Here is a 278309-nt window from a genome sequence, read left to right as displayed (position 1 = left end):
GCACCTTAAAACAAATAACATAATTTTAATAATTTATAGAACATATTTTTTTGTTAGATATTGGAGTCATGAAAATAGTGGTGCTACGTATACTCCGTAGTGTACCCCAGTTAAGTGTCAACCCGAGTTTTATGCGCCATGCAAGAGGTAATGGTTTTATTGCCCATTTTACTTCTAGCGGCTCACTAGAAGCTGGATCCGGATGCATTGCAGGGTACAAAGCATTTTTCTTGGGAAAAACAAAAGTTTTTGATCTTTTATCTCTTCTGTTAGCTTATGTAAACCAGATCTCTGGAGGATCTAGTTTTCCATAATAACCTTTACTAACATCAAATCAGCTTATATAAGTGACAATGAAAGACAAGGTATCGATATTGTATGCTTGAGTTAATATTAACCGGCCCACTCCACTGCCAAGACAACAAAATATAGCATTGTACTATCTCAAATATATTTCAATTTCCCTCGTAGTTATCATCTTCCTAAGCTATGCTTTGTTAATCATTCAGGTTGCAGTACCTGTGACGTGGATGGAACTGGTTATCAATATTTTGCAACTTATGCCATGTATGCAGTTTTTCTTTCTTTTTTTTCTTTTTCCTTCTTTTTTTTTTTCCCAGTGCAGGAGGTGGCAGAACTGGATTAACATAAGGCTTATGATAAAATTTTCAAATCCATGAGTGGAGGCAGAATTATGGTCTAACATGAGTTAGGCCTAGGGCCACAAATGCGACACATATCCTCGGGCCTTTTCTCCTTCTATTAAAAAATATTAGGGTTTCCCACCATGAGGGTTCAAACTCTGGGCATCTGCTAAAAAGAAAATGCTCTGAATCTATAACCATCGAGGTTAGGTTTTGTTCAGCATTTTGCGATTGTATGCAGGAAAGAATCCAATCATATAAATAAATGCTTTGATCGTGACAATCATTTGCTGCTTTGTGATATATATTTATTTATAGTTCACAAACACAATGGCTTGTTCTCAAAGTGATTGCCTGCCTCAAAGCTTTAGCTTGGACTGCTAGCACGATGTCCCAGAGAATATGCAAGGTCTAAAATTTTATTACAACCTCAATATTACTAAATAATAATGATCTCAATTCATAATGAATAACAAAACTAGTATAATTATAAAATTTAATCATCCAACCAATATCAGTGATGATCTATCTATTCATCTTTTCACTCGTAATTCCAACAATAGCCAAATACTAAGCGACCTGCAACTCTGAAAGAAAAAGAAAAGAGGTGTGTGAGTTTTACAATCCAATAAGAATTTCCACACATCCACACCAACATAATGATATAAGTTTAAAAATAGCAAGTAATCGTCACACACATCATGCAATCACAAACCGACTATCAACAATGCTCGAATAAATAATATACATATGTACAACAAATATCAATAAAAATTCAACCACTCAAGAGTGATATATCATATGATATCTCATAAATCTTCAATAGTATTTTCAAGCAGATCTGGATCCAATATCAATTATCTTTTCAAATTTGGGCAAATTTCAATCACGTTTTTCACCCGTAATGGGGCAATCAATAAGTGTCATGTTTTTTTTCATGATGAAGCAATCGATAGTGCCACATTTTCAACCTGTGACGGGGCAATTGATGAGAACGAAATCAGCCCATAGTTCTTATTCATTCAATCAAATTTACATCCACACATCAATTCTTTTTATTTCAACTTAAGACTAACCATGGTCACGTTTTTCATTCGTGACGGGACAATTGATAAGTATCACATTTTCAGCCTATGATGGGACAATCTATATAACATGGTTGGTGCAGAGCACCACATCCATTAGTCTAATTATACAAATATAAGTTTTATTCATATATGCATCCATTATACTATCAATTACAAGTATACATGATTAAAATATAATTTAATACAAAAACCATCATAAAAGAATTCTTGCATCTTACTTATCTTAATCATTAGCATATCATACATGTGTACAGAATATCTATAATTATGTAAGCGGGTGTATAAAGATTCTTACCTCTATACTGAGAAACCAGACAAGCTAGTCATCTGTCCATACCACGATCTATGAATTAAGGTGTGCAGAACCTTACTCGACATCCTCTTGTCTAGAAGATTATTCTTTTACAGAACCAATGTAACATTAAAATCATCCGCGATGACCGACAAGCAAAAACCCTCTACCAGTCTAGTAAGAGATCCACTGCCATGTAGCAACCTAGGACTGCCCACAGAGTCCCTTCTACCCAAAATTTCTCTAAATCAACAAGAGAGAAAAACACCAAGATAGAGAGAGAAAAGAGAAAAAAAAGAAGAGAGAGGAGAGAGAGAATAAGAGAAGAAGAAGAGAGAACTATGAGGCTCTCTCTCCCTTCTTTCTGAACAGAGGAAGGTTGCCTCAAGCGATGAAAGTTGCCGGTGAACAGCGTCCCTTGGTGGCGTCCAGCAGCAAGCCTACAACGACAAGCCACACCCGGCAGTGACCGGCCAAAGCAAGAAAACCAGCATAAAACAAGGAAGATCCTGACTTGCATCAATCTGGCAACTCGCCGGCCGAATTCAAAGTGGAAACGGTGGCCCAAAGGCCGAAAAAGATAGAGAAGAAGGATTGATAACCATACCTTACCTCCAGCGAGCTCTAATGGCCGAATCGACAGCGAGATCCCCTAGAGATCCTCTACATAAAATCTGAAAAAACCTCTCAAAATCGGCCAGAATGGAGGATGGCTTCGAATGTCGGATGTCTAAAAAGAAAATGATGATATTCTTTTATAGAAGAGCCCTAGGGCTTCGCTCGATTCTGGTGGCCCTAGGGTTTTCAATGTTCGTCAGAAGCAGGGAAGTGATAGAAGTCTTCCTCCCTGCCACACATCCCAAGCACGTGATACGGCCTAGTCGATAGGAGTCTTCCTTCTTGCCACACGTACCAAGAACGTGATGCGACCTAGTCAATAGGAGTCTTTCTCCCTGCTACACGTGCCAAGCACGTGATACGGCTTAGTGGTTTGCCCAAGCCCAACTCTTTTAAAAAACATATGGGTTCTTACAGTTCAACTTTAACAACGTGTAATGCCTTACACATACCTTGGTGGTCATCATAGAAATATGACCCAAGACCAACTCGGAATGTTATTGCACCCGCATAAACTTTGTAAAGTTCACCTTCAAAATTTTGGAAGTAATCCTGGCTTGGAAAAAAAACCATGGCATCACCAAATAGGTGGAACTTGGGAAATCCATCTGGCCAAAGTAGCAACTCCATGTGATGGCAATTTATTTTGTCATACCGTGCCCATGAAACACAAGATTGTTCACATTCTCGGTGAAGTTATTCAGATTGTAGATTGTACTCAGCCATCAAAAGCAGCTAAACTATTATAACTAACATGTTACACCCCACCCCATCCCTCCCCCATCTAACATTGGTGTTAACTATTATTTTCTTTTCTTTCCATTCTTTTGGTGACCCCTTTATTTTAAATTTTATATGGTTGTGCCCTTATCTCTGCAACAGATCCCTATTTCTTTCTATATTTCAAGTTGTACATAGGATGTGCATTTCTGATATTTTGTAAACATGAGATTCTTCTTTTATCAAGATTTGACACGATGAAAGATAACGCTAAACAACCATAGACGTGTGATGTGTCTTTCTAAAACAAAAAACTCGGTTTTCTTTTAATTACGGAGGAAGCGATGGGGAAGAACTGGAGAGGCGGGTTACGTAACACAATTATAAATTGTCACAATACATTGTTCCCACCACGAAGAGGAAAAAAATAAGATAAAATAATATGCTAACACAGTTCCTTATGTTCTTTTCTTTTAATATTCTTGGTCCCTACGACTAAGCAATGGTTAATGGTCCAAATCATTCTCCTTTTATTTACCCCAACTTCCCGGTAGAAACAACAGGGTCACATATAATTAGTTGAACGATCGATGCAGGATGACTTATATTTTGTCTTTTGTTGAACCCCGTGAACAAGATCATGGACGCGTACCAACTCCCAATGGCAGCAAGCCCTCTCATAGGCTGCTGCAAACACTGTGAAGCCTAACTTGAACAAATCTCGGGCTGTAGCTTTGGAAGCATTCTTAAGGACATCTTAATTTCAAAGTGTCTTGGAGAAAACGAAGCATCTCTTTGAAGAGACCCAAAGCTGAGTGGATGTCAGTGCCTTGTCTCCGTCTCAAATCTGAATACTGGAGTCTGCTGAGGTTTTTGAGGCCGAGTTTTGAATTAGGTTTAGTATTGTAGCTGAAGCTTACGAGGAGGGGTACTGAATGTAAAAGAAGAATGTAAGAATTTGAACATATTAAAAGAACCGACCATATCCAATATTCGATTATCAGCTTGAGATTCTGTAACCCGAGATAGATGGAAAGAACAAGGTTGAGAGACAGTTCACTCCTTTCACGGGCACTGGTCTCTTCTTCCTGGCTGTCCCCAGGCGCCAAATCTCAGGGCTCGGAATGATAGGTCTGGTCGTGCTAATAAGAGAGCAGCACGCTCCCATTCGGAACCACTCTTAATTTGGATATAATCAAAAGGGTTCTCGTCCGAATGATACATCCCGAACCCTAACCAAGATACCACTGGATGATACATTGCAGAGGGAAACGTATCTAATCGAATCGTATGCGACCAGCATGATAGCACGACAGCCTAGCAGCAAGAGTTTTCGGATTGGCAACGGGGCATATGGATCATGCTGGAAAACGAGACATTTGAGAGAGACAAGCTATTAAAGATCTGGACTTGAGGATGGAACAAAGGAAATTATGTAGGGGGAATGAACCTGAGAATACTGCCAAGTTGCAGTTCCAAGTGGCCTCGAGTTTGTCGGTCCTGTTCATTGTAGTAATTTTCACAAGTTATGGCTCCCAATTAGGCATAGATCCTACGTAGGCCTTGTTCCAACGAGAGAGAGAAAGTAGGTATTTTATGGATCTCAATTGAGTTGACCATGCATCCCAAGAGGTAGGTTGAGTTTCTTGAGTTGGATCTGCTAAGTGACTGAGTTGAAGGCTGCTGAGAAGAACCTCTTGTTAAAAACAATCCATTTTATCAAAGAAGAAATTTAATTACGTCTCTTAAGTGGACTTGATCATTTCGTAATTGGTTGGAACCCTCTTTAAAGCATATACTTACTGAGGTGAGGTTCCAATCTCGAACCTAAAGGAGATTATCATTTTATTTCTCGAAGAAAAAAACTAATTGAAGATATATGAAGACTTGATATCTGAAGATATCTATTTATTAATGAATGTAGATTGTCCTAGTTATTTTCCCATCCTAATTTGTTTACACTGCAATAATTCTTTTCTCTATCGAAAAGATTAAAATCCCATAGCTCCATTGGATTATCGGTTTGTTCACTTTCAGCAATTAGATTTTTCAAAGTAGCAATATGAGGGCACACACAAATAAATATTTAGAAATTTAAAAAAAATAAATTCATCAACAATTCAAGTGGTTTTCGATAGATAGAGTGTAGAAGAGATGAGGCTACATAGCATTGAGATTTTAAAAGTTTTTATTGAATTGAAAGTTATTCTTAGTAATTATATATTTAATGTGCATGTGAAGCATGCATACATGTTTGCTTGCATCCATGTGTGCATATGTGTGTGTATCATTAAAATTGTTCTTAATAATTATTTTACTTTAAAACTACTGACAATTTTAGTAGAAAAATTAGAAACTTGTGAGTTCAACTCTTTTTTTTTAACTAATATAATATATATACTAAGGAAGTTATCAGCCCACCAACAGTATCAATTCAGTTTTATTCTCAAATGAGCTACAACAAGTTTTTGGATTAAACTTGTGAAAGGTGTAATACATTGACCAAAATGAACTGCAACAAGTTCTAGGAGCAAACTTGTGTAAGGTGTATTACATTGACTAAACATTGGCTAAATATTGCAGTAAAGATCAGCAATCTTATTATCAATAAAATTTCTGAAGTTGCATTAAGCAAATCTTATTCTTATTTGCTAACAAGGAAAATCACTCTAATTCAGGTTTGAGATTTTATGGTTTACATGCGTAAAAATATTATGAATTTTCTTATGGTTTCGTTCAAATTATTTACTAAAATATCTCTCTATACATAATATAGTGTCCCACAACTCTAACACAACCTTTCTTTTTCACACAATCTTTTCTTTTGTTTGTTTCTAGAAAAACATTCGCCGTTCTATTGGTCCATCCTATTTATAAAAACTTTTCTTTTGATTCAAGTTTCAATCTCTTTCAGCAAGAGAGAAAAAAATTCCAGTAGCCAAAAGATGGTTTTAAAAATAATGGCGATTGTAGTGGTTTTGGAAAGGAACCTCTATATTATACAGTATTTAATTATATCATTGCCAATATTTAACTATTATCCTTAATTTATAATAATGCCATTTTCTAATAAAATAATATTTCTGTCAAAATTCAATTTTTGGCCAATTTCCTCCCAAAGAAAATCTTCTCCACGTGAAAAATAATTTGGACTATTGTCTGTTATTATCCATTATGACACCCTTAAAGGACCTGCTATATCTTTTTGCAACTTACAAATTTATTAGCGACTTCGGCATTGATCCCTTTTAATATAATAATCCTATTACCGATACCTTGTCAAATATTTGACGTATTATTATCAATTTTTTAGGAATTTTAAAAAATATAACTAAATTTAATGAGAAATGGAACAATTCATATTTTGTCTTGCATGCAAATAAAACTAGAATATATTAGCAAATAAATAAATAGCTATCGTAAAAGAAGGGATTTCCAAGTGGACCAAAGATATCCCAAGAAAGTAGCCCAAAGGCGGCCAATTCAGAGAATGGCAGTCCCCCTCCCACCACCCTCCCCCCTCGCATTATTCTTTACGTTTCTTTTATCAAAGTTTGCTAACTATTTGGTTCTTGACTTCTTGAATTGATCTCGTCATCCTTAGCAAAGACATCGAACTCCCTATCATCACAGTCCAAAAATAATTGAGATGGAGTCCCATTCAACTCGGCTTCCCCACCTTTCGGTGTCTACAATAATAACTTTTTTATTTTTTTTGGTAGGAATCCAATAACTACGTCGACCAGACAACAGTTGACAAGTAGCTGGATGTGGACTGGCCTCCTCAAATCATTTGAGCATGGTCAAACGATAGACTCCCTGATGTTCACTAAAAAATACGCTATCACAGGGGGGGGGGGATAGAGAGAGAGAGAGAGAAAAGAGAGTTGTGATTGGGTGATAGTGGGAGACCGAGACAATAATGTAATACGTGGACGATGATAATTGAAGGATATTTTTTTCATCAGAAGATAATTGAAGTATTTTTTTAGAGCTCGATCACGCGTGAAACCGAAGTTTTCTTATCGACGCGTGCTCTCTTACAAGGTCTTTGATGCTGATAAAAGACGTATGTCATCGCCCATTCATTGGTTCTTTCATTCCAAAACCACAACGTCATAAGATCATATCGTTTACAGGGTCCCCAAACCTAAACAGACACATGAACGCCATGTCTACTGTTGACTGCCTTATCCACTTCACATATGATATATATGGCCTTGGCCTGTTAGGGGATTATATAGTAATCCATTAGATGTTATATACATTGTCTCAAATTGTTTGTAGTTACATTGCCAGGAAGTTGGTCTATTTATGCTGAGCTGGTCGGATAATAATGGAGGCCTCTGATAATATTGTTGAAGTAAACGAGTCATAAGTTTAATTATGATCATTGAGCTGTTTGTTCAACTCTTTGCCAGTTTGATTTTGTGATACTCTTTGGTATTATGGTAGTTGGAGCATGACATAGGTGATAACGAAAGGATCTGTTCAAGAGTTTGCCACGAGTCTACCTAGGATTGTCTAGCTGTTGTTTGTACTTGTTATTTGAGTATGCTTACGTGACGACGTGGTATCTGTACAATGATTGAGGGATGACGAGAAGGATGCGTTTTATATATATACATATATATAGCAGGTTTCATTGCTATAGTAGTTGCGAGAACGTGGAACCTGTTGTCATGATGCACGAGTTATTTACGTATCTCAGAATTAGAAGAGCTTCTTTCGTGCAGGTTGCTCTATTGGAAGTAGGAAAATATGACGTTAAAGACGAAGGATTAGGTTTAGCTGGAATACATGGAAAAGTTTGGATGATGTCAAAGGAAGGTAGTATAAAAGTATTTTTATACCGTGTCGGATAGTTTGACTCAATGCGTTTCACGGGAGTTCTGATTCACAAATAATTAACAAAACATTTTTCGGTGATTGGCGGAGGAAGCATACTAACTTTTGTGCTTTTTGCCTTGCCTTTGGTCCGAGTCAGCTAACGGCTGTCAATGGGCCGGTTCAGGCCTGAGAAAGTCCAGCCCAAGTCAAGCCTGGGTTTTAGGCCCTGGCCCGACTCGACTTTCGAGTAGTGTTTTGGACTGAGCCGGGTCCAAGTCGGATCTATGTTTATTTTCAGAAAAGAGCCCAGTTGGGGAGGGGGGACCAAAACATGAGGCACCGAAATTTTGGGCCAAATTGGAACAAGTTTTCGTGGTCTAGGCCATCGGGCGGCTAGGACAAAGGAGCCGTGCTCGTCTTAAGAACTCGCTAAAGAATGCAGTCGGCAAACGTGGAGCTTGTCTATGCTTCTTTGCACATTGGCACCTCGGCCAACGCCATTTAAAAAGGATCTATGCATTAAATGTGGCGTCTTCAGGCAATTCGTTTTTGAGGGAGACTTTTGGGTCTATTATTTCTGATTTCTATGATGATGCATCGAGATGTATGCTCCATAAATGGACTCCACAAGCACCAGCGGCGCAATAATTTCTCTACTCGTGATTTGAGCCCTGTTTGGCATTTGGTCCAAAAATATTTTTGGATGGAATAACCGTGTTTAGTACAAAATTTGAAAAACTGTTTTAACTTTATCAAAAAGCTAAAACAGTTTTTTGGAAGAAGCTTCAAAATGAAATTTTTTTAGAAAGCACTTTTAATATGTGTCAGAAAGTTACTTTGATTTATAATTTTTTTTTAAACGAAAATATTTCTGATAAAATATTATGATTACAAAAAATGTTTCTTTATATTATAAAAATCTTCAAAAGTCCCAACAAAGGAAACAAAAAATCTTAATTGGCCTTGACTTCGGCATAATCAAGGTATTTCTTTTTTTCCAAAACTCTTTTTTTTTTTTTTTTTCTTCTTCCCTTTATTTCTCTCTGTCCCGCCCTCGTCACGGCGGCAGCCAAGGCGAAGATGGAGAGCACGAGGCAAAACGATGAGGCGGTCATCCACCCATCCATGCGGATTGCCTTCAATATGTAGCAGTCACGTCTCCCGAGTTCCTGAATTCTAAGTATACATGTTTTTATGTAAACATTTATCCTTCGCGTACACTTATAATGAAATAACCATCAAGCTGATAAATTTTGGGTTTGCTGGTTGGCTTTTCGCTCCTTCCAGCTCCACGGTCGCACACAGCTTTTAGGTTCAACCTCGAGAAAAGGGCACTCCAGTTGTTATGCCAAATGTAAACAAAGTTTTTTAATAATACAAGTGAAAAAATCAAAATTAAATATATTAACCTATCACAGATTTACAAAATTATAAGCATTCGTCAAATTTTCTATCTAATTGAATAAACAAGGTAGATACTTTCAGTCTAAAATAAGACTATCGACTAAAAGGCTCTTTGGTCATTATGCTTTTTCGTAAGATTTGCAAGTGGTTTCACAATCATATCACAGAGCTACTATTACCTTTTCGCATTGGTTTCGGCTAAGGCTCGGCGCTTCTCTTCGTGGTCGCACTCTGGATCGCACAAGACGGAAGCTAGATTTGGACCCATTTCCGATAATTGCCTCTGTTCCAACACCAGTGGCAGCTTCCTGAGTTTATCTAAGTGGCTTCCCAAGATTGATGGGATCCGCACACACCACGCCAACTTTTGCCCATTTCTCAGTATCACTATCTGTGTTGGGCACAGGGCTACAAATAGTTGGGTTGACCAATGACCCCGCCCGACTCAGTTAGATCCGATCAAATTCATTTTATAAAATCCATAGAACCAGATCGGTTCCAAAATTGAACCCATTTGACATTTTGGGTCGAATATGAATTTATTAAATTTTGATCCAATCCAACCCGATCGGTATATTTTTGGGCCTATATCAGGTCTTCTTCGGACCCGCCCCAACCTGAATGCAGAAGGACTTACAGAATTTTATAGCTAACAAGAATTTGATACTAGTAGTATTTTGATCAATTTTAAATTCTGCTAGCCTACATGGTACATAGAAATAACTATGGTACATAGAACCCATTTAACTGTTCTTAGCATGACTAAATTCTTAGCAGGTTTCTGCTGCTACTTCTAAATTGGCTTTCTTGAAGCTCTAGAAGTTGTGCATAGGTTTTGAGAGGTGGTCTTAGTTTGCTACAGATCATTCTCCATCATTTTCTCCATTGAACTTTGTCCAGGAAAATATACAGGTTCAGCAAACGGCAATTAGGAGTGATAGTTTGCAATTCATTCATGTTGAAACACCACCCAGGATGGGCAAGAAACGCCTGTAGTGGCAGGCGCTGAAAGAGTTCAAACAAGAGTTACAGGAAGCTGGGATTTTTAATGGCATTTGACAGAAGCCAATATGCTGTCTTAGGGGTGAAGGATGCTTACATCTTGGGAACAGAATTTGCAGAGGACGGTTTATAAGATGCTTACGGTTTGGGATTTAAATTTTGGCTTGTGGTGAAGCCAGACCAAGAGGTCCATGCCATCCATGCATTTTGAGTGAAGGACTGATTACATTGCTTTTTTCAGTAACAACTCACTTTTTTTAAAAAAAAAATTAAATCAGAAACATAGCTTTCTATAAACTTACTCTTCGTTCTGCACAACTAATTGAACTTGTATGCCATAAAAGGTACAAAATACTAACTAAGTGAATGGTTAATTTTACTGGCCTAACCCGGATTCGATCCGGTTCCAAATTTTTTGGATTAACACCGGGTAATTCATGAATATGACCCAACCCGGATGGTCCATTGAGTCTAATAATTTTGGCCGTAGACCCAATCCAATCCAACCTAATCTTTTATGAATTTGGATCCAATATCAAAACCGAAACAAAAAATCGGATCAGATCAAGGTCAATCATGTCAATTTGATCTTACCAGACCTAGCTAGGCGCATATGTAGATCGAATTAGCTAGCATTTCAAATTATCTTCGAAATACCAGCCAAGTCCCATATCGCTATCGCGTCTTCAGAGCATCCAGTCCTTTCATGCACGTTCTTCTCTTTATCCCTTATAAGGGACACTAACGTGGTCCGGGCTCTCGCCAACTTTGGTCCATTGAGCTACTTGAACAGAAACTCCAATGGCCTAGTCTGCATCCAAAGCTGTCTCTCTTCTCCTCCTCCTTATCTCATCTTCCTCTCTTGTATCATCTCACATCGATGACATTGGCTCCCAAAACTCCAAGGGCCCCTCAAACCAACCTTCATCACTTGCATTGCCAGCTATAACTAAACCGCAAAATGGATCCACCATCTGTCATCCAGTAAAGCTTTTTGTCTCCATTACAACATTTCAAACCCTAGGTACCAACTCTCCCCCCTCCTAATTCTCTATAAATACTGAAACCAATTACCGACTAATCCACTACAGCACTAAACCACTTCCACAGTTGCATACTAGAGTTATTGTGGGCATTATTGAAGCCATGGCATCCAAGCCCTCAGCCTCAGCTGCCCTCTTCCTTGCCCTCAATCTCCTCTTCTTCACCCTCACCAGTGCATGTAGCAACTGCATCAGCCCAACCCCGAAGCACCCCACGCCTAGCCCATACCCTCCCTCCGGCTCCGGCTCCGGCTCCGGCTCTGGCTCCGGCTCCGGCTCCGGCTCGGGCTCCGGCTCCGGCTCCGGCTCCGGCTCCGGCTCCGGTTCCGGCTCCGGCAGTGGCAAGTGTCCTGTGGATGCACTTAAGCTAGGCGTCTGTGCCGACGTGCTGAATGGCTTGATCCACGTTAAGCTTGGCAAGCCACCCAAGCTGCCCTGCTGCTCTTTGCTTGATGGACTCGTCGACCTCGAGGCTGCCGTCTGCCTCTGCACTGTACTCAAGGCTAACATTCTGGGGATCAAGCTCAACCTCCCTATCCACCTTAGCCTGCTGCTTAACTACTGTGGAAAGAATACCCCCAAAGGATTCCAGTGCCCTTGAGCACTCCAAGTCTTTCGATCTCTTCCTTGGTTCGATTTGTTGTGTTTGAATTCTCATCCAGAACTGTAATTTTTTTCGTTTTTTCTTCATGTTCTCGTATGGAGTTCTTGTGAGTTCTTGCTCTTGTGTCACTGCTCGTGATCAACATTCAATGTATTGGCAAGGAAGGAGATGAGACAGCACGCTCGAAGAGCTGTTATTGGTGCTTTGAATTATGTGTTGAAGTCGCAATTGCTTTAATAAAAGTGTATTGTTCAGTGGTATAAAATATATATATGAGCTTTGGTATATAATGAGTACACAAGGACTACATGGATTTTAAGTGATATTTAGAGTATGCATATTGATGGAAAATTCTAGTAAATTGAATTCTCATATGTGGAAAAGAAATCTTTTGTTATTGTTGATAAAGCCACTGGTAAAATATCATATTGAATATATAGATGTGCTTACATGAGTTATCACATATAACATTACTGATAATCTTGGTGAATAAAGAATTAGAGGTCAATAGAGTTAATTTTGCATATAGTCATATTAGCACAGAGTCTTCTAACTCATTGGCATTTGGAGTAAATCCTTTTGAAAGAAAATCGATCTAGATTGTCTAATCAAATTACTAAGAAAATCTAGAATAATTCACTTTTAATTAAACCTAGATATTTTGGATTCTAAAAAAGTTATGGAGATTATGCACTGATCTTAAACTTGACTATTGGCTTAAGGGTTAGTAATGGTAAGTATATTGATGACATTGGCTTCCAAAACTCCAACAATCCCAACACCCACCTGCCCCTCAGAGAACAAGGACCCCTCTTAAAGGGCCTAAGGAATTTTCTTTTTCTAGTAGAACAAATCCTTGATTTAATTAACACCTCTTGTGTCAGATAGATTACTAGTATTTGCTTTCGGATATCGATCGGAAAGCCGTCCGTGACTGGTGCAGCCTTGGCATAGGAGTTTGAATGTTTGAGCGGCTCCCTGCTACTGGTTCCAACTGGCTGCCTTTCTCCAGATCCCCCTCCGCTTCCGCTGTCTTTGTTCCATGCGCTTCCCGAATCTGATTGTTGGGATGCCATGAACTGCGGCGCTTTGCCCCTTCTGGTGGAACTGTCGCCTTCAGCGTGGTTCCTAGATGGGAACTCAGGTTTTCCTCCCAACTGTTCCATTAGTTCAGCCTTCAACGCCATGTTATGGGCTTCATCCACCAACCAAACTACTTGCAGCCCGATCTTCTCACGGATCTTTGGTTTCAAGCCATTCAAGTATCGTACCACCTTCTGTGGCTCCGTTTCATTGAGGTTGTTTCGTGCGGACAACCTAAAAAACTCGGCAGTGTAGTCAGCAACCGTCCTACCGCTTTGGGTGCAGTTCTGGTACATTTGAAAGAGGCATTGTTCGTAGTCAGGCGGTAAGAACCTCTCCATTAACAATTGCTTTATCTTCCTCCAAGTGCGAACTGGCGCCTTCCCCTGTCGTTGTCGGCTCCTCTGCAGAGTGTCCCACCAGACTATAGCAATACTCTTAAGTCGGAAGGCCACCAGCTTCACCATCCGGCCCTCAAGAACCTCCATCATCTTGAAGAACCGCTCGACTTCAAAGACCCAATCGAGAAAGTCTTTAATGTGCATATTTCCATTGAAAGTTGGGATGTCTGCCTTCAATCGGTACTCATCGTACCTCATGAATCGTCGATTGACACCTCGTTCACCCATCTCTTCTAGTCATCTTCTTCATATTGAGGTTGATGTTGGAAACGATCTCGACGTTCCTCATCACGCCTCTCATGCATGCCTCCTTGGGGGCCTCGAGCGAATCCTCCGGCTCCAAATCCAAAATTGTATCGATTGTTATTGGTGTTGAGTCCCATGCCGACGAGCAACTCACGGATCTCCGCCATCTGTTATCGCTGCTCCGCCATGAAACCTCGTTGTTCCTCAATCGCCGCCCATATGTCGTCTTGCCCACGGGCGATGTCGCTGGGATCGCTTCCATCGCCTCCATGACTAGACATCAAGTCAAGCAAATTCTTGCTCTGATACCAACTGATGCAGTGAAAACGATGGCGAAAGAATTCAGCAAATGCTGAATTAATAAGACTCAAAGATCAATTCCAGCGAGCTGAAACCGATAATTCTAATAATAATTTTCAAAACTTCCAAAACTTGGGAAAATAGATTTTATTCATTAAAACAAGAATGCCTCTAAAGACGATGTTCCCTCCTTCAAATGGACCTTTCTTCTTCTAAAATTTAAAGTCCTAACCAAATTAAAATTATATGAATGAAAACTAAAACAGACCCTAAAACAAACAAAGAAACAGAACAAAAGATGACGTTGTACCAAATAAAAACAGCAACTATTCCAAAATAGAAATTATTCAGCCATCCTTTGACAGAATTTCTGGGATTGCCACGCACTCACAGGATCTTCGGATCCTTGTGCTCGCAAAGAAAACTAAAGAGCAGGCAAAATACAGGCATGTGACCATCCCAAGACTGCCTGGGGCTTGTTCACGCCCAAGATCGGCTCGTTCCGGCTAAAGTGATCCGAGTTCCAGTGGATTGGTTCGTGAACGAGCTGGTTCCTAAACCGACTTTGAATATGATCTGGCTGCAAAATCTAGAGGAGCTCAGCTTGGCTTAGAAGCTATATGTGCCAGGCTCGAACAACTTGTACTCGGTTCCGCTTGAGGTCAAGCAATCCTAGAACCTAATGAGCTAAGCCCTAGTTGTCTCAGCTCTGCTAGACTTGTTTGCAACCCTAAACGTTGAGAAGCGAATGAATGCAAATTAAGTTTGCAGCTTTTGTCAGACAACACGTAAGACGCTAACGAAGTTGTTCGCAGTGTATTATTTTATTGAAAAGTGATTGGAATCCCAATGCTCATCCTGCAATGTGAATGCGAGATTGACCACGCCACTTCTTCGTCCCATCATTGCTGGCGAATGATGCCTGTTCATTCACGGACGGGCGGCAGGAATATCACGAGCTGCTTTCTCCTGTGCGAAAGCAGAATTTTCCTTCGATTTATATATACAAGTCATAATGATCTCAGAACTCTTGGTGCGGATATACTATCATATCATGTGATGCATGCCAGGGGATAGACTAAAATATAGCTTAACTTGCCCCCCAACCTAGAAACCCTACAAAACAGCCCAACCTTCATCACTTGCATTGCCAGCTATAACTATACCGCAAAATGGATCCACCATGTGTCATCCAGTAAAGCTTTTTGTCTCCATTACAACATTTCAAACCCTAGGTACCAACTCTCCCCCCTCCTAATTCTCTATAAATACTGAAACCAATTACCGACTAATCCACTACAGCACTAAACCACTTCCACAGTCGCATACTAGTGTTATTATGGGCATTACTGAAGCCATGGCATCCAAGCCCTCAGCCTCAGCTGCCCTCTTCCTTGCCCTCAATCTCCTCTTCTTCACCCTCACCAGTGCATGTAGCAACTGCATCAGCCCACCCCCGAAGCACCCCACGCCCACCCCATGCCCTCCCTCCGGCTCCGGCTCCGGCTCCGGTTCCGGCTCCGGCTCCGGCTCCGGCTCCGGCTCCGGCTCCGGCAGTGGCAAGTGCCCTGTCGATGCACTCAAGCTAGGCGTCTGTGCCGACGTGCTGAACGGCTTGATCCACCTTAAGCTTGGCAAGCCACCCAAGCTGCCCTGCTGCTCTTTGCTTGATGGACTCGTCGACCTCGAGGCTGCCGTCTGCCTCTGCACTGTACTCAAGGCTAACATTCTGGGGATCAAGCTTAACCTCCCCATCCACCTTAGCCTGCTGCTTAACTACTGTGGAAAGAATACCCCCAAAGGATTCCAGTGCCCTTGAGCACTCCAAGTCTTTCTCTTCCTTGGTTCGATTTGTTGTGTTTGAATTCTTATCCAGAACGGTATTTTTTTTTCATTTTTTCTTCATGTTCTCGTATGGAGTTCTTGTGAGTTCTTGTTCTTGTGTCACTGCTCGTGATCAACATTCAATGTATTGGCAAGGAAGGAGATGAGACAGCACGCTCGAAGAGCTGTTATTGGTGCTTTGAATTATGTGTTGAAGTCGCAATTGCTTTAATAAAAGTGTATTGTTCAGTGGTATTTTTGTTGTTTATGATTTCTATCTCTGACGACCCATACGGAAATGTGTTTAGTCCCACATTGGTTATTCGCTCGGTAGATTTTGGTACTTATATAAGATCAAGGAACCAAATAACTTCTTATGTATAGAGCTCAGGTTTAAGATCATTAGGAATTGTGGCAGAAATATATCTGATAAAATATATATTTGAGCTTTGGTATATAATGAGTATAGAAGGACTACATGAATTTTAAGTGATATTCAGAGTATGCATATTGATGGAAAATTTTAGTAAATTGAATTCTCATATTTGGATCGAGGATCTTTTGTTATTGTTGATGAAGCCACTAGTAAAATATCATATTGAATAGATGTGCTTACATGAGTTATCACATATAACATTGCTGAAAATCTTGGTGAATAAAGAATTGGAGGTCAATAGAGTTAATTCTGCATATAGTGATATTAGCACAGAGTTTTCTAACTCGTTGGCATTTGGAGTAAATCTTTTGAAAGAAAGATCGATCTAGATTGTCTAATCAAATTACTAAGGAAATCGAGAATGATTCACTTTTAATTAAACCTAGATATTTTGAATTCTAAAAAGGTTATGAAGATTATGCAGTGATCTTAAACTTGACTATTGGTTTGAGGGTTAGTAATGGTAAGTACACTTTATATAATTGAGGCTAAGGAGATCTGGAAATTTTGCTCCAATCCTATACTCAAATATTTAAAATTTGAATTTTTTTAGTCCCAATGCAAAGTGATATTTCGGTTAGAAATCATTTAGTGTCCTTAGAGTATTTGTTGGGTTAGATCAGAGTGCGCAGTGAAACTATGGTGGTTTGAGATATTTTGAAATTGGTTAGAAACAATAATACTTTGATCTGAAAGTTATTATGATAGAAGACCTGAGCTAGAAAAGGAGAATATGGTAATTTTTGGCTACTGAAAGTAGCTATGCACTTTTCACCGATGAACTCTTCTATTGTTAACAACTCTTGAGAAGATTTAGCGTTAATGGATTGAATGTTTCTTGGTTGGGCTCGAACCTAGAATGTTTTGACATAGATCTTCTACTTCTATCTCTAAAATAGTTAATCTATTAATTTGAAGAGATCTTATGTTTTCCTAGGATAAAGGTTGATTATTAAATTATGGGCAAAGTTAAAAGAAGAAAGATGATTGTAGATTATGAGATGCTAAGCTTCCGCCTATTTCTGTTAAGCCGATTATAATTTATGTGTGGAATTAATCAAGAAAAATTAATTTTTCTCTAATAGGATGTGTATCCCCGAAGAATAAATATGTATTGAATTATATTTTGATCCAATTGGAAAGAAAAAAAATTCTTCAACATACTCAACTCGAATATCTCAAAAAAAATTTAAAAAATAAAAAATGATGAAAATAGGATTTAGGTTCTCTTTTCTTTCATTGATGATTCAAAAACTTAGAACCTAGCTTCTATTTATAATAGTAAGATACGTCCTAGTATAATTCGGGTAAGATTTCTCTTCTAGTTAGAACAGCACTAGCTTTACAAAAATAGACATGACTAGTAAAAATAAATACGAAAAAGTTAAAATCCTACCATATATAAATTTATTCAATTGAGATAAATTACATAATCAAATTTGAAGAGAGAGTAGAAAATGTAGAGGACAAGGAGAATTGAGAAGTATTTAGTTCCTACAAATCAATCATAAGAAAAATGGAGAAACACAAAGATATTCCGTGATGCTATGAAATCTGGCAATAGGTACTGTTGATCTTTGTAGATGGAGATTTAATGCCCATAAATTGCTAACATTTACTAGCGTATCACAGTGATGGAAGAGGTCCCGAGCGGAGTAGTCCTGATGGTGGAGCATAGCTTGGGATCTCTTCTAGCTATGGAGCAAGCAGAACCTCGATGGGAAGTTAGATCATGCAGTGGGCTTCTTATGCAAGAGCTTATCGGTGGTGAGTTGTCAGTGTCGTCGTATAACCAAGAGGGTCGACCTGCCAAGTAGATTTAAGAGCTTCTGGTGGACGGTTGATGCATGACCAAGCCAAGCAATGAGCCCCAACGGTCAGACAAGTGTTGAAGCTTTGCAGTGGTGGACCCAAGCTAGTTGTTGGGTCGACAAATAATAAGGTTAGTAAGCCTAGGGTGGTTGATGATCTAGTTGGTGAGCAAAATACTGGAGGTGATTAGATCTATATGGATATGGCACTAATAATCTAATGGGTTTTGGTCCCTCGCATTAATAGAAGAACCAAGCCATGAGATCCTGTTGAGGCTATCTGAAGGACCGGGAGATTGATCGTCAAGAAGAGGCCAAGGCACTAGAGCAATCCCTAAGAGGTTTTGGTAAGGAAGGCTATGAGACAACATTGTTGGAGTTGTAAAAATGCGGAGCCTCACCCAAAAAAAACTAGTTAAAGGTATTTTTTTGAATTTCTTAGTTTTATATAAGTATCGCATAATTGATATTGAAGTGTGACGATGTAGGAGCTCTTCCTTGGAAATGAAGTGATGGACTTAGAGGTGGACTGGATAGAAGAGGATGAAGCAGTGGAGAGAGCCCAGGGAGGTCTTATTGAGGAAGGCCACAAGATTGCACTCTCTGAGGTTATTTGGTTCTCCATAATTGTAAAAGCACGAGAGCTCACTCAAAAAGGATCGTTAGAAGATGCTATTTGGATATCTTGACCTTGTATAAGCACTCTCACACATATCCATCCTCCATATAAATCATGATATATATCCTCGACGGATTAAGAGTTCAAATGTCATCAAATTTAATCGCAAACAACATGATAAGATCATTGTCAACTCCAAAAGGCCCAATGCTAGCTGCAGTTACCATATAGTCCACATGGGCCATGGATTGGTTCCATTCTGATATCATTTGTACAATCAAAAATCTCACCTAAAAGGACTAACTGAATGGTATTATTTAGATTTTTTGAATCTCTACAAATATCCATGCAAGATCTTTCCAAGTGATATGTAGTAATACATGCCCATATGGGTCCTTGCAATAATGTTCTAATTTTGCAATTCTCATCTTTATTTTTTGTTGTTGAGACTTGGGCTTATGCTGTCTATATATATGTTGGGGGACTAGGTTCTGTCTGGAGTGCCCACAGAGAAATTTCAACGTCGGTGCTGGAACTGCCATCCGTGCAGCACACTCAATACATTCCCTTGCGTCTATACATGGCGTCCATCAAAATGGGGCCATCTTAATTTCCTTGCTTTTAATGCCACCTAAAGCGAACTGGATGGTTCTTTCTGTCTCTCAAGAGTGAACGGGATGGCATGTAAGAACCATGCGGATGGTAGTTCCAAAGCCTGCATAGAAATATCTGTGCAAGCATTTGAAGAAGAAAGCTGGCAATAGTCATGACAAAAAATGTTGTATTTCCTAGATAAATACGTATCTAACTAACATTTGTCGGTCTAGGTCAAAACCCGCCCAACTTGTAGAGGATCGCTATAATTGGATCGTTGAGGAATAAAGCCACCAAATCAATCACTAGTTCTGCAGTTCACGAGACATTTCACTGTTTCATGGGTTCCAACTTCGAAAGGCACGATGTGCTATCCTGAGTGCATAAAAGAACAGATGGAGCAATTGTTTGCTCAGTTGGTTGGAACCTCTCCCACGGGGATCGGGTTTCAAATCCTGGATACTGGTTAAAATCGAGTTTCTCTTAAACCTTCGGCATTGTTTAGAAGCCATAGAGAGTGCATATATACAGAATAGAATAGACAGTCACTTTGTGCAAGAACGGCCTGTTCTTGCATTGCTTGTGGGGAATTCCAGGTATTAGCATAAGTCCAGGACATGCATGAGTCAGTCTAGATCTGAATCAATCTTTCTAATCCTTGTAGTCACTTTATTCCTTTTCTTCTGTCTTTTTCTTGCCCTTTTTTTTTTCGGAAACTGTCAAGAAGAGATGAGAGTGACTTGTTATATGATTTGTAGCGCTTATCTTTTCCTAAGAAGAATTATGCACCGTAATTTACCATGCACTGGATGTATGAAAGGTATCAAACCTTAGGGGTAATAAAAGGTTGTTATGAAAACTTAAGAACCATATTAGGCCCGAGTATGTACCGGAATATTATGTTCGATTCTTGATTACATAAACAGATCAATATTAGCTTAATGGTTCTTCTTAGAAAATGCCCGCATGTGGTTCACCTATGATAGCATATGGTTCCATTAGGAGCCATTACAGCAAGATGTCTCCAAGATTTGTCCTCCTTCTGAATTCTAATTTTTTCTCTAAAAATGATTCCATATATTAAGTTAATAGACTATGGAGCTTTGCATTCTGATGGCTCCTTTTAACTTGGAATTAACCATAGTATTCCCTCGTTCTTTCTCTTGAGAATGTGTAGCTTTGATGAGTAGTCATTTTTCCATACTATAGTTTCATGGAGCAATGCATGAAGTTCCCAAATAAGGATACCATACCGTCAGGCAAATTCCTCATCACTAGATTGTTCAGTACCACTTTTAGTGCAAGAACCCAATCCATGGATTCTTAGAATATATAATAACTGATATGGCATAAACAATTCAATCATAATCACGGAAAAAAAATTATATATGTACATACGCGCGTACATGCATGCATATGGTCATATAGATTCCTTCACCAGAAATCCCGATGAGAGAAAATGAGGGGTTTAATATAGGACCATCTAGTTTGGGCTCCACAGTCATCACCCAAGCATTACTCTAAAACTAAAATACGATTACAGAAGCAGTCTTGCACGCAACAATTAAATTATCACCGTTCTATGGCAACTTGACCATCCGAATGCTGATCTTGTGCTTTGCCAGCTAAAACACCCTTGCCCAACGGATTCATATTGCTTCCTTTGTCTTCCTTCCTCCCCCTCCGAGGCCTATAAATACCGAACCCAGCACCAACTTCCATTGCATAACTTTCACAAAAACCAGAGCCTGCAATTTAGTGAGTGCAAGCTATGACAGCAGAAGCCATGGCATCCAAGCCCTCAGCGTCAGCTGCCCTCTTCCTCGCCCTCAACCTCCTCCTCTTCGCCTCGGCCAGTGCCTGCGAAACGTGCCCCAGCCCAAGCCCTTCCAAGGGCAGATGCCCCATGAACACCCTTAAGCTAGGTGTGTGCGCCGACGTGCTGAAAGCTTTGATCGTTAACATCGGCAAGCCACCCAAGAAGCCCTGCTGCACTCTGCTCGAAGGCCTCGTCGACCTCGAGGCTGCCGTATGCCTCTGCACTGCACTTAAGGCCAATATCCTGGGGATCAAGCTCAACATCCCCGTCGACCTCAGCCTGCTCCTTAACTACTGTGGGAAGAAGGTACCGAAAGGCTTCCAGTGCCCTTAAAAAGAAAAAAAAACAACACCATCTATTGCTTTGTGCGTGGATTATAATATAAAATCATGTCGTTGTCTTCTTGCATGGTGCGTCTTTGGTTTGGGTTGTTTATTAGGGAACAGTACAACTCGTGAACGTGATCGGTTCGTGCAATAATAGTTTGATGTACACTGTGTTTGGTACTCTCCTACTGTTGTATCTGGAGATTATGTAAGAATAAAAGTACCCTTTGCTCTTAGTAAAACAACTATAGTACCAACATTTGCCAATGAGACTTTGGTCCACCGGATGGCAGAGGGTGCGCTGGGAAAGGTACTGACTGGCTTGAACTCATCTGTAGATCCGGGACACGAGCGGTACATGTGAGCAGGGTCACACTGATTGGGAATTGCAGTTTTTCTTTTTATTAATTTTAAATTATGAAAATCCTGATTAGATGATTGAATGACGATAATTAATAGATTTGATCTATTTAAGGATATAGCATTTGACAAAAAAAATTTTGGTCTATCTTCTATTTTGATCAATCTCCTAAAACATGAACTCAGTCAAAAAAATGAATATCCTATAATACGAAAAGAAATTGAGAGATACTTGGGAAGTCTCAAACTAACAATTCTCCAAAAGAAGGAAACTGAAAACTTTTGACCTGGGGCACCGAGTTGCCTTTCCATTTTTCTTCTTTTTTTTTGTTATTGTTGTTAATTAATTCCCTATGATGCAGATTTTTTTTTCTTCATTGAATGTCTCAGAGACAACGAAGATTCTAGCTTTTTTTTTTTTTTATGGCGAATGAGATTCTAGACTTTTTATTATTATTATTATTATTATTATTATTATTATTATTATATATATATATATATATATATATATATATATATATATATATATATTAAGTCATAACCCTGTTTAAGAATAGTTTGATTCATCTATTACATGGCCATGTAAAAGGGCAATAATCTTCCTTTTATATTAGGAAATCTGCTAGTGTACACCAACTAAATCACGCATGTAGATTTGTCCAACCATAAATAAGCTTCACAAAAAAGCTAATTAATTGTTTTTTTTGGGGGTACATCTCTGAAGTTAGGTGTACAAGCAGATCTCTGAAGCTAATTGGTAAAAGACTATTTCTTCTTTAAAATGTTGGAAAGTTATTAATTTTTCTCATTCGAATAATGAAAGAATTTTATCTGATTGGTAAAATTTTAGGAAAGGATCATGAAACTTTAACTCTAATTAAGGAAGCAAACCTGCCCTATTTCATCTTGAAATTTTTTTTTTTCTTTTGTTTTCCGTTTTTGGTCATGGGGGATGAGAGATACAGAAAGCCATCCCGATGAATGGAGAATTTACTATCATTGTCATGCTCATGTGAATTAGAGAGTTTTGTAACTTGTAAATACAAATTTTTCTAATTGAGTCAGCCTTAATGTTATTGGTGCAAACGCAACCAATGCAACGTTAAAAAAAGACAATTCTTAGAAGACAAAAGGCTTCCGCTGAAGTCTCGTAAACTTCTACTTTCATAGACGCTCTTGTGAAGGAAATTGCTTGGGCATGGTCGTGTTGGCAGCATCAAGTTGCACCTCCCACGAGTAAATCTCATGAATCCGAGGCTTATTTTAGGTGGTACTGGTAGCATGATGCTATTACGTGTAGTTGCATTTAAACATTCGAATGCAGATGGGTGTGTTAATCAAAGTACGTACAAACTTGGTTTTGGCTGGTTACAATTTACTTGATCAAATATTGTTGAAATCTTTATTGGGTGTATTCGTACTCGTCAGATATGAATCGTCCATCCTAGCTAAATAATATATATATATATATATAGTTCAAATTAGACGATCTAAGTTATCTAGAAGTCTTTAATTAGAATTAATCAAAAGTTCTCATCATCCCTCTACAGCATAGTGGAGGAAAGACACGGAGCCTATCTTGAATAGTCCCTCTACAATCTGTTGAATAACATGATGCAGCTCATTTGACCCGGCAGCTGGTACACAAGTCCCATACCATATAGTGCTGTAGTTAGTCTCACCATTGTTGCCGCCAAAATCCGATTTGATAATTTGGAGATGTGTGGAGGGCATAGACCGATCTGCAGTGGTAGAAAATGAAGTGCAAAAAGAAGAGAAAACGAGGTCGATCGAGTTGCTGGCCATGAATTTATAAGAAAATATAAAATATATAAATAAATCTACCTCATCCTATAAACTTAATTTTTTGGAATAAGTGGTGATTTTAACATGGTATCAGAGCAGATGTCCTAAGTTCGAACCTTATCTCCGCACTCTTTAACCCCATTATTAAAAATTTCATATGTTGGGCTCTCCCATTAAAAAAAAAAGTCTGGCCCACATGTAAGGAAGAGTGTAAGAAAATATAAAATATATAAATAAATGTACCTCATTCTAAAAGCTTAAGCTTTTGGGATAAGTGATGATTTCAACAGAATCTTCCAATGCTTAAATCAGATAAGACTCTGAAAATAGGAGATATAAAAAAGATAAAGGAGAAGAGAAAGTAGAGGGCTTCTTGCTTGTGTTCGTACCTTAAGTCTTGAGCTTTTTTTTTATAGATGAATCAAGTAGAAAGCTATTTCTTTATTTTTCTTATCTGGTTCAATCTAAGAATATGAGTCTAATTTAATTTGGTTCCTATCAATTTATGATAGACGGGCTTGATTTTGACATAACAACCACCAACACATGCTTAAAAAAATTAAGCACTATTCTCGGCTACATGGTAAATCATCACAAGCTATTCCATGTTCAAGGGGGATAGCACTACTGCGATGCATCATTGTCATGATCAAAGAATCAACGATTTTATGCCGGGTCACTTAAGAAGTACCCAAGAATAAATCCATGGAAGGCCCCACGGACGTAGTAAACAAAGGACCCCAGATCCACAACACTCGACCTAAGATGTAAACAAAGGGCCCATTCGTGTGAACATCAGACCAGCTGGTACACCATATACGGACAATAATTGAAGTTACCATTTGGTTTGTTGACAATTTTTTTTTTTAATTCCTACTTCTCTAGCATCAAACTATGTGATCAATTAAAATCTCCGAAAAAGCTACGTACTGACTAGTATGAAAACATCCCCACCATATGCGACTCACGTAGGATGGACCCTACTTCGCCTACTGCATGGTCTTGCAATTAGTCACTAATATTTCTTTTGTACATGATATAACTAACTAGCATTATAATCAAACATCCAAATTTGCAGAACCACTAATAAACTTCATAACTAAACCTAACTAAATGCTAGGTGTCCGATACGCTCTTTGATGCTATATAGAAGATTATTTCTTCTTTTAAATCTTGGGAAGTTGTTAATCATCTCATTCTAATAGTTGAAGGATCACAAGTAGTTAATGAAATTCTAGGAAAGTATTGTGAAAAGTCGACTAGCAAACCTTTTTTTAATACATTTGTATCTTTATTTTTTACTTTTGGAATGTTGCACATATTTGAATGCGTTGGGGCAGGTTTTCTTTCTTGTTTTCTTTTACACAAATGAGACAAATCTATCATATAAGAAGGGAACAAAACACAACATGTTTTCTTTAAACAACATGCCATTGGGTGGCCTCTTTCATAGTCGATTAGACCCATTCTATGGAATTCCTCTACTCGATTATTAAGAATATGCTTTTGCATTTGCTTCCGTTACCCAAAAAAAATATATATATATATCCATGATAGGTTGCTCGGTCTCTTAGATTTTAGTTGCAAAAGGCAGACCTGGCTACAAGTAATAATACTGGTGGACCATGGAGTAGGAAAAGCCAATCTTGAATTGATTTAAGGTTGTCATGACAAAGTATTGAATCTAATCAAAATACAACTCAGCTCGACCTATCTAATTTTCTTAAGTTGATTTTGGTAGATGGGATAATTTTTGGAAGGTTGTTCCATTTACCATGGACAGGATAATCTACTCTATGAAATAAGTTACTTTTTGCTTTTGATCGGATGGATAAGTGGAGTAAGTGAGTGTGTGGATTTTCACAATTTTCTATATTTTATCTTTAAGATAAAATTATCCTTCACTTTTTAGTGCATATAAAAGAGTGATTAAGGATAAAATTATAGTTAGGAGGCATAATTAGGCTTCTTATTTCAATAAGGCTATTTCGTGGCCTTTTAAGGTATTTGGCAGGATAACCCTCGCTTGGAGGGATTCAAGCCCATTTAGCCCCTGCCAAATCAAATGCAGCCTTGGTATTCTACAATGCAACAACTCGGTGGTGCTAGAGTATTCTATTTAAAATTAACAGAGAGAATACTCGAGTGGCAAATTTGAGAGAGATTCATATCTTTTGATCGTAAAAAATTCTTATGGTGGAAATGCCCAGGTCTAAATACGGTGAAACATCTTCCTCGTTCCAAGCTTCTAACTGAAACTAAAGCTTAAAAATCTGTGGAAAAAATAAAAAACAACATGAAAGGCGAACAATATTTTTTTCTTCGTAAAAGAAAAATTAAAGAAGAAAAAGAAAGAGAGAAAGAAAGAAAGAAGATGGACGTCGGCAGTAATAGGCCAAACCGAGCAGCTAGAGCGGTGTCCAAGGTGCTCTTCCCAATACTTGTCTATCGTATACCACCTTGCAGCACCGTCGTACAACTTGGAGGCGACGTTGATATTTTGCGAGGGCGGTCATGGGCATTTGCCAAGGTTCCTCGCCCCACCAGCACAACCCTCCAAGCCATTTTCTGTCCTTCCCTCCTCCTGCCAGCTAAAACAAGCATTGCCCCCACCTAGTTCACATGGTGTTAGCTTCCTTTATCTTTCATTCATTTTCCTCCTTCCATCGAAAAACGAATACAAAATCTACTGGTCCTCCATTCTCCACTAGAGAGGTAAAAATACCTACTACCTTTCTATAAATACCCAACACCTCTAATGCAAAACCATTCCATCATAAACACCACTAGCTAGTATTGCTCCCTCTCCCACTTAGGTAAGGTAGGTGTTTGTGATTACCAAGCCATGGCATCCAAGAACTCAGCATCGGCTGCCCTCTTCCTTGCTCTCAACCTCCTCTTCTTTGCTCTGGTTAGCGGCTGTGGTGTTTGCCCTGGCCCAACCCCCAAGCCCCCGAGCCGCTCCAAGGGCAAGTGCCCCATTGACACCCTCAAGCTAGGCGTGTGCGCCAACGTGCTCAACGGCCTCATCAACCTCAACCTCGGCAAGCCACCCAAGAAGCCATGCTGCTCTCTCATCAAAGGCCTCGCTGACCTCGAGGCCGCCGTCTGCCTCTGCACCGCACTCAAGGCCAATATTCTCGGCATTAAGCTCAACATTCCCGTCGACCTCAGCTTGCTCATCAACTACTGTGGGAAGAAGGTCCCCACCGGTTTTCAGTGCCCTTAAACTACTAGCTTGCTCACCACCCAAATCCCCTGGTCTCTGTCTGTGGTCTTTTTAATTGCTTGCATATATAGTTTCAGGTATAGATTGTTTGGGTTCGTCGAAAAGGTTCTTGTTGGTTTTGGTTTTGTTGATGTAATGGCTGTAGCTGTAGTTGTTACTGTTGTTGATTTCGGAGCAAGGATGACGAATAAGCCTGGTTAAACAACAACTTAAAAAAAAAAAAATCATGTTATTTTGTGTGGGAAATGGGCGAAGAGGGGGTGCGTTGGCGGAGGGGGGGGATTTCATGTTATGTTTTATATGTAAGACGGGGTTAAACTGGGTTTTATTTATTGTGTAATGCTTTCCACATTTAGACAATGAATGCCTGCTTTATTTTGACGCTTGTTCTGGTGCGTTCCTCCGTGAAGAAGCTTGGTTTTTCTTTTTGGATAATACAGATAAATCATACTACTCTAGTACCAGTACATCTACGTAAGCTAGAGAATATAATACTACAAAAATAAAAAGAAGTAGCCTCTATTATTTGAATTTAACATTTTTTTCTGCCTTCTTTTTTCCGGTTGGTAGTAAGATTTGAATCTAACTAGTATTTTCGTTCTTACTTATCCCTCAAAGCCCAAAGGGTTATTTTTACTTCTTTTTTCTGAACGCATTATATTATTATAATTATTTTGGTCACCATATCTGGGGGTTTTTATTTTGCACTTTTCGCTTTTTTTTTTTGGTGGGGGTTACAACAAGGGAAATCTCAGTCTATCCTACAATTTGTGGATAGTAATCAGTCCAAGGCTTGCGAGCCATGAAGGACTGCTTCCGTATGCGTCCTCGCCGGTGAGAAAGTCTTGCGGAGAGAATATTGAAGGGTTTCCGACGTACGTTCTTCATGATACACGTATAAATTCCACGGCCACTCTTTGCTCCCATCTGGAGCCACGTCAACTCGTTTCACCACCTCTTGGTATGACAGCCTTTCCCGTATCTTCTTCTTGTCGGTGAAAACCTACACCGGTGTCTCCCCGAAAGTCCTATCTGCTGTTTACCAAAAAAAAAAGTCCTAGCTGTTACTGCAAACTTTGTCCTGCAATGAAAGAACACTGACACGTTTCTACAGACCAGACGTACATGAAAGGGAGAAAAATCAAGCAAAAAATAGAGAAAAAAAAGGTCCACTTCACATGAGACAAATATATAAAAATTTTAATCCGGCTCACTTCCCTCGCCCTCCAGGAATCGGACCTTGAGCCGAGTTGGTTCCATTTAGAGAGGGTTTTGGCCGTGAACCAGAGCTCACAAGGAAAGAAGAAGATATATCAGCTATTTCGAGCCAGAAGCGCAATAATAGCCACATTTTTTTCTGTCCGAAGTGGGCTCCGGTTTGATGTCATTCGTCTATTATTGAGTAGATGTGATTCATGATGCTCTGTCATCTCGGCTCATGCGGATGCCCGTACTATCGTTACATGATTTTTGGAAACCCCTACAGATGTTCACATGATTTAGGGCTCTCGAGTCCTAATTTGCTGCAGCAAGACATTGGAACTATTTCATTCTGCTAGCTAAAATTATCCTCATCGCCATCAGCATTGTTTTGTCAGACACCAACAAAAGACCATGGTTTAAGATAGACACTAATCTATTGATAGAAAGGTTTCGTGAAGTATTTTACCCATCCGAACCAAAGCCAAGCCAAAGAAAAGAAAAGGCTCATGCATGCAATTGATGGATAGACACTAGCTGCAAGTATGACTGCTTCATGATGGTAGTTATTGCTAGACTGGCTATCTTTTGCATCCAAAAGGAATTCACGTCAGACATTAGGAATTTATCCTGTTGTGAGATGGTGCTCTTGCGGGAAGTGTATACGTGCTTTATATATCATACACTTAGGCGAACAAGCAGATTTTTTTTTTTTTCCTTTCTTAAGGAAAAGGTGGCCTTCATTTTCGATGCTCGATGTGCCTGTACTTCATTTTGCTGTATCTGTTGCAAAAGAATTTGACTTTAATAATTACTTAAAAATTCATCTCAAAAAATTAATTACTTTAAAATTTATGACTTTAGTAATCACAAGTATCATGAACATGTATTAGGTCCATTATATACAGGACAAAATGAAGTCTGCTGCTTGGATTGATCGCTATATTGTGCTTAGTCCTTGTATTTAGATACCGTGATCTTTGATGATCATTGTTTATTTAGTCAATGATCTCGTACACATTTACGCATACAATATATTTCTCATAGTTGTTCCATGCATCCTTTTTTTTTCTTGCTTCACAATCTTTATCCACGATATCAATATGCATGTATGAATGATTATATAACTAGCATATTATGGGTACATACTTTAATTGGAGTATTGCACTGTAATGCTTTTCACGTTGATATTTCTTTTTAAGAATGTATGATTATTATTGATATTTGATATATGTTGTTTCTACCTAAGCATCATTAGAGTTTATAATTATGAGAATAGAGAATGATTTAGGGTGTTGCATTTGCATCCACCCCATATTAAGAAAGATAGATTTGCTTCTAACTCTTTATCTGCTGATTTGGTAAAGCAGCTTCCTACTGCAAGGAAATAGTATTTGTATTGCCATCATCAGTAGCCTAGAAATTTCCCAAACTCAAAGCACATTAGGGTTCTTCATATTCTTAGTATGTCAGAGCTCATTCTTAGTTCATAGATCATTATATTTCATTGCACATATTTAACTCTATCTTTTCATTATGATATAGATTTTGTTGATGGAGGGGATTGGAAAGAGTCATGCTTTTCAGTTGAAATTCTAACCCTAATTAATTACTTTACAGATATTTGAGTACAAAAGAAGTTGGTTGCTTTTGCTGACCATTGAGAAAGAGCATATTTCTTCTTATAGAGAAACATTAGATATATCATGATTCCAGAGGTTGCAAGTCTTGCTTTGTTTCTGCCAGCAGCTGATTGGGAAGAAAATAAACTTTTAGTTTGACTGGCCCATTTTGAAGCCACAACGATTGAATTTAGGCTCGGTTCAAGAAGATTGGCCTAAAGTTATAAATCTCAAAAAGATACCTAATTTCAAAAAAAAAAAAAAAGAGATCATCTCAATCGGGTGCCATATGACTAAATTATGATCTTCCGAAGTTTGGCCTACGACTCGGCTTTCAGATGTGGCAAATCTCGCTCTCAAACCATATCCAGCCCCGCTCGTAGTTTGGTCAAATTAGTACACATCAAGTATGAGAATCCTTCTAGATCAAACCATGTCTATCTGTAAAATTTATATGGAATCAATCACTTATAAATTTTCTATGAGACTAATAATTTTTATATTCCATCTCATAGGAAGCCTTTTCACCCAGAACAAAGAACTCTCAAACACGGCCGACAAAAGTTTCAACACAGATGTCCCCCGGAGCCGGCTATCGATGGCCGGCGAGCAACTTTGTAGTCCTTCAACAACTAGTTTGGTACACTAGATGCGGCCCCGAGAGCCGTAACAAGCTGGTCAAGCGGCCTCCACGCTATCGGACGGGTTTAGGGTCATGACTGCGCACAGTCCATGTACAGCACGCCAGCCCCCACCATTAGATACGTGGTTAGAAAATTGCGGATCTCGAGGCGGCGCTCACTTCGTCGGTTTCCGTCTGCAGACTAATGAAAAGCGAGTGAAATAAAGAAATTACTGGTATTGCCTTAAGTTCCATGTTTTCCTGCCGGCGTCCCACTGGAGGAGAGCCGCCGCACAGTGGATGAACGCGGCCGTGGACTGTATACTCGTCCGTGTCGATTGCCCGTGACCAAGTGGTCCTGGGAGAGTTGGTAGCTTCTCGGTCTTGTCCCTGCTCGGCTCATTGGAAGTTGAAGCCGCGTGGGATCGCACAGCGCTCGGTTAAAATTAAGCGACACCGTTTTTGACATGGGTCAGAGCTCGGTGTGATCCAGTCCAGTCGGTGACTGGCTTGTAGCAGACCCTGATAGTTCGTCCTGATCTCCTCGTTCCTTTGCATGGGAATTTAGGGCGAATAGAAAAGATGAAAGAGAATGATTCTGATGGGACACCAACATTGTTGAGAAAGGCCCCCTTTCATGGCCATCGCCTTCTTTCACAAATCGTAGCTTTTATGAATCGATGCTTTACGTAGCATTATTGCTTCTTTGCTGGAGGTAGGTACCAAACCCTGAGCATGTCCAAATCCCTGCTGGATCCTCTCTGACTCGATCAATTAATATTGTAAAGAAAGAGAGACACACAGGAAAAGAATTTCTCTGTTATCAAAAAAGAAAGAGAGAAGAATTTCTCAGAGTTGACTACGAAGTAACCAACGACAGTACGTAGACTCGTGAAAGAAATTAGCCCAAAATTAAACTTGTAGACTAGTTTGTTATTAAGTAGCGTGATATATGTTTTCCACTGTGGTTACTAGTTGAAAGGCTGCAAAAGCGTCCGGAGGATTAGTAAACTGCAACAGTTAGTACGCCAATTGCATTGTTCCAATTGGCTGACATTCTTCTTCTTAATAGATAAGATAAATTTGACCCCAGACATGGCATTTTTACTGTGTTTTTCATATAATCACTACTAGGACTAGGACGATGCAATGCTGATGATGATGATGATGATGATTATAAGTTATAACTATGATAATAGCTTAGTATGAAATGTATACAAGATTATAATGTCATTGCATGCAACAAATTCAGTTACAATATTAACAGCTAAACATTATTAATTATACAGAATTTATTCTGGTGTTTTATCGACAGAAGGAAAACTAGTCATGACATTTCGGTTTTTCTAAGTATACCTACCTTTGAAAGTCTTCAATAGTTCGTGCATGACATTTCGGTTTTTCTAAGTATACCTACCTTTGAAAGTCTTCAATAGTTCGTGCATGCAGGTTCATCTATTTGCATCATATAATATCATGTGGTTCAACTTAGAAAGACAATGAAAATATTGTTTAAGAAAAACGATAAAAAAGAAAACTAGATCGGTTTGTATATTACCATGCTCCCTAACAAGGCAAGGATAATCAAGATACTTTTGTTTTCTCATTGGCTAGAAGTGCAATTGACTCATCACAAGGAGTAATTAATTTGAATCATGTGTTGTAGGTACAGACAAGACATGCGACCTACAAACTAGCGAGGTAAACCTAAAAAAAGAGAGATTGAGAGATGGCACTAACACCAGCATCTAAAGAGGTCGAGAAAGAGCCACTTCTAACATATACATACAAACCAAAAAGAATAGCCCATCCCAATCCCGAGACCCATATTTTAACGGAGGAGAAAATTGCAAGAACTCAGAAAGGTGGTCAAAGGTTCTGACAAAAAAGAACAAAGAAAGGTCGATGCAAAGCAGTAATGCCAGTAACCTCGTTAGCGTTACTCTGATCGCCAAGATGATAACTTCTAAAAAGATGGCAATTAATGCCATGAGAAAGAGAACTGAAACAAATAATAAAGCCATAGATAGAACAAGGCAAAGGCCAGAGATATGCATGCGAACAATCATCCTCCATGACTTTGGCATGCCCCCTTGTGATTTTTTTAAGAAAGAAAATCATAGTATAAGTCAGTAGTCAGTAACAAACTCTCAATCAAATACAACCTAACCCTAACGCTAACCCTGACCCATCTTATCATCAAATGCCGAACCCTAACACAAGGAGCCCAACCACCCACTTCCAGTTCACCAAACCTAGCTAGCTAATTAATTAAGAGGGAAGACACAGCCCTGAGGTGGGGTCCTTCCACAAGTGATCCAGTGAAGTACAAATATCAAGGTTGAGCACCCTAGCTTGACAGCAGTACGGAGGTACACTGCGACCTCTAGCTCCAGCGAGCCCTACAGCACACGTCAAAACACAGCCCGAGTTTGGGAATGTCTAACGAGCACTTCGCCTCGGATGGAGGTGGAACCAGCATTCTAGGTGGCTTCTTTGTGGAGGGAAATGCCGGCCTTGCAATGCAATGGACGCGAAGACCATGCACACGAGCAATTGCTACCTTAGTTTTAGAAGCCAAGCAGATAGCGTCTTAAGGATACAGGACAGCTTGTAGCCGGATTTACATTGAGTTCCGCGGCCAACCCGTTCTCCTTTATTCTCAAAAAGAAGGGCAACCCGTGAAGTCTTTTCCAATTGTTAGCTATTTCCCTCTTTTCATTTTAATTTGATATTATTCTCTCACAAGCAGTGGTTTGCAGTTGGGCATGTGCTTCGTTGAGCTTCGAGTGTGTATTTCGATCTTCACAGTACCAAGTTCCTCTCTCTCTCTCTTTCTGCGATGTTTGGTGTATGTTTCAGTTGTGGTTATCCTAATCTGACGCCTTGGATTTTCTGTCCTTGGATTGATTCCGATGGGGCATCAGTCCAACCTGACCCACATTATGTTCTGAACTAGCTAGTTTTTTTTTTTGGTACACAGCTAGCTAGTTTCAAAGTGCATAATTTAGACCTAGTATTTTGCCTAAAGGAAAAACAAAAAAAATAGACCAAGTATTCATAATGTACTGACTTTATCAGACTTTTGAGCACTGCTGTATCATAGTTGTTTGAGTTTGGAAAGATGAGGTCCAATCGTGCAACATCCACACCCAATGAATTTGGTGATGATGTTCTAGATAAGACCCATGCATGATGCATGACACCATGCATCATAACTCTAGGTATGGGTCAGTGTGAATCGGATCGAGCACGGGTCAGATTGGAGTCTACCAATCCAAATGCACGACTTCTCGAGAGAATATTAATTTATGATTAGTTTGCAAAATATATATTTTTTTAATTTCTCAAGAATAAAAGAGTGGGAAGAAACGTGGACATAAGGGCAGTTCAAGGTCCATCTTTCCCGCGAGTTGGCAAATCCGGTGACCTCTTGCCGGGGGCGAAAGGTGGTGGCCGAGTTGGACCCATTCCAACTAAACCGATTACCAAAATGATATTTGCGTGGTTTACCAAACAGGAAGCCCGTGAACTCTTTTTGTTTTGTAGCGGCGTGCGAATCGGATAATCCTCTGGCTTTTCATTCATCGAGAGCTGCAACCTTGCAAGGATTTCCAAATGTTAGTGTTGCCATTTAATGGGATTCGACTACGTAAGCTTGTACTTGTACTTGTCTCATTACGTACACATCACGGTGCCAGAAATCAATGGGAGGAGAACCTGGTTTGGGTGATGGCGGTTTTCGAAGCAGGAATTCAAGGTGCAGCGAATCAGCATACGATTCATGGTTACGTGACGCAGGCACAGTGGTGGGCTCCCACTGCTCTGCATAACCTAGAAAAATTTTCTTAGAAAAAAATTATCATGCAGGCAATCCACCTGCTAATATTTCAGTGTGCTACACTTTATACAGTAGTTTGCAGTAAGTTGCTGAAGCAGGAGCCTCCTTAATTTTATCCAGGTTCGGTCATTAAAAAAAAACGAATATGCTTACTCCTAGAAGATACTTGTCACATCGAAAATTTGTGGACCTCTCTGGTGGATGACATGAAGCCTCGTGAGTCAGCCCTTTTATTCCACATGAAGAGTTGTGGGACCAAATTGGTGCACCATGCATGATGTTACTCATTTATACCTTCACGTATTAATAATGTATTGCAATTTGTAGGAGTCTGTCAAACTTCATAGTTCATCGTATGGTTATTAAAACATTATTAAGAGGAAGGAACTATATTAGTAGAGATGATAAAGAAGCATGGAAGGCAATATAAGTACCTCTAGGAGAAACAAGTAAAAGATGATGTGCCAAGAATGGGCAAACTATCTTTTCACAAGATGTGCAGAAATGATCTTTTATTATAATTTTTTTTTTTTGGGAAGGGGAAGGGTTTGAGGAACTAAGGATGATACTGTTAATCAATTTCTAAATTAAAAATATTCCTGTAAGGTATGCTGCTGCTTTAATGTTTTTTGTTATAAATTTCTAGAATTCCTGTAAAGATGATGCTGTTAATCAGTTTCTAAATCCCTAGTGAGAGGCCCACATGAAGTCTAGAATATTTGTTTCAAAACGAGAAAAAGTTCATGTAAAATAAGAATTTTTTCAATGAGAGGCTTGAATCATATATAAATATCTGTTCCTAGCATTATCCATCAAATGCTAAATTTCAATAAACAAATATTCCCATATATGCATCTAGGATTACATACTAAAGATTAGGCTTGAAGAATATGAGCTTCCTAAATTGAGCTATAACCAAATTATGTTGGACTCTAGCAACCTACGCAATAACAATTCACTATTTTCACCAGAAAATACAAGGACCTTCTTGAAAGGCTAGCTAGGCAAAGCAAGTCCTTAAATACTCTCCCTAATTTAAACCACCATGATCTATTTTTTTGACCAATCTAAAAAAGACTCATGCTGCAATGTCTTACAACCATGGTAGCGACGAATTGGGCCAGTTTTGATACCGTTGGTAGTGATTTAGGATGTCGTCTAAAGCATAATAGATAGAAGTTATTAATTGAAATTTTTGCCCTATTTAAGCATCCAAGACCTCCTTAACACACCCAATGTGAAATTAAATACAGCCCAAACAGATTGTCACGTACCTATGAAAGAGGTACAACTAACTAGAGCCTAAAACAAAAGCCCCCACAATTTTAGTTTTACTTAGAAATGCTAAGCCATTTCATTGATGGAGGAAAAGATCGAATTGGCGGCGAGCAATAAAAGCAAGATTTCCTTTGACTATACCCAAATGTCCTTCAAAAATCATTTCACAAGACAAGGTTGTCTTTGAACATGTCCAAATAAAGCCTACTTGCATAATTTAGCACGACTGTTTCTACAAAACAAAAAAATAACTATACAGGGAAAAAACACCAAATCTTTGTAATGCTGACTCTCGGAATAAGAAACCACTGGACAAAAGCATGGAAGCTAAAAGCAACGCTCATCGCATGAAGGGTCAAAAGCTTGACTTTAGGTTTTCTTGGCCCATGCAAGCAGTGGGATAGGGGTTGTATCTCTCAAAAGAAAGAAGGATTCATCTTTCATACAAATCCATCATTGAATCGCACAATAATCACTTCAAGATATAGGCAAGTGGACGAATAAAAAAGTTACATATGCTTTAAGAGCTGTGCAATTTGTGATCCAACGGTCAGCATCAAAAAAAAAAAAAGATCAATCATTCCTTCATATAAAAGGTACAACTCGAACGCTAAGCAATGAGATAGAAATTTCGAAATAATTCTTTGTTGAAAATTCATGCGTAAGACTCTCAAGGATAGACAGGGAGTAAGAATGTTTGAAATGAACTTTAGAATTCCCGCTATAGTGACCCAAAGAAGTGGCATCTCAAAAGATGATCAATCACGTTCAGCCATGTCCCATCTACACAGTTCCGACATCTAATCTATGCGCATGCAGCGGACCATCATTTCTGTGGTGTGTTTGTCTGATTCATCATGCAAAGGGGCGTGGCTATCTATTAAACAAACGCAAATAGAAAGATTAGATGAGCTAACGACTCGCTTCATTATATTAAGTTTCGCGTTGATATTTAATCAGTTAATTAGCGTAGACCCTATCTGGCACATCAAACATTTAGTAGTTCATCAATCGTTTTCCTTCCAATGAAAATTTAATGATAACGGGTTTTACCATAAAACAATCTTTGGATCGGTATCTCTTGATAGCTTTTTTCATCCACAAATGAACACACTGGGGCTTTCTCACTTAAAGAAAGAAAGAAAGAAAGAAAGAAGAAGAAGAAGAAGGAAACCTCTTTGGAAAGAGAAGCTAAAAATCAAACTTGAAGCAACAGCAACAGTTTTCCAGAAAATTAGATATAAATTGAAATATGCAATTGTATGCTAGTTCTAGTTCCCAATGTCTATTACTTAAACCTCTGAGCTACCACATCAACTTCTCATTTACCATGTCAATTTTTGATCCGCCACATCAACATCTGAGCTGCTACGTCAGCTGCTAATCTATCACTTCGGTATTTAAGCTGTCATATTAGCTTCTAATTTGCTATGTTAGCTTTTGGATACTTTTGTGATCTAATTTTCAAACTCAACCTAGGTTCTACTTTACCGCCTTAAGTTTGAGAAGGGGATGTTAAGCATGTTACTATTTGGTTAACGTACTAGTGTAAATATAATTAATATTTTTTTATTAGTCTTGGTACACTTTTCTTACTAGCCATATTGTTAGTGTGCATATTAGTGCAACAAATACAAGATACAAAGAGTAAACATATATCTTTCACATATTCTCTCCCTTGTCATATTTTAGAAGTTACGGGTTGTGGATAGCAATCAAAAATTTAATTTTGCACCATTCTCGTGGTTTAAATACGTAGCAACTTCGTTCTCATCAGCATGGCATCTCGAGTGACCTTTAGGCCGTAATACCATGCTGTCCGCGCGGTGGAGCTGGCCGGGATAATGACACTACCAAAGCGTAGACTAGTCTCAAACTGGTGTTAAGATCCAGATGTTATTTTCTACCTAACCAAGGGCCCAGTCAAGATGGTTAAGCAGGTACGATTAGCACTTTCAAGTAGATTACTAAAACTTGCTTATGAGCACGCAAACATACATACTTCCATTACAAACAGTACTTATTTAGCATCGTACTGTATTTAATTATTATAATTGGAGATGGAATGTCATAGGAGTACCGAGCGTTCCACCTTTTAAGATCCTAAGACTAAAACATCACCATAAATGCAAGAGCTTTTTGAACCCAACACAAAGTACATAGACTTGGAACATGATAGATGGAGGGAGACGGAGGATGGAAACATCTAAGCGCACGCGTATCCGGCTGGGACCTTCTTGCCGCAGTAGTTAAGAAGCAGGCTTAGGTCGACGGGGACGTTGAGGTTAATGCCCAAGATATTGGCCTTGATGGCAGTGCAGAGGCAGACGGCTGCTTCGAGATCAACGAGGTCCTCGAGAAGGCTGCAGCATGGTTTCTTTGGCGGATTACCAAGTTGGAGGTTGATCAAGCCTTGGAGCACGTTGGCGCACACGCCCAACTCGAGAGCATCCCTGGGGCAGGAAGGGTAGGCTGGCGTTGGGGATGGCTTGGGAGAAGGTTTGGGCTTGTAGGGGGGAGGTGGGCATGGGACGTAGTGAGAGGAGGCCAAGGAGAAGAAAAGGAGGTTGAGAGAGATGAGGAGAAGTGCGGTGGAGGAAAAGGCTTTGGAAGCCATAACGTAAATATTATTAAGTTGATAGAAGAGACTAACAGAATGGCAAGGGCTTGTGGGAGGAGAATAATGGTTTGAGATGGAGGTAATGGTGCAATAGGGTGCTAGGGTTTTATAGGGAAAGTCTTCTGATTTGTGTGGGGGTGGCGACGTTCGTTGGATGGGCCACTCACGTAGCTGGCACATGCAACTTGAAGATAAGGTTCGAGGTTTGGTCCTTCGGAATTTTGCTACTTGTGGCTGGCATTCATGCTCCAAAGTCTATGCGACATGCACACCAATTAAACTTTTTTCACATTCTCCTCTCTCACACACACACACACACACAGAGAGAGAGAGAGAGAGAGAGAGAGAGAGAGAGAGAGAGAGAGAGAGAGAGAGAGATTTGTGAACCTAACTTTATTTGATGGTAATGGATGCCCCTCTTCCATTTCACTCGCCAAGAGATTCCATTTCATGACCTTTCTCTTGGACAAAATATCACCATATTGTACGCGATCGGACTCAGAATGAGCTTGGGCGCCATTAAATGAAAAATTATATCCTACGTTGCATGCAGATAATCGCAGCCACTTATTTCTATCGAGATCAGCACTTGATGAAAAAGACCCACGAAGCGAATGGCTGTGATTGGCTATGTGTATGGCCCCATTAGATCGTAAATGAGCTCTAGCTGGCTACACATTTTATTAATTCAGTCGCATTATTGTGCATCCAAGACTCGTTTTTATTGGTAATGCTCGAATGACTTGCTTTTGTGGTTGTGCACTTATATTTCCACCAAGAATGTGCAAAAACTCAACTCTGACCATACCCATTCTATGACGCATGACTCTGGTGGTTCAAAATGATCATACACCCACAGCACCACATTGCAAAGGCTAAGTGAAAAATCATGTCTTTACCGATGAGGAGCTGCGATAGTCATCAGATTGGTTCAGGATTCTTGTAACTTTGCTAGCATGGCTTTTCTAGTATTTGGCCTCAATCTGCACATCAGTGCAAGACTCGGAGCCTTCTCTCCTTGCAGAAAACATTACCTTGATTAGGGTTCAACATGCATGCCAAATAATATTTTGCTTGTTTGTTTTATGGTACCACTATTTTCGTGAAGAAGGAAAACAAATTGTAATAGTTAGTAGTTCTACTCTTGGCCTAGAAGTCAAAAGTCAAACGAATTAACCTTTTGATGCTGGAAATGTGAACGATCACTCGATTGCCAACTTAGAGAAGTATGTGGACATAAAGATCTTCAATTAATTAATTATAAATAATTCCAAAGGCTAGTCACATCTATTGATCTATATATAGTGGCTTCCAAGAACTCGAGGACCGCCTAAGTCTTACGTGCATTTCATGAAAAATAAATAAATAATAACAATATTATTGGCCACATACTTTTTCTTTTTCTGATGATACGGTGGACCGCAACTCAGTATTGATCTCATACATGTATTTAACAATTTGGAAATTAATAGGGCGGTGTGTAGATGATAGGTGAGACAGTTTTCAACTAAGCTAGAGATAGCCCTAGCCTCTGTTTAATTGGTTGGTGGATAGCAAAGCCAAAATAAAAGGATTTTTTTTTGAGGAAAAAATGTAGCTCTTTATCTTCTCCTATTTTTTCCTCTACCACCAAATTATATTTAATTTTCAAATAATTTAAAATATTTTGCTGGGTTTTTTTTTTCTTGCTTACCAACTAAACTGGGAAATTTTAGCTAGGTTTAAATTACATAGTAGTTTTATTAAAGCACACAATTTTATAATAAATTGCAAATGATTTAATAATAAATTGCTACCAATGATAGCAGAAACGTCCTCTAAAATAACTCGCGTATCAAGAATCGTTATCCTTAAACAAGGTCAGCCATATCATTTTCTTTTTTTATATATATATAGGTTAGATAAGTCTTATACTTCTATTATGAATACATCCAATAAATTCATCAGCCATACCATTGCCTGCACAACTTTTCTCATAGATGGGATTGGTAGCCTCTGTGTCTTTATTAACTTCTATAATATAAATATCACTCTTTCTTAGAGTGATTGGATTCATAAAAATTACCATTAGAATGATTTTGTAAGAAAAGGTTTGGGCCTTCAAATATATAATTGAGATTATTTTAACTGCATCCCTCATGAGAGTCTATCAGCTTTCTAGGCAGCCTAAAATTTAACTCTTAGTTCTAAAATCGAAAAATCAGATTGGATTAAAAATAGGTTTGTAGTTAGAAGCAAGCAGCAACAAAAGAAAGCATCAACATGAGAAAACTATGCGATTTGCCGACAATGAACTCTATTTTTCATGTCACCACTCACCAACCATCTAAAGTAAGATGTAGAAGCAAACATGCTCTCTTTTCAATCACATATTACAGGCCCACACGGTTCCTTGGCAGCACATTAGCAGCACATTGAGACTAGCGTGGGAGACAACCACAACGATCCAATACATCCTTTTCATGGGATTTTTTTATTTTTTATTTCGTTGAAATGCAAGCTTGGAGAAAAGTTTAATTGCTGAAACAGAAAGTAATCTATCTTGATGTGCTATGCAGCTGTATTCGCTGGTTAGGACTTGGGAGGTATAAGGTGAGTTCTTATCACGTTCGTTTTACTCGGCGCTAGTTTTCAACAAACATCATGACATTCTCAGTACAAATCCTTTTCTTTCTTCTTCCCTTTTTCTGCATCTCCATCACACAACAAGCCCCGCAGTTATATTTGACATCACAAGATTGCAGTTATATTTGACATTAGAAGGTTTCTCCCATTTCATGGTGGCAAGTTGCATGCTCAGACTTTAGTCTGATGACTTGTATTAGAAGTCTGTGCAGGGCAACGCACAGATATTCCAGAAGGATATCTTGCTATCTTGTTGAAGGTAGAGGAGTCAATGACCCAAACCCAAAGGAAGTTCTTTCTCTTATTTTAGAATGAAATGGAAGTACAACCAATCATTTTAGGAAATGGTACTAAGATTATGTTAACCAAACACTCGGAAGCCTTGCGACTTTTGAACCTAAAATGTCCTCCAAATGGATTGCTGCAATGGCCCACTTTAAAACTTAAAATGGATCGTCCTATTTTCGGCATGAAGTCATCCAATTCTAACCGAGCCGACCTCAGAAGGCCAACCCCAAAAGGCCGAGCTGACCTCATAAGGCCAACCTTAGAAGGCCGATCTTGTCATCCACATGCTGCGGCCATACCCTGCAGCAGCCTCACCGCACCATATTTTGCTTGCTGGCCACGCCACGACATATCAAGCATGGACCATGCCCTGCCACATCTACCAACGCCTTACCATTCATAAGAATGGCCTACGCCGTGCGCCTCAAACAAACTCTAGCTTCGCGCCATCTGGCTAAAAGCTATCTCCTTCCATGATAAGGACGGGCCATACCTCCGCCATCTGGGCACCTCTACAGAGACTATAAATAGTCCCATCAAGTAACACCTAAGGGATTTTTGGACTAACTAAGATCCACACTAACTTGAGCGTCGGAGGGCCCTCACCAGAACCATCGATAAGGCTTTGTGTAGGTATGCCGTCACACATGAGGTGGCTCTCTTTTCTCCGCTCCGGCCGGCATCTCCCTCGACTCCCCTGGCGTGGTTGCCCTCGGGCCAAATTTGAACCACAACAATTGGCACTAGAGAAAGGGCCTGAGTCGTGATCAAGAGGTTAAGGGGTCACGGAGCTTCAAATGCATCGAGGAGCCGGGCACCAGCTCCCGGCAACTTGCTCCAAAGTCCACCCCCGGCAGAACTGGCAAACCAAATTTTTCAGGTCCAGACGGAGCAGTTCAACCTGCTTGTCCAACAAGTCCAAGCGCTCACTGCTGCCGTTCAAGGCCTGTAGCAAGCAGGAGACCAGCCTATACTCACTCCTAACGAGCATGAGTCCTCAAGACGCCGCTTGCGACGTCATCCTCCTGTAGAGCGTCGCCACCACAGAAACTCCCCCCCGAGCTCGGTCCCCAAGCCAAGAGGGCCCGTCGCGCAGCAACTATCCTGAGAGCTTGTGCCGAAATTTGATGCCTCGAGCACGGGAACAACCCTCAGAGGTAGGGTCTACCCTAGGTCGGGCACCCTGCAATGTCGACCAAGAGCCGAAGAGCCCTGTCGAACACAGGCGATGACACCCCCGCCCGAGCTCGGCAAAAAAGTCGAGGAGTTGGAGCGACAGATCCAGGCGCTCCGAGACCAAGCTCCGAAGCGCGACGCCGACTTCAACTTCACAACCGAGTCTCCATTTTCTCGGCGAATCGTAGATGAGCCGATCCCCATGAGGATTAAGATGCCACAAATCGAGCCGTATAATGGCTCATCCAACCCTCTGGATCATTTGGAGAGCTACAAGATCCCCATGACACTTCAAGGGGCTCCGGACGCCCTGCTCTGTAGGGCCTTCCCGGCGACTCTCCGCAAAGCAGCTCATTTTTGGTTCTTCGAGCTGAGGCCCAGCTTGGTTCTGTCCTTTGAGCAGCTGGGCAGATAGCTTGCAACCTACTTCGCTGCCAGCCGACATTAGCGTCGGACGTTAGACTCCCTCCTTGGCATCAAGCAAAAGGAGGGAGAGACTCTAAAAGACTACATCGATCACTTCACCTTGGCAACATGGGAGGTTCACGATCTTGACCAGTCCATCGCCATGTTGGCATTGAAGACTGGAGCTCGATCCTACAAATTCCTCTCCTCCATCGAGAAGAATTTTTCCGCCGACTTTGTAGAGATGCTGGCCCGAGCCCGGAAGTACGCCAAGGCTGAAGAAGCCATGGCCTCTCGGTGGGAGGCGACCGAGCGACCTTCCAAGATGCAAACGGAGTGCTCCCGACCAAGGAGCAGATCCCCCTGACGCGAGAAAAATCCTCCTTGGCCCAAGAGCCTGGCTCACCCAAGGTCTCCCCTCCAGAAGTTTCGGACGTATACTCCCCTCACATCCACCCGAGCAAAGAACCTCATGGAGACTGAGGGTCAAGGCTACCTTCGACCCCCACCGAGGATGCGACGGATGGAGTCGTGAAAGCGCTCGAAGAAGTACTGCCACTTCCACTGAGATCACGGCCATGATACGGAGAATTGCTACGAGCTCCGTGATGAGATCGAGGCGCTTATCTGCCGAGGTCAGTTGAGTTGTTTTGTCCGTGATCAAGCCTACAGGAGAGAGCCTGAGGAACAAAACTCAGTGCCGCATGAGGAGCAGAACGACAACCGACCTCTCGCGGGCATCATCAACACCATCGAGCTCGGGAGAAGGAGCTTCCTCAAAGCATCCGTGCACTGCGGAAGTCATCTCCTTTTCTGATGAAGACCAAAAGAGTGTTGAGCCCCCTTATGCTGGCGTTGTAGCTATTTTCCTTGTCATTACAAGATTTGATGTAAAAAGAGTTTTAGTACATAATAGAAGCTTGGTTGACGCCTTATTTTGGAATGCCTTCCAAAGGGTGAGCGACCTCTTCGCACCCCCTTAAGGGATGACCGATCCGAGCAAATTGTGCAGATCGGGTCCAGCCTGGCAAAAAAAAATGCTCTTAGGTAGCCATGCATCCTGCATGATGATGGCTCCTCGACCTCGGGGGGCAGGGGCACGGGCCTTATACTCATCAGCCCGCATGGAATAGCAGCAGAGCAGACCTGTTGCACAAACGATGACGCATCCGGCCCGAGCTCGGAGCGCTACCGATCGTGAGCTGAAGGGGCTCCCTCGACCGCAGTAACATTTCAACGCCATTCGACGCTACTCGACGACATTCGATGCCATTGGACGACATTCGACGCCAATTCGATACCATTTCGACGGCATTTAATACCTTTCGATAACATTCGATGCCATTTTGACGACATTCGACGCCAATTTAACACCCTTCGACATCATTGGATGCTATTTCGACGACATTCAACGCCATTTGACCCCTTCTGCGACGAGCACCCCGATATGAGTGGGGGCGCCCTGCTGAGTCGACCACGAGCCAAAGAAGACTACTGAAGTCAACCTCAGAGCAGAGACACTTAGCTCGGCTCAGAAAGCTCAACCTAAAGCCATTAGCTTCAACTACATAAGTGGTACACCCTACTCGGCACATATATCTTCATAAATATTTGGCTGAATTACAAGACGATCAACGACTCGACTACTTCCTTCGTTCGAGCCAACAAACGACTCGAACTTAGAAGTCGAAGGGCAATGATGGGAGACAAAATGGATCATCCTATTTTCGGCATGAAGTCACCCAATTATGGCCGAGCCGACCTCAGAAGGCCGATCTCGTCGTCCACATACTGCGGCCATACTCTGCAGCAGCCTCACCGCACCATGCTTTACTTGCTGGCCACGCCACGACATATCAATCAAGGACCATGCCCTGATACCCCAGCCATGCCCTGCCGCATCTACCAACACCTTATCGTTCACAAGAACGGCCTACGTCGTGCGCCTCCAGCAAGCTCTAGCTGCGCGCCATCTGGCTAAAAGCTATCTCCTCCCATGATTAGGATGGGCCATACCTCCGCCACTTTGACACTTCTACGGAGACTATAAATAATTTCATCAGGTAACGCCTAAGGAACTTTTGGACCAACTGAGATCCACTCTAACTTGAGCGTTGAAGAGTCCTCACCGGAACTACCGGTGAGGCTTTGTGCAGGTATGCCGTCGCACAAGAGGTGGCTCTCCTTCCTCCGCTCCGGCCGGTATCTCCCTCGACTCTCCTGGCGTGGTTACCCTCCAGCCAAATTTGAACCACAACACTTATCATGTTTGTTTTACTCGGCGCTAGTTTTCAACAGAGATCATGACATTCTCAGTACACATCCTTTTCTTTCTTATTCCCTTTTCCTGCATCTCCATCACACAACAAGCCACGCAGTTATATTTGACATCACAAGATTGCGGTTATATTTAACATTAGAAGGTTTCTCCCATTTCCTGGTGGCAAGTTGCATACTCAGACTTTAGTCTGATGACTTGTATTAGAAGTCTGTCCAGGGCAACGCACAGATAATCCGGAAGGATATCTTGCGATCTTGTTGAAGGTAGAGGAGTCAATGACCCAAACCCAGATGAAGTTCTCTTGTTCTCTTATTTTAGAATGAAATGGAAGTACAACCAATCATTTCAGGAAATAGCACTACAATTATGTTAACCAAAGACCCGGAAACCTTGCGACTTGTGAATCTAAAATGTCCTCCAAATGGATCGCTGTAATGCCCACTTTGAAACTTAAAAGGGATGCAACAGAAGGATGGTGAGCCCATAGAAAGATCAAAATTTAATTCCAATGAAAATATTGCTTTTCAACTGGATTATGCCCACTTAGGAAACTGATAAAATTCATGGTTAATTTGGAAATAAATCAGACCTTCACCAAGGTGTAGGGGTTTAGACTTAGAAATGTTGAGGAGAGGTCCATCTCCAACTGTGCGGCCCATTTTCTAAATGGCTTGGTCATCGCAAAGTAACTCAACGAAATCGAAACTAATACAATAGTCGTTGCAGCTCGAACAAAATGGAGACTCATACTCTTGGTGTCTCAGAAGTTAACATGCAGAAGCACTGATATGGGATTTTGCTACGAGCCCTACCACTAGCAGTCTTCTACATGGCACCCAATTAATCGGCGAAATAAGCAAAGGAAGAAATAAACGAAAATGTTATACGTGAGCCTTATATTATACCCTTTTTGTATGAGAGTTCTTATTAAGCCGGATCTGCTCTTTTAGATCGGCGAAATAAGCAAAGGAAGAAATAAACGAAAATGCTATACGTGAGCCTTATATTATACCCTTTTGTATGAGAGTTCTTATTAAGCCGGATCTGCTCTTTTAGATTCTAATAGCTTGGCTATGATTACATTTATAACACACACACACACACACACACACACACACACACAACTCGCCTATGCTGCTTTAGCACAGCCAAAACTCTGAGCAAGATACCAAGCCAGATCAGAGATTTCAAACATGTGGAACTCCGAACCTAGGTGGGGTTGGAAGTGGGCCGGGCTGAGCGAGGCTATGCCTCCAAACATGGCTTGAATTTTTTTCGAACTTCCGGCTGGAAGTAAGTCTAAAAATTTTGGATAATCTAAAGCCCAAACCTGGCCCGAATCTATTAGCCCGCCTGAATTATCCATTTGGGCTAAAAATAGATACAGCCCAAACCCAATTAAAATTTAATATTTCATAATATTTAACTAGTTAAAAATTAAGCCCTCCCCTAAAATACAAGTAAATAATATATGATACAGTATTATCAGCTAAACCTATTTTAATTATCCTTTACTTCCTCATTATTCTTTCTAAATAACAACATACAAAAATAAATTGATTCGGACCTAAATTTAGATTTTATTTCAGCCCTGTTCAGGCTCGGGCTCATAAAATATCGGAGCCTAACCCAAAAAACAAATAAGCTTTGTATGTAAATCCAAACCCGATTTGAACTCTTTCTGGCCTAGCCCAAAAGTCAGCCCAGCCCAATTGGCTCCATGCCGGCCCAACCCATTTCCAGCCTTAATCCTATAGCTATACACAGGTAACACAGCAGAAATCAGCTCCAAAAGTATGCCACAAGACCATCAGACCCCAGCTATTTTTCACCTGGGGGCTAGAAAGGGAATACAAGCCGAGACGACCTCTCTAGAAAAAATTTGGACAGAAAACGGGCATCCTGCTTACATGACAAGATTTCAAGATAAAACTAGTACAAATTCAGAAATATTCCCCTTCCCACGACCCACCTCTGCTCCCCAAGCTAACGTACTGCCTGTCAACCTAGAATACATGTTCTATTAAAACTTAAAAAGGAGTTGGGCACCCTTCACTTTGCTTCATTATGTGGCAAACTTCACAATTCCAATTCACAGGGATCGTGATTCGTCACAGCAGAGCGGAGCAACTGAGCGATATGTTTGAACTAATATAGCATGAATCCAAGTACAAACTAATATAGTGGAATGGACTGCAACTAGTATAATTACAAGATGCAGTCAGTTCAGTAAGTAGCACAGGAGTATACAAATTATCAATCGTCCGTGTGCTTTATTAGAGAAAATAAGCATAAATAGATTTTGTGAGAAACAAGAGCATATCAGTTTCCACAGAAGTTAATTTTCATGTTTCATGACTTACCAGTTTTTCCAAACAAGGTTTTACAATCAAATCATAAAAACAAACATTTTCATGAAATGTATTTGTTATGGATTGCGAGGCCTGCTTGAGATAAATTTGACAATGAAAACGGCCCTTAATCATAGTGGTGCGTATTTGGTCCACTCTCAGGCACAGAATGCAAGTCTCACCAATTCCTAGGAAGCATCTTCTTGATGAGCAGACGATGGAAGGAATGCAACGCTTCTCATTCAAAAATAAAATAAACTGAAATAACAGATATTGTAGCCAAAAATAACCATCAGATCCAAAGTGCAAATTGCAATATGAGATCATTCCCATGTTGGTGGAATTTAATGTGTGGGATTTTATAGAAATGAGAAAAGCCTAATTGCAGGCTACGCTATAGGGCACTGAAAATGCAGCCTTTTTTAACAAATTTCATAATCAGAAAAGGGAAATGCACAAGTCATCTCGTCAAGACAATGAAATACAAACCAAGCACTGCACATAATCCATTATTTCTTTTATTTTAGTTGATAGGAAGCACTTGTAAACAAGAAGCAACAGCACGATATCAGGTACTAAATTGAACCTTTCAAGGATGCTCCTATGGCTCTCCACCAAGCTCGACACGCAGGTTGTCGTATGGATAGACTTTTGGGGTCTGGAAATATAAAGAGAACATCAGCACATAATTTCAGCATAATTCCACTAAGGGCTTCTAATGCTGGCTAGAAAAATTCCCAACAATAATGCTCTCTTGCCAAATGAGTAGTGGGCAATGTAATCATAAATTCGCTCTCATCTCAACTTAGAAGTCCATAAAAATGAAATCAACATTTTTGAAAATTTCTCACCCATTATAAATGTGCCCAAAATGCATAACATTTTCAGTGACATGATAAACAGTTCGTATGAAATCCAGGATTTAGAAGAACCCAAATCAGTTGAATTTTTTTTTAAGCGGACCTTAAAAAACCTTCCTGCAGTTTGAAATGTAACAGCATGCATCTAGGCTCAAGGCACTAAGTAATGCTCTAAGAAAACATGGATTCTGAGTTCAGAACATGTATTTTGCTCGCAAATGCAATTTACCACCTTGAATCAGGATAACAATTTTATTCAGCAAACCATGCCTTCAACTTGGAGGCACAAACTCAATGACAGAAGAAAATATAAAACCAAAAACAAGCAGATCAGATGATATAAACAATTTGTTACAACTATTTAGAAGGATCAGGGGAGAGCAGTTCTTTTGGATCTTTTCACTTTCTTGTAGCTCCAAGGATAAGCACGTATAATTATAAATTAATCATGATCTGTTCAACAGAATTTTTTGTTACATCTTAGTGTTATTTCCAGAGATGGTGTAATGCTTCACTTTGTTGTTAAAAGTTCTAGCACCCAATTTAGCAACAACTCATGCACATCAAGACTAAAGAGAGAATCATTATAGTCTACCAAAATTACAAGCGGGATCCACTAGTGCATAGCAGCGAGATATCTGTCCTACATGATATCTGATGTTCAAATATCCCACCCAGAAGGAAGCTTACTTGATGGGAGGTTGGCAGTCATTGGATTGACTAGTGAAATGCAAATAAATGGTGAAGGTTATTTAAAAGATGGAACACCTCCATAAGGTTATTTTAAATCAGACCTAAACCACTATCAGGTAAGGTTGCTGGAACTATACCTGACCTGGGATGATTTGAATGGGGATTTGACAAGCATTGATTGTTACATATGAAAATTCTACTCAATCTTTTAGTGGTATGAAGAGTGTGTTTGCCAACAGAAAGAGCTAGATTGCTTGAAAGAACACATTGCATGTGCAGACCCCGAGAAAGAAAAGCTGTGTTTTTGTACACTGGTGTAGAACAGACAACCACATATTTATAAACATGGAAAATTAAATTACGACCTGATGAAATGTCCCTCTGGTAATATATGCTGGTGACATTAACATATCATGTTCCCTCTAGGGTCAGATAGCATACCTAGTGTATGCAACAATTTGCAGAGCAACGTTTGGTTTAGGTATTCTTCAAGTCAAAGGAGGAATATGGGACATGGATGGGACATATCTTCAAATATCTATTGATCGAATTTATGCTTTGATGCCATGGAGAGATCCAAAGTGCTTATCACTAAGTCCATAGTTACTCTGTTGATGAATACAAAAGAGCCCGGTAGGCATTGCTAGAGAACAATGACGTTGGGATGCCAAACTGATAATAGAGAATAAGTTTTATTTTAGAACCTCAGATGGGACCGGTTTGGATCAGTACATAAATAACCGTGACCCAAAGTGGCAATGGGTGAGCATAAGAGCTTTAGTTATAGAGTTTAATCATACCATAACAAGATGATAAAATGCTCAGATAAACAAATGGAGAAGTTGTAGGTCATTTTAAATGCAATTTGATGAGCAAAGCAAGAAGGATCACTGTACAATAGCTCAAATTCGATCCATCATTCACAGCAGAGACACTGGTCAGTCCAGACTCCAGTGTATTTCATTTTTCAATAACACCAAAGCAACAAATTCATTTTTCAGACAACATAGTATTGTGAATGTTCTACAAGACATGAATGAGACAATGGACCATTTGACAGTAAAAGGACAGCATTCTTTATACAAATAGTGTAGGCAAATAATTTCCATAGAAGCAACTCTCCTCTGACCAGAGAGATTGCTCAACTATGGTGCTCTATCAACCATCAAAAGCTTAACGCATTCAACACTATAAAGAAAAACAATATTTCTCAACAATTAGTACCAATGCCTTCTTTTTCTTTACCTTTTCTTTTTACATTACAAAGTCCCAAGAAACCATATAGAGTTCATAGTATATTTCATATTTATTGTACAAAATCAATTTGGAAGTGTTAGATATGACTTAAAAAAGAAAAGGGATGCTGGCCAAGTGACACGAAACATAATTTGCTTCCCAGGGTCTGGGAGATATGTGGTAGTCGGGTTCCTACCCAGCATGGCCGGACATTCTGATTTGATGTTTAATTAATTTATATAGAAGGATATGATCAGTTTCTGTATGATACGCTCATATAGAAATAAGCATACCAGCCTTCTCAGTCTACCATATTCCAAATTAAGGATTTACAAAGTAGAATACCAGGTATCAACCCATCTGAGTAGTCACAGGCTCATACCTACTGCCCTACCATTCAATTCCATGAAAACAGCCCCATACAGGTTGAGTTAGAAGTATCCCTAACTATCCCACAAATTTAGTTGCAGGCTTTCTAATGCTTCTAGCAGCATATGGAATGGATGTCAAATGTGATAGATGTACTCATTCAATATCTGTTCAGTTTATCACCTTGAAGAGCCATGTAACCTGCTTCCATGCCATCACATCGACCTAGATCATATAGCATTTAAGGAATGCATCATGTTATTATGCAAGCTCCAATCCAGGTGTACGTTGAGAATTTGTCACCACATGAAATGATACACTAACAAGTGAGCTTACAACTATGCTACAGGTAAAATTAGGCAAACTCCAGTTAGAGGACCCCCAGCTAAGCCCAGCCTAATTTGTGTTATGCCCACATTGTACCCAAGCATAAACATGATCTTAGAATTAGGCCCAAGCCCCGTCCAAATCTAATCCTAAATCTAAGCCTCTGAGATGATGGAAGCCTGATGGACAGCTTTTGTATATAGATATAATGGGACAACATCTTGGCAACGGTAAGGGAGGAGGAAGATGGAGAGAAATGAAAGATGGGAACGAGGACCATAGCATTTAACTGACTTGGAGAGTAATAATTGAGGAATAACATACCCTTTCTTGATTATATACATTCCTCTCAACTTAAAGTTATGCTCCACAGTCAGCCTATTCATGATGAGAGAATGGCTTCGGTGATGATGGGAATTCTAACAGTCCCTTATGTCTAGAGATGGGAGAGTAAATCTATCATGAAAGAGGAACTCATCGATCTACATTGTCTAGCTTTCATGACAAGCTCAAGTTGAGCTAAGACAGCACTAATCATTTTCAAGATTCGACGTTTGAAGTCAAATGGACAATCATTGTTAACAAGTAATTGTCCATCATCTTTAAATGGCCTCATGGGCTAAAGACTGTGTCACACTGTCACGTGTTCCTGTTGCCATATCAACTGTACAGGCACATAAAATATTCATGTTGGGCGCACTAGGGTTCATGCTAAGAATTAAAGTATTGCTGTTGGTGCGATGTCAGTCCGGCAATGACACTGGTAGAATTCATGCCAAACTGGTGCTTGGCACATGGTGGCATTTTTGCCACAGTTTTGCCAAGCAACAAGGTAAACAAACTAGCAATGTGCCAAAACTTGGCATGCCACTCTGCAAACTGGCTAGTTGCCATTCTAATGCCATGTATGCATAACACCATCACACGATACCTCAATCCTTACTTTATACTTTTTGCTTACGTGTATTGTGCTTATCTCAGAATAACACAATGCTTTTTCTATCATCTCTCTTTTTTCTCAATGATGACACTTTTATCTTTAATAATTTTAACTATTTTAAAAATGTAAAACCTCTTCTTAAAGTAATATCAGATTTCTAGATGAAGCTTATCATGGAATCACTAATTCTATAACTTATAATTCAGACGTTTTTTAACGAAAATGGAATTTCAAGGTGATTTTGGAAAGTTCTCATGTTTCATAACCTCAACATATACTTTCATCAAAATTAATCAGCTCTTCACATTTATATCCTTATAGCCATGACTTCCATCCTTAAGATTGTAACATTGTAAAAATGATTTCCTAAAAAAAAAAGAAAAAGAAAATATTGCATGAACATTTGAAGACAAGAAAATATTTGATTGCATTTAGACAGTGTTTCCAAATGCACTTTGAATTGTTGAAAAATGAGATGGAATGAAGAAGTTACAGTTAGTATATAAAGCAAGAACCTCAATGAAAATGATATAAGCACCAGTTCAACAAAAAATAGTAGCACCTTTCACAGCCAGACAAACATGAATTTAGATTTAACATTTCCCTCTGCATGCTACTATAAAAACCCATATAAATTGCATAAGAAGTCAAGTATAGATTAAGTTAGGTTCCTAATGTTTGTATCAATATTTCCGCTATCTCCAATAAAATCAACGTCAGAATGTCATCTGGTGCTCAGTTCACTTTTCTTTCCAACTTTACACATTTTTAATCAAAAGAATGGATGAAGAGTTATTAATATGTAATTCATAAGAACAGAGAATAGTAATCCTGGTTAGCTATCTGCTTATGGCTGGAAATTCCAGGAAAATTTATTTTGGAAATAATGATTCCTTCAAGGCCTTACCGAAGGGCGAAGGTTAGATGATAATCATTAGTTTTTCTTCAATAAAAGAGGTGATGATTAATTGATTATATTTTGTCTGTTTTGATGCACCTAAATTCTTTAAAATAAAGTATGTTATGCTATATATATATAGAAAGGGAAGAAGTTGTCTTTAATCATGGATTTCAACTGCTTACATAGAAGACTCAAGCTAATTCCTTCAAGTATTGATGTCGGTATGGACATGATTAAGCTGGAGACCAGCATTATAATCTCATGGAGAATTGACATATATCACAAGCAAGTTTTACATATTTAAGTCACATGGACTTTATCCAAAATTAAAAAGGATAGCATACATCATCTCTAGCAACTTATCTATCAACAAGTTGTCCTGTTCAACCCTTAAGAGAATAACACATCTGACAGAGATTCCTTTGGGTTGTTTTCTTTTTCTTTTTATTTTTTTTTCTTTTTTTTTTGGGGGGGGGGGGCGTGTTGGAGAGAGTGGGGGAGGGGTGTTTAGTAGAGAGGGAGTTAGGGGGTTAAAGTTAGATTTTTCTACTTTAAATTAGAGATAGAGTTATAGGAAGAGGAAATAATCTTAAAATTACAGATGAAAGCTAACTTGGTTCCCATGAAGTTTTGCACAATAGATGATCGATGTCACTTCTGAACATACTTGAGATGAGCAACAAAGCATAAGAGACAAGCTGGTCAGAAAAAAATAGGTTTAAATGTTTAATCACATATTCATATGACACAGACAGTTCATAGAGCTATAATAGGTGTTCGCTAGATCCTGTGGTATGAGAGAAACTTTCCAAGACAACCTCATTCTAATTGAACCCTCTTGAATCTAATGATAGTAGGACAAAGATCTTCTATATTGCTTGGCTTACAGGAAGTGATTTCAGAATCTAGGAACGAATAGGTCTTTAAGTCAACTAACAAGATTAGCTGTTTAGACTTTAGAGGATGTTGTCCAGTGCAGTTTAGCAAATACATGAAAATCCTTACTAGATCATAGAATTAATCTCTTCCTCTATCAAGTTAATTTAAGTTGAATTCTAATGCATCGTCAAAGGTAGATTCTTAGAGATGCAAGTTAAAATACCATGGTAAGGGCGCTTTGGTGGATAAGAATTAAGGATGCAAAAAATGGTGAATTCTTATTTTATTGATATTAAAAAAAGCTGTTTGGGGATTGCATTGGTTTCCAGTATAGCAGTATTGTACGTTCTGGGAGGTTCCTGCTGTCTATCAAAACATGTGTGCACAATTAGAATGAATATCACTGCTAGGTTGCTGAATTGATCACGTCCTCCATGAAGATGGTTTAAGTTGAATTATAGTGCACCCTCAAAGGATGATGGCTTTAGAGGAATTGGAAGATTGCATAGATTCCTAACTTAAAAGGCATAGCAAGGGTACTTTGGGGGATAACTATAGAGTACATGAATATTCTTGTAGTCTTATGTTAAAGATGTCAACAAGAGTTGTTTAGGGATTACATTTAGATCCTAGCGTTGCAGTTTTATATGTTTCAGGAAGCGCACATGCCATATTTGTTTGCAAAACATCGAGGGTGCATTTGATTCTTAATCGAAATCGGAATGGAATGGGATGGAAATCGGAATGGCCATATTCTTCAACACGTTTGATTCGTGACTGAAATCGAAATCGAAAAATCAATTAAACAGAGGGGTGTCTTTAGAAAATCAATTAAATAGAGAGGCATTTTTTGAAAATCAATATTTTAAGTAAACCCGATAGAATGAGATTTGAATGTTGGGGGAAGAGTCGGAATTGGATTTTGGAGGATTGGAACATTCCTATTTTTCTCCTAAAATGGGAATGGGAATGGAACTCCCCCAACCAATAGCTGGAGTGGGAGTCACTCATTCCCATTCCCATTCCAGAGCCCAAGTCCCTCCAACCAAACATGTCCCAAAAGTATTTGTAGATGACGTCTTCATTCAAGGAGGTTGATAATATGAATATTCTTCTTTAAAAAAAACTAATGAAATTGCAATTCTAGGAAGCTAAAGGTTACATATTCTTTTAGCAAAGTTAATGATTCAGAGATTGGTTATAAAATGAGGCTGTTAAATATGATAAACTTTCTTTTTTTGTTGTTGAGATAATCCTTTTGATTTCAGCTGATGGAGCTCGTTGTTAAATGTACATGCTGCTTGTATCGTCATTGAATCGAGACATGTTATGAATGAAAAATATGGAGCAACCCATAAAAATAAAAATTTAACAAAAATGATAGAATGGGCAGTGCTAATCTCGAAGAATGAAAGGGTACTCACATAGGGTATCTTTGATGCTTTGTCATTCCACACCGTCAGCAACCCGATCACAGCGAAAAAGCTCAGGCCTCCGCACAACCACCCCAATGCCTCATACTGTGCGCAGCAAAGAGAACCGGACCAAAAATTCAGTGATCCATTTAAACTTATCAACGGAAAACCCCGAAGGGCAATAGGAATCGAAACCCTAGTATTGGAAATAACGAACATAAGATCGACAATACCTTCCCAAAGAGAATTGGACCAAAAAATCAGCGATCCATTTAAACATATCAACGGAAAACCCCGAAGGGCAATAGGAATCAAAACCCTAGAATTGGAAATAACGAACATAAGATAGACCATACCTTCCCGATGGTGGGGGCGAGGCGATCTATGCAGGGCTCCGGGTATGGGGTTCCATTATCCCATACCAGCTCGTCGTGAGTCGGGAGCTGAATCAAGAAGATAAAAGAAAGAAACCAAAAAATAGATAAATAAATAAATAGTCATATAATGTTTCACAGTTATTTCCTCCCCTTACGATCTGAGAGAAGAGAGGAAGAAAAGGAGAAAATGATAGAAGAGATAGATGTAGGATGGATTACGGGCTTGTCGGGGACGATGTGCTTGCCGACGGGGAGGCCCATGCCGGAGCGGGTGCGGAGGGAGGAGGCCAGGGATCGCCCCACCACGCCGTTGCCTCCCATGATTCGAGATCCCAAGCTGCTCAGTCTTCCCGCCATTTCGTTGCTTTTCGCCCTTCTTTCTCTCGCTGCTTCTTTTCTTCTCTCTCGCTGCTTCTACTCCGAGGAAAGAGAAGCGGAGGAGACCTCGTCTCAGGGGTCCGCTGTTTTTTTTTTTGTTTTTTTATTTTTTTTTTGGTAACCAGGGGTCCGCCCTTTAGGAAGGAAAGCAAAGACGGTGTATCGCGAACGATCTTTATCCTGTTCGTTCCGTTCTCATCCGACGGTTCATATGACAGATAGACTCTAGCTTAGAGGTGAGACTAGGCAGATGTTTAGAGAGCTGTTAGTAGTAGAGCTTTTGAAAGTAGAGCTGTCTGAAACAGAATGTTTATAAAAAGTTGTTTCTTGTTTGGTAACTGCATTTCTAAAGTGCTGTAGCATTTTAACATGTATTTGGTAAACAAACTGAGAAAGTACATTTGTATGACAAAATGACCATAAAGGATATTACCGGTATTATACAACAGAGCATAATAAAATATAATACATATTAATATATAAATATATGATATAATATAATATTAATATAATGTAATATAATATTATCATAATATAGTACTATAATATTATGTATTATAGAATAATAATTTAATATAATATTAAATTATTTAACATAACATATCAATATATTATGATATAATGTAATATAATATTATATTTATAGTATAATACAATAATAAATATATAAAATATTATAATTATTAGTGTAAATTAATTTTTCATCCTTCTAATGACCATTTATCTCTCTAACAAAGTTTCTAGCTAGGTGATAAAATTGGTTAAATAATTACTAATATTTTTATTTATCTATTTATTTATTTAGATCAGATTATTTGTCACTCACTCATTATTTTTTTTTATTTATTTTATTTTATTTATTTTATTTTATTTATTTATTTATTATTTTATTTCATTGAAATATAGAAGGGTCACCGGCCATGAATGGTGGCCGGCATGGTGGCTGAGCTCCTAAAACAAAAAAAAAAAAAAAGAAGAGGAAGAAGGAACGGAGGCGGCGGCATTGAGAGGAAGAAGAAGATAGAGAGAGAGAGGGAGAGGATGGGTGAGAGAGGAAGAGGATGGGTGAGGATTTTGGGGAAAAAAGTGAGATTTAAATGGAGGTATTTTGGTCCAAAAAACAGCTTCTTGACAAAGCTGAAAACAGCATTTTCAAAAAGCTCCAAATTGGAGTTTCTCCCCAAAAGCTGTTTTCAGCTTCCCGCAAAAGCTGAAACAGCTTTTCGAAAATTTTACCAAACACCATTTTTTATTTTGGAGGGCCAGAAAGTGCTTTTTGGCCCTCCAAAAGCTCCCCCAAACAAGGCCTTAGATCGATCACGGCAATCTACCATTTCTTTTCTTTTCTTTTTTTTTCTTTTTTTTTTGAAAATAGCAATACAACCAGCCAAATCAAAAATTAATAAGGAGCGCAAAGAAGATAGTATGCCTGCTACTGATGTCTAAAGAAACTCTCCAAAAGCGATAATTTATTTTTACTTATTTCAATTATCACCTCATGCATGGGCAAGGATAAAGATGATTGACATGATCATTGTAACGTCCAGATTTATATCCTACTATATTGTAATTTTTTATTTACCATGTGCACATCGGGTTTAATTATACCGATATTAATACATTCGATCATCATTAAAAAAATTTATTATTTAATATATTTAATAATAAACTTTTATTATTATTAAATTATTATTTTATTATTATAATAATTTATTGTATTATCATTTTGAATTTCAAAAATAATTAAAAAAATATGTACCCTACATGTCACAGAGTTGTTACCAAAGGTGATGGTGTTCGAAAGCTGATGTAATTTTGTTAATTAACTTCATGATATGTCTTAAGAGTACCTTATAATGTGTTATATTATTAGCCCAAAGATAACTTTACAATGATGCACCAAGGCTCTTACCGTAATTAGACTTATATATTTTTCAAGTTTGATTACGGACTATCTAATTAATAGCCTAAGTTGATTAGATAGATATGTTATCATCCATTGATTACATGCATCACTCTTGGATGATATTAAATAAAATATGTTGTTTCCGCAGTTTTGAATGCCTCTTCTCTTTCAAGCCAATTGTCTGCCGTTGAAACCTTTACTGGAAATAATTATGTGAGATGGAAACGAGATATAGAAATAGCACTGGTTCTCTTGGGTATAGAATTTGCTTTGAAGGAGCAACCTTCAAAACCAACAAATAAGAGCACTATCAAATATAAGGCTGAGTATATCAAATGGAAAGAGCTAACAGGCTATGTTTGAAGATTATCAAGCCTTTCATATATGATTCCATTATGGGTGCTATATCGGGCCACGACAATGCTAAGATTTTTTTGGACGCTATAGGACAGCGATTTGTTGAGTCCAATAAGGCTGAGACTGGGGACCTAATGGATAAATTTATGAATATGAAATATGATAGTGTTTGTGGAGTTAAGGAGTACATCATAAAAATGCTACACATAAGTTTTAAATTAGAAGCCTACAAAGTTCCCATTGCAGAGCCTTTTCTTGTCTATCATAATCTTAATAGCCTTCCTAGCTAGTTTAATCAGCTCAAGGTTGCTTATAATGCCCAGCGTGACAAATGGGATTTAAATAATTTGATTGTTGTGTGTGCCCAAGAGGAGTATAGAATACGTCGTGAAACTGTTGAAACTGTGCAACTAACCCATCAGCCTTCTCAGAACAAGAGGTCTTCTCATCATCATAAGGCTAAGTTCCATAAGGGCAACAAACCTCACTATAATTAGCAAAACAAAGAGTATGGTGGGCAGACTTTTGGTGGTCCTAAAGGAATTATGAAAAAGAATGACAAATGTAAATTCTGCAAAAAGAAGAGTCATTGGCAAAAGGATTGTTTTAAGTTTAAGGCTTGGTTGGAGAAGAAGAAGACTTCGGCAGGTATACCCTTGGCTCTGGTTTGTTTTGAGTCTTATTTGGTAGATGTACCTTTAAATTCTTGGTGGATAGACTCTGGCGCAAGTATTCGTATCACTAATTTCTTACAGGGATTAATAAGGAGACGGCGGCCAAGTGAGAATTAAGTGAACCTGTGTGTTGGAAATGGAGTTCAAGTTAAAGTTGAGTTTATAGGAGCAGTGAAGTTATCCTTGGAGTTTGGTTTTTCTCTTGTTTTGGAAAATATATTTTTTGTACCGACGATAAGATGGAATTTAATTTCTATGTCAAAACGTGATCAGTCTGGATTTTCTTTTAAATTTAGTAATGGAATGATTGAATTATTTTATGACTCTCATATGGTTGGACATGGCATTTTGTGTGATGGTTTGTACAAATTAAATTTGGCTTCAGTTGATGAAGTCTCTTGTGTTACTAAAGTTGGAAAGAAAAAGGTTTTAATTCGTGCCTCTCTGAATTTTTTGAACTTTGACACTTGCATAGATTGCATAAGGGGAAAGCTGACTAAAACTATGAGGAAGGAATTCACTAGAAGCGATGGTCTTTTGGATCTAATTCACACCGATATTAGTGGACCGTTACCTTCTACTATATATGAGAACAAATATTTCATAACCTTCATTGATGATTTCTCGTGTTATAGTTATGTTTACTTGATTAATGATAAATCCCTCGCTCTTGAAAAATTCAAGATATTTAAAATGGAAATAGAAAAACAATGTGGGAAAAGTATTAAAATTGTAAGATCTGACCGTGGTGGTGAATACTATAATAAGTATGACGAGTCTGGTCAGAACATGGATGATTTTGCAAGATTTTTACAGCAATGTGCGATAGTCTCTCAATACACAATGCCAGGAACACCTGAGCAAAATGGTGTTTCTGAAAGGCGTAATCGGACTCAAGGATATGGTCAGGAGTATGATGAGTAGAACAAATTTACCAGAATTCTTATGGGGTGAAGCATTGAAATCTGTTATGTATATTCTAAACAGTGTTCCTAGTAAAACGGTTGAGAAAACTCCTTTTGAATTGCAAACAAGTCGTAAACCCAATTTAGCCCATTTTAGAGTTTGATGCTGCCCAGCTGAGGTTAGAATTTATAATCCCTCTAAAAAAAATAGACCCCAAATCCACACCTGGTTTTTTCATTGGGTATCTAAATATATCAAAAGGCTATAACTTCTGTTGTCATAATCGTGGCACCAGAATTGTTGAATCCATTACGGCAAAATTTTTGGAAAATGATGTTGGTAATAGTGAGAGTTCTGTGTTAAATAAAATTTTTGCTGAACCGGATCAAGTTGTGGTTCCAATTTCCGTTGTACAAGAATGAGTTATTTCTCAGCCAATTGCAACAGTTAATGAAGAACCTAAGCATCAAGAAGAACTTCACGTTCCTCCTCCAACACCAGCAGAGTCATTTTCTGAACCACAAATTAGGAGATCACAAAGGAAAGGAGAGTTTGCCTTGCCAAATGACTATATTGTCTACTTACTGGAGAGTGATTTTAATATTGGGCATAATATTGATCCTATTTTTTTTAATGAAGCATTAACAAGATCTGACTCGGATAAATAGCTGAATGCCATGGAAGATGAAATGCTTTCTATGAAGAGAAATAGAGTTTGGGAACTTGTTGAACTTCCACCATATGTTAAGGCCATAGGTTGTAAATGGGTTTACAAATCCAAGTTAGACTCAATAGGGGATGTTGAACGACAAAAGGCTAGACTGGTTGCCGAAAGGTTCACTCAGCGAGAGGGCATTGACTATAATGAGACTTTTTCACCAGTTTCATCCAAGGATTTCTTTAGAATTATCATGGCACTTGTAGCACACTATAATTTGGAGCTTCATCAAATGGATGTTAAGACAGCATTTTTAAATGGAGATCTCGATGAAGAAGTTTACATGAGGCAACCTAAAGGTTTTGTCGTAGAGGAAAAGAAAAATTTGGTGTGTAAATTGAACAAATTCATATATGGGCTCAAGCAAGCATTCCGATAATGGTATTTGAAATTTGATGAAGTTGTGACTTCTCTTGGTTTTGTTGAAAATACAATGGACCAATGCATTTATCTCAAGATCAGTGGAAGAAAATTCATTTTTCTTATTTTGTATGTAGATGATATTTTACTTGCTAGCAGTAACCTAGGGTTGCTTCATGAGACAAAGAAAATGTTATTTGCTAATTTTGAAATGAAAGATCTTGGGAAAGCTTCTTTTGTACTTGGAATTGAGATACAGTGTGATAGAGACCGTGGCTTGTTGGGACTTTCACAGAAGACATACATACGACACATCCTAGAAAGGTTCAATATGTAAAACTGTGCACCCGGTGATGTACCTATAGTAAAAGAGGATAAGTTTAGCAAAGCCCAGTGTCCAAGAAATGAACTTGAAAGAGAATCTTTGAAGAACATACCCTATGCAAGTGTTGTAGGGAGCCTGATGTATGCTCAAGTTTGTACTAGACCTGACATAGCCCATGCAGTGAGCATCCTTAGTAGATTTCAATCGAATCCAAGATAAGAGCATTGGAAAGCAACTAAGAAAGTTATGAGATATTTGAAAAAAGCTGAAGGTTATATGCTTATCTTTTAGCGTACAGATCATCTTGAGGTGGTAGGCTACTCAGATTCTGATTTTGCAGGATGTCAAGATGATCTGAAGTCAACTTCAGGCTATATTTTTATGGTGGCTGGTGGTGCTATTTCTTGGAAAAGTGTTAAGCAAACTCTAGTGGCTTCTTCTACTATGTAGGCTGAATTTGTGGCATGTTATGGAGCTACAGTCCAAGCCATTTGGTTGAGAAATTTTATTTCTAGACTGAAAGTTGTTGATTCCATCTCAAGACCAATTACCATCTATTGTGATAATAGTGCAGCTGTGTTCTTTTCAAAAAATAACAAGAGTTCTGGTGGCTCTAAGCATATAGACATCAAGTACTTGGTGGTCAGAGATAAAATTAAAGAAGGGCTGACAAAAATAGAGCATGTAAATACAGAGGCAATGATTGCAGACCCATTGACTGAGGGACTTGCACCGAAAGTCTTTAAGACACATATTGCCAATATGGGCATTGTGGAAACCTATGATATTTTTGGTTAGTGGGAGTTATTTATGTAAAAGAACTACATTTTGGCTTGATCCTCTTTACGGGGTACATAGGCAACCCCTATGTTTAAGGTATAGCCTTTTCTAATAATAATAATATTTATCTTCCTATTTATAATTCTGTATTTTGTGCACAAAAATTATAATTATATTTGAGCATGCATTTTCCACATATCTTTTATTATAATATTATTTTGATCTCAAGATATAATGCATAAAGACATAATGTGAGCCTCTTTTAAGACATGTGGCTTCTTTTGAAGCATTTATGAGAATCGATATGAATTAGCACACCCTTAATCATATTTTAGTGCTAAATTCATACTATATACTACCACATTGGTTGGAGGATGGGAATCTATGTCGATAAGGATCTTAGCATTTGTAGTTGTGGAGTGGTCTTATATCGATTAAATGGTGTAACAACTTCCATATTTAATGTTGATGTTCTTGTTGGACCGGATCATATATCCAAGGTGATTATCATTTGAGCTATATGTGTGGCCACTTTTGTAGTTTAACCCAAGAATCGTTTTCAAAACAAAGTTTTTAAATTAATGTGGCAATCCGTGTTCGCCCAAGTAGGAGAATATTGAATAATTTCAAAATATCAGCTTACACTGATTGCGTATTTTTGTTTAATAAAATGGGTTAGATGTATGGCTCAAAATGATACTGTTGCTGGTGGTCCAAACCGAGAACGATTGGCACTGCGGTGTGAACGGGGTTCCGTCTGAGTTGTCTTGGTTGGTGTTGGTTGCGCTCCACCTTCCGCCAAGAAACCTGCAAACAAGCCTTGCACCACCACCAGGGTGGTGATGGCCCTCCGACGGTCAAGTCAGAGGAGATTGGAGGAGGAGGAGAGGTGATAATCACAAGTAAGAGAGTGCTCTGGGAGATATTGCTCACCCCCCCTTTCTCTCCCCAGCCGCATATATACCTGGCCGGGGGGTCTCTCAGGGGGGTTCGTTATCGTGGGGCACGATGGTGTGGCCACTGACATGGCCGTTACAGGGCGTCGTGGAGCAGCACCGGGTACGGCCACGTCAGGGCATAGTGGGGCTCCGCTTTGTACGGCTGATGCAGGAGATCGTGGAGCAGCATCGGATACAGCCGTTGCAGGGAGTAGTGGAGCAGGAGGCCGCGGCGTGCCTCTGGGGAATAGCCTGTCGTTATCAAGAGATCTCCGACTCGGGGTCGGAGCGATGGATCAAGGGGCAGCCGACTCGGGGTCGGGCTGCGGAGCCGAGGATATCCGACTCGGGGTCGGATTGCTGGATCAAAGGGCAGCCGACTCGGGGTCGGGCTGCGGAGCCGAGGATGTCCGACTCGGGGTCGGAGCGCTGGATCAAAGGGCAGCCGACTCGGGGTCGGGCTGCGGAGCCGAGGATGTCCGACTCGGGGTCGGAGCGCTGGATCAAAGGACAGCCGTAGTCTTCCTGGGCGCGCGTGCCGGTCACGTGGGGCATGGCGGCTTAGTTCCCCCGTAACAGTAGCCCCCCACTTCCGAGCCTGGAACCAGAAGGGGAACAGGTGAAGGGAGTGATGTTTCGGGATTGCCGCCGTTCCTCGGAGAGGCGCGCGCGCTTCGAGCTCCCCGCCCTTTTTATGGCGTATGGCGGTTATTGCTGACCTGGCAGTCTGAGGATTTCGGCGGACATCCTTCCCTAATGGTGTCGATTCGCCTTTGGGGCGCGAGCGACCCTTCGGCAGCCAGGCGTCCTCTGGCGTCATCGAGGCGTCACTTGCCTTTCCGCCTATTTAATCGGGGGCCTTTCCCCGTCCGTCTTCTTCTTTACAGATATTTTCAAGTTTTCCCTTTGCGCTGCTGTTGCTGCCGTCGGACTGTTCACTTGTTTCTCCTTTGGCGCTCTCGGAGCCGTTCTTATCTCTTTTCCGGTGAGTTTTCCCCATTCTTCTACTTAGGGCTCTCCATACTTTCCCCTCTTATACTAGTGTACTCCAGTCGCTCCGGTCTTTCCCCCCTTCCTGTCCCCGTCCTGACCGTAGGTTTATTGGCCATTAGGAATGGGCGAAGTGAGAGCAGACCAAATTAAGTCGGAGCTGGTCGCCACAGACTTAGACAGACTCGTGGCTCGGTACCACCTTCCCGAGGCCTGCAACGCCACGCTCCCGGGGCCTGAGGAGAGGATGTCCCATCCTCCTCCAGGGAAGATCGCCATCAATGAGGGCATTCTCCAGGCCGGGTTCCGCTTTCCCCCTTCGGACTTGGTCATACAGGTGCTACGGGGTTTAAGAGTGGCACCGACGCAACTGGTGCCGAACTCGTGGCGGGCCCTGACGGTCTTCCAGGTTCTCTGCCGTATGCACGAGATCCCCGCCACCCTGAATGTTTTTTGGGAGTTCTACAGCCTGAGCGGCCACCCCCAGGACAAAGGGTGGTGGTGCTTCGCAGCGCGGCGAGGATGCGGCCTTGTCAAGGAGGCTCCTACCTCCATTCACAAATGGAAGGAGCGCTTCTTTTTTGTTGATGCAGATCCCTCTTGGGAAATCAGGGCGACCTGGGAGACCCCGATGAAGTCTCCAATCGGCCTATCGAGACTGTCAAGGGAGGAGTCCGATGGCTTGGCCGCCTTGAAGGGGTTGGTTGCCGAGGGCCAGCTCCCCCCGGTGGCCCGCCTTATTTCCGAGGATACTTTGGTGAATGTCGGTCTGAGCTCGGTCCCCACCGACCGTGAGTCCGCCACCGATTCTTTCTTGACTTTTTTCCTTCTTTCGTCCCGTTCTTTCCTTTGGTTTCTCCGTCTCCGACTATCCCGTCCTTTTTGCAGAGATCGACGACGTCATGCGGTCGGTGAGGACAAAGGCTGTTGGTAGGGCGTCCCTGCTGGAAGCAGCCCAGAGGAGGAAACGAGCTCTCCCGAGCGGGGCCCCACCGGCGAAGAAGTCCCGTAAGGAGGTGCCTCCGACGCCGACCGACGAGTCCGGGCCCACCGATCAGAGAGACGTCGTGGGCACGGACCGGCAGCTGACGCTGTATCAGCCCTCCGGTGGTAAGATTGCCACTACTCCGGAGGTATCATCCGAGCCTGCCCGAGACGGACGGGTCGGACGTGATCGGTCCCCGACCCGGCCTTCGACTCGGTCGGCTCCTGATGACTCGAGGAGGGACGCGCCGAGGCCCCGACCGAGCGGGACCCTATCAATTCCTGGGGTGACCCCCGCCCCGAGCGCGATCGGCCGGACTCTTCCCCAGGCGATGGATAGGGGTAAGGCTGCAGAACCACCGTCCGGCTCTGGGGAGAAATCGGGGTCTGCCTTCACTACCGATGGCGCCCGAAATCTCATCGAAACAGTGCTGCTGGAGAAGGACCGTCGGCGGGTCCGAGAGTTGAAGGTCTCTGACGTTGGGGCTGCCAGCTGTGTCTGTCTCATGTCGGTGAGTGTTCTTCTGGCCGCTTTTCACCATTTATTGGCTCTGTTATTCTCCGCCTGACTCCCTTATTTTTCCTATTTCTTAGCTCGCCCAGTACATGATCCGTCTGGAGGAGTGCTACAAGGAACAGACGGGGCTTCTGGCGAAGGCCGAGGACCGGCTGAAAGCAGTGGAAAAGGGAGGCCAAGCTGTGGCAGGCAGGACGACCGGGGACTTCGAGGCGAGGCTCCGGGAGGCCGAAGAGCGGGCACTCGGCTTTGCTGCCCTCGAGAAGCAACTGTTGGAGGCTCAGGAGCAGCTCAAGGTTGCCTCGGGTCTCGAGGGCGAGGTCAAGAAGGCGGATGAGCGGGCCGAGAAGCAGTCCCGGAAGGCTGCCGACTACCGGGAGAGGTGGGAGAAGGCCCAGCGGTCAGCCGACAACGCCCGCAACCGAATCCGGTCTCTTGAAGCTAAGCTGGGCGAATTGGAGTCGGCCTTGGAGAAGTCCCGTGCGAGCGATCAGGAGCTTCATTCGCGCCTGACGGAGGCTGAGGCTGCTCGCATTGCTGCCGAGGCGAAGCACAAGGAGGCTCGGGCTGAGCTGCTGAGGGTCTCCACCGAGGCGGAAGGCCGGATTGTGGCGAAGGTCTTGGAGGCGAAAGCCCAGATTATGGAGCGGGCAGAGGCGGCGCTGGCCGAGAGGAGTGCGGAAATCGGGCGTCAGGCGGTAGAGGCTTATCGCCAGTCCGCCGAGTTCGCTCATGATATGTCGGAGGCAGTACAGACCTATCGTCAGTCCGACGAGTTTGTCCGTGACGCGTCGGACGCGGGGGCCGAAGCCTTTATCTTAGGCTTCGAGGAGGGCCTGGCAAGGGTGTCGGCTAAGTACCCCGAAGTTGACCTGAGCGAGATTTCCCTTCTCGACTCCTCTCCGGCGCCATTGCCTGCTGGTTCTCCTGCTGCTTCCCTACCTCCTGCGGACGAGCCCGACGTTCCCGACCCGGGAGTTCCTCCAAGCTGACCTCTTGTACCTTTCGTTGTCTTCTTTTTTTTTTTTGTATACCGGGGTTTTGCCAAATTGTATGGGCCTCGGCCCTGAAACAATGAAAATTAATGCAAGTTGAATGTTTCTTCATCTCGCCTTCGTCCTTCTTTTTCTTTTAACTCTCGGTAGCGTCTTGCTGACTCCTGGCTCCCGAAATTCTTCCGAGGCTAGGCCAGGCATCCGAGGGTTAGGCCTCAGGAAACTCTTCCGGCGCTAAGCCAGGCATCCGAGGGTTGGGCCTCAGAAAATTCTTCCGGCGCTAAGCCAGGCATCCGAGGGTTAGGCCTCGGAAAATTCTTCCGGCGCTAAGCCAGGCATCCGAGGGTTAGGCCTCAGGAAATTCTTCCGGCGCCAAGCCAGGCATCCGAGGGTTAGGCCTCAGGAAATTCTTCCGGCGCTAAGCCAGGCATCCGAGGGTTAGGCCTCAGGAAATTCTTCCGGCGCTAAGCCAGGCATCCGAGGGTTAGGCCTCAGGAAACTCTTCCGGCGCTAAGCCAGGCATCCGAGGGTTAGGCCTCAGGAAATTCTTCCGGCGCTAAGCCAGGCATCCGAGAGTTAGGCCTCAGGAAATTCTTCCGGCGCTAAGCCAGGCATCCGAGGGTTAGGCCTCAGGAAACTCTTCCGGCGCTAAGCCAGGCATCCGAGGGTTAGGCCTCAGGAAATTCCACTCGTTGGTCGACCAAGGCTGGCGCATGCCGAGGCAACTGGTCAGGGCTTCAGGCTAGTCTGCTCCCGGGATGGTCATCGGGTTAGCCTGGCATCCGAGGGCCGAGCCTCGGGACCTTCCACTCGTTGGTCGGCCAAGGCTGGCGCAAGCCGAGGCGACCGGTCGGGGCTTCCGGCTAGTCTGCTCCCGGGATGATCATCGGGCTAGCCAGGCATCCGAGGGCCGTCAAGCCTCAGGAAATTCCGCTCGTTGGTCGGCCAAGGCTGATGCAAGCCGAGGCGACCGGTCGGGGCTTCAGGCTAGTCTGCTCCCGGGATGATCATCGGGTTAGCCTGGCATCCGAGGGTTGTCAAGCCTCAGGAAATTCCACTCGTTGGTCGGCCAAGGCTGGCGCGGGCCGAGGCGACCGGTCGGGGCTTCAGGCTAGTCTGCTCCCGGGATGATCATCGGGTTAGCCTGGCATCCGAGGGCCGAGCCTCGGGACATTCCACTCGTTGGTCGGCCAAGGCTGGCGCAAGCCGAGGCGACCGGTCGGGGCTTCAGGCTAGTCTGCTCCCGGGATGGTCGTCGGGTTAGCCTGGCATCCGAGGGCCGAGCCTCGGGACCTTCCACTCGTTGGTCGGCCAAGGCTGGCGCAAGCCGAGGCGACCGATCGGGGCTTCCGGCTAGTCTGCTCCCGGGATGATCATCGGGCTAGCCAGGCATCCGAGGGCCGAGCCTCGGGACCTTCCACTCGTTGGTCGGCCAAGGCTGGCGCAAGCCGAGGCGACCGGTCGGGGCTTCCGGCTAGTCTGCTCCCGGGATGATCATCGGGCTAGCCAGGCATCCGAGGGCCGTCAAACCTCAGGAAATTCCGCTCGTTGGTCGGCCAAGGCTGGCGCAAGCCGAGGCGACCGGTCGGGGCTTCAGGCTAGTCTGCTCCCGGGATGATCATCGGGTTAGCCTGGCATCCGAGGGTTGTCAAGCCTCAGGAAATTCCACTCGTTGGTCGGCCAAGGCTGGCGCGGGCCGAGGCGACCGGTCGGGGCTTCAGGCTAGTCTGCTCCCGGGATGATCATCGGGTTAGCCTGGCATCCGAGGGCCGAGCCTCGGGACATTCCACTCGTTGGTCGGCCAAGGCTGGCGCAAGCCGAGGCGACCGATCGGGGCTTCCGGCTAGTCTGCTCCCGGGATGATCATCGGGCTAGCCAGGCATCCGAGGGCCGAGCCTCGGGAAATTCCGCTCGCTGGTCGTGCGCTTGTCGCTCGCTGCCCGACGGGGTTTCTCCGTGGCCAGCCGCGATCATGTTTCTCCTTTTCTCTAAGCGTTGCCTGGGGGAACACGAGAAGGGCATTAAACGCTAATTAATGCGTTACCTGGGAAATCGGATCGCCAGCTGCTGCTTGCGAGGAGTGTTAGTTGAGCGGCCGCGATACGCGGGTTCTTCGAGGAGGATCCGGCCTGGGCGCGAGCGGAGATATGTGGACCTAGGGGTACATGACACCCGGATTGTCCTGCACAAAGAATGCGGTTTAAGGAGAATGACGCTTAGGAAATCGCGGGGAGATACGCCTCGGGAGCCGGAACGGCTCCGGTTTCAATGCGCCTGCATTTATTGGAGCCACCCGCATCGGAACGACCAGGGGGCCGCAGTTTGGCTATAAATACAGGTGCAGGTACGATGGAGTTTGCCAAGCCGGAGCTGTTCAGGTTGCCATGGATCGCGGACCTCCTCCTCGGCATATGACTGAGAGACTCCTGTTGAAGGAAAGGGGAGGCGCTCCCCTTGCGACTTCAGCCAACTAGCCGTTTCATCTGGGATCAACAAGGAGGGTCTTCCCGGCGGAACTCCGCTCTAGGCGTTTCATCCGGGATCACATCTCCCCTCCTTGAAGTTCAGCCTCCCGATTGAGCTCTGCACCAGACGCTCAGTCCGGGGCCGCGCCTCCATATGCTCTTCCCCCTCGAATTCCTTCTCTTTCCTAACACTGGGGAGGATGGGAATATCCTTTGGAGGCGGCGTTCCCCTGGGGGCAGCGGGAGCTTCTTCTGCGGCGGCTCCTCGTCTTTTTGGTGAGGTGCTGGATGGCGCCTCCGGTTAGAAGCACCCACTTCCGGTGGGATTGCAGCTGCTTTGGGTTGAGGGTTTGGGATCCTCGGTCCTCAGCTCCACGGATTCTCCACCCCTTCTTTGCTTTCTTTACTCCCTAATTCCCCACTGGGAATTCCTTGTAATCACACGAGCACGCCCTTGTAACCAGAAATTATTGAAATGAAAAGTGTTGCACCTTTTCAAATTGTCTTTCTGGCCTTGTTATTCTACTGGTAATACATCCGCAGGTTAGCGGAATTCCAGCCCCTTGGAATTTCTCGGCCATCTAGGGCTTCCAACTGGTAGGAGCCAGGTCGGTTTACCCAACGAACTTTATACGGGCCTTCCCAATTCGGCGCTAGCTTCCCACCTTCCGTAGGTTGAGATGCCTTAGCTCGCCTCAGCACCAGATCTCCAATTCTGAAAAGCTTCGGTCGGACTTTGGAGTTGTAATATCGGGCCACCCTCCGCTGATACATTGCCATCCGAACCTGCGCAATTTCCCTTGCTTCTTCCAAGAGATCCAGGTTCCCTCGGAGTTGCTCCGAGTTGGCCTCGGGTCGGTGTGCGGCTACCCGAGGTGAGGGAAGTCCGAGCTCTACGGGGACAACGGCTTCCGTACCATAGGTTAGGCTGAAAGGCGTCTCCCCGGTAGGAGTCCGATGCGTGGTCCGATACGCCCAAAGGACATTCTCGAGTTCCTCGACCCAAGCTTGCCCCGTCCGTCCGATCCGCGCTTTGATACCTTGGAGGATTGTCCGATTTGTGACCTCGGCCTCGCCGTTGGTTTGGGGATGCGACACGGACGTGAACCGATGTTCGATCCCGAACTCCTCGCAGAAGTCTCGGAAATGCTTGTTGTTAAACTGTCGACCGTTATCCGAGATGAGGACCCGAGGTACCCCAAATCGGACAATGATGTTCTTCTTTACGAACTTCCGGACTTGCGCCTCCGTGATGGTGGCCAGTGGCTCTGCCTCCACCCACTTGGTGAAGTAGTCGATGGCGACAATCAAAAATTTCCGCTGGGCCGAAGCGATGGGGAATGGTCCGAGGATATCCATTCCCCACTGTGCAAAGGGTCAGGGGGCGGTGATTGGCGCCAAGGGAACAGAGGGGACTCTCTGGATGTTGGCGTGGCGCTGGCAGGCGTCGCATTTCCGTACGTGATCCTTTGAGTCTTCCAATAAGGTCGGCCAATAGTAGCCTTGCCTCATGATCTTATGTGCCAGGGACCTAGCCCCCAGGTGCGATCCGCAGATGCCTTCGTGGACTTCGCTGAGGGCGTAAGCCGCTTCCGAAGGGCGGAGGCACCTTAAGAGGGGGGCGGTGAACGAGGTCCGATACAGCCTCCCTTCATAGAGTACGTAGTGGGCGGACTTCATAACAAGTCGCCGAGCTTGATCTTCATCTTCGGGGAGGATCCCTTCGGCGAGGTAAGCTACAAGCGGGTCCATCCAAGATGGTTCCGGATCAATTGCCATTACCGCTTCAGCCTCGCCGATGCTCGGGGCATCTAGGGTCTCCAGGTATATCGCCCTTGACAAGTTGTGTGCCTCAGCGCCCACCAAGCGGGACAACCTGTCGGCCCTAGCATTTTCGCTCCTTGGGACCTGCTGAATGTCAATACTGCCGAGGTCGGGAATGAGTGCTTGCAGCTTCCGGACGTAGCTCTGCATGGTCGGGCTCCGTGCCTCGAACTCCCCTCGAACCTGCCCGACCACCAGCTGGGAGTCGGTGAAGACCTTCAGACGCCGGATGCCGAGCTCCTTGGCGAGTTTGAGTCCCGTGACTAGGGCCTCGTACTCCGCCTCATTGTTGGTCACTGGAAATCCGAACCTCAAGGCATACTCGGCTATCACTCCATCGGGATTGGTAAGGACCAGCCCAGCCCCTCCACCTTCAGGGTTCGACGACCCGTCAATGTGGAGCGTCCAGATCGGGAGATCGAGGCTGGGTGTTTCCGGCGGCCTAGGTTCCGCCTCCTGCACAGTGCACTCAGCGAGAAAGTCCGCGAGCACCTGGGCCTTGATGGCGGGCCGGGGCTGGTAGCGGATGTCGAACTCACCAAGTTCTACTGCCCACTTCACCAGCCGTCCCGCATTCTCAGGATTGCTGAGGATCTGCCGCAGTGGTTGATCGGTCAAAAGGGTGACAGAATGAGCCTGGAAATAGGGGCGAAGCCTCCTGGTCGCAGTCAGCAGCGCGAAGGCGATCTTTTCAGCCTTCGTGTACCGCGTCTCGGCATCCCGGAGGACTCGGCTGGTGTAGTACACGGGCTTCTGAAGTTTTGCCTCTTCCCGAACCAGTACTGCGCTGACTGCGGTTGGGAAGACCGCCAGGTAAAGGTAGAGCATCTCCCCCTCTTGCGGCTTGGACAGCAGGGGAGGAGACGCCATGTACTCCTTGAGCTGGTCGAACGCCACTTGACATTCAGCCGTCCAGAGGAAGTCTTTCGGGCGCTTCAACACCTTGAAGAACGGTTGGCAGCGTTCGGCCGATTTTGCCACAAATCGTCCGAGCGCGGCGACCCTTCCAGCGAGCTCCTGAACCTCCTTCACTTTGGTCGGAGGGGACATATCTTGGATGGCCTTGATTTTGTCCGGGTTGGCCTCGATCCCCCGCTGGTTGACAATGAAGCCGAGGAACCTCCCGGCCGAAGCACCAAAGGCGCACTTCGCTGGGTTTAGCTTCATACGAAACTTCCGCAAGGTGGCGAAGGTCTCCTCCAGATCCGCAATGTGCTGATCCGCATGGCGGCTCTTTACCAGCATATCGTCCACGTACACCTCCATGTTCCGGCCGATCTGCTCCTTGAAGATTTTATTGACGAGGCGCTGGTAAGTAGCGCCAGCGTTCTTCAGACCGAAGGGCATTACCTTGTAACAGTACAGCCCCCTGTCTGTTATGAAGGCCGTTTTCTCCTCGTCCTGTGGAGCCATCATTATTTGGTTGTAGCCGGAGAAGGCGTCCATGAAAGACAGCAGCTGATATCCGGAAGTCGCGTCGACCAGTTGGTCTATTCGCGGAAGCGGAAAGCTATCCTTGGGGCACGCCTTGTTCAGGTCGGTGTAGTCGACGCACATCCTCCACTTCCCGCTCGCCTTCCGGACAAGTACGACGTTTGCCAGCCACTCGGGGTAGTTCACTTCCCTTATGAAACCTGCCTCCAAGAGTTTGTCTACCTCCTGGTCGACCACCCGGATCCGCTCCGGGGCACAGTGTCTCTTCTTTTGCTTTACTGGTCGGTGGGTCGGGTCGACGTTGAGGGCGTGAGAAATGACCTCCGGGTCGATCCCAGGTACATCGGCCGCAGACCAGGCAAACACATCAGCATTGGCTCGGAGGAATTCCACTAACCGGAGCCGAGCTTCCAAGTCGAGGTTGGCACCGACCCGGACCGTGCGGTCCGGGCGGCCTTCTTTAAGGGGAACTTCGATTACGCCCTCGGCCGGCTCCCCGTGCCGCAAGGCCACTTCGTCTCTGGCGTCAAGGGACTCGACGCTTAGGGCCTCCATGGGCTTCTTCCCTTTGAGAGTTGCTAGGAAACACTGCCGTGCGGTTGGTTGGTCACCTCGGACCTCTCCAATCCCGGCCGCCGTGGGGAACCGCATGAGCAAATGGTAGGTAGAAACCACCGCGCGAAGGGCGTTCAGTCCGGGTCGTCCGAGGATAGCGTTGTAGGCCGAGGGGACACGGACGACCAAGAACCCGAGTCGCACCGTGGCTTCTGCGGGTGCAACGCCCGCAGTCACAGGCAGCTCAATGACACCTTCGGCCGAGATAGCGTCTCCAGTGAATCCTATGAGGGGGGTGGATGTTTTGTGCAACAATTGTCGGGACAAGCTCATCTTTTGGAAGGCCTCGTAGTACAAAATATCAGCTGAGCTTCCACTATCCACAAGAACACGCCTTACATCATAGTTCGCCATAGTGAGAGAGATCACCATGGCGTCATCGTGGGGAGTCTGAACCCCCTTTACATCTTCATCACAAAAAGTGATTACATTTCCGACCCGCTGCCTCTTCGCGACGGCCACTCCTGATGCTCCCGCCGAGCCCCCTGCGTTCCTCACGGGCCGAGAGCAGCCCCCAGTGATGGTGTGGATCACTCCCGCAACGGGTCGATTCTGCTCCCGAGGCTCCTGAGGGGCCGGGTCGGCCGGACGCGGGTCTGCCGGGGGACGTCGGTCGTTTACATATCGACCGAGACGCCCTCGGCGAATGAGAGCCTCGATCTCGTCCCGAAGCTGGAAGCAGTCTTCGGTATCGTGGCCGTGGTCTCGGTGGTACTCACAGTACGCCCGAGAAGGCCTCCTCCCAGGGATCTTCTTCATCTGCCTCGGGACCGGGAGGTCCTCCCGCCCCTTGACCTCCATGAGGATCTGGGCCCGGGGGGCCAGGAGTGGGGTGTACCGGTTGAAGCGTCGGTGCGGAGAACGAGGGCGTGTGGCGCCGTGGTTCCTTGCTGGTGACGGGCTTCTGCGCCGGCGTTGAGGCGTCGGGCTCCTCCTCTGGGGTGCCTCTTTTCGCCTTTTCTTCCCGGGCTTTAGAGGGGCCTCGGCGGCCTCCTTGTTCCGGTGGGAGGCTGCCTCCTCGGCGTCTGCATACTGGTTTGCCCGAGATAACAGCTCCGGGAAGCTCCGCGGCAGGCGTTTGTCCAGGGAGAAGGTGAGTCTGCCCTTCCGGAAGCCACGCTTCAGGGCTGAGAGAGCCACTTCCTGGCTCAGGTTCCGGACCTCCAGTGTAGCCTTGTTGAAGCGGGTGAGATAATCCCGCAGGCTTTCTCCCTCGTTTTGCCGGACATCAAAGAGGGAGTCGGAGACCAGTCGCCGCCTGCTACTGACGGCGAAATGGCTGATGAAGAAGCGGGTGAACTGGTCGAAGGACTGGATGGAGTTAGCCTCCAGGCCGGCGAACCATGCCCTTGCCGGGCCACGGAGGGTCGCCGGGAAGGCCTTGCAGAGGAGCGGATCCGATGCTCCATGGAGGAGCATAAGAGTCCTGAAACTCTCCACGTGGTCCCGCGGGTCCGCCGCCCCGTCGTAGGGTTCGATCGCCGGCATTTTGAACCCCGGCGGGTTCGGGGTCCGCAGGATCCTCGAGGCAAGCGCCGGCTGGGAGGAGATCTCCAAGTCAGCGAAGGGATCTTTGGAGTGGCCCTTCAGGACCTGGAGTTGTCTGTGGAGATCGTCCACCCGCCGGTCCAGGGAGCGCGACCGGTGGGTGGGGGACAAGGAGCGGCGCGAGGGGGACCGACTGGAGTGCGGGCCCCTCGAGGACTGGGGTGTCTGAGAACGCGCCCGGGTCCGCCTCTCGTACCCCGCACAGCTCCGATGAGAAGGTCCTGGCAGAATGGACCGCACTCGAGAATCCTCCTCGCGCCGGCGCTCCTCTCCATGGGAGAGGAAGGAGCGCGGGTTGTGAGGAAGAGGCGAGTGCTCGGGGGGCAGCGGCTCCTGAGCCCGTTGCGGCACCCGAGAGATCACACCCTGCAGATTCTGCACTGCCTCCGCGAGGGTGCGAACCTGCTGGGCTAGCTGGTCGAACTGAGCAGCTTCGACCGTCTGAATGGGAGAAGGGGCGGTGGAGTGCTGCTGAAAGTGCGTTGGGGACGCAGCAGCCTCCCGGCCGGAGGCGCGAGAGGCTCCGCGACCGGAAGCATTGGAAGCTCCACGACCACCTCGCCGTGCCATTACGATCGTTCTAAGATTCGGCCCTTCCTCTAGCGCCAACTGTTGCTGGTGGTCCAAACCGAGAACGATTGGCACTGCGGTGTGAACGGGGTTCCGTCTGAGTTGTCTTGGTTGGTGTTGGTTGCACTCCACCTTCCGCCAAGAAACCTGCAAACAAGCCTTGCACCACCACCAGGGTGGTGATGGCCCTCCGACGGTCAAGTCAGAGGACATTGGAGGAGGAGGAGAGGTGATAATCGCAAGTAAGAGAGTGCTCTGGGAGATATTGCTCACCCCCCCTTTCTCCCCCCAGCCGCATATATACCTGGCCGGGGGGTCTCTCAGGGGGGTTCGTTATCGTGGGGCACGATGGTGTGGCCACTGACATGGCCGTTACAGGGCGTCGTGGAGCAGCATCGAGTACGGCCACGTCAGGGCATAGTGGGGCTCCGCTTTGTACGGCTGATGCAGGAGATCGTGGAGCAGCATCGGATACAGCCGTTGCAGGGAGTAGTGGAGCAGGAGGCCGCGGCGTGCCTCTGGGGAATAGCCTGTCGTTATCAAGAGATCTCCGACTCGGGGTCGGAGCGCTGGATCAAGGGGCAGCCGACTCGGGGTCGGGCTGCGGAGCCGAGGATATCCGACTCGGGGTCGGATTGCTGGATCAAAGGGCAGCCGACTCGGGGTCGGGCTGCGGAGCCGAGGATGTCCGACTCGGGGTCGGAGCGCTGGATCAAAGGGCAGCCGTAGTCTTCCTGGGCGCGCGTGCCGGTCACGTGGGGCATGGCGGCTTAGTTCCCCCGTAACAGATACTATGATTAAGCCCAATATGATGTGTAATCATTTTGTTTTATGAGCTTTGGTGCACCTTAGATGTATAGGGTTGAGTTCTGTTTATTGTGGTAATTTTGGTATGTAGGTCAGGAAACTCAATTAGGGTTTTGGAACCTTTAATAGAAAAGCTCCTTTATATTTTTTGTATAAAGACTAGATCCCCCTCTCCTCTCCATATGGTTGATAGCTTGCCCCATTGACGGCTATCTTTTATGAGGAGCAAAAAAGGGAAGATCCAGCTGCTATTACTCCAGGTGATTGAAGAATGTATTCAATATATCTTCCGCAGATATATCTCTCAAACTTGAATAAGATATTATTGTGATTCTAAATCTTAGCATATTATTATTTATGACTATCACACACAACATCGCTCATAGCCGTGCCCAGTCTCTTGCTCTATATGCAAAAACGAAAGAACTGAATAGGAACATGCATAATAATATCAGACGTACAATAAATAATAGAAAAAAGATACTAGATAATGTAGATAGATAAACATTTGCAAGAGAGGAAAACAACCGGTTTGGCACGAACTGCACGAAGAAAATAGTCCCTTGAAATGCCGGGTCATCCCTCAATTTGGAGATGTCATTAAGTGAATCGGTTCATTCCTTCATGACGTTATGCCATATAAAATAGAATTTATAGAAAAATAAAATTACTCACAATGTAGAGAGACCTGCAGTTACAGCACTTTTGGGCAAAGATATTCAGGGGGAGATTAGCTATAGCAGATGGCAGATGCTTAGAAAATTCCAGTCGCATTAAATTGGTCTTTGAAAATTAAAAAAGTTACAACACCATCACTGACGTTTTGAAAGGGTAAACACGCGGTGATGACCAATGCGAGCCTCCTGGATACGACCAAGATGGCGAAGGACCTGTAGATCACAGTATGTACATGTAAGCAAGTTCATCGCTTCTTCCTACGGAGATACAATTATGAAACAGTTGTTAAATATGCTTTCACGGGATCTTTTCTCGTGGTTGTCAGATATTTCAAAATTCCAAGCATGATATCTAAATTTTAAGATTATTAACTTCTTAATTTATTTCTTATCTAGACAAATGACCGACACCCATCAACTGTGAAAAGTATCAGGTGGACTATTACTCAACTATTATTTTTCCCCGGCACTGGAACATCCAGGCTAATAAAGTTCGTTCCAAATCGAGAAAACAGCAAACAGAGAGTTCTGAGCTACATACCTACACCCACAGAAATGAAAAAACACTGAAACAGCTGAAGTTGCATCCGACGGAGATGCAAGATTGGATGTTATGGAACGGGGAACAGCCGTTTCATTCAGCAACAGCTAACTGTACTGTCTTAATCATTGGTGATGGACATGGGTGCCCAGTGAAGATCGTAGAAAGAGTGTCTCTTTGAAGGTGTATGCGTGCCACTAATCCTCAGAGATGAAATTCTGACCAATAAGATGGTACCATGGTTCTGAGAAAGGGATGGGAAGTTAGGCTTTAGCTCTTTGCAGAATCTGCTGCTCACGATAAAAAGCTGAATTCAAGTCGTTGTTCTACTTTGTTATTGACTGCTGCTGTTAGCAATCAGTAATAGGTCCCCAGCTGTTTGCTACCATGACTAGATACCCATACATGGCTCTTAGATTTAGTTTTGGTCCAATTTTCTAGCCCCAAACCCTAGTTTATTTGTATATGCACTGAAACCTTCAACCCCATACCATAAAGTCAATATATTTCCTCACCTAAACCATAGTTCTCATAGATAGCATGACAAATTCACACCCCAAGATGTGAACAGCAAAAGTTAAAATTGCATCACTACAAACAACAATTAGTAGCACGATAATCATCTGTCTGGTAAAAATCTGAAGCATAAACATATTATGTGGATAGCATGTCCGTTGAAAAGCATCACTTTCATTAAGAATTAAAGCTTAGAGAGGGGAAAAGAATAAAAGTAAGATATAGAACAATTTAAATTCTAATAAAATTGTTTAAAAATTTAGGCCCTATTTGGCAGAGTATTTGGTAGGCTAGAAAGCACTTACTAACCCTCTAAAAGTACTTTTGCATTGAATAGAGGTGTTTGGTAAAAAAATCAGAAAGCTATTTTAGCTTTGCCAGAAAGCTAAAACAACTTCTTGAGAAAAGCTTCAAAATGGAGCTTCTTCAAAAAAACACTTTTAGCATGCGTCAGAAAGCTGTGTTGATTTATAATTTTTTTTTTCTTTTTGGACCAAAATATCCATGATAAAATATTATAATTACAGAAAATGTTCCTTTATATTACAAAAATCTGCAGAATTTTCTAAAAGTATTATATTAATAAAATATTAATATATAATGATAATAACTATAATATTTTATACCTTTATTATTGTATTATACTATAAATATAATATTAAATTACATTATATCATAATACATTGATATATTATGTTAATATCAAATTATGTTAAATTATTATGCTATAGTATACAATATTATATTATTATACTATAATAATATTATATTACATTATAATAATATTATACTATATCATATATTTATATATTAATATATATTATATTTTATTATATTCTGTTGTATAATACTATGCAATGTCCTTTATGGTCATTTTGTCATATCAAAAATACTTTCTCAGTTTGTTTACCAAATACATATTAAAGTTTTATAGTACTTTAGAAATATAGTTACCAAACAACAAATAGCTTTTTATAAAAGCTCTACTGCAAAAAGTTCTACCGCCAACAGTTCTGTCAAACGGGGCCTTAGTAGTAGGCATTAGCTTCTTGGATTACTTTAAATATTCTCATGCTGTATAGTTACAGAAATTGTGATTCTGCTTGGATAACACCGACAGAATATAGAACATGTATAAAATCTGTAACAGCATAATGTGTATAAAAGGACTATCATTAAAACTCTGGGACAAGCTAGGATCTCCAACTAGGTCGGCTAATTGTCTGATCTATAGCCCTGACCTATATAAATTCAAGGCAGGCTCCAATTTTGGATTTGCTCATCCAAACCAGACCCATCTACAGCCTTACCCTCAAATCTACAATAACTCAAACATAGGAGAAATTCTGAAAGGCAGTATCCTAGGGTTCTTCAATATGATTAATGAGAGAATTTTCGGGAAAGACACCATCCAGAAGTTGAAAGTTGAAGCACTTACTGTCAGAATTGCCTTCCCTGTGTTATCGAGTTTCAGTCCTGGCCCTTTTATATCTGTTTCAAGGAAAAAGTACTTGCCTTTCACTGCTTCAGCCATTGCAATGTCTCTTAGTTCCTGTGGTCATTGAACACAGGATTTTACTTTTAAAAAATAAAAAAAATGACAATTGCTAGGTCATGCCTATTTATTAAGGCCATCTGGCATATACATTTATATTTGTACTTGCTTGGATGCATGCATGTATACATGTAAGACACAAAAGAAGTGCTGAAGCTGAAAATAAATTTACTCACTAAAGCCCTTTCCCAAGTGTCTTCCGCTAACTGCATGAACATATAATAATTAAGATCAGGGGTCAAAAACACAGAGTTGGTAAATAAATGAAAATGCTAACTCTAACCTTCTTCTTGGGGCATGCAATGAGTTGAGCATTTGCATCCGCATATGTAGCTATCTCGTTGATAGCAATGTTGACCTTATCTAGTGTGAGCCTCCCTCTCATATAACTGCAAGGTCAAGAGCAGAAGATGGAGTTGGGTGCGTGACTGATGAGAAATTATATTGTTCACATTAGAAAATAGTTATGTTGAGATAATACTATATTATACAAAATTATATTGTTCACATTGGAATATAGTTATTTTGAGATAATACTTCAACTCCAATTTATAGTTCAGCTTTTGCCTACTACCTGTTCATAATAGTACATAAGAAGAGATAGATTATGGAGTGTAGTTAACAAAGTTTAGACAAGGGACTACCATGAAGACAAATCTTCTATATGAACAAATATTCAAGGTTAGCCCTTTGATGCTTCCAATGCCATTATTTTGTAGTAGTGCATGTTCTAAACTTTACACAAGCTTACATGCAAATGTTTAATCTCAAAAAGCTAAGAAATCCTAGTTGCAAGGGAACTTGCTTCCCACTCTCATCACTACCCCTTACTCCCCAAAATGTATTTTTTCTGGAACTGATGCAATCTCGCTCAAAAATACATTTGATATTATCTAAGAGTAACAAGTTATCAATACTGAAAAGGCTAGGAGGAAGAGGATTCAATGACTTACAAAAGAGATGCTAAGATCATTCCATTCCCTCCCCACCAGTTTCCTCCATTTAATTTCAATTCCACTTTAACAAGGTAAGACAGGAAACAAGTACAAAATATAGCTTGTTATATGAGTGAGGAGAGAGGAGACGAGTTGGCAAGATGATAATATTTTTTTTAATAAGAAAAATAAAGAAAAGATAGAAAACAGAGAATGAAAAGAAAGATGAAAACAGAGAAGATAAAAGGGGCATACCTCACATGAACAAGAGATAGGGAGGGAGGGAGGGAGGGGGGGGGGGAGGGAGAGAGTGATTTCGAGCAGTTATATTCTTCTGTTTTATGTGACAACTCTCAAGATTCCAAAAACTCCTTAGTGAAATCCATGACTACTTCTCATTCGAAAAAAGAAAAGAAAAAGCATAACTACCTTGAGACCCAAAACACCAACTTTGGGACTTACCTGATTCAACTTACAATCAACATAATATGGGATAAGTACTACTTTGAGACATAACATAGACATTTAAAATGTAGTAAGAAATAACTTTCTGTGATAAATGATGGATGTATGTATTAATTAATTCACCAATCATGATCTGTGCTATATTAAAAAGGACAGACTGAGTATTTTGGTCGGTTAATTTATTTTAACCAAATTCTCATTATTTTTAAGTAAAATTCCATTCAAAGGACAAAGAATTAATGGCATAACAGTTGAAATCTTAGAAAATCATGTTCGGTTTCTGAACTATCTGTACTATGTTTAACTGATGTTCTCTCTTTCCAAACTCTATCTTCTCAGACTCATCTGCATTGGCAATGTATCTCATCTTATATTTCTAAATATGCAATTGCGCATGCACATGTACTAGTATAAGTAATGTATGGTGAACTAAATCCGTATCATATTTGGATTTAATTTGGGTGCAGCGTCCACTGAAATTAATTGAGAAACTAAAACCTTTAATTTTTGTTACCTTATGCCATGATGATCATTTATGTGCAGCAATCATCTCCAAAGTTCTCGCAGAACACATCCTTCACTTGTCTCAACAAATAAGACTTGTTCCATTAATTTAGTTAGTGAATACAGGATGTCAAATTGGCAAGCTAGAGCCAATATCTTACAAACAATGAGATTTGAGATTGAATATCTAAATATACATGCACATTGATTCACTCACTAGATGCCGATTTTCAAATTAAATTAGCATCTATGTAGACATTTATGCAACTGCTTATAGGCTTCATACGCAATTTGCAATTGGCATAATAGTTGAAGTGAAACTGAAAGTAAATCTGAAAAGGGTTATGGGCATACGATGACAATGAATCAAGCTCCTCGGCAATTATATACCAACGGGGTGCAGGAGATCGACCCTTCTTCTCCTGCAAAAAAAAATACATCTACTAGATAAATGAGGGCACAATTTTAGCACACCACAACCCAAAGTGAAGCAAGCATGCTAGTAGTGGCTCAAGAAGCAGGTGCATCTTTGGAGGCCTTCTACCATGATCAATGGCTTGAAGGTCTCCAATCGACATACTTATTTCCTATTCACCATGTTCTTATCAGATAGCTCCAGCAAGCCAAGTATCTTCAGAAGATTTACCCTTGCCATGTCTACGACCTTAAGTATTTTAACAATCTCCATTCCTCATGATCTCATGAATATTTGTTGATCTATGCACCCTTCTTTATATCTAGCATCATAATCCTCTCTAATCTGCTTTGGTGTTTTGCATTAATCCATAAATTCAATAATTGTTGGTGAATTAGATGATTTTAGATTCAAGAATCATGCACATCCTCCAAAAGTCATAATGTGATTTTAAGTACTTCTCACATTGATTCATGTTCCATATACTAGAATTGCAGCCTAAACAATCTGAAAGTGATGATGAATCCTGCACCAGCTATAGGCCGGGCATTCTTACCTTGGGCACCACAGCTGGCTCTTCCTTGACCTTAGAATGCACATACAAGAAATCAGAGCCGAGCGCATCTGGAATCAAACTGAAACCAAAATGTAAGTAAGACCACTTCCAAGCATCCAAAATCTAAAACCTAATTACAAACTGAAATATTCTCAGCAGCAATAACCTCGAATGGGTCTGATCCGAATGGCCTATGCTCTCGTACATGCCAGAGGGCATGTGAGCGAGCATGTGCTGCAGCTTCCGCTGCTGTCGCTGAGATAACTCAATGAGTTTCTGTGTCGAACACAGAGATCAAATCAACTTTTTCAGTACCGAACAAGAATTTGCAAAGATAAATTGTAGAGAGGGATATGGATATAAAGGAAGGACAAACTTTGGCCTTGGGGATTGCATTTCTCTCCTCTTGCAATCGGTCCTTGATGGCCTGGATCTGAGACTCCATAGTCTTCAGGGTCGTATCCACGGCAGAGAGATCCGACATGCTGGTGGCCGGATAAACTAAAAGATTGCGATTGTGATGTTAGGGTTTCATTCCGCTATTACGTGGTCAAACAAGAAACGGATCGAGGGCGAGAAGAAATAGCGAAAGAAATATTACTGTTGCGGGCGATGACGAGCTCCTGGAGCTCAACGATGCGGGTGTTGAAGGAGGAGATGAGACCGTCAAGGGAAGAGCCCGCTTCCTTCAGATCCATGCCGTCTCCTCTCTCGCTGGTTTATTTTCTTGTTCTCTACTCTTCCCTTCTTCCTCACTCGTTTTCGCTCTCGCCCAGTCGCGGCTCAGGTTTCTTTGTTTTTGGCCTACGGTGTATACTTTCCCGACTTTTTTTTTGCTATGATGCTTTCCCAACTTTAAATCATGGTGTCTTGGCGGGAAAGTTGTGGCCGGCCGTGGTTCCTTTAACTTTGTCCTTTTGATTTATCAAATAATTTTAGCCTTTTTCTTTTGAACATAACCACTGCTTGTCTAACTTTTCTATCCCTCTCATTTTACAGGAGACATGGATGATTGGAACTAAGAAGTATGCCGCATGCTATAATATTCATTGTAGGTTACAATTAGGGAGATTGAAAGTTGAAAAAGCTCCACTGAATTTGAAAAACTAAAAAAAAAATTATTGCAGGCTTGCATCTATCAATAATTGTTGTAATCAATTTAATAAAAATTGAAATTATTTATCAACCTATTCTATGATATTGATCCAAGTCATATTCAAATAGTTGAAATTGGTTTTAATTATTATGATCATGACATGTTGCAGCAGGCTTGGATCCTCTACATTACACTATTTCTAAAGGAAAGAACATTACGCAGTTACATTGATACCAAATCATAAGGTATTAGATAGGGCTTTGAGAAACCACAGTAAAACTAGCACATTGAATAAATCGGTGGAAAAAAGAAAATACCGACAAACATGATCCCACTAATGTTCTTCATTATCTCTACCATCCCCTTTTCTCCTTCTATCAAACTCCTGGCCTCCATCTCTGCCTTCCTAACATTTTGACATTCATGGCCTATGTAACATGGCATCAATTTTATTGTGTAATAGTTTCTCTAATACAAGTAGTATAATAGAGAGGATCTGAACTTATATCACTGTACCAAAAATTAGTGTGCTGCCTCGGTAATAAAATGAGTTTATGAAGATTTTAATATATTACACAGTCCCAAATGATTTTGGGTTTTGATATGAATTACTCGAACATAATTTTGCATGATACATCATATTGAATAAGTTGTTTGATTGTCTCTCCTATGAGTGGAGTAAGGTTTTACATAATGTATTATGTCAACCCCATTGAAACCATTATTGATAGCTATTATCTACCTCTAAAGATAATATCTCAAATTTTCCATGCTTAAAATAGTTATTGTTAGGATGGCTATTATAGTGGAATTATAATGGAAAATAATGAGAAAATATCAGTATTTCTAATTCACTTTATCATCGACTAAAAAATATTGTTAGACCATAAACTCACATGTAGAAGAAAATTTGGTTGCGAAAAAAATCTAAATTTGAAAAAAATATATTTAGATAAAGGTGCAAATAAAAATTACGATCATTATTTATGTTACTACAAATATGTTATAATATCAAATAACATACTATAACGTCTATTTATTATCTTTCTATATTATTGTATGTATAATGTAATGGAAAGATACTGAAAACACCATAAAGGATATAACCCATTATCTAAAACTTTAAAAAAAGTATTTTGCAACTCAAGTTTTCTTTTTCTTTCATTTGATTTCATCCATATTTCTCTCTTTATTTATTGTTTTGGACTTTATTATACTCTCTCTCTCTCTCTCTCTCTCTCTCTCTCTCTCTGTCTGTGTGTGTGCGCGCGCGCGCGTGTGTGTGTCTGTCTGAAGAGGGTGGGGTTTAATAATAAATATGACCTTTCAGCATAACATATATAATTTATAATTTTATTAATATTAAAAAAATCAATATTGTTATAGTAGTGTTAAAGTCCAAGTACGAAAACTGACCTAGCACAAAAGAAATTAAACTTGATTCAAGAATAATGACAAGAAAAGGAAAAGAATTAAGGGCACAAATTAATCCTATTTCATTTTTCAAAAAATATTTTTTTTCAAAAATACCTCAAAAGAAAACAAAGTTAAAAAAACAAGCTAGTTTAAAAAATTAAAAATGATCTCAAGATATTTATATGTGGAGAAATTCAGTATTTTTGAAATACAATGGAATAAGGAATATCTCGACTGTTGTCTCTTCATTCGTATAAAAAAATAAGATCGAGATAGTAATGGAACTCTAAAACCCATTCATATGGAGAAAGAAAAATAAAAAAGAAGGAGAAAATGAATAAAAAGAAAAAAAAGTAGAAAAAGAAAGGAAAGGGACGAAGATAGAAGATAAAGAAAACAAAGAAACGAAGGAAAAAATCAAAAAAATTGGAAAAATAAAAAGAAAGATAAATAAGGAGAAAAGAAGGAAAGGAATGAATGGAAGCAAAAAAAAAAAAAAAAAAAAAAAAAAAAAAAAAAAAAAAAAAAAAAAAGGGAGAGAGATAAAAGGTATCTACCACCATACTCGACCAAGTGGCACTACGACTGGATGGGACATCTAAGCATTCCGTTTCATAGAATTTAAAATTTTAGAATAATCAAAACTTTCTAGGTAAACGCTGTTGTATACTTGTATTGCAAGCAAGATTTTGACAATAATAATATTTTTTTTTACTTACAAACCCATTGCAGAACCAAATGTGCCGTTATAATGCATGTAACGGCGGTCATGTGTCTTGTCATCCCTTTGACTTGATAATGATTTGTGAATACAATAATAAATTGTATAGCGATTATTCTGTTATTTCTTTCCCTGAGGTGGTGCCTTTGGCTTTAACAAATATTGCTTTTGAGAAGGATTATCCAACTATTGTTTGTATTTAGAAAATAATATATTAGCTTTGAGGTCCGCACATTTACTTTGATGGCCATTTACCAGCACAATGGTCAGATTACAGCCTTGATCCCAATAACGGTCGTTTCTTAGAAAGCCATAAACATAACGGCCCTCTCAAAACCATCGAAGTGACATAACTCTTTAATTAATACTGAGGTTTGGGGTGAGACCACAGAGAGGGGGCGACGAAAAAGATCAAAGCCACCGTCATGGATTCGCTGGGGGAGCTGGAGGCGGCGCAGAGCCGCATCCTCCAACGCATAACAGAACTGGAGATCTCCCTCCAGACCGAGCGAGTGTCCTCTCTCTCCATCTCTCCCCATTCCGATGCCGCTGCTGGCAGCGGCGGCGAGACCACGGAGGCGCGCCTCGCGGCCATGTTGCGGGCCCGCGGCGTCCAGGACTTCCAGTTCAAGCGAGTGCCTCTCGATTACTACGAGAGGAGCTTGGAGGCCAGGAGAGAGATCCTCGACGCCCCTTCTATCCACCATCTCTGCAAGAGCATCGTCATGGTACTCACTTTTCTCACCATCATTAAATTCTCTTCATTGGCATTTCATCAAACAGCTCTCGTTCAATATGTGATTGGTCGAAACGAATATTTTTTACGGATCAGTAAGAAGGAAAACGGAGTAAATTTATGAAAGCAAAAGATTTACGTTACCAGAAACTGAACGACATTTGTTCTTCGCGTCTACCTAGGGTAGCAACGGTTAGAGATAAGGTGACAATAGCCCATACGGTCCTCAAACACGCCCTCTGGCGTTCTCGACATCCACCCCCTTTTCCACTCCTCCAGATTTGACCCAAGGTGCAATGGAGAGAGGGAGGGGTGGCTGATGAGTGGCTTAGACATTAAGTTAAATGAGTCAGGTACTGTCGTAGTGGTTAGCTTACTTTTGTGAATCCAGTCTACCTGGTTAGCCTGAAAATAGGTCATCCCACGCTGTAGTCATCTTCTTGGCTTTGGCAATTGCCCATTTGCTTGCTGAAGGCTGAGCCACCTATATAAGTCAGCCAGCCCAAAATGTAGTGTTCAAGGGCCCTCCTCACCTAAGGCAGCCACCTAGGTTGGCGCCTCAACCATTTTTCAGAACAGCTCTTCATTGGAATTAATGAATCTGCAGATCTATAAAAGGTTGCAACATAAGTATTTACAAGATTTGGTAACTTGATATTAATCACTAATAGGTGTAGTTTTTTAACATAAAAATGGACTTTTTTTATATAATGCACAACATAATGGATACAAAAATGATGGTAACGCTGTTATGCCCCTTTAAAGAATCCAAGTAATAGGATAACATGAAGTTACAAACTCTAATACTATTGTTATGTCATGACTGTAATTATGAAGCAGCCTTAGAATCGTCTGACTTCTGTATATGATGTGGTCGTGTTATCTAACTTTTTGAGAATGAAGAATATGCGCATACACACTTGTTCATCAAATAAAATGAATATTGTAATTGTTATATAAGAACCCAACAGGCATGATGCAAAGATAGATGTTCTTTATGCATGTCAATGGGCAATCTGTGGGCTCCTCCGCCGTTGATTTATAAAATATTTGGCTAGGTCTCTTCATAAACTTGGATATGCTAGTTATGAGCTTGGTACTTTGACAACCGTACCCCGAAAGAACCAAACCAACTAGAGGAAGTGTATGAGGAGCTCTGCGAACCCTCTATCTTTTTTATACTTCTTGCTCCTCCTCCTCCTCCTCGCCATCTCTCTCTATCTATATATCTACATATATGTGTGTATGTATGCGTGTGTGTTTTTGTGTGTATGTATGTATGGATGTGTATGTGTGTATATATATGTGCATGCCTGCCTGCCTGCATGCCCATGTGTGTGTCTATGTCTGTAATCTCGTAAGGCTAATATATTTTCTCAAAAGTCAAAATTCCTTTTTCTTCATCTCTACCTTCTTGCTTCGCATCTATTATTTCCATACAGGAAAATATATTTGAACAAAGTAGATTGTATTAGAAAATTATCTCTTTTCTCTAATCATCTCGAAGCATTGATGTATGGGTTGTTGTTTTGTGTGTGCGTGTAACTGGTGCAGTCAATCTGTTAGATAAAAGTTCCAGAATGCGTTAAAATTTCAAATGTGCCAACAAGCTTCCATGTGGTCCATCTTCACATGGTAGTATCAGATTTTTTAATAATAAGTGCTATTACTATATCTAGACCAAACTCCATGCACTTGATATTAACCTTGAACCTAATTTGATCATAACCATCTCTACTATTACAATAGAAGGTGCTGTGACTGAACTCTCCCTCCGTAACTGGATTGTTTTCTTTTTAGCCAGACTTTTTTTTTCCCTTTCGGAATGGCGCGTTAGAGTCCTAATGTAACTAGAGTAAATTATAAAAGGGCTGCCTATCTCTACCTAATCAAATAGAAAGACCATTACCGAGTTATGGTCTTGACAATTCGGGTTCCTAGGAGGGGCAAAATAGGGATAGACCTAACGTTTGGCCTTTTTTTTATACATAAAGTGGCTGTCCCATGATTCGAATCCGTGACATTGTGCTTGTAGCACATGCCTTTCATAATTTCACTAAGAAATGGCTCCTTCTCTACCTTATCAAAAAAGAGATAAAAAGAAAATTCTAAGAAAGGAAGTTGAATATATTAAGGGACAACAAAGGAGAGAGAAACGAATCATAGTTTCATGCTAACTCTATTTTTCATGTAATATTTTTTTTTCTTTGTAGATCACACACATTGCACATGCTAGATACTAGTAGTTATTGTGAGGGCCCATGCAACTGTGTTTGGTCCCATACTGTTTATGCATTGGGGAGGTCTGGGTATGTAAGCAGGGCCATGAACCTTAATTAGTAACTGTAATAACCCCAAAATATTTTTTTTATATAAAAAGGGATAGAATAGTCCTTTAAAATTGATATAAGGGGTAAAATTGGAAGGAATCAAAAGTTAATGGCATAACCGTAGATATGTTGAAGTGTTAGGGGCAAAATGGAAATTTAATAATATTAAAAAAAGGGTGAATAGTGTTTTGATGTGATTTAATTAGGGGGTTTGTGTGGCTTTTGGATGGAAACCGAGAGAGAGTCACAGGGGAGTCTCAGACGGACAGAGAGGAAGAAAAAGAAGGAGAGGAAAGGAAAGGAAGAAAGGAAGAGGAAAGGAAAGGAAGAAAGGAAGAGGAAGGAGATTCCGGTTGCACTTCTAGCTGAAGGAAAAAACGTAGATCTCCTTTCCCTCTACGCAAGGACCTCGATTTCCAAAAAGAAAAAGGTAAATATCCATCCCTATCTAGTCTTTTGATGACATTAGGTTATACAAAAGGTGGATATAGTCTAGAGGGGTCGGATAAGGGTTGTAGAGGCGGTTAAAAGAGGAAGAATCGGATTTTGACAAATTTTTCCGGCACTACGGAAAAACTGTGTCGAAGTTCCAACTTCGGCAAATTATTTAGGGGGTCAAACGACCTCCGATAGCAATGCATGTTACCTCTTTGGAATCCCCTATGAGTGTAGAATGTTAGGTAAAAATTTCATCAAATTTGGAGTTTGGAAAGTGGATCAAACCCAGGATAAAGTAACCGGCTGTCGGTCCGGGTTACTGTTCATCCGAGTGGGAAAATAGGGGATTTCATGCTATAATAGGGTATTAAGCCTAGATCAAGCTAAAAGGGACCTTGTACTCATGCAAGGGAATCCCTAGTATACATAAATGATGAGTTAATTAATAGAAAAAGAAAAAGAGAAAGAAAAGAAAAGATTTAGGGAATGGGGGAGTTGAATCAATTAAAGTTTCCTATATTATAATTGGCACGTAGATTATGGTCCTTGATACAAGACTAAATGTATTGTAAATGCATGTCACAGTTGGGCAAGAAGTTAGGGAACAAGAAAAAGAAGCCCCCTACTGCCTACCATAAAGTTTTGGAGGCGTATCGAGGCCGTGCCGGATCGGCAGGTGAGTGGGAGTCATGTACTTTGCACTATGAGCATCCTTAATTCATTTTCATGAATGTCGCCAAGTGTGAATTGATTCCACTTGAGCATATTGATTGATATTGTAGTAGATTCCTCTATAATCTTGATTCTCCATGCTTGATTATTCTGTACATGCATTTGAGGGAACATTGAGAGGAATTACGAGGGGTTGATGAGTAATCAAATTGATTTCGAATTGTGAAATGATTTCTTTTGTAAATTGATTTCATTTCCTCCATTACAAAGATTTGTAGAGCCTTTTTAGTGGTATATTGAGTTGTATTGCACTTCCTTGACCCTCACTCCTAACCCTGATGTTAGTTTATGATTGGGTCATGATCGAGTGAGTGGTAATCTTGATTATACTCCTTTTTAGTAGAGTATTGGGAGGGTGCATTATGGCATTTATGCATGGCTTGGCAGTATCTGCAGGACACCTATAGTCGATGGGGTTGAACATCGGCCTTTGTGCACATAGTAGCCTTCTGGGTGGGCGGAGCCCAGTCCCTTCCTAGGGGGGGACACGGCCCTAGGCGTAGGATCGGCCGGTCCTACGACTTATATTCTGCTTGCCGCCGGGCATAGTAAGACCCCGCGAGGTGCAGTATGGCTTTCTGCGGATGTAGAATTCCCGCGAGGTGCCGTTTAGTATGTAGATGTGAGATGGATTTCTGTTCTGGATACTGGCCAGCATTTACATGATTAGTGTGGTGTCTTATCCTGCATATGCATGTGACAGTAGGGAGTTGTTGCTGATTCGCCTGGGGCGTAAAACCCACCTTCCGATAGCTGTCTAGCATTTCCATTATCGATATAGTGTATTATCCTGCATATGCATGTGACAGTAAGGAGTGGTTGCTGGTTCGCCTGGGGCGTAAAACCCACCTCCCGACAGCTGTCTAGTGATGATTTCAGCATATTGACACCTGATTTGTATGTTCCAGCATTATGATCTGTTGAGCATATTCATGAGTAGCATATATGTTTACTTGATTATTCCATATATGCTTCAGATGAGTTGATATTGATTGTGGTGATATTGATGATTTACTCTATATTCTCTATGTTGAGTTCATGTTCATGTTGTTATTGATCTTGAGATTTCATCTCGAGCCATGATTATATTCTGTCTCATGTGCATAGTACTCTCTACTCCACTCACTGAGTATTTATATACTCAGTCCCCAATTTGGTGTTTTTGATTGCAGGGCAGGTATTGTATAGAGAAGAGCAGGGTTAGAGATTGCCTGCTAGCTGTGCCGCTCCATAGTATAGTATAGTATAATGTAGATAGAGGTTTATACCCTTTTGGTGTATTATAAACCTTCTGTTGTATATAGTATATAGTTACAGTCATAGATCCTGTTGTGGATATGGGTTTGACCATGGATGGAATGGAAACCAGATTTTTATACATATGAGTTATATGCCTGAGATAATGTATTGATATATATTATCCAGGTTCATTATGTGACGGATTATGTGATTGCTGCTCTGACAGGTAGTGTGTTGTATGTATTGAGATAATCCTGACAGGTCACTATAGGAAAAGTGATCATTTTGTGCATACATCATGCCAAATTTTTTCAGAATTTAATAATGATTGATAGGTAATAGGGTTCTACGTGGTGGCTGGTGGCCTTATGCCTACCCGCACCCTAGGACCGTCGCGACGGCCCACCGGGAACGGGGCGAGGGTCGTGACAAAGCTTGGTATCAGAGCAAAGGTTAAGAAGAGTCCTGTCAGAGCAATAGGATGAGTCAGGATTAAGTATAGGATTATACTATGGAGCATAGGGTTTTTCTGTATGTTATTTTATGAGTTATTTACAACTCAGTAAAATATATCATGACTCAGTGTGTAACGACTGTCCTCTCTTTTTGACTCTTTTAGAAACATATAAAGAATACTTTCAAGGAAAATGGAGCCAGATATAGCATTGGATGCAGGTTCTGCACATGTCGAGCCCCAAAGAGAAAAACCTCCTCCTGCTGATAGATGGAGGGTCGATGATAAAGGAGAGGTAGGAAGTAGAGATGCATTGATGGAACAGTTACTGGCGGAGAATCAGGCTCTGAGGGAGCAGATTGCTCGGGGGAAATCTCCTGCCCCGTCAGTAGTATCCATCCCACCTCCTGTACCTGTGCCAAGAAGTTTGGCCAGGCGAGCTCTAGATGATGAGGGGATTACTGTACAGGAATTTCTGAGGCTCAGAACCCCAGAGTTTAAGGGGGAAGAAGGTGAAGATCCTCAGAGATTCCTGGAGGAGACTGAAAAGATGATACGGAGACTGCCCTGTTCTGATGCAAGGGCAATAGAACTTGTAGGGCTCACAATGAAAGAAGATGCCTGGGACTGGTACCAGAGGCATATGGAGGACAGATTGTACAGTAGGAATCCTCCAACCTGGGAAGAGTTCAGGCAAGCAGTGATGGATGAGTTTTTGTCTCCGGCTGAGAGGCAGAATCGGGCTCTTCAGTTTGAGAGGCTGAAGCAGATGCCCGGAATGAGCGTATCTGAGTACGCTCGTGAGTTCACTAGATTGGGGAAGTATGCTCCTTACATCATCCCCACTGAAGCTGCCAGGATAGAAAGATTCAGGCGGGGTCTGATTTTTCCGCTTTATAATGCAGTACTGGCAGTAGAGGTCCCCACCTTGTCTAGGCTAATTGATAAAGCAAAACAGTGGGAGACCAGAAACAAAGAGGAAAGAGCTGAAAGAGAACAGAGGAAAATGAGTGTGGGGAAGGAGCAAAGCAGTAAAGATAGATCTGAGGGAGTAGATCTCTCGGAGGGCCCGACGGAGCAGTCTGTACGCTCAGCTCCACCTGCCCCACGTAAGAGGAAGTGGAGGAGAAGAGGTCAGTCACAGGATGCTTCTCTACCATTAGCACCTCGTCCTCCGGTCACTATGGCCAGAACGGAATCTAAGTTCCAATCATGGCCAGTATGTGGCATATGTGGGAAGTAGCACCCTGGCAGATGCAGAATGGGTCAGAGAGTGTGCTACAGATGTGGACAGCCGGGTCATTTTGCCAGAGAATGCCCGCAGGGTGCCACCCAGCAATTTGTGCCCTTGGCATCCTACCCTTCTGTACAGATGGACAGGCCTAGTAGTAGGAGGCCTGTAGGCAGAGGCAGAGGTCAAGCACAAACATCACAGCAGAGTGCTGGACCATCTCAACTGTCAGCTCCAGTAGGCAGAGGGCAAGGAAGGGTGTTCACGGTAAATCCACAGGAGGCATAGGCATCGAATGCAACTATGACAGGTAATTTACTCTTTTAAATTCGAGGACGAATTTTATATAAGGGGGGGAGGATGTAATAACCCCAAAATATTTTTTTTTATATAAAAAGGGATAGAATAGTCCTTTAAAATTGATATAAGGGGTAAAATTGGAAGGAATCAAAAGTTAATGGCATAACCGTAGATATGTTGAAGTGTTAGGGGCAAAATGGAAATTTAATAATATTAAAAAAGGGTGAATAGTGTTTTGATGTGATTTAATTAGGGGGTTTGTGTGGCTTTTGGATGGAAACCGAGAGAGAGTCACAGGGGAGTCTCAGACGGACAGAGAGGAAGAAAAAGAAGGAGAGGAAAGGAAAGGAAGAAAGGAAGAGGAAAGGAAAGGAAGAAAGGAAGAGGAAGGAGATCCCGGTTGCACTTCTAGCTGAAGGAAAAAACGTAGATCTCCTTCCCCTCTACGCAAGGACCTCGATTTCCAAAAAGAAAAAGGTAAATATCCATCCCTATCTAGTCTTTTGATGACATTAGGCTATACAAAAGGTGGATATAGTCTAGAGGGGTCGGATAAGGGTTGTAGAGGCGGTTAAAAGAGGAAGAATCGGATTTTGACAAATTTTTCCGGCACTACGGAAAAACTGTGTCGAAGTTCCAACTTCGGCAAATTATTTAGGGGGTCAAACGACCTCCGATAGCAATGCATGTTACCTCTTTGGAATCCCCTATGAGTGTAGAATGTTAGGTAAAAATTTCATCAAATTTGGAGTTTGGAAAGTGGATCAAACCCAGGATAAAGTAACCGGCTGTCGGTCCGGGTTACTGTTCATCCGAGTGGGAAAATAGGGGATTTCATGCTATAATAGGGTATTAAGCCTAGATCAAGCTAAAAGGGACCTTGTACTCATGCAAGGGAATCCCTAGTATACATAAATGATGAGTTAATTAATAGAAAAAGAAAAAGAGAAAGAAAAGAAAAGATTTAGGGAATGGGGGAGTTGAATCAATTAAAGTTTCCTATATTATAATTGGCACGTAGATTATGGTCCTTGATACAAGACTAAATGTATTGTAAATGCATGTCACAGTTGGGCAAGAAGTTAGGGAACAAGAAAAAGAAGCCCCCTACTGCCTACCATAAAGTTTTGGAGGCGTATCGAGGCCGTGCCGGATCGGCAGGTGAGTGGGAGTCATGTACTTTGCACTATGAGCATCCTTAATTCATTTTCATGAATGTCGCCAAGTGTGAATTGATTCCACTTGAGCATATTGATTGATATTGTAGTAGATTCCTCTATAATCTTGATTCTCCATGCTTGATTATTTTGTACATGCATTTGAGGGAACATTGAGAGGAATTACGAGGGGTTGATGAGTAATCAAATTGATTTCGAATTGTGAAATGATTTCTTTTGTAAATTGATTTCATTTCCTCCATTACAAAGATTTGTAGAGCCTTTTTAGTGGTATATTGAGTTGTATTGCACTTCCTTGACCCTCACTCCTAACCCTGATGTTAGTTTATGATTGGGTCATGATCGAGTGAGTGGTAATCTTGATTATACTCCTTTTTAGTAGAGTATTGGGAGGGTGCATTATGGCATTTATGCATGGCTTGGCAGTATCTGCAGGACACCTATAGTCGATGGGGTTGAACATCGGCCTTTGTGCACATAGTAGCCTTCTGGGTGGGCGGAGCCCAGTCCCTTCCTAGGGGGGGACACGGCCCTAGGCGTAGGATCGGCCGGTCCTACGACTTATATTCTGCTTGCCGCCGGGCATAGTAAGACCCCGCGAGGTGCAGTATGGCTTTCTGCGGATGTAGAATTCCCGCGAGGTGCCGTTTAGTATGTAGATGTGAGATGGATTTCTGTTCTGGATACTGGCCAGCATTTACATGATTAGTGTGGTGTCTTATCCTGCATATGCATGTGACAGTAGGGAGTTGTTGCTGATTCGCCTGGGGCGTAAAACCCACCTTCCGATAGCTGTCTAGCATTTCCATTATCGATATGGTGTATTATCCTGCATATGCATGTGACAGTAAGGAGTGGTTGCTGGTTCGCCTGGGGCGTAAAACCCACCTCCCGACAGCTGTCTAGTGATGATTTCAGCATATTGACACCTGATTTGTATGTTCCAGCATTATGATCTGTTGAGCATATTCATGAGTAGCATATATGTTTACTTGATTATTCCATATATGCTTCAGATGAGTTGATATTGATTGTGGTGATATTGATGATTTACTCTATATTCTCTATGTTGAGTTCATGTTCATGTTGTTATTGATCTTGAGATTTCATCTCGAGCCATGATTATATTCTGTCTCATGTGCATAGTACTCTCTACTCCACTCACTGAGTATTTATATACTCAGTCCCCAATTTGGTGTTTTTGATTGCAGGGCAGGTATTGTATAGAGAAGAGCAGGGTTAGAGATTGCCTGCTAGCTGTGTCGCTCCATAGTATAGTATAGTATAATGTAGATAGAGGTTTATACCCTTTTGGTGTATTATAAACCTTCTGTTGTATATAGTATATAGTTACAGTCATAGATCCTGTTGTGGATATGGGTTTGACCATGGATGGAATGGAAACCAGATTTTTATACATATGAGTTATATGCCTGAGATAATGTATTGATATATATTATCCAGGTTCATTATGTGACGGATTATGTGATTGCTGCTCTGACAGGTAGTGTGTTGTATGTATTGAGATAATCCTGACAGGTCACTATAGGAAAAGTGATCATTTTGTGCATGCATCATGCCAAATTTTTTCAGAATTTAATAATGATTGATAGGTAATAGGGTTCTACGTGGTGGCTGGTGGCCTTATGCCTACCCGCACCCTAGGACCGTCGCGACGGCCCACCGGGAACGGGGCGAGGGTCGTGACAAAGCTTGGTATCAGAGCAAAGGTTAAGAAGAGTCCTGTCAGAGCAATAGGATGAGTCAGGATTAAGTATAGGATTATACTATGGAGCATAGGGTTTTTCTGTATGTTATTTTATGAGTTATTTACAACTCAGTAAAATATATCATGACTCAGTGTGTAACGACTGTCCTCTCTTTTTGACTCTTTTAGAAACATATAAAGAATACTTTCAAGGAAAATGGAGCCAGATATAGCATTGGATGCAGGTTCTGCACATGTCGAGCCCCAAAGAGAAAAACCTCCTCCTGCTGATAGATGGAGGGTCGATGATAAAGGAGAGGTAGGAAGTAGAGATGCATTGATGGAACAGTTACTGGCGGAGAATCAGGCTCTGAGGGAGCAGATTGCTCGGGGGAAATCTCCTGCCCCGTCAGTAGTATCCATCCCACCTCCTGTACCTGTGCCAAGAAGTTTGGCCAGGCGAGCTCTAGATGATGAGGGGATTACTGTACAGGAATTTCTGAGGCTCAGAACCCCAGAGTTTAAGGAGGAAGAAGGTGAAGATCCTCAGAGATTCCTGGAGGAGACTGAAAAGATGATACGGAGACTGCCCTGTTCTGATGCAAGGGCAATAGAACTTGTCGGGCTCACAATGAAAGAAGATGCCTGGGACTGGTACCAGAGGCATATGGAGGACAGATTGTACAGTAGGAATCCTCCAACCTGGGAAGAGTTCAGGCAAGCAGTGATGGATGAGTTTTTGTCTCCGGCTGAGAGGCAGAATCGGGCTCTTCAGTTTGAGAGGCTGAAGCAGATGCCCGGAATGAGCGTATCTGAGTACGCTCGTGAGTTCACTAGATTGGGGAAGTATGCTCCTTACATCATCCCCACTGAAGCTGCCAGGATAGAAAGATTCAGGCGGGGTCTGATTTTTCCGCTTTATAATGCAGTACTGGCAGTAGAGGTCCCCACCTTGTCTAGGCTAATTGATAAAGCAAAACAGTGGGAGACCAGAAACAAAGAGGAAAGAGCTGAAAGAGAACAGAGGAAAATGAGTGTGGGGAAGGAGCAAAGCAGTAAAGATAGATCTGAGGGAGTAGATCTCTCGGAGGGCCCGACGGAGCAGTCTGTACGCTCAGCTCCACCTGCCCCACGTAAGAGGAAGTGGAGGAGAAGAGGTCAGTCACAGGATGCTTCTCTACCATTAGCACCTCGTCCTCCGGTCACTATGGCCAGAACGGAATCTAAGTTCCAATCATGGCCAGTATGTGGCATATGTGGGAAGTAGCACCCTGGCAGATGCAGAATGGGTCAGAGAGTGTGCTACAGATGTGGACAGCCGGGTCATTTTGCCAGAGAATGCCCGCAGGGTGCCACCCAGCAATTTGTGCCCTTGGCATCCTACCCTTCTGTACAGATGGACAGGCCTAGTAGTAGGAGGCCTGTAGGCAGAGGCAGAGGTCAAGCACAAACATCACAGCAGAGTGCTGGACCATCTCAACTGTCAGCTCCAGTAGGCAGAGGGCAAGGAAGGGTGTTCACGGTAAATCCACAGGAGGCATAGGCATCGAATGCAACTATGACAGGTAATTTACTCTTTTAAATTCGAGGACGAATTTTATATAAGGGGGGGAGGATGTAATAACCCCAAAATATTTTTTTTTATATAAAAAGGGATAGAATAGTCCTTTAAAATTGATATAAGGGGTAAAATTGGAAGGAATCAAAAGTTAATGGCATAACCGTAGATATGTTGAAGTGTTAGGGGCAAAATGGAAATTTAATAATATTAAAAAAGGGTGAATAGTGTTTTGATGTGATTTAATTAGGGGGTTTGTGTGGCTTTTGGATGGAAACCGAGAGAGAGTCACAGGGGAGTCTCAGACGGACAGAGAGGAAGAAAAAGAAGGAGAGGAAAGGAAAGGAAGAAAGGAAGAGGAAAGGAAAGGAAGAAAGGAAGAGGAAGGAGATCCCGGTTGCACTTCTAGCTGAAGGAAAAAACGTAGATCTCCTTCCCCTCTACGCAAGGACCTCGATTTCCAAAAAGAAAAAGGTAAATATCCATCCCTATCTAGTCTTTTGATGACATTAGGCTATACAAAAGGTGGATATAGTCTAGAGGGGTCGGATAAGGGTTGTAGAGGCGGTTAAAAGAGGAAGAATCGGATTTTGACAAATTTTTCCGGCACTACGGAAAAACTGTGTCGAAGTTCCAACTTCGGCAAATTATTTAGGGGGTCAAACGACCTCCGATAGCAATGCATGTTACCTCTTTGGAATCCCCTATGAGTGTAGAATGTTAGGTAAAAATTTCATCAAATTTGGAGTTTGGAAAGTGGATCAAACCCAGGATAAAGTAACCGGCTGTCGGTCCGGGTTACTGTTCATCCGAGTGGGAAAATAGGGGATTTCATGCTATAATAGGGTATTAAGCCTAGATCAAGCTAAAAGGGACCTTGTACTCATGCAAGGGAATCCCTAGTATACATAAATGATGAGTTAATTAATAGAAAAAGAAAAAGAGAAAGAAAAGAAAAGATTTAGGGAATGGGGGAGTTGAATCAATTAAAGTTTCCTATATTATAATTGGCACGTAGATTATGGTCCTTGATACAAGACTAAATGTATTGTAAATGCATGTCACAGTTGGGCAAGAAGTTAGGGAACAAGAAAAAGAAGCCCCCTACTGCCTACCATAAAGTTTTGGAGGCGTATCGAGGCCGTGCCGGATCGGCAGGTGAGTGGGAGTCATGTACTTTGCACTATGAGCATCCTTAATTCATTTTCATGAATGTCGCCAAGTGTGAATTGATTCCACTTGAGCATATTGATTGATATTGTAGTAGATTCCTCTATAATCTTGATTCTCCATGCTTGATTATTCTGTACATGCATTTGAGGGAACATTGAGAGGAATTACGAGGGGTTGATGAGTAATCAAATTGATTTCGAATTGTGAAATGATTTCTTTTGTAAATTGATTTCATTTCCTCCATTACAAAGATTTGTAGAGCCTTTTTAGTGGTATATTGAGTTGTATTGCACTTCCTTGACCCTCACTCCTAACCCTGATGTTAGTTTATGATTGGGTCATGATCGAGTGAGTGGTAATCTTGATTATACTCCTTTTTAGTAGAGTATTGGGAGGGTGCATTATGGCATTTATGCATGGCTTGGCAGTATCTGCAGGACACCTATAGTCGATGGGGTTGAACATCGGCCTTTGTGCACATAGTAGCCTTCTGGGTGGGCGGAGCCCAGTCCCTTCCTAGGGGGGGACACGGCCCTAGGCGTAGGATCGGCCGGTCCTACGACTTATATTCTGCTTGCCGCCGGGCATAGTAAGACCCCGCGAGGTGCAGTATGGCTTTCTGCGGATGTAGAATTCCCGCGAGGTGCCGTTTAGTATGTAGATGTGAGATGGATTTCTGTTCTGGATACTGGCCAGCATTTACATGATTAGTGTGGTGTCTTATCCTGCATATGCATGTGACAGTAGGGAGTTGTTGCTGATTCGCCTGGGGCGTAAAACCCACCTTCCGATAGCTGTCTAGCATTTCCATTATCGATATGGTGTATTATCCTGCATATGCATGTGACAGTAAGGAGTGGTTGCTGGTTCGCCTGGGGCGTAAAACCCACCTCCCGACAGCTGTCTAGTGATGATTTCAGCATATTGACACCTGATTTGTATGTTCCAGCATTATGATCTGTTGAGCATATTCATGAGTAGCATATATGTTTACTTGATTATTCCATATATGCTTCAGATGAGTTGATATTGATTGTGGTGATATTGATGATTTACTCTATATTCTCTATGTTGAGTTCATGTTCATGTTGTTATTGATCTTGAGATTTCATCTCGAGCCATGATTATATTCTGTCTCATGTGCATAGTACTCTCTACTCCACTCACTGAGTATTTATATACTCACTCCCCAGTTTGGTGTTTTTGATTGCAGGGCAGGTATTGTATAGAGAAGAGCAGGGTTAGAGATTGCCTGCTAGCTGTGCCGCTCTATAGTATAGTATAGTATAATGTAGATAGAGGTTTATACCCTTTTGGTGTATTATAAACCTTCTGTTGTATATAGTATATAGTTACAGTCATAGATCCTGTTGTGGATATAGGTTTGACCATGGATGGAATGGGAACCAGATTTTTATACATATGAGTTATATGCCTGAGATAATGTATTGATATATATTATCCAGGTTCATTATGTGACGGATTATGTGATTGCTGCTCTGACAGGTAGTGTGTTGTATGTATTGAGATAATCCTGACAGGTCACTATAGGAAAAGTGATCATTTTGTTCATGCATCATGCCAAATTTTTTCAGAATTTAATAATGATTGATAGGTAATAGGGTTCTACGTGGTGGCTGGTGGCCTTATGCCTACCCGCACCCTAGGACCGTCGCGACGGCCCACCGGGAACGGGGCGAGGGTCGTGACAGTAACCTTCTAGTTATCCCCTTTTAGGTGAGGTCCTAGGTCATTACAAATGGTATAAGAGCTAACCTGGCTCAAGCCCATGTGAACTAGAGGACATTGCAGCATGGGCCTTGTTGGGATTGACCATGAGTTGGTCATGGCAATTTTGTTTTTGATTGGACTCGTCCATGGTAAGGATGATAGGGCTTAAAGGAATTAATGTGTAAGGACCCATGTAGGCATGTGTCAGTCTCATATTGGTTGTGCCTTGGAGAGGTTTTGGGTACTTAAGCAGGGACAGGGACCCTAATTAGTAACTTTTTGGCTGACTTTTTTTGGTGAGGTCCTGGGCAGTTACAATTTCATTAAAAAAGAGAAAATGAATGATATGCAAACTTTTTCCTTAACAAAACAAGAATGAGATGCAAACTTGCTTACTGCCTCAATCATCTAATTACCCTATTTGTTACTATATCCTATTTGATAAATGCAGATTAATTTCTTAAAATTATTTTGTTAAATAATATAATGAGAATCTTCACCCAAATATATATATATAATGAGAACAATAACACAGTAGTAGATGTATTGGAGAAGTATTCTAATACAGATCCTTTTAGTTCTTTATAATGTATTTTTGTCACATGGGGCGGTCCTTGATTCAATTTATGTGACAAACTTCTATTTTTCTTCTCAGGTCAATACCCAAGCTCCTGCTAGTGTTACTGATTGCAGCGATCATAACAATTCAAAGTACTACATTGTTGTTATTCAGGTACATGTTTCTCTATTGTACTAATCAGTGCCCTTTCTGTTAAGTCATTTTTAGTTAGTTAATATTTATTTTATTTCAGTATATAGCTCGGCTTAATGCTGAAAATATCAAGCACTTTCTTTATGCACTCAACGACAAGAAGATACCGAAGAAGAGATTCAACAGTGAGTTTGTCTTTACATGTTTTTTATTGGATACAAGTTAATTTGTTAAGTCATTTGGAGATGCTAATTCATTTATCTAATGATTATTTAGCATGTCTACCATTTTATATTCTTATTTTCTTTCTCAACATTGTTTTATGGGTAAGCTGAGACTTTTTAAGCTTGAATGATTCATCCATGTCATACTCTTAGCAGAAAACTATGAATGTGTTAAAATATGTATTCTCATATAATCTGTGAAGCTTCGCTAAGAAAGCATTCAGGAAACAATTTGTACTGCTTAACATTCTGTGGTCATAGTTCTCTCCCCCTCCCTCCACTCTCTCTAGGAGAGCATTATGTAATCTTAGTTAAAAAAGAAACTGAGAAAAGCAAGCGTTCTGATAACAAGTCTAAATAATCTGAACATCGAATAACTACCCTAGAAAATGAAGAGGAACACGAAGCTGTGGTGTTACCTTGTGCGTACACATAAAAAGCAAAGAAAGGGAAAAAAATGCTCTCTGCTCCCAGCATTAAATCATATGAGATGATTAACTGGTAGTTCAAATTTCCACACAATCGCGCCTTTTGGCCCCATTAATGTCCTTGCGATGTCCAACTTATATGTGCTATGCCATTTAATTTTCAATAAGTTCTAATAATTATCTGGATCTTATTTGTAGGATGATTCTTTTTTTTTCCCACATTAAAAGTTCCACTAAACTAATGAAAGACCTTTCTGTATGTCATGTTTTGATCCCTTAGTGGATGATTAGGATGAAAATTAAGATTGTGGTCGTAAATTTAATCTTTATTTAGCTGAAGCTGTATCAGAAATTCTACTTTGTCATAAAAATCCTAGCCACCATTTCACATCTTATCATTCCCTTCCTATGTTTCAAGTTCTCCAAATGATCCATGAATGAAGTATTTGACTTGCTTTTCACCACAGAACTTGTAAAGATATCTTAGTACTGATATTTCATTTTAGACTTTAGAAATGAGGTCTATAACAATCTACAGAGGTCAACAGAGATATAGATAAAAGTGGCCAATATAGTTAGTGATCCAGTGCTTTGACAGAACCACACTAGTGAAGTTGGAGTAATCACCTGCACAAACAAGTTTAACTAAACTTCTAGCCATTCTTGGCTTTGACCTTTTATAGGAATCAGTGCCGAGCCTATTCTAAAACCGTGTTACTGCTCACTTTTCCATGTTAGATCAGAGTCAGTAAGGAACACAATTTTTTTGTTGTTGCCATTGCCTCTTATACATAGTAGTTTCAAGACACATGCATAGGACCAATTGCTGCACAACAATACTGGAAGGGAAAACAAAATCTACAAAAGAGGAAAAAGAGGGAGAAAATACTATAAGTGGTGATTTATCCTCCAATGCTTGGTCACCTTTAGTTTGCCTACTTTTTATTTGTTCTTTGTGAGGCAAATGTATTAACCTATATTAGTCCTTGCCCTTCCCTCCTCTTTTGCACCTTACAAGCTGGAAATATCCTAACTAGGGTGCCATACTTGCTTCAAATCTCCAAGGAATCTCAGCACTGACTTATCACACTCAAGTCGACTCTTGCATAAGTCAACCTTGGAGTTGCTAACATGTTGCATAAACTTAGGTTTTGCAGCCAATGAAATAGGTTTTTGACCTATCAATTGGCTTTTACCTTTCATGCCAACCCATTCTTTTGCCTACTTTTGTCTTGATTAGGTAGCCTTACTGATTCAAACTGTGAGAAGATTATAAACGGATCATATTCTGGTCAACAGCACAAACTGTATTATATGGGATAAAGCTTGTTGCTGAAAGTTTAACTGTTTAGGCCCTCTTTTCCTTCTTGCATTTGGTGGGATTAGCTGCAATTTTCTTCAGGATATTCATCCACAGATTATTGTAAACTGCCCAAAGTGAGAAGCAAAAATGTTCTGATAAAAACTGTACTTCAGTAGTATTGTTAGGACTCAAGTCATGTAGTCGCGCTACCAAACTAAATATAACAAGTGGGGTCTTGGGCTAAGCAAAGGATAAACATCATAAATCTTAATGTATGGGATTGTAACTCAGCATCTTTCAAGATTTTGAAAAGAGTTTTTGCTAACAAGATTTTGAAAGGACTTGCCCTTTTAAGAACATTGTATGATGAAAGTTGTAACCTTTGCTCACTGGAAGTAATTGTCTATCATTGACCTTGATGGTAGAATCAGTGGGCAGAGCCTGAGAGGCAGTGATTTACCCTGTGGCAGATGTCTGCAATTTGAATAAAAACCTGTAGTTGGTCATCAGCTTGGAACTTGTCTTCTTCCATCTGATCAAGGCACAATGAGGTCATTTATACAACAACATTTCCCCTGCATGATTTAAGCCAATGACAGAGAGCATTTGCTATTTTCTATCATTTTGTGCATGTAAATTGATAATTTTCTAGTTTTGTTTGTTTTCAATTACCTTGAAGTAGTTTTATTATTATCTCAGATCTTCAATACAAGTTGATTTATTAGGTTTTTGGTTAAGTCTCCCTCTTGCTATGGTCTGGTTATCCTAAGTGTCCCTTATTTCTCTTTCATTGGATGGGGAACCCATTCAACCTTCAACTTGGTATTCTTATATCATCCATTTAGGTGGTGATCACATCATATGCTTGGTGTTAAGCAAGTTTTTAACTATAGAATAAACGGCAATTTGTATCCCATATATAGTGAAGTATTGTGGATCGAACTTCCCTAGTGATTTGATCCAATGGTAAGCCAATGTAAAATGGATCGTCTTAAATATCTTCCCATTACTTCCATCAATGTACTTTATTGGTTTCTCTTTTCTAATCCTTCAACCAGAATCAAACACCCCCTTCTTCAGAGCTGCAACCAGCAGGTTACACGTGCTCAAAGGCCCCAAAGAATCACAAATTATTTTGACCTTATTTTATCCTTTGTTGATGCTACTTTAAGCTTTTGTACAAACTTCAGTCTTCTGGTTTTCCGCATTGACGCCACCAACTTTGCTCTGCTCATCTTTTATGTATATTCTCATCTCAAATGCATTGAAATATGTCCTCTAGTCTCTTTGAAGTTCAGGAATCTTGAAAGACTCCACCGGAGCGTATCTGCTTTACCTGTTGTAGTTTGAACTTTGTTTGACATTCCCATGTGTCTCTCAGGATGAGGTAAAAGTTCAGTTAGAGAAACTCCTGGACATAATGACAACCCATTTCTTGTACTCTTTTTTGCTCCGGGTCATCCTGAACCTTTACTTCTATAAACATCCATGCTTCTAATGCAATTATCATCCAGGCCATAGGCTTTCTGTTCAACATTATACTTTCTGCAGGTAACAAGCACTGGGACAACTGGTTGTCTCACATCCAATAGAATTTGACATCTCATTTAGCAAGATCTTTTAATGATTTTTTGCTGTTATTTCCAAACTTTTAAATAGAATAAAACAATCATGAGTGTTCTGAGTTGTATCACGAAGTGTACTCTCCAGTAGCTAAAGAATATAATTTTTTGATTTTCTTACTAATATAACTTTTTTAAGGTATCATATGCAAGAAAGAGGACATCAATCAGTCACCCAATATCTCATGCCTATCTGAGTAATTCACTGATTCAAAATCAAAAGTCAATTATATGAAATTCTACATTTAGCTTTTTTTTTTTTGCCGGCAATATGTGTAAGTCATGGATGAACATGCATATATTTATTGAAGAAAGTAAAATTTCTCACTGTTAACAGATCTTAACGATATATATGTGAGCTACATTTTGTAAATGTTTGGTAAGCCAATTTGGCTGGGTCACTCTAATCTGCTGACGACTTGATTAAAACTTTGATGCCCATGATGGTCTTTATTACTAGTATTATTATGACTGCTAAATTTTCTATCTACAACTTATCTAGAGGTGTATTTTCTTTTTATGAAGACGCTTAGCTTTAGTCATATATTAGAATGTTGGGAAAACATGTCCCTAATTTCAGACTATTTTTCTTGATACAGTGAGGCTGGCACCAGAAGAGGAGTCACTTGAACTCACTGGATACGTGCATAATGCAGTGACATGCATTGGCATGGAAACAGACATTCCGGTAATCAAAGCTTTGTCCTCTTGTTCATAGAGTTCGCTAAATCTTATAGTTTACTGTCTGTTTGGCACACTGCTATGATGTTAAGAATCCAGAAACTCCAAATGATATTGAATGCAAGTTAAATAAAAAGTGAAGTGGAAATTTTGCATGAACTCAGATCAAGTTTATCACTGTTGTGGATATAACATGACCAGAAGAGGTGTTTAGATGCACATCATGTTATCTGTGGGCAACTGCATATATAGACATAAGTTGTTCTTGGAATAATATGTTGGAGCAGGTGTCTGTATGGTTATTTAAATTGGAGTCTGAGTCATTGCAATAATCCTAGAATTGCACAATAATAAGGTCTCTTAAGCTTTTTGTCTGGTCCTCCCTTCCCCTATTCAATTTTAGCTAATTAGTCTCCTTTTCCACCCACTTATGGAATATCACTTACAAAGGAAGGAATGGAATCCGGGATCTAAGGAGATTAGGTTATGTCAAGCAGGGTTGAAGAGCTAGCTGAATGGAAAGGCTAAGTCATGGTCTCGGCATAGAAAACCGCTACGCTAATGATGTGGGGCTTAGCCCTAGCGAGAGAATATCATCAAAGGAGATCATATGAATAGAGCAGCTAAGAACCCAGACCCCCCTTTGTATGTAGGCTTCATGGTTATTTTTCTCGATGACAATGATAACAACCATGCTTACCTGTATGTCCTAACTATTTGATGAATCCATTTTGTCGTCAGCTACGGGGATTTATTAGGCACATGAGATCTTGAGAAGCCAGATAGCAATGCTTTGGAGGGAGGGGAAGTAATGTTGCCTGAATTTTTCGTAACTGCAGAAAATGCATTTATATGTTATCTGAAAACAACAATTTTGCTTATAATGCCTCTGGGAGGCTCAGATTTACTGTGACTGATCAGTTCACTATTCCCTCCCCACTTTTAATATTTTCTTTATGATAAGTCTCATATTTATTCACTTGAGTTTGCATGTGTAGTGAGAGGAAGCAGGGAAGTAGAGATGTTAAGATTTGGGCGATTTGGCATCGTTTGAACAATTGCATACTTTAAAATCAATATTACTCAATATCCTCATGGCATGCTTTGTAGAAATGCGTAGACTTTATTATACTTGTCCGAAAACAGTCTCATGGATTAGTCTTTAAATATCTTTTCAGCTTTATAACCTTTTTCTTTAAATGATTAATATATGGGGTGGTGGTATTTCAGGTAATATTGGACGAAGCAATTGCAAAGTTGGACCCAGATTTCTTCTGGTTGGGAGGCGGGGAAGTTGATCTCAAGCTTGGGATCAGGACCTCCCAATTTATAACTGCTATCAATCCCTTTGTGGTGAGCTGTAGTTCATGATGCCCTCCAACATGGAAAGTCGACAAACCGACATCCACCCCATGTGCCGGTGGGTGATCACGACCGTCTGATTCCACCGGAAACACCCCCATCGGTTTTGCTGCTCGATTCGGGCCAGGATGTTTGTCTTTAATAAAACAGGCATTTCTTTTATCCCATTCATCTACTCTTATTGCATTGTTTTATGGCGGGGATTCCAATTTGAGGAGTCGAGTGTTAGTTTAATGTGACCTTGAGGGAGCAGTCTTGGAAGTCATGAAATTATATATTGCCCCCAAACGGACTTGGAATATGGAGTTTAAGTGGACCATCTCTTTGTAATTTGGACCCTAATTGCACATGGGTCCCTTCTTGGGTTTGAAAGAATGGCACACAGTAATGTATATTGTGTTACAAGGTCGAATAGTGCAGTACGTAATTAATTTTCACTGCATCAGTCAACTCCCCACGCAAGGGCATGGTGCTCGATAGTTGCTATCTTTTCATCAATTCTTTCTACCATATATTTGCTATCTATATCTTTGGGCATCAAGTGGTGCCAAATTATGTGGTCTAAAATCGATCTACCTATCATGGGTCGATACGTAGCAAGCAGGAAGACTAATTTCAAATTTCCCTACTGAAAAATCTTCGATTCCTCTATCACTCGATGAAAAAGGTGAGGTACTCAAAGACATGGCTTTCCAAGCAAGATGAGTGATGATCCGAGTCGTCGTTGAATTTGATTTTTGGGTGAATTAGGAGGAGCGGTTATAGCTCCATAATGAAAGGGGTTCAGATAAAGAAGGATGCTTATGACTTATCCCTTGATTTTTATCTCTAATTATAATAAAACGATGCCTCCTCCTCTATCTAGCTTATTTATCGGCTCATACTGTTATTCTACTCTTTTTTTCCAAGTAGGTTGGTTCGATCTATGGTAGATCGATGAGCTGACTTTCTATAGGTCGATGAGTTATCTTTTTGCAAGTAGAAAAGGAATATATAGTAGGCCTATCTATAGCAGGTTAACCCATGGTGGATCGATGAGCTAACCTCTTGTAGGTGGAAGAGTGGATGTCTAGCAAGCTGACTTATAGTAGGTTGATAAGCTGATCTTCCATAGGTCCATGAGATAACCTCTTGCAAGTGGAAGAGCAAATCTCTAGCAGGTCGACTTATAGTGGATCGAGGAGTTGATCAAGTTGATGAGCTAACCTCTTGTAGGCAGAAGAGTAGATCTCTAGCAGGCCGATTTATAGTAGGCTAACCTATAACGAACGAGTTGATGAGCTGACCTCCCATAGGTCGATGAGCCAATCTTTTACAGGTGGAAGAGTAGATCTTCAGCAGGCCGACCTATAGAAGGTCGACGAGCTGACCTCTCATAGGTCGATGAACTAAACTCTTGTAGGTGGAAAAAGCAGACTACAGCAGGACGACCTCTCGTAGGTCAATAAGCCGATCTCTCGCAGGTCAATGAGTTAACCTTTTGCAGGTAGCATAGTAGATCTCCAACAAGCCAGCTAATAGCAAGTCAATGAGTTAACCAATGACCCGATCTCTTGCAGGTCAATGAGTTAACCTTTTGCAGGTAGAATAGTAGACCTCGAACAGGCCAACCAATAGCAGACTGATGAGCTGACTTCCAACAGGAGGACAAGTTGACCGATGAATTGACCTCTTACAAGCCAAAGAGATAATCTTCTACTAAGACTCATACTTGGAAGAGTCCCACCTTCATAGGACAACAACTCCTACTCTATAAAAAAGAGTCTAGGACATCAAGTATGCAAATTACATTATTTTACACTACTTTTATCTTTTCTTTTTCCGCTGTTATTCCAAAACTTTTCATTGACTTAAACATTGGATGGTCCGCCCCGAGCCAATTCGGTAGGCTTTCTGATTCGTTGCTATTTTGCAAACCCACGGAGACGAGCGAACCCCGTTGATCTTTTTCTTCGTATACGCCAGTTCATGCTTTTTAGGCCTCCACCATTGCCGGATAAAATTTTGGCAGCAACACCGGATAAGGATACCTCTGCATGGAATTTGTATATTTGATCGTATGTGGTTGCGTGGATGGAAGAAATGGAGTAACATGTTTTATTATGAGTTAGGTATCTCGATACGTTGTTAAGGTTTCAGAATTCCATTTTCGGTGGAATGAACTGATATAATAATTAGCTCCAGCATAATTCGACATCGAATGCGATTCATGCTGGAGGGTGATTTGACAGTTCCAAATCACAGGTAGACATGTCTCTTTTGAGACGTCAAAAAAACATTTAATTGCCTCCTGGTCTTTATGGCACATTCGTCCCAACAAATCCCTGATAAAGAAGAAAGAAAAATAATCCCGTTAGTCTTTCAGATTTCAACATCAGAATTCTAGCTTATTAGTGTCACATACGATGGGGTCTAAGTCGCACTTAATAGGTCCTACAACAAGACTTCGGACGGAAGTCTCCTCATTAGTTTCTCACATTTTAATTATAACATGACAGGATATCCGGGCATCTTCTAAACAAAGGGGAATATCTCTCCGATTGGCACCCCTACTTGGCACTCCTATGAAGCTCCGAAGTTGAGCCAGACTCACCTTATCAGCACCATATTTTGTAGCCTTTTCTGGGGTCCCCAATCTACACTCAAGTAGCAGACAAACCATGGAGTATCTAAAATAGCTCCTAGCTAGGTGGAGCCAGCAACCGGGTCATGTGGTCGCACCGTAGTTTATTGGGGTCATGCGGGACTCCAAAATGAAAACCCAACTGCACAGCCTCCATTCATTGCGAAATGGAGGTGAAACGATGCCATAAAGATGTTTTTTTTTTTTTTTTTTTTTTTGGTAAAACGGCAATCCATTTCTACTAAATCAAAAGGAAGTACATCCTGCTAAATCAGAGGATGGATAAAGATGGTTTTTGGAGACCAGAAGTTTTCCATTGGACCAGAGAGTTTCAAGTCGACTAGATATATATCTGGCATCTATGCCGAGGAAGCGAAACGCTTTGCATATGTTAATTTCTTCTGTTTAGACCCACTGATATTTCACAATGACCTTGGTTGCAGAAGAAGCTACAGGATCGGGACAACAACGTTGATGCACACATGCATTTATCGCCATCTGATTTCCTTGTAGCTTCGCATGTGCTTTGTGGTCCATGCTAGAGATAAGATAAAAAATTAGTATTTTTAGAGGAGTGATCACTAAATAGATACAAATAGATGAAAATTTCGATATTACAGAAGCTTGGCCCTCATCGAAATTGAACTAATGCCGTCCAAGTTGGTTTTTATCAAGAGATCTGGATGCAAGCTCTGGCCTTGTTGTTAATAGCTCGCTTGAGAGACCCGTGGAGGCCTCCCCAATTGAGCTAGATTGCTTGATCATTGTAATATTTCACAAGCTTGGAAAGATAACGAAAGACCACAAATAGTGATGTTTTGTGGAACTTATATCAAAGATTAATTTAGAGGACTCAAAAGAATCGACACAATACGTCCAGTCGATTAGAATTGAGAAAATTTTGTCGGTCCAAGAAGCGCATGATAAATACCGCCAAAGCCTAAGACTGCAGAGGAAATTAAGGAATCATTACTGCAAGGCATACAGGGGGAGGTCATAAGCGCCTATACCGTAAAATCGAATTTCCTTTCCTTATAGATCCGAGATCTAAATTATTAGACAAAAATAGGAAAAGTTCCTAGATTCATGGAGATATAGAACAGCATATAAGTTATCATGCCAAATTTCACCTTTATCAGCGTTTGGAAGAGTTTATAGGGGAGTTCTACTCTATTGTGTAGCTTCTATATGCCTTTGAAAGAGAGTTCTAATATTCAATTTATAAAAATAGTATGTCCTTTTATACAGCCGCCGGGAGTACAAAGAAGCAGGTGAAGTCCACCTGCAAGTCTCGGCGGCCGACTTTATTTGTGGCATTCAATTTGTCCATGGCTCGCACGTCCGAATTCGCGACACGGTGACGACACTTCTGAAAGAGAGAGAAAATGAAGTCAAGAAATGGAACATTCCTGCTACCAAAAATCCTGTAGTCCCATGCGGAGAAAACGGTGGAATAAGAACGGGTATAGTGCCTATAGCTAACAGATAACTGCATGCTTGCTTCATTTAGACCATATCTATAGGCCCCACTTCTTCTGTACTTCCTTTGGTACTTAATTGATACTGATTACAATCATCGAATAATTGAAGAAATATATTATACCACTGTCATCAAATCTTATTAATTGACTTTCTCCTGCAACCTCGTTTTCTTAGTGATGCAAGTGGCCGCCTAGGTTTCTATTTTGTTGTGAATTGATGGTCCTCGTCTGGGCTCTGGGTAGTCCACGGCTACTAGGTCGGCGACTGCTCTAGTCTCGCTGGACCCTGTGGTTACTTCATTAGAATCGTGTTCTAGCAATGACCGCACTCGCCTCCCCGATCTCACTCACCTACAAGAACACAAGGATAGCATGGCACGTCACTCCCCCTTTTTAGTTTCCAAGCTTAATTACCCATCATATTCTTACGTTTAAACAACTAACTTAGTGTGCTACAGTTGATGAATGCACGCAACGAATGCATGCACGCATCGACCATTTGTCCTTGCCACCCTCAGTTAGGACATGGTGCGCGAGTTTCCCACCACCATTCTAATGCATTTGCGTCCTGACTACTGATACTATTCTTCCCCACGCCCATCTGAAAGTGGTAGAAGAATTTTGTGTAATTTACCTCCGATTGCGTTGTTTGTAGCAATCCAGCAAGAGAGGAAGGCATTAGAACCTCACTTCCTGCACATCCCATCACTATCGATAATCCTGAACTGAGAAATATCATTTTATGAAGAGAAAGATGTAGAGCAAAAAATTTTGCAAGATTACATTGACAAGTTGAGGCAACAGAGGGAAGATCTTCGTGTCTATCACTCGAGCAGTATCTATAGTACAACGATAAGAGAACCAGGCCATGGCAACAAGCAAAATGCATAGAGCCTGCATTCTAACTAATTTTAATGGTTGTCACATATGCTGTGAAATGGGCAGTAGAAGTTCGTGTCCAGCACTTTGTTTTCCACTATCTGCTTCTAGTTCTGGAGGTTGTATTTGAAGCAAAAGCCTAAAACCTCTAAAGAGAAGATAGGCAGAGGACAGAAAGGGATGGGCTTCAGTTGTGAGACGGGGGATGGGTTCTAGGACCCATATAATCTACATCGAACCCTGGATGCACTCTGCGCCCCTTGCGACGCACAAGCCATGAAACCTTAACCTGTGATGGGATTTGGACAGCACCTGATACTTCATCTCTCCTCGCCTCTGCGTCCTTCGTTGGAGCCTCCAAGTCCTTCGGCCTTTCCATTGTTGCACTGTTCCGACTCTCTTTCTCTGATGATGATTGAGTCTGCTTCGCTGTGGCTGAAGTCTCTTCAGCAAGCTTCACGATTGCAGCATCCTGAGAATGGAACAATTAAAAGGTTAGAAGCGATCAGAACGAGGTCAATTGCAGCAGTCTTTCCGCTAAAAGTGTTGCACCAACCTTGCTTGAGTGATGGAAAGCTCTGTTGGAATCTTTGTCATGTACACTTAGGTGACGGCCATCACTTGCACCAATAGAAAGAGAGAGTAGGAGAATGAAGAGAAGAAGAGAAGCCATGGTGGGGTTTGTTGCAAAGCTGATGTTTGGGTGGGAATTTGCTGAGAGCAGAAGAAGAGTATTTGTTGATATTAGCATTAAAGAAAGGTATGCATGAAGTTGAAGGGAAGCGTGGCAGTGTTTTTCTCCAAGGAGACACGCAGAGGGATTGGGTGATAGGAAGAGGAGAGGAGAGTGGAGGGGGAGAATGGAGATCTGGAAGGGTGGATTCCTCTGTCTACCCCTTCGACTAGTCTTCCAACGAATGGAAACGAGGGAAGAGGGACCAGAGAGGTTCCCTTATGAATGCATAAGAGTGGTAGGTTTTGAGTGGAACCAGAGATTTTTCTTAGAAAACCTTTATGTCTCTGCGGCAATACTGTGATTTAGGGAATTGGGATTAGTGTCGGCTGGAAGAGGATGCAGTTTCGGAAATGTTGTTATATAATAATCACTCTTGTACCTACCTTTAGCTTTCCTCTAGGAACTAGCAAAAGAAATTTTTTATTTGGTGTTTGGGGGTACTGTTTTTTTTTTTGACTTTTTTCTTTTTTTGGAGGGGTGCAGGGTGTTGGGTGTTTGAGAGAAAAGAGAGATGGGAAACAAAATATAATAAGAAATTGTTTGGATCAAGGGCTTTTAAATTTTATTTTTTTTTCACATCTTTTCTTTTTCTATTCATGAAGTATCACATATAATATAAGATGTAATTGAGCAAGAGAGGATACGGGTTAGTATTCATTTGAAGGCATCTGAAATATGCTATTGACTTATTTTCTTAAACATGCCCCCTCAAACCGTGCTTCTATGTCACCTTTATTCTCCTCCAATTAAAGTGCAAGTAAGTAGTACAATATGAATCATACTAGCAAACGAGATGAAATTTTTTTTTAAAAAAATATTTTTTCCTAAATAAATGTTAATATGAAACTTGTCCAAGATTACACGAATAATAATATTTATTAATTATAGGGCATAGGTCAATCAACTTTGACTCATGTACTTCACTAACTTCCAACTAAAAGCTAGCATAACGTGCCCCCACATCTCACCCTCTTCAACTTTTTTTAAAAAAATAAAACACAAAGTCCTTTTCAAATATACGAAGGCTTATAATTGTACCTGATGGGGGCGAAATGGATCGTCCAGCTTACAACTAAAAGGCTGCCCAATTCTGACCCAATAAATGCCAACACAGTCCGATCAAATCTTCAGTCCGGCCTGAAATCAGCTCGGTTTCAGATATTCACCGACTCCCCCGATCAAGTTCGGGGTACCTCTAATGATCGCCGACTCGCCCCGATGAAGTTCGGAGCGTCTGCTTCAATAGTACGCCCCGACCCTCGAGCTTGGGACGCTCTGCCGAGAATACCTTGAGATCCGGAAAGCCGAGCTACTCTTAGCACCCGTCTAGCTGACCTCGCCAAATGCATGATGCGACTTCTTAACGGGCTCGGCCTCGCCAACAACGCGCCCATGTGCGTGCCTATGCCCTTCTACATGGCCGTACATTACAACACCACCGTGCCACGCTTCGATAGCTGGCCCTCGACAGTCAAAGGACAACACCAAGACTACTTTGGCCATATCCTGCTGTGACTGTCAACGCCCTGTCGTTTTCAAGAACGGGCAATACTACACGCCACCAACCAGCCTAAGCTGTGCGCCATTCGGCTCAGGCCACGCCCCTTCATGATGAGGCCTGGCAGCGCCTCTGCCATCTGGGCCTCTCTACCGGAACTATAAATAGTCCGGTCAGGTAAATTCTAAAGAACTTTTTGGCTGGGATATCAAATTTACCCCACTCTAACTTGATCGTCGAAGGACCCTCACTTTTCGGTGAGGCTTTGTGTAGGTTCACGATCGTCGTGTAGGAGATGGCTCATATTTTCTCCTTCTAACCATCGGTGGCTTTCTCGAGTCCACCGGCGTGGTCACCCCGGCCAAATTGGAACAAAAACGGTACCATCCAAAACTCTTTTCGCAATTTCATATATTTCTTATGATCATGACATATTCTCGTTATATTGCACGGATATAATCAGTATATATATATGGTCCGGTGAATAAGATAAAATTAATAAGGAGATTGGAGATTGAGTTGGTAATGGAATAAGATCGAACGGAGGTTCGAAGGTAGAACAGAGATGGGGACAGACGTGACGACAAATAGAGTGACTTGAAGTGTGTGCGTACGTAATTAATAAACAACATGGACGGAGGCAGCATTCCTTCAACCGCACATTAACATCCGGTCCATCCCTCCAAGTACAACTGTCCATAAATTATAACGCGGACCGTATCATCGTAAATAGTCGCCACATCATCTATTATTTTTTTTTAAGATCGATGGCTCTCCTTCATCTAAATTCACGGTGGTACAGCATCCTGCAGTGGGGTGGCGTAGCACGAGAGAGAAGCGAACGCCGCATCGTTCCGCGGCCGTGAGCCCACCACATGTGCGCGCCCCTTGAGGGAGGGAAAGGGCCTCCCCGCTCCGCCACTCCGGCGCCCGCAGCTCCACTGCATGCCACGTGGACATGATATGTGGGGCCCAGAGGAGGGGAGCGGATGTGTGGGTGGAGTTGGTGGGACCATTCGGATGTCTCACCGCGGCGGGATGGCCAACGCGTTCGGAAACGACGGCGCCGGGGAGCGGACCGGAGGCGCTACCGAGATGGGGTGTCGGGATTCGAGCCGAGTAGGATTGACTCGAACGGTGCCGGGTAAAGCGCTTGCATGGGAGAGTGTGTCTCGGCGCGTAGGTCGCCTGCCTCGGCTCCGTTGTCTGGACGGAGCCATTCCTCTCTTTCTCTCTCTCTCTCTCGTCCGCATGGATTTGACTCCCACCTGGGATGAACAAACGTACGTACTCCTTCGCTCTCGCTTGGACATGTCATCAGTAGCGAATATGTTCGATGAATGTTAGATGGCCATCATTTTCCCTTTATTACATCTTTATCAAGGAATACAAAAAAGGACAAAAAAAAAAGAAGCTGAGGGGCATGTTTTTTTTTCATATTTGGTAATAAATGCGGTGTTTAAAAGGACGGCAATTGACTCCGCCGCACGCGAGAGTATAAATTTTCTGCTCGCCGTCACGCCATGGATGCAGTTACTTCAGCCCATAAAAACTGTGTGGATCGCAACGGGTTGGGGCTGTATTTGTTTTATTTTTTTTAGTACAGCAGTTGTTCATCCTAGCACGCCAGCAGAATAAAAAAAATAAAATAGCGTAGCAGTGAAGGAGCAACTATATAACATGTCCAAAATATTTTTTCCAAGTGTTAAAAAGCAAAAGAAGACAATTCAGTCTGTACCCCTGTTTGCCTTTCGGTATACATGCATGGCCTGAAAGGCGTTGCAATTTCTCGCCAGCCAACGAATGTCACAAAATAGTGGATGTCCATCTCCTGCTGTCCCTCATCCCGTATCCACTCGATCACCATGGCTGAGTCTCCTTCAAGGCAGATACTGTCAGCCCTCAAAATCTGTCTCACGTAGGTGATACCCTCCTATGCTGCCCTGAGCTCTACCCCTATAGCTGTCATTTCAAAGATGTGCCGCCCTCAGTAACAATCAACCTGGAGTCGTGATCTCTGATTACAAAACCTATACCTCTTGTGTCTCTACATGCGGACACGCTATCATCAAAGTTCACCTTGAGATGGTAGAGGGTGGGGCTCCCAAGAGATAAAGACAAATCTAGGCACTGTAACAACGAAATGGGGGTCCTAGATCTCTAGCCATCCCAGATGAGATTGCCATTGGTAGCCTTGGTAATCTTAACAACTTGAAGGAGAGCTCCATCCACCGCGGTCCTCAGGTGTGCCCTCCCATCTTCAAAGAACCAAGCATTCCTATTCAACCATATGTGATAAGCTAAGCACCGGTGATACCCCACTCAGCAGTACTCGGTCTTCGCATGGATTTCCTTAGATGGTAAAGTAGATCCTCTCCCGACTTAGTGGATCGCGACGAGGTAAATAGGCCTACCTCCAAATTTATGTTGCCCGCGGGCATCCAAGAAGAGCATGGCTAATGGACTCCTTAGTGTCAGGGCACACCTCGCACATTGAAGTAATCCTGACGCCCCTCCTGGCCAACATGCTCCTAGTCGGTAGACAACCCTATGTCACATTCCAAATGAACAAGACCACTCGAGGGTGGACACGTATCCTCCAAATCTATCCTTTGTCAATCTGCCGAATAGACTTCCCTCCCATTACTGCCTGCAAGTCTCTGGCACATACCTTAGCCCTCCCTATGGAAGCCCAGACTAGTTGGTCTATCGCCTCCTTATTAGGTATCGGCATTGCCAGGATCCTCTTAGCCAACTGCTCTCTGAATGTGTCCCGAATCAACATCTTGTTTCACCTGCTCTCTTTAGGGATGATCAGGTCACTGACTCTACATTCTACTGGCCTTGCCGAATCAATCATCATCGGCACCCGACAGAGCGGTTGCTCGGACACCCAGCTGTCCTCTAGAACATCAATGGACTATCCATCACCAATAGCTCATCTGATCGCCGTTAGCACCATCGATGTATAGGCACAGATCTCCCTCCAAATGAAGGAGCGGTGATGCCCTGCCTGAAATCAGCCACCGCCGTGTGAACTCCGTACTTGGCCCATAGCAGGGCGCTCCACAGGCTGTCTGGTTCTAGGATATATCTGGCTATGTGTCTTGTCACCAGCACCTCCCACCTCGCCGCCAATGAGTGTTCCCCCAGTCTGCCCTATCTGACCAACTAACAAACCACCTCCCATGCCACCAGGTGAATGTCTCCTCTGCCCTCACGCCTACCCTAGATAAAGTTCCTGAATAGCTGCTCTAAGGATCTCAAAAGCGACAACGACACAATGGTGTTCGATAGCAAGTAAACCGGTATCAAAGTAAGAACCAACTGTACCAAGGTCACTCTGCCCATCATAGAAAGAGCATCCATATGCCATCCCTCGAGCCTCTATCTAACACTCCACTCGATATTGGAGCAGTCCTTGTAACGAAGGCGGCGGCTCATGATGGGAACTCCTATATATCTCATAGTACCCTCTTGCGCGCCCGCTCTTAGGATTTTCTTAATGAAGACCTTCACTTGTGGCTTGATTTTTTGGACTAAAGCGAATGGCAGACTTGGCCAAGTTAACTCGTCGACTGGAGGCTGCACATTTATCTTCAAGGATCCTCTGTATCACCGTCAGCACTTCCCTTGTCGTCTGAACCAGAAGCATGCAATCATCGGAGAATAGAAGGTCCGAGATTTGAACTGACCCCGGCACCGGCCTATAGGCCTCCAAGGCTTGGGTCTCAGCAGCTTGTCAAAGGGCTCTGGTCAGTGCATCCGCACACAAGATGAAGAGCAATGGAGAGAAAGGGCCTCTCTGCCGAAGTCCAACAAAGGACTCGAAAAACAGTGCATCTTTTGGATTCACCTCCCTTCATGTAAATTCGCCTTTGGATCACCGGCCGATTGCTTTGAGACATGTAAAGACGGGTGAATGACAGATTTTGAGTGTATTAAGAGCTGTGCGGTGGATGATCCAATAGTGGGTTCATATGAAGAAAGGTGAATTCTCCTTCCACATAAAAGATGCAACTCTTATATGAATTATGAGACAATTAGAACATATATTCAGGATCGTAGTCCCAAGTTCGGAGTTCAAGAATAATATTCAAAATCCAAATAAATTTAAAAAATCATCAAATGTTTTTAAAAAATAATAAATTTTAAAAATAAAATTTTAAAATAAGCATGGAAAGAGATAAAAGTAACAAATGATAGTAGAAAAGCATCATGCTAGCAGCTATATATAGTATTATTGATTTGTAACAAAAAAAATTTTAAAATCGTAAAGTTGGTATATAATTCAAGGATAATTGGATAGTTTTGGATGGATTCATCTACCAAAGATAATATGGAAAGTCACTTGATCAAGAAAAATCGAGAATAATTCAAATTTTCTAGTTATTTGTAGAATATTGTAACTATGCTTCGGATTTTTTTTTTTTTTAAATACCAGTTTAATCAAGGGGTAAAGTTCGTTGATGCTTGCACAAAAAAAGAGTAAAAATCTAAGCTTCCGAGAGGAGGGCAATCTCATGCCACCATTTCTGCACAACCCAGTACTTGCACGTTTTATATCAAAAGAAAAGGTCAGCATTTTTACCCATCAAGAGTTCATTTTCCTACATCAAATGCAATCAATGTGTAATTCTTTTTAATCCAAAATGGACTAGACAGGTTTTACGTTTATAGGGAAAGCAATAGATAACGTGGCCATTCATAGGCATTGCTAGATGGAATCCGAGATTTAGGAGGCAAGTATGGTATTTGTGCTTGGTACCATCGGCTGCACATCAAGCGCCTGGGCAGAACTAAAAAAGATTGAATCGCCTAGACAAAGCTGAAAAGAAGATTTTGAAGTCAATCCGGTTGACTATAAAATCTTGGTTCGAATGGTACAATATCTTGCCACTTTAAGCAAGCAAGAGGCAAGGTTTCGATTACAAAAGGCTCATCTCGACCCCCGATTATACTAAATCACAGTCTGATTTGGATTGGGGTGGGAGGGGTGTGGTGCAGCGTCTTAAAAAACAGAAAAAAATAAATAAATATCCACGTTGTTCCCTACTAAGTTGAACTGAAGCCAAATGTGCCATATACAGTCTAAGCCCAAAGGTCGCCAACTGGGCTATTTGTTTTTAGCCCATAAACACTTTCTACTTTTCTTTTAGCCGGACGTTATGGAACGACGGTGATTTATGTGGGTAGTCGAATTGCACCAATCCATCAAACATCATGTTTCCTCTCAGGTTAGTTTCATATTCATCGCTTGAGCAAAATATCATTAGTGGAATTACAACCATCCAACAAATACCATCTTTCATTTTCACTCGGTTTCGCATCCATTGCATGCACAAAATGCGGTCGGTAGCCTGAGCGCCACGACAAACGCTGTGAAAACATTTCTTCGACAGTTCAAATGCGGAGGACCGTCGATTATTGAGTTTCCTTCTTTCGTTAGACTAAAGCGTTCCGTGGTTGTCCAGGGATAAAAAAAAAATAACCACGCATGCAGGCTTTAGATACTCTGCGTGTTGCTCGTAGATTTCTTGCTACTCCAATACTCCAAAGATTTGAACCTCATGAGCACACAAATAGAACCAAGCAGAAAAACAGTCCATTAAGAACAGTTATTATTTAAGCGACCTTCTGGAGAGAACCACACCACATGAAACCTATACAGAAGCAAGACTGTACATCTTATCACTGGTGAAAGTTCCGCATAGAACCACAATGCTATTAACAGAAACTAAAAAACAAAAAAAAAAGTTATGCAGATGACATCGAGTGATAAAACTAATGCATATTTTGACCCCCGAAAGTGTTTTCTCCACTGTAGATGAAGTAGAGAAACCCATCTTCATCCTTCTTGTCCTCGTATAATTTGGACATTAAAGCACCTGGAACAACCGATACAAGAATAAGTTTCACTGCTTGATGTGAATGGTGAACTAGATGAATTATTTACCAAAAAAAAGGATGAATTAAAAAGCTGGGGTATGCTTAAGTACCAGTAGGTGGAAGAACATTATCCACGAACATAAAGATGGCCTTCTCTGCACTCAGATCGATTCTCTTGCGAATAACATAGGCAAACTGCCCAAGTGTCAAGTCTGATGGGACCAAATACCTGCATTCATTTTTATGTGCATGTGAATATTCACACTTTTCAGAACTTGACAACAAATCTGAAATATTCATTTAACTAGGACAAGACAGAGAAAATAATTTCTCGGATGCAAATGGTATAGTGAATGAAGATAGTGCTATTTGCTGCTAAATCTCTACAATCTGGTTTGAGTAGCTGGCAAATTGCTCAAGTACACAAGGGACATCATAAGTTTGGAATGTTGAATAGCTGACTAAAGAATACCATTAATTATGAAAGATGCTTACTTTTTCTTGTCAATGTTAGGTATATCACTCCTTGCTGCCTTCTCTACGATCACCTATTAAAATGAAGAGTCAGTACCACAATCACAATAAAAATATGTAGATTAGAAACTTCAGAACTGCATGAAAGAAACAAATGCAAGAAGCAACCAGGAGTTAGATGGTCAAACTAGCAAAAATCAACAATTTTATGTTGCAGTACCTTTGACAGACTTAAGTTACCACACCCTCATCAAAAGCAGAGTCAGCTTTTTAACCAACATTTAAAAAGCATAAAGTAAGCCTGAACACTTGCATCATCTGTCTTAAACCAGAACAATGTATAGCACAACAATAATGATTAACAAATATATATAAGGTCTTTCAAATGACTTTCTACAAATCAGAATAATTTCGCTCCACTACGGAACCTCCATGACAAGTAAAGGAAACAATTCCTTTGACATACTGAACCCTTCATTCATTATTTGTTAAATAAAGCATTCGCCCAATAATACTCACCTCTGCTATGCTCAAGTTCATGTACTGTCTTCACTGACCAAAGTTCTAGACTTCTCACCAGGTTAGTCCGCTTTCTCAGATCACCTAGAAGCTTGAAACTTAAACTATTCACCAAATGAAACCGGATTCATCAACAAACTCTGTCAGTTCCTAAACCCCTAAGCCAGTAGCTCCTATTATTTTAAGAAAATTAATGTGGTGTGCAAACTCCTGTATGCTGGGTGCTCATGCACCATAACTAATCCCATCCAAGGATTTAACTACAGTACCTGTACATGTGTGGAGACACTGGTTCTCTCTTGAATCGTTCTGCACCAACCATCACCAACCATACCGATTGTGTACCAACAATCCATACTGACCGTATCAATACCTGTACAGGTGTGGGGACACTGGTTCTCTCTTGAATCGGTCTGCACCAACCATCACCAACCATACCGATTGTGTACCAACAATCCATACTGACCATATCAATAGTCAGAGATTTTATAGGCCTGAAGCAATGATGGGTTTATATTTGTAAAAGCCTCAAGTTCATGCTGAACCTTAGTCCTCTCATGAACAGCTATGAGTCTGAACCATTTTATATACAAAGATCAGCATGATCAGGGAACCAGCATGTTAAATTATTCGAGATTTATAAAAAAATTCTGGTATTTGTGATTCTGCAGAGACTCTATATGACATTATGATCAAAAGCTTTCAAAACCAGGTTGTGTTCCAAATCAGGTTAGCTAGGTGCCTAGGTCCTTTTACATGAGACTAGAATGCCTATATAAAGAGAAAAAATTTGGACATTACCTAACTCTGAAGGCAGCATCCCAGGAATCCTATGAAATAGAGGAGGGGCACCCCATTGCAATGATTCTAAACATTTAAAAGCGGACGGTTTCAGTTTGGTTCACATCTGTGAACCTAATACAGTACAGGCTTGCAGCATTTCAATACTTAGCAAAGTTGAAAGGAAAAAAAAAAGCTTATAAAATGAGAGATAGCACTTGAGTAATTGACTTGGTATCATATTGAGAAACTTAACTTAGTTCTGTCCTACGAACTCTCTTAAAAATACTGTACCTCTCTTAAAAGGCGATAGACCATTCGATATTAAAAGGTTTTAACCTGTCAACTTTAGAAAGTTAAATAACCTTAACAGTAAAAGAGTTGAATTCTAAGCTCTCCATGTTTTTTGTCCATGCAGAAATATGACTCAGGTTACTTAAGCTGTTCAGTTCAGAAAACCACCACTTATATGGGTTTTCAGTGACGAAGCCTGAAAGCCTTCTAAACTTCCTGCCTTGATGAATTTGTATCAATATGCCCTACATGACGATGAGAAGGAATGCCAATTACCATGGCAAGGCTTAGCTCACTGGTTTGAGTCCAAGCAGGTAGAATGACATTTCTAGATCCATGTAATGTTTTGAGGATGAGAGAGTGAACCTTATCAAAATATGTCTGAACCCTAATAAATCAAGATCCGACCTAAACAAACTATAAGAAGTATCTAATCCAACAAAAGACCTAAATTAAGTAAAAGGTCAAACTTTAATTACATGGCCGGAAACATAAATTGGTTTAAGGAAATTGCACCAGACTGGGGTAAGCTTAAAACTAAAATCAAATTATAAAAGATCAGACCAATCAGGAAGGGCACATGCTCAACTCAAAGCAAAAACCCACAATCTTTCAGGTTCCAACCTTATGAACTAGAAGATAAATCAATTCTATTCAACAAAAAACGTTTCTCCAGGATAACAGATAACAAAATTTCAGGTCCTTTCGATTAACATAAACTTGCTCATCGAACCAAACCAGAAATATAAGCATCGCAAATTAAACAAAGAAATTACGGGAAAAAAACTCAGGAAAATCAATAATATTCACCGGAACCCTATCTGAATACTTCTGCCTGATCCTCGCTGCCTCAGCCTTTCTCTTAGCTGCAAACAGAAACCAGAGAATCCAGAGAAAAAACATATGCAATTATGCGTCATATAAAGCAAACGAGAACCCCCCCAAAAAAACAGAGGCTCAGCATAGACATAAAAAATACTGAAACGAATGATCACCGAAGTCATGCTGCTCCTTGAAAGAAGTATTCGCCATCTCTCTTGCGATAACCGACTCCTACGCCCCTCCAAGAACAAAATAATAAAGTATAGTATTTACAAAAATAAAAACCTTAAACAAGACTACAGGCCAGAAGAAGCGAACCAAAAACCAAACCTATTTAAGGAAAACGATTCCGGAAGAAGAACAAACTTCTGAGATTAGATTTATAGCTTGCGAGATAAGGCAAATTAAATAACTAAGAAAGAATTCCAATCAATCGATCGATCAAGAAGTGCAAGAAAAGAAATCAGAAGAAGTTGTTTTTACCCTGATGAAAAAGAAAAGAACCCTAGAAAGCAACAAGATGAAGAGAGAGAGCTCGCGTGGAGTAGGTGGTCAGAGAGATTGGACCCAAGGCAATACAAAGATGGATAAGTATAATATATATATATATATATATATATATATATATATATATATATATATATATATATATATATATATATATATATATATATATATATATATATATATATATATATATATATATATATATATATATATATATATATATATATATATATAACAAGGGAGGAAGAACTTGTTCTCCAAGCCTTGAGTCCCCAAAAAACCGAGATAGATTGGGACGAACTTCTTGTTGCAAGACTTGCTTTCCGTCTCTACTTTCGCTACTGTTCTGTTGCGGGACTCGTTGACGAGGACTACTGATTCGGCTCCGAATCGCCCTCTGATGCGGATTGGCGCCAGAGAGCGCGGGATGAGAATCCAACGGCCCGCCTGAATCGCCCCCTCAGATGCCATTCATTGGGGCCGTTGGATCGGAATTACTGGTCTTGGGCACGTGACGGAAAGCAATCTATGGCTGTGATTGCTTTCTAGGGCAATCCTCTAGTTATCTCATTTTTTATATTTATTTAGAAATGGAGGTGTATCAAGAGGTTACACGTCCCTAGATAGAATGCCTATCTCATCTCCGATCTGTTCCTCTCTTGAGAAAGCGCTTAGGGCTTCTGCTCTAATCCTTGTGCAGCCTATCGACCCTTTTATCAAATACCTTTGGTGCATCACGATGGAAGACCAAGTAGGCGGTAGATCGGCGGGATCCTCTAGTGAGGGAGGTCACCCTCTCTCCCAACTGGGGGAAGGTGAAGATCGGATGTGGGCAAAAATGGTGCAGGGCTGCCCGAGGCAACCTGCTTGGATGAGTCATAGAATCACGGAGGCGGAATTAGAGAACCTCTAAAAGTACTTCACCGAAGTGCTTGAACCGCCGAAGGAGCAGATCAAGTCCTCTCGGCAGTCCTAGGAGAAGTTGGCGGTGATAGCTCGGAGTTTGGGCTGAAGAATCCCGGCCAAATGGGTCGCTAGGGAGTTGAAAGCCTGAGGAAAGCTGCAGTACAATGTCGAGGCTTTCTCATTGCTAGAGGACTACTGTCTTCTAGTTCTAGTCAGTGGAGGACCGGGACGCAGCATTACTAGGTGGCCCTTGGCTCATCGCCGACTAGTGTTGTACTTGCTTTTTACAAATGACTGTCCTTGCTAAGTCAGGCTTCGGTGCGGACGACCTTACTTTTCCTGAGGATCCTTGAGGGGTACTGCTTGGTGTTGGGCTAGAATGTGAACCTTCGCAAGTCTGCCATCCTATTCAACTCAAAGGCAGAGCCTTAGGTCAAATATGCCATCGGGGATTGTCTGGGGATCACAGAGCATATCGGACCATGGAGCTACCTTAATGGGCCTATATCTGGGTAGAGGCTCCGTCATACGAAGTGTGGGGCGGTGGAGAAGCGGATTCATGATTGACTGGAGGGTGGCAGTGTAGATCTATGTCCATGATGGGTAGGATGACTCTGGTCAGGTCGGTACTGTGCTCTATGCAGATTTACCTAATATATAACATTGTCTTGCCAAGAGCCCTTCTTCTCAACCTAGAGCATAGGTTCATAAAATTCCTATAGGTGTCATACAATGGTGGGGGAGGGGTGCGCCTTATTGCATGGGACATCGTGTGCTAGCCTCTTAGCGACGGGGGATTGGGCATTAGCCCCTGAAAACGAGGAGCGAGGTAATGATGGCCAAACATGCTGCAAGATTCGTTCTTGATTCGGAGTGCCTATGGAGCTCTATGATGAGAGCCAAGTATGGCCTGTGGAGTGGTGATGCAGAGATCCGAGTTAGTTGGAAATATTCCTACTTGTGGAAGGCAATATGCTCCCATGCCCCAAAGGGGATGACTAGTGTCTGATGGTTGATTGGAGATGGTCGGTCTGTGGAAGTGATGGAGGATGTCTGGTTAGCGGATCTTCCCTTGAGCTGATGGCCTGCTACGGATAGTTTAGAGGCTATGGCGGGCCTGTGCGTACGAGACTTACTCCACCATGAGGAGAAGAGATGGAACAATGAGCTGGTCACCCACCTTTTTGGAGGGAAGTTAGCCGAGTTGATCCTTTTCCTTCCGATCCCAGTTCATGACTACCCTGACATGCAGGTCTGGAGGTCTTCATGTTTCCCAAAGGTGAGGGCGAAGGACCTCTATGGATTGGCTAGTGGACGGCCTACCAAGATCAGTACTTGGATATGGAAACTGGGGGTCCACCCCAGGGTCGGCCTCTTCATTTGGAAGATGGCTTGGGGTCACTTGCCCATCAGAAGTGTGCTAAGTGGTCGGGGCTTCAACATGCCCCCGACCTACCCTTTTGGTGCTTTAGAGGAGGAGTCAGTGGATCATGCCTTGTTCCAATGCTAAAAGGCGACGCATATGTGGAGCCTTGCCTACATCTCCAAGTTTCCTCTCCATTTGACAGCTCCTATCCATAGCTTCCTGGAGTTCCTCCAGGGGAGTTTTAATAGAGAGTCTTCCAGTAGCATGGTATCAGGGCTGCTTACATTATCTATCGCATCTGGCTTTCAGGAATGCCCAACTCTTCGAGAGCATGACATATGCTACGAGGTTTGTAGTGGAGATGGCTATGGTGCAGGTTTCAGAGATTTTAGATCCCCCCCCCCCACCGAGAGTGACTGAGATCGCTTAGGATATCTGGGGCTTCCCTTTTGCTCATGCAACAGTCCGGGTGGTTTATATCACTTGGGAGCCTCTACTCCTGAGTTTTTTCAAGGTCAACTTTAATGCCAGTGTGATGGGTGGTGGCAGCAGAGGCGGCATGGGTTTCATGATCCAGGGGCCAAACTCCAGATTGATCGTTGTAGGTGGATCACTGATCTTCGACGCCTCAGTTCCGGTAGCTGAGCTGAGAGCAGCTTGGGCCGACATCACCTATGTGAGGCAAATTTTGAGAGTTGATCACTTAATGATCGAAAGTGACCCAGCAATAATGATTGGTTGTATTTGCAGTCAGATTGAGGGGGGTGCTTCCCATTCGCTCTTGCTTGACACCCAAAAAAGCATGAGCGGATTTGCATCTTGGGTTGCTAGGTATGCCCACTATGAGGTGAATAGCATGGCAGATCAGTGGCTTTATTTGTGGCGGAGTACTCGGGAGTTTCTCTAACCATTCCTACTGCACTTAATGATATTTTGTTTTCCGACTTTATTAGATATATTCACGCTAGGCATGTATGATCCATTTGCTTTATCAAAAAAATGTCTATCTTCATCATAGAATGCCCATCTTTCGTCTGAGTTCTGCTAGAAGGAAAGAAACCAAAAACTAAAATTTATATTTTTTTTTATCATACGAATGATAGAAACATTTCAATCAATAATCCACTTTAGATCCTGCGAGCTTAGTTTATGAATCAAATCCTGCCCTTTTTTCTTAGATAAGTAAGCTGTGGATCGTTCCTTACTTTAGCTGGTCGACAAACTGAATTGCACTCGATCTGAATCCTAACTCGAGGAAGGGTCCGCTTGTGCTTCTATCTTGGATCAAGGGAATCAGTAATCGAAAAAAAAAAGAAAGGAAAACTATGTGCATAGCTCGTAGCATAACCAACTTTTTTGTTTTTCTTGAGAATACTAACAAATCAACCATGGCATATGCTGCAGCCAAGCGAAAATGGAATTTAAGATTTGTGTAAAACAATTGATGGAAGCTAGATAGTCTTTGCTTCCACTTGAGTTTCATACCAAACCTGAACTATGCACCACAAATCACAAAACCACTATGGTACATGCAGTCTTTTAACAAACGTTCAGTATTTAGAGGACCAACTTGTGAAGACAATTCATTCATCGCATCAGATTTCTCAACGAGCTTATAAGTTGACTTGCAAAAGCAGCTTCGAAACTATATATAGCACATATACGAGCACCGTGATCTCAAGAGAATCTCCGCCTTTAGAGCCCTTTGCCGCCCGCCCGCCCGCCCACGCACCCTGCCGGCCTGCCCCCGGCGATTATTGCCTTCTAAGATGGAGGGGACGGAACAATCCCACACACCGGGCAGGCGCGACACCGTGGGCTCTCCCCTCTTGCCCTTCTTCTCCCCTCGTTCCTTCTCTGCATTTTTCTTTCCACTCTATATCCCGCCACGTCCAACAAAGTTTTTTCCAAACACGTCCTAGGTTTTAACAAGATATTAAAAGAACAAGATGTTAATAGGTGCTCCTACCATCAACATCTCGGGTCCCCTGTAATTGTCGTCCTAAGCCAGAGAGCAGAAGCTTTTGAACTCTGTAATTCCTTTACCGCGAGTGTTTCCTTTTTCTTTTCCCCTCTTTCTTTTTCTCTCGAGGGTTCTGCTCTTGATACATGAACTGAAGACAGTTGTTAAGGTCACGTTCAAGGTTCACCGCATGTAATCTTCTCCTCGATGCAGCACAGAGCAGAACGACATGGTTTCTGACTACTAAAGAACCAAACACACTTTCAAACTCCATATTCACAGTAGATGCCGGTGCAATGAAAATCAATAAATGGGTTTTTAATTGCAGGTTTTATTTCGTTCCCACCACTTAAACGGTACCTACTAAAGCATCTCGTCGGTGACAGCTGATAAAATTGGATCGATATAGAAAAGATTAGCATTGGAGCCGGAACAAGGATGACCCACACAAAGTAGTACCTCAAGCAAATTAGTTGATAGGCATTGGAAAACCCCCATAAAACCAAAGAAATAATTGAATCCCTTCCATTGTCCTCATGGTGAAAAGGCAACGGTTCTGTACCTAGCTGGCGGCATCTTGCACTCCTGCTGATGTGCCTGGCCTGCTTGCTTTCAGCCCGCATGGACCACACGTTTCTCTAATCTTTCTAGTCAATTACATCAACTAAGACAGTCATAACAGATTCTTAAGTAACAATGGATAAGTATTTAACAAGAAGATTTGAATGACAAACAATGATTTTGCACAACTTATTGATATCTGATGCAAGTTATCATAAACATGTTATTTGGCATAGCATTTCTATACACTGATGGGATTGGAGGTGATAGGCCTGAAACAACATCAACTAGGTGTTAACGGGAGGGAACAGCTATGGAATTAACTCGGCAGAGAAAAAGAGTCTTCACCACCCATAATTCACCAATCTCATTTGTTTCTAATATACAATTCTCGCAGGCACCTTATATGTTAATATGAAGCATATATACATACAGGGAATGATTTGGTTATTACTGAACTATAAGAAGATTATTCACAGTAATGTTGATGTTGTTGGTTCGTAACAAATCCTGCAAGAAACGTGAAGCATTTGACAACGTCAGTCTTTGATTGGCTACTCAAAAGTAACATTAAATTGAAGTATACCTGAATAATTAGTTCATCAGGTATATGGGGCAAAACTTCTCGCACTCTATCTACCATGGTGAGTATCTCCGACATGTTTCCATTTACAGGGGGTGAAGTGTTTCTAAACCGCAGGCCAGCTGTATTTGTGGTATACCTGAGCGGAGAGGATGGAGGAATGGAGGAACCTGAGGCATGCTGATCAGGCCACAAGTTCCAAGCAGCATCATCTAATGAACCATGAGCATAGTTCTCACCAGCAGATGTCAGCTGCCTCATCATCATCTGGACTCCACTAAGCCCAACTGATCTGATTGCACTGGATGTACCAGCACCATCCATTCCTTGATTTGGCCATGGAGGCATCCAACCGGAATCAAAACCAACTCCCCTGCACAAAACAATGAGAGGGAGATTTAACATATCATGCCACCACAAAGGTAATAAGTTGGTGCAGATCAAATTTTATGGCTTTATTTGTACACAGGTGCATGGAAGAAAGCAGGTAAAATGACTTAACCAAATAGTGCTTTACTTCACAATAAGTCCTTAGGACTTTGCATTTACCAACCCTCCAGTTGTCCATGATACACAGTTGAAAGCTACAAATGGCCAAAAGGGGAGGAAATTGATATGTGTACTAGTTGTCCATGATACACAGTTGAAAGCTAGAAATCACAAAAAAGGGAGGAAAAGGTTTGTACTAGTTCCCCTATCTAGGTAGTGTGTTATCTTTTCACCAACTTAGCATGATAGTCATGGATCCTATGTAGTATATCTTGCCACTTCTTGCAGAATCTATATTCTGGTATTCTTGACAAGTTGAAAAACTGGAACATAACTGCTTGACACCTATAAATAGAAAATCATGATGCCATCACCATTCCATGTCCACTTTTGGCACACTTCTACATGAACTCTTTTCAAGTCTAACATAACATTTTGGCAAAGTTTTCTCTCAATCTTATGTATCACGGAGCAATTGCTCCAATTGGTAACTCATATACAGACATCATATGATTAATATCATTAAGTAATAAAAAAGATAAGATAATCAAGATAAACTTAATTTAGCCAAATATTGTGATATGGTGATACAAAAAGTTTGACCAAAGAATGAACGAGAGCAAGATTCAGGAATGCAAGCAGCCAGGGCCACACATGCATTGGGTTCCACCAATTGCAAATCTACCCTAGTTCCCAGCAGAAACCATGCATTTGACTTACTGGTTGGAGTTGTGTTTCGCTAATGACTGAATCTAGATCACTCAAGATGCAATCCAACACCAGTGCAACTGAAAACCAAATTGAAAACAGACTTAATTGCCTTCTGTGCATGTGAGTGCTGACCGAACCAAATGCTTAAGCATCCAGAACATTTTGTGTCAAAATTGGAAAGTTGGATCTAATCATACCCAACAGGACCTGATAACCCTGCTGCTTCTAAGTTGAAGTCACACAACTGACCAGATGCAATGATTTGGGATCGATTAACATCAGACATAATTTCTGGACCCTGCTTTAACCAAGTAATGTTGGCTCAATCTGACCCATTAGTAGCCCTAGATCCACTGAAATTTGATTTGGATAGAAAAAAGAAAAAATAGGAAAAAATCCATTTTTTTTTGTGTACTAGATTAAAATAACTGGCATAAAGATTATTATTTTTATTTTTCCTGATTGATTCAGTAAAGTAAAATAAATCCACAGGAAAAAAGATAGAAATTTTTTTTTATGATCAAAAATTCATTCATCTCAGTTATTTCACAAGAAGAAAACAAAGGTTCTGTTGAATTTCAAATATTAAGTTTCACCAATAAGATACGTAGACTGACTTCACATTTGGAATTGCACAAAAGAGATTTTTTATCCCAAAGAGGTCTACGAATAATTCTGGGAAACGCCAATGGCTCCTGGCTTATTTGCCAAAGAAAAATAAATTCCAGCTTCCAAACAGAGCAGCATACATTGAATGGTCAGTTAGAGATTCAAATCATGCATTTAACTATTCTACTAAACAACATAAACTGAAGATGTATACTGGCAAAATTTAATACGAAAAAAACAGCAGCTTTCCAGAACAATATGAGGGTCTTCGTAGGTATGAAGTATAAAACTGAAAAGTAATGGGGCAAATGCCATATAATATCGTGTATGAAAGACATATGATCTTCTCTGTATCATTCCAATGACATATATAGTGCACAAAAAACATATATGATGAAAATGCGTCTAAAAAGGTCACCAGCAAGGTGATCGATTGCTATGCTACAATGATATAATGCATGTTGCAACTAGAAAATAGCTATAATAAGACATGCGTATAACACTTTTATTTTGTAGCATCAGAAAAAGAGAAATAAGAATAGAGTTTAAGACCTCCACACTGCATCAGAAGGATTTTGTTGCTGGTTAGGAAATGCCCCAATAGGTTGTCCAGATATTCTTTGCGGGTTCAATCCCAAATTTAACTGTTCAGTAAGTTGCGCAACATTGGCAAGCTCTCCTGCATTAGAGCTAGTGCGATCTCGAGGATTAGACACAAAAAGAGGCCTTCGACACGTAGGACAAGAATATACTTCAGTTAAGCCCTGATCTAACCTGGAAATAACAAAACAGAAAAGTAAGATCCAATGGGAAAAAGCAAGAATGGCAATCCATCAGAATCCATTAACAACTATGGATATAAAACCATCTTGTGAATCTAAACTACAATATAAAAGTAAACAAACAGGATAAGATATTTAGGAATGTAACTAGTTATGGTCCTGCTTACATGCATAAAGGGAAAGAATCAGGAATCAACATAACTATTACAAAGTACTTTGGGAAGAGACCCCACCCCCCAGGTGCATGAAAATACACTGAAGAATTGTACGACCGTGTGCCCATGTGAAAACAAGTAAACAGGCAGCAAGGATTTTCTGAACCAGCTATATACTGAAAAAAATCAAAGTTAAAAACAACTTTTTTATAATAAAAAAAAAAAGATTCACATATTTGAGAAGTTTAAGCATATATCCCCCTCTCTCTTCTATCTGTAGGTGGCAGTAATGGTATTCTTCAGAATAGTTTATCATTCTGGAATCTCTTATGCTCGTTCTTATGCACATGCACGCACATGCATACATGTGTACATGCATACATACTATGTACATACATACGTACTATAAATGCATGTACATACATACCATGTATTAATGTGTGTATGTAGGTAGGTAGGTAGCTTTTTTACTTTAAATAATTAATTTTTTAGCTTGCAGTCCCACCCCCCCCCCCCTTTTTTAATAATTCTTGGCAAATTTCTTGCTTTTTTCCTGGAATCTGAATCTTTGCCCCAAACCAAATTAATCCGGAAAGCCAAAATTGCAGGTCTGAGCAAAAGACACTCAAATGCAATCTTGCCCCATAAACGTTCAAAATTAGCGAAACAAATTCAATTTAGAGTTTCTAGACACTACAAGCATCATAACATTTTTTTTGTATTTTTTGCAAGACAATATGAGTACATTTTTTTGAAAATTAAATAAAAATCTGCTAATCAACCTTGCCTACCACTCAAACATATTTACAGACATACACACACACACACATATATATATAGAGAGAGAGACAGAGACAGAGTCACATACACTAAAATTGTATGAGTGTCCTATCAGGTTTATTTGAAAATCAGCACCTATATCCAAAAGCTACGTGAGACAAGATAAAACCTTTATAGAACATTTCATGAGCAATAGTGGTTTATCATCTCATGTATATAATGCCTTCAAATCAGATATACACTTGCATGCAAACCTTCACAATATGGCTGAAGCATAAAAATATATAGTTGCAGTATACATAGAGAGAGGGGGGATGACAACTCCAAGAGAGGCATATAGATCATACCAAGACCTCAAGCACGCAAGATGAAAAAGGTGATTGCAGGGTAGCTTTTTCGCTCTAGCCATTGGTCCCTGCAGTTTACAAAAGCAATTATATTGCTGCCAAGAGACGAGGAATGACAGTTTTGACGGATAACTTACAAGAACTACTTACTCTGCAGATGGCACATTCATCATTAAATGCACAGATCTCTTCATATGTAGCATCAGGAAGTGCTCCATTTAGAGAACTTAATGCCTTCCTTAACTTGCTATATGCCCTGACCCGCTTCACAATTGCGCTTACAAGAGCCTGCTTATCATATAGAGCCAAGGGAAATATCAAAAATATGATATCAATGCTTGAAAAGCATGTCTGACAAATAATAACACTTACACGCAAGTTTAGGAAAAGGACTGCATCCACTAGATGAAATGCCATGCCATGAAGCCACCAGATGATCAAGTAATGACCAATTCCTGTCAAAAAAGTCATCATCTCGAGGAGAAAACCACAATTTCGAATGAGAACTCCCTTCCATTCAGATAAAGTTCCTGCAAGAATGGTTGCAATTAAGTTATCAGCAGATTCTGGAACAATCTAAGCATGTGATGTCATTAAAAAATAAAACATTATTTAAAAATCAAAATCATCACAAAGAATATTGATCGCCTATAGATGATGAGAACGTTGGGAAGTTGTGACAGAAGCAAGGAAAGTTTCAGCTCCACTAGTTCAATGATTAGGAAAGAATTGACAAATTTTAATATCTCTCCCTCAATTTCAAGAACCATATCTACCAGGCATAACATGGGAGCCTCTACTGACTGGGTGAATTGCTGCATATATGAAAGTAAACACCCCTTTCCAGTTGATACATTCATCTTAATTCTCTCTCTCTCAGCTAATGTTCTATATAGCTTGCTAACTAGCCAGCCAGTGTGCGCACAACATACATGCACACATGCACGCACACACATATATACATGCATGCATGCATGCATTCATACATAGATATATGTATGTATAGGTGAAATAGTCAATATGAAACATTTATTGTTACATGGGATCATAGGTATCCATGAAATATTTGTTCCTCCTAAATTTTTCGTCATGTGCAGTACATCAAACATGTTTCATCACATATATGAAGGGAAAAGAAAACATTAATGTTATTGCCTAATGAGATCACTGCTACCCATCAGATATTCCTACTGATTATTAATCCAAAAAATAAAAAGAGAGAGAGTTCCTTCAATTTAAATCAGTGGGGCAATATTACAACTGATGGATCACTACCATCCAACAAATACTGAATTCTTCTTGACTTAATTGAAAGCATCATCTGTGCTGAAAACTAACATGTATGACTGTAGAAACTCTAAAAGCAAAAACATTTCTTCACAAATATTTCATCATTTGATGAGATCAAGCCCATTTATCCAGCACTCCTTTCACTTAGTCGTATACATAGTATGCGCTGAATGCTGATGATCTAATATATAAAGCAAACTCTCTCAAACATCCATCAGATGTTCAACATACTCTTACATGATCAGATAAAGGAAAACGGCCCACAAGGTGCAGCCAAAGAGTTGGTAAAACCTTCTAAAAATAAATAAAAAATAAAATGACCACTTCAACAGGTCAAAATCCAAATAATGGCACAGCATCCAGAGTTGCCCCCCATTTGCACTGCACATGCTTAGTGCTAATTTTGAATTGGTTGGCACATCAGAGAAATCATAGAGACGATTATTGTGTCTTGTCTATTGCATACAAATGGCTTAGGACATCAGCTTGGTAGTCAAGAGTAGAACAGGGTACTTTGATTTAGTTAAATTTCAGTTGCATAGCTATTGATGAAGTGTCCATAGACTAGCAATAATGGCAGTGTTCATCCCTGGTACATAACCATCAAATTGCATTGGTAGAAATTTCAGACACATCAGCAGCTTTTCAATTTTTATGCTCATCTCTTCCTAGCCTTTGACATGCAATATTCAAGTTCAAACTATAATACCTTCATGTATTGTAGTTTATGAATCCAGCATTCTCTGTAGAGAGGCCAATATCTCTTCTTTACATAGACAAGCAAGGGATGAGTGGTAGGCATGTCTACAGTCCTGACCATATATACTTATATTTGATATAAAACATAATAAAGCTAATAGTTATTGGTGACGAATGTTTCATAGGCAGCAACTGATAAAGACAATTTCAATTTGTGTGATGCACTCCCTTTGTCTCTCTTAAACACTCCTGGTGGAATAATCGCAATGGATGCGCAAAGAGCGGGTGTGTAAACTACATAGCATTATGACCATTATAACAAACATCAATCCTTGTTCCAACTACCTAACAGGTCCTCATTCGCCAACCAGAGCTATTTAAATCAAAGCACCACTTCAATTGCATGTTCCCCATGTAGTTGTTTGATACAGCTTGAAACACCCTTCAATACATCATGGGTACTCATACTATTGCTAGCACCAAAAGTCTGCATGTATCAGCCAATAAAGCATGGCATAATCTACAGCATATCATTAGCCATCTTTTCATACCTAATTTTTAACATCCCTTGGTCACCTTCTTTTACTGAAATCCCTGTACTTAGATGAGAGAAAAACTTATTTGGGGTTTTGGTAAGAGATTTGCTGTCTTCGATGTGGCATATTTTTTTCTTTTTCAAAAAAAAGCCTGTTTGGTGGTAAGATAACGGTTCAGTTAAAGATACATAGTAGAAAAAAAGGGAATCAACTGAGGTTTTCCATCTCGGTACTAGACCCCATACCAGTATGATCCTATTACAGTATTAGTACACGGTACAGTTCGGTAAGATTTGGCATACCGAGTGTCGATATGGTATGGTACAACATACAGATTCAGTACCAATATAGTATGGTACATCCGGTACAGTACACCCAATACCAACCAATACAGCAAACCTTAGAATCAACTTATTGAGTGGTGGCTTGCTGACCAATACTTAATCTAACTAAGGTTGTGCTCAATTCACAAAGGACAGATGTTCACATCAGTAGCCTTATGAGTCCGAGACTCCAACCACCAATCAACAATGCAAGACGCTTAACTTCTTACTGCAATTAGAAGTAACTAACTTGATTTGCAATTAACTTGTTTCTTTCTTGCCAGCTTTAAATAATAATAATTTTTTATGCAACAATGAGTGAGCTCCGAAGTATAAGTTCTCTTCGGCAGAATTTAGGGGTGAAGAAATTCAAAATCAGCAATAAGGATGAAATAATTGTACATTTCTGCATTTTTTGAAATATCACCCCTCTCCGCCAGGTCCTTTGGGTCATGGACAATACCTATGAGCTTGATGGGATAACACAGTACAGCTAAAAATACCAAGAACTTTCTACTCACATATGAGGTTCTTTAATCAAATTAGAATTTCAGCTTCTCCCATCTTCCTTCAAATTTCAAAATGAACATTGTCAATTTTGTTGTACGCAATGTAAGAACCAGGCCAACTGGGCTTGTCTTGGATCAAAGTCGGCAGGCCCAGTCGGCTTCAATTCAAAATTCAAAAAAAAAAAAAAAATCAGAATAGGGGATTGCGATCTCCTGCCCGAACGGCCGCCGTTGAGGCGCAGCCAGTGCGAACGGCCGGCGGCCGTTGGAGATTGTTGCAACCGGTGAACGGCCGATCGGTGCAGCCGTTGAGCCGAGTTTACCCCCTCTCCCAAAGCCCTTATTTAAACCCCTCTTCCCTTTGATTGATCCATCACCGCACACCTCCCCACCTCCTTCCTCCTCCAGTGGTCGGCCTGTCACCTCGACCGAGCGCCGCCCTCAAAAACCCCTCTTTTTCTCTAAGCTTACACTCCCCTATTTTCACGAACCAAGCTCGCCAAAAATCGCCACCACCGTCCACACCCCTTGCCGGTTAGTCCCCATCCCCCATCGAAGCTACCTTGGGCCGAGAAGGCTGCCAACGAGGCAACTAGAGGCACTGCCCCTCTTTTTTTTTCCTTCTTTGTTTTGGCCAAGCACGGTTGTTCCCATCAGCCATTGTCAGCCGCTCTCCACCACCCACCACCAGCTCCGGCTGCCACCTCGCCGGACCACGACCACAACAGCCACCGATCCATCCACTTCCTTCCTCTCTCGTTTCCTCTCTCTTCTCTCTCATCTCCCTCTCTCTTTATAAAACACCTATGGACCCCAGGTTGATTTTCGTAAAGAAGCCTTAACCGTCCTGGTGCTCAGGCCGCCTACTAGACTACTTACCACGGACCCAATGAATGTCCCTAAAACCACCATTGATAAACCTTGTTAAATAATTTTGGCCCTAATTGAGTCTATGCCTTATGATTCATTGAGCGAATCATTTAGACCTGACCCACCCAAAAACATTGTACGCCCGGTCAAATCTTCTCTTATTATTTTTAATTTTATTAAAGTCGTTGAATAAAAATTTATTTTGCTTTTAATATTTTAAATAGGTTTAGCAGATTTGCCTAACAAATTTTGACAATCTAAGACAAAAGATGTAAGTACATCTTGCACTTCTTATTATCTTTCAAATTATCATGTTTTCTATGCATAAGATTTACCTGTAAAAATATTATGTTTTTCTTAAAATTATGGGCCAGCATATATGTGTAATGAAAATCATGCTTATTTATGAAAATAGTTTCATGAATATTTTAAAAAAATAGCTTTGTTATGAAATATGAATCTGATCATGCCATTTAATGCTTTTTATCTATTTATGTGTATGTTTTAAGAAAAAGATATAAATTTTTCAAAGGCTCTCAGATAGCTATGTATGACCCTCTAAATTGGAGAAGATCTAACATCCATCGGAAACACGACCTTGCCAAGGGGTATAAAGTTGGGATACGAAATATGAATCTTGATTGATTATGAAACATGGTCCTGTCATAAGTATAAAGTGACCGTAGCACGAATATCTGCGAGCAATATTTTGAACTATGATATGCTAAATGGCAAAAGAATGATTTATGAATTTATTTGTATGATCTTAGAATCATGTTTATGAAATATTGAAGATTTATGCATGAATGTTTGCCTTTATGACTTGTTTTAATATATTGCACTATGAAATGTTTACTTTTGCAATAACTGTTAATTCTTTAAATAATGCATGGACATCTAAAAACTTATGCATGGTCCGGTAGTACGCACTAGCAAGCTTGGCGATTATGTAGCAGAGCTTTAGATCTTTAGTTGGTCATGGATTTGTAGCTTAATAAATTTTCTAAATATTGTGATTTACTAGTTGGGTATTTATGTTTGAATGTAGATGGTCTGAACCGATGTTGACTTTGTTATTTGATAGATGATAAATTTGAATTTCTATTTATTATATTTTGTTTGATATGGATATTGGAAGCTAAATAAAATGTCTTCGTGTTATCTTGGGTTGTACCCCTCGGTAGCATGGTCTTGTTATGTCCTAGACTTGGGGTGTGATAGGCAAATGCCTTGATCAGAAATATTCCTTGGTCATTAGATCTAAAAAGAGTACTAAAGGCGCAAATTTTTCAAATTTCCAAAGGATGTTACTAACATCAGAACAAATTCTTAATGGATGTTACTAACACCAAAGCATGGTTACAGAATTAGAAATACACATGTCATACTTCAGAACTTCAATCAAAGACACTTCTAATATGTATTCTTTTTAGAAAAGTAAAACTTAAGAATACCTGCTGCTGCTTTGGAAGAAGTATCAGAGCCTAAGCAATTATCGCCACTGTCAATGGAATGTCGTTGCCAAATCTCAAGCAACTGAAACCCATGTACCATGATAGCCTACAAAAAACAATTGCATATCAGAAATATTCTGGGCATTGTTAACACATATGCAAGGGCATTCAAAAATTGTAATGTTAACTATGTCTTCTAAATTATTCTAAACATGAGTGGAGCAAATGTCAAAAGATGTCACAAGGACTAATGAAGGGGAAGCTTCATTGATAATTTTCAACTAGTATAACAAGCTGTTAAAGATTGTGAAGTTATAGATAATCTTTAAATTATTTCTTAGGTCTAGCAACTCTTTAAAAACCGTGGTAAAGATTTATGGGCCAAACTCCAAAATTGAAGCCAGTGGTTGATTTTTAACCAGATCTGGTCTGAAACCAAGGCCAGATTCAGTGCTTGAGCCAAAATTGACTTTCGGGGCAAAATTTATTGCAATTGGTGCAGCACTTTAGCCATCTATTCATTTCTTCAAATTCCCCAAAGAATCTTGTTAAAATAAATCTTGAATATTGAAATTCTTCAGAAGAACTAGACGTTGTTTTGATACTAGATCTAAAAGAAAGATAGAGAACAAAAATTGCTGACAGAACTTGCTACCATGGAGCTTAAATTTCATAAGACTTACATTATCATGTGTTAAATTTATCATAAACAAAACTATTGCAGTCAAAAATGACACGAATTATGAGTGTTATCTTTTCATGCTTTCTTTTCAAAAAAGAATTGTAATATTTGAAATTAAAGCTGCATTTCTGAACCTTGGTAGGATTCATGTATATATCTTTTCTGAAGTTATCATCTAATTCTAAAAAGCCAGTATGCACAATTTGTAACCATATATCAGGCAATGAAATGTGTCAGTATTATAACATAGTAAAGCAATTAAGTTGTTCTTTTCTTTTGGTACAAAAACAATTTAGTTGTTGAAGTTGAAGAATCCTTAGGTGCAAATACCTGTGATGTCTCAAAGACAATACCAAGAGGCTCGAAGAACAAGAGAACAAATAAACTAGAACTGGATGATTTATAGATCATCATGCACAGCTTTATCCTGAAATTTCAAAGCATTAGTGAGAGATGCTCATTAAAGGAAATTTAGTTCCTCACAAGAGGCAGAGATGGAGCTTGTGCTCAAAGCTCAATAATTCAAGTAAGAAAGGAAAAACTTGCAAGCATGTAAACAAAAGGAAGTTGTAAGATAAAGAGAAACAAACTGACATTGCGATATATCATGAGAATGCCTGGCAAGTGACTACTAAACCTCTTTTTCTAGGCAACAAAAGGAAAGGGAAGAAAAAATTGAACTCATATCTATCAGTAGTTTATTAAGCTAGAATTCCACAGTTTACTGCTCAGCCTCAACTCCACAATGATAAGCAATACATTTTTTCCACTGAAAAAACATGAAAACACGCAAGCCAAAGGTCTAGCATTGATCAATGGCAACAGCTACCAATTCAAAGTCTAGGCAGACAAATAAAGTTAGACGAAGATAAAGGTATAGAAATAAGATTTCCAAAATGGTCAAAAGAAGAATTTGATACACTAGAATAGTGCAAAGCCGGTGGTGAGCAACATGAACATAACTACATTTTAAGTTGAACTTGGTGAACCACAACAACAGCTTGCCATAAAATATGGAGACTGAAAGGAATGCACAATACATTACTCAGAAATGGTCTTACAGTTTCTTTCTAAAACAACATCACTTTTGAACTTCACTCATGAATATATTATTGAATGAAATTATCAAGTATAATTTACAATGCACCTATTGGACAAGACATAATACATTAGCAAAAGAGGAGGATTGAAATAAATTGAAGAATAAAAGAAAAGTGAAAGAAAGAGAGAAACTAGGAAGGTTACGCTTGCTAAATTGTAGCCTTTAAAAAAGTCAGCTTCCCATCTATATCATTGATGAAGTACAATGATCCAATAACCTGTTAAAAGTGTATCTTGTGGCGTTATAAAGTAAACCTACAATATCCAGCACAATCTCTATGGAAATATTCATGTTGATGATGATGACAACAATGGCTTTCTGAATAGGAAATATAAGACTTCTGATGTTTTGTGCATTGCTCCATCAACAATTAACTCAATTATTTAAACACAAGAATGTCTAACAAGTTGATTCAAACCACAAAGAAACATCTATTTGGGGCCAACAGGTGTATAAGCCAAAAATATTCTGAAAGGAATCATCATTTCAAAATAAGATTTAGCATGGTAGTAGTAAGTCCTCTGAAGATGAAAACAGCAGATAGGAATTTCCTTCTGTATATGTTCTACGGACCCTAGATCTAGTATCACACAAACATGCTATCACTAGCATGATCTAGACAAAGTTCCTACAATGTAAAGATGTGTAGAGAAAAAGATGATGTGTGGATTAAAATCAGCTAATGACAGAACAGTCAGAGTGCAGGTCAGCTTGAGTGGGACTTATCCCGTAATAACCAAATCTTACCCATGATATCAATTAACTATCTCCACAACTATCACATGACATCCATCTAAACAAAAGGATTCAAACACAATAACCTGCCCAGAAGTGGTTTTCCCTATCTTCAGCACAGATCACCCAAGGTTTGATACTTAAATCAAACTTCTTTTAGTTAGTGAAAATAAAAACAAGGTATGAAATTTTCCCTAATCCAGTCTCTCCCGGTTAGCAGTCTTATCTTCTGTTCCATCAACCTGCTTTACAATCAATCATCTTTATTGTCACCAAAATTTAAGAATAATGCTAATCAGATAGTATGTATTATTTTTAAGCAAGAAAGGGCTGTGGAGTGGGGTGGAGGAGGGTGGAGAGATAGAGATAGAGGGAATAGAGAGAGCATGCAAAGGAGAAGAGGGGCAAACAAACTCAGATTTAAATTAGGAGAAGAAGGGCAAACAAAGTCAGATTTAAATTAGGTTGTGATGAGTGTTCAGCTAAAGACATTTTAGAGGACAGAGTAGGTTTCATAAATATTTGGATACATTGTAAAATAGACAACCACATTATCTGATGGGTCCTATTTTTTATCTAAATCAAATTATGGTTGATAAAGCCAAGAGCCTTGATCATATGATGCAATGCATATCATAATGATTTGGATCCATATCTGGCTGCCAAGAAAGTTCGAGTCCATTAAAGCATCAAAAGTACTCAAACCCTTACATTACATGTAGCAATGAAGAAATTTATTGGTTAAGTCACAGTACCTTCGTATTAAAAAATTCTTATACCAGCAGACTTTTCTTTAGACTTACTGTTGGTCTCAGTATCCTATTTTGGGTAGGATTATAATAAGTTCAGTATGTAGAGGTCCTATGTTAGGTATATTGGATTAGGTAAGTCTAGGACTTCTTTTATAGGAGAGTCCATGAAAATATAAAGTTTGCAATTAAGGAAAAATTTTGGGTGCTAATACAGAAGATTACTCAGTTAATAAGTACTAATGAAACTCAAATTAGGACAAATAGGGGGACTGGGTGAATTAAATCAATAAAGGGTAGAATAGTCATCTTTGGCGTTGTATTAGATAAAAGAAAAGGTAGCATGCTAGAGCTAGTTTCAGCTGCTCTTCCACTTCCTTCTCTTTCTTCTTTCTTTTCCCTCCATCCTCTTAACTATGCTACTCATTCAATTGCTGCTATCCACTTGTTTCTGGGTTAGACGAATATGTTTATTAAAAACAAAGTCTTAAGACATAATTAAGGCACATAACTAGAAGCATTGTAATTTATGATTCACAATAGATGTAACCATTTAACCATTAGATCCATGGAATGTCGAACCAGGCGGTTCAGCCTGTACCGAGCTAACCTGGTGGAAAACCGGGTCGATTCAGCCTCCAAATTCGGTTCGGGCCCCGAATCGGCCGAAACCGGTCCCCAACCGACCGAAAAAAGTCTGAACCGGACCTTACCGGTGTGAACCGGCCGGCTTCATTCAAACTCAGTGCGAACCGGCCGGTTCCATTCGAACTCGGTGCGAACCAGCTGGTTCGCACCAAGTCGACCCGGTTTCGAACCAGGCCCCTCCCTGTCCCTTTATGTGTTGTTATAATGTTGTTTGGAAGGCCTTCTCGAGCCTTCCCAACAACATTAGCAAGCAGGAAACTTTATTCCGCATTTCTCTTCCCACAGAGTTAAAAATCACATCGATTCAGTACTTTAGAAGGAAGATCCAAGCCTAAAAAAGTGTGCCTACTCCTTCGTATCTCATTTCCTCTTTTTTTTGTTTTTTTTTGTGAGGGGGGGGGAGGGGGGTTTGAAAAAATTGCTCAAAATTGCAAAATAAGAAAGATCAAGACAAAATTTTCGATTTGGGCTTGACTTTATTATATGATATAGATCTATGGACGATCTACATTATGACATAAAAAATTTTAATTTTTAAAATATATATAATTTTTAAAAACTAAAAATATAATTTATGATTAAAAAATAAAAATTAAAAAAAAAACTGTAAAATTAGAAGCGTATTTAGGGGCATGCTAGCTACTCTTCAGCAAAATTTGGTGTCCATTCATTCAAATTTTGATGTGATCATGTGCACAGTGGATTAGGCCTAAATTTGAAAAAAAAAAAAATAAGTAGCCTTTGTTGCATATTTAAGGACCTAGAAAAATATATGTAGCATCCATTGTTGAGTTCTACATGCTTAAAAATATTTAAAAAATATTTTTAAATTTAAAAATAATTAAAAATACATAAATAATACCAAAAATTACGAAAAATTAGTAGTATGTATTACATAATTCAGAAGTATTTTCTAAAGTGGAAAACATACTTTTCTGAATTTACACTGTTTAAATATATTTTTAAAATTAAAAATATATACATATAAAAAAAATAGTATTATGTATTAAATAAGTCAGATATATTTTTTGATGTAAAAAAAATATCTTTATCGTAAATTAATTTTGCTATTTTTAAAGAATTGATAAACTAACATAGTTGATAAAACTGCAGGATGGAGCCATCAAGAAAAAAAGGAGCCAAAGCATGATATTGGTAGGAATCATGAGCAAATACTCTCGGGTCGTTACCATTAGAAGTGCAACACGGAGTTCAAGGAAGAAGGGGTAATCAGGTTGAAACAGCACTTAGTTGGTGGTTATCCCGACGTATCTATGTACTAAAAATGCCCTAAGAAATTTAGCAGCTGATGAAGAAGCACTTCGCTGATTTCAGAGCAGCGAATGAGAGAATTTTCAAGAAGGCGGAGGTGGACCGCCGAGCGGCAGAGCCACCTTCCAATCACACCAGGGAGTTAGAGGAGGCGTTCGCTCCAGATGGCGAAGCACAAATCCAGGCTGCCATGCAGGCGAGCTTAGATGATCAGCGGTGGCCAAACATAGGGCTCAATATGGGCCCTCGTACCATGAGTCGAGTTCCAGTTCTGCGAGCAGCAGGACAGATCCAGAGTTCAGAAGAACCTCCTCAGTCAGAAAGGCTGTCAGTAGAGGCAGTGGTCATAGTGCACCTAAGCTGGAGGCTTTTGGTAACAACAAAAAGTCATCCAGAAAAATTTCACCAAGAGTAGCTATCTATGATTTAAATCCACATGCGTTCCCCATCAGAGATTCGAAGCAGCAGAGAATTGACTCAATGCTGAAGAAAGATAATAAGAATATGTGACAAGCTATTGGATCCTGGTTCCACTTCAGCCACATTCCAGCAAATGTAGCAGACAATACGTACTATAGGTCTGTCATTTCTACCATACGGGCTGCCAGTCCCGGTATAGATCCTTCAGGCTAGAAGAACATCTACGGTGAACTTTTTGACAATAATAAAAAGGTAGAGAAATAGATTGCCTCATACAAGAGCAAGTGGCTCACATATGGACTGACAGTGATATGTGATGGTTAGACCAATCCTACCAGGCAGAACATTATCAACTTTCTGAGATATTATGATACGAAAACTTTCTTCCACAAGTCACCTAATGCTTTCAATCAGGTGCACCACGCCATGTACATCCTCAGACTGATGGAATAGGTGATTGATCAAGTAGGAGAGGATAATGCCATGAAGTTCATCACTGATAATGAGCCACAATATAAGGCTGCAGAGAAGATCTTGATGAAGCAACGACCACATATTTTTTTGGACCCCATGTGCCGCACATTATTTCGACCTCATATTGATGGACATTGCAAAGATTTGTAGGGTGCAACAAACAGTGGAGACAACCCAAACCATCACCAGATATATTTAAAACGATATGTGGATTCTTTTATTGATGGAAAAAGTATGCAGGGAGAGATCTTGAGGCCAGGAGTCACACAATTTACAACCAACTATGTTGCACTTGATAGCCTTCTTGAGAAAAAAGCAGCCTTACGTCAGATGTTAGTCCCAAGTGGCAGAAAAGTAGATATGCGGGGGTCGGCACTGAAGGGAACATTGTCAAGGACTTGGTGATGAGGCAGACATTCTGGCTGCGGGCCACTGCGATAGTGAAGCCTATCAGACCATTATATGAAGTGCTTCATGTTGTGGATAGCGAGAGGTACCTCAGATGGCTTCCTATATCACATGATGGATAAGGTAAAGATTTCGATTATGGAGACAGATCCAACGTATGCCCATGAGTACATCGACATCATTGAGCGGCGGTGGGACTACCAGATGGGTAGAAACTTGCATCTAGCAAATAAGCAAGAACATTGAAAATTAAATTGCTCTTGTACTTGTACAATATTTTAAAAAAATAACGAACTCTATCTGCATCATACTACCTGAACCCTCGATCTCAATACACCGTAGCTGAAATCGATATAGATGACGAACTTCTGGCCGCTTTGTGTAATATGATTTAGGAGATGGAGCCTGATCCAAAAAATTGCAGCCCTATGTTTAAAAGAGGTAGGTTAACTTAAATAACATATGTAAGTTAACTGATATCTTCAAATATTAACATAGTACAACACGGTTCTTTTTCACAGACTAAAATATTTAGAGAGGGCACCGACAGCTTTGAAATCTCGGCAGTTGCCATAAAAAAATATGAATTCAGATATGTTACACATTAGGACATTTATCTGGCGTTAGATGGTTACTAATATGGTACTATCTTATATGTAATTTTCTTCAATGTTTTTGCAGCTGAATAGTAGATTCATTTTGGGTTGTCCGCGAAAAATCTTAGACGGCCAGCTATCTGGATTCTCTTACAGACGATTTTCTCCAATGGTTGTGAGCGCAACCGGTCCACCTTCGCCCTCATCCACAGCAAGCAGAAGAACCATATGACACAGAAGCGCCTCAATGACCTTGTATTGTTCACTACAATCTAAGCTTGAGGCTGAAATGCATTCAAAAAAAATGGAACTAAAGTACACACCGATCACAGCTCAATGATCGAATGGCTTGTGGGCCGACAGCAGGATCATCCTTATCATCAACGAAAGCACTATTGATCGAATCTGTATACTTTAGCTCCACTTTCTCTTAAATGCACTTCAGTCTCAACCTCAGATTGTAGTGAACATATACAAGATCGTTGAGGCGCTTCTGTGTCAGACGGTTCCTCTACTTGCTGTGGATGAGGGCGAAGGTGGACCGGTTGCCTTCACAGCTACTCGAGGAAACCATCTAGAAGAGGATCCGGATAGCTAACCGTCTAAAATTTTTCGCAGACAACCCAAAATGAATCCACCATTCAACTGCAAAACTATTGAAGAAAATTATATATAAAATAATACCATAATAGTAACCATCTAACGCCAAATAAATGTCCTCCTGTTGTGTAACATACCTGAATTCATACTTTTCTTATTTACGACGATTGTCGAGACTCCAAAGCTATCGATGTCTTCTCAAAATATTTTGGTCTGTGAAAAAAAATCATGTTATAATATGTTAATAATTAAAGATACCACTTAACTTACATGTCACTTAAATTAACTTACCTCTTCTAGATATGGATATGCGACTTATGAATCAGGATCAATCTTATAAATCACATTACGTAGAGCGGCCAGAAATTCATCATCCATATCGATTCCAGCTACGGTATACTGAAACCGAGGGTTCAGATAGTATACTGCAAATAGAATTCGTTATTGTCCTAGTAAGATTATACAAATACAAAAGTAGTCTAATTTTCAATGTTCTTGCTTGCCTGCTAGATGCAAGTTGCTACCCATCTGGTAGTCCCACCGCCGCTCAATAATGTTGATGTATTCATAGACATACGTCGGATCTGCCTCTATGATTTGAATCTGTCCTCTCCATATGATATAGAAAGCCCATCTGAAGGTACCTCTCATTGTCCATGGCCCGAAGCATTTCATACATGGTCTGATAGCTTTCATTGTCGCAGTGGCTTGCTGCCAGAATATCTGCCTCATCACCATGTCCTCGGCAATGCTCCCTTCAGTGCCGACCCTCGCATATCTACTTTTTTGCCACTCGAGATTAACAAACATCTGACGTAGAGCTATTTTCTTTTCAACAAGGTTATCAAGTGTAACGTAGTTAGTAGCAAACCGTGTAACTCCTAGCCTCAAGATCTCTTCTCCTGCATACCTTTCCATCAGTGAAAGAACCCGTGTATCATTTTAAATATATCTGATGATGGTTTTGACTGTCTTTACTGTCTGATGCACCCTACGAATTTTTGCAATATCCATCAATATTAGGTCGATACAATGTGCAGTACATGAGGTCCAGAAAATATGTGGCCAATACTCCATCAAAATCTCCATCTCCTCGGCAGCCTTATATTGTGGCTCATTATCAGTAATGACCTGCATGACATTCTCCTCTCCTACCTGATCAATCACCTCCATCAGTTTGAGGATGTACGTGGCATCATGCACCTGACTGAAAGTATCATCTGACTTGTGAAAGAAAGTCTTTATATCATAATATGTCCTAAAGTTGATAATGCTCTACTTGGTATGACCGGTTCAACCATCACACATCACCGTCAGTCCATATGTAGGTCACTTGCTCTTGTATGAGGCACTCCATTCTCTAATTTCTTATTATTATTAAGAAGCTCACCATAGATGTTCTTCGGGCCTGAAAAATCTATACCAGAACCGACAGTCTGTATGGCAAAAATGACAAACCTATAGTACGTATTGTCTGCCACATTTGCTAGAATGTGGCTGAAGTACAAAGATCCAATAGCTCGCCACATATTCTTCTTATCCTTCTTCAGCATTGAGTCAATCCTCTGTTGCTTCGAATCTTTGCTGGACATAATAGAAATTTCTACATGATAGAATTTAATATGTGGTAATAATCTAAAGCAGTTTTCCTTTGATTCTGTACTCAACTTGTGATTTTATAGAGTTGATCAAAAACAAATAGATCACTTTTTACCGGAATTATAGGTGAATGTTGTAAAAGTTGCACTTCTCTACTAGCACAACCGACAAACAATAAATAAAAGTAGGAGCATTAAAGAATGAGATCAGATAATGGCAAGGTAATAAGTTACAAAAGCAGAAAATAAATCGACCGCTAGAGATAACTAGACTAGTTGCAAGTGGGAATTTCGAACTTAAAAAAAAACATCGAAGCATGTGACCTTTGATCTGACAGCACAGAAAGAGAAGTAGAGCATTTCCAAATTGTTTTGGAAAATATGATTATAAATCACCGAAAGTATATTATTTGTTGAGATATGTTTATCATGTGCCAGTTTCATAGTACCTTTGGCAGGATTCAGCAAATAGTCATTGGACTGAAATTTTCAGACATGAAACAATCTTAAATCAAATAAGTTATTCTTTGTAAAAGTGATTCTCAACTGGTCCCCAAATCAAGGTAAATGTCAAGCATACCAGCCTGTACCATCTTGTATGTACAATTCTACCGCAGTTGGCACTTGGCACTCCTCGATATGATTTCTTAGCCCCAAATCAGCCCACACTTTGTATCCAGCTTAAAGGTTTTCTTACAACTTTTTTCCTTTTCTTTTCTTGTGTGTGTTGGTGTTTTTTTTTGGAGGGGAGGGGGGGCACTGGTTGGTACCTTGTGCTGATTGGTACATACTAGCCAATTAAGAGACATTCTGTGAGATTTGAAACCTATCTCCAAATAAAGAGTAGTTCCTGCACCTGATTTATGATCCAAAAAAAAAAAAAACCCACACTTATAATGCTACATCAGCAATCCTTGCATGCTTGTGACAAAATCACAGTACAATTGCTATGCATCAATTTAGGGGGCACTATACTCAAGACATGATCACTGACTACAATTAGCTATTACAGAACTGCAGCTGCCAACTGAAAGCAAAAAAAATTAATATAAAAAACAAAAAAAAATTATGTTTTTCATTATATTCCATTTATAATAAATCTTCTTGATATTTTAAGAACAAACTCACAGGAAAATTTCTTGTGCTTCTAGTCTGCTGGGTTCACAACACCAAGCAACTCTTTGTTCTTTTCAAAATATAGCAAACCTTGTGAACTTATGTTGAAGAAATCTAAAGAAAGTGTATATATTACTCAGCTTCAGAAATGATGAGTTTCAGCCATATTGACCCATAGCAACTCTTATTTTACGTGTTAGTTCTAGCACCGAAGAGAACCAAAATGATAGAAGAGTACAAAAGAAAGTTATCATGGATGAAAATTTCCAGACATCACCTTATCAACATCTACTGTCTGTGTAAATCATACATAAAGATAAGAGAACAAGATGCATCAAAATCTGATTTCACATTATTGCTAGCTAGAAGAGGATGATAGTAGGCTTCAGAGAGAGCTTCTAAAGTACAATTGCTTACACATCAGGAAACATTACCATAGGAGGTCCGCAAATAGAACAAGCAACAAGGCAGAAAAAACACGAAAATATTTTGAAGGTGTTGCAGTGGGGGATGCATTTAACCGCTCAAGCCGATCTCTGGCCAATGATTGAAACATCTAAAAACATGAACAGAATATGTTACACCTTCAAATTGACAGTCCAAAGCTACCATATAATGTAAATAAGCTAGCATGACTTGTTTGTATTACCTTTAGGAAACAAAGAAAGACCAGCCATCCTGACCAAAAGACCACTTGAAACATATTAGGCGGTACAACCAGTGGAAGAAAAGTTCCCTGGTCAAACATGTGAAACAGCAAATGCAACAATATTACGAATCTCAGGAACCAATAAGATGCCCATTTACCAACAATTTTGAATGATAATATGAAATAGATATATGCCAATGCAAACCATGGGATCAAAAGATCACGCCAATATTACCCATAGACGAAGGAGATGGTAATAATACAGTGAGGCAGGTATAAACCAATCGAGGCAACAACTCATTGATATGAATTTATAACGAGTAGAGATGGAAGCAACAAGCATGTTAATATTTTGTATCTACTTTAATGCCGACTAAGTTACTTCTCAAGACACCATTAGGCTTTCTCCAAGTTGGATAAAAACCATAAGTAGATACTTTTATTTTCCTTTGCACTCATTGCCTTATAAACAATTAAAGAATTCAAAAGGTGTCTTGTACAACCGTCATCCTAGCATAAATCTAAATGAATACTAGATGCCACATTTAATCGGATTCATTTTCGAGACTAACGAATATTAAATTTCTATGCTCATACTCTTTTGTCTCCTCATAACTGCACAGTTACTACTCCAAAACAAGAGTCATCTTGTCCCTCTGGTGTGCCTTCTGGTGTGTATACCTTTAGGTCCAAGAACATGTTTACATTTTAACAAAGAACATTTATTCCCTTCAGGAAAAGAAGAGAAAAAAAAAAAACGTAAACTAAACAAGACACCTAGGTCTATTATACCATGAAGCAATGGGCACAATTCAGCCAAAGATTATCATCTTTCTGACTTTTTCTAAATTTTATTTACAAAGTCTAGGAAAAAATGACTAGTTCTGCTGTCACTTTCACATATAGCATTGCAGCCTACAAGTCATGGCTAGTTCTTTTCTCTCTGAACTAAAGCCCGCTCAAATCATGTCTTCCCTACAAAAATACCCATTATCTGTGCGTATACGTTTGTGAAAGGCCTTTTTAGCCCTCTTGCCATCACTTTAGGTACAGCATCATGATACATCAAACAAAGAATCGGCAAAAGATAACTGTTTGCCTTACTGTCTTGCTTTACCTATGTATTTCCTCTAGCACCTCAACTAGATCTTTCCTATGTCACATAATGCATTGAAAAATACAAAGCCATTATCTTATGTACCTGTAATTTTATCATTTCCAAGCTTTAACATCACTTTCTTCATTATCTTCTTTTTGATCATCTTTCTGATGTTCTTAAAAATTAAAGAGAAATAAACAGTCAGAGTAGTCTCTGCAATAGCCATTTTAGATAGCTTATTTCCATAGCATGAGATTGACATCTCCTTTGCCTTTGCTCCCTAACCATGCTCTGTCATCTAAGAGAATGGAAATTCATTCTTGCACTACTCCCCTTGAATGTTCATGATCACATAATCATTTCTCTAGTGCATTTCTATCCTAAAGATTAAAACCTTTAACTTATGCTAACAAAGTTCTTTTCTAGATCTAGTAATGCTAAAAAGAATGTGCAAGAGATTCTACACACAAAAATAGTACCTGTTAGTAAAAGAAAAATAACAAAAATAATAACCTATTTACTGTTCAGCTGTGAACTAAGGAACTTATTCAAACAGCTTAATGGAGTACATAACACATCAAAAATGTTTTATATTATAGCTCGATGCAAACCAAAACTGTCAAAAAATGTTGCATCCTCATTATTTTTCAGATGCATAATTAATGGAAGTAAATTAACATTTTTGTTAATCAAATTATAATATCAATGAGACAAAACCTAAGTACAAGAAAGAGAGCATTTAATTGCTGATATCTAAAATGTATAACACTTATGAAAGATTCATGAGCCAAGCAGGTATCATTAAGTTGCCATTTTTAAATGTGAGAATGTATACAGTGAATACAGAATATAGTGCTGTAATTTTAACTATTTGAGCTTGCGCAAGGGTGGCAAAAGAGGGATGATCATCACCTTGTATATTACATAATTAATAAGGTGTTCCAGTACTTTTCGAGTCTCTGAAGGATACAACTGAACAAAAAATATAGTCTGCACATTAAAAATGAAAAAGAAAATCAATAAATATTGTAAGTGCAAGGTAAATACATTTTTCTAGCTAGACATTGAGCAAGCATTAGTCAACAGATGCAGCTCTTAGCATATCCTTTCTTGAGATCATATTGAGAAAATATAACTGCACTTTTACCTGACATCCTAGGTAGCCTGGTTAATAGGGGTGGAAATGGGTTTTGTTTGGTCATGTCCTATATCAAGTCTATATTAGCCTGACTCAAACCTGACCGACCAATTAACAATAGTGGCGATGGGTTGGTTGTATTAGTCTACGATTGGGTTAATGTCCTATCAAGTCCATATCGACCTGACCCAAACCGAATTTGACCCACAAACCTGACATGGGATCAATGTGACTGATCCAGACCTGCCCCGATGACCCACATAAGGCCCAAGCTCATGTAAATGTTTTGGGCTCTTTGTGCAATAGGCAGCATTGTTTTGCACTGTCAGTCATGAACTGTTTTGCCCTGCATCTTGGGCATTAAATCTAAACCATTTATTTCCTGCTATAAGCCAAAGCAAACTAATACTATGGCCTATTTTGCAACCAATAGCGAGATAATAGAAGGCCACTGTCCTCTCTACCCATTAATTCTGAGTTCTGACCCAACTAACGCCATTAGATATTGATTCAATGACTGATATTCCCCATAACTTGTTATCTATTAACTAATTTAGGTAGCTTGACCTGATGATTGAGAATAATATTTAAAAATCATAATTGAACTCGTAGAACTGTCAAACAACCAGTTATCTGGTCCAAAATAAACCCCCTAAACCATTCCATTTTACAAACTGGCTTTTCTAGAATTGTTTCTCATTGGTCTTATCAACATTTCATCCAAACCATTCTAAGTTTGCGTGAACAGGAGTTTTTTGGTTTTATATAACAGACTATTCCGGCACAAATTGCAGTGGGCTAAATTTTGACAGTAGAGGCACTCTTGATTGAGAGTCCCATTGTTCTTCCTCCACACTCAATGACAAAACCCTTGATGAATCTCCAGAGGCATTAGTGGTCTTGAGGAACCTACTAAAGCTTTCTTGAAGGAGTATCGAGACCCTAGTGGCCTGTTTTTCTCTCTCCACTGTCAACCACAATTATTCAGCCTCAAGCTCCACTGGCAGCCCCTATGGCTTCATTGAGGGGCTTTGAGAGCTTACAAGCTGCCATTCTCCCGCAACCATCAATCTTGACAGCTTAATTTCAAGCATGGTGGCAAGGATGGTAGGCATACAATAGAGGGAAGACAATGTTGAAACCTGAGTTTTTTTTTTTTTTTTTTTTGGGGGGGGGGGGTGCGGGGGGATTGTTTTGTGAATAATTTAGATTGGTTTTTCCTTGTTTGCAGATTATTAGTCAAGGTAAAGGTGGGGGAAAATGAATAGATGGCAAGACTTGAGGATTTCAAGAATGAGGATTTACCTACCTCATCTTGTCATGTGGCACAGGTTACTTCAAATGATGGCTTTTTATTTGCAAATTTTTTCAATGACTTAATCAGCTTATTTGATTTCTTTCCTATTCACAATCTGTAACCATCTTATTTTTCAAAGATTTTGGACCTTTTTATGAAGAATAAGGCTTTTCTAGCAAGTTGCATCCTAATATTCAATACTTAGTTAGGAATACATGCCAATGCACAAAAACAATTACATGTTTTTATTATTTTTTAAATAATTTGGTTGTTATTATGAAACTCTCTTCCAAGTTGATGATATTGTGCGAAATCAAACTCAAAAATACTGGACATGCAAAATCAAGAAAGATGGTAAGCAATTACCCAACAGAACAAGCTAATACGATGAGCACAACAATCTACTTTGCTGTCTCTAAAATATTAACAAACAATACAATTCTCGCTCAATATCATGCAATTACGAGGTTATTCTCATTACATACAACCTGAGTGATAAAAACTAATCAGCAGCCAGCGTCATCTCAAAAACCAATTCTTTCAAGATTAACATAAATACCTTGAGGCACAAGATGACAAGAACGAACACATTTAGCACGGAACTCGCCAGCAAAGCGATGGTAACATGCGAGCCCAAGAGCAGCTCCAGCGCCCGCCCCACACCCCTCGAGCCAACCTCATTCCCATCAACCACGCCATCAGACTTCATCCCATCAAGCAGCGAGACCGTCCACCATTGCAAACCAACAAGGCTGATCACCGTGCTGATGGCCGAGGCGTACAAGTAATTCACCGCCATCCCGACGAACCCCAGCTACTCCCCCTCGACCAAAGAACCAGGAACACCAAAATCTAAAGCAACCCCTCATTCCCCGTACTCGAAATAATACATTGCGATCCACCTGAAAACAGCTTCAAACAAAAATTCATCGCAGATTATCAACTGATGAACAAAATAACAGAAAAAGAATTCAAGATTTCATGAAATCGAGCACCCAAAACCCTAGAAACGGAGATGATAAAGAGCGAATCTTGATTCTTGTTCTTGAATTTAAAGAAAAAGAGAACGTACGAAGGCGATCAGGGGGAAGCTTCGATGGCGTCGGAGGAGGGCTTTGGATTCTTCTTTCTTCGGCTCCTCCTGACGCTTTCCGCGGATTCGATCGGATCGCTTTAGATCTTTCCCTCATTATTTGTTTCTCTTTAAATAGAAAAAGAGGACAAGGAGCGGGGGTTTCCGTCACGATCAAAAATACTTCGAGGCCCAATCTCGGTCCCAAAACGCCAATTGCCACGAGTCACCACGGGACTGGTCTCGATCGCACCCATCCCGAAATCGAACCGGTGATTTCGTGCCATATGGCATGGACCATGCGGTACGACTGTGGGGCTCCGAAGAATTAATTTGGGAATAGGAGAAGAGAGAAGGGGGGGTTAGGTTCGGATTCGTACAACGGGGAACAATCGAGTCGCCCACATACCGCCGTCTCGCCTTCCGCGTTTTGTCGCTCGCCGTCGCGTTAAACGGTGCTCTAGAGGATCAGTTTAAGGTTTGCGGACTCGAATCACTTTTGCCATTTTGAAACATTATGACCGTTGGTTTGAAAGCCGGCCATATCTTTGGATGGTGGATGGTGGATGATGGAGGAAAGCGTAGTCGGTAGGAAAAGGATGCGGAAACGATGATGCTGTGTGTGATCTTTGAATGGCGACAGATCAACGGTCAAAGGTATGAGAGTCTTTTGCGTGCGTTGAGGGTTAATGCTAGGTTGGAAAAAATAGGCCATCCAGCGTGGCATGGCAATGGTTTAATTGCATGAATGATATCTCCGCTGTCCCAGACAAAAATATCGTACGGGCAGCTCTTCTGTTTTACTTCTTTCGGTACATAATGTGTGCTGTTAAGTTGCAGCATTAATTCGTTGTATTGCATTAAGAGAAAACAAGGTGGCAAAATCTTTGATGAAGACATGGTTGAGGCAAGTGATTACGATAGAACAACACACTAATGCGACAGTGATTTAGACACTATGGCCTTCCTTGATGCCAAAATGGCCTTCTTCAGATATTGCAGCTGAACTTATCAATAGGTCCAGGAGATCACTAAAATGGCTATTTTGGCCTTTTTCACTATGACCTTTTGAGTTTCATCTCTCTTTTCAATATGGGGCTAAAGAAAGTACACTAGACAAAAAATAAAAAACAGAAAGATAGATTTGTAATTTTGAAATACCCCAATATGCAGGATTCGTTCACCAGCAAGAATTTTATTGATTCAAATTTCTGAGCACATGCCCCAATAATAGCTTTAATTACACTAATGGGAAGTAGCATACTTGCATTGACATGGCCAGCATGGCATTCCATGAAGGTGTAACGTAATTACTTAATAATTTTCTCTGTGATGAGATATTATCCTTGGATTAAGAATTTGAGTATTTAGACAAGCTCTCAGTAAATCCAGTAAATTACGTGCATAACAAATTGTTGTACTAACCAAGGGAAGAATTGTTATCAATATAAGATATGTGATAAGATTTTTCTATAGAGTATGGATCATACATGCCAAGTTTGAATTCTCCATGGATGCTTGCTACGTCATGTTAGCGGTGGAAAAAACAACCATCTCTAGCAAGTCATAGACAAACACTGTAGCTGAAGTGGACTTTACTCGATAATTCAAAGCTTTGGTGATTCAACCCTGCAACTTGGATGCCGATGTAGTAACCCTTGGCAAGCCCTTTTTGACCGAAGCAGCCGAAGAAAATACTTAAATACTTTACCACAAAGCTTGGATTGATTGATGAACTAGCTAGGGCAATATGATAGTGATGCTATTGACAAGCTTTTTGCAGGCGGCCCCAAAAAAAATCGAGCTCTAGACTGCTTGAGGATGTCAATAGTCTGCATCTAGCAAGGCCCATTCAAAATTTTTAATGAGATGGCTCGGCCTTAAATACCATAAAATGAGGCCCGCTGGCTAGGCCAAGTTAACTTTGTTAACCACCATAGGCCTATTTGTAAGGATCCGTACGGACATGTATTTAGTTCCATATCACTTGTTCGCCGAAAAAAATTTAGATACTTATACAAAATTAAAGAACCCAAAAAATACCTTTCGGATAGCCATTTTGGACGAAATTTTAGATTATTACAAATTGTATCAGAGTAGACTGATTCATGGTGCATGTAGAGTAGGAGACACTGCAATATGAGTTAAGACTGATTATAGGCCAATCGTGGTGGTTATGATTAGATTTGACTGAATTTAGACTCTTAGCTTGAAGAGGGCGTTAGGGCTTAAATAAATCCTTCAACTACAAAGGTCTTGGGTTGTTACATTACTACTCTTGGTGCACAAACTAAATATATTCATATGGAGATTGGTGATACATACAGCATTTGCAAAGAAAATTTTATTGTTCTTTTTTTTCACTACTTTTCCATAGAAATAAATCCTTAATTCTTAACATTTCACCAACAATTTGATAAAACAACATCGTTAAGGCGGTGCTCTACGAGAGGCTCCACACCTTCAAACTATGTGAAAGCATCTGTTCAGTTAAACGAAGGTTACGTCTATGTTACCTTCTTAAAGATCTACTTGTGCTTCTACTCTGCCTGCACGTTAATTCTCACCAATAACTATGTATCTTTCTTTCTTTTTAAGGCATTACAGGGTCTTCCTCAAAAGACCTTTAAGCTTGCAACGCAAAAATTCCAACCCGTGCCGGATTGGATGGCACGTGTCTATTTGCACCAGGCTTGGGCTAGGTCTGGGCTGGCCCATAGCCAAACCTGAGAACGATGCTCCCATAACAGCAAGAGGCATTTCTTGTGCACGGACTTGAGGAAAATAGCATGGTAAATGTCCAAAATATCAGCACTTTAAATGGGTTCCGCATGGAATACCAGCTTCCAGCTACAGTGTACTACCTTTTTTCCTTAGTTATTTTCTTGGGCGTCCTGGAGTCTGGTATTTTGTGACAATATAGGCATGATGTCGTAACGGTATCTCACTATCATTTTTTTATTGCTGCATGTCATGCAATTTAGTTTAAGTTTTACTTTAATACAAGTACCAAATTTCGGTTCTTCACCGAAAAAGGTGATAAAAATAAAAATTAAAAGACGCATTTTGAGTTGCTTGCTTGACTTGAAATTGGCGTTCATCGGACGCAATCAAAAGCCATTCCTTTTTTAGTACAAAATCTTCAATACATTCATAGACTCAGAATATTACAGGAAGTGGATACGTGCATTTCTTGACTAAACCAATCAAGCCGTGCTTTATTTGTAGAAAGTCGCTTTATAGGCTAAGATATTGCAGCTAAATCCGAGGGAACGCCCGCCTATGAGGCGAGCCGACAAGTTTAATATTAAATTAAAAATTCAGTGAAACGAGGGTCCTGATTGGCTTTTAACATTATGGGTTCTAAATTATCGGACTGGATTATAGGTAGCTGCCGACTTGCTGTATATTAAATTCCACTCCTTTTTTCAGATTTTATGTCCTGATCTTTTCGGGAAGCGAGTGGACGGCTATAAACTACTTTAATTTTCATGAAGACGGTTTTAAGAATCTTAACGTCTGCTTTAGCTTAACGACATCCATCGTCAGTGTCCTTATCAACGTATAGGCCTACAATACTATATATCTAGCTAAAACAGTGTATAACACCTTCACAAATAAACACACCAGCATGATAGATGCCATAGTTATGTTCCTGTATTATAGAATTGTACGTTATTCGGAGTAAATTAATCAAGTAGGTTCAAAATTTAAACAAACAATATATATATATATATATATATATATATATATATAACAAAATAGAAATATTGAATAGAAAAAAAAATTAGAAGAAATAAAAGTATTTTATAAACAAATTAAGCTATATAAGAAAGCTCCTCGAGATACCTCTCACTCTCACTCTCTTCCTCTCTCCTTTCCATACTGCACCGAAGAAAATATCAAAAATTTATTGAAATAAAGTATCACATGAGTGTGGTGTTTGATTTTTACTTAAATTTAAAAATTAATATTCATTAAAAGAAAAATTTCGATAACCACCGGAGGACAAAAAAAACTATTCTAAGAAAAATAAATAAGTAGAATAAAAAATATTTATTTTAAGTGGAATAAATAAATAAAATAAAACTAAAAACAAAATTTTAGCATAAAGGAGCAATGCGCCCCAATATAATTGGTATGTTTCAGATGAGCACTGCTTGGGAGTATACGAAATCTTGAGAGGAGAGGAGACAACATGTCACAATCATCTTAATGTTGGCCAGCAAGGATCGGACAGCATAGAGATAAGGTAGTGAGAAGAAGGAACAAAAGATCAAATAACCCTTGAAGAGGGTGGTAGCGATTCCAAAGCTGGGATAATATTGGCCATTTTCCATTTGAGATCAGGGCGACTGCTGGCCATCACATGGGCTTGGAATAAACTATTTCATCTATTCCAGTTGACAGGCCAAAAAATGGTTTCTTCTGAACAAATTACATCGCTGCCGAGCGTGCATGCCTCAGACATCCATTCCGTGGAATAAACCAAAACTTTTATTTTAGCGGGGACGGGGCAACACCCTCATGTTTGGTAACGGCGTACCCTCAATGGCCCTAGTCGTCTAATTCTCGGTTGTTATGGTATCAATCCCCAATAGTTTGGTACAGGTATATACATCTCAAAGTAGCGGTACCAAAAACTTTACTTTTCAATGCTGATATGGCATGGTTTTACCGGTTGTGACTATTATCGGCCGTTAGCCGAGCTGCAGACCTTGGGACTTCGGCATCGACCGACCTGCCATGCCGACTTGAGCAGTAGACTGAGCTGCCAACCTGCGTAGATGATTAGTAGCAACGAGGTACATATCTTCGCATTAAAGTACATTTAAGATGGTTAAAGTCTATTAAAGGGATGGTTATGACTCCGCACACTCATAGAGCACATTGGGATAGTACAACTCATCAGTCATCATGCATGTGGAGTGGTTACTATACAACTACGTAATTAGGCTCCACAACGTATGCAACAACATATAGACAATTATCGAGCAATTAATGTGCATGTCTGCCTAATCATTAATAGGCGTTGACCCTCATTCTGTATAGATATATATCCTGGGGACTCCATATACGCTCACTTTTATGCTGATGCTCTCACTATTTTCTTAAATCTCCGATATTTTCCAAAATCGCTATCTGACTCGGGCATCCAAAAGTCTCCTACTAAATAAAATCCGGCAACCTTCAATGTTGTCCCTTCTTTATTTTCAGATCGGACTTCAAGCTCTGAATCAATTTTTTCATCCAAGCTCAGCCACAGCCAACCACACCATTCACTAGTTCGTCCGATCTTCCGACTGCTCATATGATTTCTCCGGTTTGAAGCTCGTCCGATCTCTTAAGCTCAAATTTTGACAGCAATAAATGCCTGCATGGCTCACAACGTCGAGCTTTCTTAAGTTAATAATCACTCATGATAGAAGTATTTCTTAGAAGGACAGGGGACCAAAAAAAAAAAAAAGGATAGATGGAGAAATGCATCTCTCAGCCTAGTCTGGTAATGCTTAATTAAATAAAGGCAATGAAAAGCAAATTAAGACTCTCTGGTTAAAAATGCAGACCTCGAAATTTTGAATCAATAGGTGTTTCTGTTAATCCATCTGGATTGAAGAGGTAAGGGCTAATTGTTTGGTTTCAAAGTTTACAGTCTATACTTGGTACAGACGAAACCATCCATATTAAAACCAGACCAAAAGCCCTACACAATATCCTATGTCTGGTTTTATCCTTCATAGTACTAGAATTCTAGAATCCAAGAGGTATTGGAGGAAGCAAGACCCGAGAGGGGTGGAAGCGGAGGTTGACAAGTTACTGGAATGTCAGAAATCATCTCAAACTGAATGCAGCATCTCGAATATATCATGGCATGAGGCTTCAACTTCAGAACTGTATGAGTACGTTTCGCTAGGAAAAAGCGAGGAAAAATGCTAGGCTTCCACCTTTTCATTTCAAGTGCATGTACGTAATCTCAACGTAAAGGAAAACCCATAGATATCATGTACTATTTAAACATCACAAAAGTTCTAGATGTTCTTGATGCCCTCTTCTTTTCCACCTAATATGCAACCCCCACTTACTCTTCATCCCACCATGGATTGTGCATCACAAATTCAAGGTATCTCAAGCAATTAGTTCTTCACTTAATCCTTATTATGTTTAAACTAAAGGAGACATGAACAAAGAATAAATAAATAAAATACAAAAATAAATATGAAGCTATAAGAAAAAGAGAAAAGTCTGAGATCAAATAAATCAAATCTTGGCAATTTAATACATCATTTAGAAGCATGATAAGATCATGAATAACAAGAATAATGGTGCTATGATCATTGTTACCGTAAGGCCTTTTACGCCTAAACTCAAGAGACAAACAAAACAATAGCTTATACTCAAGCTAGTTCTTTGCATTGAGAAACGCAGAGCATGCTCCTCTTGTGGTTGTGGGATACTAGAAGAGGCCGAACACCCAGAGTAAATGGGAATGGGCTCGTTAGCTTGTGAAGAAAAACGTAAGTTGTGCTTTGCCTTACCAAGCTAGCTGGGATGAGATCCATCAAATAAAACCTCGCTTGTTGTCACAAGGGATCATTGTAGAGTTGGCTTCGTTGGAGGAAGATCTCAGACCAAGGGATGGGGTGTTGTGCCCCGCCACAAGTAGTTTTAGGAAGTTGTTTTGACGATCACTGGTCATTTGTTTATCTTGTGATTTGATTGTCCATGTGGAACCTCAGATAATACAAGATGACTTTGGATGAGGATTTAATAACCAGAACTTGCCAAAGAATTTACACAACAGACTAGGAAAGTGCTAAAAGAACGAGGTAGCATCCATATTATTTGCAGTCTGCTACCATTTTTCTATATCTAATCCTCCATCATCACTCAGAATCATATACTTTGCCTGCAAACTTATGACTAGATCTGGGATAATAAAGCAAACAAAGAGAGAGAAGAATATAGAATTACGTGATTCAGTCCGCGGCTTACGTTCATGGGTGGATAGGATTAAGAAAGCTTCGCTAATGGTGGAGAAAGTACAAAGAGGAGAGGAGAAATCTCATGAGCACCGGGAAGAACCACAATACCAAAAGGTTAGTCCCCCAAAACCCTAAGATCGGCCAGTCTTTTCAGTGCATGGACATCTAAAAAATTTGGCTCTGGGGCCGAGGGCCCAAGCAAAGAGGCCCTTTTTAGCTGTCTATTTCTTAAATATGATGCAAATATATGAAGTTTCCATGAAGCAACAAGTCACATTTTTGAGAGAAGCCTCTTGTAGTTTCCATTAGAATAAATATTGATCAGATTTTCCTAGGTAAATGAATTATATAAGAGAGAGTTTACAATGCACTCGAGTACATTTGGCTTCAAATATTTTTAGTGTGGAAATTAGTTGCGATATTAGAAACAAAAAATCATATATTTTTGGATATTTTAATTATGCATCGAATGATGAAAATATGTATAATTTATAGGAGTCATTTCACTTTATAAGTCACTTTCATGAGAAAATGACAAATTCTATCCCATGCATTATACTAGATAATTTTACATGTATGGTATTTTTATCGTTTGGTGTATGCCGTTGAAGCAATCACTATTAGAATCATTGCAGGAAAAAAATATTGGTGGCATATATAAGTCAAACAACATAAATATCTCCATGTACGTAAAACTGTCTAGAGCTATATATAAGCATAGAAGTAATTTTTAAAATTGCTCTTACAAAAGCATTACAAATTACCCTCTATATGTGTATGCACATGCATACATATATATGCATTATATTTTCTGTATATTATAATAAATAATAAGAGTTCACTGTTTATTTCAAGATATACAATTATGTGCGTCGTAGATGTGTTGTTCTTTTACCCATAATTTTTTTTAATGTCCAACTCTATTTTTGTCCATGCATGATATACTTCTATCAAGACACTCAAAGATAAAGTGAGTAGGTTACATGCCAATTTTTTTTGAATAAAACAACCTAATTTTTAGAGCTGAGAATACGCTAGGAACAAATTGGATATCAATGAAACTATATTTGAATATTCTTTATAGATAAATATATGTATATTTAAGAAATCAGATGCCAAAATTTGTATCCGTAATTTATTTTGTACTACATGGAACAAGGTTGATGTCTGTGCATAAAGAATGCAGATATCAATCATGAATAGTGACTGGATCATATTTCAATTTTTTTAAAGTAAAAACACCGCTATATAGGATTGAAGACACATCATATACAAGCTGGGTATCAATATATTCATATTTACCCCCTTGTTATATGATCGATCACATTTTTCAAAATTTTCTTATAATAAAGAGACTTCTTTTAGGCTTGAAAACAAATGAGATACATATCATATAACAATATATATTTATACCGCATCCTAACCAATAATGAAATCTGAGGATGAACATGTACACAACCATATGGCAAAACTGGGATGAAGTAATAATAAAGGTATTTTGAACCAAGTTCTCATAATTGACGAAATAAGATGATAACTCGAATGCTAATGTTTTGAGATTCTTGAGTTCTACCAAGAGAATAGACCGAATAGTTGAGGAACGACTTGATACAAGTGTACATAATGCCTAACAGACCAAAAGGAAGGAGCATCGGCCCAGATATGTCGAATAACTACTAAATAAATCGAACGAGGATTTATTGAGCCTGAGGCTAAGTAGGTATGATGACTTATGGGTATTTATCTATCAACCTAGGAGAGGGATTGTGATACGATAAGAAGCTTGGTAGCTATCAACATATGGAGAGTGAGGACTAGTTGGCTCAATTACTAAAAAACATTAGAGAACTAGAGGCCAGACCTAGATAATTGTCAACACCGAGGAGACATTATCTGATTGCTTAGGATATATTGGATAAATATTAGAATGAAATTTTAGAAAAATATTTCTGGCCAATCAAACACCTATAGTGTCATTTATCTTTATTTATCTTTGCATTTATCTTAATTTACCTTAATTTATACTATTTACCTTTAGCTCATAGCTCTTAGCCTAGACTCGTAGCATTGGCTATCTCCTCCTCCTCCGACAAGACGATATCTCTATAGTAAAAGTCATTAGGGCTCATGCTACCATCATTATTCCTTTCCAGTTTTAGACATCAGTGGCATACTTGCACAACTGCATGACCATGCTAGAAATGCCTGCAACTTTCTGCATGATGGAAGGAACGCCCGCAATATCCATATTTGTCCTTTTTTTAGCATATGTGAATAAAGATGTTGATATTAACTAGGCGGTGAAATTCATATCTATATTTGTTTAAATGGAGACATATTTAAAATTATCTATATATATAAACGTATAATAAATTAGATATTCGTGGAGACTAGATGAATGAATCACAATTAATTTTTTTGAAGCAAAAAAAAACTTTTATTAGGGCAACAAAATATATTTGATAAGAAGAAAATATTAGCGCATCCATATTGGTGCCTTTTTTTTATGCAGCGAATATGGACATGATTCGGATATTATCTATATATAATAGTGTGATATAAATTAACATTAATGGAGGCTAAGTGAGTGAATCATATTCAACTTTTCTTTCAATAAATACACCACCTTTTATTGCTGAAAAATAAATTGGATACAGATTGAATATTAGCATATCCTCATTTGCGTCTTTTTTTCATCTGATAAATATAGAAGTTGGTATAGATGTTAACTAGTGTTAAAGTTCAGATTAATATTTATTTTGAATAGATGTGGATATAGTTCGGATAATGAAGGCCGAGTGACTTAAGTTAAAACACCTATTATAGTGGTGAAAAACAAAATGAATATAAAATGGATATTAGCATATCCATATCCATATCTTTTTTATTTGATAAATATGGATATAAATATCAATACTACACATATGCTAAAATTCATATACATATTTTTTAAGGTAGATACAAAGATAATTGTAGATTAACCACATAGATAAGATGTGTATTAAGTTTTATGGTCCATCAAATAAAAAACTATTATTATTTCCAAGATAAAATAAATTAAAAATATGCTAATGTTGCTACTTATTTCCAAGAAAATAGTGACGATGTTACGTCTACAAATGGGTTAGGTCGTTCCGTGACCCAGACAACCCCGACTTTATTAGAGCTACAAATGGATCCATATTTGAAGATATGTAGATTGGGTCATATTTAAAAATTGGATGTGATCTAAATTTTGAGTCGGATTTGGATCTTATATTTTTCAACTCAACTCAACCTGACTTGACCTGTCTGGGTTTAATTTAGGTCAATAAAAAAGTGGACCACTCCAACTCGAACCCAATTCCACCCGGTCCAAAAAATTTAAATCATCTTTCATTTTAAACATCTTTTCCATTTTGTCAAATAAACCCGTATTTAAACTAATTCTTCTTTTTTCATTGCAGCTTGTTTGCAACCCTAGATGATGTATTTATCAATAATATATTAGTAAATAATACAAATTCACCATTATTCATCTTTCGCAGAAATACATTGTATTTGTCTATAATTATTACTATTAAATAAAAAAAACTTGTCTTTTATTAATTTCCATTAAACATCAGGGTATATTCTTACTAAAAAAAAACAGTACATTGAATTTTGAAAATGCGACAAAAATCGCGAGAGCAAATGACAAGAACCTCCTCCAGGGTTCCCATGAGGCGTGGGCGATGTAGGGGTATTTTAGGCTGATGGTGATATTTTTAAGCTATAACCCGTTTTTCTCGTTCACGACGTTAATTGTCACCTTTGTCGACCAGCGTTTCGAGCTGCATTGCCGCGTTCGGGGTGCGAGAAAAATAATAAGGAATGAAAGTAAAATAGTAGTTGAAACAGACTTAATAAATGTAAATAAATATACTGCAGCAGTCCGCTTAGCCTTTTATAGGGTGGCATGCGGTGCCAGAGATAAGGCCCACTGTTTGAAAAACAAAACAAAACAAAATAAAATAAAATGAGCGAGAAAGCGAGGGAAGATACTTCGCTGCTTTTTTATGGTGCCTGCATCCATGGCGGAGGTTGAGAGGGAAACAAGAGAGGAAGAAGAGTGCAGGGAACTACTGCCTGCCCCCGCTCTTCTCCACCCTGAGAGACGGCGACAGAGATGTTGAATAGAGATGGAACTGGGTAAAAAGGGAGGAGGAACAAAGTCTTCAGTTCATAACAAGCGTTCCCTGATATGGGAGCTCAAACAGCACACAGTTCTTCAGTGTTTTGTTGCTATTATTAGGTTGATAAATGCAGGGAAAAAAAGAGAACAAACCCCGTCGACCTGTAGGCTATATAATGACATCAATCCTTCGAAGAGCAAAGTACAGGCTGAGAGGAGAGTTGTTGTGTGTGTATAGTGCTGGTTTTGGTGGCTTGTTGAGTTCTTGTGTGCGAGTTTGTTTTATCAAATAAAAAGGATGTCCCTCAGTGGCAACGGGAAGAGGACATTGGAAGAATTAGTGGGAGAAGCGAGGGAAGAAGAGAAAGCTATTTTTGTTGGAGAGAATAAGAGGCAGAGGAGGGGTGTGAGCAAAGAGGGGTCGGAGCCGAGGTCGGTGCTGGAGACCAGGCAGAGCCTGAGCCCTCCGACCTCTACTTCCACCCTGTCTCCTTCCCTGTGCGGCGGCGGCGGCGGCGGCGGCGGCGGAGGCTCCTCCGACACCACCTCCTTGGCCGCGGCGGCAGCGATCTCAGATGGCCTCCTCGCCGAAGAGGGCGGCGACGCCGCGGACCAGCGGAGGGAGGAGTGGGCCGCGGAGTTGCAGCCCATCACGGCCGGCCTGGACATCGGCTTCGCTAGCCGCGAGAGAATTGGGCTCGGGATGGAGGATTGGGAGGCCGTCTTCTCGGAGCCCGCCGCCTCCCCCGGCCAGGACCAGACGTTTCTCCGCTGGATCATGGGCGACATCGTCGACCCCACCAAATTCTCCTCCTCCGGCGCCGCCAGCGGCGGCTCGAGGCAGCAGCCTCTGTTCCCCGCGGTTCCGGCTGAATTCGATGACCACAGTGCTGGCTTGGGGTTTGGCGGGCTCGCCGATCCAGGCTTCGGCCTCGGAACCATCGGAGGGATGGATGGAGCCCCGTCGGTCAGCACTTCCACTATTACTCTTCCCCCCACTCCTTCTTTCTCTTCTTCCAAACTTTCTTCCGGCGGCGGGGGGCCTTCTCTTTCGAGCAGCAATGGCAGCACCAGTAGCAGCAGAATTCCTCCACCGCTGCCAAGCACCGTCATCCAAGATCCCACCTTTGGCTGCCAACCCAGGTCCACTCTGTTCCCTCCGCCGCGGCCGGCCACCGTCATCCCGGCGGCGCCGGCGCAGGCGCGGAGGTTCTTCCAAGAGCCCAGCGTGGACAGGCCGCAGCTCTTCTGCTCCAACCCTCTCCTCAACGAACGGCTCCAACTTCGCGCTCCTTCTAACCCGGGCTTCTTCGCCCCGGTGCCCTCCTTCGTCGCCGCCTCGACCACGCACCAGCCCCTGTCGCCGCCGCCGCTCTTCCCGCCCCAAATTCTAACTACACCTCCCTTCCCTCCTCCCTCCGGCAGGCCGGACCTCTTCCTCCAAACAAGCCACCTCGCCCAACAGCGCTTCGCCTCGTCGCAATCCATCGCTTACCATCACCAGCAGAGGTCGGCGAGGCCGAGGTCGGCGTCGGGCGATGACGCGGCCGCCCAGCAGCAGGAGCAGGCGTTGGTGGACCAGCTCTTCAAGGCCGCGAAGATGGTGGAGGCTGGAGAGTCGGATGGCGCGCGTGGGATATTGACGCGGCTCAATCACCAGCTTCCCTCCCCACAGGGGAAGCCCATCCTCCGCTCCGCTTTCTACTTCAAGGAGGCCCTCAACCGCATCCTTGGGGACGCCGCCTCCAATTCCACCCAATCGCCGTCGCCAGCCCACGCGCGCCGAGCCTTCCCGAATCCCATCACCTGTGCTCTGGAGTCCGTGCTCAAGCTCACCTCCCTCAAGTCTTTCTCCGACGTCTCCCCGATCCTCATGTTCACCAACTTCACCTGCATCCAGGCCCTCCTCGAGAGCCTTGCCGGCGCCGACTGTATCCACATCGTCGACTTTAATGTTGGCAGCGGCACCCACTGGTCCGCCTTCATGCAGGAGCTGGCCCAGAGGAGCTGCACGGCCGGCGGCCCCCCGATGCTCAGAATGTCCGTCTTCGTATCGCCGGAAGCTGACCGCTCCTTCGACCTCGAGCTTGCTTGTGGCACCCTCGCCTTTTGGGCTGGCCGCCTTAATATTCCATTTGAATTCAATGTCATGAACCTCGACAACTTCGACCCCTTGGCGATCCGCAGCCTGGTTGACGCACCCATTGCCGTGAACCTCCCCGTTTGCTCTGCGCATAACCTATCCCTGACCCTCCTCGGCCTCGTGAAGCAGCTCACCCCAAAGGTCGTGATCTCGGTGGACCTCGGGCGTGACCGCAGCGAGCTGTCCTTCTCGCACCACTTCCTCCATGCCTTCCAGTCCTGCATGGTCCTCCTCAACTCCTTCGATGCTGCAGGCGCCAGTCCGGAAGCAGCCACCAAGATCGAGCGGTTCTTAGTGCGGCCGAGGATTGAGAGTAGCGTCCTTGGGCGCCACCGTGCCGGTGACAAGATGCTTCCATGGCGGACACTCTTTGCATCAGCTGGTTTTGTGCCCCTGCAGTTCAGTAGCACCACTGAGTTGCAGGCTGTCTGCCTGCTGCAGAGGGTGCCGGTGAGGGGCTTCCATGTGGAGAAACGCGAGGGTTCGCTTTTCCTCTATTGGCAGCATCAGGAGCTTGTCTCTGTGTCAGCTTGGAGGTGCTGAAGTGCTCTCCTCCATCCCTAGCCAAAGGTTCCATTCAAGTTACTTATCCTCTCTGTTATGTTGAAGTGATCTTGAACTGCAGTTGTTCTATGGTGGTAACTTTCTTTTGTGTCATATTGTCTCTTACTGCTTTCTCTACTCAATTGTGAGGTATTATTGGAAATATTGTATTTAGTAGGAATGCATTTGACAACCTGGAAAGCTTGATACAGTTTTGAATTATCCTTTCTTATCTTTTGGACACGAGTGATTCATATGGCGTTTTGATATTTAAGGTGCAAATACAGTCCTTGTTAAGGTTACTGTACACTTGACATGAAGGTTAACAGTCGATAAATTTCTACAGACCAAAACTTTGATTCAACAGACCAAAACTTTGATTCAACTTCAACTTGGATGGTGCATTGGCCTCTCATCTTTTGAAAGATTGACTTTGGTGGGGGAGAGTAAGATACATCGAGGAAGATAAAGGTATCATTCTTTATACCGCATAAGTAAGATAAAGGTATCTGTTTTAAACTTATATGTAATAGGAATTATATGAAACAGATAATCTCAGAAGTGGTATGTTATATACAATCAAGGAAGCAATGTATTAGGGACATGTTTTAGGTGAAAGGGCATAAATGTTCCACTCAAATCTTGCTAGATTTGGAAAGGCATATTTGGAAAGGAGCGAGTTAATGCAATTGGAGTGGTAGTAATGAGTTGGGATTGTGAAGATTCAAAAGTGAAGCATGTTACATGCGATCAAGAAAGCAATGTATTAGGGACATGTTTTAGGTGAAAGGGCATAAGCGTTGCACTCAGATCTTGCTAGATTTGGAAAGGCATATTTGGAAAAGAGCGAGTTAATGCAATTGGAGTGGTAGTTATGAGTTGGGATTGTGAAGATTCAAAAGTGAAGTAGGTTACATGCGATCAAGCAGTAGCCTATGTTGCATTGACTAGGGTGCATGCATCAGTTGCAGATGTACAAGTGTTGTTACTTCCAATATTTAAGAATTTCTTCTAATGGATACTTACCCAAGTATCATATCAAAATTGACATCAAAGCATCTAGTGTGGATACCTAAGGCTAAATGAAAATATTTGGGTAATATGGGTGGAGGGATGTTTGTAATAGCTCCTTTCATGGATGTTGTCCCCTGTATTTAGGAGAGAGAGTTTAGTAGCCCGCTCTTTAAATATCAAGAGAATTCTGTCTAATGCATAGACTTAAAAGAGGTCAGAGTCGGTCAGATTTTGGTATAGATCCATATTCGTTCCCATATACATTTAGTGGATACGAGTATAAATACAAATATTTATGCCTACTAAATTTTTCCAACAAAAAGTATATACTAGAATTTGTGTCCATATTTATTTTCAATTGATAAGGGTTATTGCTGGTGCAATGGTAGATAGCTTAGGTTGACAAGCATAATAGTATATGTTCAAGTCTTAGGGGCGGTCATTTTATGAAAAACAATGCCAAAGATTAGGACTATCCCTAGTTTGCCCCTCTCAAGATCTTGGATTGCCAGGACTATAACCGGTTAATATCCTAATAATAAAATAATATTTGTTCTAATTGGATATGAATATGAATCGGATATTAACCATATCTATTTTCTCCTAAAAGGAATACAGATATAAGTTAGATAATACTTTGAACATAATTCGATTTTTGAGCAAAACTCGATGAGGATAGGTTATAAAATTTAGGCATATAAATGTTTTTCAAGAAGCAAGAGAATGACAAAATCCTTGCTTGGAGATTTCATATAACTACATATAATTGGTACTCTCTACTAGGTGATGATAAATATATGCTCATCCATTTAAATGTTAGGCAAGCCCCTACTCACACTTTCAATAGAAAAGGAATTATATTATTAGCAATATGTTAAGTAACCATAATATAAAAAAATAAATGAGTATCCAGATATCTGATTCAGAATTCAGGAAAAACCTTAATATCAGGATATCCATATTAAGTATGAAAAAAGTTAGAAACCATATCTGTGTGCGTATCTAGAAGATTTTGTCTCAATATCCGAATCCACAACTGAGTCTGATCAGATACAGATTTCTTTTTCTGAATTTGATCCAATCGGAATCCAAAGTTGGATACACTCGATTTTCATCCGATCCACTTTCATCCTAGTCATAGGGCTATCATATGGATAATGCTATCTTATTGCACTTAAAACGTATGCAAAAGGGAGTGAATTAATGTGAATGGGTTAGCAATTATAAATTAAGAATGATATGGAATAGAAGATTTTGAAGGGAGCAGGTTCCATGTGATCAGTAACAATTTTATTTAGCATGGGCCCGGTAGTGCTCAATCGCTGTATGTTCTAACAATTTAAGTAAGACCTTACCCAAATCGTTATGTCAATATTGACATCTGAAAGTCAAGTATTGGTACCTAGATTAACATAGTTCATATCATCTTCACAGCAACTCCAATCGCATACATGCATCTCCTAAAATTTTGGAGAGAGTTTAGCAGTTGGCTCATTGCAATTCAGGGGAGTCGTGTCATCTATGAAACTATCATATGGATGCTGCTAGCTTGTTCCATGTAGACCTCACTAGATTTGGAAAGGTTTTGGAAGGGAGCAGGTTACATGTGATTGAATAGCAGCCTACGTTGCATGGACTAAGGCACGTGTCAGGTGCAGTTGTGCATTATTTCTTCTTTTAATGCTCAAGAGTTTCTTCTTATGCATCCTTGCCCGAGTGCCTTATCCATACCCCATCTTAGTGTTAGGTTTGGTAGTTAAGGCTCAATGAAGAGATTTGGATAACATAGGTGGCAGCATCTTTGTAGTAGCTCCAATTATTGATGCTTGTCCCTTACAAATTTAGAAGAGAGGTTACCAAGTGGCTCTCTAGATAAGGCTAAACCTATCAATGATGGAGTTGTCATATGGATACCGCTATCCCTATTGCACAAAGTTTTTATAGGATTTGGAAAGGTATATCTGGAAGGAAGTGAGTTATGCAACCAGAGTTGCAATTTTGCATCAATCATGATATGTTATAGAAGATTGAGAAAGGATCAGGTTACACGCAATCATGTAGCCACTGCATGGACTACAATACATGGGTCAGGTACAGGTGTGTAAGCTCCGTATCTTCCAATATTTTAGAATTTTATTTTATGGATCCTTATCCAAGTATCAAGTCAATATCGACATCTAAGTATGAAGAATGGGTACCTAAGGCTAAATGAGAAGACATATGAGAAGATCTAGATAACTTGAGTGGCAGAATCTCTGTAGTAGCTTCAGTGATGGATGTTTCCCAGTATAATTTAGGAGAGAGTTTAGGAGCTCTCTCTCTCTCTCTCTAAAATTAAAGGGAAACCTGTCTGCAGTGGAGCTATCATATAAATGCTGCTCCTGTTGCATATGAACCTTATTAGATTTGAAAAGGCATATTTAGAAGAAGACCAGTAATATGCAACTGAGCTAGCAGGTTAATAGCTTTCTTTTGGCAGTTATTGTGTTCCCCGTAACTTCTGAGACAGTCTAGCTTCTGGCAATTTTAGTTTTAGGGGACACGTGTCAGCAATGGAATCATAATGAGATTCTCTGAGCTAATTGCACCTAAAACTCTCTCCATTTGGAAAAATATAAAATACTGAGAAAGGGGCCAGAAAATCCACCAAGGTCAAGCATGCACTGTCTGATAATCAATGTTGCGATCTGGAATTTTTTGGTGGGTTGGATCTATTGAACTCAGTAGCCACATTATGAACTTAGAGGAGAGGATGGGAGAGGATGATGGAACAAAATTTAGAAAAAAAGGAAAAGATGGCAGGAATCTCATCAAATTAAACTGAACTCTGTGTTAGGATGGTCAACCATGAAGGCTACTTATGCACTGATGTAGAAATTTAAAGCGGTAAAGATATTTATACATGGTCTGTAGTGATTCTGCTGTGTTAGTACTTTGATTAGCTGATCAGGAAAAGTTAGTATTTTGCCATGCGCTCACATTGAGAATCGGCCTTTTGCATTTGTACATTTTCACGTAATAACGGACTTGCTGCTAGATTTTAGAAGGTGCTGCCTTTGTTTATGCCATTTATAGATGGCATAATGCTATTAATGTGGATGGATGCTCATTAAGGCATTGAGAGAAATAAGGGATATGTTTCAGAGGATATATTCTGGGCCACTTAAGTTAGATTTATATAGAAAATGGTGGCCTTGTCAAAAAGAGATTGCTGAGAGGCAGAAAAATGTTGCTTTGGCAATTTGGACTAATTATACACAGATACAAAGGAGAGATAAATGAAGGCATATCTAAGAGGACTGATGGATGGTGGGCGATGTGGAAGTTTCCTTCTTTGGGGATGATGCGGTCACAGCAATCTTTTGAGATGCTGGGCAACAAATAAAAAGACAACACTAAGGCCTTGGGAAATAATGGGCTTTGGACACAGATATGCATTTTCATAAATGAGAATACTAGGGTGGCTTTGTGATTAGACAGGGTTTAGAAAACTGTACAATTGAAAGCAGGGGACCATTTAAGAATGTTGTTCTGATGGACATATTTAGAGGTAGTCAGAATGTGTAATGAATAACCGAAGAGCTGGTAATGCAGGGCATGAACTTGCATTAAATTATCCAGAAGATGTGGGAATGAACTAAAATAACTTTGGGTTGAAGTTTGAGAAAGATACAGAAAATAATACCTTGATGGTAATGGAAGGCAGCCCTTCAGAGGAATAAAAGGTGTTGGATAAATCATAAAACTGATCCAGATAGTTAGATTTACATATTGGATAGAGTTTGTTAAATGGTCATTCTTTTTGGTGGTGATGTGTAAAATACGGATGGTTAAGAAAGCCATATCAAAACCTCTTAACATTAATATTTTGTAGTTAATGATGCACCAAAATTCATCTGTGTTTGTATGTATGTATATTATATGCTTCTTCCTTTCTTGTTTCAGTGCTTTGTTTTCCTGCAACCAGAGCTTGTTCTTGATGCTGTTAATGGAATGCACCAGTTTTAACAATATGTGAAAAAGCAGGTGTTTATGCTATTAAATTTTCCTGCCTGAAGAATGTGCTCTAGCTGTTGAAAGATTGCTTTTCCAGGGTGATAGAAATTTTGGCTCATCATTTCCTATAATAAATTTGTTCTTCCTGCTATTCTGAAATGGACTATGAACAATGACCCTCAAAATACAGCTAGTTAACAACTTTAGATGATTGTTTACAGAGTAGGTGTTCAGTTTGTCCATATTCTATCATCACTTATTTCCTTCTATAACCTTCTCGAAACATCCTAACCCAGAGCAGGACGAGACTGTTGCTGTTCATGTAGAATTACTTTAGTTGTGTGGTTCTTGTGGAATGTTTAAATAGTAATTCTCTGAGGAGGTGTTATTAACACAGACATTAATGCAATTGTGCATGTTTCAGGTAATTGAGACTCATCCTCAGAAAGCTGTCAATATTTGTTGTATAATTGACTATTCTGAATTTTTGTTTTTTTCCCCCTTAATTCCAACCTTTGGTTTAATGCACATAAAAACAAATACATAAACAAATAAAAAAGTTCATAGGACATGGTCTTGACAGAAGTATTTTCATGAAATTTATGTTTTTCTGCAATGTAGACATTGGATGGTGGATTAAGAGCTCTGATAATGATTTCTATATGTGATTGCTTTCTCTTGCAACTGAAAGCCATCATCATCTTGTGGGACTTCTATTTTTTGGGCGAAATAAACTCGGTTGTGCTCGGAGCAAGTCTAACCATTAGATATTTTGATCAAGGTCCGCATGTCCAGTTGAGTAGATCACACATTTGATGCTCATTCTTTTCATGTTATGCAACCTTTTGCTCCATTTGTTCCATCTGAATTAGAAATTACCTTGGTAGTGGTTTCATGATAAATTAATTCAAATACCTCAGAAGATCAGCTATGTTTTTCTCAATTTTTTCTTAAGTAGGCCTAGCGCCCAAATTTATAGAAGTCTTAATTTCTGTGGTAGGCTTCTGTTCCTTGATATTAGATGCCTGAAAAAAGATTTCCAGCAATGCTCATGAATAAGTTTCATTTAAAATCAGTGTGATGGTTAGCTGATTTAACTGCAGAAGTTAACAGTCTCATTTTGCGATATTTGTCCCTCTCAGGTGAATGCCACAATGGATCAGCTGGTGATTAGAAAATTATGCATTTCTGCATGATTAACTCATCAAATCTTATATTTTAGCCAGGCTTTTTCAGATTAAAAAAGTCACAAGGGTTTTATTTTTCTCATTTGATCTTTTTTTATGTTACCTATACTGCTTATTAGCCTTTTCTGTTTTACATTGAACATGGCTGAGCTATCCAGTATGAGTCTTCTCTGGAGCCTCAACTGCATGGTTTTCAATGCAGTAGATCAAATGATTGAATGGTTGTTGGGGAGCAACCGGCCACCGACTGGTGGGTCCCCGATGGCCCAATCCATGCTTCTGTTTCAGGCGTGGCTCAACAACAGATTGATGGATCTGATCTATCTAGCATCCATATTGACTCATGATGCAAAGAACTAACAGAAGACAAACCTTTTTAATTATGATTTGGAGGTTTATAGTAGTGCCTTCCCTGTTGATCTATCACATGGTTGCTGTCTTTTCCACATGTTAGACTAATCTTCCATTCTTGCTTTCATCTCCTTCTGTCCTTTAATTGGCCATCCATTGTCTAGTCTACGTGTCTCTTCCTTCGGTGGTTGAGAGGCTGCTTTTCCTTTCAGTTCTAAATCAATTTTATGAGATTAAAAATTGGAAACACCATGTTGTAGGTGAAATGGAAGATACAACTTCCATTACTTAATTGGAATCAGGACAATATACAAATATCTATGGGAACATTGACTTACTTGAACATGGACAACTGGACAAGCGTTTCTACCTTTAACTTCATATCCCACATTGATTTTTTTTCCTTCTTTAAAGCCTTCTGCTTTCTCTTTTGAAGTTCTAATTCCATAACATTCACACATGTACACTCCCATATTGCTTCCCAGGTTTATGATAAACCTCCTGTTCCCTATCTGACATTTTTCAATTCTCTTATTCTGAAGGCCTTTTGGATTGTGTTACCTGTGCTGTCTTTCACCAACCATGCATTGCATGCTGCTTTTAGTTTCATTCTTTCAGACTGTTGGAGCTTTACAAGTGTCAGACAAGCTGTTTTTGACAAGGTACAAAGCCAGCTGCTCAAATCTCCAGTGGCAGAGATGATCAGTCTACTAGAATGGTATGGTTGATCTCATGGGAGTAACGATCGGTTACATCAAACTAATCGGGTCCAGGGAGTCACAGATCATGACAGTGCATCCTCATGCACCTTTTGGAAGGATATCTTCGGGGGACGCGAATGGTTATCACTTGTTTAAGCTTGCGTGGCTTCTGGTTGCCCACCCAGAAGAGGACGAGCAGAGCCAGACAAGTTCCAAGGATAACCAGTACAAAGCAGAGAAGTTCTGTGAGCTGTTAATGTGATGTTTCGCCAAAGTCTGCTCCTTGTGAAAATAGGAGGCACCTAGAATTGAGTTGCATCAAAAGAGATCTTAATATCAGGGGTTCGTTGGCTTGAGATGGATCATGAAGAATAAATGGATTTAATCTGTCTTAAAGCAAGAAGGGCAAGGAGGCAAGTAGATATATCTTGAGATGGGAATTGATGATGGCAGAATTCTTGAAGGCTGGGACACCTCATTTCTGGTTCCTTGGATCATACCATGCCATAAATACAGTGCAGGTGGCAGGGTAAACAAAATTTCACATGTTGGGCTCACCCATTAAAGGAAAGTCCGGTTCACATGTGAGGGGTATATAATTAAATCTACCTCATCCTATAAGCTTAAGTTTTTAGGATAAGTGGTGATTTCAACATGTTATCAGAGCAGAGGTCTTGAATTCGAATCCTGTCTCTGTACTTTTTAACCCCAGTATATAAAATTTCACTCTTTAACCTCATTTTTAAAAATTTCACATGTTGGGCTCACCCATTAAAGAGAAGTCTGGCCCACATGTGAAGGGAAGTGTAAGAAAATATAAAATATATAAATAAATCTATCTCATCCTATGAGCTTATGAGCTTAAGCTTTTGGGACAAGCGATAATTTTAACACAAATTATTATATTCACGTAGCATTGAAATGACTAGGACACCATTACTGATGCAATCCACCAAAATTATAGCTTGTACCTAAACAGCAGACTAGAGCTGGTATCTGGACATCGGCCGTAGAACCTTATATAACAAACTTCTGCAATCAGGATAAAACGAGTGGAGAGTGTTCCTCCAGTGCGTTTGGCACATTCAACATTTTCCAATCAGCAAAAAGAGTCCTATAATTAAATGAGCTCCATGTGAATAAAGCTAAAAGTATGTGAGGCATTTTGCAAAACTACAGGTAACCACTTCTTATATGATCCTGTGTTTATGATAAATTTGCCTAAATATACATAACTTAATGTGTTATATAGAATATTTTAGTCTAATGTTTGTGCATCCAAATGACCACTTGCTCTAGGTGCATTTATCAGTCAGTGATTTCCTTGTTCACTAATGCTTCCAAATGATCCTGTTCTAACCATAGGCCACAAGCCACTCGACATAGGCATTAATTAGGTGAAACTTGCTGTTTGTAGATGAATTAGGTTATGTTTGGGTGGCTATTTACTGTCTGGCCCTGATGAGGTGGGAGGGGACCAAGAAAAAGAGCCAAAGAAGGGGAGAAATCTGTGGGATATAGAGGAACAATCAATCCTACAACTCCTGAATTCAATTCAATCCAAAAAAAAAATCCAGAAAACTTAGGTTATTTCTAAAATTTAAGTCCCTGGAATTTAAATTTGAAGATTTCTTTCGATCCACTGGCTTTCCCATTTTATTCCTCTCCTCTCACTTACTTTTTTTTTCAATCTTATTATACACATAACTAATACCAGCATCCAAAAATAGCTTTACAATTTTTGCTTCTTGGGCAATGTTTTGAAATGGATTTCAGTTATTTGACAACTTGGCTCGTTGCGCTCAGTCATTTTCGCCTTGGTGACTTCAACATAATGCATGAGCATCGGTCATAAGAGTTCATATTGTCGCATCCCAAATCTGAGACATAACACCGCGAAGCGACTGAGGGGTATAGCTCACAATAATATAAAATCAGTAATTATAATCTCAAATTAAAAGAAAAAGCCTAAATCTATCATTCATTAAATGATTAAATAAATAGTGGTTTAGAGTGACTAAGTCCAAATTTAAATACCAAAATCTATAATCTCAAAATTCAGAAAGTCATCAACTACCCAATATATAGTTAACTAAAGAATTAAAATTCTAGTCCAAAATCACCAAGCTTGCTAGCGCAAACACCAACTTGAACCATTCTTCATTTTTAGTGATCTTATTCCTCTAAAAGACAATAAAAAAAGAAATATGAGCTACACATTTTAGTAAGTAAACTTTACACTATCTTACCGGATTAAGAATAAGTTTTCACATGAACCAATGTGCTAAAATAACTTTTATTGCAAAACACAATATTTGTAGTACATTCTAATAAAAGAAGGCATAATCAATATGCAGGCATAAATCATGAATATTTTATAAATATAGTTCTAAGTGCCTAGCATAAGCAAAGTCATAAGTCATGCTAGCTTCATAAATAAAGTCATAAATTTTTTATCATTTTACCACATCATAATTTATAGTTCTTTCAGACAAAATGCTAAGGTAATTTTATACCTGTGACAAAGTCGTAATCAATATCATGCCAACTATTATAATTCGCTTGTGGAACTATATGCCAAGCTACTATAGTCCGTTGGTTAGGGTTGTATGCCAACTAAAGTAACCCACTGGCGAGGGCCATATGCCAACTACTGTAACATATTGGCAAGAACTATATATAGCTATCTAAGGGTCCATAATATATTTCTTAAAACACATGATCTTATATCATAAATAAATAAGTTGAAAGACATTAAATGGCTTTATAGAGTTCATAAATCATTAACACATGGAATAATTATGCAATTATTCTTTTCAATGCAGATTTCATATATATAGAGTTCATAGTTCATAAGTAAGCCGTTAATATTGAAATATCAATGAAACTATATTTTTCATGATAATACATGATTTACATAATATCATATGCTTGACCCTTAATTTAAAAAAATATAGAATCATCAATATCAAATATTTTTTTATATTTTATAAAATTTTAAGCAACTGATAATTCAAAAACTAGTAAGAAGTGTTAGGGTTACTTACCTTTTCTACTTTGGAACCTTCAAAGTTCACCTATGCGAATCACTCGAACATTCAAAGCAATTAAAATCCATCATCAACAACTTTGAAACCCAAGAAAATTGGAAATTGGTTTAAAATTGGGCAAAAAGATCCAATTTGAGGCACTACATGGTGTATGGCTTCATACTTGAACCAAGATGGAGAAAGGATCCAAAATCATGAGCTGGAGTCGTGGCAATTACTGCATACTCATATAGAACTCACTTCATAAGCATGCAAGCCATCTCAGCACGATATCATAAAGCAAGTAGCAGAGTAAATAATTAATTAAGTAAATCTAAAATTTAAGTAACTAAAGTCTAAACTTTAACGTCTTACAAAATTTAATAATATTCAAAAGATTTGACATCAAAATTAGGTAAAATTGTGATCTAAAATAAAGAGACCAAAGCTCTGCTTCTAATCACTCTTTCGAAAGATATTCTCGTGCTAGCTTAGCTCTTAGGATCTATAAAAATAGTAAAAATAGAATAATCAGCTTGACAATTCAGTAAGTAATGAATACTTTAACTAGATAAATCAGACAATATGATAATAATGAATTTTATTGAAAATAAGCATGTGGAAATACATCAGTTCAAAACCAAAACAAAAAATGCAGTATTATCAAGGTATCATACATGCAAATTCAATCTCTCTCAGATTCAATTTTCATTCATAAATCTAATTTCTTTCAAAACATCAAGTTCATCCTATCAGCCATGAGCTGTGACCATATTTTTTCTATGGCAAGGTCATAATACCATTCATCCTTTTGCCAATGCAATCCTTCAGGATGAAACATATGCCAATGTTTAACTATCGTTGGCTGGTTCCTTATGCTCCGCCACTTTTAAGGCAAGCCGCCCTTTGTAGCCCTAGGTTGTGGGCTCCTCGTTGTGGCAAACCAAAGGCTGAATATTGGTCGTCGCTCCTGGTCAGATTACTTCGGACTCAAATGGGGAGGGTTCTCCTGCTTCGTCTCTACTACCATTGGCATCGGAGATCCCTTCTACAAGTTGCCAGCCTCCGTCAACACCCGAGACAAGGGGGACCTACACTCCTCCCATGGCCGATCCTTCCACATTGGAAACAAAAATCCGGGATATTCTCATAAACAAAACCCCGCCAAAAAACCCTAGAGCAGCCTTGAATGAGGGTCCCCGGCTTCAATGGCTCCAATGCATCAATCTCCACCTTGGCTTTGGCGTAACTCAAGCTTCCTCGGTTTGTGAAGCCATCCAAGGCCAAGGGCCGCCCGGCCACTGCCGCGACGTTAAGGATGGAGTCTTTCTCTACCAATATTCCAGCGGAGGGTAGGGTAACTGAAGCCACACCACCACCTTCTTGATCACGTCCATGCTGGGGATAAAGTCCAACTTCCAAGGTTCCATTGCAAGTAGCTGCTTGGCCACCAACCAGGGGGCACCATCCAACGCCGCATTCCAGTCATCCTCGCTCCTAAATCTGAATGCATAGTTGTCTTCCATCATCGGAAAGACTTCCACCTCATAGCCCAGCTTCCTCCTGGTTTTGAAGTCCCAAGCGACCCAATCGGCCAGAACCCTTCGACAGAGGCTCCGACGATCAACGCCGATGTGCACGCCTGCCTTGACGCCTCCACCCTCTTTTCCGGCAATTCCAACACCGTCGTAAAAAACATCGGAGTTTTCCATCTCTTTCAAAATTTTGTGGCTCGTCCCCAACAATTGCCGGGAGGATCCTTGCACCACACTCGCATACATCGCTGGCGGAGGATGATCCTCGCTCCCAGAAGGCCCCCTCATTGGATTGGGCACTGTGATCTCCCATGGGCCGACTCTCACCTTCGGATGGACGAAATCTCGCAGCCACTGCACGAAATTAAAGCAACCAACCGCAACCTAAGTAGCTCTTTCAGCGCCCCCAGCACGTCTCTCTTTTTTTTTTGTTTGTTTTTTTTTCCTGTTTTGGGCTGTTCCTGCTATCTGGCCAGTCAAATGGGACCGTTCCTAATCTCTTTTAGGTCCATACGGGCTGGGTTAATCTTCGCCATCAACCTAAGAAAAGAGATTCTTAAAGGGGGAACCATGAAGCAAAGATGGTCATCCGTGAAGACCAATTAATACTGGACCAGCATCTAACGAAACGTTCCTCCGGATGCCAACAAAGGATCTCAGACTAATACTTTGGATCCAATGGATTTAAAGCTCTAAAGGTGGGCCTAACCTTTTATGGAGGGTTCTCCCTTGGAAAGGGCTAATGATGCACAACTTTTCATTATCAAAAGGAGAGAAAATGAGCAGGCTTTCATCACCGGGATACCTCTCGTAGGAGTGTGGGATTCCGTTCCAACTACAAGGTTGATAGATATATGGGTCTTACGCGGACGATGAGACGAAGGCCGAGGCTTTCCCATTTGCTCACAATTCGCGAGGTTAACGGCGTGCAGATCTCTAATTACTCCAACCTTGAAGTCCAGCCTTTTATTATTTGAACAAGCTGAAGTTGCCTTGGGTGCTTAAACCGGCCACCTCAAAGGGTGACCCAGGAGTTGGGAGACCAAGATTAGGCCAGGGTCTATAGTTTCAAAAATGTTGCATTCACGTGGTCATTAATATGTATAAATCTTAAAGTCACCAAAGACATGCATGGCTTGATATAAAAATGCTTTGTTGAGTTGTTCATTTATTCACCTATTCGTGTTAGCTGTAACTATAGTTATATATAAAAATATATGATGTCAATTCAAATATTGCTATCTTAATATTTGTGGATTAGCAAAATTAGAAAAAGCTAGAGATCATTTGCCCAAATCATCACCTAATTCGTTGGTTAGATATGGAAGTTGGTGTTTAGCTGAGCGATAGGCAAAGCCGGCTGGCACTATCAACCTAGCTCATATACCGCACTAATTCCCCAACTGCCACATCAACCCGGTACTCTGATGGATGATTGGTAGCGATACTCTTGGCAAAATTTCATGGATAACTCTTGGATCCTTATCAAACTCCATCAACTCTTTGCTTGACATCTTCATCTTGATTGATAGTGTTTCTATCTTTTAATTTGTGTTTATCTTTTTACTTTTTCATGATCCACTTGCGTGTCCTCATAAAAAAGTTATTGCTGCAACATAGATGTTCTGCTTAGATGTCAACAAACATGCGTAATAATCTTCCCATGCACAATATGTACAAGTCTATCTGCCCCATCAGATTAATGGCTGTACTCTTAAGAGGCTTGGATGATACTTATATTCAAGAAGAGCAGGCTACCATCTTTGACAGTATAAGATCTTGAAAGCCTAAGTAAATCAACATAATAGGAGAGCAACTTTTCTTCTAAATAGAGTTGGAATTGTATCATATTAACTTCTAAACCAAGATCAGAATCGACGTGCTTTTCTTCCCTTTTCTTTTGATAAGTTGAAACTTTTGTAATCGTAATGATGGCTGCCCATTGTGACAAGTTACGAATCCATTCTCTCACCTCCCTCTTTCATATATGATCGCAGATTTGTGACCTCCACTCATCACATCAATGCTCAAACTTGAATAATTGGCCAAAGTGTTTCCGGCGTCACGGCATGCTCGCATGAACGATATTTGATAGGCAAAAAGCTTTAATTGGGACCAACAATGCTCGGGTAGCAGCCACAACGGAGATTGACGACCAACTCCAATGGACGCTTGTCTTCTTCCCTTTGATCTCTTCCAAGGCCAAACCAAAAGCTCACCATGTTACATGGTGTGGAAGGCCTAGTGAAAAGCGAAGAGATTGAATTAGATAAGAGAAGCGAAGGGTCATAAACAAGAGCATGGGGTAGCGATCGCTCGACCTTTAATTTTGCCCCCTCTCTTTTAAGATGCTTTGCCCACCACAATCCTTTGCTCGTATTCTCTCCACGGACTCAAATTTTCTGTTGCTGAATGCCATGAGCTCGCGTAGAACCCACGCTTCCCTCCCTCTCCACACATCTTTACGTCGGAAAGCCCGAAAGGGTGCAGTCAAAAGCCACAAGGTAGTGAGGCCCCGCCCTTATTTTTGTCCTCTCCTTCTCAATGATGATTCTTCTCTCGTTCCATTATATGATCATCCTCAATCTCATCCTGATCTCCTTTTGAGCCTTCTTTGGGCCACTACTGCTGCTACAATTAACCCTAGAATAGCTTAAGAGGACAGGTAGCTCCACCAGCCCATAGCATTCATTGCTTGGATGACCCTTCTCTCTCTTTCTCTCTCATGTTATATTAACTCAGGGCAGCTCTAACCATCAATACAGCAATCACTGTCTCCCTTTTTTTTTTTTTTGGGTAGAACATCACTAATGTCTCTTTCATGGCTTTTCTTTTTCTTTGTTCTCCAAGCATGATTTTTTCAACTAGATTTATGTGGGTTTTGTTTGTTGTCTTCTCTATTTGGTGTCATTGTCATGGTTCTTTTTTGTTTTCAATGCTGACTCCCTTGTCTTCGATCATGTGAATGCCAACGATAAGAGATGGGTTACAAGGATTGGAAGCCACACATCGGAGTCCAGATAGAGTTCCCGAGGGGCTCTTGATGTCAACGTTTGCGGTCATTTCGTTTACAACCTTTTCCTTGTCTGGGCGGTTGGATTTGAGATAAGGGTGGCATGAATGATTGGTTTTTTTAAACTCTGGCGGCTCTCTCAAGTCTCATCACTCTGGGCTCGTTTGGTTCGCGGGAAAAGAAGGGGGGAAAGTGTGGTCAACGAAAAGTAATGAGATATCTCTTGTTTGGTTGGAGTTTTCAAAGGAGAGAGAAGGGAAAGTTGTATTCCCATGGGAATGTGATTCCCACATTTCATTGGAAAGTCTTTCCCATGAGAAACATGGGAAAGTTACTTTCCCATGAGGCGGGAATCACTCCATTTTTACTTTTTTCCAAAAAGTCCCTTCAGCATTAAAGAAGCATTAAAGAGGCATTAAAAACCTAATTTTTATTAAGGGCATAATAGGAATTATATATAACTTTCCTAGGAAAGTGGATGGCCAACCAAACATAAGCACCTTGGAAATTTGTCACTTTCCCATGGTCAACCAAACATGCCAAAAGTACTTTCCTAGGCATCCTCTTCCTAGGAATTTGTTTCCCAAGAATCATATTCCTAGGAAGGAAAATGCTTCCCGCGAACCAAACGAGCCCTCTCTGTAGAGAGAAAAGGTGGACTGCAACGTTGACAGGTTGAGACTTGAGTGGATTCTCCTTTACTGAAGAGGTCATTAGTAAAAGGAAATCCACACCTATTTATAAATTAATTGCACTAACGTTTCGGTTAGTCTCTGAGAGGGCCCAGATTTTAGATTGTTGGCGGGCCAATTCGTGGTAGTCCATCTTGTCGCGGTCCCTCTGGCTGGGTCGACTGGATATGGGCTTCAACCAATAGGAGCCAAGCTCGATATGGTAGGCAGTCTAGGATTTATAGGTATTTGGTACAGGCCGAAGGTCAATTTGAATTGGGCTTCGTTAAGATATCTAAGTTTGTAGCACGTTGAAATAATTGTATCAGCAGATTTAGTTGGAAGATTGAAATTTAGGATAGGTTTTATCTTATTCACATCTTTCTTCTTAAAGTTTTATCTACATAGAAATTAGAGTAGATCAAATTAACTCATGACCAATTGACTAACAAGTCGATTAGTTAAGAAATTGGTCAATCAGATAACCGAGGTTTGGGTTAAAATTTATGACCCGATCATGTGTATACGTAAGAAAAATATAATTAGCCACTTATCATTTATGCAAGAGATCAGTTGGAGGTTTTTTTTTTTTTTTTGGCTAAAATTGAAAAACTACCTAAATGAAGCTTTTCCAGCAATAAACACCATCTCTTTCTTTCATAAGAGAATGAAGATAACTTCCATTGCTCTCTCTTCTTCCATACATTTGACACTACACAACTCCAATACCAGGTGTCGGCCGCAATCTATTTTGCAATCCGATGAAGCTTTGGTCTGACAATCCTTTTCTAGGATTCTAAGATCGAATTTTTTTTTTGACAATGAATGATCTTCCAATTATCAATGGATGTAGCTCCAATGCTGGGAGTGAAAGTTCAATCTGCTCTCAAATAAATGTCTGACTTAATCCTTACCGTGGGATTTGAGTGACAGAATCAGTCGTAGCGGAGATGATTTAACCGTCCCGCTATTATAATGATTAATTCTTTTATCATATTAAAAAAATATATATAATACATTAACTTAAATGGCACTTGAATATAAACCCAAAACCCCCTAACTGCTGCTATTCAATTTGCATTTGGTTTGCCAGTCAGTTGCAATAAAACATTTAGGGTAGTCTTTGGAAGAAAGTGGTACAAGCGAATTAGTAGTCACAATAAACCAAACTCCAGAAAGTAACCTTACATAAAATAATCAAGCTATAGTTCACAACTAAACAGACGCTAAACTTCAAAATGGACTGATGCATGTCCACATTTTTTTAATCAAATATCGTCAAACTTCAACAAGGTGCTGCAAGAATGTGCAAGTGCCTAAAGTTCTTACTCATCTAAAATTTTTCTACAATGCAAAATCTTCAGAAACATTAGACTTAGGATGCGATCATCTCTAACAAATTTAACTCAACAAGCCATGATAATTGCCTCCACTAGATAGAATTTAACAAAGTAGCTCAGTTGATTCTTCCAGTCAGATGCCCCTAAGTTTTTATGCTGGTATAATTTACGGAAACCATGAACATAGATGTGGGCAACACTCTAATAACATTTATCAGAGAGGTTGAGGTTCCCAAGCTAATGCTAACAAGTCCAGCCTTCTCAATTAGAACGTATCCCAACCATGAAGGTCCTGGGGTCAAGGCAGGTTCCTGTAAACTGTGCCTGAGAGAAGTCAAATCCTGGCTTCTGCAAACCAACAATAAAAGAAAGAAGCTTCCGTCAACAGAAGAGGAGATAAGAAAGAGGGCAGGAAAGTTGATGTGCATCTTTTTGAAGGAAAAACATGTACTAAAAGAAGTTGTTAAAAGGAAAAGAACTTCCAATCTTAGCATCAAATCTGTATCATCCAGCCTAGAAAATGTTGTTTCAAAAGGAGGCATTTCTATACACTTAAACTCTGTTCTAATTTCTTAACAAAGAAAATTTGTTTAATAATATATAGAATCAAAGTCTTAAATTCTGTGGGACGGGACTGTCCCGATTTCCGGATGCACCACCATCCCGTCCCATCCCAACACTTGGGACAGGAGATATTCTAAGATGTGCCGATCGGAATGCTAGGACGATGACGGGACAGTCTTGTCCCGACACATGGAATGGTACCCCATCCTAGCGTCCTGCAGAACGTCCTGCTGAGACTAGAATCCTTGTTAATAGAATGGATAAACTGGACAATTTCTTTGGGGGATGGATGGAAAAGCATTAGTCAATTTAATCACCGAACTTGTTTATCTCAAACACATCTTAAAAGAATATCTTTACATTTTTCTCATCTTATAAGTGAAATTCTGTCAATTTTTCAATAATGCATCTTCTTGATCTCAAACAAATGTTGACCATCTCTCATTTTTTACAGTAAATATGTTTGGCACCTTAAAGAAAAATCTTGGCTCTGCTTTTGCAAGTTGTCCATGTCTTCTGCCTAGATCTTATAATGTCTTAATGCCAACTCGTAGATGATAGTGAGAACCGAATTCTTTTCATTGTATAAATGGTTTATCGCGTTTGTTGGTACAGCATAGAAAAGCTTTCCACACGATAAGTGCTCATAAGGTTATAAACAGGACATGAGATTACACCCACCAGAAGTAGAAGTTTGAGCATCCAATTTTAGAACTGTCATCGTATTAAAAGCTCCAAATTAGTGTTCTTAACAAATAGCTAAAAGTTTATCTTGGCATAATCATGTCATGCATGGAACTCATTATATTTATACATGCAGAAAAACTTTCTTCTGCAAGTTATATGAGCTATGACTAACTTGCCATTGTGTTCTCAAATAACACAGAAAGTTTATCCCCACAAAACCATGTTGCCCGTGGACCTCATTATATTCATGCAAGTAGGGGAGAATCACATTTTTCAGCAAGTAATATTCAGCTATCATGTAAACATAAGAGGTTTTCAAGGAAAATCAGGATGTAATATTCGGCTTCTGATAGTGCTTTTACAATCTGGTTAGGAAACAGACACCAATCAGGAGGGGAATGACTGGTATATGATTTTGTTCAAACATGAACTTTGCTGGAAGCAGAAAAAATAAAACTGAAATTTGATGGCTGTTCTTAGAAAAAAAAGAAAAGAAAAAAAGTTCCCTGCAGTTATGAGATTCATGGTACTCAGCCAAGAGCAACCAGCACCACAGAAGAGTTCTCCAGACAGTTAATAGATAAATGAATAATAATCTTACAACACTATTACATGTTTATACTAGATCAAATATGAAAAAAAATGTGTAAATAAAAGCTAATCTATGTGAATTAATTTAGCATAATAAGGAGGAAATTCTAATCAAGCCAATCCAAAGGAAAAAAGACATGAAACTGTTTCCAACATTAAAGTATTGAATTAAATTAGGGCTTGTAGAAATTCAGATTAGATCACGGATCATAAGATTCCTTGTAATAGTTCCACATTTAATGAACACTAGAGAAAAGAAGATAAAAGTCCTTGTAAATCTCAATATGTATACTCAAAGTGCATAAATGGATTCTTGAAAAAGATAAATAAATAAATATATGGATGCATGCATGCATGTAGGTATGTATGCATGTCCAACATCTGACATAATGTAAATGATGCATGGGGAAAAGATGCAATGATGCATTCCTTTTGTACTAGTAACATATGATCGATACCACAAGGATTTAGTGCTAGTGCAAAAGGCTATCTTAACATGGTATCATCTCTGGGCCATTTGATGTAAACTCAAATTAACAAAAAAAAATTTTAAAAAGCTCAATGCTCAGGAACCAAAAAATTATGCTGCAGAAAAAAAAATCAATTATTCAAAAATAATCAAACTTCTGAAAACATAAGCATGCAAGATGATATTGATATGCAGAGAATGAATAAAATAATAACAAATTCAGCACCAAACCTAGGTACCCCAACTAGATGGTAAGTACCTCCAGTAGATGGTAAGTACAGAAGTCAGTCCTTACCTCTTCTTGGAACCTCTGCAGCATAAGGCGCTTCTGTTCAAGATCTGCTGAATAAGGATCTAGAAGACCCTGACCGAGTATTGGAGAAGACCATGTGTGCCCTTTGTCTCTCTTTTGCAGTGTCACATGCATTGTCCCATCCTCTATAGTAGCCAGAATCAAGAGCAATAGCAATGCCAATAGTAAGAAAGTTGAGGGGACAGAAAAGTGATGTACAACTAGGAGTAAGAGAAATCTAATAATTCTATCCAGTGAACAGCAGGAGACCATCTAAGAGAAAAGGAAGGGGTCAGCAACTTGAAATTATACATTGTTGACTTCACAGTCCTTTTCACAGGGTAAAATCAATGTCGTGTTGAGTACTGAAGAGCAGGATATTTCTCCAGTGCAGCCATTCAGTGGCAGCACTTCATAAACCTTTAGCCTTATAAGTGGTTATAACTGAAGCACCCTGGAAATTTTTCTTGAAGAAAATTATCGAAGAGAAGGTATACACACATGTATTTTGGCATTCCTCATAATCTCTCTCTCCCTTATATCTTGTAATTTAGCACACTTGCACAACTTGTACCATCCATTTCTCACCCATATGATGCATTGGGTGGGAGAACACCAATGCCTGTCATTTGGTTTCCAAGCATTTTGGTTGTGTAGATCATGGTCAACAGAACAGATCTCCAAATAAGAGAGCCAGTAATGGTGAGATACACTAGAAATAATCCATTTTCATACCCTTTGTGACACAGCAATGTAGAGATTTTGTGCGAGTAGGGATTCAATTAATCTGAGTAGCTCAAGCTCAGCTCATGGTCAGGTCAAATATAAGCTAGATCAGGCTTAAGTAGGTAAGACTCAAATTTGAAGGTAAAATGTACAATGGACATATGAATATATATGTAACTGAAAATAAACCCAACAAACTGAGGGTGAAAAAGCTGAACCTTGTTGGCCAACCCATCTGTCCCATCAACTCAACCCCCAAATCTCTCCTCTTACCATTTTTTCTCTAGTCCCACCCCTCTAGTCCTCTCTTGTCTTGTTGATTCACCCACCAACCAGCTAATTTGTCCCCCAAGTTCTATCCCTCTGTGTTCTCACCTCCACTACTTCTTATCCAGTCTCCACTCTTCCAGCCAATCAATCACCACCATCAAGCCTTGTCATCTCTCACACTGCTTGCTCTGTACTCCAAGTCCTCTTCCCTCCATAAACATGCTCAAAGGTCTCCTTGACCCTAGCCACCTCCACAGCTTCCCCTGTACTCTACCTCTCTCCGATCCCTAATCTTGGACCAAGCTTTAATTCAATCTTGAAGCAAGCCTAAACCAAAAAGAAGATGAACCTCAACAGAAGCTGATCTTTCCACTGAACTTCCTCTTTGTCTACAGTCCTCAATCGTGGTTCCAAGAAAGTTCTGAATGAAGGACCATGGGATGACAAATCAGCCCCATGTGATGGTCATGAGGCCCTTGGCCCACTAGGAAGACTTGAAGACTCAACGTGTATTGTCCAAGATTGAGACCACACAAAGATTTTGATGTCAGTGTAAAGCAGAGATCACACCCAAGAGAATGATTTGGAATTTCCGTCATGAGCCCTCCACAGTGGCTTCAAGCAAGTGAGTCAAATGCAGAGGGAGTTGCATCCTCAACCGTTTACCATAGACAGTAGAAAGCACCTAGTTGGAGTTACTACAATACAAACTTGATTTGGAATTTCCGTCATGAGCCCTCCACAGTGGCTTCAAGCAAGTGAGTCAAATGCAGAGGGAGTTGCATCCTGAACCGTTTACCATAGACAGTAGAAAGCACCTAGTTGGAGCTTACTACAATACAAACTTGATTTAGGAGTACCAAGTTGATGAAAATATCCTTGTGTTCTACTAAATTTGAAATAGGGCCCAACTAAGCTAGATCAACTAATAAACAAGCTAAGATTGATCTCAAATTTTAGGCTCAAGATTGATTTCATACCAAGCTTAATTAAACCTAAACTCGATCAAGCTTCGCTTGATTAAACCCCACTCGCAGGCCTATCTAGATAAGGATACGAGGAAAATGATGTGGACCAGTTGGTAGAGACCTCAAGATTTCAAGAAAGGCAATGGCCTTGGCGAAGCTCCAATTCGTCCAACTCAAAATTTTTTTCCAAGGTGCACAAAGGACTTTATGCAAATACGGAGGCCTTTTTTCTATCCTTGTACAAGATACGACATCCCCATCAAGTGCAACCAACTTCATGGCTGAAAGTCCTTTTTTTTTCCAAGTTGCCTTTAGCCATCTCCACCTTGAAACTGATCCAAAGAAATTTATATACCAAAAAGAAATAGTTGGAGCCATATGGCATTTAAATGGCATTGTACGTCACAAAAATGCAAACAGCACCTATAAAAAACACATATATGATAACATATACAATTAAACCACTCAACTTTAACCTTATAAAGCATATTAAAGTTTCAACTCTAACTTCATGCATGTAGATTCTGCCAACCACAAAAAAACATGTAGCATGTAGCATAAAACAAAATCAAAAAAATGGCTACAGTTCGAATAATTCTCTGATAGTTATGTGTTCAACTATTTGCATGAGTTATAATGACATTCTTCAAACAATTAGCTCCTAGACAGATTAAAGAGGGGAAAGTGAAAGGAGTCGGTTATAACTTATACATGCATTGGATCCCAAACATATGCTAATGTCAATTCTAAAAGAGAAGTTGCCAGCGATAGGACAAAGCCCCAGTCACCATGTTGACATGAAAAATCTCATCAACAAGTTGTTCTTCATTCTAGAAGGAAACATAAAAACATAAAAGAGAGTTATATTTATTAGGTAGCAAACATGTTCCGAAGATTGTTATGTTGAAACAAAAAATATGTAATAGTCGACCTGATTTTTCTCTGTTCCACACTGCCTGTAAAAGTTTCTAGATAGATAAGAGATAAGATTTCCATATTTTAAAACATTGTATATAAACAAATAAGTAGAAAACTAGATTTTCCAAGAAGATAAGTTCACCTGGCAGTATGTTCATTGCTTCGTTCCCATGTCCATCTCCAGAGATCTCTATGCTCTCAGCCTCTCACGTACAAACATATATGAAAAGAGGTTTTCTATGACGATGCTCCGTAAAGAGCAATCAGACAAGCACCCTGCAGGATTTCAAAACTAAATTATCTGCTAATAACTTGATCAGACTCAGATCACATAATCACCAGACAGTACAATGCTAGCTGAAATCATCACCACAACATCCAAACCAATACCAGTAAATTACTCTACAACAGCAGCCCTCCTTTACCAATCAAATCACTCCAAGTCCCAAAAAGAAAATTATAAAAAGAAAACATTTTGTGATTTCCTATGGATTAGCTCCCTCGGATCCAGCACTAGCTCATCATTTATATAAATTTATCATCAAAATAATAAAATGTCAGATAAACTACACAGATGGGCTCGCGGGATGCATTACCAAGCGTCCATAACGAGGAATCAGTCTTTATAGGGCAGGCGAGATCATGCAGAGAATCAAACCAAGGAATCACAAGACAAGAAGCTAAAAAATAATCAATCCAGCACCAAGAAAGAGAACAAAGATTAGAGGGAGAAGAAAACAAGGGATTAGGGCGCGGACGGACGTGGAGATAAGAGGGGTTGCCTCTGATGCCGACTTCAATGTGTCGTGACTGGATCTTGCAGTAGAATAGCTTCGTCGGGACATTCGGGGGGAGATCGAGGTAGATGTTCACCTCCTCGAGGGTTTGATCCCATTCGAACACCTTCTGCCCTAGAATTCGATCCAGAATCCAGTTAAGGAGAAGAGATCGGAACCAACCGATAGGAGAGGAGATGCAAAGGAGGAGGAGGAGGTGAGAATGTACCATTGTGGACGAAGCAGTGTCGCTTGTCCGGTGCCAACTTCTCCGCCATGTTTCTTCCCTCTGTTTCCGGTCGCAAGCTTTCGTGCGGGTCTAACGCCTTTTTATTTCTAGATGACAATGTTCCGAAAGCCCCATTCCTCTTCTAGAACGTTTCTTATCGAGCAGGTTGGAGGGATGGAGAGCGGCTTCCCTATCCATGATGGGGAGACTGACCTTGATCAGATCGGTGTTGGGGTCCATGCCAGTATACCTCATGGCCAACACCGTGGTTCCGAAGACGACCCTGCTAAGGGTCGAGCGACTGCTGCGATGTTTTCTGTGGGGGTCTTATGGCGGAGGCCGCGGGGTGCACTTGGTGGCCTGGGAGCATGTCTGCCGGCCCACTAGCATGGGCGGTCTCGGAGTGCAGTCCCTACTGGAGCGGCGCGAGGTTCTCATTGCTCGGCATGCAGCTCGTTTCCTGCTAGAGCCACACAGGCTGTGGAGTCAGGTGATGGCGGCCAGATATGGCCGTGAGGTCTCAGAGGCGGGACGGAGAGGGCGGCGAGTCTCCTTCATGTGGCGTGAGATTGGGAGGTACTTGCCGATGGTGTCGGCAAACACCAGGTGGCTGATTGGCGATGGGCGGAGTATTGATGTGACTGCGGACCCATGGGTGGACACCGTCCCACTGAGGTGTTGGCCGACCATGATCGATGTTGAGGCAGTGGAGGGATTGCGGGTCTTCGATCTTCTTGCCCCAGGAGATTCAGCATGGGATGATGATAGGCTACGACAGTTGTTCGGAGGACACCTAGCTGAGAGGATCCGGTCCCTTCCAGTGCCAGGTTGTGGGGGGCCTGATGTCAGGGTTTGGGGCACCTCTTGCCGGTCCAGTGTCAGACTGGGAGACCTTGCCGGTGTTATCCAGCAGGAGCATGAGTCGGGCCAGGATTACACTTGGATCTGGAGGTCCGGGCTTCACCCGAGGGCGGCACTCTTCCTTTGGAAGGTGGCATGGGACCGCCTTCCGACGAGGGCAGTGCTGAGTAGGCGCAGTTGGGGGATCCCTGCGGAGTGCGGGACATGCAGCGTGGAGGAGTCGGTCGACCACGTGCTCTTCCAGTGTACATGGGCGAGGTCGGCATGGCTGTGGGCAGGGTTCCCGCAGGGGGTTTGGTGTGGGAGGCTTCAGTTTTTACGGATGATGCAGCAGTGGCTGGCCCGGCCGCGGATATGTCAGGAGGCTATTCGAGCGACCTGCACAGCACATCAGATCTGGCTGGCGAGGAACGCCCGCACCTTCGGTGAGCGCAGGGTGTCACCGAGGTTCGCTGCGGAGCTCGCGCGAGTACAGGCATTGGAGATCAGACCCTCTTCAGATAGACCTCTGATAGCTCGGGACACCTGGGGTTCCTTCTCTGCTTCGGCAGCTCCTCAGCTGGTGTTCTTCACCTGGGAGCCCCCACCCCCGAGTTTCCTCAAGGTCAACTTTGACGGATTGGTCCTGGATGGAGACTCGCGAGGTGGTGCGGATTTTGTGATACGGGACCCACACTCCAGAGTGGTGGCAGCAGGTGGCTGTCAGTTGTTCAGCACATCAGTTCCCGGGGCAGAGCTACGAGCTGCCTGGGCAAGTCTTCGATGTGCGAGGCAGGTACTGCAGGCTGGCTCGATTGTCTTGGAGGGCGACTCGGCTACAGTCATCAGTTGGATCCAGGAGGGGCTGAGGGGTGAGGGCTTTAGACCACCCCTTGGTTCGGGATATTGGGATGATGTGTGGGGTTGGGGTGGCCATCCAGGCCAAACATGTATTCAGAAAAGCTAATGGGGCAGCCGACTGAGTGGCTGCCTTCGCGGCTCATCATTCAGGGTACACCTTTTGGATGGGAGAGGGAGAGTTGCCACTGACTCTCCGTGAGCTAGTGTTTTTTGACTTTATTGGGTGTATTTGTACACGTACTGTATGAGAACCTGTTTTAAGCCAAAAAAAAAAAAAAAACAACACATTGTCAATCATGCAATGGTTCCGGATGCAGGCACCCTGCTTTTCTGATGCTAACGTGGGCACGAAGACTTTCGTTCTGTTCACCAAAATATTAGCCACCCTTTTGTAGATGGAGTCACAAGGGCTAATAGGTCTATAATCCTTGAGTTGCACCAAGTTTATCCTAATAGGTCTATAATCCTTGAGTTGCACCAAGTTTATCTTTCTCTGGAATAAGTGCAACGTATGTAGCTTTCCATGCTAGGGTTTATGAGAAGCTGCAAAGAATTGTCACTGCCTCAACATTATCTGACTTTGACTGATGGACAAAAGAAAACCTTGAAAAACTACAGGCTGAAATCGAATGGAGCCCAGCGCCTTATCGGAAGCCAAATTCCTCGATAGAGCCTCTATTTTTCTCTCCCTTAAGTGCGCAACAAGTTTTTCATGCTCTTCCACAGATAGCCTGTTAGGGATTGAAAGAAGCTCAAGTTTGACACAGATTCTAATTGCCTTGAAAGTGTCGGTCAAAAAGCCATCATGGCATGCTATGCTGCAGATTTTGTTCTTCCTGTGCAAAATGGTCGTGTTATATAAGAAATTTGTATTAGCATCTCCTCTGAGCCATCTGATACGAGATTGTCGCCGTAAAATTTTCTATCGTCTTAGGACTCTGTCATGTTCCCTTGTCGTACTAAGTAGGATGGAATATCTCCCAGTATTCTGCCCTCCACATATTAAGCCCTCATCCTGGAGGATTTTGATTTCTTTGTCCAACTTTATTGTCTTCATTCCAATCGAGCAAGCTTTGCTTAGTAACTTTCAGCTGTTTAAGAATTCTGATGGTCAAGGAGTGGTTTCCATACACGACAAACCACCTCACTAATCCCATCACAGGTTAACCAAAATTTGTAGAAGTTGGAAGGAAGGTTTCCTATTGACCTCTGCTTTAATGTGTACCAGGATCGGATAGTGATCGGATCCAATTCTTGGCAAGTATGATAGCTTTGCTTCTGGGAATGAATTGATCCAACAAGGGTAGCTAATGCTCTGTCTAACCACTCCCAAATTAGTTCAGTTTTTAGCTGAAGAAGAGATGAAACTGCACCGACTAGAAGTAGAAATGAATGTTCGGGGCCACCTATTACAGCATTTATGCTTTCTCACATGTAATAACAGCCATCATACTTTCTCCACCACCAGAACGCATGCCCAAAACTAGCAATCTTAGTGCATTTATATTATCCAAATTCCAAATCAAGATTATATGAACATGTCGATCCCAAATATTCAAGTACAAAGATATTTCAAGCAACATAGTTAATAGAGCACACTCCACATATACACTGGTTCTTTGAAGCTCTTGCCAGATCAAAGCCTCTTAACACATATATACAAGACTTTCTCCCCATGAATGAAAACCATTATTATACATCAGTATTAGCTTAAAGCAATCCGGCTTCCTTGCTTCTAAGCATGAGAGCAGAGAAACAAACTTGGACGGAATCACTCATTCCCCTGAGCGTAGTTATGATCACTCCACCTACTTGAAATCTCGGTTCAGCCAGGAGCGCCCCCCCCCCTCCATCACGAGCAGGAAGGTTGTGGAGGGAGTTCAAGGCATCCAACATCTACGCTCCCACAACAAGCAACAAAGAGATGCTCCTCAGATAAAAAAAAAGGAGTATTTCTTCCGTCGCACCTTTTATTCCTTAAACAAGCCAAGTGATCTCAATATTACACTTAAGGCTCCACCATGGAGGACCTTGGGAGGTCACCTGCACGCCGCAGTCTTGCAGATGCTATCTTTGCAGACACCTCAGCCACCACAAGCTGTGACAAGAGCAGTCCAGCCACCAGCGCCGCCACCATCAGCATCGTGAACACTGCACTCCAGCTATTGGCTGAGATATAGCCCGTCAGCAGGGGCCCAATAGCGGCTCCCGCAGACCCTGTTCCATCTATGATTGCTGTCACAGTTGCCAAAGCTCGAGAGTTGCCATTCAGGGAGCTATGTGTGCCTAGGTCAGCGGAGACTGCTGTTGTTATCAATGCATAGGGACCATTCACAAACATTCCAGTGATGAACATGAGGGCAATGTTCCAGTTCAAGGAGATGCTGCCATATATGCGGTAGAAGAAGATTGCTGGGATAGCACAGTACATGAAGCTAGCTGCCGTCAATGCCCGGGCATTGAGCCGGTCGGAGATGTGACCAGCAAGGATGCCACCAACTACGCCTCCAGCATCAAATAATGTTGATAGGGTTCCAGCTGTTGAATCTGATAGATAGCTGCCATCAATTGCTGCAAGGTGGAGAATGTACCATGTCAATAAGAACACACGAGCCATCAGTGTGGAACAGACACAGAGCAAACTCTAGTGTGAGGCTTTCCCTACCCCAAAACCCTTCTACATGTCATCAAAAAGTAGCATTAACTCAGGAACTGGGTTGGCATAGTGTTATATAGAAGAACCAAACCAGATACTGTACCTTCTTGGGTATTGGAGGTGCAAAGGCTCACTTTAGTTAATGCCTAATGTATAATCAATTACATGAATATTTGGTTTAGAAAATCATTTACATCAATATTAAAGTTAAAAACAATTGGAAATGTGAATACATTCCATCGATAATTTAGCACGTGTTATCAAAATGCGGAACCTAAGCATTGCTTCTCGAGGTTTTTTGGACATCAAAAATTTAGGATACCAATTGAGAGAGAATAGGAGGAGGAGGAGGAGGAGGAGGAGGATGGGGGGGTGGTGGTGGTGGGGGCAAATAGCACTATTATGTGATGTTTGATATAGAAACTAAATTATCAGCATTCTTTACCTAATTCCCGTTCCCGCAGAACTACCAGATGAAAATAAATCAGCAGTGGCATGACCTTAAAGGATCCCAGACTTCTCAAACTCCCAATGTTCAAATGGTATTATTTGTCTAGAATTAAGACATTCTATAGCTCAGAGTATGAAATAAGTGATACGATGAGCAACAATTACTTCAAATAAGAACAAACCTGTTTGGCTGATGTAGAAAGGGAGCCAGTAGAGGAAGGTATAAGCAACCAATTTGGAGAAGAACAGACAGAGAGCAAATGGTGCGACACCAGGGATCCTCCATGCCTCCATGAAGCCTACTGCTTTTTCTCTGACATCTGTTTTACCTACCAATAGAGGCTCTGTGGTTCCATCTTTCTCAGGAGACTTCAACAGCTCATCTTCTTCCTTTTCAATTTCTACTGCCTCAGGACTAACTGGCAACAATAGAAAGACTATCAACCCAACAAGGGCAATTACAAGGCCGGGAACAGCAAAGGACCAGCCCCATCCATACTTCAGTAAAGCAGAAGCAATCAGCGAGCCAGATATATTTCCAACTGAAGTGTGCGCATTCCAGATCCCCATGATTAGTCCTCTCTTGCTCTTCCCAAACCAGTTCCCAACAACAGCTACAACTGAGGGCCAGCCTGTTGACTGAAACAAACCAGCCATCACCTGAACCACTAAGAAGTAGTAGAAACTATGGATATTTAACCAGTAGCCAGCACCAAAGAGGGAAGTGAAGAGACCAGTTCCTATCATTCCAATTGTCAGAAGCATTCTTAGATCTAATCTGTCACCTAAATGCCCGGCAAAGTACATGCCAAGAGAGTATGCCGAGAGGAAGGCCACATCAATCTCCCCAAGCATTGCAGTGCCACTGGAAGTGTCAAATGGAGCCCAACCGCTCCTTATTCCCGGTTTCTGTTCTGCCCCATGTCCTCTTCTAAGAAAGTGAGATGTTGGCCAATGGGTGAAGCCCAATTGCGATGTTTCGGGATCAAGGACACCTTTAACAATGCTTGTGGTTTTTCTGGTGACATGATAGCTAGCATATCCGAAAAAAGTTAAAACCAATACAATGACTTGGTATGTTTTGAAGTTCAAAGGAGTGCCCTTGATGTATTCCAGAAAACAAACACCAAGGGGTTTGGTGTTTTTTGTTTCACTTATATCTTCACCTAATGAACCCATACATGAACCACTGAGATTAGTTTTACTTGCAGCAGCTTTGGAACTGATGCCGCAGTTTGGAGGAAAAGACCAGGCACGTTATTGTGCTTATACGAGGAGGGGCATCATCTGGAAACCACAAAATATAATGAAATTTAGAAATGGAGTCCACTAATTAAAGATGCAAGAAAGATGGACCTAAGCAAAACATACTCTGCATTACACCTGGTTCAATTTGACATAGAATTTGCATGAGATTTCTTGCCCACAACTATCTTAAATGTGGAGTGGGGCATAAATAATGTTTGTTAGCTGATCGTCAGGAAGACTTGCAGTATAGAAATTAAAAGTCATCATCACTGACTTGTAAATTTCAAGCATTCATATACACCTACTCCACAATCTCAATGACAGTGTGTGTGAAAGATTAGAACAAACTATAAAGATATAAAATATGAGACGAAGGCAGCTGCCCAAGAAAACCAGATGAAAGAATTCTAGCATACGTAATTAAACATGGCTCGTGCCCTGTATCCATGTGAAAACTATGGGAAGTAACACATTCCTTGCTGCTAATTCCATCTAGAAACCAGCACATGCTAATCAAGCTAGCCTATTAAAGAGATATAAATTTGTTGCAAAGAAACCATATCAAAATACTCATATAAACTCTCAGTAGGCAAAATATACCTTTTACCCAATTATGTAATCTCAAAACATAAATCACTGCATCAGATAAGTTTAACGGACAAAGCAAACAGTTCTTCATGAAAAAGAGCATCTGAAACCTCTTCGTTTTCTCAAAAAAAAGAAGTTATCTACTGATAAACTGATATCCCCATGTCTAATGACCGGGATAAAATTTCCTTCACAAAATTATTACGACGAGACTATTAGACAACGAACAAACTATTTTTATCTAATCTCAAAATTTATATTCACATATATTAAAAAAGAGGCAAAGAGAAGAGGAGAACAAAATCCCAATCAGAGTGCCAAAACCTACGATTTGCTAAACATATGGGGACTAACTAATAGCATCAGCTCTTCCATATCCGAATAACAATCAATTCCATCACCCATTGAGAGTAAAGACTTCTCATAACCATTTGACTGTTTCCATCATGCAGGTACCCTTGATTATTTCTAACTGAACAATTTCAATCAACAACATGGGATCCATTATCAAGGAGAAATGAAAAAATCTTGATGAATCAGTAGATCAATCAAATGGATTAGATGCCGTGAACCCATCAACACAAATTAGCTCCTTCAACAAAAACGGAAATGAAAAATCTATACAACAGTCCCGGGAGACATAGAAATGGATTAGATGTTGTGAACGGGGAAGCATACTCGACAATTGAAATGTCTCCTCCAGGAAATCGGATGTTCCAAACGAAACCCATCCCAAGTATTCAATCCATCATTCCACATCAAACAAATAATCAAGGGAAACGATTGACAGCTCTGAGAACGAATTGATAGATATCTATAACAGAAACGAGCTCTGAGAACGAACTAAGGAAAGAAATCCAAGGAAAAGGGAAGAAAGTATCTAAACTGCAAAGATAGACGCGCGATTGAACATTTACCCGACAGAAGAAGAACACGGAACTTTGAGAACCTTCTCGCTTGCTTGGCGAAGTTTCCTTCTCCTCTGGTGGTACTAATAGTGGTTGCCGCTCAAGGAAGGCACGCGTGGATGAGTCCCTTGCAGGGAAGGAAGGGGAGAATTTGTAGGGGCGCCACGCCACGGGACGCCGATTTTTTTTTTTTTTTTTTTTGGTAAAAGACGCCGATTAAAGAGCTCCAGCGTTGAATTACCGGCGCACCCCTGTGCCTTTGAGCTCCAGCATTTTGTGTCCCGTTATGCCCGGTTAGCTTATGATGCATTTTTACTAGTACAGTGGACAATGCTTGGATAAAAGATACTGTCGTAATAGGCGCAATTAAGAAGATTTATATAATAAATATTGCTGAATTTGTAACATGGGAGTTTTTTTTTTATTCCAATGTAAAGTTGGGTTATAACTATTTTTTATAGCTTCATCATTGATTTGAATAACAATATTGCTCTCAAATAAGATATAAAAAATTAACAACGATTGATGCGCCTATTTTTTTAAGTTTTCAACCAAAGCTTGATTGAAGTAAGTAGTTATAGTTGAATATATATATTATAAGCTATAATCATAGATAATAATCTTGGCTAGATTTTGTATGTAGAAGATAAAATATTTTTAAATTCTCAAAATAATATGATGGACTTGATATATTAGTTGTATTTTCTATGATCTACTTTATTAAAAAAAATTCACTTAAATTAAACTAATATATATAAGCTCAAAAAGTCCGGTCGACTTATTAAAATTATTTAGTACTTAAAAATAATAAACAATGCTATTCATGTTATACACACACACACACACACATATATATATATATATATATAGGGAGAGAGAGAGAGAGAAATATTTGTAAATTAACTTTATTTATACTCTTATTATTGCTTGAATTAAAAAAAATATCATTGTTTATTATTAATTTTATAACTATTTAGGATTAGACTCGTACATTTCATAATTAAAAGGCCATCTCTGATGACCGATGCAGCAATATTAACCGGTTAGATGCACTATGCTTTGATTGGAAGGTATTCGCACCCGAGATGATCCTAACCACCCCTCGTGAATGGTGTCCTTGTTATTTTGAGCGTATGGAAGGGTTTATTTGTCTATCAAACTGTGCCCACCAAACGTTCGGTATATCCTCCAGATATGCTCATGGAATGATTCCGCTTGCCGTCCGGATATTCCAATCCCCAACCGGCGGTGGAATAAAGGGACGCCGTGATGTCACTAAGATACCTTCGAACGTGGATCCTCGGAAATAGCCGCACCCAGTGAATTCTTTGCCACGTCGGATCAGAACATTTAGGGCAGCCACCGGTGTTACTTAACAGATTAATCCATGGGGACGGCGTCGCCACCGCTTCGCCGCTGAGACCAGGGATTTGCTGTCTGAAAAGCGAAGGAGCCGCTGGGTAAACAATAAAAAAAGCGACCGAGGCATCTACTTTGACTTACAAGTGGGTCCCATTGGCAAAGCTTATGGACCCACATTCCGAACCGGTCCATCGCATACGACTACTCCCCGGGTCACCAGACCCGGATAATTGTGGATCCCTTATATTTTTAAAGTGGGTCGCTTTTTCGAGTGGAGTGGCGTGACAGCTAGGAGCGACCGAGGACTGGAGGAATCGGGTCCGTTCGAGCGGCAAAGCGGCGTTTTTCACGTTCGTGGTTGGCCGCAGCCGCGACGTCCACGTCCTCTTTCTCGTCTTGGTTCCTTTTTAAAGTAATATTTCGAAGGTTCCCATCTGTTTCATCGCCGGTTTCCAAGCGCGAGCCATCCGTTTCCAGGAATGGAGGTCAATTCAGGACGCATCGATGCGAGCTGATGTACTGGGTTGTTTGCTTGCGCCTACGTTCAAGTTGGTCGATAAGACTTGCGATGATTCATGCTAGGAGTCAAATTGGTGATAATAGTGCATGAACACATCAATGTCATTTTGTCACCGCGATATGCGTATTTAACTATGAAGTACCCTTTTTTTCTTTCTAACGATAGAGCCTTGTCACTGCTTGATACGCGTATTTAACTAAGAAGTGCACTTTTTTTTTTTATAACAGTAAAGCCATTGCAGAGTCTAGATTTAGAGTTTGCTCGAGTAATCCCAGCAGAATTTAGACGATATTTTTTATTGAATTTGTGGATTGGAAAAATCATTTCAATATAATTCATATCAAACCAATACCCCTTCAGCCTAGATTTTGTGAAAAGAAAAAAAAAAGCTTCATTATCTTTCCTTCTTTTTTTGTAGATTAATAGGTTTACAGGCTGGAATTTAGACTAAAACTTTGGTGAAATCTTTAGAAGATACCGAGCTAGATAGGCCAATAAGCCTGATTTCTACCGGTATATCTAAATAGTTATCTACAGTTTGGTTGCCTCTCGATATGCACATGACCGGCAAGGAAAAGGTGAGGACCTGGTAGAGGTTATAGCAACAAGAAGAGGATGACCCACAAAAATAAGTTATCCTTGCTACCCTTGTTAATTCAATAGATAACTATTGCTGAGTTCCTTTCTAACCATATTTTGAAATTTAGTTCATAAGCAGCTACCGCTGAACCCAGAGCCGGCCCGAGCCTTAGGCGATCGAGGCGGTCGCCTAAGGCCCCGGGCCAATGGAAGGCCCCGGAAGGTGAAGGGAGAAAAGAAATTGAGAGAGAGGGGGGGGAAGTTTTTGGCACCGTGATCAAAAGGAAGCAAAGGCCCCTTTTAAAACGGAAACAGGAGCTGGCTACGAGTCTTCCCCCTTGATGGAAGGGAGGTGGAGAGTTTTCTGGCCTGCAGAGGAGCAATTTGGGAAGTTGGGGACAGTAGTTTTGTTTTGGGTGGAGGGGGAGAGAGAGAGAGAGAGAGAGAGAGGGGAGGGATTTGGTTAGCTTGATACCCGCCTGAAGCCACTCTTATCTTTCATCCCTTCTCTTTTTTGGTTTTGGTCTTGGTTTTCCTTCCCTCACAATACTCCTGATCCACCTGGGCCATCGGGAAGAAAGATAGGGGGATTGGAGATGGACTTCTTGGATGGTAGAGAGAGAAAAGGAGGGAAGAGGGGGGGGGGGGGGTGTGGTGTTGAATGGCTGCTGTGCTGTGATGCTGCAGTAGCTGCTTCGGTACTCACCAAGTAAGGGTACTCACTTTGAAAGGGAGATGGTGGGATGGGATTTTTATTAATTAGATCGAGTGAATTTTCCATAATGCCCCTACTTTCTTTTATAGAAAAGGCCTGGACAAATTCTGCTCTTGCTTTACCATAATTCCCATAATTTCTTTATCTTGACCATGAAGTGCCATAGGATGATCTTTTCCTATTCTACTCTTACTTGACAGAATAAAAGTATTATTAAGTATTATCTCAGTTATTTAATCAGTTTCATGGCTCTTTTCTTAGGTTAATTACTTTTCTATATTTTCATTCAAAAATTATATTAAATTGAAAAGACTTCTTATCTATTCTTATTAGATTCGTGTATCTTTATTGGAATATTATACTTGATTACTATCTATTTTTATATCATTTTTAAAAAATATTTTATACTTATTTAAAATTTTATTATTAAAAAAAAGGCCTCATCTATTGGATTCGCCTTAGGCCCCCAAATGTATTGGGCCGCCCCTGGCTGAACCTTCCCGAGCTACTCTTAACTTGGCTTTAGCTACTATATAGTAAAGAAACCACTGGTTCCCGCATATAACACCTGATGGTTGTGGTTATATGAGGTTGGGAAAGATGTTGATGAGGTTATTGAGTAGCCAATACCCTAGTGCCATGAAGCATTAGTGCTAGTAAGCAGTGAAGCATCACCGGATTCTGTTGCAAGATGGTAAGCTAGATGATGAACATGACCTGGTTAGAACACCCTCTCATTCTTTTTCGACCATTCATAGCAGAGCTGCATTTTTCTCCTTTTTACTGGTAGTGGACGAGCATTCATGACAGAAGTTCTCGGAGAGTTACATTCAATAAGTATTTGCTGTAGATCTTCATTGGTGGGCAGAGATCACATCTAGCAGACTGGTTATGCAGGAGACCTTTGCCTGCCAACGAAATCTTCACAAGGAATTCTTCCCCATGCTACCTTCCATCAATACATTTTAACCCTAGGTGCAGTAACTAATCTCCAAATCTAGGAAAAATTGTTGGTATTATCTGTATTCCTTTCATCTAGAATAACTTTATGTACATTCTTGCCTGTAATCTTGTTGAGATCCAGGATCCTTTGCGGTGCGCCTTTGCACCGCAGAATATTATACTGCCTTGGATTGCCATCACGTCTTCCATCTCGGAGATGAACGGCTGTTGCTTATCTAGGGTGCGTGCCATATATGGCACCAGGCACGACTGCTCTGAATTCCATAATGAGCGGCAACCATCAATCTCCAAGATTGATGATAAGGTGGCTATCCATAGCGGTGTAATACTCTGCAGTATAAAAAGCATACCATAGAGGATCTGAACTCTCTTGTAAAACCAGTGGCACTTCATGAAAGTCGATCAGCACACTGATGCTTATGAGTAGGTTAAAAAATGACCCTTTGTACCAGTTCTGGCGGAAGCAATTCAACAAGCAAATGGTAGTTTCCGGAGCCCTCGGTAGTCATGAGATGAGGTATCTGCAAATCATTTTGACGTAGCTCTGGATTAATTGAAATGGGCAAATTACTAATGGGTGTATTTATAAAAAAATATAAAATATATAAATAAATCTATCTCATTTTATAAGTTTAAACTTTTGGAAAAAGTGGTGATTATCTCATCATACCAGCTTAAACTTTTGGAAAAAGTGCTGATTTTAACAATCAACGTATATTGTTAAGCATACCATCTTTTAAAATTGTATCTGCCAATGGCAACTTCACACCAGATAGAGTCCCTGTTCAGGATCAATTGTCCTGAGGCTTTTTCGGTGAAAGCACCCCCACCTATTCTTCATCTTCTGCAAACCCAATCCTCCTTGACTTTTGGAAGTACTACCATTCTCCCAAGCTACCAGGTGTAATATCCTCTGTTCATGTCCCCAGAGAAGTGTTTTAAAAATTCTTTCAAGCCTGAAGCTGGGATAGCACAATTACTCCTGCGTTTGGTAAATGCTTCCCTTTCCATCCCTCAAATCGATTACTAATCCTATCTGTTGCTGGAAATTGGACCCGGGGGCGGTCGTCGGTCGAGGAGGGGGAGCGGCAGGTGGACACAGGGGAGTGGCGGTCCGTCGGCGGGCGGCGTCCTCCGTCGGGGTGCCTGCAGAAAAGCCGGTGGCCGGGTTTTCCGGCGCTGGCCCTCCGATGCTTAAGTCAGAGGGGGGCAATCTGTGTTTAAAGGAGAAAGAGGAGAACAGTATTTTTAGAGTTTTCTGTGTCCAACTCCCCTTTGAGAAGCAAGGGTTCCCTTTTATAGGGGGGTCGGTTTACCTGTGATGTGATGGGGCGAGACCGTCGTACGGCTCGGCATGTTGCTTGGACTGGCACACGATCGGGTGAATCATTGCATTGATGTCGGAGATGAAGCCGTCGTACGACCCGAGCTGGCACGCGATCGGGTGAATCATTGCATTGATGTCGGAGGTAAGGCCGAGATCAGAGACTTATCACGGTTGACTGGACTCCGCTGAGCTGATTTGCCGTGGAGAGCCGTGGGTCCGTAGATAATAGGAGCCACGCGCATTAATTGTTGAGTAAGCCGGAGGTGCGCATTAATTGTTGAGTAAGCCGGAGATGCGCATTAATTGTTGAGTAAGCCGGAGATTCGCATTAATTGTTGAGTAAGCCGGAGATTCGCATTAATTGTTGAGTGAACCGGGGGTTTGCAGAGGCCATGCGTAATAAATGCTGGGGCAGTGGCAGGATATGGCCCTCGGCCGGACCTCGGAGGGGTACGGCCGTAGTAGGTGGTCGACAAGGACAGACCTCTGGGGTTGGAAATTCTCCAGGTCGGAGGTTCTGAGGTCGGACGTTCCGAGGTCGGACGCCGACCTCAGTCGTCCAAGGTCGGCGGCTATGCGGCCTTTTAGAGGCGGGGTTACTATATTGCTGGGGGGAAAACCGTATTCCCCCAACACTATCAAACAAAGAATTAAAGTCACTGAGCTTGAGTTTGGCAATGGGCAAAAGTACTCCCAGATATATCCAAGTATCATTTTCAATAGTAACGCCCAAAGTTGATAGAATCTAATTCGTGATCACAGGTTCTAAATGGGGACTAAATTGAATGTGGGATTTAACCATATTGACCCTTTGTCCTAACTGTTAGCAACAGGCATACGTGGTTCCCCTTCAACTCCTCAGCATCCTTTCTATTTGATTTAGCAACAAATGCATATCATCCACAAACAAGAGATGATAGATGTTCGGTTCTTGCAATAGTTGACACACAATCGAGCTCTTTTCGGATGATTGGGCTGAAAAATTTATTAGATTTGTAGATTGAGGCCGGTACAACTAGCAAAATTATAGGATTATAGACTAGGCTAGGTCTACATTCATAAGCCTTCAAAAAAAGTGTTGAAGTGGATCGGTCCGAATTTTATAGAAAGAAAAAAAAGGACCTGCATACAAATAGGCTCTTGAGGTCCGCTACTTCCTGTAATGATCTTAGTAACATGTTAGAGCATAAAATGAAAAGAAAAGAGGAGGCTGGCAACTTTGGTTAAGATTTTAAAAAGAAGAGGACCGGGGTGAAATCCTATTAATCTGGACAGAGAAAATGGGGCTCAAGATGTAAACTTTACCCATTTGATAAACTTGCAATCAAAGTCATAATGTTGAAAAACAGATGAGAGAGAGTTCCAAGAAGTCCTATTTTACCATGGACGAACTTTTCGCCATCAAGGAATTCCATTTGGATGCCTTACTTAGAGAATGGATAATTTCTCGGGCTACCATGGCATTATCTCTAATGCTGCAATTATAAACACAGGTTCTTCATTCCACAAATATCAAGTGTGGCATCAAACTCGTTCATATGATTCATTAATAATTTGGAAACAATTTTTTAGAAAGTATTAGGTAGACTGATTGACCTATACTCCACTTCCATGGGGCTCTTTTTTTTTTTTTCAAGTAGGGTAACATATGCAGCCTCCCATTCTCTTGGCATTGGCAGGTGATTTGGTGTATTAGGCACTTCTTTTAAATAAAATGTTAAGTACTTCGACATTAACACTTGGTAGGCTATAGTCTGATGTAATTATTTGGTTGCTTCACTAACCTATGCTACTCTAACTCTATGGAAGAAGATGAATGAAGATTAGGACATTCGAATTAGACGAATTTTGTCCGCATACAACACATCCAAAATGGAAGCTTTCTTCCCTTGAATATGATAGGCCAATTGCGTTTCACTGCACTTAAAGGAAAGCGTGAACGAAACAAAAACTATTTAAAAAGGTACTTTTATAGGGTTAGTCAGTGATGGCATCCCCCGATCACACAATCCCACCTAAAAGGTCCTTTTATGTCAAGTGGTAGAGCTAGTTGTTGTACAGCGTTTCCACTTGGGTTTTAGTGGGCGTAGGTTAGGTCTATATATTAAAATAAAGTCTATACATTAAAATAAACCTTTTCTTGCAAACTAGTACGCAAAGTAAAGCCTATTGTTTAAATTTATATATCATAATACTGCAGATAGTCATACACATCTTAACCACAAGGCAAAAAATTAAAGTCATTCCATTTCCCCCCCTAAATATTTATTATCTATTTTATATAAATTTAAAATTTTAAACCATAATAAGAAAAATAACATGTGGATTACATGTGCCGCATTCTAATTAGATATGGTCAAAAGGTTCTAGTCATGTGCCAATAAAAGTTACTAGATTTAGTTGGGATGCTTTAATGTCGTATATGAAATTTTTCTTGTAAATTATGTTGTCATCGGCGAAGAATATAGACTCTTTATCAAGCTACTAAATTCTGATTTATAAATAAAAACTTCATTTATTTAATTTAATAAGCACCATCTCATGTTCTTCTATTTATAGTATGATAAATAACATAATCTTGTTTAAATATATTGTATATTAGGCACTTACTTGGTAGTGTAGCAGTAAATTGGTTGACTAAATATAGGACGAGGATGTTTGAGAAAAGAATTTGGAAATTGGAAGGAGACTGCTCCACCTGATTTAATTACCTACTTTTGGCTTGAAAAGCATCTTGAAACTTCTCTTAGGTACTAATGTGCAACTTTAGTTTAATATTACCAAAATAAGGGGAAAAAAGAAACAAATTCTCTAATGACTCCAAATAAATTTTCACTCCCTGTTTTATATTACCAAAATTGTAGTCTATCCTCCGTAGATTTCATTAAACAATGCATGGAATAAATATTCCTTTATTCCTAGCTTCAGATGCATCTGCAGAAAAACAGAAAAAAAAAAGAGGACTCTATCGTTCCAAAGCTTTCCATTGAGGAAACTTTGACTACTAATCTATCATCCATGCGTAAATCGTTCAACAACATCAATACCCTGTGAACTTCAGGAAGACTACTAATTTATCATCCACACATAAATCGTTCGACAACATCAATAGTTTGTGAACTTTAGGAAAACTAGTCGCGGCTTGTGGCATGGTAAGACTGCTTAAAACTCAAATTTGATTTTTTCGCATAGAGCACCCTCAACAACTTTAACATTGTAACAATAAATGGTGTAAATTTATTGAGGCAACTAAGTTTCTGGTTGCAATATTTGGTTCTCTGATTTCTTGCTCGACGTCTTCTATCTTGCTACTTCATTCAGTGCTGTAAAGCCCTAAAAGGGGTTTGGCCTCCTATCTCTATTATAAAAGAGAAAAAATTACATCAGTTTGGTTTCTAAATACTCATATAAATGTCCAAATACCAATTAGAAAGAGTCGCTCAACCATTGAATCTTTGAGTATTTTCGCCTCGGCCAATCTTACAGCATCCTAGAAGAAGTAAAATTCAATCAAAAATAAAAAAAATCACCCAGTTGCCTGAATTAGCGCTGCAAGTGGGATGGGCTGGGCTAGGTAATGCCCCTACTTAAACTTGGCTTGAATTTTTTTTTTCAGACTTTGGGCCAAGCTTAAGTATGAAAATTTTTGGATAATCCAAGCTCGAGTGCGACTGATCCAAACTCGATTGAATTATCCATTTGGATTAAAAATGGATCTTGCCCAAACTTGATTGAATGTTAATAGTTTACAAAATTGCTTTACAAGTAAATGAGCTAGTTAAAAAAATTGGGCTCTTTCTATAACACAAGTAAATATATACTATTCTAAGCTAAATCTATTCTAATTTGTTCTTTATTTTTTTATTATTTTCTCTAAATAATAATAGAGAAAAATAAATTGTTGTAGGCTTGAATTCGGACTTTGTTTCCATCCTTATTTAGGCTCGGGCGTGGGCCCGAGCTCGAGCTGAGCCAATGGTAATTTTGAGCCAGACTCTAAAAATAAATAAGACTTATATTTAAATCTAAATTTAATCTAAACTCTTCCGAGCGGAGCCCGAGGCTAGGTCCAGCTGTAGCTGTCTTCCACGGCTGCGTCACTTGTTGCTTTATATTTTTAAGTTTTGTTTTACTTATAATATTCCTAAAACATTTTTCACTCCCCATAACTCGGCGGTAGGCCGACTTGGGGATATGATTAAAGGGGACCCGGTTACCTCTCTTTTTTTGATCCACCGCCCAGTCTCTATCTTGTGGATCGCCAATTCTGGCCGTCCTTCGAAGAGAACGAAAACCCTAATTCCGATCTCCAGAACCAGCAAACCCTAGAATCTCTCCAAATCCAAATCCGCAGCCGGCAAGAGAGAAGGGCGATGGGAGGGCACGGAGGCCTCAACATATTGCCGCAGAAGCGGTGGAACGTCTATAACTACGAGAACCGCGAGAAGGTCCGCCGCGACGAGGAGGCTGCCGCCCGCGAGGAGCAGCTCAACCGCGAGCAGTCCCGCCGCCGCGACTTCGAATTCCGCCTCGAGCGCCTCCGCCAGGCCCGCGGCCTCTCTTCCTCATCCGCCTCCGCCGTTGCAGCCGCTGCCGCCGCCGCCGACACGCCTTCCTCCGATTCCCGCCACATCAACCTCTTCGACGGCCTCGCCGACTTCTCCTCTCTTGGCAGCGCCCAGGAGGAATCCAACAAGTACAGGAAAGACGAGGCCGAAGACGGCGGTTCCAAGAAATCCAAGAAGAAAAAGAGGGAGGAGAGGCCCCCGGCGGTGTCGCCGGAGGACGAGAAGTACAAGCTGGGGTACGGCCTGGCCGGGAAGGGCGTGAAGGCGCCGTGGTACCTCTCGAGGTCGTCGTCCTTGTTGTCAGAAGACGTTGATGAGGGGATCGAGGGTTGGAGCTCTTCGGCGAGCGTGGATGGATCCGGGAAGAAGAATGGGGGGAAGAGGACGATAGAGGAGCTGAGGGAGGAGCGGATGAGGAGGGAGAAGCAGGAAAAGGAAAGGGAGCGGGCGCTCCTTGCATCGGCAACAAAGAAGGGAACGGATCGAGGGTTTTCTAGGTAACTGATACCGATAATTGTATTCATCTATTCAAGAATTTGGGTTCTTGGATTTTATACTGCATGGAATAGGTCTTTCTTATAACTTGTATCCTGGCGTTTGGTTCACTTCAGGCGGCACCTGCGAAATGAAAGCTAAGCAGCGGTAAGGGGACTCATTCAGTGATTCTGGCAAAGTCTTGCTCTGAAGGATCATTCTTCTTCTGGTAATATCCCTGTTTTCCATATCTCGTGATATAAAATTGGTGTATAATGTAAAATTACGACACTAACTAGTGTTTTCTGCTCCATAAGTTGTATTGTTGTATTGGAACGAATCAATTACACAAATATAGATGTTGCTCAAAAGAAAAAACCCACAAAAAGTAGACTCCTTACAATGGTGTTCATTTTTTTTGTAATTGGTATACCATGTGACAAACTCATTATTATGATATATAGGATACTTGAAGGCCACTTATATTTGTTTTCTTAAAATAAAATTGTCATTAATAGCAAGTTTGTATTTAGAGGATATCATCAATATTTCTATTTGGCTTAACTCGAAAGAGTTCATGACAAGATTGGTGAGTGGTTGTTGGAACACAGTTATTCTTGTTTTACAACTTTTTGAAAATAAGGCTGAAAACAATGGAAGTCCATATTCAAAGTGCAAAGTGCAAATTGAGATTGTCAGAATAGAATTAGGTTTTGCATGTCAATTTGATGCAAGTGTCAAACATGACAACTTTCTAGAATCCAAATATTGCAAACTGGATTTGTTGATAAATTGTTTTCAGCGTATGTATGCCTTACTTTTTCTTAGGGTTGGGAAAGGGCTTAGGCCCTTATGGAATTACATCCATGTGCATGAGCCCTAGTAATGCTCAGTCAGGCTATGAGGCCAAAAATTTGATTAGTTGGCAGGATTTCCTATCTGAGCTGCCCTATTAGCATTGTTCCATTCCCCTGCTATAAACATGGGAAGCTCCAAACCATATCATGTGTCGGAGAACAAGGGCCATGGGTTTCATGAGAAACACATGTTTTTGGCCAAAACATAAAAATCAGCTGTGAATCATATAATGCAGGTTTACACCACTAGTTAGTTTGCTTATTTGCCTGGTGATTCATGTATCAGCCTAAGCATATACATCTGTATCATGTCATGACGATGTTGTTGTAAGAATCTGATTTTATCAGAGATAACTATAAATTAAGGTAAAAGAAGGATGATGATGATGATGTGGGAACTAAAATTTTTTATTGAGTTCTCTCATGACATAACTGATAAATTCATGTCTATATCTTACCTTACATACAACCCAATTATAATCTATGCCGAAAAAGATAGGGTAAGGTAATTTCAGTAAGAATTTGTATCAACTTAAAAGCTACTAGTTTCTTTTTTTACCATGGTTGGGCACTCTTGCATAATCTTATTCTTTGGCTTTGACCTAGTTGTTGAGAATCATAATGACCAAACCATATGAAATTCATATCCCAAAAAAAATGGCATTTAAGTTGGCAGCAAAATGAGTACTACATTTACAAGCTTAATTTAACATGTATGTTGAGTTATGCCTCCAGACCTATTAATTTTGTTACTGGAAATTAAGTCATAAAGAGTGTGATGCTGCTAAGACATCCTTGAATAGAAAAGTGCATAATTTTATAGTTTAAAGTTACCCAATTAAGGATTCTCATATTGTAACATTATGTCTTCAATTTGTTTCCATTGCAGGGATCTTTTCTTGAAACCCAAACCTTAAGGCTTTGTTTAGTTGCCAAGAAAGTGGGAAAAAACAAAGTTTGGTACGAAAGAATCTTATTGGTTGTTATTTGATGGTAAAAAGAAAATCTAGGAAGAGAAAATCAGTGAGAATATATAGGGCCAAAATTTTCTCTAACTGGTCTAATATTTGTCTTCTTCAAAAGGTAGTGACTTAGAGAGAATAGAATGTAGAGTAGTGGTTTAAGATAACTTAGTCATATCTTAACCATTTTCTCAACAACTTTCTTTGCCATCTTTTAGTTTAATCAAACATAAGAAAATACGAAAATCCCTTTCCTTTTTTCCGTTTTCTTTTCCTTTATCCTACTAATTTATCTTTTTCTTCTTGCTTTTTCGGCAACCAAACATTTGGAAGTAGATTTTATTCTATACCATTTGTTTCTAAGCAAGTTGATGAAAATACCTCTAAGATACCTTTTGATGTTTTAGTCTTAAACATATTATTATTAGTGATATTCTTATAGATTTGGTGAATTCATGTAATCTTGGCGAATAAAAATATTATTAATCTATATTTCTAATGACATTGTGAATTTAGTGAGTCCATAGGACTTTTTTTTTCTCATTTCATAATTATTTCAATAGCAGGAAGCTTTTCATCTTGAATCAAGAAGGGAACCAATCTTCACCATCCATAATATCTACGATCTCTTTTATTGCAGAAAGTGAATTTGTGCATATGGAAGCAAGTATATAGATGAACAATAAGTAATGCCTTTAGCTCCTTACTGCAAATCTGATTGTGGTCACCATTTTTTAAAAAAGAGCCTTCTTTGGTTTCTTTTTATTTCAAGTTGTGTATTTCTTAAAAACATGTTCTTGTCAATTGATATAGCATGTCCGATTTATACAAATAGACTTTCCATAGAAAGAGACAGAGAGAGAGTATGTGTGTGCGTGCGCGTGTCCAGTTTGTTGTTTCTTCCCGTATTCATCTTGAAGCTAGTGGAAGATTTTCGCTTCACTTCCTAATTGATGTAGATGTGATCTTAGAACAGATTTGTACTTCTTTGTTAACATGGTTATTATTTATATAGCTTAGAATGTATTGATGTAAGAAATATACAAATAACAAACGAGAAAACCTCCTTCTTAAGCAATGGAAAGAAAGACTAACCCAATGAGAGGGGGGATGGGATGCTCCAAGGCCCAAAACCTTTAACCAATCTATCTATATGGGGGTGCCTGGGGCATCTCATATTATCAATTTGTCATTGCTCATTCCCGTTATGCTGAAGTGTTTGGCGCTTCCTTCCTAAGCTTACTCATGCTCTTTTGACCTATCATGTGGTAAAGAGAAGATAGTATGAAAGAATCTTAAACAGACCAGACCATGGAAAGATTCTAAATACACAAGCAAACCCACCTTGTCACCCCCTCTTTAGATGCTACTTTTGTCTATGCATGAGTAAATCTTATTACATTTTGCTGGCATTACCTCTCTATTAGAACAAGCTCCATGATTTCAAAGCATCATTAAATATGACCTAAATAATGATTTTCTAGGAGTCTTTCCACAATAAAATTTTGCCTTTTAAGATTAATCACTGTAGTAACATTATTTCTCAAGCAATATGATTAGCGTCATTGTTGAGAGGGCTTTAATTTGACTAAAGGCTCTTTGGCATCTAAAAGCGATAAAAATAATGATTAGGTATCAGTTTGAGCTGAAGAACTGACAGTAGATATCTAACCAAGCTCTCCATAGCTTTCCTTTGAGGAGCGCAAAAAAGAGAGAGAAGATTTTGCTCTATATTTTATTTCTTGTTAATCAAACTCAATTTGCCATCAACAGGGTGGTGACTTCTTGCTTTCTTGAATTTGCAAGAAATTATTATAGAAAAAAGACTACGATCTCGATCTCACTATGCCAACTTGTGATGCCTTTGGTCATTTACATGTATACAACTATATAACCCAAATAGAAATGACATGCTCTTCTTAAAGGACTGCCTTTGCCCATAATTATAAATTGAGGCTTGCTAGATATACTCGTGCATATAGGTGTGAGAAACCCATGCACAGATAGGAGGACATGTGGTCTTCAAAATTTGCTGAAGTTATTTGACTGTCCAAACTGGTTAATGATGAACAGAAACGGAAGATGAATATCTCACCTTAGCCACCGGCTGATATGCTCGCTGTCCAATCCCTCATCACATTCTCGTTCGTGGCCACTTCATCCATGATGCCCATACCAACGGTCTTGTATCGCTTCTAGTTGATGTGGCAAGTTGCCTTAGCCACCTCCAGCTGCTACCATGGTGGCATCATCGACCCTCCCTACTCAGATTCATTGGATGAGGAAGTAGGAGCCTTAGGGGTGTGGACCGCATGGAGTGTCATCAGCATCATGTGTAATGAATGGGGAAGGTTGGGAATCCCATTTGTGGGGTGGATGAGCTGCTTTTGAGTTGTGTAGGAGTGGACTACATAGGTCATCAATGATGGCAAAGGCGAAGCGTTTCCGACCTTGGAATCCAAGGATAGCCGGAGGAGGTGATGCTCAGCATTAACTCCTTGCACAAATTCTTGCCCATCATAATTGGTAGATTGAAGCAAGGTCAGGTCAATGACACCACCTCAGTGCAAGAAGTAGCCACAGAAGGTGGCAAAGGGGTTGCACGATGTCGACTAGAAGGGGTAGTGGAAGACTTATTGAGGGCAATGGCGATGAACAGACATGAAGGTGGATGGGATGGTGAGTGTATCAGTTGGTAGTTGAGGTGAGATCTTGACTGTCCATTTATTTAGCCGGTCATCATCAACCGATTTGGGCAGTCAAAAAACTTCAGCAAATTTGAAGGCCATGTGGCCTCCTATTCTTGCATGTAGGCTTATATTTTCCTCATGCACGAGCATATCCGGCAAGCCCTTATAAATTTGTCCTCCATTGTAGCTAGTTACTTGGCCTCTTCTCATTAGATATCTGATTTTAGTGGCTGAAAACCTGCTCACCTATTAGCTCTCAAATTCCACCTTTCTGTGCTCTATTATTGTTGGTGGAGTGCAGGATGAATAGGTAATCACAAATCCTTGAAATCTAAAATTTGGTTTGACATCTAACGTACATGAGGGGTAAACTTCATCAAGTAGAATAATGGAGAACAACAGAGAAACTAATTATTTTTAAAGAATCATTTTCTTTCTTTAACTCTAAAAAGAACAACAGAGAAAATCTGAGTACAGTTGTTGTTAAATGTTAAGCAACTAAAACAAACTTATAAGCAGCCATATCACCTGCCAAACAACTTATCATCCATGTGTTTCATCTAATGTTCTAAATTCAAATGAAATAATAAAAAAAAAAATCCTCTTTTTACTTAGATTTTGTATTCTATATCTAGAATTTGAGCATAATGACAACCAAATTACAGAATAACTATATGATAGATCATGGAGCTACCCTTTAGATTTAAAATTGAGTACCAACATTTTGAAAGTCAAGTATTTGGATGCTAGAACATGAATTACATGACTTGAACCTCCCGAAAATTTATGTCCCTAGATTTTACCATATACATTCATTTGAATATGACATGATGGATGGGATGGAGTGATGGATGTATGTATACTTCATGATGTATATATGTATATGCGTATGTATGTTTTTATGTTTAAATTGGGAGCTTGCCATGTCAGACACCTCAACATTTCCGGGCATTTTGAAGTGTCCAGGATTTTTGTTGGTCCAGGCAACTTGTGCAACTCAAATTGCAAAGTTTACTTGAACTGTAAGTCATATGTGAAATTCCTGAATAACCCCCAACGTTGGAAAAAGGAAGAGAGGGGGGGGGGGAGAAGGTGGGGGTAGCACAACAAATGGTTGAAATTGTGGCTACACGTTACAAGAAAGATTTGTTGCCTTTTACATTCATCTTAGAGTTACCATAACCATCTATGATTGCTCATGCTTTTTTATGGTTGTTTCTATTAGACATTATTTTTTTCGTTTGGCTAGGCATTTCTCTTAAACATCAATAAAACAATCTTTGATATTTTAGCGTCAGACAGTACTGAAAACAATTTGATTTCTCTGCAGGAAGAATGATTTTTGATGAGAAGGTTCTGAATATGGAGGACTCTCATATGCATGTAAATTGTTCTTTTTCCTATTCTTAAATGTTTGGTGGATTATGATGATGAAGTGCTGTACTTTGTGTTACTTTATTCTCTAACCGACTGAAACTAGAGAATAGTGGTTTCTGGATCTATATGATGATGTAACTTCTGAAATGGGACAGTTTTGGAGCAGATCTCTAGTTAACAGCTGCACTTTTTAAATGTCAAGAGAAGCACTATCTTTTGTGTCAATCGTCAAGCACGGCCTTTGAAACATGTATATGGTCACAGCTGCAGTCTGCACCTTTGATGGGCAAAATGAGAATTTGACAGGTCCTTGATTCCTGATTCCTGTGAACTTCTATAGTCTGGATATTTTGATGCAGGGGGAGATGGGAATAATGGTACATTGAGAGAAATTTTGTTGCTTATGTTAGTGGTTCAGTTCAAAGATTTGAGGCATTTCCGGAACAGTGGGCCCTTTGTTAGTTGTTATTGCTTTATGGATCTTTCCATTTTGATGGCTGCACATTGTTTCTCTACTACGTTCCTCTTTTACTGCCCACTATAATTTTGATGGCAAACTTTTTGGGAAGCCAGAAATGTTTCAAAAGCACTTTTGAATGGTATGGTAGTATGGTATAGTAGTATTGAATAAAAAGTTTGGAAGTTATTTTGGCTTTGCTAAAAAAAAAAAAAAACATCTACTTGGGAGAGTCTTAATTTTGGAGCTTCTGAAAACTCTTTTAGTTCAAATGAAATTTTTATGGCGTAATGCTCACAAACAAATATATACCTGATATGATATTAGGCTATATTATCATATTACATCATATACATTATGATATTATAATTATATTATATAATATTATGTCATTTTTATATTATATTATTATATTATACTATATAATATTATATTACACTATAATTATTCTAATGTTTTATTATATTATAATAATATACTATGTAATATTATTATGTAATGATATTGTTATAAGATATTGTTACATTACATTATAATAATATTATACTATGCAATAGTATATTATTATATTATATTATATCATATTATGTTTTATTATTATGCTATACTATACAATATTATATTACATTATATTATATTCTAAAAATATATGATAATATATTACATTATGTAATAAACTTTTCATGTGTAATATTACATCGTATGATATTTTACTGAACAATACTATGTAATGTTCTTTAATATTATTTTATTATGTCAAAAGTACTTATTAGTTTAATTACCAAATACACTAAAGTTTTATTGTATTTCAGAAATGTAATTATCAAAGCACTATAAGCTCCACTACTCAAAAGCTCCAAAAGCCCTGCCACTCACAGCAATATCAAAGAGAGCTTTAATGGACATGATTGGTCCATTAGATTATAAAAACCGAGTCATATTATGAAAATTATGGCAGCTGATCAAGAAGCTAATGCATTTATAAACTGGGAAAGGATACATAACAGAAAAGCTAATGCATTTATAACAGAAAACCCTGTGGGTAGCATGGAAGATCTTCAAGGTTGCTTGGAAATAGGGTTTGTATTTTAGCATCTACGGGAAGCGCGAGTTTTCATTTAGATCATGATTCCGAAGAAAATGTTGTTTTGTCAGTTCTGTTTTCTATCGTGTTCCACCTTTTCCTGTATTTTTATGAAGAAGTAAATCTAAAACTATGTTTGGTTGGAAAGCTGGAATGAACCAGAATAGATGCAAATGATGTTTGGATGAACAAGCAAGAATGAGAAGTATTGGTGAAACTTTTGGAGAGTTAGAAAGTATTTTTTGGCCTTTCAAAAGTACTTTTAGATGATATAGCGGTATTAGGTAAAAAATCAATATCGGATTTTAATAAAATATTTCTGATGACCAAAATGCCTGCAAAAAATCTCATGATTACATCTTATATCATATTATATCATAATATATTATCATACTATAAATATAATATTATATAATATAATAATAAATTAAAAATATATTATGTTGTATTATATTATAATATATTATTATATTAATTAGTAACTAGACTCAACTGAGTGCGCCTATGATAGGCTTGAACCTCTCGCGGGTCCAAATAATCTCCTATATACCTGCGCAATAAATAACACAATAAGTGCAATAACCAATACGATCCCAGCTGACTATTGATTGAAATAAAAGAAAAGAGTTAGCAAGTCTGAATCTGAGTTCAGGCTCTTTCTTGTCATAAAGAAAGGGAAGGAAAGATTTGTTTGATCAATCGCCTGAACCTGCCTTTCTTTCTTTGCCAGGAGGAAGAACATTTCTTCCCTTAAGCGTATTATATTACTATAGTAATACATAATTATAATATAGCATATTCTTATATTTTATTATAAGCATAATACAACATATTATTACAATCATAATTTTACATTATTTTATAATAATAATAGTTATATTACAATAATATATGATATTATTATTATAATATACAGTTAATAATATAAAAAATAATATATTAGATTATATTACATTATATTATATGATTATAATATAACAATATTATATTATTAATATAATCTATTATTAGACTATATTCTAATCCGTTAGATATTATTATATTGTTGTATGATATTACAATATTATTATATTATATTATTTAATATGTTACAATTATAATACTATTATATTACATTATAGTAATATTGTACCATTATTAATAATAATACTAGTAATAGTAATAGTACTAACAACAGTAACAATACTAATAATGGTAATCTTACTAACAATAGTAATAATACTAAATATAGTAATAGTACTAATAATAGTAATAATACTAAATATAGTAATAGTACTAATAATAGTAATCATACTAAATATAGTAATAATTCTAACAATAGTAATAATTCTAAAATAGTAATAATACTAATAATAGTAGCAGTACTAATAATAGTAATAATACTAATAATAGTAACAATACTAAAAAATAGTAATTATACTAATAATAGTAATAATACTAAATATAGTAATAGTACTAATAATAGTAATAATACTAACTATAGTAATAGTACTAATAATAGTAATAATACTAAATATAGTAATAGTACTAATAATAGTAACAATACTAAAATATAGTAATAGTACTAATAATAGTAACAATACTAAAATATAGTAATAGTACTAAGAATAGTAATAATACTAAAATATAGTAATAGTACTAAGAATAGTAATAATACTAACTATAGTAATAGTACTAATAATAGTAATAATACTAAATATAGTAATAGTACTAATAATAGTAATAATACTAAATATAGTAATAGTACTAATAATAGTAATAATACTAAATATAGTAATAGTACTAATAATAGTAATAATACTAAATATAGTAATAGTACTAATAATAGTAATAATACTAAATATAGTAATAGTACTAATAATAGTAATAATACTAAATATAGTAATAGTACTAATAATAGTAATAATACTAAATATAGTAATAGTACTAATAATAGTAATAAAACTAAATATAGTAATAGTACTAATAATAGTAATAATACTAAATATAGTAATCATTCTAACAATAGTAATAATTCTAAAATAGTAATTATACGAATAATAGTAATAAAACTAAAATAGTATAAATACTAAAATAGTAACAATACGAATAATAACAATAATACTAATAATAGTAATATTACTCATAATAGTAGTAGTACTAGCAATAATGCTAAAAATAGCAAAACATGAAAAAAGTAATACTAGTAATAATACTAAAAATAGTAATAATGCTAATAATAGCAATAATACTAATAATAGTAATAACTCTAAAAATAATAATAATAGTACTAATAATCGTAATAGTACTAAAAATAGTAATTATATTAATAATGGTAATAAAACTAAAATAGTATCAATACTAAAATAGTAACAATACTAATAACCGCAATCATACTAATGATTGTAATAATACTAATAATAGTAATGTTACTCATAATAGTACTAGTAATAATGCTAAAAATGGCAATAACATGAAAAAAGTAATACTACTAATAATAGTAATAATACTAAAAATAGTAATGATGCTAATAATAGCAATAATATGAATAATAGTAATATTACTAATGATAGTAATAATGGTAATAATACTAATAATAGTAATAATACTATATATATATATATGTGTGTGTGTATGCATGCATACATGTAGCTTTTAATAAAAACTGTACTTCCAAAAGCTCTACTTTCCGAAACCTCTAGTGTCACTAGCAATCCTAAATAGGGCCTAAATAGATAAAATACTTTTTTTTTTTTTTGGAAAATTGAAGGGCCAAAATTTTCTATAATAGCTCCATATTAATTATGGGTCGTTGTTTTCCGTCCACTTCCTATGGAAAAAAGTGGTTGACGATCAAATTAATATTCTGGCTAAATGACAATTGGTATTTTGGTGTTTGGTTGAATAAACACCTTATTGAGTACCTATTTAGGGTTTACTCATTCAAGCCTTGCTGGTTTTTGTTTATGGTTGATGAGAAATTGAGGATGTTGCTAAATTAACTTAACATTATACCTTCTGTTTTCTGTTTTTTATTTGATAGCTGAAATTCTGAAGTTACATAACCATTCTAGAGAAGAGAAGAAACTTTGATCATTCCAAAATTATCCAAGAGTTCGACAGGAAAGTTCTCAGGCTAGGAGGTTGCGGCAGGGTTCCTACATAGATTAAAAGTTTTGCTGAGAAGGTGCCATTTAATCAATGAACTTGTTGCACCAGACGCTACAGGGTGGGTCAAGACTCAGACCTTGTTATTCAAGGTAAATTGATATGCTATATATATCATTTACAGATTTGGGAAAGTTTATCTTGTAAAATGATGATTATATTCTTCATGAAACTATAACAGCCATACTAAATACTCTCAAAAGGGAAAATTTACAAGAATAGGGCTTGCCCTCATTGCAATCATCATCACTTGGACTTAAGAGAGTTCTTATTTCCAGCAAGCCAGATTACTTTGCGATGCACTAAAAGAAATCCAATGTGCACAATTTCTCTTTCATTGGTCCACAGGTTCCAACCGTTCTCCTAGTGAGACCCATACGGTCACACTCAATTGGGCGCAGTTTGCTTGGTTTTCTTGATTAGGCTTGTCACAGGTCATCCTCATTCAACAATTCTAAAGCTGATAGAAAGTGTACCATTACACTGATCCTGCCTGTTTCTAGAGCCATGAATTTAATTGGATAGAAGACTTGCTCGTGTAGTTTCTTACAATACATTGGGCTTGGTCAATCAGTTGTGCCCACACGAGATTAATTCATCTCTCTTGCTGTCATCAAAAGTTTAAAAGACAAAGTTGACATAAGATTAAGCACAAATGTCTACTAAGCCTTTCTCTACCCTCATCATAAATCAAGTATTAAATAGATCAAATTTATTGAAATGGCTAACTGACAAAAGCAAACGCTACACAATCTAGGATGCTGCTAAACAACTATGGAACCAAACAAACCTTAGGTGAGTATGCCCTGAATTCCACAAACAGCTAACTCAACTAACAGACAAGTTGTCAAATGCTGTTCAACTTTCTGTTGGAAATGACCAACAAGGCCTGCAGTTTAGACAGTTATGTCTTCACAAGATAGCCTAGAAGAATTCCCAGCAAGGCAATGATCATCACAAACATGAATGAGAAGCCGCCTAACTGCTTGCTGACTTCTTGCCTCAGAAGTTCCTGCAAAAGGGCAGACACCATCCAATTAGAGAGACTATAAAGTTTCAAACTAGGAGAAAAACTGTTTTAAACACGAAGATGCCTGTTCAAACTCCATTATCACTGGAGACATCTCTTTTTTGTTGGTCAGAGGTCTTGGCAACCTTATTCCATACTTTGTTTTGTGATACCTTAAGTATACAGAAATTGCACGTTCTCAAACTTGGGATATGCTTGGGACAAATGGCAAAGGTACACAGGCATCCTATGCTGCATAGTTTTTGCAATAAGAGAAGCTCCCCATATGTTTTTGATTCCTACGTTCCCACCCATTAGACCATTCCAGCACCCTGCTTCCAGATTATGTTGCCATTCTTCTTTTCTTTATTTCCTTTTGATTGAATACAAACATCAACCTTCTTGCCTCCCCTAGATTCATATCTGCTACAACATTACATATTTCATGCTTGCCTGCTCCTAGTAGTTTTCTTTACGTCTAAGACAACACACTACTTTTGTTTACGAAGTTTCTGCTGATAACAAAATCCTTCCACTTCGTTTCATAGAAATGCTAATTAAGTATTTTAGTCCAATTAAGACTTAAGCCATTTGAAGCAAATGTCAAACAACACTTTTTCTTTTTTTTTTTTAACCAAAAAAAGTGAAACGATATTTGGAAATTCACTTATGCTATTGTACATCAGGAGCTCATATCTACATGAAAGTGCTGCACCGAGATGGAACTAAAACAGAGGTCTTAAAAAGTAATGAATAACAATATCAGTGTTAAAGTGACACATAATTCAGATCTTGTGAAGTGCTCGACACATACAAGTTTCCAAAATGTCAACATGGAGAAAATGTTTTGTAGCATAAAGAGAGATAAAGCATACAAATATGTTCACTTATTTTTCAAATTGATTAGTCAATATCACTTTATGTCAAGGAGACTCGTTCCATAATGTATTATACTAGATAAAGAGAATAAAAAGTAGTTGAAACTTCACCAGAGGTGTCCATGAACTTTAGGTCAATTTTTATTTAGCATTTGAACAATTGAGAGTTGTAACTATTTTTTAAAAGATACTCCGTTTTCTAGGTCAAACAATAATGATTTGGTCCAATATAAGCAAAACGCCCCTTTCCCAAAGTGCTAAGGATGTAGTGCGGTATTGTGTCATGCATCCAAAGGAGATGTTACAGAACACACAAAAGTTGGAAATTCAAGGTCATCCAAACATCACAACCAGAATATATTGCCTGAACCCTGAAGGCTACCGATTTAAAACCATAGAGTGATAGAGATAAGTAGCTAAGCCTTTTCAAATCATTAAGGTGCTCTGCCCTTTCTCTTCTTTTCAATAGCAAAATTGGAGTTTGTACTCTATAGGTGGCTATCTTCCACCGGTATTAAGATTACCATCCGCCCTGTGCTTCATCAATTTTTTTCTCAATTTTCTACTAAAAAAACCATTCTTTTCCTCTACAACACAAGCGTCTCACCAATAGAACATGACTTGGCCGTGTGTGTATGTATACATATGCATTTGCATATACATATACATTACAGGTATCTTTTTCTTCTCAAGGGGAATCTAGTCTGTATGGTTGTCAAACCAAGTGAACAGAAAAATTTTTATCACATGGTTGTTTCTTGTTCCCCTTCCAACATGCACACCATTAAACAAATATAGCTTTGATGAACCCAATGTCCACCAAGACAGTCTTGGACATGATTCTTGCCGTGGCAAGGATTTTAAGGATGTGAGAAACCATGAGGGTCGAAACCGAAGGCAATGAACATTCAAATAACAACAGCAAGTATACTAAATCAAGGAATTAAATAAAACTTGTAGAACATGGAGTCATTATTGTAAAGGAAAAATCACTTGGGAAAAAAATAAGGGCGATATCAAATTAAAGAACTAAACTCTTACTTATATAAGATTGATTAAGATAAATAGAATTCAAAAACCAACATCTCTAGTATTTTTCCAATCCATAATATATGCCATGTATTATAGGTAAGGGTGTAAACAAGCCAAGCTTGATGAAGCTTCAGTTTGATCAAGTTTGGTTTGAAATTCATCAAGCTTGAGATCATGCTTGATTTGTTTTACCATTATTTTGAATCAATTAAAACCGAGCCGAACACAAGTCTAATTAATCAGCTTGATAATATTTATATCAAGCTGATATCAATTCGAACCTGAATTGACCCCATTTCAAGCTTGAATTAAAGCTTGATTCTAGATAGATTGCAAGCTAGGTTTTGAGTTTGGTTCAAGCCTGAATCAACAATTAATTGATTCAAAGAATTTTTTTTAAAAAAATCACAATTAAAGCCTTTATCCCTCGATTTTTGGCTTGGCTTGGAATTAATTTCGAGCCAGTTTTGTTGGTTAAAGCTCGGTTTCTTTAGCTTGAACTGAGTTTGATTCAAGCTTTTCTCAGACCAAGCTTGCGTTGCATAATTCGTTCGAGAATCTTAATTATAGGTTGATATGATCATTAAAAGCATAGAGAAAGATCTTATAACGTGATTTCACCCAATACTCACCACTTCCTGTCTAAGCTTACTGTTCTGTTGAATAGCAGAATTCTTCTCCTCAGTCAACCTCGAAATTAAAGCCATTGTCTGGAAAAAAGATCAATTAAACCATGAGACTAGAACACTAAGAAAAATTGAGAAGATAAGAACGGCCGGTCCATCAAACAACTACAGCATCAAGTTATTATATTACAAGTGCATTTAAGGTTCAGAACAGTTAATTATGCACAAACCAACAAGAATAGAGAGCGTGCTCTAATTAGTAATCATATAAAGCATAGTAGACATTAAAGACACTGCTAAATTACTAATGAATTATATATCATATTACATATTGAAAAATAGGTGGTTAAGAGAGCATACCACATGTTACAGTCCAACAAACCTGAAAATTAGATGAAGTTTTTTTTAAAAAAAATAATTCTTTCTCCTGTTCTGCTTCTACTCTTTCTAATTTTAGTTTCTAAAAATTAACATAGAGGCAACCATTTCTAACTTCCTACTGGAGTTTTACTTTCGTTACACCAGTTAGCAAAAATATATCAAACTCTACTATAGAAAGCTCATCACTTGTGTCAAGTAGGTTCAATGCTTCAGCATAAAAATGCATTAAGGAGGTATTGTTTTCAGGATTTTCATTTGCACAATACCAATTGCCAATCAAGATGCATGTTGTGTATAACCAAAGAACTATGTCTTTTATATGTTTGTCAACATGCTGATAGTCTCTATTGTGTCATGTTAATGATAGCATGATTATTTTGCATCTGACTATTTAACATCATGATTTGAAACCTAAATTGTTGTTGACCATTTTAAGTGTACAATCACCATCTTAAATCTATGAAGTGTGTTAATGGTTCCTCTTGAGGGTGCTGTGTAAGCATGCTAGCATGTGTTTAGTCCCACACCAGGTGTGTCAGTAAGGTCTTTGGTACTCAAGCAGGCCAAGGACCCCTAAGTAATAATCTTCTATCTAGCCTTTTTCAATGAGATCCTGGGTCATTACAAACATGGAATGCGGAACCGTCCCGAACCGAACGGTTCCGCCCATTCCAAGCTGTACAAGTGGCTCACTGGTATAGTTCCAACTTTAAAAACGGCTCGCTGTCGGAGCCGGAGAAGAAGAAGAGAAAGAGAGAGAGAGAGAGAGAGAGAGGGAGAGAGGGAGGAGCAGCGACGCCCCCCCCCCCCCCCCCCCCCCCCCCCCTTGTATGTTGTGCCCTATATGCATGTGATTGTTGCCACATGTTCGGGTGTTGTTTCCGGTCAATGGTGGAACAGGTGTACAGCCTCCCTAATTGCTGATTCAACATCCCTCTTGTATATTTCAGTTCTCATAACAAAACCCATGTCTAAGCATCCGGTAGAGGCATTTTGGGATGAATTTAAGAATTTGGGCAACATAAATTCATGCCTTGGTTACATGAACTTGGAGTGGGTGTGGCAGCAAGAAAGCACCCAGTAAGTGGGTACAAGAGTAAGATCCCTGAAAGGGGCATTAGACCCAATCCAGGTACAAAGGTTCTGGCTCAAATATTGGCTAGTAAAAGGTGAAATCTTGTACAAGATTTAATCTCACTGATATCAATTGGACCCTTAATTTTAATTACTTACCAGCAGACTCTGATAAATTAAATAAGATATAGGGATGGATGCTGTGGTGGAAGAGTTCTCTGTGGCAGTCTGAAAGTCCTAAGGTGGGGGAACCTTAACTTTTTCGCTGCAATCTCATGGGTCAGTTTGTTCATATTTCTGTCAGGAACAGCATGGAAAATCCAGATATGATAAAGTGTGCCCATAAAAATACAATATGCTTATTAGTTTTGTCAGATCCATTTCATCTCATTCACATGGAGACTATTGGTGTTGCGATCACCTTCACACCTAACAATAGCTTACATTTCAAGCAACTGAATTTCTCCATTTTTGTGGACAGGTACTAAGTTTTTTGATTTCACATTAAGATTCCTTAGGTAATTAGATCGACCAAAATATTTAAAAAAACGAGTTGGATGCATTATATGCGACAAAATAATTCATTTCAGACATGCATGTCACTTTGCATGTATTTTATCCCTTGATGGCTCTAAGAGCTAACATGCTTCCATCATGCTTTCATTGTGCTTGTGTGTCACAAATGTTTCTATCTTACATCAGTTGGTAAGATAACCAAACCATTAAATTTTGGCTGATATTTTTCTATCCCATTCTGCTACTAGGGATCTTAAAGAGTTGAAATTGAATGGTGGATGGCAACAAGTTGGTCAGATCTTCTTTCTCCAACATATACACTATGGAGCAAAGTTCACCATCTCAGTACCGGACCTCGTACTGGTGCCACACTAGGATAGTGTCGGTACGGTATGATACGAAATTTTTTTGGCGTACCGAGTGTCGGTATGCCACCACCATCGGATACTAGTACCGAACCAGTATAGTACGCCCCGTACCACCCAGTTTGAGCCAGTACGGCATACCTTGCTATAGGGGCTGCATTGCACATTTCCACGTCTGCTACTCTCCTCATAATTGGCACTATTGTTGAGATAAATCTAGAAACGTGAAGAGCATGGTTCCATCTTTGCCCTTTGCATCCATGTAACAGTGTGATTTCCTTATTATGTTTATCAAACTAAAAATTTGTTAAATGTAACACAATAGTGAATCTTCAACTTTCAAAAAATGTAATAGCTCCATTGTCGATGTGTTTTACCAGGCAAGTGAAAGAACATTACTTGGTGGTCCCAAGCGAGGTTGGCACTAAATGCATCCAATTACTGGTCCTTAATTACTTCTATCTTCATTTATTTTTTAAACTGGGCTAACCTGATTGTCTGAACACAACTAAGATGGTGTCTACCACATGAACAAGTTTGAGAAGAAATTTTTATCTGGTTGCAGAGCATCACTGTTTACAAAAGTATAGGAAATAACTAACAAATCCAGATCTTGTGCTATCAGATGTCCAGAAGCATCCTCTACTAATTCGACTGCTGTACAATTAACCGACGCTCTTCAACTAACAGTAGCAAACTGTAAGACATTTGAAACCTTCAAAGGATGGTGAAATAATTTCTTGAACTGTAAATAAGAAACACCAGTTCTCTCTAATTTATCATAAGACACTTACTTCCAGTCATGGTCATAGGTCATTCACTTGGTAGATCAAGCATGTACCTGTTCCATGATACTTACCTACTGACAATTGCCTTTTCAGCACAGTATAAACTTGCCACAAACATTTGAAAGTCTAAAGTCTAAAATTCCACCATATGGTTTGAATGTATGATTACAAATGGAACTGGGAAGTGCTATGATCAATAAATAGCTAACATGTATGATGGTGCTGTCTCCAAACAAGGCATGGTTAATGAGGAAGAGATGTCTCCCAGGGTGTATTTTAATTATTGAATGCTATAAATTACATCATAATTCTATGCATAAGAAGTGTTTAATTGGCAAAATGCAATGAAAATGCTGTTAGCGAGCAATAATCCATACATTTCCCATAATATCATATAATGCATGAGAATATGGTGGATGTACATACAACCAAGATTTAAAAATTTGATTGTACCACATCACATATTGCATGCCATACCGCCCATAGAAGCAAACTATGAGTAAAGATGGGGGCATACTGCAGTAGGCACCATGCTAGTACATGATTGGCACACTCCCATGCTGCAGTGCTTCAAACATTTCATACAACTATACATATAAAATCAGTTTCTAATCTCCAAGTCAGTTCAAAATTTCAGTTTCAGCAATTCCAGTCTGAACTTCCAAGTCTTCAGTCAAAAAAAAGAGAAAAAAATGGAAAAAACAGCAAGCCAAGAAAACATATTAATGCAAAATCTTTAATTATTTTGTTTTCAAATTATTGTCCTCATGGTTTTGAAGTTTCAGACTAAAAGTTTTGAGATCATAAGTATATTAAAAAACAATTTGGACATTAAATCACGTTAGACATCAATTTAAAATCAAAAAAATCAGCTGTTCAATAAAAAAAATTCAAAATATACATGATTATTTATATATCCAAAATAGTTAAAATGTACAAAATGCAAACATAATTCTGCATACTGATATAAAATTAATATGATGATTACCATCAATAAAGAGTATCAAGTACCTACATGAATAATGTACTTCAAAAACAAGTCTAGAATTTTTCAACCAATTTGTTACAAAATTTGAGGCTCATTGATGCAAATCGAAGCATAGATCTTGTGAATCTATCTTAGGAAGCTCAATCTACTCTACGAACTCTCTCTTCTATTTCCCTAAAATATCTTCAAAATTAGGCAAAAAATGTCTCATACATCTAAAAAAAGGTAAACCTTCCATCGATAAAATTTTGTTTGAAAATCCTACTTCCTCCAATGTTCTTAATAATTCAAAGCAGATCCCTTTTCTATAACAAGAAAAAGCTTATTGAAGGTGAGGTTGATAAGAGCATTCCTCGGCAATGAATTTTCCAAATCTTGAATAAAAAATAATTACCATCTCATATGTAAAATTCTCAATAAAACCAATCTTATGAGGAACTTATAGTTTTCTTATTCTTTTCTCTTATATTCATCGATATTTTTTGATCAAATGGCAAATAAAATGTATTGTAGGTAATGGTGTGAACACAAGCACTTGTGATAAACCTTGGATTTTGGATACTCCTATACAATAGAAACCTAAGTATGTGAATGTATCTCATAACGATAAACCTAGGTATGCAGGCGATAGCACTTGGTTTACACCTTAACCACACATTGTGGAACTTATGGTTTTCTTATTCTTTTTCCTTATATTCATCGATATTTTTTGATCAAATGGAAAATAAAACATATTGTAGGTAATGGTGTGAACACAGGCACTTGTGGTAAACCTTGGATTTTCAATAATTCTATAAAATTGAAACCTAAGTATGTGAATGTAACTCATTATGGTAAACCTAGGTATGTAGGCAATAGCACATGGTTTACACCTTAACCACATGAATATTTTGGTATGGATATAACTGAAGCAATTGTGCAATTTTTTCTCTGTTGTTGATAGATAGGATCCATGGAGATGGGTGTGTTCTACACCAGGCCACAAACTGAGTAAAGCCATATCCTAACATCTCTCAACACTTAAAGCAAAAGACTGGAGAGGAAAGGCAAGGTTGGAATGTTCTATGGAAATTAAAAGTGATGCCTCGAGTAAAGAATTTCATTTGGAAGTTGGCATGGGTAAGGCTTCCTACAAGGCTTAATTAATTACACCTAACTTCTAATCCCACATGTCCAGTTTGCTACTTACATCCGGAGGATGCTAATCATCCGTTCCTTTGGTGGGAGAGCCATTCAAACCTTTGCATTAATCTTTGATTGCATGGATGTCTCCTCAAGCCCTTACCTAAGTTCATGATGGAAACTGGCTGCAACAAGATTTCTGCACTGATCACTCTAACCCATGATGGGGAACAACTGTCATGGCAACCACCTTGTGGTTGGTATGGAAAGCTAGAAATAATACCTTCTTTGAGGATGAGAATTTTTTTGGAGCTTTGTTCGCTCGCAAAGCCTGGGCAATGACCCAAGAATATTATGGGTCACAGAGTTCCTCTCAGAACCCAAAATAAGGAGTCAGTATGGACCCATTCATGGCTGAAAGCAAACCATTTTGGCCAAAATGGTTTGCTTTTAGGGGACTGATTCAGCTATAAAAAAATTAAAAAAAAAATCCCCACACCCCCCAAAGGAAAACCAAAGCCAAAAATAGAAAGAACAAAAGAAACACTCACACATCCAAAAAATCTGGTTTACTTTGCACCCATCCGGCAAATATTGGAATTGCAGCGTAGAGCAAAACTGTGGACTCATATTGCTCTATAGACTAGATGTACAAAACTGATGAGTATTGACAGAGAAATTGTGCTGGATAAGTGACAACTAGTTTTCATGTCATTTGTTTGCTTCTGGAAATCCATATTGCTAAAAGGGAACAGGAGAAACAAGAGTAGCACTCAAGTTAAAAAGAAGGTGACATCCCCCGAACTACTATCATGAATCAAATTTTGATACCTTTTATATCTCCTCTAACTAATCTACCTCCAGAATAAGCATGCTGCAATCATATTGGGTGAAAGAATCGGAAACTCTGAACACACTGATAAAGTTTAAGACATTCAGCAGTATGAAGCCAAGATATACGGAAAGGTCAAACAGATGTGATAATGAAGATGCATTAAAATTCCCATTATCATAGCAAAAGAAGGGCCCTTGTTTTACCACTAAGATTCCGACATTCTAGAAACCATAACCAATATCAGAAAGCCACCAGATACTCCTTGCTTGAGATGCATACCAATTGAAAGGACTTACCTCAGATGATTTTTCTTGAGGATCAGCATATTCTCTCGTTGCCTGTAACGAAACCATAGTGATGTAATGAATACCCTATACTCACAACAACAGGCCAACCAAAATCTACCTGTAAACTAAAAATTCAAAAAACTCACAGCAATTAATTCTGCGGCATTTAAACTCCTGTTGTCTGATAAAGACGGCCTCGGTGACGAGCCCTCCTCGGATTCCTCAGGAACAGGAGACGGTGGTTGAGGTGGCGACACATAGACAACTCTGAGCTTCACCTCATCCACCACATTACCTGACTCTTTTGCAAACTAAACAAGACCCATTTCGATAAATCAATCCTTAAAGGAGACCAAAATACCAAATTCAAGTCTAAATATTTTTGACATTGGCAGTGTGCAGAAGTACCATTTCTGGGGTAATATCCCTTGCAGTTACACCCTGGTTCACAATGACACTCTGAAGAAGAAATTTGTCCTTGCATTGCATGTCGGGCGGAGCTTCCCGTTGTGCTTGCATTGTAACTAAAGCAAATTAAAGGCTCTTTAGAAATTTGAGAGAATAAGCGCAAATATTCACCACAGAAGGAGATTTGGGCAAAACTACCGATGACATCACATGTGGATCGGGGCAGCACGATCCCAGAGTTAGGCCTGACACAGTACTTTTTTGGGCTCGTCGTCTTGACCTGCAGCAGAAATTAACAATTCCAAGCTCAAAGACTCCAAATAAATACCGTAATTTGACCAAAAAAGATCAATTTTCCCTCCAACTTTCTAGGGTTTGGGAAAGAATCCAATGGAGGGAAAGGAAAAAACAAAAAAAAAAGGCATCATAATGGATTACCTTGAACGCAACGTACTCATCAGTCTTGTTAGATAGCTGAAGAGAGCACGAGATCTGCTTCTTTAGTTCGACTTCTCGAATTTCAACAACCACGCAAAAAAAAAAAAGAGAGAGAAAAGGAGATTAGGAAAAATCCAGAAACCCCTAAAATTAACACAGATCACGCATAAATTAGGGGAAAAAATTCCAAAGACGTAAAGTGGAACTCAACTTACAAGGGAATTTAAGCTCAAGGGGCTCGATCCCAAGCAGCTCCTTGGAACTCATCTCGAATACGATTTCTCGTTTCCCGGCCGCGGAGAAAACAAAGAGAATGGAAACAAAAAAACGAGGCGACGAGAAGGGGGAAGTGCGGAACCCCGCTTCCCTTCAACCGAGATGCGGTTTTCCGGTAGAGAGAGAGAGAGAGAGAGAGAGAGTGCAGAACGGGAACGTGGAAAAACTAATGAAGGCTTCCTTTATTTTCTTTCCTTTTAAAATTTTCTTTCTCTTAATTCCCTTCTTTATGAGGGAAGAATTTGAAATGCAATCGTTGGAGAAAATGTCGCAGAAAAGCAGCGGGCGGTGGAAGGCAGGGCCGATGTCCACTCCTAACTAACATTATTATTTTTCTATTATAGCTTTAATCTTGATTTATTGCATTATCTAAGAAGGAGAGGCGATCCAACGGCTGATGCGTGTAAGAATGGGATTTCTATGTATCAAGACACGCAGACTCAAGACTTAGGAGGCACATCACTATTCTTTTTCGTTTTTTTTATAATTCACTGATGGTGATCCATCATGTGCCGCAAAGTCTAGATGATCAAATGATGTGAGTTGCTACCAAGTGAGTTGCTTTGCATCTAAAGTACATATCATTGTTTGCATCAGATGGCTTTCAGTTTCAGCAAAATCTCTAATAGGGTTAAAGGGTCCAAGATTCGGCGGCGAATTCATTAGAGGTCAAACTTTTGCATAGCAACATATGAGCAGTTATTGTAGCAGATATGGAATGGCAGCTCGTATAACTCATCGGGCGCGGCATTTTTTATATACCGTAGTAGACAATTTTATTATTTATAAATTATAATCGAAAAGAAAAATCATAAGAGATTCTTCGAAACCATTCGCTCAGATTTTGTTGATTGTTCAAAGCATAACGGTCCAAAGGATGGTGTTCAATTATTTGCTGTTTTGCGCACGTGCAATGCATGCGGTGTCAAATTCTGTTTTAAAAAATAATTGTAAATAACGAATTATTAAAGGCTTGATAAACGGCCACATTCGAAGGTGGTCTAAAAAGATGGATTTGTTAATCTAATATTTGCTTTGCTTCATCCTTCCTAGTTCATTCTCGGCAACCATAACTGTTGAAGTTGCTTGTGTTCAATTTCTGCACTCCTTTTTGAGTTTTATGTGTTAGATGGTAAATGGCAAGAAGAACCAATCAATTAGGTTTAAGCTAAGATCCACATGCTGTGCATGTGAAATTCCTACGGGTGCAAATGTTAGATGGCGCAGCACTAATGATGTCAGGCAGGAAGGTGGTTGAGAGGAGTCATCATGTGGACCAAGAAGAAGGATTTAATAGCAATGGATAAGAAATACAAAATTAGCAAGTTGCATGGTTGCTGTATAGCCAATTTGATCCACCATATTGGTTGCATGATTCTTCTGGCTCATCATTTGCATTATCTTTGCATCTAGATCAATAGGACTCACCTATGAAAGAAATTAAAGGAATATCCATATTATATGTAAAAATAAGAGATTTGAAATCAGTAAATATTATCTCTTCATTTTGTATGTAACTTTTTATATCAAGAATATCATCATTTTTCACTTATCTCAAAAAGATATATAAATATATTAATTATTCCACTAATCTTCTCACTTACACGGCAATTATCACGTGCGCTTATCTCACTTACATCTTTTTCTCTAATTCCATTTATATATTGATCGAATTCAATGATTGGACTCCTAAATAGATCGAACTCTATCACTTTCTCTTCTCTTCTCCCTCTAATATGATTTGCATGCGGCTGTTTTGTAGTATATAAAAAAAGATGCAAAATTTTAATTTTAATAAATGATTTATCGAATGTAATAGTCAATAACTAGATATTACTGATACGAAAGGATTACTGGACCACCATGCCCACCACAAAATTTGGATAGAATTTGGGAGCAAGTTCCATCACATTTAGAGGTCAAATCACATGCTAAGCTTCGAAAGGCATAACTTGCCCATATTATGTCTAATTTGAAATGCTCTCTTTTGAAATCATATGTATCTTTTCAAGTTCTCTAACTTAATGCTAACTCTCTAAGGTTTTGATGCAACTAGAGTTCAGAGCCTAATTTCATCTTTTGGGTCATAAAATAGATTGATCAATATATATATATATATATATATATATATATATATATATATATATATATATATATATATATATATATATATATATATTTGCGAAAGAACTTTGAACTAGCATATTGCTTAATCTCTAAAAATGTAGATGAAATGGCCAAAGACAAAATTGATATAAAAATTGGGATCTATCTCATTTAGAATTTTAGTTTTTTTATGATTATTTTTACGAGACAGTCTACTTTAGAAATGTTTTAAATTCTTTTAATTAGAAGAGGAATCCAATTTAAATTATGTAAGACGAACCTCATTAGCATAAATAGATATCTCACTACTCGGTCCTATCATCATTAATGAAAGAAAAAATAAACCCACACCCTACTTTCACCAATATTCTTATTTTTTAATATTCTTTTAATAGATTAAGTTGAGGAAGTAAAAAGAATTTTTTCCTTTTCTCTTATTAGATCACTTAGTTAGAATGAGTAGAATAAGAAAGATGGAGCAATAAGAGATGGTTTTAGAAGATCACAACAATTAACTTGGTCCCATCTTATTAAAAATATTATGCCACAGAGTTTCATCCAATGCTTATTTTCATCGGATTCGCTTAATGTGAGATAACTTTGCACTCATTTGAAATTACACCACCATCTAATTTTACTTGGACACCTCGTCGTTTTGCATCAGCTTGCAAAAGAAACAAAATCAATTGTATATAAAGTAAAAGGCTAACTAATTTAGCACCTATTCTTATAAAAAATAAGAGAATATAATAGACATGGAGAAGATGTTGCCCATCTTATGGCTCGACCAACGCACTACCGCCAAATGAATCGTTTTTGATAGTCCTCTATACTAAATATTTCAAAACAACTAGCACAAGGGGATGTAGCTCAGATGGTAGAGCGCTCGCTTAGCATGCGAGAGGTACGGGGATCGATACCCCGCATCTCCACATTTCCGGTTTCTTTTATTTATTTCCTTTTTTAAGGCCAGTTTGGGTTTAAGCTCTGCTACATAATCAAATTAACATATATATCCATGAACAAATTAGAGCGATGCTAACTTACTTTCCACAAATGTATTAGTTGTACTCAACAAAGAAGTAACCAGTTATGGCATCTCCTTTGTATCAGATTTTGCATTTACATTTGGAACTCTACATAGGCCAAAAGTATTTAGAGTATTTTTTAATATAACGTACCTTGGAACCAGCATCATGTATATTTTGTGTGGTTTAAAGGGATGACTTCTAAGGCCAACACTATGAATTGTTTGAGGGCTGCTGATGGAAACCGCAGGTTGATGTTGGCTATTGATCTATGATTTTAGCCTTCATGTCTTTCCAGATTCTCTCCGCACCTTTTTTTTTCCCTTTGAAACTCTCCTGATCGCATTACCTCCTTTCAATGGAGGTTATGGGTTTGATTGTATGTTTAAATTTGTCATGGACCTTCAAGATTTCCAAATTACCGCGACTGCAGTGCTTGGAAAGAGAATTCACAACAATTCACAACAATGCTTAAAGAGCCTACTGCTTGAACTCCTCGCTTTCTTTACCAGGATTGAACTGCAGCAGGAGCACCAACAATGCCATGTCTGTCGCATATGGAAGTTTCCAAAATCGGAGGCCATACCATCATAATTTCAACTTCAGGATGCCTCTTTACGCACTCGACATGTACTTAACTGCAAATCCTCAACCCTGCAAAACCAGGTTAATGTTGGCAGTGATGGCTAGACCTGCTGGAACCACCAAAACTAGGCGTCACATCTTCTGCTTCCTAGAGCTTCTCACAACTTTTTCCTGTTGCCTTTTGGGGCATTTAAAAGACGAAAAACTTCATTTACCAGAGAAAAAAAACTTACCAATTTACGATAAGCCCAGAATAATGTAACTTTCATCGGCAGGGCTTTCCCACATCTTGTATCATACTTCCAAAACCTTTCTCAGATTTTATATTCGCCCACTGCCAGTCCAACCTAGTGGTGGCTTGAAATACCAAATCTATGAAATGAGGCTAGAGAGGCAGCAACAGCAACTGAAAAATATAACCAGGACACACAAAAAAAAAAAAGGGGAAAGGAGCACATCCACAAAGACAATTGTATAATCAAATGACGATTAGTCTTTCAGCAATTATTAACGATCACAGTTAAAGCAGCCAGCTGAGACTGAAGGAGCAGCAATTCATTAATCAACAAACTGCCCACACATACAATAGCTATGCTGGCTGGACATCTGTATGCCACCGCTGCCACCTCTGATTTTACCATACAATTTTTTTTCATCATCAAGGTTGGCAACAAAATATCAACTACCGATCCTTAGTCCGCGTTTACTACAAAGAGATAGAAACTTCAGTATTTGGGAACTTGGATGATGTCAAATTGCTCCCATCTTTTAGTATTTTTGGATGACTACCTTGGACGCTCCTTTCCAAAACTAAGTGAATCCGTATCTTGGTGCAGGTTCCCTGTTCATAAGCACAGGCTATGGTAATAAATCCACACCTTTTGGTGTCAGAGCCCATCATCCTGACATAATTTCGCTGGCATGCTCACAGCCAGCAGCCAAACCCTGTTCAAGTGACTAAGGGAAACAGAGGGGGGGAAAGCAAGGTAGGTAGCAATATTGCCACCGGGGCGAACAGTTAATTCTTGAGGTGATGATTATGAATTTTGTGTATTTATCTTAAAATCTGAAAATTTCACAGTTGCGAGCAGATTCAAAAATGTTAATAAAGATGACAAATATATGACAAAAGTGATAAAGAATTTCTTTTTCAAGAAAAATTAACAATAATTAAACCGGCATCCTATACTATTTTTCATGAATAATTGCAATATCTATTTCCCAGGGCATGGCCAGTTGGGGATAAGAATGAGATGGCAACATCCTAGCTAGAAATAATAATAAAAAAAAGATAAATACCCAAATATCAATAAAAGTAATCTTGCTATGGCGGTAAATCATTTCTTTTTTGAAAAAAAAATGGAGATCATGTATTACCTTCTATATGTGGATTAACAATCATCACCTTCAATAGAAGCCCCATCATTCATGTTATGATTTGGATTTGGATCTGTCATCTTAATAAAGACAAGAAAATGCTGACACCCAATATAATCCTCAAGTACAAACATATATACAAAGAAGAATCATAGCAGCACAGCACCACTCGAAACATTAGTTTGCAAGAAAAGGCTGGAAGGATAATTATACCTACCTCAACTGTTTCCCTTTAATAGGAAGATGGTATGATGTCAACAGAGCTGTTAAAATATCAACAAAGTCTTAACAATGATGGTATTTAATGTAAGCACATGAAGTGCATCTAAGAAAGAGACAAAATAGTCTACCTCTTCAGTCTCAGAACTTGAAATAAATTATCCAAACTACTAGTTAATATGGCCGAACTGGGCTTCTCGATGACCTCCTATATCCATGCCGGACAGGAGAACGGGATCTGCTCCTTCCACGAGTCCTATCCCGTGGCATAACCCCATTTCTATCCCGATACCTCTCCCTTTCCCACTCCCTTCCACTTCTGTAATGGTCATGCCTCCAATCTGATCCTCTCCCACCATCTCTGCTCCCTCTTCCACTACGCTCATGAGCTCTCTCTCTTTCAGAGCTCTGTTCTCGATATCTATCACGGTCTCGATCCCGCTCTGCATACCTCTCTCTATCATTCCCTCTAGCCCTTTTCTCATACTCTTCCCTCTGTTTTCTCCGTTCTTCTGCTTCCTTCTCCCTTGCCAGTCTCCCTGCTTCCCTTGTCTCTTCCTTCACAATCTGCAGAGCAAAACATGCCCCAAACCATTCAGTCCACTAAAACAAGATGACTAAATTTTGACCTCAAGGTCATACTGTCAAATACTTTACCTTGAACTCATTGAGAAAATCTCTCACCATCCCATAACCAACATGCTGCTTTCCAGTTACATGAGACTGGGTCCTCTCAGCAGCATCATTCGCTACCAGAAACGAGCCACAAATCTCACAAAGTGCCATCTTCTTCTCTTGTGGAAGCATCATCACTTTGTCATTTGATGATTGGGTCAAGGCTGTCTTCTCATTGTTCAGCATATCCACCTGTAAAAGAGCTCTATGATTTTCACTGTGAATTGTGAGCTTAACTGTAATTAATACAAGGCGGGAATCCTTGTAATGCACCTTTCTCATGAGTGCCTCAGCTTCATCAACCTTGCCAGATTCACCCAAAGTCTCAACTTGCTCTAATAGTTTTTTTATTTTCTCTTCTAGCACCGAGAGCTGCTCGGATTTCTCAGCCGGGATTGGAGTAGGAGGTGGTACTTCCACCTCCTGTGCTAGCCGTTCTCGACCACGCTTAACTTTTCTGTCCAAGTCCATCACCTGCGATATAAACATGTAATACCATACAAGACCTTAACCTACACCGAATGAACCAGTGCAACTAAAATACGACTGACTGGCTGTGGTAGGCTCACCAGTTTCTCACAAAACTGTGCAAGCTCTGCTTCAAACTTGGGGACATAAGAATCATGTCTAGGAGACTTCTCAAAACTGCATTCAGAAAAAAGGGGGAAAAAGAAAAAAAAAGTATATCCTCCCATTACAATGCAATTATGGCAGAGTAAACTGAAAAAAAAACATATTATTAATAACACCGATGAACGTTAGCCAAAAGGACAATCATTGGGAAGTAGAGTAAGTAAACAAGCATCTGAAATTTTCTGAGGTTACCTTTCTTTCTGTTTTGAAACTTATCCTTTGATACATATATTTCTAATAATATGACATGGTTAGCAACCAAGATTGAACTGTCTCAACTCTCAAGACTAAATGCAAGCATATGAGGTCAAATGTCTTTGTAGGCCTGGCCTAATGACTATCCATCTGACCTATTCAGAGAGGAAAAAACAGAGAAAACAGTAAGCCCCAAGAAATATCAATTTTGCAGAGGTCTTCAAGAGGAACTCAGATATATAAGGTAATTGGCTTTGGGTATGTAGGACGGACTAGAGGTGCAAATAGGTTACATCAACCTGGACCTGATCTAGTCAGAGAACTTACTACAAATTTTAATCAGATCTCTTATAAAATAGTGAGATAGAGCAAACCCCCACTATTTTGCAGGTACAATGGATACTTGGGCCTGCATCCTCAGTTCAATAGTCAACACCGTAGTGGCTCAATTCAGTCATAGTGCAGAACTAATTTCTTGTTTTGACAAAGCTGAAAACAGATTGTGCTAAAAGTTGGGCTAGCATGCTTTCAACCCCAAAAAGAAAACACAATAATCACAATTTCACTGGCAATAAAGAAAAAGAATATAAAGACAATTAAATAAAGCTAATTTAGTTGAGTTTTGAGGGAATTAACAACTGGATTTGTGGTCTTGTTTTCAATCAAGATCGCACTAGAAGTTGCCTTGACCTGTCTGCTAGAGGAAATATAGCAGAATAACTATTGCAGGAGGACAAAGTGAAGATTATATGAAAAATTGCTATTTAGTAAAAATTCTAACAAAAAATAGATTAAAATAGAATTTTGAAATAGCAGCTTAAGAGTTCCTTTTTCTCATCATATAAAAATAGCGAGCCAGAGTTGGAATGAAAAATGAAACCATAGCTATTAAAAAGAATTTTGAAGATTAAACTCTAGCTTTTGTTACAAGCAATGTGTTATTCAAATATGTTAGAGAAACTTAAAATCTCAGGCGAGATGAAGTCCAGAATCACTATATCTTTCAGAACACTCCTCAGAAACCGGAATGTGCTCTCAAGAATACAGGCACCAAAGAGATTGTAGCATTTTATTTCGAAGCAGTTCTCGAGGTTACTCAAGTTCAAAAGTTAGGTCCTGCCAGGTTTTGTGGTATTAACCAAAATTAAGAAGATATTAAAGATGGCAAATAGGATTACCAGGTTTTAACATATCCCTCAATAATCAGGATATTCTCAAGGTAGCAGAGAGGAGTATCACTCAAGTAAAGCAGCAAAGTAGGTATGACCATGACTAAGATGGTAAATTGTTTATTTATAAATAGCAGACAAGGTATCTTTTAAAAGAAAATCTCTCAGCATCTTATGGTGGTTTTCCAAAAACTTGTACAATGCTTCAAGCAAATGAAATTCTGTATCTTTGATCAGATAAAGAAAGTCCAAATAAACTACTGCTTTAGATCATTTCATCCAAGCATATGTATAGGGCAGCATTCAAGAAAAAAACCAAAGAAAAATTCATATTCCAGGTCTTCTGCAATCTCATATAAGCAAGATGCCTGCCATTGAATAGGAGGATCTCATGGTATAGATTTTTGTTCTGTTACAATAAAGTCAATCCTCTCTATCCAAGGTGTGATCCACGATTTTTTTTTCTTTTTTTCTTGAAAAGTGCTTAAAGGAAAGCACTACAAAAGAGTTAAAGACTCTAATAACGTGAGTGAATTGATGTTCAAAGTTTTACAAGAATGGAGTACACAAACTCTTTCACTATTATGATATTTGTTTCCACATCCATTAATGACACGATTTCATAACTTTACTGTAGTTGCTCCTTATTCACTTCAAAACTGTTCCCTTCCTAAACGTATTTTCTATGGCATCTCTATCATACCTACCATGAATGTTTTGAAATCAATTACTTGTTTTTCTTGTTCCTTCAGACAATCTTCCTGCTCCACAAGATATAACAGTAAACCTTGAGACAATTTAATGCCTTTTATGTTTCTAATGAATTTTCTTTTATGCTTGAACTGCAGAATAATTTGCTTAGATCGCATGAAGAATTTACAGGTCCTAAAACCTAAGGTAGTTCACAAGATCATTTCCTTAAATGAAGAGCCGGTTGTTAGAGGTTCATTTCATAAAAGATATTACAGATTACCTTGCAGACAAAGATTAAAAGATTTGCCTAATTATAGATTTTCTATGTTGAACAATATTATCTGATAGATCATCTCCATACAGTCAAACCATCAAAAAGTTATTCAATAATCAGTGTCTCACTTACAATTAATCATCAAATAATACTATATGAAATATTGCCACTATTTGTTCTTAATTGTGCTTTTTTGCTTCATATTGTTGTTGTTCGCACATTCCATGCCTTCAACTTTTGCGTGCAACCATATCACTTTAATCATGACTACATTCTTCTTTTTAAATATAAAAGTTATTATCCAAGATTCCAAATTTTTTTAGTTTATGCTTTTGTTTCAAGGTACATATTGCCTTCTAACCAATGTGTTCACAAGAACCAAATTCGACTACGCACATCTCAATACATGTCGATATAAAGCCCACATCCACACATAAATGCATGTATGGAAATAAATGTGTGTAGAATGTACATTTATGCATGTCACTGATAGGTTTTTGAAATAGCAAACGCTTGATGTTTAATGCTTCTTTCCATTGTTTAAATAGCTTAGGAGTCTCACTCCATCTCAGTCCTTGAGGGACACATAGTAAACACATTATCCGAATTATTCAGAACTTCTCAATTACCTTGATTTTCTTCTTGACCAAATAACTCTCCACAAACAAATTAATCAATAATGATTTAAAATTTCACAAATTTTACTATTTATTCACAAATTATAGATAACTAGTTTAATAATCCTTTGTGAATTACAAAATCATAATGATGCTATATTCTTACCCAAAAATTATCCTATATTGTTGCTTCCGGTGCTATTATGCTATTACTTTTTTCCCTCTCCTCCCTTCATTCTTGCTTTTCACGTGAATGAAAAATTTCAACAATTTTACATTCTTTGCTTCTAGTTGCTTCAATATTTTTATTTACCTGAAATTATTCGAACTTCTTACCATTTCCTTTTGCATTTTTTCCTGAATTCCAGATCATTAACTCTAGATGGATTGTTCCCAAATGCTGGACTTTTGACTATGAGGTGAGATTATCCAAAAATGCTTTAAATTTAACCAGTGAGGTTTTATAGCACAAAGGATAAGAAGTTAATGTGAAGTGCACGTTTCAATCTTTTAATTCGCGACTTAAAATGGGAGGCATACATGTTGGGTTTCAATTGACTCCACAGCAACATAACCATGAATGTTACGTCTTCCTATATTCTTGCATGACATGTGGGGCAAATTCCGTGGTATGATATTGTACACTCACTGATGTATGTGCATACTTGGCATTTAGAATGTGTGACCATACCAAATATTACAATACAGTCCAAACCTAACAGCCATTTGCTTTTTTTGACATTATTCTTCTCACATTTTTATACCTCTTAAGCTTTCACCTTGCCCAATCAAAATTCTAGATGCCTTACTTTATTCCACTGTCCTTTTAAAATTTTCTGTTTCCACTCAAATGGCACACTTTCCTTACTTTCCATGAGTAAAATACGGAGGTCTAGCTAAAGCTTCCTATCTCTAATGTGAAATAAAAGTTTAATCAAGCTACACGTCTAATCCAATCCTCCAAATGATAAGATGTTTCATATTAATCAAACTTACATGATAGTTCTTGTTTCATATTGTGGGAATCATAAGGAACCATATAATGATCAACCGATAGACTATGCAAATAAGAAACACAATCAAGATATGGCCAACATTTTCAAACTCCAACACAAAATTCTTATCATCATAGACTTTAAAATTTGATATTCTCTGACAAATAAATTGGTTAGCTTTTACTTGTTGAGATCGACGCGTACTATGGACTCTTTAAGCATCCTTACATCCTCCTATCACATAACGTTAGATGCCCTATTAGGGTCCAAATAACGATTTGCCTAGTTGTGGACACCAAGTACAACAAGAGGGTGAACCTTGGTGCAGTGGTAAGGTTGCACTATTGCGACTTGAAGATCACGGGTTCGATAGATGGAAATAATTTCTTCACGTGTGGGGATAAGGCTGCGTACATCTGAACCATTCCAGACCCGCAATGAAAACCTTATGCATTGGGGTGCCCTTTTTTTGGATACCAAGTACAACAAGGAAACTAAATATCTAACTATCAAATGCTCCATCACGTTCCAATAAATATTGCTGGTATTTGATAAATATTACTTTGCTTTCCTTAGTTTACACTTGCAAACTTATTCAAACACTCATGATTCACCAATTGCGACAAGTAACTCCCTCCTCTACCAATAATGCCCTCATACTCATACTGGCCACTCTCAATGTGAACCTCCTCGTGACCACTCCTACAAACTTTTGTAATATTTTATTGCTCATGAGAAATGACGAACCATGTGGTCCACAACATGATTCTTGGATCCCAATGTGACACCAAAATACTTTTTGGTATATCATCTCATCAAATCAATATATGTTGCATTCTAGTCATAAGAAACAAATTCATTTTGCTTCTTCCAAAATCATTGCATTGAGGGTATTTCACATGACGCAAATTAGATCCCGGTCCAAATCAATGATTGATTGGGGACCTTGATCATCATCATATGTCTCATTACATGAGGAATCTAAATGAGAACCCACATGTGCCACTTGCTAGCTTCCACATGAGTTTTAAAAATCGACATGTTGATTTGGGTGCATGAGGCCTACCAATAGTTATTTTCATGACACATCCTAGTGAATTCCAAGTCCATACTGGCTATATCAAAAACACCTTAGCTCTTAACATAACTAATGATATATAGGCCTGTTAACGAGCCGAGCTGCTCGGGCTCGGCTCGGTAAAAGCTCGGCTCGAGCTCGGCTCGTTAGTCAAACGAGCCCGAGCTCGAGCCTAAGATGAAGCTCGTTTAAATTCGAGCTCGAGCCCGAGCTCGAGCCCGAGCAGCTCGCGAGCCCGTTTGGGCTCGTCACTTCAAGCACGCTGCACGAAGCAGGCCGAGTCAGTTTTTTTTTTCCTCTTCCCTCTCCGCACCCGCACTTGTCCGCTTTTAAAAAGTCAGTTACCGTACAGGATTGGTGCTTCGATATTCGTGGGAAACTCGAGCGCTCCCCACCTCTCCCCCTCAAGCAAAAGATCTGCCACATTTACTCGCCAGTGCTTCGATATTCGTGGGAAACTCAAACCCCCCATTTAAAAGACGTCACCCCCTTTAACAGCGTCACAGCTGTTGCACTACACTATCCTCCTATTGGGTCACGACACGTGGTCAATGATATTTTATAAAAAATCCTAATATAGATATTTTTAGTTTGAATGAACCACCCCTTTTCCCAGATGAAATTGTAATCATCACCATCTACAGGCCTACGTGCGATGCCGTATCTCCGTCGCCACTGTAGGTCCACTTCCATGTACCACGTCTTAAGATGGCGAAATCATGCAGGACTCAGCCTAGCTATGGTAGGATGTAACGTTTCCTTCCCTCTTATATCGGTAGCCTAGCTATGGTAGGATGTAAAAGAAGCTCGAGCCCGAGCCGCCTTCCCACCCACCTCAGTAGCCTAGCTATGGTAGGATGTGAAAGAAGCTCGGGCCCGAGCTCGGCTCGGGCTCGGGCTCGAACTTGGGCTCGTCATTAATATGAGCTTTACGAGCCCAAGCCCAAGCTTTTGCTTTGCTAAGTGAGCCCGAGCTCGAGCCCAATACAAAGCTCGGTAACGAGCCCGAGCCCGAGCCCGAGCCCGAGCCCAACTTCTGTAAAACGAGCCGAGCCCGAGCCTCCCCAAGCTCGGGCTTGGCTCGGCTCGTTAACAGGCCTAATGATATATCGCGCATTTACCGCTCTCGAAGTAACAAACTCTTGATGCAGTGATGCCTTAGTTCCACCAACACCAAACACAGCTAGGATACTTTGGATTGATATTTCAACTCACCGTCTTGCTTTGTATTAGTGGCATATAACCCACCTTACATGGTATCCCACCAATGTGATTCAACTTAAAGATCCAGTACTTGGCAAGAAGGTAAGATTGCTTGTAACCACAATCACTAAGCCTTACCCTCGTATGCACAGATAACGCAAAGTGCATGTTACATTCATATATGATAAGTGTAAATACCAATAACTGTTGGCTGCAGCTACGATGAAGTATTGAATACTTATTATAAGTATCCTATTAACTAAAATTAGAAAAAAGGACTCTCAATACTTCTGGAATATGCTGAAATAATTTCTAGCTACTTCCAGAAATGAGCAAGGACTCTTTTTTTTTTCTTATTTGGTGAATGTTCACCTTTTAACAAGCAAGTTAGAGAGTTGAAGTTAGAGTTTATGGTGTTTATGTTATTATGTTGAGTATGGCATATGTTATTCGATAACCCATTATGCTTTCTAAGTGCTTTACGTATATGTAAATATTATATCTAATTATCTCTTATCATGTCCTAGTCAAATCACATTCTATTTTTTTGTGTCCGTGCTTCATAGGCCTTACCCTATTTGAGGGGGGGTTACACTTCATGAGTCCTTCACCAACCATTTCTATCAAAAACTAAATTTGCTACCATCACAAGCTTTCCCAAATTCTTTAGTTATTCCTCACAACTCCATCCATGTTTCTTTAGATAACTCTCCTATTTCCTTCTCCTCTAACCTAATTTCAGGTCTTGCTAGGAAAGCCTCCATAATTATCATTGCATGTGCCAATAACACCTTAATGGGTTTTTACCACTTAGCTTCTCAGCAAACACAACTCTTAGCCATTTCTTAGTATAAATTTCCTGAGATACTTCTTGGTTTTGTCATAGACATCTATAGTATATTCTTCATCTCCTACCCACTCATCTTGTGCACTTGCACCTTCCATGATGCCATCTAGTCCTCAATCTTTACATAACACATATTCTTGATAAAGCCATCTGCTTTTCTTGTCTATAGTTCCGGTCACCTCATGGATCTTTCTTTACCTCTACGTACTTGAATTGTCTACATCAAGAAACTTTCAAAATAACTTCTTCATATAACAATGGTCTCATTTCCTTACATGTAGTCCAATTCTAACGCATCTTGCCATCATAATGTTCCATTAAAATAACAGTATATGAGATGGATGTGGAACTTCAATTCATGTATAAATCAAGAAATCCCACCGGCTCGGCCCAAAATCAACAGGACAATCTAGTACCAAAGTTGGTTCAGCAATAATAGCCGAATCCAGGTCCCTTTGTTTTGAGAGAAAGAGAGCCATGCCCTCCTGCTACTCTCTTTTCCCATCTTCATTCAGAAAAGGACCTTAGGCTCACACACACAAATAGAGAGAGACAGAGAGATAGAGAGAGGAAGAGTGAGAAAGAAAGTAAAGGGCAAAGGTTTGGCCCATATCTGGCTTACCCTTGTTGAAATCTAGCCTCCTCAACATTGGAGACCTTGCACACTCAATAAGGTTCTTCACCCCTTTTTTTGCGCCATTAATTTGACCAAAAATTAAGAAAAGTACGGAATACCGTTTCAGTTTTTTTCCCATTTGGCATAAAATTCAGATATGCTGTAGGTTGTGAATTAACCTACAACACAATATTTTTTGTTATATAATTTATTTTTTTATAAATTATATTATTTTTGACAAAATTTTATTATTTCAGTCAAACTCATCATCATATTATACATAAGCTTTGAGCCCCTTTCCTTTCTGTCGAACATCAAGCTCATGTGTGTTCCTTTCCATCTCACTCCTGTTGACCTCCTTGATAGGTGATAAATGATGTTTCACTTATATTTGTTGGTAATTTCTATTGTACTGGTACCTACAGCACACACCCCATCATTGACTCAAAACCACTAAGAACTTTGAAACATTTAAATTTCATTAAAAGTTCATTTAAGACAGCAAAAGTTCAGAAAATTGAAAAAAATGAGTGTTCAAGGTACAATGCTAGGACCCTTCACCATCCCAAAAGTCAATATGGTAGCATCTCGGTACCATGCCAACCCAAGACAGACTGGTACAGCGGTCAGTCCTGGGATTAAATCTTTGAACCAGATCAATGCTGCAACTTTCTCACTATTTTCATATTCTTTCCTTATATCTCAATCATCTTATTGTCATTAAAAGTTGCATTTTTCAATTCCTTATATGTATGACTTTTATAATGATCATTTAAATTTCAAACCATTTAGTTTTCTAGTGCTAGCATCTTTTAACACCTTTCTAGCTTCTTCTATGCTACTTTCATCTTGTAATAATCAATCTTTCTAGGACAAATGACACAACACGAAGCATCCTAGTATAGATGAATTAGACACAGTAACCTTTAAAAATTAGACAAGGGGACGGGATTAGATCTTGCCTCCATATGCACACACAACGAAGCATATGTAATAGATAATGAGTTAGATCTATTTCTCTTACAAAATAACTGTTAAACATTAGCCATTATTACGTCAAACTTGATAATATCACATAGAAGAGCCAAAAGTAGACCTATAATGATCATGACATTATGATTTTATGGTGCGACATGAATTTTAAGGGCTGTCACCAAAGGTCCCAAGTGTCAAGTATCCAATATATCATTAAAAAACAAACTTAGGGTACTCCAATAACATTGGTTGCGCACATATGATGCATTGTCTTTGAAATAATGGCAGCTATTCCAATATATACTTCAGCATGCCATTATTGTTAGGAGCTGTTCCCTGTGCACCTGGGCAATATACAAGGCATAGACTACCTAGGCAAGCCATAGCTGCACCAATGTACATAAATACATACAAATACACATAAATACACACATATATTTAAAAGCATTACATGTAAACATGTAACTATGTATATATATAAATGTGTAATATAGGACATAAAAAAGATGATAGATAAGCTAACAAGAGAACTAGATAATTCGAGCTGAACCCTAAGAAAAACCATTGTATTTAAAAAATTAAAAAAAACTCAAATTAAGTGTTAAAGAAGTAAACAAAACAGGTTTTCATTTACAACCCTCAACATTCTTCAACCTTCAACAATAAAACCAAGGAGACTCAGCAATCCCTACTACATATGAATAAGGCAGCAATGATATGTACTATTACTTCTATTACATTTACTTAGCAATTTAGTATAAGTTTGACAAATTAAAACATATCTCAAAAATGTTTCTAATTGGTTACATTTGTCACACATGGCCTAAGTTACTTTAAAATGTTAAATTATTGACTCACAAATCTTTGATTACACAAATGTTGATGTTAAATCATAGAATAAATAAGTAATTTGTACAAAGCCCATTGCCTATCGTAAGCACCTAGGCAACCATCTAAGTGACAGGCTAGTCCGTCGCCGGGGCTTGACAACTATGCACCCTATTATGCTTTTTTACTCCTTTCTCCCTTCTTATGCATGTCCATGGAGGCTAATCTATGTTGGGTAGGCATATCACTCATATGCTCCCAATGAGTAAATTTAAATCCAATATGTTTTGTCTGTTCCATTCCAATAAGAAGAAAGTAGTCAGTTTGTAAAGAATCCAAACTATTATTGGAGCAACCTAGAAATTCACAATTCATTAAACATAAGCATTTCTCATTATTAAGTCATATACAGCACAAAAAAAGGGAGTCAAATCTCCATCCCATTCTAGTTTCAAAATCCATCCCTTCATGTGATCTCTCACATCCCTTGTTATCTTCTTCTAAATAGCCATCTAGTCTTCCAAGAAACACTCTCTTTCTTCCTATAGGAATCCATTTAACAATATTTCCATTTCATCCAACCACTACCTTTAATTATTTCCACAAGATCTATGAGCAACACATACAGTAATAATGACACTCCCTTGTCAACTTAAACTTTAATAGATTTAAACCATTAAGATGTTACAGCTCTCTTTAATCAGTTTATGTTTCACATTTCTTCTTTCTTCCCTTCTATCCATTTATTTCTATCCACGAGCATTAATCTTGTATGGAAAGCTATATTGATCATCCTCGTCATTACTATAATTGCTATAAGAATACTTCTATTTTTCCACCTTTCAAGAAATATGTATTACACCAAAAGCTTTCTTCTTCTCCTGCACCAATTACGTCTGATATGCAAGCAAGTTGTCTACCCCTAAGTGTGAAAAGGTGTTGTTCTAACATGCCATCACCATGGAACACCCTTTCATTCACTATGATAAGTCATGCTGTGTTTCCTTTATAGGCTGCCTTAGACGCTGGAAAGTTTTGCATCTCCAAATCAATGTGAACACCATTTTGGCATATTTATGAAAGTTGCCACTTCTTTTTTGATGGATTGTGCTTAAAGCAAAAAGGCATTTCTCATGGATTACAATTTACTGAAATAAATTTACACCTTTGGATGTTGTGTTGCAAACCATTGATAGTCGCTTGCTGGATGCGTGAAAATACTCTTTGTACAACTATGGCTTCAAGCTAGTTCATCTTCCCTTTCACTTGCACAAGTGATTTCTATTTCTTATAGAAATGCATAGAAATCATTGATGAAAATTAACTTTCTAGGAATAGATCATTTTTATACAGTACAATTTGTTTAACATATTTATGTCTCGAAAAGTGGAAAAGATTTGTGCTGAGAAAAAAAATAAAGAAATAATGAAAAATAATTTATTATAAAAAAAATGATGACCATCGCATGATAGAAGGACAAGAAGATATGCCTGTAAATGTATTGAACAAGCAATTCTTCCCACTCTCTTAACATGATTTCACAAACATATCTATTTAAAACTACACGTAACCTCCGCCCATTCCATCTGCTCACAAGGCTGTTGCTGCTCAGAATGCCCACAGAACCTGCAAATTATATTAAACTTCCAAATATGTCAATTTAAAGGCTCATCTTTCATAAATTTGGCACTCAGTGAATTTCATCCTGAAAGAGCCAAACATTGATTGATGATGTTGAATCAAAAGTCATGGAATCACTGATGGACAGATGGAGAAACATACATAAAACCCAAAATGGGGAATACAATTCCCCTACACGTTCCATGCAAGGACCTGATCGGAAAGATTTAGATCGGTTACCTCAAATGAAAAACAATGCAATAGCCAGAGAACTCCAAATGTCATATTTAGCATAGCACGCCAGTAACTCATATTAAAGTTCCCTCCTACATGACACATGTAAAGCAGCAAGATTCAAAAGAGTTCTTCTGGGCATAAACTAACTAATAGCAAAAGCAGGTGCCAGTCATCAACCTTGCCCGTACAATCAAGAATTCATTCCGTAAGTTGCCAGGCTAAGCCCAAATCAGGAAAATATCAACTTACAAGAGCAGAAAAGGACAAATCCAAGCATTGAATAACAAAAAAGAAATTTCACAAAACCAATTAAAGAGTTGCATAATAAGGTCCCAGTATTCGAAAAATACCAAATCATAAATAGGTATGTTAATCATAAAAAGGGGGCACAGTTTAACACTGAAAAACGTTGTTCCACAAATTTTAATTCAAAGAAGTTGGTGATGTTGGTATCTACCTCTCTTTGAGCTTCAGATCATGGATTTTAGGGCAAGGTCCTGATAAAAAAAACCCAGGCAATCAGAACTCGCAAGAGAAATTGAACAAGAAACCAGAGAAGGAATCGATCAAAAGCTCACCAAGATCGCTTTTCGTGTTCACAAACAGATCGTGAGGGCAGAATCGAACCATGAACGGACCACACACCTCCTTATCGTCCCAGTGGATCTCCCTGTACCCTTTCTTCTCCTCCTCCGTGAGATTTCGAGCTGCGAACACCAGAAAGAATAGATAAATTGATCAAAGAATCGAGGCCAGTGGGTCGATCGCGAGGAAATACCTGCCCCCATGAGTTCATCGAGCAGAGCTCTCTGGGCGTCCATGGCCGGAGAAGGCCCTACGTTTTCCGCAAGCCGAAGCGACAAAAGCAAACCCTAGCGACGAAGAAACGGATAAGAGTGGAAAAGAAACGTGAGAGGGGATGCGGTCGCAGGGTTTTCTAGTATGGTCGAAAAGATGAAGGGCCAAGCCTGGTGGGTGGAGGAGCCCTCTTCTTGTTTCCCTCTTGGCGGTCTCATCACCGCCCCAGGAATTTCTATCTTTATTTGCTTTTTCTTTCTTTTTTTTCAACCTTCTGAATTCCTTTTTTTCTACGTGAGTCGTATATAAATTTTTTATACGTATTTAAAGAGGAGATTAAAAGTTTTTTGTATTATTACAGGTGACCGGATCTGAGCCTCGTCTACACCATTATAACTCCTTGAGTCAGTAAAATTAACAGGAATCGTTGCTAATGATCTGGATTTGAAGCTCATATAATATTATTTTCTTCGTTTTCCTTGGTAGACGAAATAAACTAAAATCTCAAGAAAGAATAGCCGCAACAAGGAGGTGAGCTGATTCCCTTCACAAACAAAGTAGGGGTCGGCTAAGAATGGAAGGAGGGGATGTAGCGAAGGACCAGTAGAACGTATTATTTAGATTTTTTTATTTTATTCAAGTATCTAAGATCTATTTAGTACATAACATACACATCTATATAGATCTTCATATATTTTTTCTATTTAAGTTGGAACATCTTTGCCAAATTAAAAATACAAATCCATTCAAATCTAATCACAAACATCACGATCAACTCATGGTCAGCTCCATTAAACTCGTTCTACGTTCACATAAGCTATGGACTAGAGTTGCTTTGATATCATTTATCGCAGCTCAGGATTTTCCGCAAAAAAAGTCGAAAGGTATTATTTAAATTTCTTGATTCTATATAAGTTTTTAAGATTTTTCTAATGCATAACCGATGTGAGACTGAACATACGCCCGTACGGGTCCTTATAGAGAGGCTGCTTAGCTGTCAAAGAATGGAGAGCAGGAATTGAGTCTTGGTGAATGTAACCAAGGTAGGTCGGCAAAGCTTTTCTATGGAGCTCTCGAACCCTTTGATGCAGCTTCCATCCCCCTCACCCCAACAAAGGATGCCTTGTCCACCATTCAAGTAATTGTGGCATTAAGGATGTCTATGACCATTTGCTCCAGAAATAAGTCGATTCACATCCCGCATATGAAGTAGCTGACTCTTGCTACTGGAATAGTTGAGACTTTGGAAACCAAGGCTTAATTATAGTATTGAATTAGGCAACGAGCTGCATAACGGAGGTAACCCTCCCCAAATGCTCCCAACCTCCCATGTGAAGAAGAAATCTTACCATACGTTGTTGAATCAATTATCAGAAATTTTACCAGTTTGATAAGCTGTAACTTTTCTCGCCTAATTTATTTAAAACTTTATTATTACAATATATTATTGATAGCCCAAACCCCATCCCACCCTACCTGATCTTTCAAAATAAATAAATAAAAAATTTTTGTCAGCTAACGATAACTATAAAAAGGACATACACATGAGACATATTTGAGTTGGGCATTTGAAGGTTACCAACATGTTATCCAACATCAAATAATTATACTTTTTCCAAATATGAAATAATAATTTTTGGTAAGATAAAACTTGAGAATGCATTATTTTATTTGTCTTCCTAGCTTGAAATTTTTCTGACGTAGATATGATAAAAATATAGTAGAAATTGAATAAGGATAAGATTCAAACTGAAGCCATTGATATCAACATGTGGTGACTTCATCAACTAAGCCAATTGGCATATTCATCCCCTAACTTGAAATTGTTTAGAATCCCACATCCCTCTCCACAGCACTTTTTCGTGCACTTAGCACGTTAGATGATAGAGCGAGTAACTACACAAATAATAACATCTTCATGAACCATATAATCTTGGCTTTATTTCAACTGGCACCTATATCCAAAGATCTAATGTATTATGCTAAGGCAATGCACAATAATTAGCCTTCCTATTTTTGTCATCCTTTTAGATACTATTCTTCCTGTTCTTGTACGAAGGAGCTTTGATGGTGCATATGCCTGTTAACAAAATTTGCACTAAAAGGCAAACGAGCCTCGTTTCAGTTGGTTGACACCCCTCTATTAAGGGATTTGCCCGTGGATAGATTCACAGTTCATATCTATCATATTGTTCAAAAATTTGCTACCAGAGTCTTCTTTCCTTTGTTCTGAAAACTAACACTTTTCTTAAGACTCGCCAAACACAAGTTATCCTTCTATCCCTCCTCTTTTTTTTTTACTTCCTTTGAAGGCATGTATTCTCCTACCTCTAGCCAGAGGTGTTATCTGAGCATGATAGGTTGAAGAGGTTAATCAACCAACCTTATCGGTGAATACTCAACCCTGATATTGAAACCTCCTCAGCAAACTAACCTAGCTTAGGCTTCAAAATCTTCAATTGGGTAGCTCAAATTATATCATGCCCTTCATTGTTCAAGATTCAATACATTGTTATTCAGTTTGCATTTAGATTGAGCAGCAAATAGTTTGTTGCAAAGCTTAGCTTTGAACGGATCAAATTGGATTTACAATTCCAGAAATTCGTTGTATGAGAAGGCCAGGTTGATTTTTTTTTCTGCCCAAAATATGGTCATTGTTGAGCCTGATTTATGTTTCCCACTCTACCTTGAAACCTCAATAAACTTCAATGACTGGCTGTTCTTTTGCTTGTTTTGTGAGCATGCAAGCTTCCTTTTTTTGCCTTTTTTGGGTACATATGAGGGAGGAGAGCATAAAAAGAAAAGAAAAGAAGGCTTAGGGACGGAAGACAAACAACCACCATTTGCCTCAACCTGGAGAAGATAACCAAGCTCTGGTGGTATAGGAGAGGAACATGTAAACTTTTCTTTACCATAACTGTTAAGTGCTAACTAACCTTGAAAAACTTCAGACCAAAAACCACATCATTTTGTGCATGGATTCATCGTGAAATTATATAAATCACTCTGAGATCACGGTACTTCTCATTTTTTTATGATGACATACTATGCCATTCTCCATTTGTGATTAACCACTCATATGAACCTTGCAACTATGCATGATATCATCATTACCATCAAATATAATTATAAACATAGGTTTGTTGTTCAGTCGCTATAAGGAACTACTTGGCTATTGACAATTAAGCGGTAATTGTCAAATACAAGGGGAGTCTTACAAGCACCTATTGTGGGGTTGTCTGATGCTTGCCTATACATCAAAGCAGGCATCACTACCAACATTGATTCCATTGTCATTTAGTGTTGTTACCACTAGAAAATTCAGATAAATGAACAATTGAAATTTCACCAGCCTGCAATAAATTTGGAAGGATTTTTCAAAAATCTCATTAGGTCCTAAGAGAAATGATTTAACATAGAAAGTGATTCAGGCAAACCATGGGTACAGCTGAAAACAGACAAGATATACCCAATCTCAAAGCATTTGATCCTCTGCGAAGAAAATGCAAGTGAAATTGTATCCAGTAATGCTTTATGATTTCCTCATTAAATTGTTTTATGACCTGACATTTTGTTTACAAACTTCAATGATTATTTTTTTTTACTCATAAGCAACTTAAATCACTCCTGTATCCTCTAGGATTTTATCTTTATTTAAGGTTGTTGGTGAGCTTGAGAGGCAAGCCCTGCAGACCAAGCAACCCTCATGAGCTGAATTCCAAGGATCAACACCCACCATGATACCAATCCTCGGATGCTCTCCACCATCCATGCGGGTGCACCAACCTCGCCAGCCAATTTCAGTCCCCTCATCAGTTGCAGCACCCTGTAAGCCTCGTACACTATTGGGGTCACCAACCACACAGGTGATTTCCAGTGCCATGTCAACATCTCAGCCAGCATCTGGATGGATAGAAGTAGAAGGTAGGGCCCAAGTAACACAAGGAATGAGATGAATGGAAGTTGTGGCTGGAGAGAGCCTTTGAGCGAGGCAAATAGCATCAGCAAAGGAAGAACAAAGCCTAACAGACTCGCCCCCAAGTTCCACAGCTGATAAGTAAAAGGAACTTGGCTTTTCTGTGCAACAGCCATTCCCTTGGGGCGTCCGCAAGCGTCAGCCATGAGTAGAAACAAGGTTGCACCCAGGTTGAAAACACAGTCAAGTCCCACAAGCGATAGAAGGCCAGCGATGTTGGGACCGACGAACACAGAAGACAGAGGCAACCATAAGGTGGGCACCATGCCAGTGACTAGAAGAACCGAAGGACCCAAAAGCCACATTGGCCATTTAAGAGTCTGTTGCAGCAAAGATGGCTGATTTTTCATCTCTATGACATCTTCTTCACTTTGAAGAATTGGAAATTCTGGTGCATCTTCTGCATCAATGGGTTCGATGATATTGTTACCTTTGATGATGCTATCACCAGCTGTGGAAGCATATGGAGGAGAAGCTTCCCATGGAAACAATTTGCTGCAAAGCAAAGGCAGATTCTTAAGACGAGTCTGGGGGAAGGCAGACCTGTGAAGCAGTGTGGGAACTCTCCATGATCCTGGATTATGAAGCTGGCTTCTGAGAATCACCTGCTGCTTTATAACTGGAACCGACCAACTTAAAGAGGCCATTGTCTTGTTAGATTCCACAAGAAGCGAGCAGGTTCTATGTTCCTCGTCCAGTGGCAAATTCAAGATGGAGATTCAACATCCTGTCAAGCATGAGTACAGTTGTGTTTGTTATTTTGATGTCAAGCAAAAAAGGAAGATAAGCCAAAGTGGGAATGTCAGAATATGTCTATGCAGTCTTAAATCAGTCCACTATTCACTTCTCATGAATCCTGCAAAGTCTAATTATAGGGTGTCTGCAAAGGTTCTTTAACTTACTAAATATTCCTTTTTTTTTTATTGGTACAAACTGACTAGTATTCTTTAAAACACGAAGACAGCACATTTGGGAAAAACGAAAAAGCATGCAAACATGCTATTTGATCAATGCAGTGGACACATACCAAATTTAGAGGAGCCACCCATTTGGCCAGGTCTGTGAACCAACAAGCCCTTTCTGTTATCTGGTAAATGTTATTAAGGGCCAAGGCCAAATTGCGGGCGTATATATGTTCATTAAAAAAATTAATATTTTTAAATGCATCGCTCATATTCTCACAAGGCCATGCTGCCACGATATAAAGAAAACCCTCAGAGCTCTGTTATCAATCAATAAGGTAATGACACCACTACCCAAAGCCAACCAGCTCCATGGCTTCCTGTTCACAACTTTAGCAATTTGCAGAAACAAATGCCTGCAAAACCGTACAAAGAAACTGACTTATGATCTATCACTGTTGTTACTTCACGCCATCTTAGATTCTCAAATGCATGTATCTTTGATAACTTTGCTGATGTGTAGTTCAGTAAAGATTGATCACGCCAGTTGTTTCTGTTTCATCAATAGACTTTCTTGATGAATAGAAAATATAATTATCGATCTAGTTAATATAATAACAGATCTTGTGCTGGTCTATTTTCAGTGTTGTATATTTGCAATGTTGGCTTGGAAATTTATCAAAAATTTCAGTGGTTCAGGTTTTCATCTTCAAATCATACTAAACAAATTTGGCGCTGTTTGTTTTCATCAAATTATGTTTTACCTAATTCCTTGTTATGTTTCATGGTCATTATGTCCACAATAACTCTGGTTCAATTCAGTGAGATAAGCAAGTATTTTAGCATTCTAAAATTATTCAATATTTCCACTGAATACACTACCATATAATTGAAGCTTCCATCCTATCATGCTTTATTAATAACTGAACATCTGAATTGAACATCCACATCATTAAACATGACCCATAATATCTAAAATGTCCAAACACCAAAGACTAAGTGCATAAGAGAGCCAGTCATGAATCATGTAACCAGAAAACAGGCAATTTCAATTGCATACAAAGCCTTGCAGCCAATGGTCTAGAAACATCCAAACCAGTTGAATTTTGGTTTATGTATGTTGTAAAAGATGTAAATCATGATTAATGATATTTGTTCTCAGATTAAATGGCCAAAATATATTTCAAAACATTAGCTTTATTGGTATTGCCCATTTTGTGACCCCTTGATGCATGGACAAATGATATCAAAAACTAACTATTTTTTTGTCTCTAGGTATTTTTGATGTTGTAGAACCTGACTAGGAACATGGATTCTCAATCTATGATGCTCATTATTGATTTTGCATTGGTAGGATTAAAGTTTCAATTCTACTATACATGTCTGCACATGTATTTGGATGCATATACCACACATATAGATGTGTATGGATGAACCAAGTTGGTCTACTTTGGAAAAGTCTATTAAATTGTGCTCAACCATCCCACCTACACTCCAGACGAGTAAACTCTCCTACCTCTTTTCCTCATAGCTAAACCGCATATTACCATTGTTGCCTCCTTTCATATCCACTCTAGCAACTGTCCTACCCCTACCCACCAAAAACCACAGCTTTTACCTTGCTTCTTTCTACCTTCTCATGCTAACTCTAATAGTCTAATGCTAACTTCCTCTTTCTATATGACCTTCGAATTCATTTACCACCCTCCAACCCCGCTTGCAACGACGATCCTCCCTCCTAAGTAAGACCACTTTAAGCCTCCACTTTCCTATTTCCCTACCATCTCCACGTTGGTAAAGGTGATAGAAGGAGGTAGGTGAAGGTGGGGATAGAGAATGCCGCACAGGAGGGCACCGGAAAGGTGGGCAAGGAGGCCAAGGAGAAGGGGCATGACCAAAAGAAAAAGGATAGAGGACGAAAATAGTGATGATGGACAAAGGATGAAGAGGAGGGTCATATGTGGGAAACAATGAATGCTAGATGGTGTAAAAGGTTGAAAAGAGGCGCTAGAGAAGGAGATAGGAGGAGAATGACAATATTGTGATGGAAGGGGAATAGGTGAAGAGTATGAAACTTTGCAAGACAAAAAAGGTTTCGTACACCATCACCTTCTCCTAAATATGTTTCAACTATAAAAAAAATCAGTTTGCTAATAATTAGGAAGAGATTTGTCTTTTCTCTAGCTTGTGATCTACCTCTTGCTCTCTCACATATAAACACACATAAACGTACATGCATGCATGAATGTGTGTGTATAGCTTGTAATCTTGCCCTTCAAGAATAATAACCTAAGAAGGTTTGGGCTGTGACCTCCATTTTCCTATCTTCAAAAGAACTACTATAGAATCTCAAAATTATAAAATTTTCACATTTTAGCAGAAAATGCAAGTCCTCAAACATACAAAGCAAACTTCTCGCTAGCTATTAATCCTGAAATACAATCTAGGATAGCAAGGATGAGACCTAAATTTGTTTGAGTGAACAGTGTGTGACCTCAATCTCTTCCACGAGGACCTATGTGGATGCCTGCCATAAGCTCCTTGGATAAACCCTACATACAGCTGATGGTGAGGGGGTAGTAAAGGGAAAGAAAAAACTGATGTAATAAAAGAAGCTTCCAAAGCGAAACATTCCAAAAAAAATGGATGCCAAATTTCTTCTGAAAGGAAACTCCTGACATCACAATTCTTTCTGGAACTGAATTATCCAAAGATTTCAGTGTCAGAAAAATTTCTCTGCCTCGCTGGTAACTCCTGATCATTAGCTATATATGGATTATTTCAATGATAATCCATGTGGACATCAAAAAAGAACCTAAAAGAAGACAGCAAAGTGTTATTACTGCTTTTGTACCTTTTGTATCAGCATGGTAGCTTCCTTACTCTTAAGAATATGGAAAAAGTTTATTATTTTACCCAAAACACAACAGAAACTCAAGGGACCAACAGTGAGTACAACATAGCCAACATAATTGATGAAAAAACACATTTTGAAACATTTGTTATTACTACATATTTATTTTACCACATATGTTTTGATGGTTGGTCAAATTATACAACAATTGTCTGCTGGGATGTGAATGTAATCTTATTTATTGATGGGAGGAGGCATATATCTTTCCATCTTGTCATGTGCTTTGGCTCATGCAAGGAAAGAGAAAGTAATAAAGATGTTGAATTTACAGGCACACTAATTTGTAGTGTCAGTCTGACATATGCAAGGCTCCTCATGTTGGTATGCATTTATCTGGGTGATACAGAATAGTATGAAAACCTTTCCAAGCACATAAATAATTGCTGAGGTGAAAATTCCGAAAATTCTTGTGCTCCATATGGTTGAAAAGAAAGGCAATATCGACAATGCGAATTCCACAATTTTAACTTTGCAAGGATGTTAGTTCTGCTAGAATTCCCATTTACAGAGATTGAAGACTGTACCTTCCAAACATTTATGAGAAACCTTGGACTTATATTATCATATTGTGGTATTGAAATGAAAAGATTAAAACCATCAAATAAAAAATCAGGCTGAACAATTTATTACCAACGAGTCGAAGCTAAACATTTTATTACCAATGAGTAGAAGAAACAACGCATCAGCTTCAAGATGATCTATTAGCCTCCTAGATTTATAGGGTTAACTCACTCACTCAACTAGCATGTCAAGAATTATTCACCATGGATGCAAGTTTTTTACATTTGCGATATTATCAAAATTTGTTAAGATACAATCGATGTATCCGTCAAATATTTCCAACTCATCTTCTTGAACCACATCTTACACCTTTCTAAATCGATTACCGATAAAACTAGTTCCTTTGCATGATTCTTCATCAAGAAAAATTCTCCATATGCAACCTCTCCTCGAAGTCGCGTTTTGTGTTTAAATTGCACCAGGATTACGCCCGAGAGCTAAAAACCAACAGATACCAAAATTTATTATCTTGAGCTGCTCACAGTAACTGACGCAAAAAATGCTTCTTTCCTTCCAAAGATAAAGTCGAAATCCGAAACCGCCTTCTATACATATTTAACAACCGATAAATCCAAGAATAACAAAGATTGGCAAAAAAAAAAAAAAACTGGAATTCGATTGACCGAATTGAGCAGAGAAGACATCATCGACAACTTAGTTCGGCAAATACTTGACACGAGATTGGATGAGGGGATAAAAAAGAAAAATCCAAAGATTACCTGAATCCTACGCACACGAATTCGCTCTTCTCTCTCAATGAAATCCTGGCGTGGAGAAGTGCGGACGAAACCTGGCAGCTCCTCGGATAGAGGATAGAAGAACGCCGAAAACTACCCCGGAGAGACACCAGGCGTCCGAGATGGCCATTCGCCCTCTTCCGCACCGTCCGCGTCTGCTGGATCCGACGGTCAGGTTTTTAATCAGGCGCGCTTTGTGGTCCACAGGCCACGCGGCCCAGAAGGCCCAGTTCGCAGGCCCCGCAGCAAGAGGACCGGCTCCCAAAGTAAACAAAGAAAACCAGAAGCCTGACCCATGATCAGGCGGCAATCCTTAACCCTTTAACGCATTTAATTTATTTTCAACCTACCGTGAGCTAAATTACCTATTTAATAAAAAAATAAATTTAAATTTAAATTTTTAATTTATTTAATAAATAGATCGGATTTGAGTTGATAGATTTCTATCTATCATATATTTGACTCAATTGTACTATGTTCAACTTGGCCCAATTGTCACCCCTATCCATCAATCTAGGCCTTATATTTATGCAAAAGCAGTGGCCAGTGGCAATGGCTCCAATTAAAATATTTTGAAGAAAACATTTTGACCCAAAAGTAAAAGTGGAACATAAATCATTTACTAAGAGATAGGGTAACATGATGTGGTGCTTGAGATCCCTCTTGAAAAAAACCCAGTTGGGTTACATTTGAGGAGACACAGATAACTTGCAAGCTGAATATAGTTAAATATGATCCGCAAGGTTGACTAGATAGTAACATGAGTAACTAATTAATTATTATTGATAGATTAATTTCAAATTTAGTGACATGTTTTTATATAAATACAATTTTAGCACCTTATAACTAAGGTAGAGAATTAAATAGATTAGTCACAATTTTAGGCTGATCTCATATCATGCTTGCCTAATCTGAATTTTAAACAGGTAGATCCCAACTAGGTGGGCCAAGTTACTAAATCAAAAATGATTAAATTAATAAACAGCTTGTCACAGTAAAATTTTATTCAAAAAAATAGTTGAAAAGTGTTATTTTTATTCTATTATTCTATATAAGTATCAAAAATCTATTTGGTGTATAGCTAATGTAGGATAAATATATGTCTGCATAGATCCTCACAAACTCTCTTTCTGTTTAAACCCTAGCATCTTTATTAAGCTAAGGATTCAGATCCATTCAAATTCGATTACAAATATTATGATTGGTTTGTGGTCAGCTCTAATAAACCCATATTGTAATGTTCCCTATCCATATGGGTTATAGGATGGATTTTTTTTTTGTTAGGCCTGGTGATTCATACCTGACGAGTACGGATACACCCAATAAAATCAAAAAACAGAATATCTTGGAGCGCCCGAGGCAGTTCCCCATCTCCAATCCACAAGGTACTACCAATATGGCTGGCCACGTAGGAGGCTGCCCAATCCACGACTCCATTAGTTTTACGAAAAATATGCTTGGCTTAAAAGGCCCTCCATTCCTCGTCATGGCCCAGATGTCTCGAAACAAAGGGTGGTCGTCGTCGGCACCACTCGGACCCCCTAGATCCAGCTGATAATCGTGGCCGCGTCACCCTTCAAGATGACTAAGTAGGCTCGTAACCCTAGTCGAGCATGTTGAAGGCTTGCCCAAACGACCCTTAACTCTGCACTAGGAACCGAGACATCGAATAGCTGACAGCCATCTGTTGCTACTATCCTGACGTTCGAGTCCCTGATAACAAACCCCGCACCTCCCCGCGTACCTTCGTCCGCGACAAACCCATCAAAATTGACCTTGAAGAAACTCGGAGGTAAGGGCTCCTAAGTGATGAAAACCATACAGGGAACTGTCTGAGTAGGATGAGAACCCTATATATCCTGAGCTGTCAAAGGCCCTCTGAGGATGGAATATGACTGATTTTCGCCACCTGCGCCCGGGTGCTATCCATCACGAGTCTCGACGGCATACTGTACTTACTAAAAGTTCGAACATTCCTTGCCAGCTCGACATGGTAAGTTGTGCAAGCCTTATAGATCCCTTTTGATACTTCTCGTAACAATCTTGCACCTTACCTAAAAAAACTAGCCAAACAATATTAATTGGATTTGTTGCCCAATATAAATACCCAAAATCTATCTAGTGCATAGTTGATGTAAAACTAAGCACACGCTCACATAGATCCTCACTTAAACAATCTAAGATCACATCAAAAAAACTAGTTGAAAGGTGTTATTTAAATTTTTTAGTTCTGTATAACGATCCAAACTAAAAATGCTAGTTATAAGTTGTTATTTGAGTTTTTTTTAATTTTGTATAAATATCCAAAATTTATCTAATATATAACTAATATGTAACTAAATACATGCTCACATGAATCCTCATATGTTTGTACATAGCAAACGACACTAGCTAGGTGAGCTCTCTAAATTATGTTCATTATTTCTAGGTTGCTGACCAAGGTCCTGCAGTTGCTATATTTGTTGGATTCTCTTGGGCTCTATATCATCTTAATATTTAATTTTATTTTTTTGTTTAATGCAAGAGGGAGGTGGTTCTTTGGATGGTCCCAGGGGGAACTTGCCCTGTAATTGGTTCCCTAAATCCAAGGCGGACTTTTTATGTTTTGGTATTTTCCCTTCCCAGCCCCTTGTAGTTGTGGACTAATAAATAAAAGGGGCAAATGGAGGTTCTGGCTTCCTCCAGAAGACAGCTGTATCCTCGACAGTCTTTCGAGAAAAAGAAGGCGCCTTATGTATCTTTTGACCCCTTCTTCGATGAGCCATTGTTCCCCGAGGACAGCCATTGGAAGCGTCTTAAAGGGGGCGCAAGCTCGCCAAGATTCTTGGTGTGCAGAACAGCGGGTGGCTAGCCGAAGAATCTAACCTTGTTCCATGTAAAGTTCGAGGAAAATTTTCCAAGCCATCAAAACTAGTTCTTGTGGCTACCCACAAATCAAAGAATTCTGAGTTCTCTTCAAATCGACGAGAATTATAAAAGGTTGATTTTCTTAATATAAATCCACAGATATGCATAGAGCTTGAAATGACACCCACAACTCATTTTCTGGTCCCTCTAAAGCTCCATTTTCTTCCTGCTCATCCACTTTGCTAGGATTGCTGAAATCTAATAAACTTAATTGTTATGTCGTGCGATGCGTCCTGACTTTTTTTTTTTTTATTTTTTTATCATTGCTATAGATTGCCCCTTTATCGCGTCTCTTGTTATTCTTTACTTCAACAAGTTCTACAACCCGGTCTCTGGGTGGTGGCGATCCTCAGTTTTTTATTTTATTTCCGGCATAAGGAAAGCAGAACAGAAGCACTAGGGAAGCACAAGGATGCAAACAAATGGAAGCCATCATACATCTCAGCAAGACAGAGATCAAAATATCATTAAGATAGGAAAAACAGGGCAAGGATCCGTGTAGATAAGCAACGAGATTTAAGTATATTTCTCTGTGGTATGTTTACAAGACCATTTTAGAGATCTTTCTCCCGGAGTAACTGATAAGAAGATGCAAAAGAAAAAGGGCTAGGACTAACAAAATCTATGCTTTATTTTCGCCATTTCTCCTCGTAACTCGAATGTAGCAAAAGATGACGGCAAGGACGGCAGTTACAAAGCCTCCAAGTATCACATCTCCTCCTATCGATCCTTCAAACAATCCGCTCTTCCTCATTTGCTGCGGCTCCGGTCCGCCGGCAATTCCTGATGCTCCAATGTTCGTGGGAGCACTTGAAGAGGGTGGGGCTGCAATGGTTGGAATGGAGGGAAGAGGCCTGGCCATTGCTAGCGTGACAAGAGCTTGAGCCCCAACCAGCAATAACAGGAGGAAGCGAACCATATCAGAGACTTCAGGACTCGAGAGATGAAGTTGTAGAGTTCAGTAGAACTCATGGAAGCTTTATATAAGCCTAAGAGGATGGCAACGTGAGTAGCTGAAAAACAAAACAAATGTTCTATGGTCAGTTGTTTTGATCAAACAAGGCACGGACCATAGTCTAGTAGTTGGAACATTTGTCCCATTTTTCTTGGGATTGGTATCATATCATTAATATTATAGTCTTTATTTTTTAGGCTTCATCGATTTCTGAGAAAATTTGTCTTCGTTATAATATTTTTTTTTACAAAAACTGGCACATGAATATATATAACATTTAAAAAATGATTTATGAATATTTAGTTGTCTATAAAAACAATTTGACACATTTTACAATTTTATTTATTTCAGATAAAATTATATATAATATTTTTATATATAAAAAAATTATCTCATCTTATTTTAAAACTTAATGATATTTTGTTTTCAATTTTCAGTAACAGAAATTTAATTTTTTTATATTATATATATATATATTTTTTTTTTTTCCTGAGTACCAAATAGGTTTTTAATAGAAGAGAGATGTAGCTTTTAGGGGAGCAATGGTTCAGGGGAGGGATGGTTGGTTCATGCCGCGTTCGGTTTCTTTATTAATAGATTCATAGCACAGGCTGTAGCTACAAGAAAACTAAAAACCATCGGTAGGGCACAGAGATTTTTTTTCCAGAAGACCAGCTGGATTCATTTGCCAAGTTCAACAAGTCCAAGTGTCCGACAGAGACCGTTGGGCAGCCGCAGAAATGGGTTGGCAAAATTGTCATTAAATCTCGAGGAAGGTACCAGAACAGCTGGGAGAGATTTTGTTGGAATTTAGAATACGCGCTTCCGTGAACTATTAGGATCTGAGATAAGTTATTCGATTTGGCTAGTTATGTGGCCTTTATACGGCTTGATGCATATTACGTGGGATTGGAAATAATTTGGAGTGTTGTTATGATGCTCCCGAGATTTCGTGCCGGCAAAGCTAATCAATTAATGCCGGCCCTTTATTCGAAAATGGGCGGAGGACGATCTCCGTTGATAAATTCTGTTTGTAAATCGGTGCCATCCATTCCACTTAGCTTCTGCCTCATAAGTGCTTGTACAGCAGAATATTCAGTTCTAAAATAATTACAAAAGTGATCATGCAATAACCATGGCTATAATAAAGCTAGCATATCAATACCCATATTTATTTTATTTAAAAAATATAAATACAAACATTAGTTGATTATAAAAATTTATATTTATATTTATTTTAAACGGATATAGATACAAATCAGATATCAAAAATATAAGTATAAATATAGATTTAAATTAGATAATTAAATTTTTTATGAGCATAAAATTAAAAATATTACTAAGTGGATGATAATTCAAGTTAATAGCTTATTAATATAGTTATTTATTTTTCTTAAAAGTTCATGAGCGCTATATAAAATTAAATAGAACTACAAATGGAATCAGATATTTGGGAACGGATCAGATAGTTGTCTATCCATATCTATATCTATTTTTTTTCATAGATACGAATATGGATACAGATATTAGTCGGATGCTCAAATTTCTATTCATATCTGGATAAATTCGGATTCGAAAATGGTTCCAGACGGATATTATCTAATCCACTTTTACTGGTAAACCAAGTCAATTGGATTTTTTTGTCCTCCCACTAGCAAGAAACAACAAGCATGTGTTTTAACTTTTTGACAAAAAAAACCAATAAAAGAACATTGTAGCAAAACACAATAGTATCCATTTTTTATCTCAAATTTGCTACATATGGATGTGCCCACACACATTCAACTTGGATTTTGTTTTAGCAACTGATATCACTTAGAGATCTGTTTTCTAGATCTAGATACAAATAAAATTTTGATGTAATATATTGTCCGTTTATAAGAAGAGAACAATATGGGCATATCATAAAAATGGTGATTGTTTTTATAGAAAATAATGGTGACTGTATTTCATTTAATTTCTACTAGAAACTTTATCAAAGTAATATCCATATTATTTTTTGGCACTACCTCTCTCGAGCTTCATAACCAATTTATTTTTTTTTAAATACTAAATAATTCTTTTCAAGCAATTATAAAAAATGTTTCCTTATTAAGTTCATATGTCAATAATAATTATCAATTAAATCTCTCTCTCTCTCTCTCTATATATATATATATATATATAGATCAAATATAAATAAATAATATAAGAAGAACAAAAAATTTGGGCCAGAGTGGTAAGTCTCTAATCTCTAAGTCTTGAGATTGGCTTGTTTACTAATTAGGCTTATTTTTCAAGCCCTCCCAAGCCTTAAACCTTTGGACCAAACCATCCAAAAGACTTTAGCCTCAAGCGAGCCTCCTAGCATATGAACAGCTCTAATCATAACATAATGTAATAGAACTAACTATTTTCTTTTTTCACAATTCAAACCATTAAAAAGTACTACAACCTAGTTTGTAGCAAAATATGAAACCATACACATGATGAAGTCTATTAGGTGCTAAATAGTTGAGCTAACAATTCCTGACAATATAAATCACAACTGAGTTCATAATTGTAATCTTTAAAAAGATGTTTTATGCATGTGACATCAATTGGTTGGTAATGATGCTGCGAAAAATATATGCCGCCTTATCTATATAATAGAAGGTAGTCTTTCTTAAATAACCTCTAATATTCTAAAAATTAGTAAAGACAGAATTTTGTTCTTACATCCTCTTCCGTTCAAGTCTTAGTAGGATTGAAATCTATAAACTTGTGTTATAGTGTCCCTAATTTATATGGATTATGAGCTAAATTTGTTCTGATATTATTTATAATAATTTAAAATTTTATATAAAATAACAGGCGAGGAGATATTTTTTAAGTTCATTGTCGCTGTGTAAATATCTAAAACCTCAAAGGTAATTCTTGCAGGAAGACGCGAAGCAACAAGTGGAGTGGAACCCACATGACAAAGGGGTGATGCCGGCTTCTTGGCTTGTGGGAGCGGGACCTTTCGCTCTCAGGCTCTCAGCCACCGTCCACAGCCATTCAGAAGGCCAACCCTACTCCGGAATTCTTATCGCCGATGTGAAGAGGGAGGGCGCCACGTATCCGAACGGGCCGCGACAGAAGCCCCTGGTGGTCGTCAAAATCCCAAGTGTAAAAATCTTCCCCAATTCTTCTTCCAATAACTTTCCTCCATCTCGTCCTGTTTTTCCCAAGCTTCGCTTCGCGGTAATCGAAAGCCGGAAGGAGGAGGAGGAGGAGATATAAACAGGGCGCGAGAAAACCCCAAAGATTGAAGGTTTGATTTATTGTAAATCGCGAAGGAGCGTTCCTCCCCCGAAGGTATCATTAGCTTCTGGCTCGGATCTTCTTTGGTTATCGGTTGGTTTCTCAACTAACGCTAGTTTACTTCAGCTGTTCTGGATTTATTCTTCCGTCCTCCCTGCTTGAGATCAATACAAGCTAATATCATGAAGTTGATCGCTAGAAGTAAAGTTGTTGCTGGGTTCAAATTGTGAATGATGCGATAGGAGGTTTATGGACTAAAAATTTTTAATCCTTTGTTTCTCCCGAAAGTAAGAAGAAACGTCTAATCCTTGAAAATATAATCGCACATTGGAAAGCTATTTGCATCGATTTTTCCCCCCAATTTGGATTCTGGAGCCTAATTAGCTAATTTTTCAACTTGGCATGCAGGGCCTTTTAGGTTCTAATCTTTGGTTAGTTTATTATGATTAATACGCTGAGGTTAAGTATTGGCTAGGTATTATTACAAGGTATTCGAGTTGCTGGAAGAAGAATTTTATTTTGTTTATTTGAGTGTGTTGATAATAGAGATTGAAACATGATATTTTGGTCACGAATTCGTGCTGAATGAAAAATTGAAGAGAAGTAAGATTTTTGTGTTCTCGTTGATAAGAGGGAGGTGAGGTTGCGCCATCTGCATCAGCTGCTAGTTTTTGATACTTGTAAGAAAATCAGTCCACATCTCGGTGGTTTTGCATTTTTCACCACAGTTTTAATTTTCTTATATTAGTGATTGACGTGGTTCTATCAGAGTTTGTGCATTTTACACCATTAATATTTGGTAGCAATCATACAATAACTTTATTTATTATGAATTATCGCCTTGAGAATATGACTTGCATCTCTGACATCCTATAAGAGAAGCCAAAAACACTGTTTGGGAAGAGGTGCACATGATTGCTGCTTAAGGGGTGACTTTTATGGGTGAGAGAAAGGATCTTTTATGCAATAAGTGCTATAATATAAAATCTCGGTTGTTATTAGATATTTCAAGTCTACCATAGATATAAGGTGGTGAATCCTATTTCATCTCTAGAACAAACCCCATGAAAATAGGATGAGGCTCATGGATTTAGGTGAAGAATTCCTACATTCCTTCCTGCTAAATTATTTGTTCACTTGTCTTTGATGGGCATATGAGAAATATTAACATAAGTTATAAATACATAGTGGGATCCACAAACAATGTAAGTACCAACTTTTTTTCCTAATAGATGGAAAGAAGTCTGAGTTCAAGAAGCTCCTGCATGCAGTTTATTCCACTTCTTAATATCTCTTCTTTCATTCGCCTTTTCAATCAAACATTTTCTTTCCTGAAAGTCGTTCAGATTAGGCGAATCACTATATTAACACTCCTCTGCACAAAACATCAAAATTATTTTCAGAAGAGAGGAAACGGTTACACAATCCTCATCATTTCACCAACTTTTGCTGAGAAAATTGCCATCATGGAGGTGAGCAACCAAAGCTATTGTTGCTTTCAGCTTTCTTGTGATTTGCTCCATTGGCGTGACATGTTTCATGTAATCTTCAACCTTAATATGAGATCAATTTAGGGATGGAGTCCCGAATCTTCCTTCCCTTGATACTGAACTTAGCATGTCACTGAACGATGGCATTGTAAAAGGAATTCAGTGATCCAATGAATGTGCACTTAATTGAGGAACCTATTCATTAAGATCTTCCATGTCAAACAAAACTAGCAAAGGTAACAACACTAACAAAGGCAGTGGTTGAAGTTCTGGTAGTATCAGGAGCAACAGCAGCAGAAGCAGTTGTAGTATTAGTAGAATCACTAGCAGAGTAGTGATAGCTATGACGGTGGTTACAAAAGTAGCAGCAGGAATAATGATTTAATTGTATAATCAGTAGTGGCAACAGTAATAGTAGTTCTGGAAATAGTAGCAGCTGCTGCAATAGCAGGAGGTGCAGGAGCTGGAGCAGCAGTATAATACTGAAAATATGATTTCCATATCTAGTATTTTGAAATTAAAAATAAGATAATTTGTCGTGAAAGTGTCACTTTACTTTTTTAAAATGTGTAACATTTTATTTTTCAGACCTCCTTTCTCAATTCTAGATGTCAACTAGAGTCGGAGAGTAAAATTTTGCTTTTTAGCTTTAAGACTCTTTTTACTATCATTCACATGAATGGCTGGAGAGTGCTTGCAATTGATGCCTGATAATATGATGCTGAACTCACTAGTTTTGTACTATAACTCTCCAAAAAAATTGATTTTCTATAAATATTCTGAGAACACTGCTTAGTAGCTAAATTAATAGGTTTGTATTTCCAATAAGAAGGATCAATTTGTTGCTTATTCCGCACATTGAATAATTTGCTATTCTGATATTCTCGTTGTTTATCTTCACTGGAGCATCCGGCTGCTGTATGATCTAAACGTTTGCCTCCTTTTTTTTTCACAGTTACCATAAATGGCATCTTCACCAATAAACCTTGCTGCAAATGGAATCTCTAGACATACTGTCAAAATGAATTTGACCAGAGAATTTTATGGTAAGCATCTGAATGCTTCAGCAGCCCTGCCTTCAGTTGGTAAAGTGTCTAGGCCAGGCTCCGTTATTGCCTCTTTATCCCAAAGGCAGCGGGAGGGAAGAAGAGATTTCCTAAAACTGTTACTTGGAAATATTGGACTTAGCTTGCCTGCTTTAGTTGGTACAAGAAATGCTTATGCTGATGATCAAGGTGTATCATCTTCGAGAATGTCATATTCAAGATTTTTGGAGTATTTGGATAAAGATAGGGTGAAAAAGGTGGATCTGTTTGAGAATGGAACGATTGCAATTGTAGAGGCCATATCTCCTGAGTTGGGTAATAGGGTGCAGCGAGTACGTGTGCAACTCCCAGGATTAAGTCAGGAGCTTCTCCAGAAGTTGAGAGCGAAGAATATTGATTTTGCAGCACATAATGCACAGGAAGACTCTGGCTCATTTTTGTTCAATCTAATTGGCAACCTAGCTTTTCCTCTAATCCTTATTGGAGGTTTATTTCTTTTGTCAAGACGGTCATCTGGTGGATTTGGTGGACCTGGGGGTCCTGGCTTTCCCCTTGGCATTGGTCAGTCAAAAGCCAAGTTTCAAATGGAACCCAATACTGGTGTCACATTTGATGATGTTGCTGGAGTAGATGAAGCAAAGCAGGACTTCATGGAAGTTGTGGAGTTCTTGAAGAAACCAGAGAGGTTTACTGCAGTAGGTGCACGGATTCCAAAGGGTGTTCTTCTTATCGGTCCTCCAGGAACTGGGAAAACGTTGCTTGCTAAGGCAATTGCTGGCGAAGCAGGTGTTCCATTTTTCTCAATTTCTGGATCTGAGTTTGTAGAGATGTTTGTTGGTGTAGGTGCTTCACGAGTCCGTGATCTTTTTAAGAAGGCCAAAGAGAATGCACCTTGCATCATCTTTGTGGATGAGATTGATGCTGTTGGAAGGCAAAGAGGAACAGGAATTGGAGGTGGGAATGATGAGAGAGAGCAAACCCTTAATCAGCTGTTGACTGAAATGGATGGGTTTGAAGGAAATACTGGAATAATTGTAATTGCAGCCACCAATCGTGCAGACATCCTAGATTCTGCTTTGTTAAGACCTGGACGCTTTGATAGACAAGTTAGTACACAAGCATCTATTTTTATACCAGCTTATCAATTATGTTAGCTTGTTTCTATATATGTTTGACTAATGTCTATTGTTTCTTTGATTAATCAGTGATTGTATGCTTAAAATACTATATTATGCTGGACAGGTAAGTGTTGATGTTCCAGATGTGCGAGGACGAACTGAAATACTGAAGGTGCATGCTAGCAATAAAAAGTTTGATGGTGATGTTTCTCTTGATGTCATAGCCATGAGAACACCAGGTTTTAGTGGGGCAGACCTTGCAAATCTTTTGAATGAAGCAGCAATTTTGGCTGGTCGTCGTGGAAAAACAGCTATTTCACCAAAAGAGGTAGATGATTCAATTGACAGAATTGTGGCTGGCATGGAAGGGACAGTAATGACAGATGGAAAAAGCAAAAGCCTGGTGGCATATCATGAAGTTGGGCATGCAATCTGTGGGTAAGAAGATATGTGCTATAATTGTTTCTTGGTTTTATTCTTTCTTGTGCCTTGAGGTGCTATTTTACTTTGCTACTGCAAGATGTTTATCACTGCTTATCATCAGTCCTGAATGCTCTGAGATCTCCACTATTATTACACATTACTCTGACCCTCCATCCATCGTCCCTTGAGCCTCCATTCATAACAGAACATTGCCACCTGTCCTTCTATGAGGCACTCTGTACATTCTCTTCTTTAATTCCTTTCACAATACTACAACACAATTAGTTTGACTTTAACTCACGGGAGAGAAACAAGAGAGTACAGCAGCTAAAGGTCAGAGTCGTTTTGAGACTCGGGACCTCAACCATCAATGCTTGCTCTCGCATAATCAACCATCAATGCTTGCTCTCGCATAATCATAACCATCAATTTTTCCCAGCACTACTGCTATCAAGTGGACCCTGGTAACTTGATGGCTGCTCTCCTATAATTTGATATTCTGTTAATTGCCTCTTTTTTTTTTTTTCTGTTTACACTCTGGAATGGTTTGTTTTACTACAATTCTCCTAGGAATATTAATAGATTTGACCATAATATATTGCATAGTTTGCCTTTGTGGGGAAGCTATAAGGATGTGAATGCCTTGTTATTCATTCTTTGCATTATTTCTAGCAATAGATTTTTCCCCTTGCATATAGATTTTTCCCCCTGCATGTGAATACCCAGTTTTTCATTCCTTGCATTCTTTCTAGCGATTAAAATTTTCTCCCTGTATGCATGCTTCTTTGGCGAGAGTTCTATAACTTCATACCCGCAGAAATCTAGATCCTCCTTGACAGTTTTAATGTAATATCAGAACATTTTCTCAGAAATTTCGGTAGCTTAATGAAGGAGTAAGATGGCAGAAAGTTCTCGATAGTTTTTTGAGCTTTCAATTTTATATATTATAATGACATTATAGTTATTAGGTCCACCTGAGCTGATTGAAGAGGTGAATGGATGCAACTCTTTGTCCACGCTCGTAGGAGTTGTTTAATGAAATCTTTAGAAGTGAGACTCACTTTAAATGAAAATTGTGGTGGAGGCAGTAAATATGCTTTATATGCAAGAGTTTCTGCAAGCCAATTACCAAGAGGAGAATCTGCAACTCATATTGCATTAGACAAGCCAAAGGCTTGTCCTCAGTGATGTGATCAGTGTACGTCATAAAGTTGCAGACTTAGCAAGTTGTAAGTTGAAGATTGTCCATGCACCTTTTTGCAATTTTACACCTGGGGCCGAATAGATGGATTGGTCAACAGATGTGAGTTGGGATTCTACTTGAAAATTTTATCTGAGACTTGATCTGCTACATTTTGGTGTTGCAGAAGAAGAGCCATTGCTTTTTGATTGTTAATTATTGTCATATCAATGAAGTAGGCCGACCTTTGTTTTAAGATGATAATGGGATGATTTTTCCTTATGTTTTTTATGGAGTTCCCAAGCAAGCAAATTTTATTGGTCTGGAACTCAAATTCTTAGTGATGGACTTTGTCACCAAGAACTAATTTATCGTAGCTGAGTGCTTAAAGGTTTTATTGAAAATTGCGACATAAAATGGAAGAAAAAGAGTCATGGCTAGAAATAAGGTGTGGTGAACTATAATGTTGTGTCTGAAAAAAGTTTTAAAACATTGAAGGTGTCCATAATGATCTTTGTATTCTGTTTTTAACATCATTAGGTTTTTGCCCTGTTTCACTAGGGACAAGAAAGCTTTTTATCTGGTATACCTTATATTATGTTCTTTTAAATCATCAAAGCAGACATACCACATTGATGTGAGGCTGACGCTGTGCTTTTGTTCAACTAGTTGCAGTTCTTGTTAAGTCTGAGGGGACTCGCAATTGTACACATTTCTTTAAGGTCTTTGTTCTTGTTACGGTTTCACGTGGACTATCATCACCTTTTAGTAGGAAGTCTTCTGTCGTTTTCTTTTTAAGTTATTGCCTAGGTTGCCAATCAGTGATATGGTATTAGCAGGTATTTGTGCAGTAAATTGACATCCTTTTATTGCAGAACTTTAACCCCAGGACACGATGCTGTCCAAAAGGTTACCCTAATCCCACGTGGCCAAGCACGGGGACTCACTTGGTTCATTCCTGCCGATGACCCAACTTTGATATCGAAGCAACAATTGTTTGCAAGAATTGTAGGTGGTCTTGGAGGCAGAGCTGCTGAGGAGATCATCTTCGGGGAGCCCGAGGTGACAACTGGTGCTGCTGGAGACTTGCAGCAGATCACTGGCTTAGCCAAACAGGTATTAGACTTCCACATATATTTAATAACTTCAGCTCTCCAATTTTCTCTGATAATCCAAGAACTTGCAATCGTATAGAGAATCTGGTTGAATAAACACCATTCTGTTTGTCTACGCCGCATCAGTAAGCAGTCTGATGTGCTTACAATCTGGCCTGGATTGGTGAGCTGTCAAAATATGGAAAGGAAACTAGATACATTTGCAGTTCTCATGATGTCGTGGTTGCAGAATTTTTTATCAGATCACAAAATGCAATTATGCTTCACACTGCACATGATCCACACTCTTTCCTTGAAAAAAGTGGGTGTGATGGACCTTATCTGAACTTTGTTTGTTTCAGATGGTTACCACATTTGGAATGTCTGAGATTGGCCCTTGGTCGCTAATGGAGACGTCAGCACAAAGTGCAGATGTTATCATGAGAATGATGGCAAGGAACTCGATGTCGGAGAAGCTTGCTGAGGACATCGATGCTGCAGTTAAGAGGATATCAAACAGTGCATATGAGATTGCCTTGAACCATATCAGGAGCAACAGGGAAGCAATTGATAAGATTGTGGAAGTGCTCTTGGAGAAGGAAACAATGACGGGTGATGAGTTCCGAGCAATTCTCTCAGAGTTTGTGGAGATTCCTTCTGAGAATAGGGTCCCTCCATCCACCCCAGCAGCTGTCCCTGTCTGATCAAGTGTCAACTTGAACATAATTTGCAGCATAAATACCACAATCTTCATAGTGCAGTATCTGTATCCATTCACTGATATCTCACATCATGGCTGGCATTTTGATGTACAATCTTATATAATTTGTCTGTTCACTGCAAGTTAAAAATATGTATGCAATCAGATATCTTTCACCATGCATGAGATCGTGTGCCATATCATCATTATTCATAAATTCCGGTCCGAATAGGAAATGGAAGTGATTGCAGGACTGTCTTGTTTGTCGTTGCATAGTTGTCTCTCAATGTGGGTGTCATTAAACTAAGCCCCTGTTTTTTTTTTTCCTTTTCTTTTCTTTTTTTTCCGGTAGACCCTCTCCATCTCCAAGCCTCTAACTTCATAATTAAACCTTCCATCCAGAATCTATCTTCTTTGGGAGGGAAGAGAGGTAGGGAAATGGTCTGTAGTTTACAGGCCAATTACAGGTATGTGATGATGGAGCTTCTTAAGGTTTTCTGGATCATGTTCTGTTATATATCCGACATTAGAGTCCACGGATAAGTGCTTTGAATTGGATTCCCCGAGGGTGTGCTGAAGCTTTGTTTATCTTTTGATGGTTAGATGTTCAAGCCTTTGCTTCCTTCACCTTTCACCATCCAAAGGGCATCAAGTGTTAAGCATTATATGCACCTGAAAGCAAAATAAAAATGTAGAAGGAAAAGATGGCTCGAGTATATTTTTTTTACTGCATCATTTTGGAGAATTGGATGCTGATTTTGCTGGAGAGTCTGGTATCCACTGTACTGAGACAAGGTCACTTGATATACCAAGGGGTTGTTTTCCTGCTTGGCATGCAATGTACATGGCCCTTTGATGGTGTGGTAGAGGTGATGGTGCCCCGATCCTATGAGCAAACGTCCAATGCTCTTCAATACAGAGCTCATTTATGGCCCTCTCAGGCAAGTGACTTGATGACTGGTGGCCTCCAAATTCCAGCAGTCTTGTTTTCCTCTTGATGCAGTAATCATCTTGATGGTTTTGCTCATTCCCTAGAGGGTTAGGGTGCAATTGGCTAGGGATGCAACAGACACCAGATGTTTCAGAAACGCTCACAGATTGGCTTTCCAATGCTTCCAGGTTTTTAAAGTTGATACTGTGTCAATGTGTTGTTAGTTAACAGTTCAGCTTGTTTTATACTCTTTTTGTTGTAGATTGCATCATCACTGTACTGTTCTTCATATGAAGAAACAGGTAGTGATAACTAGCCATGTGAATGTAGGTGAATAAGAATAAAGCATAATCGTGCTTTTATTCACTTATGCTACTTTAGTATCCATCGCATGAATGTAGTACTTGAATTTAGTGGACCAAGATCTCAACACCAACTCCATGAATTTGGTGCTCTGAGTAACTTAACACTCTCTTCTTCCTCTTTTCGTTCATTGTTTGATGCTCTCTATCTCTCTATATATTTGAGGTTAAATTTTGTTCTTCTTTGTGATTTTGTTTTTCTGATAATTCGGTTTTTCATCTTCATGGACAACGTGGATTTAGTTTTTGCAGCATATGTCTCAATCCTAGGTTTTATTTTCAGTTGGGTTTTGATCTGTATCTCTCCTACATTTTTTTTTTGTTTGATCTCATTGATCCAATTGTTACGTGATACATACGAAAGGGAATGATGAAAGCAGTTTTCTCTACTTTGGTGGCAAAACAATATGTTCTTATTGTTGTTTTGCCTCGAAAAATTTATACGGATTGGAGGTTCCCTTCTACTTATACTGGGAACTTGTGGGGGAATGTCCCGAGAATATTATGAGATAATCACATTAGTTTGATTTGCCTCAAATGTAACATGACTTGATTTGGAAAGGGTGAAATATAATCTATAAGAACTATGCTATAAATTGTGGGTATTGCTTTGAAAAAAAAAAACCCCACAAGGTACAAACCAAGCATCAAACTATTTCCACACAACACTACCGAGCTTCTCTTTGGATGGTACAGTCCCTTGTTACTCTAGACAAGGTGCGGGAATTACTTTTGCAAGGTGGTGACAAGTCGTTGTTTCAGCTTTCGTTAACTTAGTATCCTAGCTTAGGTTTGCAAAGGCCTAGGCTTTCGTTGAGGCATGGAAAGGGCGGCAAATGTAGGATTGGAGTGCAGTCGTAGATGACCGTCATCAAAGAAGATAGTCCACGAGCACATACCATATCATACACTATATGTATTATGGCTGCTATCCAGATATGCACAGCACTTTTCGAATATGGTCCGAGTAGGTGATCCTGTGATAGGTGCTTTCTTCATGTTGTGCCATACGAAACGAGCCATTTCATTGGAAGGGAGGGCTGAGGAGTTGTTCTTGGCACTCCGAGGTATTCTGTTTTTTAATTTTATTGGGTGTATTTGTACTCGTCAAGTATGATCCATCCGTCTTAGCCAAAAAAAAAAAAAAAATGGGGCTGGGTGGAATTGCTGGAATGCTAAATTTGGCTCTTCGTATTTGCTTCTTTGAACACCCTCCTTCAAACCTTCTCTCACTTTACCAAAGCTCTCGCTCTTTTCCCACCCTTATCATTTTGCTTTCATCGTCGTTCGATTAATGGATCGATCGGGTTATGCTGTCCTCGATGCGAAGGTTATTAGTCTGTTCATCCACCATTGAGCATTGATGTCAATTTAGTTACGCATCGTGGCCTGTTGAGTTGGCCGAGGAGCACAAGATGGTCGTTATTTATATTAGTAGAATTGTGCATACAAATATCAAGCTCAACCTTTTTTTTTTGTAGCTTGACTGGCCGGTTATACGAGAGACAACTCATTGACGTGAGCTTGTACGTAGGAACGTTATAAGATATGTTCCATAGCACAACATGCGGAATATACAATTTTCAAAAATGATGTTTCCAGCTAGCAATTATATAGATGTTGTTCCATTATTTATGTTCGTGACGTATGTGTATGTAAATATCAAAAATAATTTGAAAATAAAAATTTCTTTTATTTAATTTTTTTAATACTAATATCTTTTATGTATATGTTTCAGCTATCTTGATTTACCACGCCGAGAGGGAGGCAGGTGAGGGGGTTGCAGAGAATGTCAGATCTCATTCTCCATTTTCTAGCATCAAAACCTCAATGACATGAGTTCATAAATTTTACTTGCCTAGAGGCTATTGAGATTTCTAAATCAAGCATTTTTTATACCTAACCATTTTTCTTTTTGGTAGAAAGATAATTTTGTCCCTATAATAAAAAAACATAACTTATTTTATAATTTATTTTTTCAATTAAATAAAATGCCATGATAATAAAATGTTCTTTTCTTCCTTCCAAAATTATCCGAACTATGTTATACAGTACCATACCAAGTCTGATAATACGGAGTGCATCGAATTAGATGATATAGAACGTACCATACCATACCAATTCAGTACCGATATATATAATACGAAAAAATATAGATATTCGATATGTTGAATCGGCTTTATACTCCGTTTGGCAGAGCTTTTGGACTCCATAAATACTTTTCGATGGAATCGGAATATTTGGTAAAAGAATCGAGAAGCAATTTTAGATTTGCCAGAAAGCTAAAACAATTTTTTGAATGGAGCTTCTCCACTTTTAGGCCGCATTGAGAAGCTGTTTTGAGTTATAAATTTTTTTCTTTTTAGACTAAAATACTCATAATAAAATATAATAATTACAAAAATAATAATATTAATATATAATGATAATAATTTATATCTCTATTATTATATTATACTATAACTATTATATTATATTATATTATATCATAATACATTGATATATTATATTATATAATATCAAATTATACTATATTCTTATGCTATATTATACAATATTATATTACTAAACTATAATAATATTTTATTACATTACAATAATATTATACTATATTATATATTTATATATCAATATATATTATATTTTATTATATTTTGTTGTATAATACTATGTAATGTTCTTAATAATCATTTTGTTATACCAAAAATATTTTCTTAATTTGTTTAGCAAACATATTAAAATCCTATAGTATTTTAACAATATAGTCACGAAACAACAAATAATTTTTTATAAAATATCTACTTCAAAAAGCCCTACTTCAAAAATTTCTACTTTCGAAAGTTTTATTACCAACAGCTCTGCCAAATCGGACTTTATTTTATATCGATATGGTAATAAAATGATACAGTAATATATAGTATCAAAACTGCATAGTTTAATCTCAGCAATATTTTTCTCTGTGTACCATTGAGATGATGGCATGGTGGGAACAAGGCTTTGATTCCACTAGAGTGGCCCAGGTTCGAAACGTGTGGGCGTCGATTAAATGCGGGGACTGGATGCCCTTCACCTGGTTTGCCCGGCGGAGCCGCTGGTCTGCTGTTACTTAGGTGGTGCTAGTGTGACGTACTCACATGGGAATATGGCTGCCATGCTGGTGGGACTCTGCCACGAATGGAGAGGATATAAGTAAAAAATATTCTATTCGTATCGAACACTCTTCAGTGGGAAGGGGGCCAGTAGGGGTTGCTACGCGGATGAAGTCCTCACCCCTCTCTTCCCTTTTCTTAAGCAAAAAAAAAAAAAAAAAAAAATCTGTATCCAAAATTTTTTCCATGCCCGGAGCCTTTCTCCCGTCTCCATCCTCGTTCTTAATTTTTTTTATAAAAAAAAGGAAAAAAAAAACGCTCGCGAGCGCCGAGTGCGAATCCCATCAAATGTCATGTACGTGCCAGCTGGCTCATACTTTTCTTTAGTGATGAGAGCTGGCTTTTATCTTATACCATGCGGGGTTTGTTGCCCCGGGAGATGCCCATGCGTCTCCGGGTTGACCGAAGCAGCAGCCGCCCCGTGAGATTTTGGGGCAGTCTCCGTGACTCCCTCACAGCATTAAAAACAATGTTGTTTCTTGTGGCATTTGGTGCACAACATGAAGCTTGGATCAGATAAAACCATCATAAAATCCCCAATGCGATGGTAAATCCACAGCATGTAACAGGAAAAAGTTCATGTAGTTTTAAAACAAAATGGAATAAAATTCTGATCTGGCATACATCGTACGATAAGATTCTCAATTAAATTAGCTACCATTTTGAATATATGCTAGGAGGGCCCAGGCCTCCTTTTCTTTTTTTTTTTTTTTTTTTTTTTTTTTTTTTTTTTTTTGGTGAAAACGGCAATTCATATAGCCCTAAATTGAGTACATCCAGCCATATCAAAATAAAGTAACGAGTACAACGTAGAGGGAATATCTCCTGACGAAGTCCAGATGACCTCTCCGGAGTGCCGAGCGGCAAAGGAGGCGACCCAGTCTGCTGCACTGTTCGCCTCCCGAAAAACATGTAAAGCCTGGAAGACTCTCGCCTCCCGAGCCAATCTCCGAATCTCACGGATGAGAGGATGATCATCTCCATATCTGTCCACTCCCCGAATCCACTCTATCACCACAGAGAAATCTCCCTCAAGGCAAATGTGCTCAGCACGTAGTACCCGCCTCGCATAGGATATCCCCTCACAGGCAGCCCGTAGCTCCGCACCAACTACGGTAAATCCCGGCGCGCGGCGTCCACCAGCTGCTATCAAGCTGCCGAGATGGTCTCTGATAACAAAGCCAACTCCTCCTGACACCCCATCAGCCGACCTACTACCATCAAAATTCACTTTGAGATGACCAAGGGGTGGGGGGTACCCAAGAGACTAGGGCGAACCTGGGCGCTGTGACAGCAGAAAGAGTACCCCAGGTGTCCCTGACCATCTCAGAAGGAAAAATAACAGCAGCGGAAGAAACCTCCCTAGCAAGACGCATGGCTCTGTCCACCACCATCTGCGGGGGAAACCGCCTGCCCTCAAAAATGCCAGCATTCCTATCCAGCCAGATAGAATGAGCCAAATATGCCCCCTGGATCCCGGCCTCAACTGTGCTAGGCCGCCGTAAAGCCGCTCTCAACCAATGAATCAAGTCCTGTGTCGACTCGACTGAATGGGGTAACAGTGTGGGCGATCAACTCCAAATGCCCCTAGCTCTGGGGCACTGCAAAAGAACATGATCCATCGTCTCCTCAGTCTCCGTACACTCATGACAGCACTGAGTGATCCGCACCCCTCGCCGCGCCAGTAAGCTCCTGGTCGGTAGGCACCCCTCCCACCCCTCAACTGTGCCCAGGCCTTCACAGGAGCTGCTCGTTACTGTGTCTTTCACAGTAGACAAATCTTCGGTGCTGCGATTTAATTAATCTTTGAGGATATTAGAGAAAGGCACGACCCGATAGAAGAGCAGACAGGACACTGTACATTGATTGGAGGTTAGCTCGTGTGCACTAATTACCTAGACTTA

General features: G+C 39.7%; 17 protein-coding genes, 2 long non-coding RNA genes, 2 other non-coding genes and 1 pseudogene across 31 annotated transcripts; 10 read left to right on the top strand and 12 right to left on the bottom strand.

Moving 5' to 3' along the window:
* Nucleotides 1–11667: 11667 nt before the first annotated feature.
* LOC103705146 lies at nt 11668–12514 on the top strand (annotated as a pseudogene).
* A 3061-nt stretch (nt 12515–15575) lies between these two features.
* Nucleotides 15576–16354, top strand: LOC103705145 (14 kDa proline-rich protein DC2.15-like). 2 transcript variants are annotated; one of them, XM_039120844.1, is made up of 2 exons: nt 15576–15763; nt 15794–16354. In XM_039120844.1, the coding sequence occupies exons 1-2, from the start codon at nt 15615–15617 to the stop codon at nt 16092–16094; spliced, it is 450 nt and encodes a 149-aa protein (XP_038976772.1). In that variant the 5' UTR covers nt 15576–15614; the 3' UTR covers nt 16095–16354. The 2 variants fall into 2 exon arrangements, with proteins under 2 accessions (XP_038976772.1, XP_026659686.2); XM_026803885.2 differs by having other exon boundaries at nt 15576–16354.
* Nucleotides 16355–21237: 4883 nt separating this feature from the next.
* Nucleotides 21238–21974, top strand: LOC103705144 (14 kDa proline-rich protein DC2.15-like). Its single transcript, XM_008788769.4, has one exon. The coding sequence runs from the start codon at nt 21331–21333 to the stop codon at nt 21709–21711; it is 381 nt and encodes a 126-aa protein (XP_008786991.1). The 5' UTR covers nt 21238–21330; the 3' UTR covers nt 21712–21974.
* A 4652-nt stretch (nt 21975–26626) lies between these two features.
* Nucleotides 26627–27484, top strand: LOC103705143 (14 kDa proline-rich protein DC2.15-like). Its single transcript, XM_008788768.4, has one exon. The coding sequence runs from the start codon at nt 26716–26718 to the stop codon at nt 27097–27099; it is 384 nt and encodes a 127-aa protein (XP_008786990.1). The 5' UTR covers nt 26627–26715; the 3' UTR covers nt 27100–27484.
* Nucleotides 27485–37669: 10185 nt separating this feature from the next.
* Nucleotides 37670–38355, bottom strand: LOC103705142 (14 kDa proline-rich protein DC2.15-like). The gene has a single exon (XM_008788766.4). It carries the CDS (start codon nt 38277–38279, stop codon nt 37869–37871), a length of 411 nt encoding a protein of 136 aa, XP_008786988.1. The 5' UTR covers nt 38280–38355; the 3' UTR covers nt 37670–37868.
* Nucleotides 38356–47709: 9354 nt separating this feature from the next.
* LOC103705141 (NADH dehydrogenase [ubiquinone] 1 beta subcomplex subunit 8, mitochondrial-like) lies at nt 47710–55911 on the bottom strand. The gene is made up of 4 exons (XM_008788765.4): nt 55625–55911; nt 55385–55471; nt 55038–55133; nt 47710–48066 (listed from the first exon to the last, which is right to left on the bottom strand). The coding sequence occupies exons 1-4, from the start codon at nt 55760–55762 to the stop codon at nt 48010–48012; spliced, it is 378 nt and encodes a 125-aa protein (XP_008786987.1). The 5' UTR covers nt 55763–55911; the 3' UTR covers nt 47710–48009.
* A 20113-nt stretch (nt 55912–76024) lies between these two features.
* LOC103705140 (spindle and kinetochore-associated protein 1 homolog) lies at nt 76025–82476 on the bottom strand. The gene is made up of 9 exons (XM_008788764.4): nt 82262–82476; nt 82037–82161; nt 81827–81936; nt 81661–81739; nt 81044–81111; nt 79069–79174; nt 78962–78991; nt 78669–78782; nt 76025–76386 (listed from the first exon to the last, which is right to left on the bottom strand). The coding sequence occupies exons 1-9, from the start codon at nt 82356–82358 to the stop codon at nt 76309–76311; spliced, it is 807 nt and encodes a 268-aa protein (XP_008786986.2). The 5' UTR covers nt 82359–82476; the 3' UTR covers nt 76025–76308.
* A 2766-nt stretch (nt 82477–85242) lies between these two features.
* On the top strand, nt 85243–106475 carry LOC103705207. The gene is made up of 5 exons (XM_039120818.1): nt 85243–85621; nt 100357–100434; nt 100514–100598; nt 104590–104678; nt 105902–106475. The coding sequence occupies exons 1-5, from the start codon at nt 85319–85321 to the stop codon at nt 106040–106042; spliced, it is 696 nt and encodes a 231-aa protein (XP_038976746.1). The 5' UTR covers nt 85243–85318; the 3' UTR covers nt 106043–106475.
* A 4421-nt stretch (nt 106476–110896) lies between these two features.
* LOC120107502 lies at nt 110897–111979 on the bottom strand. The gene is made up of 2 exons (XM_039120795.1): nt 111573–111979; nt 110897–111488 (listed from the first exon to the last, which is right to left on the bottom strand). The coding sequence occupies exons 1-2, from the start codon at nt 111765–111767 to the stop codon at nt 111204–111206; spliced, it is 480 nt and encodes a 159-aa protein (XP_038976723.1). The 5' UTR covers nt 111768–111979; the 3' UTR covers nt 110897–111203.
* A 6854-nt stretch (nt 111980–118833) lies between these two features.
* LOC103705136 (autophagy-related protein 8g-like) lies at nt 118834–122643 on the bottom strand. 3 transcript variants are annotated; one of them, XM_039120804.1, is made up of 7 exons: nt 122512–122618; nt 122359–122440; nt 122202–122259; nt 122017–122072; nt 119635–119687; nt 119250–119368; nt 118834–119138 (listed from the first exon to the last, which is right to left on the bottom strand). In XM_039120804.1, the coding sequence occupies exons 3-7, from the start codon at nt 122236–122238 to the stop codon at nt 119035–119037; spliced, it is 369 nt and encodes a 122-aa protein (XP_038976732.1). In that variant the 5' UTR covers nt 122239–122259; nt 122359–122440; nt 122512–122618; the 3' UTR covers nt 118834–119034. The 3 variants fall into 3 exon arrangements, with proteins under 3 accessions (XP_038976732.1, XP_008786982.1, XP_008786981.1); XM_008788760.3 differs by lacking the exon at nt 122359–122440 and having other exon boundaries at nt 122512–122643; XM_008788759.3 differs by lacking the exon at nt 122359–122440 and having other exon boundaries at nt 122202–122267; nt 122512–122640.
* A 4497-nt stretch (nt 122644–127140) lies between these two features.
* LOC120110031 lies at nt 127141–127244 on the top strand. Its single transcript, XR_005510807.1, has one exon. It is a non-coding gene; the product is annotated as a U6 spliceosomal RNA (small nuclear RNA).
* A 250-nt stretch (nt 127245–127494) lies between these two features.
* LOC103705135 (E3 ubiquitin protein ligase RIN2-like) lies at nt 127495–153249 on the bottom strand. Of its 2 annotated transcripts, none has more exons than XM_008788755.3 (13): nt 153124–153249; nt 152611–152953; nt 150529–150606; nt 148518–148604; nt 148303–148424; nt 138481–138577; nt 137469–137574; nt 132160–132317; nt 131938–132075; nt 131788–131855; nt 130276–130497; nt 127918–128287; nt 127495–127841 (listed from the first exon to the last, which is right to left on the bottom strand). In XM_008788755.3, the coding sequence occupies exons 2-13, from the start codon at nt 152848–152850 to the stop codon at nt 127782–127784; spliced, it is 1746 nt and encodes a 581-aa protein (XP_008786977.2). In that variant the 5' UTR covers nt 152851–152953; nt 153124–153249; the 3' UTR covers nt 127495–127781. The 2 variants fall into 2 exon arrangements, with proteins under 2 accessions (XP_008786977.2, XP_008786979.2); XM_008788757.3 differs by having other exon boundaries at nt 127497–127841; nt 152611–152963; nt 153124–153234.
* A 10796-nt stretch (nt 153250–164045) lies between these two features.
* Nucleotides 164046–167183, top strand: LOC103705134 (scarecrow-like protein 27). Its single transcript, XM_039120785.1, has one exon. The coding sequence runs from the start codon at nt 164558–164560 to the stop codon at nt 166943–166945; it is 2388 nt and encodes a 795-aa protein (XP_038976713.1). The 5' UTR covers nt 164046–164557; the 3' UTR covers nt 166946–167183.
* A 13274-nt stretch (nt 167184–180457) lies between these two features.
* Nucleotides 180458–181447, bottom strand: LOC113462590. Its single transcript, XR_003385280.2, has 2 exons — nt 181080–181447; nt 180458–180999 (listed from the first exon to the last, which is right to left on the bottom strand). It is a non-coding gene; the product is annotated as an uncharacterized LOC113462590 (long non-coding RNA).
* Nucleotides 181448–183669: 2222 nt separating this feature from the next.
* Nucleotides 183670–190430, bottom strand: LOC120107489. The gene is made up of 5 exons (XR_005509224.1): nt 190273–190430; nt 190030–190178; nt 189410–189543; nt 186389–189305; nt 183670–184093 (listed from the first exon to the last, which is right to left on the bottom strand). It is a non-coding gene; the product is annotated as an uncharacterized LOC120107489 (long non-coding RNA).
* A 3017-nt stretch (nt 190431–193447) lies between these two features.
* LOC103705132 (putative glycerol-3-phosphate transporter 1) lies at nt 193448–197982 on the bottom strand. The gene is made up of 3 exons (XM_008788753.3): nt 197833–197982; nt 195262–196366; nt 193448–194544 (listed from the first exon to the last, which is right to left on the bottom strand). The coding sequence occupies exons 2-3, from the start codon at nt 196256–196258 to the stop codon at nt 193982–193984; spliced, it is 1560 nt and encodes a 519-aa protein (XP_008786975.1). The 5' UTR covers nt 196259–196366; nt 197833–197982; the 3' UTR covers nt 193448–193981.
* Nucleotides 197983–207481: 9499 nt separating this feature from the next.
* LOC103705131 (leukocyte receptor cluster member 1) lies at nt 207482–214535 on the top strand. Its single transcript, XM_008788752.4, has 3 exons — nt 207482–208354; nt 208469–208560; nt 214171–214535. Exons 1-2 carry the CDS (start codon nt 207663–207665, stop codon nt 208491–208493), a joined length of 717 nt encoding a protein of 238 aa, XP_008786974.4. The 5' UTR covers nt 207482–207662; the 3' UTR covers nt 208494–208560; nt 214171–214535.
* A 4912-nt stretch (nt 214536–219447) lies between these two features.
* Nucleotides 219448–230229, bottom strand: LOC103705130 (vesicle-associated protein 1-1-like). Its single transcript, XM_008788751.3, has 8 exons — nt 229868–230229; nt 229653–229723; nt 229413–229494; nt 229215–229330; nt 228953–229117; nt 228816–228857; nt 222457–222534; nt 219448–219917 (listed from the first exon to the last, which is right to left on the bottom strand). Exons 1-8 carry the CDS (start codon nt 229917–229919, stop codon nt 219810–219812), a joined length of 714 nt encoding a protein of 237 aa, XP_008786973.1. The 5' UTR covers nt 229920–230229; the 3' UTR covers nt 219448–219809.
* Nucleotides 230230–232893: 2664 nt separating this feature from the next.
* TRNAA-AGC lies at nt 232894–232966 on the top strand. The gene has a single exon. It is a non-coding gene; the product is annotated as a tRNA-Ala (tRNA).
* Nucleotides 232967–234104: 1138 nt separating this feature from the next.
* Nucleotides 234105–248908, bottom strand: LOC103705129 (luc7-like protein 3). 6 transcript variants are annotated; one of them, XR_603745.4, is made up of 10 exons: nt 248677–248908; nt 248477–248605; nt 248356–248395; nt 236488–236563; nt 236192–236392; nt 235901–236110; nt 235375–235810; nt 235242–235287; nt 235025–235104; nt 234105–234488 (listed from the first exon to the last, which is right to left on the bottom strand). XR_603745.4 is itself a non-coding variant. In XM_026803881.1 (9 exons), exons 4-8 carry the CDS (start codon nt 247573–247575, stop codon nt 235418–235420), a joined length of 924 nt encoding a protein of 307 aa, XP_026659682.1. In that variant the 5' UTR covers nt 247576–247667; nt 247902–247987; nt 248356–248395; nt 248477–248605; the 3' UTR covers nt 234105–235287; nt 235375–235417. The 6 variants fall into 6 exon arrangements, 2 of the variants coding, with proteins under 2 accessions (XP_026659682.1, XP_008786972.1); XR_603743.3 differs by having other exon boundaries at nt 235025–235287; XR_603744.3 differs by having other exon boundaries at nt 234105–235104.
* A 3292-nt stretch (nt 248909–252200) lies between these two features.
* Nucleotides 252201–257956, bottom strand: LOC103705128. 2 transcript variants are annotated; one of them, XM_008788747.3, is made up of 2 exons: nt 257769–257956; nt 252201–253399 (listed from the first exon to the last, which is right to left on the bottom strand). In XM_008788747.3, the coding sequence occupies exon 2, from the start codon at nt 253317–253319 to the stop codon at nt 252351–252353; it is 969 nt and encodes a 322-aa protein (XP_008786969.2). In that variant the 5' UTR covers nt 253320–253399; nt 257769–257956; the 3' UTR covers nt 252201–252350. The 2 variants fall into 2 exon arrangements, with proteins under 2 accessions (XP_008786969.2, XP_038976668.1); XM_039120740.1 differs by lacking the exon at nt 257769–257956 and having other exon boundaries at nt 252201–253167; nt 253278–253329.
* A 6638-nt stretch (nt 257957–264594) lies between these two features.
* Nucleotides 264595–272180, top strand: LOC103705127 (ATP-dependent zinc metalloprotease FTSH 2, chloroplastic). Its single transcript, XM_008788745.4, has 5 exons — nt 264595–264966; nt 267358–268554; nt 268691–269004; nt 271045–271285; nt 271626–272180. The coding sequence occupies exons 2-5, from the start codon at nt 267367–267369 to the stop codon at nt 271965–271967; spliced, it is 2085 nt and encodes a 694-aa protein (XP_008786967.2). The 5' UTR covers nt 264595–264966; nt 267358–267366; the 3' UTR covers nt 271968–272180.
* Nucleotides 272181–278309: the final 6129 nt, after the last annotated feature.

The sequence above is a fragment of the Phoenix dactylifera genome, chromosome 2 (genome assembly GCF_009389715.1).
Source record: "Phoenix dactylifera cultivar Barhee BC4 chromosome 2, palm_55x_up_171113_PBpolish2nd_filt_p, whole genome shotgun sequence".
NCBI lineage: Eukaryota > Viridiplantae > Streptophyta > Magnoliopsida > Arecales > Arecaceae > Phoenix > Phoenix dactylifera.
Note: the sequence above shows the minus strand (reverse complement) of the source record. Positions and strands in the feature narration are given on the sequence as shown.

Excerpts from the sequence above, each read along its gene's own strand:
- LOC103705140 (XM_008788764.4), bottom strand. The coding sequence starts at position 82,358 with ATGGATCTGAAGGAAGCGGGCTCTTCCCTTGACGGTCTCATCTCCTCC. Across the intron at positions 82,162-82,261 it reads GCTCGTCATCGCCCGCAACA|TTTATCCGGCCACCAGCATG; the intron begins GTAATATTTCTT and ends GCAATCTTTTAG. Across the intron at positions 81,740-81,826 it reads TCGGATCAGACCCATTCGAG|TTTGATTCCAGATGCGCTCG; the intron begins GTTATTGCTGCT and ends TTTTGGTTTCAG.
- LOC103705142 (XM_008788766.4), bottom strand. The coding sequence starts at position 38,279 with ATGGCTTCCAAAGCCTTTTCCTCCACCGCACTTCTCCTCATCTCTCTC.
- LOC103705145 (XM_026803885.2), top strand. The coding sequence starts at position 15,615 with ATGGGCATTACTGAAGCCATGGCATCCAAGCCCTCAGCCTCAGCTGCC.
- LOC103705130 (XM_008788751.3), bottom strand. The coding sequence starts at position 229,919 with ATGAGTTCCAAGGAGCTGCTTGGGATCGAGCCCCTTGAGCTTAAATTC. Across the intron at positions 229,331-229,412 it reads ATCCACATGTGATGTCATCG|TTACAATGCAAGCACAACGG; the intron begins GTAGTTTTGCCC and ends AATTTGCTTTAG. Across the intron at positions 222,535-228,815 it reads CTCAAGAAAAATCATCTGAG|ACAATGGCTTTAATTTCGAG; the intron begins GTAAGTCCTTTC and ends TCTTTTTTCCAG.
- LOC120107502 (XM_039120795.1), bottom strand. The coding sequence starts at position 111,767 with ATGCTAATATCAACAAATACTCTTCTTCTGCTCTCAGCAAATTCCCAC. Across the intron at positions 111,489-111,572 it reads CTTTCCATCACTCAAGCAAG|GATGCTGCAATCGTGAAGCT; the intron begins GTTGGTGCAACA and ends TTCCATTCTCAG.
- LOC103705129 (XM_008788750.3), bottom strand. The coding sequence starts at position 248,719 with ATGGACGCCCAGAGAGCTCTGCTCGATGAACTCATGGGGGCAG. Across the intron at positions 236,393-236,487 it reads CACAGTTTTGTGAGAAACTG|GTGATGGACTTGGACAGAAA; the intron begins GTGAGCCTACCA and ends TTTATATCGCAG. Across the intron at positions 236,111-236,191 it reads CTGAGGCACTCATGAGAAAG|GTGGATATGCTGAACAATGA; the intron begins GTGCATTACAAG and ends GCTCTTTTACAG.
- LOC103705207 (XM_039120818.1), top strand. The coding sequence starts at position 85,319 with ATGGATTCGCTGGGGGAGCTGGAGGCGGCGCAGAGCCGCATCCTCCAA. Across the intron at positions 85,622-100,356 it reads TCTGCAAGAGCATCGTCATG|GTCAATACCCAAGCTCCTGC; the intron begins GTACTCACTTTT and ends TTTTCTTCTCAG. Across the intron at positions 104,679-105,901 it reads GCATGGAAACAGACATTCCG|GTAATATTGGACGAAGCAAT; the intron begins GTAATCAAAGCT and ends GTGGTATTTCAG.
- LOC103705132 (XM_008788753.3), bottom strand. The coding sequence starts at position 196,258 with ATGGGTTCATTAGGTGAAGATATAAGTGAAACAAAAAACACCAAACCC. Across the intron at positions 194,545-195,261 it reads TTTCTACATCAGCCAAACAG|CAATTGATGGCAGCTATCTA; the intron begins GTTTGTTCTTAT and ends TCCACCTTGCAG.
- LOC103705131 (XM_008788752.4), top strand. The coding sequence starts at position 207,663 with ATGGGAGGGCACGGAGGCCTCAACATATTGCCGCAGAAGCGGTGGAAC. Across the intron at positions 208,355-208,468 it reads ACGGATCGAGGGTTTTCTAG|GCGGCACCTGCGAAATGAAA; the intron begins GTAACTGATACC and ends GGTTCACTTCAG.
- LOC103705144 (XM_008788769.4), top strand. The coding sequence starts at position 21,331 with ATGACAGCAGAAGCCATGGCATCCAAGCCCTCAGCGTCAGCTGCCCTC.
- LOC103705127 (XM_008788745.4), top strand. The coding sequence starts at position 267,367 with ATGGCATCTTCACCAATAAACCTTGCTGCAAATGGAATCTCTAGACAT. Across the intron at positions 268,555-268,690 it reads CTGGACGCTTTGATAGACAA|GTAAGTGTTGATGTTCCAGA; the intron begins GTTAGTACACAA and ends TATGCTGGACAG. Across the intron at positions 271,286-271,625 it reads TCACTGGCTTAGCCAAACAG|ATGGTTACCACATTTGGAAT; the intron begins GTATTAGACTTC and ends TGTTTGTTTCAG.
- LOC103705128 (XM_008788747.3), bottom strand. The coding sequence starts at position 253,319 with ATGGCCTCTTTAAGTTGGTCGGTTCCAGTTATAAAGCAGCAGGTGATT.
- LOC103705136 (XM_008788760.3), bottom strand. The coding sequence starts at position 122,238 with ATGGCGAATACTTCTTTCAAGGAGCAGCATGACTTCG. Across the intron at positions 122,073-122,201 it reads CAAGGAGCAGCATGACTTCG|CTAAGAGAAAGGCTGAGGCA; the intron begins GTGATCATTCGT and ends TTCTGTTTGCAG. Across the intron at positions 119,688-122,016 it reads AGTATTCAGATAGGGTTCCG|GTGATCGTAGAGAAGGCAGC; the intron begins GTGAATATTATT and ends TCATTTTAATAG.
- LOC103705134 (XM_039120785.1), top strand. The coding sequence starts at position 164,558 with ATGTCCCTCAGTGGCAACGGGAAGAGGACATTGGAAGAATTAGTGGGA.
- LOC103705143 (XM_008788768.4), top strand. The coding sequence starts at position 26,716 with ATGGCATCCAAGAACTCAGCATCGGCTGCCCTCTTCCTTGCTCTCAAC.
- LOC103705135 (XM_008788755.3), bottom strand. The coding sequence starts at position 152,850 with ATGGCGGTGAATTACTTGTACGCCTCGGCCATCAGCACGGTGATCAGC. Across the intron at positions 138,578-148,302 it reads CTATTTGCGGACCTCCTATG|GATAAAGCTGTGCATGATGA; the intron begins GTAATGTTTCCT and ends TTGAAATTTCAG. Across the intron at positions 132,318-137,468 it reads TTCTTCCAAAGCAGCAGCAG|GAACTTTATCTGAATGGAAG; the intron begins GTATTCTTAAGT and ends CCATTCTTGCAG.
- LOC103705141 (XM_008788765.4), bottom strand. The coding sequence starts at position 55,762 with ATGGCGGGAAGACTGAGCAGCTTGGGATCTCGAATCATGGGAGGCAAC. Across the intron at positions 55,134-55,384 it reads TCGCCCCCACCATCGGGAAG|TATGAGGCATTGGGGTGGTT; the intron begins GTATGGTCTATC and ends TGCTGCGCACAG. Across the intron at positions 48,067-55,037 it reads AAGCATCAAAGATACCCTAT|ACCCCAAAAGTCTATCCATA; the intron begins GTGAGTACCCTT and ends TTATATTTCCAG.